The sequence below is a fragment of the Corapipo altera genome, unplaced genomic scaffold (assembly GCF_003945725.1).
Source record: "Corapipo altera isolate COAL_440 unplaced genomic scaffold, ASM394572v1 56, whole genome shotgun sequence".
In the NCBI taxonomy this organism is placed as follows: domain Eukaryota; kingdom Metazoa; phylum Chordata; class Aves; order Passeriformes; family Pipridae; genus Corapipo; species Corapipo altera.
Window position 1 is genome coordinate 251152 of NW_020884896.1, and position 288358 is coordinate 539509.

Genomic DNA, 288358 nt, shown 5'->3' on the forward strand with positions numbered 1-288358 from the left:
ACCACAATTGGTTAGAACAACAATATGCAAAGCATTCCTGGATTAAAATACATATAAGATTAAACACAAACACACGTAATTTTTCAGGGTCTGAGACTATGCAATGCAGTGTACACTGTGCATTTTAAAAATAATTAATTAAGAAAATGGACTTTTTTATTTTTAATATTTCCAAGCAACAGCTATCAAGGATGAAAAGCAGTCCCCCATTCTGCAAACAGGCTGAATGCAGTAAAAGAAAGAAAAATTGTTTACTTGAAATTATGTCAGGAGTAAAAGTTGTTTGGCTTTAAACTTCCTACTGTGCACTACTTCCTAGGTCAACACTAGAAAGAACAAAAAAAACCAGTAACGATAAACACTGTGAAGCACACACGAATGCACTGTTGTGACTGGTAAACAGTATTATTTGCTGCAGTACAGAACAGCTAATAGCTTCTCTTTAGTTTAGTACAAAGAGATGTGCCTTTGTTTCAACCAACCTAACTCAGTATCACTTTTTATAAATAGAATTTACCTGAAAGAGGCAGTAGCAGGCATCTGTGCATACAGAGAAAGTAGTTGAGCATAAGGAACAGGTTTAAGGCATTAACCATAATCCTCTGTATCTAGGAGATTCTGCAAAGTCTTTATTAGTTTTTTTTAGACTTGGAAAAAATTAAATTGACACTGTTGCTATGATTCAGCTATCAGCTGGACTGGCTGCATTCATTTTTGTCTCCATAGTCTGTTATTATAGGTAGAGAATGAAAATAACCACTGTGGTGCTGCTTATTTTAAGCATACTTATCAGGAGCAATCTCCCATTTTATACTAAGAGCAAACACTGTTTAATATATCCTTTTATAACTACATACAAATTAATAAGAGGTATGGGGTCAATAAGTGGTACCAGCTTCCAGGAACATCCATTCTTCATCAAACATTTTTTTTTAATAGCATTTATAATATCTATTCAGGAAAACACTGTCAACTCTTTTAATAGAGGTTTACAAATCACTGCCCTATTAAGAAAGAATGTCTGTGCTACATCCTTTGTTAGCATGCTTTAATGGTAAATAACTGCCATCAGCATCTCCTGCAGTGATCTCCAGGTCTCCCAGTGCCATGACGGTACACAGAAATTAAGCGTGTGCTTAATTAATTTCCAGCTGTAGGAGCACATCAACTTGGACACCACTGAGTGTTTTCCTACATGCCACAAGGGCACATATGGATATACATTCGCAGCTGCAGACATGGCCACAGAGCACCTGCTCTTTGCCACATGAGACAGTACAGGTGTGCAGATAACTAATTTTTGGGAACAGAATACACTAACAAATTAAGTAGGTGTACACCTTACCTTTCTCTTTTCAGAACCCTGAAGACACAGGTAGGTAATTTAGCTTATCTATCTGGGCTACAAATACAGTTCTCTGCTACTGCAGAAGCTGTGAAGTTAAGAAGACTCTTGCGCTCACTGCCCATATATCAGCTACTCAGCAGTCAAACGAGAATGTAGGGGAAGGGCGTGGCCTTGCCCAAGCTGCTGATTAACACCTAATGGAGGAGGCCTTGGGGGGAGCATGGGCTGGGCAGCACCTGCTCTGCAGGCAGCAGCAGGGACCAGGAAGGTGAACAGCTCATCGATGGTGACAAAACCAAATGGTCACGGCAGGATATCAGATGGACCAGGGAAATGACACAAAGCAGAGGTCTAAGGTTAGGAAGAACTCTGAGGATCCCATTTTGGAATATAGATGTCTAAGCTCTGTCTAAATCTAATAGTAAATTCAGCTCCAAGGTGACATGCTGAAGACATGCAGGGAGCACCTGAGCAGGTGTTGAACTGAGTCCTACGCTAACACACTAATCAATAACCCACTTCCACCTTAACTGTACCTGAATCTCTGAAAACTGCAGCTATAGCATCTTCAATCCAGAATAGACTCAAGGATAAGAGCACTGGAAAGGAGACAGGGCTGTACAAGGTGACCTGAATAAGCATGGGCTTATTCACACAACTAGAACAATTAAAATAATTCCCCTTTTTGGGGAGTCACTTGATTTTATAATTAACTTAGTTTGAATGAGTTTATTTCTTGCAGGCTCTGTAGTACTAATGAGTCATCTTGGCCCTGAGGGGGACATACCTGTGCAGAACTTGCTAGATAAAGCTTTCAGGCAATCTTAATTCTTATTTGATTAACACTAGACCTCCTCAACTGCACCTAAAGAAAGCAAATGTTTTATATGTTCTGTCTATCTCCATAAGAAAGGTACCCACGATGTACAGTCAGCTGAAGACAAAGGCCTGATTTTTTTCCATTAGTTAACATCAGAAAATATATATTCCTGCTTTCTACAAGAGACAGCATAAGTTAATGTGCAGTTAAACAATATGATGGATCCAGGCATCATGCTGGTCTCTTCTCAGCTTTCTCCTCACTCACTTGTTGGTCATCCCATGTGCTGTAACACTATATCCCAGCAGAGCTGGGAACTGCATAGCTGAACTGACATGCCTTTAAAAATAACACTTAAAAAAATAAACATTCTTAAAAAAACTAACATTATTTTTAACCTTGCCTTATCATTGATCCAGTCAATGCTGCAAATTCCTATAAAGAATTTTATCGCCACAAGTAAAGAGACAGTGACCTTGCAGCATGGGAAAAAAAAGCAGAGGGGGAATGTTATGGACTGGGATTTCTTAAATAAGCTTTACCACCAAAGTCAACATTTTGACTAACTAAACCCACAGTGTCTGTATTTGTCGTTTGCCCATACTGAGGCGACTGTGATCAGAACCTTCACAGAAACACAGAGCAGCTGAGGTCAGGAGAGACCTCTTGAGGTTGTCTTGTCCAACCCCTGAGCTCAAGCAGAGTCACCCCCAAGCAAGTTACTCAGGACCACATTCAGATGAGTTTTTAATATGTCCATGGATGGAAATTCCACCACCTCCCTGACCAACCTTGTTCCAATGCTGCCATTGTACACAAGTTTCTTCTCACTGTCTTAAGCTAAAATCTTCACCAAAAGAAAACCACTGTGTCTGCAGCACTGGCAATGGCATTTGACTGATCTACCTCAGCTGGAAGTCTGTCCACTACTTTGTTTCCTTTCAGTCTAAGTTTTTCACTTGTATTTAGTATTGAAAATTCAGCCCTAGTTCAGCTGTCATCTCATATTGCCCATTTGGGATCACAGTAGCTCACAGGCCATTGTGGAGTTGTAAATTTTAATGACAAAATGTAATGCCTTTGAGCTTCTTATTGAATTTTAGACCTAACTTGCATGACTCTATGTTTCTTTACAACAGTAGATTTTGTTTGGTCAAGGTATCTCATACCGTCTTGATTAACATGTGGTGGCATTTTCCACTTAGACATTTATATTTGGCAGAGACTTTTTTTCCTGTTGGGTACAATAAAAAGTTCATGGATCTCATTTACCAGATACCAGAATACCAGGGTTTTCTGGTATAAGGAGATGGCAGCCAAAAGCAGGAGTGAAGGTCATGTCTGATCTTTCACAACAGAAGGATGATGCTTGTCTTGTGTTACTTTGAGATCACTCCTGCAGTTTCTTGAGGAATGGACTAGATGCATTAGACCAGCAAAACATCAGGTGATCTTTTCTTTTGTTGGGGTCCCATTTTTTAAAGGCAAATTTTTTCCTAAGCTGCCCTGATTAGATAGTACTAATAACATTAAGCTAAATTGGTTCCTTGGGAGATGTCCCAATTAAATGGCTATCCTAATTAACCACATCCTGATTAAGCAGAAGATCCTATAATTATAATAACAGCATGCAATAAAAACTGGCCCATAGTTTTATTCAGATAGAAAGCATTTTGCAAACCTTATTTACAGGAACCACTTTATCCAGAATTGAAACATAACTATAGCTCTTGGGTGAAATGCAACATCTGCTTAACAATGTGCAACAGAATTAAACAGGGTTTCAGAGCAATTTAATGAAAAATTCTGCACCATACTGACAATGCAGAAAATGTTATGATAAAGCAGAAGGTACTTAGCATGTTATTTGGATGAAGTATTTTGGCTGAATCACTACAGTATTTACAATTGCTCCAAATTACTACAACTCCACCAAAAAGTGTGTTTTATGGAAGCTTCTAAAAAATATTTAAGCTCTATATTAAATGGATCAAAAGTACCCCACACTGAACTTTTGCCTAAGTTGTGAAAAAAAATCTCATTCCTATATTGACACAATGGAAATTTTATCAGCTTAAAATACCAAGGAGAGTGCAACACAAGAAGCCAAATACAGTGTGGTAGAAGTACTAGTGTGAAAAGTCAGTTTTCTCCAATGAGCTGTAAAGCTGAGATCCCGACCCTCTGTAGTTATTGCAAATGTAAGACATGTTTTTTGAGTGTTACTGTGCCAGACGGAATTCCTACTGTGTGTTTTGGATGCAGTTCATGCTCCAGCTTGCCTAATTGTATTTGTCTGGCTTAGTTCCTCTCTTATCACAGTGCAGTAGGACAGCCCCATTTTTTCAGTTTGTCCTCTACAACACTGTAAAGAAGATGTTGAATAACTCTCAGTAAGTAAAAAGAAGTGGATAAAGAAATATGTTTAGTTATTAAAATTATCTCTTTTTTTGCCTCTTAGTGACAAAAGAGCAGAAAAAAGGAATTAACATGCAACTCATACTCAGAAGTGTCAGCTGGCAATTACTGAGTGAATACATATGTAAGCAGTCATCAGCATAAGGGAAGTTATCTCTGAACAGAAAAATTGTTAGTCCACCACAAATCACTATTCCAGGGAGTATATATGGCAACTCCCTACACCTTTCCTTACTGTCCTACCCTTGTAATGTCTGAGCACTTGAGGGCTACAAAGATATTACAATATCTGTTTATTCAATATTAGTTCAATATCATGTGGATGTAGAGTTTTTAAGTTATACACCATAACCCTGAGGAGCAGAATCTGATCCTTGCATGAACTCAGGAGCATTTATAATGCAGGTGCACAGGGTGTTCTGAGGTGCTTCTCTCCACAACAACAAGATAGATGCCCATCTATGATACTTCCGAGGTACCATTTTAAGATAATATATTGCCCTTTGAAGAAAGCAGTGGTTGTTGGTGCTGCTACAGGATAATGACGTAGTGTTGTCCTCTCGGCATTACAGTGAGCTCATAACACCAGGCAGCTGTGGGAAGTGCAAATGCAACCTGAGGACGTGTAGAGCAACATAATTGCAATACCATACAAAAGTGATCCCACGCAAAATCTAACACAAGACACAGAGACCCACGCTGAGGAAGTACCTACAGAAACAAGAACAAGCCGCAAAGTAAGATTGCTAGGATCAGAGATACAGCCAATCTGTATACCAAAAATCATTAAAAGAGCTTCACTATTCAGGATGCAATTTCCATTTGTACCTGCATGAGGCAAATTAAATTAGAGAGAAAGAAGCTGAGGTAAAAGGGCAATGTTAACATGACAACAAGCTAAGGCTGGACTCGAAACTGCAAGGCTTTCATTGAGGTACTTTCTAATCATGTTACCTTTAGAAATAAAAGCCTGGTTAGCCAGTAAACAAGCTTACCTTGTGGTAAGATGTGGACCAGCTCTTAAAGTCTTGTGTTCTACCACCAGGTAGTTTTGATATCAGACTGACTGTGGCAATCTCAATGCCAGCCATGCTTGAAGTCTCCTTTCTTTATCCCAGCCTGCCAAGTCATTAACCTCTCCATGCCTTGATATGTCCTTCTATGACAGAGAAAAAATTAACAATTTTGCAGAAGCTACCTGTGGGCAAGCTTCCCCAAGATGTCATTAGCATAAGCTACTGTCGGGGTTGACAGAGAACCTGTCAGCAGCCTGGCAATTAGTGATGAGGAATTTAAACAACTTTTAGGAAATATTTACTGTAATGCCGGATGGAACAAACGTAATGCAGCCCAGACCAAAGGTCACCAATCAAAATGTGTATAGTGTCACCAATAGCATGTCACAGCATGCACAGTGTCTTCAGTGTCACCAATAAGAGTGTGTGCAGTGTCTTCTGTATTACCAATTAAAGTATATACAGTGTTTTATGCTTGAGACTTTTGACCAATTGTGTTGTGGCACGATAGTGTACAAAGAGTATAAAAGAAATGCTTGAGAGCAATGAAGAGCTTCCTGGTCACCTTACACCTGGACTACGTCTGATATCTGGGTCGTTTTGGCTGTTCCGACTTTATCAGCGACAAGCTACTCTCCTTTTTAAGGAACTAGCATAAATCTTCTGGCAGTTCACAGCACCACAACAGTCCCTCCCTGTTCCCTTCAGGTAAAGGTAGAAAAAAAAATTTTTTATAGAAGTATACCTTCCAGATCACCAGAAGAATAATTCTGTAAGTAAAAAATGTCTCAGAATAGGATACCTAAAAAAAACCACCTCAAAGCCCCAAACAAACAAACAAAAAAACCCAAATCAAAAGAATATCATCAACACATTAAAGAACTTCTAGTTAGACCTACAACAATAACTACCCAATGGGGAAATGCACTAGGCTTCAGTAGTAAAGGCTAGACTAGTTTCTATATATAGCAGCTATATCTGCTTCTTTTCAGATTCACCTTCCACAACAACTGACCTGACAGCCCTATGTCCAGTTCCGTAAATAGCAAAAACCCAAGAACAAGTCTTCTGGGACCCTCCCTAGCATCCCTAAATTAATTATCTTAAATTGGATTATGCAAATTTACGTGATTTTCTCACGTCTTGATGCCCTGATATCTCAGGTGGTGATTTTATATCCAAGTGTCCACAATCAACTGCAATCAATGTGCTTAAAAATCTACTTTCTGTGAAACCTGGGACAATTTTTGCAAGCAGTAATAAAGCTTCAGAGCAATCTTGAAATTGAGGCAAAAATTATTACACATGAAGTGGAGCTACCCCAGCAGGGGAGGCTGGAAGAGTGTTTTATTTTAAAAAGCCTATTTCCAGGCAGCAAGGAGTTGCCCAGAGTTTGGGAATTAACATCTGGTTAAATTAAAAACAGATTTTTAGCAGCAGAGGGCCGTTGGAGTCACTGAAACAGGGTTCCCTTGTGCAAACTCTGCAAAGTCATTATCATGGACAGAGCTGGGCCAAGGCTCTATCCCCATCCAGGCCTAGGCAATTTTGAACCATCCTGAAGTACATTTAGTTATCAGGTTATTTCATTCTTCATTTCACTTAAGCATCCTGAATTGTGAGCTCAGGTATGAACAAACAGGTTGTTTTCTCTACAAATACATCAATTGCACCTGAGTTACAAATTACTGTTCTGTCAGAAGAGTGGTCTTTTTCCACCTACTGAAACTTGTGATCTGCTTAGCTTTCAATTCCTAAGTGATTCCAGGACTACTGAGAATTTTGTCCTTAAATCTGGATTTCATTGTCAAAGGGACATCATTATTTGTAATTAACCTGAATAATACTATCCAGTAATCACGTGAATCTGCTGTATTTTTTCTCCAAACAACATTTTTGTCTCACAGTATAAAGATCAAAATTTCTTTGCTCCTAACAATAACACTCTTGTAGGATGGACAAAGACTAGTATTTCCATAATTACAGTAGAAAAGACAATGCCTTTTAAGGCCTTCTGTTAAATTTTCCTGCCTGCCTTGTAAACCTGTGGAAAATGGGGCCATGTTCTTCCATGTGCTGTGAAAAAAATAATATTATTATTATTATTATAGTGTTTGTATTGGGAAGAGGCACAGAAGACTAGAATAAACTTTACCTCTGAACTGGAACCTCAGCCAGCACAAAACAGGTTTTCTATTTGTTTTCCAGTGAGCTGGGTTCAGATTTTGGGAGTCCTGGTGCTAAACCCACTATAGGTGGCAAAGCTTTGTGCTCGTGGTTCTGCTCTTCTGCTCATGCAAACTGAGTGACTGGGTGCTGCTTATTTTAACTGTCTTCAAACCACATCATCTCTGTGGATCCTCTCTGTGGATCATCTCTGCTGGGAAGAGTGGCAGACATATGGAGTTTATGAACTAGTCACAGTATGTATGTCACCAGTATCACCAATCTCACAAATGTGACTCTAAGATACTCTTAATTAATACAACAGTTTAAAAAAATCATCTGGTGTGCCCACACAACCCTAGTATCTTTTGATCACATAGCCTGGGCAGTGTCAGAGCAGAAGTAGAAGCAGACTTTGTACTGCATAACTGTCCAGTCTCTGCCCTAAACAATAACACATGGGACCAACAAAAAAGAGAGGCTCAGCTCTCAGAGCATGGTCAGGACTGCAAAGTGGGAAACTACTCCTGGGACTGGTATTCATATGCAAATCTTTTAGGCCTTTAGAAATATAAATCTTGTGCTGCATATATTTATAAGGCAGACATATAACACAATCTATAGGAAAAGCAGTACCCAGGTAGTGATCTGCCAGAGCTTGCAGTGACAGATTCTTCTCGGTCCTTTCACATTGCTCTGACTCAGCATCTACTTCTGTCTGTTTACTATGACAAGCACTTGTTATACATACATTTATTTATTATTAGAGGTGCCTAGCATCCACACCTCTTATTAAAGTCAGTGGGGAAAAGAAAGTTTTGTGCAGTTCTCTCCAACCGTAGGCCACGATCTCAAGAAGATGTTAATGGGACCCCAGCAATCCAAGAGAACTTTGACAAAATCCATGGTCCTCAGTCACAGTGTTGAGTCTGTCCATACAAATCATCTGCCAAGACTGGAGACCAGACTAGCTGTGATGTTAATAAATCCTTTTAAAGTGAGCCATTTCTGGGGTAAGGTTTCCATTTCCTTCACGCACAACATCAAGGCCTTATTGATGGCCACATGCTAAAATTAACAAGAAACACAAGTGTGGTTTTTTCAATTGGTTTATTCTAGAAGAAAACGGGAAATATTTTAAGAACTGTGTTGCAAGTTCAGTCTTGACCCCTGGGATTATTTGGCCTTAAGCCTGGATGTAATAACTTCACCCTGTCTTCAAGACAGAAATGTTGTTGTGCTTGGTAGCATGCCTGTCTCAGCACAAACTTTTGAGACTTTAGCATATAGTGTCTCCAATGACCATAACAAGTGTTATAACAACAATTAGTGGGACAATGTCCTTCGTTAAACTAATGTACAAACAAGTACTTTTAAAAATAATTTTGACTTCTCTTTGAAAGGCTGCTGGCTCTTGCAAAGTAGGACCTGTAGTGGTGTTGAACTCCAAGCTCCTCAGCTGGCAAGTCACAAAACCTGAAGTCTATATGCAGACATACAACTGTTTAACGGTGAGTGGGAGGGAGGGCTTGCAGGTTGCCACCTCATCAGGTAGCTTCACATGTCAGGTCCTTACAGGTCACCTTTGCACAGGAGAAAAAAGGTAAGCACAACTGACTTTATTTCTACATTATACACAAGGCATTGGAAAGGGCTGGTTACAAGTACAGGTAACTTAGAGTTATGTGAACAGTCCAAACATCGAAATTCGGTTCCCAGGAAGAAACAAGCCTCAAGAGCTTGTTCCAAGTAGACAGAAAGGCAAATCATCTGTCCAACAGGGTGGCAGGTTCCTTTAGAGCTCAAACTTCATTGCTTGTTTCGGGGAGTGTCAAAACCAAGCTGTACCACATAGTGAATCCTGCCCTGTATGTTTTATAAAAATTATTTACTTTTCAGCAGAGGGGACTCGGTGTCTGTCAAAACCTTCAGCTCTAGAAAGGAGGGAATTTCAACTTACCCAGAATACAGACAAGGATAGCTCAAACTTCCACTTTCCTGACATTGTTGCTGTTCTTACTCTGGGAATGGGACACAGACACATCTTTCCTTGGTCCCTTTGACACTCATGTCACCTTAGGACTGAGTCTGATGAAAGTTGTTTAGAGACTGTACCTGGATCCACAATAAAAGAGGGAGATGCAGTTGGCAGAGTCCCAGCCTTGGATCTGGGAAGATGTGATTTTGTTCCTTGGAGCATCACCAGTTTACTGTGTGACAAAAGGCACAGTCAAGTCCTGCTGTAGGGAGTAGTAATATCCCCCATATTTGCTCAGTTCTGTACTCTAAAACAGAGGTGAAATATAAGAGGAATTATTCAGATACAACAATAAAGGTGATGTGTAAATACCTCCAAGTAACAGCAAGGGATGTTTGTTCTGCATGACTATCATAATGACATCCAAAACTCCCTGTGCCAGATTTATTTATCAGCAAGACACAGTCATAAATACATGATGTCTTTCAAGCACTGTGACATTCCCTTCCTGCAGATGGCTGGAAATGTTCTTAGATACAATATTTGCAATTAGCTTGCTGATGAAATTAGTGCTCTGAAATGGTTAGTTTTATAGATGTCCCTGCTAGTGCCTCTGTGGCTATTACTGATTTAACCTCTTTGAGACCTTGGCTGAGAGCACTTTCCCAGGATGTCAATTTTGAGAGCACAGATCAGAAAAGAAACATAGCCCAACATGAGCAGAGAGAGAAGGTGGAGTCTCCAGGTGGGCAATTTACCTGGGGCTCTGATGAACTGCATCCTAATCCCTGCTGACACTGAACCAGTCGCTCACCTCTGTTTCTGCCTCAGCAAAATGCAGACAGTGCTACTTACTGCCTTGCAGCCCTTCTGCCCCTGGCAGAGGACATGCCATGGGAGAGCTCAGTGATCAGTGTTCCCAGTCGCCAGTTCTGGCACCTCCCTTTTAAGGATTCTTGACATATGCTGCCCTGCCCCTCTCATTTATGCAGCAGGAGGGTTTGGGGTATGTGATCAAACCTTTAGGAAAATTCCCTCCAACTACTGCTCCTGAATTTCCCAGGAGAACTGTCCTGGTGCATGCTGCTGAAGACACCTTGCTCTTGCTGGCAGACTGGAAGAACATCAGTGATGGGAAGGATTCGTCAGGAATACAGAGACTTCATAGGTTGCATCAGGGATCTAGGGGGATCCCATACATCCAGGGCACTGTTGCTTCAACACATTTGACGCTGTTCACTGCTTTGTGCCACTGGGATGTGCAAGAGCAAAGTTTCTTCCATAGGAAGCAAGCAGGAAACTCAGAATTTGATGAAGCTCCTACTCTCTTTGCACCAAAGCCCATCAATGTCTCAGGCTGGTTTTCACCTTTCACTGACAATAAAGTAATTTACTCATAACAAATAGCTGCTCATCTGAAAGAGGACTGGCATGAATCATAGCGGAGGCATGAATCAAAGAGGACTGGCATGAAAAGCTCATGCTCATTTTTGAACACTGCATTATGCCCTGATTAATTGGCAGTGGCTTATGGCTCTATCAATAGGACACGCTCCCTGGAAGAATGACACATTTCCGAGAAATCCTCAACAGACCCAAGCATGTATTATTGATGAGCTAGGAGAAAATCATCTGGGTATTTTTACAAACCCAAGCTTTAAATCAGTTTTGCTGAAATGTCTGCCAGTCTTTTTGATTATGCTTCCCTCTGAAATAAATTTCCCCTGAGGCAAAGGATTTACTTATGGCACGAGCTTGCAGCTCAGGGGACCTGACCTTCCTCCTTGGTTCTGTGTCAGACACAATGGGTGATCCTGAACAAGACATGCTGAAAAGGTTTCGTAAGCCTGCTGAGCTGGAGTCTCATTTTTAAAAGCACCTATATGGGTGCAATGTCCAAGCCCAAGGAGGGCAACCAGCTGGATGACTAGCATAGCCCTCCTCTCCCCTCCATCTATAAGTTATCTCCGCTCCAGCGGTAGCCACAGCCTGGTGATCTGATCAGAGTGGGGGCTGAGCCAGCAGGAAAGGAAGGAAACGGGTTTGGTATTACTGCAGTAAGAGTTCCCTGCCCACAGAAGGGGGCTTCTCCTTTGCCTTGACTATGATTTCAGGCTAAGCTGAATGCAATTTTCTTCCTAAGGAAAGAAATACTAAAGCAGTTTTTTGCTATTAGGGCTGGTATGTGATCAGACAAGGCCTGGGAGCAGTGACAGTGAAGAGTGCGTAGTTGGGAGCCAGAAAGGGGGAAGAGAACGCCTTCAGTGAGATGTTCAGTTGGTTCAGGCAAACCCTTGAAACAAATTAGCAGCCTCAGGCTACAAATACTGAGATAAGTTCCCCAGAACCAGCTTATCTCCCAGCCAGTTAAGTGCCAGGGTAAGGGAGGTACATCAGGTCTGCAAGGGCAGCAGGTAGCTATGACCACAGCTAATCTGTGCCATTAAAGCACAGCCTAAACTGCTTATTAGCTACATCTACCACCTCTCCCATACGTTGTGTGATTTTCTATTTAAACTCAGCCTTACAGCAGGAGCTTCCCCTTAACATTCACTTGTGCAATGCCTAGCACCATGGAGATCCAATCTTAACTGTATGTCTGAAGATCATACTCTAAGTAGTCTCACAAAAAATGAAAAACATTCAAGTGCTGCCAACTATCCTGGCTGTCCAGTAGTGCTCCCTCATCACTGCAGTATTTGCAGACCTACTTTGGAGAACTTTTCCATCTTCTCCTGTTTCCGGCAGGGGTATTATCTGTGCTTGTGAGGATTCAATTAATGCCATTGATGTGAAATGTTGTTCCATTCATCACTGGCCACAGCATCTAATGAATAGGATAATCTAATTCTGCCCAAATAAATATGACACCAAATTAAAAGAGTTCATAAACAGCCTCCAAAACAAGTGAGTTTGTTTCAATTTATTGGCTTTTAAATTACACCGGATCCCTCAAGTACCAACCTAGCTATAAACAAATCTGTGCCTGAGTTTGAAAGTTTATTATCACTAATGTTTGCCTTTATTTATACTAGAATTGAGTGTTAGTATTAGCTGGAGGAACAGAAAAAGGGAGGTCATCCAAATGCCACAGTTTTTAGCCACAATTTTCCTAAACTAGTAAGAGAGCTTTAAGGCACAATGTATTCTAGACAATTATTTTTGCTTTGTTTACTGTCACTGAAACATTTAACAAAGTAGTTATGACCGATCATTAGAACCATGTGAAAAGTTCACCAGGAAACCAGAAAAAAGAAGCAATGCCTAGTGGGTATTTGGCTATTTAAAAACAGACTCCTTACCCTGTCTGCCACCAAAAACCAAAGCCACAGTTCTAAGTTTTTGTCTGGTATAATTTTATTTGGGAATCAACTGTTAGAAAAATTATTATGTATATAAAGACAGATTATCTTGTCAAGCTCTTCTTTGAATTTAGCCTGGTTTTCAGTATCCTAGGTTGTCTAACCAGCCTTTACAGAATGGTTGGCAGGAAAAGAGATAATCAGTGTGGTTGTGGATTTCTTACAGGATGATCTAGATGAAAGAGAAAGAGGAAGGAACTGTAGATTCAGTGTGGTTCTTAAAACATAGATCATAATAGATCACTGATTTACCTGTGGACAATACCTGATGCTTCAGAAGAACCCCCCTTGTACTTACTGATTGAAAATCCTGTTTATTTAACAGCTTCTATAATGGATTCTGGACCCTTTCATCAAAATCAATTTAGCCTCACTACCGATAGTCCCATGAAGAAAAGATCTGTCTCCACCTGGCTTTTCCAGTTAGCACATTACTCATAGTAACACAGCTCTGGCTTAGAAATCCAGAGCTATCATGTCTGCAGAGCAGAAAACTGCCTTGTGCATGGATTTTCTTTCAGTCCCAGATGCATGACAAGCAGTGAGGAATAAGTGGATTAACCATAGAATGGTTTGGGTTAGAAGGGTCCTTTAAAGGTCATCTAGTCTGATGCCTCTACAATGAGCAGGGACATCCTCAACTAGATCAGGTTGCTCAGAGCCCCACCCAACCTGACATTGAATGTTTTCAGAGATGGGGCATCCACCACCTCTCTGGGCAACCTGTGCCAGTGTTCCAGTTCTGGCAAGGCTAGAAATTATCTCCTGTACTCCTCCTATTGCTTGTTGTCTGGATCTTTTGAGATCTCTTTAAAGTCAGCAATTAGACGCCACAACACTGATCTCTTCTGTTAGAGAAGATTGCTAGTGACATTTAAAGCAATGACTCTCCCTCCCTTTTGAATAACATCAGCCTTTATCATGGCTAAAATAACAAAGAACCTTTCAGCTCAGTGGCTAAGCCAAGGAACTGAAGGGGAAACCATGGTTCTTTTGCTTAAACTAAAATAGAAATTTAGGAGCTATTTCGGAAAGTGAAAAAAAAATGTTCTCAGGAAAATTGAAATATTAAACTTTCTCCCCTCCAAAATGTCACGTTTCAGCTTTAGATTAATGAAACCTTTTAATAATTGTTTTTCAGCTTGTATTAGTTTTTAAAATAAAGTTGCCATTTTAAAATCAATACATGGAAATGTTGACTTTTATCTTTCCCCCTATTTTTCTGCCTGATATCCATTTACAAGCTCACTTAAATTTCATTTATGTTCACCAAATGCCTTTTTTTCAGTGAAGATAGTACTGTCAATAATATTTTTCCCACTGCTGACTGTGATTCTATGTTTCCCTAGAACATTACTACACATGACTCAGTTCCTGTTTGGACTGTAACTCAATTTCAGAGCTCACTGCCATCTATAACTCCAAAGAGCAATTTCAGCTGAAATCCTAAATTGAATTACAGATTTGTATTGTGCTGCTCACTATTTATTAATAATATCGTGCCTACAACATATCCTGTTCTTCATTACCATGGAGAGAACAGTACTGGTTCCTCTGTGGGACCCAGAGCTATTTATTTCTTCAAATGTTAGATTCTTGCATGTACAGAATCTACAGACATCTGTGTTTCTTTTGCAATAAGTATTTTTATCTAGCCAGAAATGCAGAAAAGGTTTCTCAGGACTATAAAACTAATTGGATGTATCACATGGTTTATATATCATAGAAAAACATCACCATAAGGATTTCTTTGCAAGTAGAAGAATGCAAAGTATTATGGGATAAAGTCCTTGAGACCTTTGAACTCCCATACCAGTGACACTCTTAAGTGTTGTGCATAGAACTTTCACTCAGAAATGCCAGTCCTAATCCTCCAACAGACATGAGCAGTCCAAGATATGATGCTGATGCACCATGGTTAATTAGGATTTGTAGCAGTAAGGAATACTGGCGAAACAAACACAGCTTGAACAAATAATACTTTCCTCAGAAAGATACAGGAGCCCAGGTCCCCAGGGCTGGGTGTTTCTATCATCTTCTCAAAAGAGGGGCAGATACAAACCCTAAAGTATAAATTCTTTTCTACAGCCTAACATAAGGGTTTTAGTAAAAAACAAAAACTATAGATAATTTCTTGGAACCTCAGGGCAGAGTTCTTTGGGTTCAAATGGATGACACCAGAAGACTGAACAACTACTTACAAGGCCAGTAATGTTTGCAAAAATGGGAGTGATGGAGAATTGGAGCTGACCTTGTTTACATGTGGCCTGAGAAGAGCTCACTGCACTGTGTCAAACAAAACATCTCTTGCTGCTGCAGTATCTCAGGCATGGAAATGTTCTTCAGATATTTATCTCAGCCACTAAAGGGCCTTTGGAATCAGCTCAGGCATTTGGTTTCAATGCAGAAGTTGAAGGAAAGCCCGTCAGGTCTTTGGCACAAGCCCATCTTAGCATGTTACAGTTTGCTGTTATCTTCCCTGCAAGGGAGATTCCATACAATAGCCTCGAGGAAAATGTACAATTTATTATCAGATGGCCACCTTGCCAGCAGAATGGACTGCTTCAAGAAAGCCAAGCAATAAGCCACAACACTAGGAGACTCCATTACCCCATCTGGATGCCTGTGGCAGGAAGTATTTCCTCACTGCAGCATGTTACATTAATAAATCAACACTAATCTACCATTAATTTATTAATTTAAGAAAAAAAAACAATCAGCAGTTTCCATTTAGAAAGGCTCCCATCTGCCCAGCAATGAAGATGCTCTCCCTTCAAGCCTTTCTCCAGCCCACCCCAGAGCAAATACTGGGGCCATCCACACTGGCATAGCCCACCTTCCCTTTCCCCCAGGCCACACACTGTGCTGTCCTGTGTTTTGGCAAACTCACCCTCTGCTCGGAAGAGAAGAAGTGCTTCTGGGCTTCTTCAAAGACTCTCCAGTGTCAGCTCTGGTGGCTCAGGCAAGGCTCTTGACCTGCCCCACCCCAGCCCCAGCTCAACAGCCTACAGCAGCCAGGGTTGGCTCTGTTACTGACAAGGAAACTGTAGGGAAAGAGGAAGACCGAACATCTTTCTCAGATTATTTCCTGCCCTTAAAAACACTTTCTTAAGCATGAGGAGATAGGAAAGAGATCTTCCACTTTCCCAACTAAGATATTTGCTATTTTCTTCATCTACTTCCCAACAGGAACAATGTATTTTAACATCCGTTTGAACACTTAAATATATTTTATTCAAAAATTACTCCAAACTGTTGCAAAATAGAAATGCAAGTGAAGCCAAACCCATCCAATCTTTTCGTCTTCTCTCCAGAAGTCACAGTGATGACATACTTCTTAAGAAGCAGAGCCTTTGCCTGTGGCTGGCCACTGCCTGGAGATCCTGTGTCTGGCCTTTTGGGATTCAGGCCACATATGGACTGGGATGCTGGGAGAATTAACAACACTATATAAGGTTAGGTTTCTCTGAAATAGAAACCTTCAGAGGTTAAATGATGTATATGCATTAGCATCCTCTCTGGAATAGATTTTTGTTAGTTTTCCAGGCATCAGGAACAGAGCCAGTAGTTGGAGACAGTTATTCCTATGGATACCTGGATGTGAGTTGAGCAGAGAGCTAAAGTACCTACACCTCACCAGGCTGATGGAGAGCACAGCTCCTGCTGTGTGTGTGCTGCATCTCAGGACACCAAGCAGCCACCTGAGGGGGACAGCAAGGTGGCATTACTACAGTCCCTGAAGACTCCCTGTACACAGGTCTTTCTGCAGCTCAGGGAGGGAAAAAGACTGGCATATAGGCAGCAGAAGGCCTGCACAAGTCATGGACACTTTTTACATTGCCTGTGTTACCTTTTCCTTGCTGAGCTTTTATCTTGATTTTTGTGCAATAAAATCATGTTAATAAAACTGTGAATGAATAGAAAGGCCCTAAGTCAATCTTTGCATTTAGAAAAGACTGGTTAGAACAGCTTAGGAATTGATTCCGATTTATTAAAGCACCTGTTCACCCAGGGAACATTTTAGCAACAATCAATATGTAATTAAATCTTTATTGATGTTTTACAATTGTTTTGTTTCCCAGCAATTACAGTGATAGAATCAGCTTCCCATGATTGTTTCTCTTTTCCAGCTTTACTACTGATCTTGTGTGAGCATACTGGCAACTCAACATCTCCCAAGCTATTATTAATAAATTGGGATCACAAACACAGTGAAACAGCTCTAATCCTGACCCACTGTGCTAAGCACAGGCCAACAAAAGCCAGCCTCTGAGCTGAATAACCTGATAACAATAACAACAGGGAGCTTTGGGATGATATAAGCACAAATGTTTCAGTGAAATCATCAGATAACTCTGAACTAAAATATGTTTGAAGGGCTGAATTTCATTAGGCTTTTCTAGTCAGAATTTAGGTCCCTCAAAGTCGGGATTGCTTTTCATTTGCTGCTTGTCCAACTTCAGGAATCGGAGGTGTTGCTGGTGCAGCCATGTAAATCATTCCTGCTCTCTGCTCAGGTAGCCACGAATTCCCATTTGGCCTTTCTGAAATAATACCTCAAACACAGGGGAATGGGTCATATTTTCGCTAAAACCTCATCACGTGAGTCTGGTCAGAGCAGTGCATTCCTGCAGAGCCCCTTAGCCGTGCCAGCGCCAAGGGACTGCGGGGTGAAAGCCCCGAAACTGGAGTCCCAAAGGGGACAGCAAACGCATCCTCCCCCTCCCATCCCTCGCCCCCGTTGCAGCCTTTACGGCGGCTGCGAGGGAGAACAAAGGGGGAAAGGGGGTAAATCTCGCCACACTGTGCCTGTTCCTCGCCTGTCCCGCGGGAGCCCTGCCCGGAGAGGTGAGCGATGCCCGGGGTGCGGCCGCCGGGCTGCGCGCAGGCTGTGCCCTGTCCCCAGCAGATGGAGGTGTAAGCACGGCTTTCCCTGCCTCCCCTCCTCCTCCCCACACACACATGCCTCTCGTGGAAACCAGCGCCCGAACCGGCTCAAACAAACAAACAAACAAACAAAACAAAAAAACCCAAACCAAAACAAACACACAAAAACACACACACACATGCCTCTCGTGGAAACCAGCGACCCAAAAACAACAAACAAAGGAAAACGAACAAAACCCAAACCAAACCAACAACAAAAAAACCCACAAAAACCACCCAAACAAACAAAAAACCCCCACCCCCAGCCAATAACAAACAAACAAACAAAAACACCCCCCCCCGCACCACAACCCTCCCTGCAAAAAAAAACCCCAAAACCAAGGAAGGCTGATCATCAGTATCGACTAGAACAAGTGACTGAATCAAGTGGGGCCTTTGGCCAGCAGAAGGGACGTTCAATTCCCTGTCCTTTGGTGCCTGTAGCTGGCCCATATCCCTCAAAAACTGAGAGAAGAACCCCAACCTTGAAGCTCGGTTAAGAGACCTGTCTCCAACTGAGACACTGGGTGAGAAATTGGGATATCACTGAAAACACAAGCACTTAAAGGGGCAGGGATTGAAACCTCCTTCTCTTTGTGCTCACCAGAGATGTCCAGCTACCTCGAGCCCAGGTCCCAGGTCTGTGGTCTGGACTCCTTAAAACCTTTTAACTCACCACTCTGACTGCTCTGGTTCCTGTTAATTTGAGCAGTGCAAGCAAGGTATAACCCCACAGACAGTAAATTCATCCACTCGATTGGAAAAGCTCCTTTCCTGAACACAATGCCTTTTGGTACACATTTTAATGATTTGCTATAAGTGTGGAGAATCAGTGGTCAAGGCAGACCCGAGCTTCTCAAACCATTTCATCCTGTTCTCTCTGTATCTCTCTATCACTGTCCTCACATTTGGGGCCTCACTCAGCAAGTGGTAGGTGCAGTCATGGAGGTTGGAGGCAACTTCTGAGGGAGTGTACAGACATCTGAGCAGTTACTGTGAAACTAGGAGCAGAAACAGGTCTGCTCTCAAGGGCAGGATATACTATATTCACTATAAACAAATCATCTACTCCAATTCTGATTCCCCCATGGTCTGACATTGATGTCAAGCCCTGAACTTGCTGATCTTCCTCAACAGACAAGGAAGAAGGAAATCAGGCACACAGCTTTCAACTTTCACATGCTTACAGCCAGCTTGGCTCTGCCATTCACTGCTCCTTGGGGAGACCCTATTGAAGTTATGCAAATAAAGCTGCTAAACCAACCCCCATGGCATTCTGACCCATGACCTAAAGCCTCATTAATATCTGGGACTCCTTCCAGACCCACCCTGCTAGCATCAGACAGTCTGCAATCTACCAGCTTATCCTAGTGAAGTTAGCAAGGCTTCAGGACAGCCCAAGCTTTGTAGAATTGCTCAGACTTGTGAAACAACTACAGAGGGTTTAAAAGAACCTTTAATTTCTCATCAAAGCATCATACTTCAGAAAGAATTAAAATAAAAAGGAAATTACAATGAACAAAAGGAGAATGAAAAATTAACATTCCCCCTTGTGTTTGAAAAACTGTTGGGGAAGTCAGTAGCATTTAATGTATAATGAGCATCCACAACCTTCAGAAAGCTTTGGAAATCTTGACTATTAATTTGATCTTCTTTTTCTCCCCACTTGGATCAATGAAAATATTTTCTACATGTACTTTTTCAAGACCCTTGTTCACTGTTAATTTTCTCTGTATCCTTTTCAACATCTTCCTCCTAAAGTTTGTCAGTCACTGCCACAGAGATTCATCAAGGCTGTCTTGTAATCGCCACTGGTGTCATCCTGACAGGAGAAAAAATTAAAAAATAGGTGAGCATGGAAGTTCCTCTATATGCTCCAAGTGCTGACTTTGTCAGTCTGTGGAATATGCCCACACAGGAAAAGGATTTTGGAAAGAGCAAGCCAGACTTTAGCAGAGTTACTGCCAACTGACACACCATCAAAAGTGAATGGAGAAATGAGGCTTGTAGCTGCCACCTGAAATAACATTTATCAAGTCTAATTCTTTCCTTTGGAATGCAGGTGAGCAATTGGTCAGGGTTCTGTCCTGCAGGGCAGCACAAAGTCAGCACAAATGAGAGTAATCAGGCCAGCTGTGTTCAGATTTTATATCCCTGGATATTTGTGTACCATCTCTTCCCTTTTTTTTAAAAAGCCAAAACCAGGGTCATTTTTATCTAGAAGCACCACACAAAATATTCATCAGATAAAAAAATTTGCTCCCTTTGAATGTTTTGTGCTGACAGGTGTAAAGCAGTTCCACTTCTGAGAAGGAATGAATATGCTGTACAGATTCTTGAAGACTGATCATTAATCAACATGACAGACTCTGACAGTGTCAATTACAAGAAAGGGCCTTCATTACAGAACCATTACTTCCCATGGGGACTACTAAAGATAGGGCTTCTGTGCCATTTGCACAGGGGGAGAGGAATGTCCCAGAGTCCTTAGGACAAACAGTAAAACCAGCATTTCAGCCCTGAGCGGGGAGGCACATTCACTCAATTCACCGAGACTCAAATGCTACAATAAGCTTTGACAAGGTTCAGTTTCTAAACCTGTCTCATCACAGTATATACCAGGCTTTCACCTGGGGTAAAGTCAGCTAAAAAATTCCAAACAACAGCAACAACAAGAAAAAAAAAAGAAAACAAACAGAAAAACCCTCAGCACTGTTTTGACTTATATGGCACTGGCTTGAGGCAGTTAAGGATAGCAGAGAGAGAAAAGAAAATGGCACAGAAGTGTGGGATAGGTGTAACAATTTACATTCATCTAGAAGATCATGCAGTATATGGATACAGAGTCTGGTCCATGAAAAACCTGGTGCAGTCTCTTCTTGGGTTTGCTTTGTCCAAGTCACTTGTAGAGCATACAGTCTGACAACCTGACTCACCTTTGAAGCATATATGTCTCTCGAGGGGATGATAGTTAATAGGCCTAATGAAGGAGAGCCATGATCACAGCCAAAATGACATCGTTACTGCAAACAACCCACCCATGGAAAAATCCCACAGTGCTAGACAGGTTAGGAGTACATGTAATGGCTAAGAATCATCATATCAAGATTCTGCTTACCAAAATCATACTGGAGAGAGACTTTCCTGCAATACGCTTGAATTCAGGCTTTATAAGATTCAGGTCAACTTCACTTCGAGAAACAATCACCCTTATAAGAGTTCCATCATCTGTGCCAGCCCCCTGGAATAACAGATATATCAGTCTGTGATGTTAGTGGGTGTTCAAGGGATAAGCTGTGCAAACTGGTTCAGGACAGGAGGAGTAAGCTTTCAAACATCATTTGTCCTGCAGAACATCTGCATCCCTTTCTGGAGGGCCAACCCTTACACCCGTCCCAGAGGCCACCATCAACACCACATACCCACCATGGAAGTGTGCTACAAGTTCTGTTTATGCCAAATGCAAAAGCAAACATGCTACAGAGTCAGAAATCGGCACTGAATACACATTGTGTAGCATCATCAATGCAATGTTTGGCTTCAACCAATATTGTTTAATCACTCACAGGAAAATTAAGATCACATCTATAACAAAACAAGTCAGTTATCTCAGCTCTCCAAAACGTTGGGAGAGCTGACATCTTTTACATATAAATTAAGCGTTACAGGGGCACAATCTGCAAATGCCTTATGTGTCCCCATTTAGAACTCTCATTTTATACTGCCCTTGAGAGAATTGCTTCCTAAAGAGAAAATATTGTGTTCCAGTCGATTAACATGGAATGCAAAGCTTCACCATAATCAACCCCCTAGAAAAGCTTCTTCCAGAGGTTTTGTCTGTGTTCCAGAAAGTGGGATTGGGCTTCTTGCAGACTCTTAAACCAGAAAAACCAGACTCCCTTGGTATCTCAAGCTTAAAGGGTACTTTTCTACTGAAAGTTTTTGAAAGAATTCTGCTACTTTTTGCAAGAATTGCACAAAACTTGCTGCATTTCACCAAAACTTTGGCTCCTCTAGTTTGAGCTGGTGGAAGCCAGGTTACAAGTTAAGTCCAATATGAAAACAAGTGTGTTACAATGAAGAGTCTTACCTTTAAAGCATGGTACAGTCTCTCTGCAAAGTAGCAACGGATGTTCCTGGTGCATTTCACTAGACATACAAAAAGGATCAGTAAGAATCAATGGTAATTCCAGTCCAGGGCAGCAGGTGATTCAACATCCTTTCCATTAATTCAGTGTGCTCCAGAAATCTGAGTTTATCTTACCCAAGGGGCACACTTTACTGTCTACCAGATACCTTTATAAAGTAGATTCACCTCATAACAGTCAACTACTGCAGGAGAAAAGGCAGCAGATTCAGACAAAGCAAAGGGAAACATCATCACTCTTACCAATAGCCAGCATGGCATCCTCAAGTGAACCACGAGTTTCACTCTTGATAGAGTCTTCTATGCTCTTACCAGCCAGTTTCTGGTATTCTTCAAACACTGTTTGAAACATGAACAACTTCAATTTTTTACCAAGCAATCTCTGAGGCATTTTGTGCCCAATATTTGCAGGCACTGCCTGTGTGGTTATATGAACATACAGATCCTGCTAAAGCAATGGTCACATTTGCACCAGCAGGAGGCTTTAGTCAACATCAGAAATAATGTACAAAAATGGATGGCAATATTCACAAAACCCAAACCATCCCTGATTCTTAATTTATTGCCTTCATTTGAAAATGTAATTTCAGTCATCTCAAGTTCATTTGGAAATCTGACCCTTCACCGCTGTCTTTAAACACGGAAATGAAGCAGAATACAGAAAGTGAGGCACACCTTTGGTCTTGTGGTTGGTGATGTCATTAGCTTCAGGAGCCAAAATAAAATCAACTTAAATCTAGGACTATGCTGCTCATGGCCCATGGACTTTAAAATGATGACCACACATTTTGGGAAAACTTACTATTTCAACCACAATTTTAAAAAAAAACTGAGAAAAGATGAGCAAAACACAGGTGCGTATTCCAAGATATTTGAGTTCCCACATTAACAAAAGCTCAGGAACAGAGTCACTTTTCCCCTTACACACTTTGTATACTTCAGGATTCAGAAACATAGATATCTGTTTTTATTCCTAGCTTTCAGACTAACAGAGAAGGAAAACTATATAATGCAATGGACATCTTAATAAACTTTGCTCAGCATCCAAGACCATCAACACTCAAGACACTTTGAGGAAAGGGAATACAGAATAGACAGATGGATACAAACTTCTCAACTCAGGCCCACTCTATTAAAAAAAAAAAAAAAAGGCTGCAACAATTACACTCAGGTTTTAAAGACAATCAGCTCCAGACTGCCATAGCACACAGGAAATTGCCTGGTGCCATGGCAGGTTTCAAAGATTGGTTGCATTATGATAACAACTAGACGAATTTTGGTTTTTAAAGGCAGATACAGACAAAGACTCTAGAGGCCCCTTTTTTGTGTGTGTTTATTTTTTAAGTGACCTTGGGAGATTGAATTTGAAACACAAGGGGGAGCTGGCTTCCAGGGCATAGAAACAGCCTCAGAAGACCTCAGCTTGAAAAAGTTCAGGCATGCTTAATTTATCACCAACTACATTTATCAGTTTAGGTCCAGCTGATTTACATAGTACTTGATATGCTTAGATTAAGTCAACATAACAAAATCTGTTATGCCTCAAAAGTCTTGAGATGACAAGGTCAGGTCTCTGCTGCATGGACAGTGAGGAGCTGAGGTCTCTCTTAGCTGGAGAAGGGTTAGTGTCTTCCCTCCCAGCAGCCCTTGATGCCTTTTTTAGTGATTTTTTTTTTCCCCCCAAAGGAACCACACTCAAGGGGTCATTTGTTTGTCCACCATATGCTCCTTGGTTAGAAAGGGACTCACTCACTCACTTCTTGGGTTTATAAAAACAACTATACCATCCTGTTATCAGCACTGTATAAAGGATTCCTAGATAAGCCACTTGGTTTTCAGCAGAACTAAGTCTTCATAATCTTTCATAAAGCTGCTGGCAGCTTTTGGTTACTGAGTGACTAAGGATTAGAAAATAGACTCAGGTACTTGTTTCTGACCACCCATCTCTTCCACCTATAGCTCTGTCTCTTCTTTTTGTCTAGAGTGATTTCTCATTCCAGAGCTTGGGAGTGTGGGCTTTGCTCCATACCTTTCAGTAAGTGTGTGGCACTCCTTTTGCACAAGATGGTGATGAACTGTATCTCATCAGTGCCCCGTATCTTCTCTCCAGCAGCATAGAGAGTCTGTAATTTAACACACAATTAATTATTAGTGAAATGTTCTGTGTGTGCAGCTGGTAAAGGAATAGAGTTTGTCTGAAGGCATCACTAGGGTAAAGAGGTTTGAAGTAACCTAAAACACTGTGTGAACTAGAGTCTTCTAGAACGGTTGATTATGAAAACCTTTGACTGCCTTCTAGACAAATTGGAGCAGCTGCCATCTCCATCCTTTCCATTCCTCCAGCAGCAGCTGGAGCAGCCAACAATACTCTGGAGGTTTCTTCTCTTTTCTTTCCTCTTCCACTCCACCACACCCATGCACTTCACGTGTCAAAAGCAGCTGAGCACAAAGCCCAGGTCTCATCACTCTGCTTTGGAATGGCAAAGCTCAGCAGTGCAGGCAAAATTGAAGAACCCCAAGTTGCTTACTTGAAGATCACCCCACCCCACACTATTGTGAGTCCAACCCTCTGATAACGACGACTGTTGCCCACTGAAGCACTCTGAATTTCAGGAAGGTGGGGATGCAGATGTATCTGAACAATATCTGCAGGCATATCTGCTCACAGGCATTTGAGAGTACCTCTGCATCCTGGAGAGCCAGGGCTGTGTCCACATAGAGAGTGGCATTGTCTCTTTCACCCTATGAGAAGAAGAAGAAAGGTAACCATTTTGTTTCAAAGATTCTTCCATCAATATGGATCACAGCATCTGTTTTGGCCAAAATCTATTATCCTTCTCAGCTATCTATTACTGCAGAATGCTCAAGCAGTAATGCTTCAGGCAGCACAAGTGCTAACTCCTTCACTGAAAGGCACTGAAATCAGTCATGAAGTGGAGTAAAAAAGTTCCTCAGTTATTCTGCTGCTAGGCAGAAAAATTGAGAAAATGTGATAGAGTAAATGCATCCAAATACACTCAACATCAAAGGCACAGACCCTAGAAAAGTGGTGAATCATAGTGGAGGGCCACAGTTTTCTAAGACCCTTGTAGAGTGCAGTGGCTTTACACATACAGAAAAGTGAGGTGTCTCCCTGCAGCAGAGCTGGCTCTAAGATTCCATCTCTTATTGCTGCTAAAGGATGGAGAGTTCCCTGCTTCAGTACATGGAAGCTGAAACAGATTCACTCCCAGTGACATGGTTGTCTCCGCAGTTTATCTGGTGATCATGACTGTACTGGCTTTTCTATTGCATGTCTTCTCAGAAAAGGAGGAGAAAAATGTGATGATCTTTATACCCTCATTTCTCTTTTCTAGCATTACCTGAAGAAGGCAGACCAGAATCTGTTCTAAGTAGCCACTTGTTTCCGATTTTATATCTTCTTCCAGATCAGAACCGTATTCTACCGAAAGGAAAGAGAAGGACACGGGAAGGATTTATTATTTGGGTGGTATAGTCAAGATATGACCAGTAACCAAAGGACACTGGTCAAAAAGGTAATTAGGGAACAAAATAGGGCTGAGACCACACCCTCAGTGATACCCAGGCTGGCACCTGCATCCAGCTGAGTCACTAGCTCCCTTCCAAGGAATAAACCCAGAGCTAATGTTAGAGGTATAGCTGAAGGGACCAAAGAGACCAAATATTTACAAATACATATTTAATAAATCCCATCTATTTAATGGGGAGAAGCAGTCAGGTGCACAGCTCTAGTTTTGCTTGTGTTCTGACAACAGCCCTTGTGGCCAAACTGAGCCAAATCTGTGGTTTGTTGACCCTCTGCTGTAGCTGGATGAAGACCTAGAAAGGGATTTTCAAATTATCTCAGCATAGCCATGTTCTATTTGCCAGGCTGAAACCAAAGTTAGGTTCCACCTTCTGGCTTCTAAAAAAGCCATTTTCCTGCTGACAGTGCTAGCTGGTAACACCATTAGTGCTGTGCAATCAGGCTCACTGCTCTGACCACAGAAATCTGAGCCCCAGGCACCTACCTTCTTTGTAAGCCTTGATTATCTCTTTGATCTGCGCTTTAGTCCGAGATGCCAAGATCTCTATGATAACACCTTCACTGGTTCCCACACCCTTTAATAGAAAACACAGTGGAGAAATAAAGGTGGAGAAAAGGATCTAGTCATGGAGTGTGATTTATTGCTAGAAAAGTATGGTCAAGGGAGGCGTTGGATAGCAGCAGTGTCAGGCTGTGTGCTGAGCTGTAAGAAACTGTCATGATGAAAGCTGGAGACAGAAAGCACATTTGGTTTGAACACGGTTTCTTTTACTGAGGTGCCTAATTTGTAAAGGACGATTTTATGTAACCCCACACTTCTGCAACGCATTTCTTGAGTCAGATCTTTGACAATAGACAGCATTAGAAGGATGTGGGGAGACCAATGCTTGGCTAGACAGTCATCTTTGGACCATTTTAATAGACCACTCTGCATCTGAAACATATAAAGATACAGTACCAATAGGTAGGATCCCAGCTAACCCCAGCCTGGCCCTTGCACCACCACTCCTTAATTTCTTAAAGGTTTCGTGGCTCAGGTGGGGTGTCAGGGCAGCAGCTTTGTGTGTGAATTTAGAATCACAGAATATTCTGAGTTGGAAGGGACCCACAAGGATCTTCAAGTCCAACTCTTCAGTGAATGGCTCCTGCAGGGACTGAACCCGCAACCTTGGCATTATTAGCACCAGGAGCCTGGGAAGGCAACAGCAAAACTATAAGACACACATGTACAGAAATTCTTCTATAGCCATAACCACAATATGCATTAATAATACAATTAACTATTTCTCAAAGGCTACTGCTAATAACAAACTTAACAACATAACAGTCCACTTATTACCAATTACATTAATAAGCACAATTACAGGAATTTAGCACTGCATTTGGGCTATTACGTAAATATCAGCATGCAATTTGCTTACCTTCATGGCATCATACAGCTCCTTGGCATCATACTTGAATGGGGGGTACATGAGAGCTACAATGAGCCTCTCAAAGTTGCCACTCAGTTCAGACTTCAGACTTTCAATCAGATCCTGTTAAATATGCATCACATAGTTACATAAACAGCTTCACAGGATCTTTTTACTGCCCATGCCGTTTCCATCCCCATGGCCTAAGTAATGAAGCTGAATGACAGTATTGTGTTGATAGTTCATTAAAAAAGGTCCTGGAACTGAAATGGAACCTAACTCCCCAATGGGATTTGTCTAGGTGCTTCCGCATTCCCTGTTTTCTCAATACTTAAGATTTTCCCAGGTAGTAAATCATCCTGCAGCAAATCTTTCTCCATCCTGCTCTAGATAGTGAGCAGACTAGGCAGCTGAAGGCCTTGAATTGAACACAGGTAGCTTCAGGGAAAGCAGATTCCCAAAGCCTGCACATAAACTTGCACCTGGGACGTTTGCAGAATCAGGCATGAAGTTTGCTTGAAGATACACTTCAAGCTTTCCTTTCACTACAGTACAGGTTTTTCGAGGGTATGACTGTCTTTGTTTTAGTGGGATGCAAGCATTCTATTTATACATTGTTCCATATTTGCCACTCCCATATTTGCTTCCTTTTCTGAGACCCTTGCATGGCAGTTCTGTTTCCAGCAAGGGTCATTGGGGGCTCCAGAGTAGGGCTGGTAGCACAGCTGGCTTGTGGAAAAGTTTTCCTATTAAAAGTAAGATTTTTATCAAAGAAACAAAGAGAGCCACAGGAAAACATGGTTGTCAATAACCACAGATTGTTTTCATTTTCAGAATTTCCAAACAACTGTAATTAAATAAGTCTTTAAATTGAACTTTCTGTGACACTTAAAAAGGTCTGAAACCAAACCAATATTTTACTCAAAATATCACTTAAAAAAATATCAATTTTTGGTACAGCTTCAAAACCAATAAAAAGCTACACTCTAAATTGAAACTGATTTTTTAAAAGTGTTTCTTGTCAAAATGCATTTTACAAGAAAATTTAAATCTTTGGGAGAAAACCAAGTTTTTCTGATCAAAAATTAATTTCCCACATTCATCCCAGGCCTTATAAATAGATATTAATCTAGTTATTTGCAGAAGACCTGCGTATTGTTTGCATCATGCTTGCAGCATGAACTGTACACCCATTTACTACATCCCAGCTGCAGTAAAACAGTGATTGAATATGGCTTTGCTTTGGTAGAACCTTTCCAAACTGTGCTTTGAAGGATTTGGCAATCTCTTGACGCTGTATGTTGCTCCTCTTGGTTAGGACATCAATTATAGCTTGTTCATCAGTCCCTGTGGAGAGCAACAATAAGTCATAAACAAAGGTCACAGAATAAGCTGAGACTAGTCCAAAATCCCAGTTTGAATATTCAGATAACTTTGCCTAGTTCATTGCCTTCATGTAGAAATTTAAGTACATACTAAGGAAACTTTAATTTTTCACATGAAAAAAAGTTGTATCTCTGGATGCAAATTTCCTAAGGAATGGCTTTCAACTTAGCAAGTATAAGCAAAACTAGAATTTACATATGTGGTTGGAGTCAACTCACCAAGCCCTTTCATGGCCTTGTACAGAGTCTGGGCATCAGGTGCAGCATCAAAGCGTAAAGCACCTGCCACAGACTTGCCCTCTTCTTCACTCTGAAAGAAGAAAAATACAGGACTTTTCACTGCTGTATTTCATCAGCTGAAGAAAAAGCATTTGAAAAGTACAATAATGCCATTTGTTGCCTACACATGGGGAAGTCCCAGAAAACAGGAGAGACTGTTTCAAAGTTTCCCAGCAGAGCAAAAGGAGAACACAAGTTTCTCTCCAAAGAGAACACAAGTTTCCTGTCTCCACCTGTCTGTACCAGCCTTTGGCTCCCGGCAGAAACATGAAGTGCAAAGCATGGCTGATGCTGCTGCAAGAGTCAGCAGGCAGTGCAGGCAGTCTGGTAGTTCTTTGCTGTACCAAGGGCCAACTACACAAGAATCCCCCTGACAGACCCCTAAGGTGCCAATAGTGCCAGAGTCCCAGGGCAGAAAGGCACACTGAGAATTATTTCAGTCACCACAAGGTAAGCAAGGCAATCAACCAAAACCAGGTATAAAAGCTATGATTTAACATAGCTTTTAGTCAAGGGACTGGCTTGGATATATTGTCACATCTCTAACAAGCTGGTCCTATCAACAGGAGAGTATGTGGGTGGATAGGCATGAAGAGTCATCATCACTTTATTCCAATAATAGACAGTTTTCTCTTTCTTAGCGGCAAAGATATTTAAGTTGGAAACAACTATATTCTCATAAATTTACTTTCAGAGATTGTGTTAATATTGAATTAATGGTATCAGTATGACCTGCTGGATTTTTCAATGGGGGTGGCTTCACGGCCAGAAAAAAATCAGAACTCACAGACCAGAATGTCCTACCTGACTTGCATAATATGGACCACCAAGTGCCACCCACCAGCCTCCTGCTGTGATGCAAATACCCTCTGCTCTTATTTCCTGTGAGAGAGTACCAGTAGATACAGCTGGCACATGTTTGCTTGCTGGCCCCTTTGCCAGCCAAGCTCCAGGAGCAGTGACAAGGGACCAAGAGGCAATGATGAGTATTGAGAGAGGCAGTATGTTCATCAGTCAGCACAACTTGGAGAAGTTTGCTTTACAGCCAGCACAGACTCCTGCAATACCACACCTTGTCCCAGCAGAAAGAGCAGCTGTGAAGCAGATGGTGTCAACAGGAAACTTCTTAACAGATGAAGCTTTGAATTCAAATAATCACTGAACAGCAAGTTTAAGGCTGTGGTGAAGCGTCACTGCAGAAAAAGCAGTGACAGACTAGGTAGTATTGCCATCTCCAATGGTTTGTCATTGGCCTAGAGGTGTCTGGTTGAGCTGGCAGGTGCACCTTTTGTAGCCCTCTGCTAAGACAGCCAGCACCATCACAGCTTTCTGGGAAAGCAGGTTGCAGTCATCTATGTGATTTTGCTCTGAAAAAGATGGTCAGTCCTCTCTCTCTAGCTGCATGCAAGGAACATGTGAAAAAAACCCCAACATTCTGGAGGCATGCCTGGTGACTCAGTCAAAGAGGGAGTGTAAAGCTGAGCTTTCATTTGGAGGCAGTGGAAATTAAACAATGATCTCTTTTGGTACTAATTCCAATAAACAGTTACGTCCCTTCCTGGGTCAAGTAGCACACTCATGACTCACTCATACACCTCATTCTCCATGTACATAATTGTTGCAGCACAGGTACAACCACATCAACTTTTCAGAGAAACCCTGTTCAGTTTCGTCTTGTTTCCCAGTTGAATTGATCCTACTACTACCTAACCAAAACTATTCAAGGCATTTGTGTCACTCTTAATGTAAATATGAATAACTGGCATGAAAGCAGTAGAATCAGTGTACCTGACAACTGATGCTCTGAAAAGTTTTACCTATAAATGAAAGGAAGGATTAAAAGCTTTACTACCAAAATATCTTCAAATCTAAACAACAGTTTATTGAAAAGCTGGAATTTGGGGACAGGTAGGATTACATTTTGGGTTTTTCTCAGTAGCAAGTTTCTCAGAAAGTTTCACACTTTTTCATTCTTTTTTTTTGCCTTTGAACTGTATTTTTTATGATGGATTTAGAAAACCAAAACAATTTTTCCCCATCCTTCCTTGGGCCTCTCATTTTCTTTTCATGCCTCCACCCCCTACAACACCAACTAGGCAAGAGATCACTGGAATTTTCAGGGTTTTTTCTCTTTCTTTTCTCATTCTAAGTTTAGAAATTATTTCCAACTTGGAGTACTGGGGAACAGATCAGCAGAAAGGGAAAAATTAAAGTGAGAGCTACTCCAAGCTTTGGAAATGCATCTATTTGATTATACTAAACTTCCAGAAGGAAAGAGCAAAGCAGAGAGAACTCAGCAGAAAGGAAGATTACAACTTTAATCTTTTTTTGGGGGGGGGAAATATTTTGAGATTATGAAAGTTTGCTATCTGAATCCTACTGAAGGAAAGTAGGAATTAGTTTGGCAATCCCTGTTCCACAGGGTATTTTGGGTTTAGTCTGGGTTTTTTTCTTCTGGTCCTTGCCCCTCAGTTGCAAAATTGTAACTGAGAACCTGAAAAATCGGTCACATCCATGCAGGGAGTAGTTTCTCCCTCCCTGATGGCTGCATTGCATTGGAGGCAATATAATACACTAAAACAGCTCTGCTGTGATTCCCAGGTACTTTTGCTGGCATGTGGCAGGGAGGCCCCTCACCCCCTGCTCTGCCACCAGCGGCACTACCCCAGCTGGGAGAGGAGCAGCAGCACCGGAGCCTCAGTGCAGGTTTACCCTTTGCACAGGCTGCTTAAACATGAAGTTGTCTTCACAACAACAAGTGAGGGAACTCTGGGACAAATCTTTCAACAAACGAGCCAAAAGCATTCCAGAGAAAGCCTGTGCACTACTGGCAGAGGTGCTGGACAGGGGTTGGAACAGTAAAAGAAGACTTCTCTACCAGTACTCCTCCACTGCATGTCTCCAGCAGGTCTCTTCTAGGCTTTGGTTTATAGTTATCTGGAGATGAAATCTGGGATTAAAACCCAGCCTCCCACAGAGGCTAATGAGAGAGCTGCCATGGACGGCAGCAGAACTGGGCACATCACCAGAGCTACCTGCTGCCTGGCCGGAGCTCGACCCTGGAGGCTGCCTCAGCACACCCCATGAGCATCTACAATCCTGCCAAATCCTCTCAAAGCCACAAGAGTTTACAAGAGAACATACAGAGCATTTCTGGCTCCTAGCAAACAGACAGGATATTCAAGGACACATTGTTGTTGCAATACTAAAGACCTACCAAAGAAAGACATTACGGTTTTCTCTGTGACCACAGCCTGCCAGCACAGCAGGGGACCAAAATGGGGACAGACCAGTGCCCTGAACTCACACTTGGCCACAAGAGAAGGGAGCAGACAAGGAGCCCGCAGCTTGCAGACCTCAACTGTGTAACTTTGCTGTTCCATGGTACCATCTCCCCATGCACACAGGCACACAAACACCCCCCTGCACCACTCTCAACTGAAGGGCCAGGCAGAGTCTACTCCTCTTCTTATAGCCAGCAATCATGTTTACACCTTCATTCATCAGTTTTTGAAATGCTGAATGCTACTGTGCAGCCAGAAGTACAGTAAACAGGTCTTGCTGATTTTTAAAGGAAACTTTTCATTCCCACACAATGCCTGATACAACTTATAAGTTACTTTATTATAGTGCCAAAAAAACTCAGGGTGTCAATATATCCTCTACTTACCCAGGCCTTCCACCACGCCATTGCAGCCTCAGTAGTGATACCTGGGTCTGTTGATGAAGAAAACCACACATATCATACCTCATGGTTAGGGAATCTGAGATTTGAAGGGAGGCATAGGGAGAAGAGGAAGAAGCAGAAGTTCTTTTCAATAAACTTACCGCAAGAAAAATGGAATAACTGTACTCCTCTGGAGGCTTGTTCCCTCTGGAAGCCACAGAATGTAACTGACCTCTCTGTGTTCGGCACACGCAGGTATAAAGCATCCTTATCTACAAATTCCACAGGGCAACACCCTCAGACATGGCTCAACCTGTTTTTCACATATGAGCTCACAGGGAGAGATCAAGTTGCTTAATAAACGAGGCTTCCCTTGTGAAGAGCCCTACGTTCAACCTTGTTGACTCATTGTAATGTTTCCACTGCTTCTCCCAACATACGCCCTTCCCTGCTAACATTTTGGCCTCTGGCACAGACACAACATGCAAATTACAACTAGGTAATTTCTCAGTTTAAAACTCCACTGAGACTAGGTGAATTCTGCTACAATAGAATGAGCCATTCATTATTACCAACTCTTGCTGTCTCTACCAATCTGGAACACTGTAAAATGGAACTCTAGAAACTTAAACTCTCCTCTACCTCCCTTTCTTCAAAAACTTAACCCTCCTCCAAACAACCACAAAAAATCCAAACCAAACAAACAACACACCCAGTCACACTCCACACCATCCATGTCCTACACTTTAAGAGTGAAACTCAGTAAAACATCAGATTGTACAGAGACTTAGGAGGTTCCCCCATCCTATACCTAGACTTTCACAATATCAGTCACAAACCATCTCTAGGGTAGCATAGGACCAGCATATCTAAGGCTAAAAGCTTTCAGTAGTGCCTCAGCAAAGTGGTCATAGAGCTTGCACCTTCTGCTGTGACATGTTAGGGCTTAGGAACTGAGTGTGAAAATTTTCTTTTTTTAAAAAGAAAAAAACCCCAAACCCCCAAACAGCTGAATAGCTCTAAGCACTTTAATTTGGAGAAATGTTTCTGTGAAATCATCTGAAATATCTTATGGTTGTAGCAATATTTTCCTGTCTAGACTTTAGTCAGAATCCACCCATGCCAGCATTTATTTATTTACTTTCAATGGGAAGCTACCCTGATGGAAACATTCCCAGTAACTATATCTTAACCCTTGCTATGTAGGAGCTTTGTACCCTCCCACATTTACAGACACACATGGGATGCTGGGTAAACACCAAGCTATGGGCCTCTCTTATTTCCTTTGCCCACGCAGCTATTTCACTTAACTCAGAAAGGTCTCTGATGGCCTGGGAAGTTGCGCTGGCTGTTCCCAAGAGAATGAGCTATGCCAGCAGCTGCTGCCTCCAACACATCCATCATATGGTGAGGGCAAGTTGTGAAGGAGACATTTCCCTTGGTATAACAAGCATGCTGCTGGGTCTGCGCTGGCTTTGTTTCTAGCCATGTTTGAGAGGCAGGTTGATCAACAGTACACAGCAAGGAGAGCTCATGAGCGGTCCTTCAGTCCTCCTCCTCCCGGGAGTAAGGTGCCTTCACAAGTAGGGTGCATTTACTTTTGCTGGATCCCAATATTTGCTGCCCTTTTCCCTGGGTTGGGATTTAATTTGGTCAGCTTGCCATGGAGGTAAGCTTTCTTGAGGACTCCAAGGATAAAGAAGCCCTTCTAAACAGAAAGTCACAGAGTTACAGCAAACAGCCATAGGTCACAGAGGAGAGCAAAGACCAAACCAGACAGAAAATAAGAAAAAGTCCAAGTGGCCATTTTTGCCATCATGAACTACAAAGGATATGAAGCGACACACCAGGAGATTTTAATGCATAGAAACACTGGCCAGGTTTTAAGAAATCTATATAGATGGGCTAGGAAAGGTCTAGAGAGTCTGAAACCTGCTGCAAGGCTCAGAGCAGGGCTGCACAGTCTGAATAAAGACCAGAGCAGTCAGCGCTCGCAGGCCAGTGGAGCAGGAGGCAGACACTAGAGTTCAATACCCCTTTTGCTTCCACAAATTCAACTGATATACTGTTGAACTGAGCAGCTGTAAACATGAACAGATTTGTCTTCATTGCACTTCTTGTCCCTCCCTTAACACTCATGCTGTGCACGTGAGTGAGTCTATCTGTGGTTCATGGATTTTACTATGGCATACCAGAGAGACACAAACAGCTTTTACAGCACCAGTAAGCAATGCAAGGGACAACCTCCCATACAGCTCAGTGATTACTCTCAGGAAAATGCAGAACTTTGGAAAAGGGGCAGAAGATGATGCATGGGCTCTCCCAAGCCCAACTGTCTTAATGTTGCCACTGCCACCCCAGAGGTCATACTTGCATTATAGGTATTACTCCATTTTGAAAAGCAAACTCCAAATGCTCTGACATGACTGTCTATAGAAACTTTGCTCAACATAATATTAAGGTGGTTAGAATTTGTCTCAGTGACTGTGTTTACTTGTTCTGTAGTACCTCACAAAACACAGCCATCTCTCAGCTATCTGCAAGAGGATCAATCACGCCCTGGGCACAGACACCAGTAGCATGTCTTTCTCAAGCCTCCTCTAGGCTTTCATAGAGTCCTTGCTCCTATTGATATGCCCAGCACAGCAAGAGTGGGTAGCAACCTCCAGCAAAAGAACACCTTGCACCATAATCAGGTTTGGCTTGTGCATTTTTAAGCCATTTAGTCCAAATCAGTTTTCATCTAGATAAAATGCAGCAGGTACCAGTATACTTAGTTTTTTTTTACTTCACCCTTGGGACTTCCTAAGCTTGAATCAGTAATATTGGAGTTGTCTCTGATACATCCTCAGTCAGAGCAAGGGATGTCATAATAGAAACCACAAGCGGAATTTTGCTCAACCTTTTTCAAATTGCAAAAATATTTAAGGCATAACAAAAAGGTGCCAATAGCCTTAGAATGGTACATGACTGACATTACTTCAAGAAGCTTTTGCTACCCATTAAATTCTGGCTGTTCTCTTCTAGGTTGAATGACAGCAGTCTAAAGGATGCTCTAATTTAGACACAGGATGACTAAAGTCTTCTAGGGTACAGAGGCAGCCCCTTTTTCTCTCTATGGAATTGTGAAGTCTGGCCCTGTACTGGCAAAGTTTCAGGCCATGAGCTGACTGCTTTGAACATGAAAGCTTATGGAAACCAGGTTCTCAACTGCACAGCAATTTCCTTTCACTTCTAATAGAACCTTTTCGAGCCTATCAAACCCAGCACAGTCCATTGGCAATTTCATCCCAAAGTATGCATTTGTTTGTTTTTTCAGACAGGAACTTGGAAATCAAGTAGAATAATTGAGGAAAAACCAGACCAAACACAAAGATACATTGTTGTGCAAAGCAATAATATAATAATCATATAACATAACTACTTAAATTTTAAGAAAGAAGAACATACCCCTTAGACCAAACAGGTCTTCTGCTACAAGGCTACAAAATTGATACCTTTCTCCAATCCAGTCTGTAAGTGGTACCATGTAGAACTCAAGCTCTGACAAGAATCCAGTTCAGCAAACTGCAGAATTATTTTTTTTTATGCATAACAGAAATCACCAAACTCACATAGCACTATGCTTTCCAGGTCTGAACATTATCCCTTCCTTACAAGTCTTTTAGGTCTACACCCACTACTAACAGCACTTGGCCCTACCTTCCAGCATCTTACAGCAGTCTCTTGCCCCAGAAGCTTGCAGACAGACACTCTGACTGTGCAAACTACACTAGTTTCATCCTGCAGATTTTAAGCCACAATATAAACAAGCCCAGAGACCACGCACTATCTTCTGCTGCTCTTTTTTTTGTTTGTTTATTTTCTTCTTCCTTTTCTTCCTGCTTAAATGGATATAGGCAGCTGAATACCCTCATAATTCTTAAGAGCAAATGCCTTTCCATATACTAATCAGTTCACCATCACCTGAAATCAGATCACTAAATGGGAGAGCTGTGTAAATTTGCCAGCAAACCAATCCAAACAAAGTTATTGTCTGTTTATAAATGAGGTGTGAGCTGGGTGGGGAAAAGGGTCAGATGGTGAAGGCAGCAGTTTTGAGCAAGAAGAGTATCTATAATGCAAAAATAAAGTTGCTAAAGCCTAAAAAAACCTGTACTCACCTACCTGGCAGCTCACTACTCACCCTGCCCTTTCCTCTTGTGCTTTTGAACCATGTTTCACAGTGAAAATGACCCCAAAAGAGGTTTATTTCCATTTGAAAATCAGTAACACAGCTTAATTTTCCCATTTTCCTTTCCTCACTACAGCAAGCAGCTATGAGCCAAGTATCATAAGAGAAAATTCACATCTGTATGTTGTGGAGGATGTTCAATCACAGAAGAAGCAATAGAGTAAAAACTCAGGGCTTGATTCCCCTCAGCATCTCGGTAGCTCAGGAGGTTGAGCCCTGGTAACAGTGGGTACAGCCAGTGTTGTGGGGACTCCACCCAGAGGTTTGCAAAGGTTAGTGAAGGGTGCATTGACTTTGCTTTTAGGATCACCTTTGCTGCCCAGAGTCTGTCTGCTGTGGGTGGGAGAGTGAGGGCGAGGCACTAACACGGACACAGCAGAGCACATCCCTTTGGCTTGCACTGCCTCTGCACTGCTCCTGACTCCGGCTGAGCATTTTTCTGCTCATTCCTTTCTTGGGTTTGTACTGGTGCCAAAGAATTCCTCCCAGTTGCCCTAACAACCGTTCCCCACACAAAGCAGGCAATTGCTGTACTTGTTTAACCCCAAAGGCCAATTAAGGAAAGCACCTTCTGAGTCAAAATTGTCAAAGGCGGCTCACTTGGGTCTGATGGGACATGACAGATGCCAGGAGTTCTCATGCCAGCAGAAGGTGATAGGCAGCATTTGGAAAGTCTTTGGATACTTGCCTGTGAAATATTTTGTGTATGTACCTACCTCCCTCTGTGGGGATTGGGTTTTTGTGCACTCCTTGATGGAGTAAGTACAGATGTATATACACAATTAAACATAGTTCTTCTGCTTGAAATTACCTGTGATGGAGACAGACTCACACAGAGCAACCTAAGAACTAAAAAAGAGAAAAATTTTCTCACATCCCTGAATGTGTATGAGTCCAGCTGCCTGTAGCAAGGCAGCACCATACCCTTTACTGCTTGCATTAACTGGCATGGCCAGCCTGTCTTCGTAAGATACCAAGCTGATTTTCTCCAGGTTTTACATGCTTGCTTGTAGGGAGAAGACATAAATTACTTTTACTTATGGTAGGAAAATAGCGGGTTTGTTACACTGCCTGCAAGGTGTACAGTGTAGTGTCCAGCCTTCTTGACCAGCTAAGGTATATACCAATATCATTATGACAGGGTCATAAGGCACAACTCACATACTACGTAGCTGAGAGAGAAGCCTTTGGTTAGGCACAGGAGACAATCACAACTCTTCAGAAATCCTACTATCCTGGTGAGGGCTGGGGTAGGCTGGACACAGCTGGGACCAGGGACCACCAACACCTGATGCCATCCTTTGTAGCCCTTAGTGGCTTGCTTCACTCTGCAGCAGGAATTGAACCAGCAGCTCCTCTCACAGGCTCACCCTGATGCTGGTCTTGCAGTACTGCCCCAAAGTAGCAGCTGCATCTGGATGACTGTAGATCCACACAGAGTTCAAGGATTGCGGAGTAATCTGTACTGAAGGAGGAAGTTAAGGTTAAAAACCAAGAAGATATGGTGTCAGTTCTGATTTTCTGGTAAAATTAAAGGTAATACTTACTAGTGCTTCAGGGAACACCAGCTTTGGCATTGGCTCCTCGTCTGCTTGTATATCTCATTTTGATTGCATTTAGTGTTCTATTTCATGTTCTTCTCCACAACTGGTTTGCCTTGAGCTTTGAAGTGGCCATATTCCAGCCTAGAGCTGGCTACACTGAAGACAGTATCCTCGAGAACACTCTGTGAGATGCTACTAGTTCAACTAGTCTAGCAATGGTGGCTTATAATTGCTCAGTGGCACAGTCTGGGAGCACTGCATAGTAGTATTGTGTCTTGGTGCTAGTACCAAGGGCCTAAAGCACTTCAGATCATGGCCCTGTTGAGTCTGAAGAAGTAGGGAGCCAAAGAGTAATCACTGGTTTAAAGAGTGCACATATTATTAGGACATGATGTTTTATCATGACATGGTCATCAAAAGAAACAAGTGTACAATTGATACACTAGGAAGAACATTTCCATGAGGTGTAGATACTTCTCTGTGTTCCTCTGTCATCTGTAAAACCAGTGGAAAGTCCCCCAGTCATTTCTGTCTGAGCTGGGCCAGATGCATGGCCTTTTGGTTGATTTTGGTTCTCCTCCCTTTGCTGCAGAATTGCAGTGACACCACTGAAGTCAGTGTGGTCATGCCAGTTACACCAGCAACACTGCAACTGGTATCCAGATCTCTCTTGGTGGACATAGAAGAGGCATCTCAAAATCTTGGCAAAGTTAAAAAAAGGCAAAGAGACATGAAGTATTGCTTCTCTCTCTTGGGACTATAGCATTCAGTCTCTATTCAAGAACCTATGAGCTTCATCACATAAGCAGATTGGGAACATTTAACATAAGCATTCACTTGCACTGTTGGGCAGAAGCAAGGCTTTGATAACCTGTCCATTTAAGGTATGGACAGGTTGCTGAACCAGATCCGACAACAATGTGGACACATACATCCTCCCCTCACCCAGATGCCAGCTGCTAGGACCTGTTGAAAAATTCACAGCTACTGGGAATGTGTGAGGGGGAATTGTTTGGGTTTGCATTTTACTGTGTGCTTACACAATGGTTGTTCCTTCCTAAGATAAACCAACTTATTTCATAAATTGTTTTTGTAGTAACAAGAACAGAAAAGAGGGCAAATAATCTTATAACAGAGAAGACTTTATTTATTATAAAGGACCTAAAAATAGCAATACCACTGCTGAAACAGCCATCTCTCCTTAAACTGAGGGCTGTGGTCTAGCTGTGTTAGTTGAAAATCTTCCAAGTGTTGAAAGTTTTTCTTAGAGACCTCTTCCAGATGTTGGTGGGTGATCTAAAACCAGCCCTTCTGCGATACTGAGATGATTAGAGTCCACTGAGTCAAACCAGAGAGGAGGTGTTCAGGGTCATGGAGAGAGCAAGAAATCAAAATAACCTCTCCCAAGAGTCAGCCTCACAGGACCACAGCGTCTCAGTTGCAGAATGGCACCAAGTATTCATTCATGTCTCAATGGACTACCTTGTGTCCCAAACTGTGGGTTATTTCCAGTGCCAAATTTTGTCAAAAAGGTGATAAATGAGGGCAGAACATTTCAGACAAGGAATCATCATCAGCTCACTGTTAAGTGTAAGAAAAAACAGGATCGCTAGTCAGAGCTTGTTTGCCAGGAAAATTTTATTTGGCAGATTTCAGGTTTGACCTGTGTCTCTTTGATAGTGATACAGCAAGCAGGTCACAGCTCAGCGAGTGTGCCTGTATGAACTCCAGTGTGGAAAACAGCACAGGCTCATGCACACTGCTGCATCACCAGCTTGGCTCTGCATGGCAGCTGCAGGAGGCAGGGGTATGGCCAAGCATGGAGTAGCTCTGAGGAAGGTGAAGGAGAGAGCCTGGAAAGAGGCACAAATTAAGCTGGAGAGGGAGTGGTTTTGTCAGAGGCCTAGGAGTGCCAGAAGGAGGAAAGGTGACAGCTCCAAGGCACATCCCAGGCTTCCTTCATGGATCAGCCTGCAGTGTAAACACAGAGCACAGAGCAGTGGGATTGCCAGGTTACAGTTACTTAGCTGTGGTTCTGCTACTGAATGGTCCAGGAACACTGAATCCTTCCCGATCCAAGAATTGAATCTTAGCTGCAGCCTTTAGCCATCTGACCATTTTTAATTGCAGAGAGGTGGTTTGGTACAAGATGCGTAACAATAGATGCTGTTGGCTTCAGAGACAGTCATCGTCTCCAATGCTGGACATTAGTGGAAGCACCATATTGCTGCAAAAACTGTATGATGTCTGGGGGGTTGCTCTTGTTAGGTCTGATTATGGTCCTATGAGTTTCTGAGAATCTCAGCAGAGACTTGAGCAATTCCTATACAGGCAGTAAAAGTACCCCTTTGCTTCCCAAGTCAATGGTAACTGGGAAACAAATGAAAACTCTTATCCCAGAAGAGTTTTACAATTCCCATTTCCAATTCCCATTTCTATCAGAAGATGGTTCTCTCTCCGGAGTGTGTGCCTGTGTCTGTCTTGGTGAAGCATTTTGATCACATAGATATGCATCTGCATACACTCCCTTCTAAGATTACTGGCAGCACTGTGGACAAAAGCATCCTGGTCTACCAGGGTAAGTATGGATTTTCCCCCTGCTTAGTAACTGTGCAAGTTCCAGCCAAGCATGTGGACTTTGCAGTGGCTCAGAAAGTGAGACGGTCCAGAGAGGACAGATGAACAGAGGGCACCAGGACAGCACTTACACTTTGTGGGCAGTAGAAGAGGCTGTTGCTGGAAGTAGAACTGCCAGTTTATGCAAGATTTCCACAGCAAAACCAGCTTGAATCAGGTTTTTTTGTTGTTGTTTTAAAGCAATGCCTGTTTCCCAGTCTGTTCTGGCTGATTTCCCACTCTGCTCTGGCGAAGTCCAAGTGGGCTGCTCCACTGTAGGACACAGACTGCTGAGTCCTGCCCTACAGTGGTCCCCACCACCATGGCTGCTGCCTCCCTCCTTCGCCCCAGACCAGCACTGCCCTTAACAGAGCTCTGAGCGCTGCCAGGATGCCACCCCAAATGGCCCCTCTGGGGTGGGACCATATGCCATAACGTCCCAGCACCTGTGTGCAGTGGCTTCCCTTCCAGAAGTGACAGCCGTGCCAAACAGCATCTTCTGGCAGCATCCTTGTGGGTCTCACGGCATCCATGCTGCAAAAGGCTCTGTCAGCCCTCACTGGACAAACCCTACAATAACAATCCAAAAGGCTTCAGAGGTGACATCTGACCTCAGCCTGCTGTTTGAGCACCAACAGACTTGCAGAGAAAAGAGCTTTCTCACAGCTCATCCCCTGCATGCAGCTCTCCAGAAGCTGGTTAGGAAAGGGGCTGCTGGGGCCAGATGCTGGCAGAGAGACATCATGTACTTTGCTTGGCTGCAAACACATCGACAGGCTATTTTTATGCTTATTTCCTGCTCTTGAGTTGGGGCTGCTCCTGAACTACCAAAAATACCGGAATGCCAGACATGAGTCATGTGGATGGCCAGCAATAGGAGCCTCTCCAGTCTCTTCTCTCTGCCCCAGGCAGAGCTGCAAAGGTATCCAGAGAGAAAAGCTGGCAGCTGCTAAGTGTGAGACGAGCCACCACAGCTACAATTGCTGAAACTGCTTGGTCAGGAGTCCAGAGCTGTAGTGCTCAAATAGCCAGAGCTGGGATCTGTCCTTACAGCAAGGGAAACTGAGGCACAAAATGGAGGGCAGAGAAACAGCCATAGCCTGATTTTCCTGCACTAGCCTCACAGGAGGGAAGAAAAGGCTTGGTGCTGGCTGGGCCATCCCACAAATACAACTCTGCAGAGTTGGTGAATGCAGAGGTGCTCCATCAACCCCTCAGAGCCCCTCTTGGCACCAGCAGACTGCAATTCAGACCCACAGGAAGCAGACAGCTGCCACCTGTGCGTGACTCCGGAAAAGGAGAACAACATGATTCATGAGGAATGCAAAAAACATATCCTCCGGATAAACTTCCAGGAGACCATGGCAGAGACGCTGCCTGAGGCCACCTGGGAAGCATCCTGCCTGCTCTTCCCAGGACTGTGCTGGGTCCAGCTGGCCTGGGTTAGAGGCAGACCTGCTCCTTTGCTCCTGTGTATGGCTGGGAGGGAAATGAGCTATTTCATACTTTGCCTTGTGACTCACTTCAGCAATGCAAACCATTAGTATTGGCAAAAATAGACGGAGAGCTGGAGAACTCCAGAGCCTGTAGAGTTACAGTTTCTCCCCGCCCACTTTTTTCCCTAGAGAAGGATAAGTACTTCAAGGCATGCGTAGTCCCTGGCCACACCCACTAGTTTGGGCAGAGACAAACCCCAGCAGGATCTCTATGACTGTCCTGGTAGATGGGCTGTCACTCATGATGTCTCAGAGAGAGGCTGTATGCATTCCTGGAGCAGGAGTCTCCTGGTGAACTATGGTAAACCAAAGTCTACTGTCATCATGATGATGGCTTGCAAGGCTTATTAACTACCTTCTGAAGGCACCTGTCTGTGGAGGACATTTTGGCGTTTCCAGTTGGAACCAACAGCCTCACTGATGTGTTGGAATCCCCGTATCACTGAGGATCCCAACATATGTTACACATAAATCCATTAAAAAATAGGGGGAAAAAAGCCCCAAAGCTGAACCAGGACCAACCCCTACCTCTAGGCACATTCACTGCTAGCTAAGCTATTCCTGATGCATAAGAAAAGAGAGGCACAAAGCATCAACAGTTGTGTTTTTGAAGGGAATGAGCTACCACATATGCTTGCCATATTTTCTCCTTGGCTTTGGTTGGCCAAATATGACTTTGATGATGAAGGGGAATCTTGGGGCTCTTGCTTCTAGCTCAAAACATCTTGCTATGTACTGAAAAATGGAGACTAGAAAACATTAGAGGGCACTTAGTATTTTACCCTAACAATGCATGAGGCATGATCAGTAAAGAAAGACTTGCTGTATGTAGTAACCTGTAGCAAACACGTGTGTTTATTACATGTGGCTATGTCTTGACAGCTATGTTCCTGTGTTCTCTGGGAAAACTCATGCTCTAAATCCATATCCCTCTGCCATCAGAGGAAAGTGTATACATCCAATGTGAGGTGTTCTGGGTCATGGGACCTAGGACATTTCTGCAGGGTCCCTATTTCTATCACAAAGAAACAGACAGTCTGTGCCTCAGAATCAGCAAGATGCAGGACACCAGCATGGACAAAGGGCAACTCAGCTACTACATGGCAATGATAGGCTGGTGTGAGGAGAGCTCACTTCAGTGAGTGGACTCTGTGGCTGAGACACAGATGGGCTTATCTAAGGACCTTCAGCGAAGTATTTACTCATGCAATCCTGCATCTCTGGAAGCTTAAAAGAAAACATTTCTCAATCTATGTCTCAGGGAAAACCTTCCAGGAGAAAACTTCTTTCAGGGAACTTGTTCATCTCATTAATAGTCTCACAGTTTTCCTGTGCTGCAGTCAGAAATCAGAGTAATACCTGGCTAGGGGACTCCAGTGCAACCTCCCTTGCAGTGAAAAGGAGGGTCCTCAATGTGCAGGGAGAAGGGGAATTTGTTGCAGAAACAGATGAAACTTCAGATGAGTCCTATTCCAAAGGCTGATCTTCACAGAGTAAAGATCAGACAACTTCCAGCATGGGCAACATGCTTTGCCTGTGGTTTCTTAAGGAATGGGAGGATAGGGGGAAAGAGCATTTTTTCAGTTCCTGGCTCAGGTTGCTAAAGCCAATAAAATTCTCGTTGCTGACTTCCATGCAGCCAAATAGGGTACTTTGGCATATGTGAACATGTAAATATCACTCCTGAGACTGTAAAGTACATTTGATGAAAGATTCTAAATCAGCACTAGAAGCTATTTATAGACAAGTCCATAACCAAAGACCTGGATCTGCACATTCCAGTCTCTGGGAAAGTTCAAGTCAAATCTGAATTTTGTTGTCTCAGACATGCATAAACCTAACCAGCCACAGCTGCAGCCAGTGTTGGGTTTTTGTTAATGCAGAATAAAAATGCCCAGAGCCTTGGCTCCAGGACTGCTTTTGTTTATCTGATCTCTTCCAAGAGCCTGAGCCTGCTTTTTGAGTAAGAAGCAGAGGGAAGAACAAAAAAGAGCAAAGGCCACAAAACCATACTGGATGACTATTGTCTTGCCAGCTTGAGCAGAGTGAGAGCAAGCTGGGCTTTTTGTCAGAGCCCGACTTCATGAGGGAGGGCCAAGGATTTTGGTTCCCATTAATAGCACAGCCAGTTGGAGCTACCAAGAGGGAAGGGGATGCTTGGCTCAGCCACCACACAGGTCCCACCTGCTTTGCCACGATGAGTTCATGTGGCTACCAGACCCCCCAAAAATCCATGTTCACTGCTTTTTGCAGAAGAAGCTCACGTGTGCTCAGGGAATTGTGTGCGTGCAAGGACAAGCTTCCTTTCCCTTGCACAGAGGGCTGTGGCTGGCATGCTCAGCAGATTGAGTGCATAGCAGAGCTCAGCAGCTTTGCAGCAGCCTTGATTACCCATAATTGCAGCCTCCTTACTGGGGTTGGAGATTTTTGTGGCCTACCCCCTTGACCTTCTTGCCTGTCTGATGTTTCCATCAGTGCCCCCTCCCCATCCTCCATGGGGCTTGAACAGATACAGAGGAAGGAGTAGAAGCAGGGAGAGAAGAAAAAAACCACAGTAAAGGACAGTGAGGGAGAAGGGGTCTTATGATCCAGTCCTGTGTCCTTCTGAGGGGACTCCTGAAAATCAGGAGTTTGATCTGAAGCCCAGTGCCCTCAGTGTTTTCAGAAGTGTAGGTTTTGCCATGGAATTTCTCTTTCTTAAAGTCTTGAGCTCTAGCATCTTGCATGGCTTTTACTTTGTTGCTATGTGTTGGCTGACCTCAAAATATCAGCAATGAGTTCAGACCCTGCCCCATGTCTAAATGAATGTTGAGCCCAGACTCCAGCCCAATTTACTCAGCATGTCTACCGTTTCAAAAAAACAATGGTTTACCTTTGAATTAGGCAAAGATTGGAAGTCTCAGGCCAGAAACATGAAACTGAGGCACAGAACATACCCTTGTCTCTAGCTAAATAATCAATCAGTAGCAAGTTGGGAATGGGAATTCTGACTGCCCAACTCCACATTCTTCTCCTGACCAATGGCTGAGCTGATTAAAAAGACAGTACAGACAAGCTACCCAAATCTTCATTCGCGAAGCCTAGCCATGACAGACAAGCTTATCATCTCTTAAAATGACCCTGCAATGAAATTCTCTGTAGTGTTTAACCAGTAAGCACTTTTATTGTTGATTTTGAATCCATTAAGACTACATTATGTTGGATTATAAGACTTTGGCTACATCTCCCACATTTTCATGCAGGCATTACATTTGCAAGGTTTTCTCAGAAAAATGGAGCACACGCCTAAAATGCATAAAGGTTATATGATTATAACATGGAAGCAGCATGTCAGTTACAGAACTTTGTAGCACGTGTACCAGTAACAAACCCAAACCCCCATGTAAAGCTTCTTTGTCTCTCAAAAATCCAACTGCTCCCTCTGTCCCTCATCTCCATGCCCCAGCTGTGTATCAGCCACATCCCCACTGTTTTGAAAACACACATCTTTCTAAACAAAAACAAAAACAAAAACAAACAAACAATTGAGTACAGTATATTTTTCTCCCTTAAAAACTAAAACATTTCTCCTTCACTACTCCCCCCTCTTCCTCCTAAATGAAAAATCTATCATAATCTACACTGTTATATGTTAGGAATCTCTATTGCATTATTCAAAAGTATATCAGTAACAAAATTCTAAACAAACTAGGATGACCCAAAAAATTCCCCTTACCCCAAAACTACAGAGAACTGAAAATGCTATACTGCATTATCACACTTGCATGCGTGTATCCTGAGCCACCTCTATTTATTCACCTTGAGCCCCTTTTAATAAATAACTGTCCAGCAGTAACGTCCAGAAGTGTGCTGTCTCCTCCAAATTAAACTCTATATTTACAGAAACAGGGCTGTTTTCTCAGTGAAATGTTTCTTTAAAAAAACAAACAACAACACAACAAAACAAAGTAATAACAATAAAAACAGCATACGATTAAAGAGAGAAAGCATATTACTGATCATGTTGTCTAAAGACCAACAGGAGTGAAAAGCATTAGGAGCACCAGGTGCACATGCATTTGAACTGGTACAGTTCATGAAATAATGTCATTCATTGTTATGCTCACTCTTTCAGATGAGGAGCTGATTCTTTTCCTTTCTTTTTTTTCTTTTTTACATTTAGGACCGTCTGCTCTGCAGGCTACTCTCACAGATGGCAACACATGCACTGAGGTTGAAAGATGGCCATAAATATGCTTTGATCAATGTGGTTCTGTATCATCTTTAAACACACAGGGTTTCCCTCCCTGCTGCTTTGCACCTTGTGTCATTTCACATCTGTGCTAAGTGTGAGCCAAAGATCCCCTGAATCCACATTGTTCTCTTGGATTTGGGGAAACATTAGATACTTGCTTTTTGAAAGTGTCAAATCATGGATTTCCAAACTACTGGAAAATACAAGGGAATCATCCACCAGGAGAACATTTCTTAGCAATGTAAGTACTGTAATCACAACTGACATACAAGAATACCAAAACAAACATTGCAACATGGAGCCAGTTAGAGGGATTTTGCTCCTTCACTTATTTTGCGACAGTTCTCAGCTGACAGACAGCAGTATTCCTGCTTTGATTTCAGTTGGCCTATTTTGATTTATACCATGTAAAGATCAAGATTAACAGACAGTAAAATAGCAACCAGTTTCTCCTAGTGCATTGTTACAATGCCTGAGGTCACTGCAAACAGCTACATTTCGACACAACTAAAAGGCTTTTCTGTAGCCACTGCAGCACATTCATTTCCCCCACCTTTGCAAAGGCAATTCAGTTTGTGTTCACTTTCTCTCTTCCCGCTTTACCAGCAAACTAAACCTGCAGGGCTCCTGTCACAGAAGCTGCAGCCAAAACTTGAGTTACACACCAAATGCTTAGTTTTCTACATATTCATGCAGGGAACTCCATTTATGCTGAATCTAATTTTCAAATCCATGGTGCTTCCTGCTTTATCATATCTGATCACCTGGAAGCCCAAGCTCTTCCTATTCTTGCTGCACTAGCGAGTTACACAGAAATCGTTAGTATCTGTTATCTCTGCAAGACTATAATCCCAACAAATCAAAAAAGAATATTCCCCTCAACTGCAAACAACAGGCATGTTGGACGTGTGACTGTGAGAAGCTCTCTCTTAGCCAACACCTCCACTGTTACTGGTAGTGAGTCAAATTTTACCAACATTAACATCAGTGCAAATCTGCAACAACTCTACTCATCCTTTCCAAGATCTTTAGGGGTGCATGACAATACAAAGTCTGGCTCACAGCCTTTTTCATTAGCTAAACTCTTGACCCATCAGTTCACTGATTCAATCTCATTGCTGCCTGCTGATAAAGAGAATTTGTGTCTACAGAACAGTGGTCTTCTGTGGTCTTCCCACAAGCAGCTAGAACTCTAATGCCATGTTTTGTCCTGGCACAAGAATCAGTTTTATTGCCCTCTGCTATTTCAATTCCTGATTAAATTTGTTGGGTAATTTTTCTTCTACAACCAATATAAGAAGCTGCTAGGTTCAACTGTACATGCACATTATTACAAATAGTCTCAGACCGAGCAAGGTTATTTCCCACAGGCTTCCATATAACCAACATAAAGTCAGTCAATGATCTCTGTTTGTAAAGCACCTTCCCCCACATCCAGATTCCTACCCTCTCCCTACAGTCATCCAGTTCCTTTCACTGGTGTCAGAAGCAGAGCTTCACCAGAACTGCAGTGGAAAATTCGATCTGTTTTAGTTTCACCTTTCACCGGAAAGAAACAGAGATAAGCGATGACTTTGTATCACATTGGCTGCAAAAAGGTCTTTATATTCATAGCAGTGCCACTCTTGAGTAATTTTTGTAAAGGAAGAGAAACCCAACAAAAACCTACACAGTTCCCACACACAAACACAGACACACGCACACACATACACACACTCTTTTTTCTCTTCCAAACAGAAATCCATTCTTATGAACCAAAATATGCAGACTTATTCAAGTGTCTAAAAAGAATGAGGATAGGGTTGAGTGCATCCCAATTCTCCTTTATGATCACAATGAAGTCACAGGTCAGCAAAGCACTTGAGCATAAGGAAGTTTCTCTTGACCTGCAGGACATTTTAAAACATGCGGAAGTGCTTTGCTGGCTCAGGCTTAAATTAGGAACAGCTCCAGGGGCAGCTAGCACCCATGACTGTAATTCCACTGCCTGCACCAATACACATGAGGTAAGAGCATAATTCAAGAGAGCAGAGCAGTGCAAGAGGAGAAAGAGGCTCTGTGGTTCTTCTGAGTTTACATCTGACAGCCTCAGCTACATACACACGGCATGTCACAGCGATCAGCATAGACTGATGAGAGCTTGGTGTGATGTTCTGCAAGTGGGACTTCCACTGGAAAGACTAAGCCTGATTTCTGTTTGTACCAGTACAACTTTATATGCCTATAGCACCTGCATGAAAAGGTCATAAATCTGGATCAATTCCATGATACAGTTAGTGTTTTATCTTAGACTTATGTGCCAATAACTACTGTGATGTGCTACACACCCACACACAGATGGAGAAATAGATATATGCTGTGTTATAATGCAACATATCATTAATTCTACAACTATCCTAATAACACAGCCAGTGCCAAAGCGAACCAGCACAGGGATTTGCAGTTACCCTCTCCAATACAATATGATAGGTAGTGGTGGAGAAAAAGCAAGCTCAGGTGTTATTTTGATTCACTAGGGAATGCTCTGGGCACAACCCACTCAGGTATTGCTCAGTGAACACTAATCATGGGCTGACCCACAGTCCCGCGTCATAAATTCCCATCTCTGTGTGGGTGCTCACATCACTTTCTGATGACACCCAGAATTGAGGTCATGGATGAACAGCCACAATGTTTGGGAAATCCTCTAGCCAAACAAATGAAACAGGGATAAAAGCTCAAACTCACACTTCACATCATGCCTCTCAACCACAGGTAGACTGCAAGGTTACATATTATTGGGACCTGAGCTGTCTAAAGAAAGAGCTGCTTATAGAGGAATTTATGTTTGAATCACAAAAGGATCTAGTTCTGCTTGGCAGTAAGATCAAAAGAAAATTTATCTAATTAAATAACAACAGAATCAGTCCCTCAGTGCTACTGATGTAAGTAACACATGCTGTTGGCGTATTACAGCACCTATGCTCAAATTGAACATACCTTTGCTCCATGTTGGACTATATTTTCTGTAAATGAAAACTAAACACCTAGCCAAAATGCTTTTCTCAAAATTCCTCTGAACTTTGGACAATTATGAACTGAAGTCTTGTCCAACGTTTGGATTTTTAGACACTGTAGATGGCCTTCAGTGGTTATCCTATGCAACCAAGTCTATGCTGAGATGGTAGGCCCAAAACTGATTTTTCCAGGTGAAAAAAATATACCTCTCTTATATGCTAGATTACTGAGCTAGATTATTGGCACACAGTCTCATCTTACCTCATTATTTATATAGGCTTCTTATAACTTTCATAGAAATTCCACCTGCAGAACCAAAGGCAGAAAGTTATCTTTGCAATTATTGATCCATACTAACATCTGGATGCAGTACTATTAGGGAAAAGAAAGCAAATTCCTCAATGAGCTATGTTTAACCAACCTGCAGGTGGCAGCTATCAAAACCACTGATGCACGTATACCAGCTAAAGTTATTAATGAATGATCTGACACACCAAGTCAGACAAATGTCATATCTAAATAGATTTTCAAATGTATACATACAAAAGCTGCTACTGTATCTAGATGATCATTTTTATTTGTTTCTATATCCCATAGCTCTGAATCTATCCACTGAATGTTTACTCAGCACGTGTGGTATAAATATAGTCATATACTAAAATTGACACTTAACTATTTTTTTTTTCCTTCTTTTTTTGCTGACCAGCAACAAATTCTGATATCTTTAACTGTAAACCAATACTCAATAAATATGCTGTGTTCAGCAAAGAGACATATCGTGTTGATCAGGGTTTTGCTGCACTCTAAGCCATAGGCTGCGGGGGTGGGCGTGAAGGAGGAGGTCCAGGAGGGGCTCGGGATGGGGGTGGTCCAGGAGGTGGCTGCCTGGAAGGGGGTTGCAGAGACACAGGAGAAGAAGAAATCCTTGGAGCATTGTTGAGGGGAATATTGTCACGTCGTGGCAGCTTTGGTGGTGGGCTGTAAGGGGCAGAGGTTCCATCCGATTTCACACGAGTGAAGTTTATGCATCTTCCCTAGAGGTAAAGAAAAATTCATTATTTGTAAAAAGAAGATATTTTGACTCATCAGCAGATACTCAAAGGGACTATAAGCAGAGGGGCCAGGCTGCACTTCATCCAGTATTATTCACTGGGTTCTAGACATGACATCTAAACCATGCTGTACTAAAGCTCAGCACTAGAAACCAATGATTTCCTTGAATTTCAGAGCTCCTGCCTACAGTGAACAGCCTGGGACTGGCTTAAACCAAAAGGGATCACAGCGTGACTTGGTTCACATGTGATCTCTGCTACTAGAGCGATGAAGAACATGCCCAAAGTGACAGCTCCACCAAAGTCATGCTTTCCTTAGTGGGATCCCTGACTGACAAAGCTGTGCTTGAAAAAATTTCATACAGGATTATACCAAAGGAACAACATTAGCAAAGACATAATCTGTAGCTTTCATTTTCAGAGTCATCCTAGCCTGGTTGGTATCCATGCTTTGAACATTACACTGGGATAGTACATCTGCTTTCTGTGCTCCAATGTAGATGTGGCTTCCCTCAGAAACACCAACAAGGTGTGGGACTTGCACAGAGAGCTCTCTAATGGATGTGTTTTCAGAATGGATGTGGGATGCAGGATCTGCAGATTGAGATTTTAAAACAGGAATAGCTTGGGTTTGAAAAAAATGCAAGCACTGGGGATGTCCTAGTCAACTAGAGGCTAAATGCAAATATTTCAGGGTTTCCTTTAGTCAAAATAAAACTTTGCATAGGTTCCCACTAACCAAGCTCCAGACAGGAAGACAGACAGACAGACCCCAAAGACCACCTAGCCTTTCCTGTGGGGAGTAGGCAGAGGCTCCTGAGTAATTCAAAACCTACATGGCAACCTCAATCAGACACCTCAGGTAGGTTGCACGCTAGAATCCGCAAACTAAATTCGGCTAAAGGTTATGCCAACATCCCCCAAGCAGATTCAGGAGAAGGACTCCAAATATAGAAAACTTATCTCAAAGCTAAGCAGCTGTAGATCACAATTCCCCCCAGCTACCGATGGCTGTGATAACAGGAATACAAGAACCCACACCACTGACAAATTGCTCTTGGCTCAGTGCTGTCCGGAATGAGAAAACTCTGAAGGTGTTTAGGGAATAGGCTGACTTCCTGTGGCAAACCCACAAATCACAATTTCCCCAGGAAACCAGGCAAAAACCATCACAGCAGCACCACAACTATCCGTTCTGTTAAGTGACTTCCAATGCCTGCACCTTTATTCATGAAAACTATTTATTTAAAAAGAAGGGAATCACTCAAGTCTATGGCTTCTCTGAAGGAAGGCAAGCAGTATTTCAACAGAAGCTTGTGTAAGCTCCAGAGAGCTCAGAAAATGACTCAACAAATGTACTAACACCCAAAGGGTACCACCCTGCCACTTAGTTGGACTGGATGGCTCAGGGATTCAAGAGCTCAGCTGCCGACATGAGTTGTTTGAATGGGCATGTTGTTGCCTGCACATGAGACATACTCAGTAGTCCTCTGTCCCAGCTTTCAGCATCACAATTCACCACTACACTTAAACAACAGCATCATGAGTAGGATAAAACTGCCTTTCTAAAAATCCAGGCTTGTTACAGCAGACTTTGGTCATGAACTAGGCAATACTATACTGGGGCCAGAGTCTTTTCATGGAGGCAAATGACAAAAGCCAAGGTCTTGGTTACTTCTGCAACAAAGATAAACTACTGGATCAAAAAAATCCCAAGTCAATGCTTTGCTCTACTCCAGCACAGAACTCAAGTTCTCACCAGCATTGTAGTGAGCAGCCCTCCTTCTCAGCTATTTGTCTTCTGCTGTGCTTAACTCTATTCAGAGCACATTTGGAAATTCAGCACTATTTACTGACATGGAATGAATGTTACATATATATTTAACAGTTGTACATCAGATTCATTAAAGAAAACTTGCCTTGTTATTTATAAACTTATGAATTTAGAACAGCTAAAGAATCAGGACAAAAGTAAAAAAAAAAAAAGAAAAAGAAAAAAGGTCAGAGGTACTCATATGAGATGCACCATATGGGGAAGGAAAAAATTTAGGACAAAACAATCTCCCTCACAGTAAATGCAAAGCTGAAACCCAACACTAGTGCTTTTGCCTACAAGCCTTTCCTGCTTCTCTGCTGTGTCTCTCTCCCAAACATCAATTCCAAATATATTCATAGTCTATAATCAAAGGGGATCCCATAAATCTGTTTGCATTACTTTCACTTCAGTTAAAGTGATAGGCGACGTCAAACTGCTGCCAGTTTCTGCCACACTCACTGATTTGTCAGACAGATGGGTAATTTAAAGGCCATGCGCTGCATTGTGTCATGAAAAATACGGTTGGGTCGGGGGAGTCTGACAGATAGAGGCTTGGAAGATCGATGTATGTATTGTGACACTTCCTCACAAAAGATTATCGGTGTTAGCCTACAATCTCATATATCAAAGACTTCTGGTGAATACTGGAGCAAATCCTCCTGAGCACTTCAAGCAGCCATTGATAAAATGAGGCCGAACTCTTAGCCAGCGTTAGGATTAACAGCTGAAAGGGAAAGGGAAGAACAAATGATATTAAATCATAAGTGATAGTTTGGACTTATCAAGCGTATTTCATCAAAGGATTTCTAGGTTGAAGAAGCCCTCCACACATCACAGTTTCCTAATAACAGAGGGCAACTGCTATTCTACCTAACACACGCATCCCTCTGGGGTTAGTTTGTAAAAAGATCCATGATGTTTCTCAAATAAACATGCTAACCACAGGATTTTTAATATTTTCTGTTTGAAAGAATTAAGTAATTTCCTCTCCGAAGGCATATAAAGGCTTTTAAACCCTGAAGAACAAGGACAGAAATTAAGTATCCTGCACACTTATCCCTGCTCTTCCTGCACAGAGTATTAACAGGGATTAAGAGCCATCCCAGTTTAGTAGTGGCAATAGTATATTTTTTCCAGAAGCATGGTATACACTTCGTGTTTCAGGGAAGGTGCCAGAGTTGCAAGGTGCAGTAGTACCAGGATGGTCTCAGGCACAACAGCTGTCGGTAGCCCCTGTATTGTTTTCTAGGAGGCAGATGATCTGCGTAAATCCAGTTCTGTCTGGTTTTGGCCCCGCTCCCAATGCAGCATCGCTCAGATGGTGCGACCCACACCGCGTACTGTCATTCAAGCACCAACTGAAGGTCAGCAATGTGCCATATGGAGTTACGCCCTTACTTCAGCTCACATCTGCACAGTCTTCCTAATGCACAATTATTTTGCCTCCCCATATGTCCATCCACTTGTTAGGCTCTTGTTATGCTGCTTGCCAAATTGGCTTTTCAAAAAGTACAAATACTGAAGCAGCAGGATCTGCCCTTGTCCCAACTTCAGCTTTCATCCCAGTGTAACAATCACATGTGCAATTCAGACACTTTGTACTTCTAGGCAGTGCCTCCTCGACCACCTAGGATGTGGTTTTGTGTGTGGTTTAAGCGGGGGGGAGGGAGGGAGGAACCTCTTGAAAGCCACTGCATCATGTTGCTGAGCTACTTCCATCACAGTGCTCAGTACATCATTCCCCAGCACTCATTTCTCCAGAATATCTAGCTACTACTCAGCAAGTTTTCAGTGGAAAGAATCCAGGCAATTCAAAGAGTGCCATAGGGAAGTCTCTTCACCCATGATACTAAGAGCACTTCAGCAAAAAGAATTTAAAAAATCCAGGCCCATCTAGCAGTAGCTGTCCCTTTTCTCTCTTCATCTTAATACATGCATTGGTTTTTAACAAAAATCCAGTTTCATCTATGTGCATACCAGAGTGTTTGTACACATAAAAGTATGCCTGTTTCTTATTTTGAGCTACATTAGTTGACTTAATAAAAGATATTCTTCCTGTTACAAATCTTGCTTGAGTTTCCATTCCCTCTTGGTTTTGCTTATAGAGTCTCAGTGCTGCAATTCTGAATTGCAGAGGTGACTGAAAAAGAGTTGGCTTCACTTAGTTTACCAAATTTTCTTGGTTTTTGACCTTGTAAGAATATGATACTTGCCTTTACATTTTAGAATGGATTAAAATAAAATAATTCCTTTAAAATTTGAGCATAGCCATGCAATACACTAGACCACCAAATTAAAAAAAACAAAGTAGCTCCCAGTAAGAAAGTATTAAATTTTTATTATTTTTTAATAAAAGTATTATTTAGGATGCTGAAACATAAAATGAACATAATTTCCTTAGGTTCAACTGAATAATCACCTCTCTCTCTCTCTCCAATTTTGTTTATGGATGTCACTGGGATGACTCTGCCAGCTTGCTGTGGACATGGTTTGTCAGCATGTAGCTTCACTTCCTAAATATCTATTGATAGTTCAGTGTAAAAATGTAGCTCTAAAACTCAAAAGAATAGATTCAGGCTTTTATGCTACCTACAAAATCACAAGAGTGAGCATCTACAAGTGAAGCATCAGCTAAGTGAAGATTTTGATCCACACATCCAGAAAACCATGAGATATATACCTTTAAGATCAGTGATAATGCAAAAATTGGATCTTGGAAAAATTAGGGATTACCCTGTCCTCTAATCAAGAACAGAAGTCTTCTAGCAGAAACACCTACACAGAATATCCTAAAGAAGCCACTTATGGGAAACTTCTTTAGCAAATTTATTTATAGAGGTAGATTATGAACACAATAATTGTACACAGAAAGAGCAGAACTGAGGTGGTACAGAGCTTTCACTATTCGTGTTCCCTGGGCAAGTGTCAGGATTAGCAGCTGGCTCCTCAGGAGCCAGGATCTATGTGCATCAGCCTTTGCCAAAAGCTTCCTCACACTGCACTGCTTCACGCTGACTGTGCGCTCAACATGTCACGGCTCATTAAAACCTTCATGGATTTCCTGGGAATTGCACTGATTACCCTGAAGCATACAGGCTAGAAATTAGTGAGTTGCTGAAACAGTTTGTCACGTAAAACCTAAGGCTGCCTGGTTTTCAGGCATATACAAGTAACTTTTACTAACTCCTACTTCTACCTTTGGGACGCAGATATGGTTTTTATATTGAAAAAAAAAGTACTGGAAGCGTCAGAGATTCCCATATCACCAATTTGGTGACTGACCATTGTTCCACGCCAATAAATATGTAATTTATCATTATTTTCTAATTATATTACTTAATAATTAAGTTCTAATTATCAATATCAATTATACTGTGGTTATTGCATTAATCATTAACAATTAATTTATAAATTATAATTAATTTTTATATGTAGGCATTTTAAGTTATTAGGTCTCAAATCAAAACATTAAATATAATCAAGTTAAAATATTTGTTTGCATGATAACCTGACTCTTTACATATCTTCCAGTTTAATAAGTCCTCTCTTGTAAAGAACAATTTTCTGGGAATGTATTTGGTAGTTCCGCAGTGTTGCCAATAATTATGGTAATCCAAAACAATGAAAAGATAAGAGAAAATGGGGTTGAGTGAAGAGACGAGGATTTTAAAAGTAAGGTCCAGTAAAGTGACAGTGTCCAACAATGAGAATGTAATTACTTCCTTTCATGCTGCTTTTAAAAAAGAAAATCAGTTCAGCCCATTCTTGATCCAGTGTATTAGCTGGTCTTTTTATAAGTAAACTCATATCCCTTCTGCTTCCTCCTTCTGTGACTGAGTTATTGGAGGGGAAGGAAATCACTGCACTGTGGATTGTGAATCACTCATACTATAAAGTGAGGACCCTATAATGGCCTTAGGCACATCAGATTAATTCAAATCAAAAATTACAAAATGATGAATGCAAATGAACAAGGATGATCCAAGCAGTAGCAGAAAACTACTTACAGCACAACATGAGTGAGGTAGTGCTGCTAAGAGGTGTAACCTACTGGGCTCACTGAACATGCTTCACACGGCAAAAATGAATTAGATTGAGCTTTAAGATGTGGGAGGTAACACAACTTTAAACAGGACACACGTCCTGATGCTGGAAGGAGCAGTAATATTTAAAAGCAGATGAGGCACGTGTGTATCCTTCACAGAGTCAACAAAAACTCTCTTATAAGGAAATCTATGCTTTTTCTCTTACTTTTCAGCTACCAAACTAAACCACCCACAAATCCTGGCTCACTGGTGCAGCACCATGGAGACACAGCATAGAAAGTTAATCCCTGCTTCAGAAACTCTGACTCCCAAGTCCCAAACAATAAGATAGCTGCACATGGACCAGGAACTGATCCCACCGTGACAGTGAGACACAGCTAAGCAATGCCTTGGGCTACTGACACACTCAGAAAAAAACCTATTGTCTTAGCCAGGGTATGGCCAGCATTGCTGCCCAGAAAGCCCAGGGAAGATGCCTGAGCACCTCTCATAGAGGCAAAGGGGCACCAGCCTTGATTTGTAAAGGGGCTGGGAGAAGAAATCCTTTAGAAGCCCAGTATGCCCTCAGACACTCTGGCTGTGGGAGCCAAATAGCTGAGAAAATAGGATTTATGGGGTGAGGAAGGGAGGAGGGAGCACAGGAGCTCTTCTTTTGACATAAAATGTGTGATAATCTCATCTAGAGGATCCCCTAGGGACCATGGGAGGTATGTTGCCAGGGCAAACTCACAAACAGATCCATGGCATGCACTGCACATAACAGCAGCAATAAAAGTGATCTTTCGGTTCACTTGCTGGTCAATGGAAAAGTCAACAACAACCAAAAGTCTTCATTTTTCAGGCAAAACAAGTATGTCAAAATAAATTTAATTCAGGATTGAAACACGTTCATTTCAAAATAACTTTGAGTTTTGGACAGAAAAGGTGTTTCAAAACAGAAATTGAAAATACTGAAACTTATTCAATGGGTATTTTTTCCACTTCAGCTAATTCTACTAACATGAAAAAACGTTTACAGCTTTTAGTCAAAACAAAGACAGTCTTATGGAAAGCAGTGTTCAAATCTACTAGGGAATTAAAATAGGAACTGTTTTGCAGTAAGATTAATAGCTGCAGTATCCCAGGCTACTGTAGCTTCTTTAATCAGAATACCAGGAGCTGAATACAATCAAGTACTGATAGCTTCCCAAGACACATGCATCTGCAGACACTATACTCCAGTTCACAGTCCGAACTGTGCACAGCACCGCTTGAAAGGAATGGGTCTTCTGGGCACAGCCTATTCAGTTAAGATTTAACACCAGTGTAGAAATAAACTGAAGAGAAGGGGGCTACTGCCAGTTTACCACTGGAGAAACCAGCCAATAATGAGGCATCTGAGGGAGGAATAACTCAACCAGGGAAATCGGCCTTTTAAGCTAGGACCAGGACCCTTCAGCAAAATAAACTTTGTGCTGAACACATCCCTACCATCCAGCTCTCACATGCCTGATTCCACTTTTTCAGCTTAGGCACACTAGAAAAGCGACATGGAGAACCCATCCCAGTCTTGCAGACAGGGCTATTCCAATAATATGCATCACACTCCATTCAGCAGGGAACTGCATATTGTTTCCAGCCTTGCCTCAGCAAGGAAATGCAGCAATGGGCTACAAACACCTCCTGAAAGAATGGCCAGAGTCACAAGATATCTTGCAGGAATGCACAAAACATCACATGTCTTGGACCTTGCTGAGGCTGTGGCTGAAGTAATGCACAGTGCAGACTCGTAACAAAGCCTGTTTGTTGATTCTGAGCCTTAAAAAAGCTTAAGTGACAAAGGGAACAGAAAAGAAAAACACTGGGCATAATCAAAGTTAAGGTCTCTTAGATATACTTTATATTCAGTACCAGTCTCAAAGTACAGTCACACCAGACCAAATCCTACCCAAACCTCAGAGAAATACCTCAACTTAAACCTGCACTCACAACGTGCGATTTACTGCCTTCCTCTGTTCTGACAGCTTTTATGGAGGAGGATCCCAGAGTGGAGGAAGTGAGGAGAGCCACTGTCAGGTCATGTCATTTACTCAAGGTTATGCAGGGGAAAAAATGGTATTTACAAGTTCAGGACTCGTGATTCACATCCCTTGTTTTAACCACAGCACCACACATTTCTACACTTGAATGCTGACCAGACTAGAATGTGGTTCAAGAAAAAAACAGCCGTGGTTGGTTTGCAAAAGATTTTCCTCCTTCCTTTGGCGTTTTCAGGGAAAAGGACATTGCATTTGTCCATCTTCTAGAATGGGAAGGGCTTTGGAGCATAGCAACAAAATCAACAAACATTTGCTGGGTGCAACAGGCTCAGCCTTGAGGTATTGGTGGCTTGCTGGCAGCAGCAAATTAGGCCACAAAGGACTGTAACTGGTCTTGCTCAAACTGTAATTAAGTGTCATCATGCTTTCCAGGGTGAATTATTTGACTGTCTCTCAGGAGCAAGCTGGGATTACAGTGTGCGCAGGGGAAGAGCACAATGCTCTTTACCTGCCTAGGGTACAGGATAATGATAGAGACTCAGAGATTTCTGGTGAAAATGGTTATTATTTTTCCTTGCCTCAGACAAAAATGTAAGGTCCTGGCCCACCACACAGGCTACTTCTTTGTTTAGAGTCTGGAAACAGATAAAGTATCCCCAACGGTTCTCTGGGTAACTGGCCCTTAAATGGCTCTGCTGCTACCCAAAGCACATAGATGCTAAACCCGCAGTTCACAACTTCCTCTGTGCTTATCTCACAAAGATTTTCTTCTCCTGGGATGGGACTCACACAGTTCATTATCAATGCTGGCATACTGGTAAAGCAAAGAAAACCTCTCCTCCCCCAAAAAGCTCCTTTGTTAAGATGGATGGCAGATCGCCTTGGGACACAACTACCTTACTCTGCTGCAGAAACCTCCAGTGTTGCTGCAAAAAGCTCAAAGTGTTTGCAGTCCTGTTGTTCTAGGAACAATTCCTATCCAAGACTAAAACTGGCATATAAAACTGGAACATTCAAAGCAAGACTAAGTTAATCTTAAGACCTAATACACATAGATCTAAGCTCTTCAGGTTGTCTAGTTACTTGTGTTACTTGTACAGTGACAGACCATGATTTGAGTGGTTTTTTTGGTACCACGCCATGAATCACAATAGTTTATACGTAAGAACAGAGACATCTAAAACTACAGCTCCTCTGTAGAAAGTAATAAAGCAATACCTTTTGATTTTCAGTTATCACTCTGAACAATAACTTTAGTATGAATATTAGTATGAATACACCATCTTACACACTATTTTTTATTTCTGGAGCTTAGGAAGTGCTCAAAGTGCTGTTAGGAACATGGTCTCGCCCTCCTAGGATTTACTCTTCATCTCACTTTTTACTGTGGAACTACAGCAGAACAGAAGCGAAGTAACTTACATAAGCTACAGCCAATGTCTTAACCACAAGGCCAATCCTTCTTCATCCTGTTGTGTGCTAAATAACACCAGCCCTGGGACTTGCACCCGTCCTTCACAAGAAGGATGTTACCGAACATGCCTCTGTTTCCCAAAGACATGGACAGACTACTAGTTTAACCTGGCAGCAGACAGGCAGCATCCACCTCCATAACCTATTTGTGAATTCCTCTTCCACAACAGAAATAACATGATCCTGGCACAAGTGAGAGGTAATGCAGTATGTGGGCTTCTTGCAGGACAGGAAATTCATTAGTCACTGATTACATGTTTCCAGTTGCAGTGCTCAGCACATCCTGGGAACTGTGCATTAGGACATTGGTCCCACACCAGAGAGTGAGAGCTTTTTTCCCTCCATGCCATCTCTGCTACAGCAGGAATGAACCTTACAGATACTGGTGTCCTTTGCAAAAAGAAAAAAGAAAGTAGTATAATGAGAGCTACATTTTCATGGAAAGTGACAAAGTGAGATCACCTACTGCAGTAGGCAATGTCCCCGTCTCTTTAATTTTTCAGCAGCTTATGAAGATAATTGGCTCCAGAAAGGTTAAGCAAAGGGAGAAAAGCCCCAGTGACAGTCTGAAGGAGCTGTGTGTTGCTTCTCCAGCACCCTGGGTAGCTCTGCCAATTATTACTTGGGCAATTACAACACATCTCCAAGCAAGAGGCAGGGAAGCCTATTAAAAGCCATTACTCGGTCTTGAAGAGAAGTAATTAGAATGAGCTCCACATAGCACTGGTACGTGGGCAGCTACCACGGAGTGACAGGCAGTTGCTGCCATCACTGTGGGTTGCATTCAAACTGCTGACCACCTGTAGGCAGCAGCTATAAAGTAATTACTAGTCATTAATAATCCATAAGCTTGGTGTCCCATCATTCATCTAAGGAGTCCCAACTGCCTGGCAGAACACTACACCTCACAGCTGTAAGGAAAGTAAATACATGTGTTTTCTCATTATTATTTTGCTGTTGGGAAAACCACAGCACACAGATGTCATGGTCAGCATTAAAAGGAATCACGCAAAATTTTAGGGTAATCAGACCTTCTGGGCTTTAACAAATCTATCAGATTAAGAGTGATCACTCTGAAAGGGATGCACAGAATAAGGAACCCAAATACTCTTCATTTCAAAGGCTGCTGTTTAAAATTCCAACTGTTATGCCTTGCTCAAAGTCACACAGTAACTTAATGGTGAAAACTTGAAAGGAGCCAGTCATGATTTCTAAAATGACCAGCAGCTCCTAATTTGTGACATTTTTGGCTGCACGGCAGTCTTTTTATCTTCAGTTTTATGGAACAGAAAAAGGAAAAAAAGCTTTCAGTTTTGTACATCAGCCTGCTTCTAGTCCCCTTCCCCAGGGAAGGGCTTTACATGTGCAAAACCACAGGGTAGTACTGCTAAAGCATTGCTTTTTATTAAGTGAAGTTTCATCAATATACAAGGGTGATGATGACAGCAAAATCTAGTCTACACTCTCACTCTGTTTGAGTAACAAAATTTGCAGTGACAATAACGAGATCACTTTCTAAGTCTTTAAAGTAAAAGAGGAATTCTGTCTGAGGAGAAAAATGTTGGGTTTTAGTCAAGGTTTCTGGTAAACTGAGCTTCTAAGAATTTCCTGTGTCAGTATGTGTTGAGAGGCAAAATGGAATGGATTTGCTGAAAGCAGCTACTAAACAGACCATTTAAAAGAAGCACCTCACCTTCCTCTCTGCATATACTGGGGGTTTCAATGTTTACTTGCTGGCATTGGTAACAGCCCCACTTTTGATCCATTAGGCCAAGGGGAAGAGCCTGAAACTTTTTATAGAGACTACTGACATCCTGCCCTACCAGCTACTGTGGTTTCTATGAAATACTTCAAGATAACCAGACATTAGTATTTCCCAAACTCCAATCTTCATAGCAGGCCCCTGCAAGCTCAGAAGGACAGTAACATAGTGATAGAAAAGTCCTCAATGAAGTCAGAGTACCTTGAGCAACACACAGGTCATCAGGCCATACAGCCAGTCTGACATATTGCCTGTTGATGGATGAGCAGTCTCCGTACTTCAGAGCTTTCTTGGGCCAGAAAAGTGACTGCTGGTCCTCTAAAACCTAGATTTCTGGGGAAGGAAGGGACAAATAGCAGCCTAGCTCCAAGGGGTCCATCACTGCAGCAGTGGCACAAATGCCTGTGAAGGCTTCACCTTTGTATATTCCTTCAGGGCAGAAAGCCCAGCAACCCACCGCAGAGCCACTAGCCCTTTTCCGTCTCTTCACTCCTCTGCTGATGCTGTCTGAGAGCTCAGCAAAAATCCATCCCACAAATAACAGCCTAGCTGCTAATGATGGGGTAGAGCTAAGTGTGTTTATCCATTGCTGTCCCATCTTGATGCAACAGAAACTCCTGCTAGAGCTGACCTGAGGAAGCCAAGTGAGGAGGATCCTGTGACCCTTTACTGAGATTCTTGGCAAACTAATAACAAATTTCAGTGGTGGTGGCATGATATGATCTTGAATGAGGACCAAGAGGAGGAGGTGTCTGTAGAGCCAAGCCAAACACTGTGGGCACAGCTCCCAGGAGAAGAGGCAGAGCTTGTGCTTAGCTGGTTTTCTTTAAACAAAAAAAAGCTCCTCTGACTTTCACAGCCAGTCCTATCAATGTCATCCTACCTAATATTGATGAGTCATCCATCCTGAGATCCTTTTCTGGGTAAATCTGTGGCAGGCATGAGCCAGGGCAGGGAAGCTCTTGGAGCCTCAGCCAGCTCTGCAGCAAGGCACCCAGAGCATGATGCTACCAGCAGCTCAGTTCCTGCAGCATGAGAGGAACAGGGTAAGGAGGCTGGTGACAAGCCCATTGCTCCCAGAGAGCAGGACTGCATGGCACCACTTGGTCTCAACCAAGGGGAGGGGCACGGAAACAAAAACTAAGAGAGAAAACAAGAAGAGGAAGAAAACACAGAAGGAAATGGAAGGGAATGTCTAGGGCAGGAGTTGAAGTAAGGCACAGGTAAGGAAAAGAGCAGGTGGTTTGGGAATAGCAAGAGGACCCCGACGAAGGAAGAAGCACAGATGGATGGAGAGCAGACCTGGCCACCCAGAGCAAAGGACAACAGAAATCCCTTGCAGCAGTCAGTCCTGTATTCGTACACGTGCTTCAGCTTGTATTTCCACTGCAAGGCTCTCACATACACTCTGGAATGGATTTCATCATATATATATATATATATAAACGGTGACATTTTTAACTTTGCTTCATTGTGGAAGTGGGGAAGAAGTCATGATTTAAAAACCTGGGGTAGCAATACTGCCTTTGCTGTGTGGTTTGTAGATCCAAAGAGAAGAGGCCTGTGTTGTAGGGGAAGATGCTGAACAGCTGTGAAAAAGTGTAGCAGAATTTTGCTTCTCTGTGACAAAGTCAGATACATTGGTAAATATACAAAACCCAACAAAACTATTACAGAAAGTTTTTCTACAAATATTTTTCAGATTTTTTTTGGGGGGGAATAAAAGCTCTCAAACCACAGTATTCATTTTTCAAATGGTAAGAGAAATTACACTTTTCAAAATATTTTTAAAGATTTTTTTAATGTCCAAACAAAAAACAAGTTGTCATCTTCCCCCTGTCCCAAAAGCCTTATGAAAAATATTTTTCTCCCTGTACTGTGGATGTTCTCTTCTCCATAATTAGTATTTTCATTATGCAGAAAAAAGTGGTTTGCTATAATTTCATCCAGTGTCTGCAAGAAGGAAACATATGCCCAACTGAAGCATTAAAAATGGAAAATGAAAACTTTTTTTTTTCAGTGGAGGTAAACTGCGAAAAAAGTTTGCAAAATGTAACTACAGTGAATCTTGTTACAGTAGGAAACAATCTATATCTCTGGTAACTCCTAAAAATATAAAGGTAATTCTTTGACTCATTCTGGGAACTTCAGAGGTAGGAATTTTACAAGTTATGAAGCCAAATGTCACTCCCAAAACAGCGTTAAATTGTGTTTCTTCTGCTTTCTAAGTTTTACTGAACAACGAAGACAGCTATGAAACAACTGTAAAATACAACAAAAAAGGCACACTTGAAAACCACAAAGAACTCTTTCCCCTGCCCCCTACCTGCCCCAATCCCTCAAAACCCCACAAATCTAAGCAATCCCTTACTCCAAGATCACCACACAGCCTCTGGATGTCACAGTCTGGAAGAACACCATACACTAAGGCATGTTAGGCTGAACTTTCGTGTCTGCCCAATACTACACTAAATCCATTGACTGCTGTCAGCACAGTTGTACAGGAGTGACCTTGTCTCCTTCTAGGGTGAGTCAAGCAGAGCTGTGGGCTTGTTCCTGGGGCTACCAGGCTCCTCCATCTCTGCACAGCCAGAGTTCCAAGGTCTCTGTGCTGCTGGTCACTCACAGCACTGGCCCGATCTTCCCATTCTTCAGCCACAAAGCGTGTGCACATGTGTTTGTTCACAGGCACTTAATGCGTACATACGGGTATATTTACACACATATCCCCACCAAAAACCTAACTTACAAGGAGTCAGTTCTCTACTGGGAGACTGTTAATAGAGGAGTTACTCAAACAATAAATAATAGCCTTGCTCCTTTCTACACTAATTTTCTCCATGAAATGCAGGCCTGTGATTTTTTTTTTAACAGTAGAAAGATGTCATTTTCTTGTTTCACTTTCAGTATTCTTCAGCCTTAGTTAATTTCACAGGCCAGGGAACAGAGTTGATTCTATGATTCCACTGAATCTGGCTCAATAGGATTCTTTCCACCCTATTTCCCAGATGTACATTTGATTTTTCTAATGTTCTCCCCGATAAAATAATCCTACAGCTCACTCCGTTTTACATTGCCTCTTTTCAGCCCCTTGCTCTCCTCGCAGCAGAGCTGAAAGGCAAGGAACTGAGGATCCCTGTTCAGAGTCAGCCCCCTGCATGTTTCTTGACCATGCAGGCTAACAGAGGCTCTGTTGTGCTCTGCACTGATAGAAATGTCCCAGCCAAGGGAATGAAAGGCAGAGGATAGATTCATATTATACAGTGTTAGCTATCAAAATACAGCTGGACCTAAAGAGCCTATTCAGAACCTCCAGATCGTGCCTTAAAAGTAAATAAGGTGTCTCAAACAGCTGCCTTAAAAATGCAGCTTAGTGAAACAGTTAAGACCATTTTATAAAGTAGCATAAGGAGCTGGGTTTGTTCTATTAGTTTCCTTAAAAGTCAAAATAAAAATGCAAGAGATTAAACTTTAAATACTGAAGTAGCATATTTGATTAATAACTAGACAAATGCCATAATAGGATTTTGCTAAAGGCCAGAAACATGCAAATTATTTGCCCTAGATGATTCAAATTCGGGCTAGTTTTAAATTTTGTTATTAACTTTCAAAATCTGTTATTAGGTATGAAAGTCACACAGGCAAACAGGCCCAGCATTAGGGCCTCTGTACCATTCCTACCCCAGAAAAGCACTTTACGGCCCCTATTGCCACAACTCGGTAACTCCTTCCCCTGAGAGCAAAGGTGATGAAATGTATGGAGTCTGGCCACAGGGAAGAGAAAGATGCTGCCATCTCTGCTTAGGACTCATGTTTCAAAGTGCCATCACAGAAAGCCAAACCTGAAGGTGCAACAGCACTCAATTCTTAGGGAGCTGTCCCCTCAGAATAAAAAAATAGAGACAACCATAATGGTGCCAGGCTCTCATGAGGAAACTGAGAGCTCTGAACTAAGCTGTTGCCAGTGACCAGGCACAGTACATAGACATCTTTGTGGCTCTGAAAGGCACAAACTCCCTGTTTCCTCCCACGAGGAATCTACTCCTGACCTATTTTTGGTCAACAGACTTCACCAAGGCAGGAGATACTCTCTGCCTATACATAGGATATGACTGCAAAATGTATCTGCACAGAATTCAACAGCAACTTTGCTCTCCATTAACCTATTTGTTTTTTCATTACCTGCACAGTTCATGATTTCTCTCATTAATCACTAAACTCCATTATTAAAGCTGAGAAACATTTTTATGAAGTTGAGTAGAAAACATAATTACTGTTGTAGAACAACCACTGCATATTAAATTTAAAACAAGCAGAGCCCATGAGCAAAGAACCTGTCTTTTGACTTCAACATATTTGTCCTGGAAAAAAAAAAAAGGCAAAGAATGTATATGACTGAAACAGTTCTCATATACTATTGTGACCGGCCAGCTCCTTCTTCATTCTGCTCAAATTATCACAGTGGAGACATTGCTGTTGACCTTTTGGGACAATACTTTTAAACAGATGCCACAGCAAGCATTTTAGCTTGTTTTGAAATATCTGTTTCTTGTCAAAAAAAAAAAAAAAAAAGATGGCTGGTTGGGAGGGAACAGCATTGCTGCTGCTAACAGAGGAGTGACATGCCAGTGCATTTGTGATACCTTACCTTATCCCCTGGCTGTGGTCTCATAAGAGAGACTTGATCATAGCCCCGTCGAACCAAAGCCCACAGTGCATCAAGTTTGCCCTGGAATACAAAACCAACAAGATATGACCAAGAAATTTGGTGAAAATAGCATGATATGAAACTACAGGTGAGTTAATACAGCTTTCCTGTATTAAACTGTCTGCACACACACTGGTCCTGTGCCCTCACCCTGTACACTGCTTATCTGGACAACCAGAAGGACCTCTATGGGGTAACACATACCCAATATGCAGTGGGCCAAATTCTGTCTGCTCAAAACTCACTGAGGATGACAGCAGTTTAATGTAAGCAACTCCCTTAGGAGAGACAATCAGACAGGTGTTACATTAAGGTATTAATGTTACTTGAGGTGTTACAAAAGGCAAAACAAAACTACTGTACTTATGGGGAGAGAGCTGGAACACTGAAAAACAGCCACAAAGCTTTAAAATTCACAGATACTTTCCTGACAATAAATTCAAGCACTGTTTAATTCATCTGTGACTATGGTGGGGAGGGGGGAACTCATCCCACAGAGTACTGTTTTGGGACATGGCCACAGATTTCTGGGATGAGCATGGTATGCTGTTCCCTCAGCCATGCCAGCCCTCCAGTTTTCTTCTCTGTAAGCAGAGATAACAGCTATTCCCTGCCTCAAAGGTTGTGTGAGGACACATACATTAAAAGACATTGAAACACTAGATACTATAATTACATGGGGAGAAATGGGGATGAAAGTGTGCAGAGACTGAGTGACTTGCCCAAAAATCAAACACTTGGTCTTGTGGCTGAACTAGAGGGAAAAAGAGCTGGACTCCAACCCAAGGCCTTAGTCACGATGCAGTCAAAACAAGGATAGTGCACTTCATCCGATCCTCTTTTTGACTGCCTTGAGATGGCACAAAACAGCATCCTGCCCCCCAGCAAGAGTTGAGCAATCTGCTGTTACAATCCACACTGTATTTGGAAAGACAGTGTGAGTTGAGGAAAGGAATATATCTGCTCATGCCCTTTACTCTTCCTTAAAAATCTATGGCAATACAGTGCCAGGTGAGATGTGTGTTCCAAGAAAAAAGCAAAGCTGAGGATTAACAGCTACTTTTCCAAATAGGTTTTCCCAGCTCTGCAGAAAGGTTGTGCTAATTCAGCAAGATGTAGTATCATATATGACACGAGAGACTTGATAAAAATGAGGGTCAGACATATTACCTTGATGGGAGTGTACCATTTTCGCTGGGAAGGTGGTTTTCTCACATGAGGTTTCTTTGGCTTAGGTTCCCATGGCTCATACTCCTGTTCTGGTAACTTAATAATAGCATTTTTGGGTTTCTCCAATTTTGCTCCTTCCTCCGTTGACCCCTTGTCTCCCCATCGCACCTGAAGACAGGAGAGCACACTGTAAGTAGAGACACTTCAGCACTCCCCACTGGTAAGTGGTTTCCACAGACATTAATCTAGTTCCCATCGGATGTCCCAGTGCCACCAGAAATGAAGTCAAATTTATGAAAGCACCGAACTCCCACTGTAATCAGAAATACACATTTAAGAATAAAATAGTCTCATTCAAAAGCTTCTTGAACTACTAGCCTTTTCACCTTCCAGTAATTTAAAGTGGTGTGGGAATTCACAGCATCTGGGGCAGATGAGAATCATTAAGACTGGAAAGACCTCTAAGCTGATTGAGTCCAACTTTCCAACCATTAACCCAGCAGCATAACGTACACCATTAAACCATATCTCAAGTGCCAAATCCACACACCTTTTCAACACTTCCAGGGATGATAATTCCACTTCCCTGGACAGCCTGTTCCAGCTCCTGATTACCCTTTAAGTGACATGGCTAGAAGTCATCTTTAGGCCCTCAGCTGATACAGGTGAATGACAATCCACTGACTCCCTGGAATGTACATGCCACAGGACACCACAAGGCAGATTTTTTTCACAGTGACACCTCACTTATACTTCAGGACTGACTTGTATATGAACTGGATTTGATTCATTGGTCAATTTCAATATAGATGTGTTTTTGTGTATCAAGAGTTAATGCTTAAATGGAAAAAAAGAATGCAAAAGAAAAAGAAAAATCACTGGTTTAAATTCCCCAAACCAACTGCCTTCAGCCTTTGCATAGATGGCACCCTCAAATACTTAGAATCAGCGTAACCCTGCCTGATGTCTTTCTGACAAGAGAACTGGACAAAACTGCACTGAAGAGTTCGGGTAAATTAAAACCTCTTTTGGTGTTTATCTCATTTCTTACCCTGCAAATTTTCTCTGGCTCATAATGCTAGATTAATTTAATTATTCATGCAAATGATAGCAGCTTGATCTCTGTTACTTGAACAGCAGGTGCAAATCAGGTAGACAAGCCCTAATTAAATCCCAGCCTCCAGTCCATCAAGGTACCTTTTCAAAAGTCATATAAAAACGTATTGGTACAATTTTCAACTAAATGTGATGGGTTTTACAACACTAAAGAATAAGCCAAATACCTCCATCCTCTTAATCCCACCAACACCTCGACCTCCATAATAAGATGCATCCACAGTTGGCCACTTTTTCTTTGGCAATCCATCTTCATCATCTGATTCCTGTGGGAAAGACAAGGAGATATTACAGCTGTTCTCACATAAACAGCAAAAACTATGGAAAACAGCTGAATATCCAATGGTCCAGTCCTTGGATATCTGGCTTTGTGTGTTATGCTTATTTGCTGATCAAAAAAAAAAAAAAAAAAGTCTCTTGTCTCTACAGCTGCAATTTTAACTAGGAAAGCCAAAGAAGACTGTCTATTCCTCTCCCCAGGCAGCTTTTATGTAGTCAAATATGCACTAAGCTCCAAAATCCCAACTGACTTGTAAGGGATGGCAAAATGCAGATGAATCTTACACTATACTGGATTGCCACTATGCTATGCAGAAAATGCAGCAATCAGTTAGCCCAAATAACTAATTTATTAATTACACTTTTAGAAATTAATGTCACCTAACAGAGGAAAACACAGTGAGTTTTCTACACGTTCATCAGACCCTTTTCTCATGGCAGTTGTAACAAGTTATTCTACACCGCTTGATTCTTTGCAGGCTCAAGCTGTACAGTTTGAAACCAGGAATCAGACAGGAGCATCTCCAAATTGTCAGGGAGCTCAGATCCAGAACAACTATAAACACTGCAGGTCATTTTTAAGGAACATGCAAGTCAGAATCAGGGACTTACTTCAGGTTCATTTTCTATTCTTGCTTAACTAAAACCTGGCAGATATTTCTGGTTCGACAACCCTGGGGACACATCTCCAGCTCTATCATCTTGAGCCAGTAAAAGTCACTGATATATGAATAGATTTCTCAGACTCCTCATCACTACACTACGTCAAGGCACCTGAAAGTCACACCATGACACTCTCCAAGTACACACATAAATGAGGAAAGGGCCCAACAAGCCTCCTACAATATTATTTTCGTTCCTTACACACTAACAAAGACAAATAACTATACCTCATGCTGGTATGCAGATGTGTGTGCTGCTCTTGGACTGGCCATGCACAGTGCTCTCTGCTAATTTTCATCAGTACAGGTATGTTTCTAGAAACACTACCTGGACTTAGCTTTTAATAAAAAAATAAAATTAAAAGAATCAAGTTAAATCCAAATACTGTAGATGGACATAAATTACTGTCACATTACTAGCTGACAGTTTCTCAAAATTGCCTTTTGTGTTTCTATTGGAATGTATCAGGAATTGACAGCCCAAAAGTCAAGAAAAGCTTTTTAAAAGCTTGATTTAATTTTTATTTGTTTGTATTTAGCTCTTAGGTTATGCCTTGGAGAAAGGATTCCATCAGTTATTCAGTGATATGTGATCTCTCAGCTATGGTTCAACAGGTCAATTCCTCCAACAAATTCTTCAGTATGGCCAGGCAAGGCTAGAGTTGACATTTCCATGAACTAGTAAGGGGAGTTTGAGTTTGGGGGTTTTGTTGTTTTGTTTTGGTTTTTCAGTTTGGTGGTTTTTTATGATTTTTTATTGTTGTGTTTTGGTTTTATCCTAATTCAGGGAAATAAATATACAAGAAATGTATTGTGGTTTGGTGTTGGGGTTTGTTGCTGTTTCACTTAGTTGTTTTTTTTTAAAGAGTATAACAAATGCACAAATTTTATCCCACTTCGTGCCACATCTAAAACAGTACCCAGTGAACTACATCAGCATTTTTAATATGTTTATATTTAATTGTGAACCTGAGTACTATATAAAATACTCTGCCTCTTCTATGAGATATAACACAGATTTCAAGCATTCATGTCTAACAGCTCTTGCTGCTGGCAAGCCTGACACTGGCAAGACATAGTTAATAATGACGGCTGATATTTTTCCAGCTAATACAGGATTTATATGAAATATCCCCTATACTGAACATACAGCAAAGAAACATTTACAGTTACCACATGGAAATCTAATGCTTGTGGTTTAGAACAAGTTTTACATAACTATATACAGTTTAAGAGCAGCAACACCAAACTGCATCAGCTAAAGGGCAAGTCACCATATCTAGAGAGGCTAGTGCTAAGTGTAATGAAACAACAATCCATACTGGATAAAGACAAGGCCAAGTAACAAGATGGATAACATCTGTATTCTGCATTATTCCTGGAGGCTTACATCAGTTTAGTCTCTTTTTTTGCATTTAAAATTTCTGTTGATGACAATAATTGCAAAGCATCTGGAAACTCTGCTGCAGGGGTGTAATACTCTCTGCAACCTTCAAACACAGCATGGCTGGAATTGCACACTTTGTGATAACACTAATTGCAATAAAAACATGAATTTTGGTGTGTATTCTGAAGTTAAATTGTTACAGTGCTCAGGACAAGCAACAGGATCACATACACAGTAATGGTGGCCTCTAGCAACCTCAAAACAGCAGCAGTCGTTGCCTCCTCATATTCATGCCAAATTACAGCAAGTTAGCAGCAAACTGTAAGATTCTCTTGTGGGTTACCAAGTATTTTTCCATCATTTAACTGTCTATGCCTATGAAAGAAATAAAGGCAGGCATAAGTTTTCTCTGGAGTAATTTTATTTACTTCTTCTATTTTCATGAAATTAGTACAGTGCAACTAAGCTGAGGTCAGGGTCAGTGAGTTACTGTCTCTAAAAGAGCTAAATAGAACCCTGCCTCAAACAGCACAACCTAAATGATGAAAGGCTAAATGTTCTTCCAAAAGGTCACTCCGCAGAAGAGCCACTGCCAGGACAGGCTTTTGTCTCCCTCTCCTGTAGCAAAGCCACAAGAATGTGGCCTTTGCTGTCCTTTCTTCCAGCTGCCAGACTGTTCCTTACTGCCAATCTGTGCTAAACTCCTGCTGAGAACAATGACAGCTTTACTGGAGGAGGGACAGCTGTCAGCACAGACTGAGAAGCAAAGACTTGCTTACACACCTGTTTGAAGCACAGCAGAAGGAACGAAATACCATAGGAACTGTTGGTCTGTGGACTTCTGAGTTATGCAATTATTTTCTCTCTGGATGGAAGCAGCCTTGCTGTATGTATATAAAGAGGTCAGAAGGCAGAAATAACTGCCCTGACCTAGAGGACTTCCTTTCACAGCCTTCAAGGTGTCATTAAGACACCTACAGGGGTGACATTCCTTTCACAGCACAATACACTACAGTGGTTGCAGAAAGTGCAACAGCTCCAAAATAGCATACTCACAGGCTCTGGGGGTGGGGGTGGTGGCGGCTCCTTGATCACCTGGAATATACAAATATTGGGAGAAATCTGAGACAATGGTAGGGTTCATCCATATCAATGCTTTGTTCTCTTTGTTTTCTTGATCATATCACAAATGAGTTGTTGTCCTTCATTCTCATACATGCAATCCCTACAGAAACTTAAGCAACACCCACATACTTAAACTTCTCATTCAGCGTAAAAATCACATATGCCTTGAAACAATCAAAAACCCAGACTAGAGTGACTTCAACAAGCACTTTAAGCAACTTGTTGAATCAGGGCTTTACAAATATGGCAACATTTTTCTTAAGCAGTTAACTACCCACTCCAATGCTTTAGTTGTGTGCTTTTGCCAAGAATAGATAAAACTAAGTCAATAGAATAAAAAACTGTACTTACCACTGTGCAGCAAAGGGGCCAAAACCACCACAGTAGAGCCAGAGCCAGCAGCAGGAAGAGAATCAGGAGAGCAATGAAAAGGATGGTCCCAGTCAGCTGCAAATAAGATGATTACATCTGGGTTATTGGCTATGTCTCAAAGAAGGCAGGAGCCCTGAAGTTATACATTTAGAATCAACTTTCACTCATTACAAGGTCTCAGGAAGATTGTGATCTTAATCTTCATTAAAATCATAACAGTATTTGATGTGACAAACCTGTATTTGAAGCCACAAAATCAGGGGAGCATCTCCTGTTTTGCAGTGTGTATATGTATAATTTATGTATGAATTTTTGGTATGTTTATAGCCCATTAGATTCAAGAGTCTTAAACCTGTACACAATCCATTTTGTGCTGACAGCTCCCTTAATACTGTCAGAGGGGCATTGCAAACTACATCACCACAGACTCTCAGGCGTGCAGAATAACCTTTCATCACTGGAGATGCAGAATATGCAAATGCTGATATCCAAGGAATGGGAATACTGGAGACAAGACCTTATGGGTAACTGTTTGCATGTCAGTATCGCAGAACAGAGAACAACTTACTTGCCCAGAGCATCAGCTCCAAGCCTGCCTGTATTGCCTTGACTCAAACTGCACACACAACCCTTGCCTGAGTGATTATACAAACTAGTCAATAATGCTGTTGGTTCTTGGTATGCTTCTTAGGGCTGGTTTGACAATTTTTATGAGATGCTGTAATCATTATCTTAAGCACTTCTGATTCTTATATTCCATTGATCTCTGCAGAGAACAGTGAGACTCTGGGAATGGATAGCTAAGGGGCTACCTTCAAAAGCCAACTTAAATTTTCTTTAAAATTACCAGAAAAAAAAAAAAAAGTAAGTTTCAATGCTTGAATTTAGCTTTCCAGAGCAGGTAGGCAACCAAAGAGAATCACAGCTCTGATTTTTCCAGATAAATCTTGATGGATCCTTTGAACTTGTAGCATTTCACATCAGTGCATTCAGAAGAGGCATTAACTCTGTGTATTGCTCTGATGACTACAGGAATCAAGTTTTCATATGCTCCTTGGCTCCTGCAGAACACACAGAGCACATGGTTTTTGGAAATTAAACACTTGTCACAGATGGGCACTGGTGGGATGTGCCCTATCCTTGGACTGCACTGGTTTCGGGAATGATGTTAAGATTAGCTCCAGCTATATTTAAACTTTTTTTTTATATTGGGAAAGAAACCTCTTCAATGGTAGATTTTCAGAACTTGAGAAGAGGTTCAATTCACCAGCAACAGGGTAACAAAGACCAGGTAAAACTTGGCAGCAAACTAGAGGAGAGCGTGAGTCTAGGGAGATGTGAAAAGAGCTTGAAGAAAGGTCGGTGAATCAGGCTGAGGAAATAAGAGCTGGTTAGAGAGGAAGCTGTAAGAGATTTTCAAAAGAGGATAGGTGAGAGGATAAAGCGAAAAAAAGCAAATTCCAAAAAAGACTTAGAGATGACAAAACCCATGAGATTCACCTTATTAAATCTGAAACTACTTACTGAATTCCCATGACACCAGAAACTGATCCTTAGCCCCTTCTTACAAAAGGGGTTGTTCTAAGTGCATTTGTTTTCCCTTCAGACAATGAAAAGGCTGAGGGTGGAAAAGAAAGTATCAGCTGATAAGAACTTGCAAAATCTGGGTGAGATCCCAAGTGATTGAGTTGGGTGGTAGCTAGTTCTTTCTCAGGCCAAATCCTAGAGCTGTCAGGACTGATGTGTTCAATACGGGATTTACACAAACACAGTACCTACTCCATGCCTTTAGGTGGGTAACCCAGTACCCCCTATCTGTGTCACAGCATCACCATCCCTCCACTGCTCCGTGGCTTTTTGTTATAAATACAACAAACTGACCTGTTTGGGATAAGCTATTTAGCTCACCTTCATTTGGTCAGGGAGCAGCTGGAGTGCTGCAACATGTGTACCAGACTCCCTGCTCAAAGAAGTCCTGTTAGAGGACACACTACCCAGCTGCAGTTCAGCACTACGGCCCCCCTCTCTGGTCCTCCTAAGGCCCCATGTAGCACTAAAGCATCTGGAAAGCAAATACTTGAAGAGGTATTAATTCCCAGTAAGTCCGTTTGCTGAGAAAAGGGTGAGTAAAAATCAAGTATAGCTTTAGGAAGTATTGTTGTACTCCTTAAAACCAAATCAAGCACAGTAGCTATGCAGTACCACTGCTCCTATTACTCCAAACACACCTTACCTCCTTGTTTTGTCACCTTTGTTCTCAGGCATTGCTTTTCTCATGCTAACTGCACATATAAATTGCTGTTTGCCATAGAAGCTCAGGAGCTGCTGGCAGCAAGAAGCTAGTCTTCTTTCAGTGATTTTAATGACACAAAGCATCACAGTGAAGCTGGACTTTGAAAAGAAAATAGCAGACTTCATGCAGCTGAACAGAAATAAGCATCGCAATCACACAGAGGCTTTAGGAGTAAAGTGAAGATACTTACTGTATAGAAAGGACAGAAGGACCAGCTGGGGAGGAGAGCTGAGCAGGCCAGCTGACTGCCACCCACAGAAAAGGAAACAGGAGAGGAAAGGAACTAGAGGGAGTCTCTAAAATGAGAAGAGTGAAATGCATGAATTAAGATAAAGTTGGAAACTGAATTGCCAACCTCCCTGCTTATGGGATGTAACTGGAGTGAGACAGTATTTTTGCACCAGCTGTGAACAAGGCTTCCTGCCTCCTTCACATTAAATCTGCAATAGGCTGGTCAAAAACTGTCAGACTGACAGGACTGGAGATTGGATTCCTCTTTTTATTCTAAGGTTACCAAGAAGAAAAGCTTTCTCCATCCATGCTCTGGCCTTTAGGAACCCCAGCTAGAGCTGAGACTTCAGTCTTCATCAGAAATAGGTTACATACTAAATGCACCATTTAACACTTTTGTTACACTGCAGACTTGAAAGGTTTTATTGTACTTGAGGTAAAAGAGTGGAATAAAATGTGAAAATATCAGTCCTCAGTATTGAAAATCTGGAGAAAAGTTTTGTAAAGTAGAAATGATCGGGTAAAACAGCAAACACATCACTGCTAAATTCAGTCCCTGCACCCCAAAGTGTTCCAGCAATCTATTTTGAGATTTCCCACCTTCATCACTGAAAACATGAAAAAATGATATCTGCAAGTTCCAGTCACTGCCTCTATCTGCATTCCTGCCCTTCTCCTCTGCAACTGTCAAAATGGCCAACAATGATTACAAGCCAATATGACAGCATTTGGCATAGGCTATAAAAGTCCTTTTGACACTAATAACAATAAAGCTCAAGTTTGATACAAATTGTTTGCTATCAGGTACTTCAGCCAGAAGCACCTGATAGAAAACAATTCTGGTTTAGACCAGAAGCACCAGGTTACAACTTTACTTACAGTGCTTGCTTGCATCAGCTATGGGCATTGCCTATTTTTACCCCAAAGGTAAGGAAGACAATTGCTTATCTAGTAGTCAGTTTCTTAATTTTGATTGTTTGATTCTAAAAATCAGATTTTGATAAAGGATTACTTCTAGCTGTTTTCCCTGACACTTCACCTGGTCTTTTTGACCATAAGATTCTTGTATCCTAACCATCACTGTCCACAACAGCACACTCTCCCTTGGTTGGGCTAAGCAGGAGCATTTTATTACGACACTCATATCAGAATCTGAGAGTTCTATTTCTTTCTGGTCATCCCACACGACACCAAGAGAAAAAGTAAACAGACCCTATCACTAAAACTTAAAAAACACCTTAGCAAATCCTGAATTAGTAAAGGAAAACTGTGGTGGTCAAAGAACAAATGCTGTAAGCTCCAACCAAAAACAACCATGTCAATTTAGAGGACCTTTCATTCTGTGGCCCTTCCTGATCGAAGTCCTAACAGTTGCCTTTTCACTCCAGATCCCATTAGGTATCCCAAAGCTCAATAGGGTGTTGCTTCCTGATGCTCCTTCCATCATTTTCTGAGATCACCTGCCAGTAAGATCCTAGATTTGAGGATCTCTCTCTTGGAATAGGAATGCCTTTTGTTGTAATTTTTTTATTCAGGTAATCTGTCATGATTGTCTATCATCAATAAAAATTTAATCTTAAGTAGCCCTGGTTATTTTTCCAAGAGCTGCTTCCATCTGGTCAGTAACTGTGATGCAGAAGCTGTAGAGAGACCATGCTCGCTCAAGAAGGCTTTGCCTAAAGAACCACCGTTTCTTTCCAAGATCTCATGGTTTCTCTGTCAAGCCCCATTGCAATTACTTACACAATGTGTGCTGGTGATGCTGACAGAGCTGGAGATGAACGTTAGCCCATTGTTCATGCTGACTTGCAGGAAAACCACCCTAAAGCACAAAACAGATACATTTATTTTCAGTGTCATATTTACACCCACTGTTACCTTTACTCTGGTTCTCTTTTAGCCATTGGCTCATAAACACACATGGACAGTGTGCCCTGCTGAGTCAAGGCATTTTCATGGCTCCGGGCACTTACCTGCATTTGCCTCTCTCCTTGCCCAGGAACTACCCTTTTTATATTGCCTTAATTGAGCTGGGACATATCCTCTTTATAAAACAACCTCCTCCACCTGGGGCAAAGGGCACTAGGCCAGTGAATTAGAACAATGTCTCAGACATTTGCCATATTACCCTAAAGAGTACAAGAAACTAAGATTTTTTTTTTAACCCCCTTCTGCAACTTAATGCATGAGAATGTTTCTTTTGTAATCCAAGGAAATCCAGAATACATGCATAGAGGTTAAGGGTAAAAACACTGAAATAACAGTGAAATTTTAGAAGATTCTGTCCTTAGCCATTCTCCAATATTAGAGAGAGGGTCTAAGGGGGAAAAATAAAAAATAATAGTAATAAAAAAGGACAAAACCCAACCAAACAAATTTGCTTCACCCACAAATACAAAGGGGGATGGAGGCCCAGTACAGTATTTAAGCACCCACAAGATCACCAAGGGGAAAGGTAGGGCATTATGCCATGTCTCCTAGGAGTCTAAAGGATTAAAACAGCTGAAAAATACCAACACTAGACAGAGCAGGGCAAAATACAGGAAGCAATATCTATAACAGCAGCAAAGCAATTCAAATCAAGCACCTCCTTTCAATCAAAAAGTTTGCCTGTAATTTAATTACCTTTTGGTCTGAAAAAACATGATATAGGAACAAAGGAGGAATCACCATTCTATGACATAGGGTCATGGTCCAGCAAGACCTTTGGTTAAACTGTGCTAAAGACCCAACATTGAATAGGGTTATGCTGACTCATACTAGGAAAGGATTTGGCACAAGGGGGATGGCTGCAATCTGACACACATATACATAAACTTATTAGCTAGACACTCTGGGCAAAATTGTGAGCCTTTGGTTCAGTAATGACATCCTCATCCAGAAGTCCACTCTCTCTTGATACATGCTGGAAAGCAATACTTACTGTCCAACATCTTCTATCACTGGTGCAGGACAAAGTAAGTAAGTATCGTGAATAAGAGTCGGTTTTTCATCTGAAAAGAGATTAATATAACTATCAGGGATGAAAAAAAGAAATTGTTCCAAGCAGGCTACCCCCTGGAGAAGTGCTGACATGAATGACAGCCAAAGATCAACTCAGTATATGGGCAAGTACCAATACTCCCCAGTGGTGCTGATTACCAACTAGAACAACCATTCATGCTGATGCCAACATGATGCTACCAGGCTAGAGGTATCACAGCTAAGAAATGGAAGTTTACCTCTGTTCCTGACAGCAGTGATCAGCCATTTGGAAGTCAGCTTTGAGCAGTATCAATCATGCCCATCTGAAAAGTGCATGCAACCTCTACTCATACTGAATACTCTGACCCCTCAATTACTCAAGGGGTCAAAAGTTTAGCGTTCAATTTTTATCTACCCACTGTCAAATACACACAGAGCAGAATCCAAGGTTGCACTGTTTGAGCCCAGGAGAAAGGAAGAACAGAGATGGGGCAGAGCTAAAGCTGACAAATACTGGAGAAAAAAACCCAAACCAACCAGGGTTGGTCATTTATAGGAGCCAAACAGAGAGGGGCCATGACTGGTGTTCCCTTGAGACCTACCCTGCACCAACTGCTTCTACTGTACCTGACCTCCCCTCTGTGGCAACATAAACTGCAAATAGCCCATGTTTATAAGGGTTTGGTACAGGTAGAGCCAAAAGCACAGCCGTGGGTGTTTTCCCACCTTCTTGCACACCACTGCTCCAGCAGCCAGCAGTGTTAATCCTTTAGCTTTCAGAAGTCACATCCAAAAAGCCAAGTCCCATGAACACAGACAGGAGGCCCAGCAGTAATCCTGCAATGGTATTCCACTAGAAGTGAGTAAACTGAGGCAGAAAAGCAGATGCAGTACTCCTGTGACTATAGCTTAGCTCTAAATGGCCAGCAAAGCAGCTCTGGTGCTAGCCTGGAGAAAGACTGGTCTACAAGAGTTGAACCCAAGTAACGGGCTGATAAAAGCTGCCATCTTATTTACAGATATTTGTTTACTCTTTTTACCTAGGGAAAAAAAACAATTCGAGCAACAACAAATCTAAGAGTTGTTCCTTCATGCTTTTCCCACTTCAAGCACACCTGAAGACAGAACTCATTTCCCTGCCTTGGCAGAGATGACAGCATAAAAATCACTGGTATGTTTTAGGGCCAGCCTGATGGCAAAAAAAGCTGGCCAGCCTAAATCAGCATCTCATCACAACATCTGTTGCAGACCTAACCCAAGGAAAACACAACATGGAGCTGGAATGGAATCAGAGTAGTTTTCCTCCTGTGTATTTCCAGGCCCAGGTCAGCACTCACTGTGTGAAGTCCAATCAAGGTGCTAGTGGATTGGGGACAAGAAAAAAAAAGCAAAAAGTCTGTTTAACTGATAAACCACAAGAAACAAATCCTGGTTAAAGGGCATCTAAGTGGAATGAGAGCAAGACCACCAGAGCTGATTTAATGCAGCATCCACATAGACAACTTGGATGGGAAATGAAGGAGCAATTCATTTGCTCCCTCTTGTAAGTGAATTCACTGCTAGAGAAGGCACCAGTCTGGGCACGACAGGATGTGAAAGCCTCTACTGTGCTCAGCCAACAAGGGTAGCATATACAAAAAAGGAGCAGAGCTTCCCCTTCCCACACCATGCTTCACCCTGCCAGACATACAGGGCTTCTCAGGAGTCAGAGAACTGCTGAGAAACTGGACACTCAATCTTTTTTGGACATTCAGTCCTTTGCCTAGCTGCTGAGACAGCAAACAAAAGACCCTGTCCAGGGTAGCAATGACAGGGAATTTCCATGTTACACAGTCACTGTGGTGGGACCAGCAGCTGGTGTCAGAGAGGAACAGAGCAGGCCTGGGAGGGCTTGGTTTTATTATGGCAATTGTCTCCTGAACTGGTGAATAAAAACTGAAAACACCACCACGAGTACAAGATAATGTTACTTCTTTTCACTTGGAATGGGAAGCAATTTTTATTCTCCACCTTAAAACCTGATACCCACTCTTCTCTGCCATATGCGTCACCCACGTGCATCACTACAATGATGCTGTGCAGCAGCATGCCCCATTTAAGCACTCAACACAATGCCCACAGGTCACAAGATTGAATAAGAATGAATTTCAAGCTTCCTTTAAGTGTAGATCTCTGCCCCAACTCCCCCTCATATCTGCTGCAAGGACTCCCCTTAACATGGATGAGTGTTGGCCTGTGTTCCATGAGGTGACCCAGCCACAGGTATCACTAGAATACACCAGCCTGCAAACTTACTGATAGTAAGGCTGTCGTTGAGTTTGAAGCTGCAGAGTACTTGGTCAATATTTCTTGCATGATAAAAGCCGTTGCCTCTTACCACAACTTGAAAGGATTCTGCAAGTGAAAATATAGAAAGAAGATTTATGAAAAATAAATAACAGCATTTCAGTCCAGAATGACCTGAATTACAACATGACAATTACTGTTCTCTGCCCTATGCCTGAAAGAAAACATTTACTCTGACACTGTCTCTGTTCAGCAGCAATGGCCAAGAGCATTACATGGCATTAGTGCTTTACAGAGTCTTCTCTTTGTCTTAAGTTGGTTTCCACAAGCATAACACAGATCCACAATGCCTTGAAGGTGCCGCAGTAAAACTAAGTCTGACTTGACTGATGTTATCTCGTGGTTCCTCCGTGGCTTTTGGAACAGACACCTTACACAAGTACCAGTCCTTCCTCCTCTCTTCATGGTAGATGGCACTTGGCTGTAAGCAGCAGCTCTGTTCAGGCAGATGCTGACAGACAGGACTCCCTCTTAAATCCACTGTGAACCAGAGAGAAAGCTTTGCATCTGGTACAAACCCTGAAAAAATCTAGTCCTCCTGCCCCTACAATAATTGAGTCCGCGCACAGCCCCACTCAGCATCTGTTCTGCATGGGAATACCTAAGGTGCCATCATTTTCTTTGTGCTCTTCCCCCACAACCTTGTCCCAGCAGCTGAAACCACCAGTGGCACAAGAAGAGACCTGCCACAACTTCTGTTTCTTTATTCCTGATAGGGAAGGCACCTGTGATTTGTCATTACTGTGATAAGCAACTATGATTTGTTCATTCAAGCGGAAGAAGCATCATCAGGGTTTTTGGGTTTTTTTGTCTAATGTTCCAATAGTCTTTTTACTGACAGAGCAGTTTTGCATTTGAACAAAGCCAGTATAGGAAGGGTACTGTCAAAAGGGAAATCCCAACTGCACATGCCCTCCACTGTTGGCACCACTGATCATGTTGCAGTGCACTGACTTGCTCATACTCCTGGAAAATAACTTTGTTGCCAGAGACACCAGTAAAGTTGCTTGCCTAGCTGAGCATCAGCTGGAAAAAGCAGCATACAGGAGAAGGTAAGGGAGAGCAACAAGTAGTGGTAGCACCAAACGAGTTTATATCTATCATGAAAGCACTTGGTGTCACCATATCTTTCCTGTTCCTAACTGTACTGGATAACTTGAGAAAGAAAATTATCAAGAAACCTGGCTTTGTTTTCTCAGCTTCTCCACAGCAAGTTTTTAAGGTTATTCCTTAGTAACCTATATTGTTAATACTTCTCCTCAGAGCATTAACAATAACAAAACTGTTTGCTGTTCTTCCCTCCCTTTTACTGCCATAGTCCCCTTCCTCTTGGGGTGAGCATGTGTTGCCAAACTATGCACAAGATGCACCAGGAAGTGAAGTGGCAAGGGAGACTTCCTTCTAGGACACAAAAATACACCGTGGATGCTACACTGACCACAGAGATAACATCTTTAATGCAGGCAGGTGGAGAGACACTTCACAAATTTGTTCTGTCCTCAATGCATTATTGAAACTCCCTTTGATGCTATGCCCAAGCAGCCAGCTGACATCCCCAGAATGCAGCAAGGGAAAGCACAGAAGCTGCATTTTCACACATAAATGTCCTACTTTAGCTGAATCCTTCACAGGGCTCTTACATCAGCCTCTGAAGAGCATTTGAGACCAGTCCAACACAAGGGGAATACCAGCACAACACAGGACCTATTAATCTTCAAGCTTCAAATACAAAAACAAGAATATACTACATAGTTCTGCACTAGTAGTGAGTAAGACCATGAACAAGTCCACATGCATTATCATTTATACTTTGATCAACATACTAAAAAGGAGAGCAAAACAATGTTTATAGGTGCATAGTTTTTAGTGATTCAGCTTTTAATTACCATTTCATACAGTGCACTGCCATATTATTTGGATGAAGGAATTGTTATTGGATAACATTACATGAGGCCCAAAGGCAGTTGAAACACATTCAGTTCCATCTGTCTTTTCTTCATTATCAAGCTACTGCAAGGCAAGCTAGCACAAAGATGTGGAGTGCTTTAATTTTTCCATGCAAACAGCTTGTTCTTGCCAAAAACACTCTCATTCATGGTCATTCTCACTGCATAGAGGTCTAATGCAATTCCAGGTGAACTGGACAAGGGCATTGGCAAGTTATGATCAAGGACGCTCTGGTTTTCATCATAACTTGTCCTTAGAGCAGGCCTCTGAACTGACACTGGCTGCAAGGAACATGGGAATCTGAGAAGGTATTTTGGGAGGAGAAAAAGAAAATATCTACTGGAGTGCATATTTAAATGAAACACATACTTTGGCACCTTGCTGAAGATGATAAAATTTGAGATCTCACTGAGCACACCAAGAGCCAAATGCACAAGTCCAGCATCAGAATTTAGCCTCATTTTTATGGGAATGGTTATAGCTCCTTGTTCTCACTGGGGGCGGAAGGCACTTCTTTAAACAAACTAAAATGGACTGTAAGGCAGATTCATCTGCTTCTTACTCCAGTAAGAATCTTGAGTTCCTCTTAGTCAGATTCATGCCTTGAGCTGTTCCACATCTAACCTAGCTGATATACTGAGAGTTGTTTGTGATGAGCATCCCTTTTTTTTGTTAGCAGAGCTGAGAGTCATGACCAGCCCTGAAGGCAACTGGGTCTCTGCCCACCCACCAGAACTACCTGCCTGGCACCACACACTGCTAGACTAGCTTGTGGCCAGCCCAATCCACAGTAACTTCCACACCCAGCTAAGATGATAAATTTTTTTCTCATTTCAATTTTATATTATAAAAGAAGCTTGCTAAAACAAAATTGCACTTGGATTTTTCTTGTCTCCTGAACTAACGGTCTAAAAAGGCAGCAACCACAAAGGTTTAATTGGTAGCTGTTTCAGTGTCTTTAAAAAGATACAGCAAGTAAGAAAGTTTCAACACAAGACATCAAAGGTAAAAGCTAAATCTAGAAGTTTAGTCTTGTCAAGACAGTTTACCTCTCCTGCCATTCTTTCCACTGTGACTGCCACTCTGCACAGTCAGTTGTGAGCCAGTGACTGGGTAGTAACCTGTCCACCAACATAAGCTGACAAGACTTGCAGGGAAATGTAAACAGTTGGTACTGGATTGGGTTGTTGCTGTTAAGAAGCCTGCCCCTTCGGTTGCTCTGGAGCATTAATGTGTTCTGGATGATGGTCTGTTGAAATGGCTAATTCCATTTAATTTTGTGCTCTGGCTCTGGCTGCGTCCTTTTCTTCCTTAGTTACTGTCAGATCGTAGATTGCAGCTTTTGACAAGACAGCGAAGGGAAAAAGGTCAGCACTGAAATAACCGGGCAGCGCTGGCAGCGAGATGGTAGGTTGAAGCTGGTGTGCGCTGGCTGCGCTGTCGGCTCCGCTTCTCTGACTCTGATGAGAAGCTGACTGCTTGCATCCACACCTGGTAGTTGATGTGGCCAGTAGGATGCCACATCCAACAAAACCTTTCAATCACATCTGTGTACCGTGAGCATAATCAAAGCAATGATGCTGTCAAACAGGATATGAGGCACCTCCGATTCTGCACTGATAGCCTGTTTACAGGCTGCATGTCTTGGTCATTTTAAATCAGAGGGAACAGGAAGGACCCGACTACATTGCTCCACATTGGGGACAATGAATTTGCAGGGTCAAAAAGCATTAAGCATCAGATAACTGTCACAATATGATGAGATGAATTTGTAAACGGACTTGCCAGATACCTCCGTCACAGAGAGCCAGAGTCCCAACTGGAATTGTCACCACATGGAAATTACTCCATCAGCATTTTACTAAACCTCTAGTAAGTCAAAAAAGAAGCCAAGATCACCAGTAATCACCAACACAATAGTAATTATGAGAATACCTACAGGCAGTGGGTCAGGCCCTGCTTTAAGCCCTGATCATGACTTGCTTCCACTGAGCCACACAAAACCCTCATGATCTCATGCCAGACAGCAAAAATTATTAGCAAGGCTAACTAAGTAAAAGCTAAACCAATTATACCTCCTCACTCTGATAAGTTTCATACAAAAAGCATGGACAGACACATTTCAAGGCTGTAAACAGGCAAGTGTCTTTGCTGAAGAATGTGATATTGCACTCTTTCCAAAGATCTACTATTTTTCAATCATCATTTTGAAATGCAAATTTCTATTATCTATTTTTTTAAAAAACAAACAAAAAAAGAGTCTAACTTAAAAGGGGGAGGAATGTTGCATTTCTAGAAAATATTATGTTCTAATTTTCAGCCAGTGTGTACATACACCAATGCAAGTGTATATATATTTTGATATATGATTCGGGAGCTATGTATCTTAAGTATACATTATCAGTAAACTGTATCAGAAATTACCTAAATCTAAAATGCATAAAAGTTCGAACATTAATAAAAAAATACTGAAGTCTATGAAGCAAAGCCAAATGAATTACATTATAAAAATAAATCACATTACATATAGAGTAGAACTATAACTGTCCAGTGAACTGGATTCAAGATCTGGATTCACACTACCATGAAAAAAGTTGTTTAATCCCAGGAGATTCCTTCCAAGAGACAGTAGTGCACACAGCTATGCACATGAACCTCCAGCTACATTGGAAGTAAGTGGGATAATAAAGGATAATAAAGCTAAGCACAAATGTAAATATTTCAGCTATGGTTTGCAGGACTAGACTCATAATAAATACAATTACAGGCCTAATTCTTAGTGCCAAAACCCATTTAAATACAATATTATATAAACAGCGTACACCATTTGGAGCTGCAGCTTTGGTTTCCTCCTTTTTTCAAGTTCTCTGCTGCTTCAGACAAACCTTCAAGCATGTGAGATCCGATTCTTCCCGCCCTGGTGACTGAGCACTGTGCTTCATCACGTGCCAGCCCTTGCTTTGTCACCAGGGACAGAACAAACCTCAGAATTTAAGTGAAACAAGTGCAGTACCTTGCTGAATCAGCAGCAACACACTGAAACTGCTGAATTTATACTGGTCTTATTTGAAAGCCACAAAGACAAGGAAAAACTTCTACAGAGGCAAGTAAGGCGATATTATTTTTCTTTTTTTAAGGACAAACTACTTTTAAAATGTACTTGTGTATTCTTAATCACATTTGTGATAAACTAGTCACCTAGTAAGCTTAGCAAAAACTGAAGTGGTTTGAACTCATTATCCTTCGGAAACAAAAGAAATTTTACTGGGTTTGCTGAAATATATTCAATTTTCAAAAGAAAGTATTTTCTTGAAAATTTATTTTCTCAAATATTCCAGAAAAATATTTTCAATTTTCCATTTGAAAAAATAGTTTCAAGTTCAACTTTCCAATATTCCAAACAATTGCAAGAATACTACTGAAATCCCTTGTATTGGAACACCATGTAGCTAAATGAATTTTTATTGAGCAGGACAGCTTGCCCTGAGCTGTTGCACAAAAAAAATTTCCAGATATACAGTAGGCAAGCAAAAATAGGAAGGAATTTATCACTATGAAATAATAATTAAAAAAAAAAGCTTTAAATGCCAAAGCTTTTAAACTGGTTGGTTTTTTTTATCAACTCCACAAGATTTTTAAAGGTATAATCATTCCTTTAAATTTTCCACAAATAAGATTTTACCACAAACTTCTAGTCCACAATTATATACTTAGGAAAAATTCAAAAGATGCAAGGATGTTTCATGTTGAATTGAAATATTCAGGGCAGGATCATATTGTGATCAACATGTGGAAATGAAGAGCGAACAATTTCTCTGTGATATTTATCAAATTTTTCCTGAGTTTCATATTTTTTTATCTGTTTTCAAGGTCAGCTTTCATGCATAACTGATATTTTATTTTTATGTTCTCCTTTTTACAGTGTACAAGGAAATGAACACAGGACAGTAACACTAGAGCTAAATAACCATGCTGTAAACTGTACCTTCCAGCAAACTTATGGTGTCACTCTTACTCTGCTGCAATAGTCTTTTAAGCAGACAAAAATACAGCAAGAGAATGGCTAACATAAACCAGAACAAACCCAAGTTAAATATACTAGACATGAAAGGCATGAAATTATCAACAGTTCCTCTGGGTGTCCCTCATGTTTACCATACAGACTAATGGTTCTTTCAAATAAATAAAACATTAGCATTTTAGAAAACACAAGAGCTATCTTGGCCTATGCAGCAAATTATATTTGGTTCAATAAACCTGAAATTTCTATGAATGTTTTGCAAAATCTTGTTCTAACTGCTGACAAGTCCTAGGAGGTCCTAGGAACATAGTCTTTCCAGAAATTTGTGAGATGTCGCCTTTAGACCACAAAACACCTCTGTCAGTCTGGCTTTACATCACTTTTGTGTCTCTTTCAGATTTTTTTAAAAAGTGATATCCCCAATTCCCAAAGTCCTACCTCTGTCAACCCTCCGAGCTGCTACTCAGCCACAGCAGCTACGTGTTTATTGGCACGATGTTTTTCTGAAGCTGAGAAGGAACATGCAGGGCTTTAGCCATGGCCCAAGAGGATGCTCCAACACATCCACGGGCTTCAGCTCCAATACTATGTGTACTTAACATGGCAGCTAGGTAGTTACTGACACTTCTTCAGTAGTGTCACTTATCACACTGTTGTTGTGGACACTTACCTCCTGCACAAACACTGGATGGCTCAGCTGCTAGGATCTCAATGCAAGACTTCTTGAGAATCTGAAAGATTTAGAAAATGGCATTTTTGGTAACCATTTTATCTATGCTTTATTAATGCAGGAAAGGACGCCCTTTTCTGGGTTTCAGAATATCAAACTTACTGAATCAATTGTTCCTCTTAGGGCATAAAAGCCTCCCTTTACTGGAAAAACATGATCGATGCTGTCAGCAATCGTTGACAGCTGCAAAGAAAGACAATCATAAATCATGAGGAAAACAAAATTACAGTGAACAAAACCGGGCCCTTTCATACTTGCTAGAAGACATCATAGTGACATGAAATGATTTATGCCTCAAGTAATTAAATAAATGCATTCATCTGATGCTGTTACTTGTACAATAGTATAACAGAAAAACAAAACAAGAAGAAAGTAAAGTTACCTGAGTTTCATTGAAATCTTTCACTCCAACACAATAAACAATAGCTCCAAAGCTTCTGGCTCTGTTGGCCTAAAAAAAAAAAAAAAAAAAAAAAAAAAAATTGCCATTAAGTGTAAAGCCGTATAATCAGTGGAGCCAGCAGTAAATGTCTACAGGTTTGACATAAACTAGTTTGGATAAACATGAAGGTGACTTACTTCTTGTTCTGCATAATAAAACTGAGCATCTTGCAATTCTCCATCCGTCAGAGCAATAATCACACTAGCAGTCCGAACTCCTACATGGAGGACAGTTAACAGATTGCATACATATGACACAAGACTCAGCAATGAAAAACAAGTTTGAAGTGAGGCAATCCTTTTTGCTGAAAAATAAATACAAAACCATAAGGCCAGACTCTCAGTCTAATTTGCATGGACTTGGTGATATACCAGCTGAAGGCCAGATGCAAAGCATGCAATAAGCCAAAAACCAGTGCACCTTCACATCACAAGCATCACTGAAGGGGCAGTGCTGCTCTAACAAGGTCCACACATGGACTTTTCTGTTCTGCATAAAATACAGCACCTATTGAGATTAGCACCTTTCACATGGAGAACTGACAAAATGGATCTGCAGAGAAGGAGAGGTTTCCTCTCTTCTTTTGACAAACTTGTTTGTAGATAGACCTTGTCCAGAGATTGTAGTAAGAGATACCTCTGCAAAAGGAGCTTTCCTGCCATTTTACCTTCCTCTCCAGCAGACTTTCAAAGAGCAACCCCACTGAACATGGTATGAAGTGTGCTTCTGTGAGGTTGTGGGAGTGGGGAGTGTATCAGTCCTACACTTCTCAAGCAACAAGAACTTCCAGTAAAATTCACAGGAATTCAGAGCATGTGAAAACCTTAAGATCAGGGAAAAAAATTCATGTCTTGCAAGGCGACACTTCGTATCCCATATAAACTTAAGTGAAAAGGTTGCATAGGCTGCAGATATGTATATATGTAACATAGTATAGAATACAACACTGCCTAAAATGCAACAAGTTCACAAAATTAAACCAAATTAACATGCAAACTATCCTTCAACCAAACATTCTGAGTCCATAGTTCTTAAGCCAAGTAAATATCATACACACATGTTACTTTCAGGGAAGTGTTTGTTATTTTTTCAGAATAATCTGTTACAATTTCAAGTGTCTTCCCCCATATTGTCTGAAATTAAAGACTGATTAGTTCTGACAGGTTTCTTATGCCACGCAGTCCTTCCCATGTCATGTCAGACACAGACATAAATCTTAAAAAAACGACCTGCAACTTGGGAGGAAAAAAAACAGCTTGGATTTCCATATTCCTCTTTTTTTTTCTGCCCAGTATGCTTTAAAAAGGCTGAAAAAATGGAGATCTTATTTAGTTTTCTTCTTTACACTTGTTTCTTCCCTGATAATTTAGTTTATGAATCCAGATCTCATCTACTCCATTTTCCTCCCTAATAAATCTACAGAATACTTGATTAGTTCTTAGCTATATGGTGTAATGAGGTAAAATTGTTTTCAGCTGGACACTTCAGGACTCCTGATTTTACTGGCAGAAGTGCCTGCAATGCTGTGCAGAGCTGCTGCTGTAGACTCTACTCTCATAGCCTATTTTAATAAAAAGGCACTGGCCTGTTTATCCATCTTCCAAAAAGACCATCAGCTCACAAGAACAACCTCACACAAGGGTATGAACCAGGCAAGACTTGTTAACTAATTAGGCCTTCTTTTGGCCCAGACAAACCCCACAAATACACTTTTCTCTCAAAATTTAGTGAAAATGTACATTTTAGCAACTTGGAATCTGAATCCAAATCATTCACACTGATGTAAAAACTTCAGCTAATTGTATTCATACCTACAATAATGAGAATGAGGACTTGAGAACACAAAGGAGACAGGGTTGAAGGCATCAGGACAGAAGGGCACAGGAAAACCTGGGTATTCCTGTCTCCTGCGTGCAGTATGGGTAGCTGTAAATGGTTTGGTCTGCATTCTGCAATGGTCAGATCTGGGATCATACTGGTCTTCTCTGGTCTTAATAAACCATGAATCATGCATTTAAAAGTAGGATTGTAGTCAAAATGGAATGTAGTATTGCATAACACCAATTCCTTCTCCAATACTTCTTTCAGCGGGTTTACTGCAGGTCATAAAAAGAATTATAACCCCTGGCTTTTCAATGCAGATATATAATATGAACAATATACAACACGTACCTCCATAGGTTTCGTGGTAAATTTGCTCATTTGCCTGCAAGGAAGTGCAGAAAATTGTTAGCCCTTAAGTATACCAGCATCAAGTAAGCAAAGTTTATATGCATAAAACAAAGAAAGTAGGTACTGTGATGCGTACCCTTTTAAATCCTTCATGCATGAACGTGTCTCCTCCAGGCACTTCATCCCGAAGAATGTTGAGCCCTCGTCTTATGGCTTCCCTTTGGATTGAAAAAAAAACAAATGCAAACAAACAAACAAACAAAAAAAAAAACCCAGGAGAACATTTTATTAAAAGTTCCTCTTTTCTTTTGTTGAGATATTCCTGTACCACAGCTAGATTATGCGCCCTGCCAATACACTGCACAGAGTACAATACCATTAGCCAAAACAGTGGTTAAATCGAGCTTTTTTCCAAAATCCAGTTTCTCAGCCAAGCACTCATAGGGGCACAAAATCACATACATAGTACAGTGTTAGGGTAACATATTTTACGGATGCAATTCTGTCCCTGCTCCCTCATTCTGGTATACTGTCAGCCGGGAAAGAATTGAATTAAGGAAAATGCCAGATATTAAACTTCGACAAACTGCAGACCAAAAGAGAATTTAAAGCTTATGACCCTGTCATGAAAATGGGAAAAATTAAAACTCCATATCCAATCAGTCACGAGGACAGTTGAATATAAATACAGAGGCCAAAAGATGAAAGAAGACAATGGGAACGATGAGAATGCCCTATCCTCAACCAGGCACTGATCAACTTTCCTGGGGCACAGCTTTCTCTCCCTGGAACCTGAGGCCCTTGGATACCATGACCCCTGTTGCATAGCTTCATACACCACAAATACCTAGAATAACCTCAGTGAAATTAATAATTTAATTATCACAGATCACTAAAAGACCCTGATCCTTGGCAAAGTTTTCATCATATTTATGGAACACATATAAGGCAAAAATATTCAACAGATAAAGATGTAGGTAGTTCAAAAATCACCTTAGGATGCCATGGGGAATCCTTTATTTAAAAGAATAGTGAGAATCTATCTAAACTCCATTTTGCAACTGGGTATTTTACATGACACAGCCACAATTACAGAGAATACAGGAGTCTATGTGGGATGAAGGTAAAAATCAGGAGCTGGGACTGGGGATGTCCTTAGGGCAAAAAGCACATTTTTACCCTTTTGAAGTACAAAATGAGCTGAAAAGGCCCACATAGAGAGAACAAGAGTTTAGGAGAAGGAACACACTAATACCATGTTCAACATATTGCCACAGGGTTCCTGTCTACTTTCCACCTTGCAAAGAGTAAATCCATCTGGGAAAAGTAAGCAAGTTTGAGCTCTGTCACCATGGTACATGATGGAGACCTGAGCAAAAACTCAGGGGAGCCAGTAGAAATGCAAGACCCCTGCAGGGTTTCTGGCTTTGGATAAGGACCAAGAGTACAAAGCAGAGGAAGTGGTTGTTCTTTCAAGACTGCAGCAGAGTCCCCATTATTTACAGGGTACCCTGTACTATTGAGATCTTCTCACACACACAGCAGCAGCAGCAAAAGTGAGGACTTTAGGCTGAAATGAAAGAAACACCCCCAACAGGGATTTGTATGTGTAAGGCAAATTAAATTGTTTTTCTTTTTGAGAGGGGGGTTGGATTGGGACGTTTTTGGCAGGTGGTGGTTTTGAGTTTTGTTTGTGGGTTTTTGTTTGTTTAAAAAAGATAATTTGTGAAGGTTGCAACAAGAATTTTGCTCCAGCTTCAGACTTTTCTTACAAAGTCTGTCATTTGGCTTTGCAAACCACCTCTGGCATGGGTGCTGTCTGCAGGCAGCCCAGGAGAGGGGTGTGATAGCCTGGTAAGGGAGTGCTCCAGCACTGAGTATGACCACCTGCTGGTGTAAAGTTCAGGGTCTGAGTCTCTTGCAAGGGCACTGGGGGATTTTCATACAATCTTTCGCTCATCAGTTCATGCTCTGAGATCTCTTCCACAAAAACAGACCTTGTTTGGGTAGTTGAGGATAGCAAGGATGTACCTGGATCCTCAACTGGAAATGCAGTTTCTCCCTGAAATACTGCAGTAAAGAACAGACAGCCTAGTGCTGCCTTTCTCTTATAAAGCTGAAAAGAAAATTGTAATGGGAGACCCTAAAGGCTTTCTAAGCCCTCCTCCAGCTGGGAATGGGGGAGAGGATTTCAGTTGCTGCCACACCAAGGATCAAGACAGACCTCCAAATTCTGGGGAGACTCACTGTTTGAGAGGAGGGATGGAGGGTACTTCTGGATGAAAGCTGTGGGGAGTACTTGCCTGTTCTCTGTTAGTTTCATGATTGTAGTGCCTCGTGAAGAAAACACAATGAAAGACATCCGCAACATTGGACTGAAACAGAAGAACAAGCCAGAGCCATGTCACACACAATACTTCAGCAAATTTTCATTTGCTAAGAAGCACTGAACAAAAAAATAAGTTGTATAAATATAGGAAATTAAAATATCACCTTAAGAAAACTTTACCTTATGAACTTCTCTGCTAGGCTTTCCACAAAAGAGTAAATCTCAGTCCAGTGATTTCTGACACTTCCAGATCTGCATACAAAACATAATTCATTATATTAATCTTTCTTTGCAATTAAATTCCTTGTTCCACTTTGAGTTTTAAACCTGACCTACTCCAAAGGTAGGTAGGGACATAAATTATATATAGTTGTGTTGCAAGCTGTAACAGGAACCATGAAGACAAAATTGACTGACTCAAAGACAAGTAAAATAGGCCTGAAACAGTTTACCATACAATACCAAAAAAAGTTCAGTAACCCTTCCATCTGCTTTTATTCCTTTTATAGCATAAAATATAAATATCTTCTTTTAGTTTAATTAATTTTATTTAACTTCATTAAATCATCTGCTAGCAGGTTATTTACTTCCCTGAAGCACAGCTCTGCCCTTGAAGCCACAGAGTCTTGACTGATCTTCTATTCTCCCAGAATGCGTGGGAGAATGTTTCCATGAATTACTGTTTGTTTCAAAAGAGAAAGCTTCTGAAATAATTCAGAAAGGAAAGGCAGTACTCTTGGCTAATTTGCTGGACTAGTGTTCTGGACAGTCAATCCCTGGCTCCATTGTAGATTTCTTGTGAAAACTTGGGTAACTTAGTTACATGCAGAGGAGTTATTCATGCTGCCATTCCCATTATATACAACTGTATTACTGGCACTCCCTGGCTTTTTTTTTTTTGCCAAGTCTTATCAGGGACCCCCACAGTCTGATGGGACTCAGACCGCAAACAGAGCCTTGCACACAGCAACTCTACAGTAAATTATAGGCAATTTCTACTGTGTTGTTCTATACCATACACTTTCAAGACATTAAAAAGGCAACAAAGCATGAAAAGTCAATGGTTTTAAAAGCCCTCCCTAGGATTGTGACATTTATGAAAGAATGACCCATTTGCTTTCCTTGCTTGCCAAACTCATCTCTCAGGTGTCTTAGGTAGAACGATAAATGAAACAATCACAGGGGCTTAGATGCAGAACTAACAAAGTTCTGAAATTTAACTACTATAAAGCAGTAGGAGTCCTCTTAACTGCTGCTAGGCATTTTTCTGTGTAAACATGAGAAAACAATTTCATATTACAATTCTCAGCTCTGCTATGGGCTTTCCAAGTGACCCTGTGCCAGTCACTCCTGCCCTCGGTATGTCAGGTACAGAGCAGCACACAGAAGCCCACATGTGCAATGTACTATGGCACTGCCTTCCCTGCAGCAGTGCCAGTAGAGTGGAGAAGAGCAAAGATAAAGGGACAAGGACCAAAGGAGTCTCTTGAAGTACAAAAGCTAGAATAAGCTGTCTTGTGTAACCCTGTGCTTTTATGCTGCTCTTCTGGAGAACTGGTGATTCATTCACAGAACAAACTGGTTATCAGAGAATGAAGAAATTGCCAGGCACTCAGACAGGGCGACAGAACACCAGGGACTGCTCAAACCAAGGGTCTGGATCCTCTACAGTCTCTCATTTATATGTGCTACACAACAACATGTCAGTGTATTTTGAACAACACCAATAAAAGGTGCTGGTACTATTAACAAATTAACCCTTTCCTCATCATTAAAACAATAACCCATAACTCATGCAAGGTATATAGTTTAAAGACTGCTTTTCCAAAAGAGATCCAAGACAGTTCAACACCTATAGTTCTCCAGGATTTTTCTGAAAGTCCCAGGCTAAATCTCTAAACATGAAGTCAGAGAGATTTTCCTTGAATCTCTCCAAGATGCATTTACGGCTCCCAATTTTTTTGTATTCTTCCCCCCCTGGAGCCGACACTCTCAATTTCATTCTGAGCTTGCCATCTGACTTAAATTCAATTCCTGAAATTTTCAATGAAGTCAATTCCCTACACAGAATATCCATAGTTTCTCACTTGGAAAAGACTGACCTATTTTGGACAAGGTATCAAATTTCTACTGCCAGCTGCAGAGGCACTGATGCAATCCAGAAAAGAAAGTAGCAGTGAATTTTCTTTAGAATAGCAACAAACCATTTTCAGTATCTTCTTGGGACTGTCAGAATCCTTTTTTTTCCCCTCCCTTCTCTTTTTTTAATCTACTCGTCAGGCAAAGAATATCTTGGTAAAACAGCCTAGACACTGAAAATTCAAGAAGATCGTAAGTCAGTAATAGGGGAAAAACATGAAGACTTTTAAACTGAAAATGCACAGATAACCTTAATACTATGCACTTCCACGTACTTTGACTATAATGAAACACCCTTCTCCCTAAGAAGAATGCTGTACTCGCATCTTGCTTATCAGCTGGGAAGTATCAAAGTGTCCCACCTATCAATGGGGAAATGTCAAAGCCAAATAAAAATACTAGCAAGAAAATATAAATGTTTTTAAATCCCATGGAGAGAGTACCAGTGAAGTGGTCAGCACTTAATCACTTTCCCCATCGCACTCCTTCAAGCCCAGGTGTGTCATCTCCCACTGCAAATGGTGCCCAAATAACACAAATGCCAGTCATGTCTAACCCATTATTAACACCAGTGGGAGTGGCCTGGCTTATAGAAGAACCTGAATTCCCCTCCCTCCCACCAAAGCTCACCTCTAAATATCCCTGTTTGTAATGTACTTTTATTTGTCATTTCATATATACATGTTTTGGAGGCTTCTTGGGTTTGTCCTGATAGTTTCATATGTTGCCCCAGAGGCCTGACCCCATACTACCAGCAACAGCAGTTTTAATGGCAGATTAAAAAAAAACTTTAACAACAAAATGTTTGCTAAATTATACAGTAAGTTGCCAAATGCTGTCAAATATGAGCCCCTAACACTGACAAACAGAAATGCCCAACACTACTGAAAATCCTGACCCATTTCACTGCCTTTGGGATCTTATTTTTCATACTGCAGAGTCACTGTTGCTGTCAGCATAAACTAACTTGCTGCCCTTCATGGCTGAATCAGACTCAGAGGCTTTTGCCCTGGTTTCCTATGGCATGTGGGAAGCTCCAAACATACTCTAAGCTCCTTTCTGACCACGACCAATGCTTGAAAGACGTACTTATATTTAACTCCACAGTTACCAAGCCCAGAGAAAGAACAGGGTCTTTCAGTGATGCTCTGCAATACAGGTTACTCTTGGACATTCACACAGCATAATTTTTACAGCCATTTTGGTGCTTTTCTTGTTTCCCTTCAAACTTTACAGTAAGTAAGAACAAACTCCTCTTAATCGGTGTACCTGTTCTAACAGGAGCCTCAGATAGAGTTGGCATGTGATTCCCAATGTACCATCAGTAAATAAACAGATTCCTTGTCTGGCCTGTTTGGCCACCAAATGATACTCTCCTGTAAGATTCCTGAGGAACTGTGAAGACTTCAGAATAATGAGAAAAGAATAAACGAAGCATGGAAAAGATCAGCACTGTGCAGAAAAAACACTGGGGTGGGACACACACTCACACCCCCCCATCAGCAACTGGGAGAAGCCATGGGGAAGTGACACAGCCAGGGAATCCTACATATCCTGTTGTGGAGTTCTGTACCAGTAGGTCCACCAAGACAGCACTGTGGCTGTCTGCAAAATAAAGAAAGCCTGTGTTACAGCTATAACTATCTTACAGGCCTCGTGGGTTTCCTGCTTTCAGCCATCGGCTACCTGGTTCAGCTCCTCACATCAATCGAAGGCCGTCACCACTCAGCTGAGCCCTGGCCTTCCTCCCTGTGCTCTCCCCACTGAGGAAGCCCAGTGAGCCTAACATTTTCTGCAAAGTATCGAGTACCACAAGCCAAAGACCTCTGCAGATGGTGACAAATGGGTGACAAGCAGGTTGTATGCCTTTTGGAGTCATGCAGGATGGTGAGGCTTCAGGTCTCGGACGTTGCATAATTCTCATGGTGAAGGAAAGGGCAAAGCAATACAGAGCTGCTGTGGGCAGCCAGAATGCCCCAGAAAGCATGTCAGGGCCTGCTTCTGCTGCCTGTTCCTCTGGGGTGAACCCAGAGTGGGACCAGAGAAGCCCTGTTTTATACCTATGCAATTGGGACCAGAATTCGGCCCAAGTGAAGTTAAGAAAAAAATCACAGGAGTCATTTGTCTTGAGCATGCTCCCTTCTCCACAAGCTTTGTTCCCATTACACGAGACAAAGAGAAAAGTCAGCAAACCACAACACAGGAAAGAATGTCCTCCCAGCCTCATCAGGACTGGGCTCAGAGGAGCAGCTGCTGCCGCAGCTCCTGCTGCTGCTGTTTTCCTTAATTTCACATTGCTACCACTTGATGGGAGGGGAAAAGAGGAGGTCAGCGAGTATTTCTGGGGGTGGAAGGAAGTGATGTGATTCCAAGGCTTGATTCTGCTCCTACTGACTTTGGAGAGATTCCTTCTAGTTTAGCAGAGTTCTGTGTCAGTATAAAAACAGTGAGCATGTTAAGAGTTGTGCCTACCCAACCTGAAGTATTTCACTGCTGTTTGTTCAGACAACAAAGAGCAAGATGGATTGGAAACATTCTCTTCTTTCCTAACAGGCTCCCAGAGGCAGAGGAAGCTGGAGCCCAGAGAAATGAAGCAGCACAACCCTGGCATATGGGATGCTGCTCTCAGCTCAGTCACTTCATCAAGCAAAAACCAGGAGGGCCAGTTCTGTCTGTCCTAGAGTATGTGATGCACAGTTACCACTAAATTCACTGTCAGGAGTACATACAGATCAACCCAGTGCAATATACAGCACTCATGCAGCTTTGCAGTAAAAGTTAAAACTCCAGCCCTACCCAAACAGTAAATATTTTTATTACCATACACAGAGAGAAGGCAACAGGACCCAAAGCCTTTCATCCCTGCTCAAAGTGACAAAGTGAAATCCCTTGAGAGCACAGCACTGTCCCTTGTCCTATTCCACACATACACACACACCACGTGCACATTTGCCTCCATTACAGATTTAGCTCAAGGCAGCAATTCTGCAGATCCTGAAGCAAGAAAAAGAAACATTATTACTGATGGGTTTAGTCTGAGTACAGTGTCAGGGGAGTATACCTCCTGTTGAGTTTGTAGGTCTCAGTAAATCCCTACTTTCTTGAGCTAATGGTGGCACTGTACATGGCACATTGCTCAGAAATGCAACACTGTTATTTCGAGGGCTCTTTGTGGTCACAACCACATTGTAGACAACAAAATTCTTGCACATGGCTAATAATGGCTCTGCAATAAAAGCAAACCCTGGGGCATTTAGTTTGTTGTGGTTTCAGACACGCATGCTCAATTGCTCATCCACCCCTCTGCTCCCTTCTGAGCCAGCAGAGCATTCAAAGTGACAAGAATCCTCCTTTCCCAAGCAATGTTTCTTGCAAGCATGGAAGGGACCTTGACTGGGTGATTCATCCAGGCAAGGAAAGACTAGTTTCTATTATCTGCTCCAGAGGCAATTAGAAACACTGGCAGAGACAGCCATTCTGAGACAGTCCTTGCTTCAGAGTACTTGTAACATTAATGGACAAAACAAGGGCTGGAGTGGGGAGGGAAGATGCAGAGAGGTGACTGGAAAATGGATTTTAATCCTAGGCCAGCATCTGAGCACAGGATCCAAAGTACTTGGATCCAAAAGGTTTCATGACCAAACTCACTAATTTCATACCTAGCTTTTCTCCTATAAAACTACTGATAAAGTCTGCAGCAACATTAGAGATTTCTATGAAATCATGCCTCAAAACATTGCCCTTTAATCCTACAGTCATCCATCTGGTTCACAAATTCTGTCCACCTGATGATACATTATACCTCTTGCTAAGTTCCTAGCCAACAAAAGGGCACAAAGTGAAATTCAGAAGCCATGCTCCCACTGCATCCAACCACTTCATATCTCTCTGTGAAGGTCCAGAGATGCTCTAAGCAGCATCAGGGCAGGAAGACCCACTCTTAGCATCCTGGTACTTTTCAGCAAAACACGGGGAACAAAGCAGGGCACACAATCCCAGTCATGCTGCAACATTCTTACAAATGATAGCCAGGAGCAGGGATATACAACTCCCAAGCTGTGAATACCTCACAGAAGTCAATTCATCTCTGCATTTGAGATCAAAAGGTTCAGTCCTACTACACCTCATACAAACTCACAATTTGCATCAGCATTTGGCCTGCAAACCCAGACTAAAATAATGAAATTCTCAATCACTGAACACACACAAACAAAAATCCCAGGTCAGTGGGAATCTTACGGTTTATTTCCTTGGCTCAAGCCCCAAATAAATCAGATTTAGTTACATGCATAAATAGACTGCAAATGACAAGCTGCCATGGCTTTTTCTTCCTGTTAACTGTACATGTTTTACGTCAAATAACCATTACCCATTAGCTTCACCTTGTATTTTATAAAGAATTTTTTTCTTGGAGCAGAAGGAAGGATAATAGATTTTCCTGAATATTTTTTTCCCTGACAAAAGTCAAAGCTGGCAGAATAATATCAGACAAAATACAAACAAATAAAACCTGTTTCAAATAACATAGGTATGTCTGAAACAGAATAAAAATTTGCTTTGAAACATTCCGAGCAATATACCTGGGTGTAGGCAAATCACAGCATTGGCTGCAATAAAACCACAACAAAGAAAGATGCAAAGGCAAAATACCAACAGATTATGTTTTGAAAACAATAAAAACATATTGCTTACAGGCAGTTGGAGATTATGAGAGGTATCATGTAGATGATGTGGTCAAATTGTAAAGGGGGAATTCAGGCAGCAAAGGAGGAAGAGAGATAGTCACAACCACTTCTAAATAGAAATCAATGTTATCTAAGAAACAAAGGTGATGCTTCTGTTCAGACAGCAGCTCCTCTCAGCTGACCTGCATCAGGTTCTACATCTTACAATGAACTGAAGCCTGGCTGCAGTAGGTAGGTATTCTTGCTTAGAGAAAAGGTAGTTCAGCACTGGTTTAAGTCAGTCAATACAAAACTTTCAAACGTAATTAAGTTAGGTGATGTGTTCAGACACCTATTTTTGCCAGCAATCTGACTTCCAACCACAACAGTGTTGTTAGCCACTCTTCCTCTTCCCATACATTTATAATTATAAAAGCTGATATTGAAAAGCAGCTCCTGAAATGCCTTTTACTCTGAAAGCTTTTTGGTTTGCCTGAAGCAAATTAGGAAGTATCAACCTGTTTCCCTCCTGACACTTCCCATCCCCACAAAACTGCCTTTTCAAGGGCAAATTGAGGAAAGGGACACAGACCCAAACCACAAAATCAGGAAGGAGGTTGGACAGGGTACCTAATTCACATCTGATCAGAGGTTGTGTTCTTCCCCACCAGCTCCCTACCAGTGACCATTCACTGCTGGAGCGGGGCTTACCAAGTTTAAAGAGAGGCAGCTGCAAAATGGATTACAAGTGAGAGGCTGGGCACATCATACTGATGTCTTTACCAAAGTTGCTGTTGACAGAGATGCTCTTGGAGCACAGGAGACAAAGTAAAACAAAGGCAATAGGCCCAAAAAGACAAGAGAGCCTCAAAGAAATACTACCCAGAAGCTCAGGGGGAAGATGAGGAGTGGAGAAAGGGTAGTTAGGCCAGACTACCCAAAAATCAGTTATAACGAAACAAAACCAGCCAAGGCCTTACCCACTGCCACATTTCCACTGCCATCATCTGGGCTGTGGAAAAAGGAAAAAATTTCCCAAGGCTATGCAGATCATTTTTCCTCAAAATCCAAACAACTTTTAGCAAGTATCCCAGCAGAAAAAATAAGAAAATACTTGTCTATTTCACAGTCAAAAATAATCAGGAAATCTCTCCATACTTGGTAAATATAAAACATATACAGCTCTGCAGCTCAGATCTGTCATGTCAAGCATCACCAGAGGCAGATATTTATGGTAGTTATAAGTCCTTACTTTAAAAGAGTTTCTATTTGTTGCACTAATAAACAATTATGATGATCCTACTAGGCACTGATATAATAAGGAAACACAAGAGGCTAGTCATCCTTTCTGCTCTGCAAGTGCAATTAAATATGATTACAAACAACAGCTGGATGTTAACAGCAAGGCAAGATGAAAGGAGTTATTTATATATTCAAGTACGTCACTACAAGACCTGATGGTCAAGCAATCAAATCTCTAACAGGATCTGTCCTCCACAGTTTGGAATGGGACTGAAACAAGTTCCTTGTGCATCTGGACAACCTAAGCAAATGAAGCAACCTCAGCAAGTGAGAACTACTCAACGATCCATTATGTTGGGTTTAAGAGTTACGATTGTTTAAAGGTAAAACCGAGATCTTTGCTATCACAGGTGACTCGATCTTACTACACGCCATAGGAGAGATGGGTATGCCAACTGAAAGGTACATTGCCTTACCTCATGAAGAGAAAGTGACTTAGCTGCAAACAGAAAACTTTTTGCTGCTTCGGTATGATAATTTAAAGTCTTCCACTACACCTCCAAAGAAGCTCAAGCCTGCATAACTCATAAAGAGTGACACACAAACAGCAAAAGATTGCAGACTCTAGGCAGCCGCCTCTGCAGCCAGTGAATGTCCACTTCTCCTAGCTTCAAGAGATCTGCTCCTTGAGGCAATCTTAATGTGGCTCTGGCACAGTCAATCCTAAGGAGGGTGATGGCTGGTCTCCCTCCCACACATGCTGCTTTTCCCTTTCACCATGCCAGCTTCTTGGGCATCTAAGGCTTAGTGCCACTGCTCTGATCTTGCCTATCCTATGGAGTTAACATAAAGGACTGCAACCAACTTCAGGCAGAGGAAGAATTGTAAGAAAACAGTGAGTTTCTTCTTCTAATTGGCAGCATATATATTATACCAATAACTTCACCAGAAGATGATCTTTTCCATCTGATGGTTGTTGCCCGCAGGATTAAATCCCCATAGACTTTGCCTGGCAGAATAAAAAGCAAAAATCACGCCCCAGTATAGACATTGCAATAACACACACTGTATAAGGAGAAAGGTTGGTTGACTTCTTTCAAATTGCCTCCTACTGATGTGTGATTACATCTTTCTACAGGGAAGCAAAGCCAAGCAGACTTAAAGTCATTTTGGTTCACTCAGGCTGACTTTAGAGACAGGGCCTGTCATTCAGCAAGAGAGCTCACTACAGGGTCACAGGATTAAAGCCTGGAGTTTTCACAGAGCCACTACTTCAGTCCCACTGTTAGACAGCTAATTAAGACTGAATGCATCTAACTTCAGACTGGCAAGGCACCAACAAAGGGAGGCAATACCCAAGCCAAATGAGGATACTGTGGTGTATATGGCTGGGTTTTTGGGGGGTTTCTCCCATTAGAAATCAGAGCCAGAATTCTTAGCAGATATGTATCACCATGGATCCAATTATAAAATAAGGTGTCCACTGCATTTACAGATTTACCAGCTGCTTCTGACTGGCTTCCTGCCTTATCCCTATGGAATACCCTGACCCTTCTCAACACTAAAGAGTTACCAACATCCTTCCTCATGAACTGTCCCAAGACGCAAAGTCTATTCACTTAGTCTCTGTGTGCCTCCATAAAGCTCCTTGTGTTGTGCCAGATCTCACAGAGTACAGCTGGGACTAAATACACCCTCAGCCACCACGGGACCTATGGCTCCCAAGATCCAGTACTCTAATAGTACCCATATGGATTGTAATGCAATCTCATTGAGACCAAAAGCAGTTTTGCCACCACATTGTCACAGACTTGGTAGAAGCAGGGATAGATTCTAAAACCACTCAGGAGCCTAAATAACTCATTACAGCTTTTTACCAAAGAGGAACTCTTTGATGTAACTCTTACAACTCATAAAGACTCAGTTTGCAGCTGAAGCCAAGGAGAATTTTCCCACTGGAACCCAAGCACATGACTTTTTACTTCAACCATAATCAGGTCCAGTTTCCAGCGGACCACTGTAGTGAGAGGATAGCATCTGAAACAAAATAAAAGAACTGTAGCTTGCTAAAAGAAAACACATTATTTCAGGTATATAGTACTGGAGAGAAACTTGCTTACATGATCAACTTCCTATTGCTTGACAGACCAGTAACTCTGAGCAAATTGCTCTCTTCTCTGCCTTTATTTCCCCAAATACAACATGAGTAATAACAGCCAATAAAGTGCTTTCTGATCTACAGATGAAAAGTAGCATAGAAGCACAGTGTGGAGATTGCTGGGAGTACTCAATGTCATTGTAAACAAGGAAATCGCACTATAGAAGACAGAGAACCCATATTGCAATCACCAACAGTCGTTGTTACAGGGAATTCAACACAGGAACTGGGCATAACAACAGTATCAGTCACTCCTAGAAAGCCTAGCAGCAATAAATTTGAGAACTAACAATAGCCCTCCACAGAGCTCTTTCTAGACACATAAGTTACTTCAGGGACAAGTTCTTAGCGAAAGGAAAACAAAACAATGACCACATGGTGTATTAGTGCATCTTCTAGAAAGACAGAAGGCCTTTAATCTTCAGTTTCTTTTGCTCTAAAATCAGAATCACTACTTACTGATGCTTACTTTTTTCCTTTTGAATACAGGAATGTACATCCTGAGTGGTGGTGGCTTTTTGCCTCCTGCAGGCTGTGCAGAAGGCCTTATGGACTGAATAGCTCTCCCAGCTGGGAAACAGCACAGTGAAGAGCTCATACCTGGCTTGTGGGCAAGAACCATGAAGAAAAGTCTTCCGTCTTTCGTAATACCATGTCATACAGATGATCCGGGATGTATTAGATAACACAGCCATCACACTGAGTATATGTGGGAGACTAACAATTTACTCTTTGAGTTAAACCCTTGTCAAGCCAGCAATACACCAGGGGAAACAGAAATTCATGCCTTGTGGGTGCACCAGTTTACCACTCGCCTTGCTAGTGCTTGCTGTAACACGCCTATGCCTGTGAGCTTAATCATACCTCCTGGCCATACCTGAATTCAGCTGACATAGTATTAAAGAAAAGTATTTGACAAGCTATTTTAATAGATGTTACTCAAACACAAGTTTAGACAACTCCAAAGAAGTTCAGCAAAAATAAGTTTTATAAAACCTTGTTATTATAAGCGAGTCATTAAAAAAGCAACCACTACATACAAGCAGTCTGGTCTTAACTTTAGGTAGGTCTGCACAGCCCTGGCACCACTAAGTCCCACAGGTGACATCTCAGCACATACCCCGAGTCTTGACACAAACCCCCAGGAGTTCTGGGGGCACTGACCAACATCCCCTCAAATGCAATGCTCAAAGCCCACATACCAAGCACTACGACCTTAAAGCGACATGATCTCCCAGGTTTGCATGTGAAACTAACCCAGGATAAAGCACAATGCTACCCTAAATGCTCCTCTTGAAAACGTGCAAGTTTTGGGAAGCAAAAATACTCAACCAGCCCACACATCATGTTTGGCATCAGGGAAAGCCACGCGGGGAAACGGGGGAAACAACGTCCCTGCCGCTGCAAGGAGTCACTCAAGGGTGAATAAACGTTTTTAAATGCGACTGTCACTTACTTATCCAGGACGAAGTAGAGATCAAAGGCACCGTGACAGGAGCGCTGCTCTTCTTGCTCTTCCTCCTCCTCCAGGCGGGCGCAGGAGATTAGGCTCCCCATTGCCAGCAAGAAGCAGCACAAAAATGCCGCTTTCTCCACGCTCCTCCAGCAACTCGCCATCTTTTCCCTTCCTTAATTCCTCCTCCTCCCCCAGTCTCTCTCTCCCCCTCGCTCTCTGCAAATCTTACAGGCACTTCGGAAGCACCGAGGGCAGAGAAAAAAAATCAAAACAATCAAATAAACAAAAAAATCACTAACTTCAGAATCTCAGCTCAACCCTGAGAGCTCAAGGCAGCCCTGCCCGCCGGACACCGGACCGCTGGCTCAGGACTGGGGGCAGAGCCCAGGCAGATGATTCCCGGAGCCCAGACCCCATAACCCGCCGCCTCGGCAGCTGCCCCGAGCAGTCAGCCCCGTCCCATAAGGAGAGAAGAGGTTCCTCCCGCAAGGGCTAGAGGCAGGAAGGGGCAGAGGGAGGGGAGCGGGAGGAGGGAGACAGGATCTTATGGGGGCAAGCTGAACTGGGACTTTCCTGTTCCGGGATACTGAGGTGGGAAAAGCTGCTGCGAGCGAGGGACCGAGCTTAGGGATCGCTACCCCGGCGCCTCTCCATCGTCCCCGGGGCACAGCTCGGGCGTTCCTCCCTCCTTCCCTCTCGCACTGCCCTCGGGGCAGGACAGCGGGGAACGTAGCAGGAGACTCCGCCGGTGGCGGGAGGGGAGCCCAGGCAGAGACAGGGGCAGCCCAGCCACATTCCGGGGCATCGCTGCGCGTCCCGCTAAGCCTGTCTCTCCCAGACTCGGGAGGGGAAGGAGCTTTGAAGTGGCCAGGGCTGAGGGGGGCAGTGGCCGAGGCGGAAAGAAGTTGCTGTAGGAGACGGGCGTCATTGCAAAAACCTGTGACAAACCGGAGGTGGGGGGATGGCGCGAGGGGGCAGTTGTGAAAAATCTAGTTGCAGATGAGCGCAATTAAAAAGGTTATTGCCTGGGGGCGGGGGTAAGGGGCAGGTTTTCACAGCCCTCTCGTGCCACAGCATATTGTTTCTCTTCCGTGGAAAACTTGGTCCGCTCGCCCTGGAGTCTGCACACATCCTGCAGGCGATGAGCAACGATGAAACGCAATCTCTTAATGGAGGCTTTGCACAGTAGCATAATCACTCCCTGCCTGTTACACAAAGGTTACAAAGCACTGCCCTAAAGAGTTGGCCCAGCTCATCTGGATGCTGTCTCCAAAGTTGGAATAATTAGTGGCTTCCAGCCGCTTCCCCCTCCCCCACACCCTTTGCAGCCCCTAATTAATGAAAAGAGCCACGGGGAGGGATGCGAGCGGAGTCACTTTGCATGACGGAGTTGGGACTAGACATTTCTCTTTCTTGGGGGGAGGCTTCGGAACGCGAGTCAAGGTGGAAGGAATCCATCCCCTGTGGGGCGCTGGCGCGCTGCCCCATCAGGCATCAGTCCCCCAAACACCCACTTGCATCGCTGGGACCTCTTCACTCGGGAAGCTGAGCCGTAAGGCTGCGGCCAGGAGCCGCTTCCACGTGCCAGCAGTAAAAAGTGATACCTCCTCCCCCCGCCCATGCCGGTACCCGCAGGGACGCATGGCCGGCCCGGGCGGGCTGAGTTCGCTGCCCTGCGAGGAGGCGCTGAATTCAGGGCCACGGTGCGGGGGTATGGGCGTGGGCATCTGGATTGTTTCCCCACAGCACACGGCAGCTCTGCCCTGAGCCCTACCCGCCTCCATCGGGCAACGGTGGGATGTGGCGCAGGCGGCGGGCCCTTTCTCTCTGCGCCCGACGAGGACACGCGTGGACACGGCGCTCCTGCCGCCTCCGCGCAAAGCCCCTTCCCCGTCGCATCCAGCGCCCCTTCTAGCAGCCCTTGCCGTGTTTTGTGCGGTATCAGCTGCTGCCTGCAAGTCTGAAATAAAATTTGCACTTCGGGGAAAGCATCTTGGTTTCAGTTCCCTATTTCTGTGCTGGACCAAGTTCAGACACATCCAACCGCGGCGGCGGTCGGGGACTTATCAAGAAGAGATTAGAGGGTCCACCGGTTTTCAGCCTTTCACCCCGTTTAACTGTGCCCAGCTAACAGCTGAAGGCACTGCTTGAGCTCACCACTCTAAAGGTTTTTGAGCAGTGGCCAGTTGAGACCCAGCGATTACTTAGATCACGGAGAAATACAAGAAACCCACATCCTCTCTGGCGACATTCACAAAAAATGAGCAAGCGGCTGCTGGGCAGCAGGAATCCCCCTTCCTCCCGCTCCGCCGGCCTTCGGCCTCGACGGTGCCCACTAGTGTCCGCAGCCTGTGCGGTCCCCGGGAGTAGCACCCCCCGCACTGCGTCCCGGCCGCCCTCCCCACCCCCTGCCCGAGGCAGCCGTCCTTCCCCGCACACACCGTGGCCTTTCGAAACGAAATAAAAATGTTAATGGCTCCAGTTTCCCCCGGTGTCTCGTGAATATAGGACTGTTTCGTAAAATAACGCGACAGACTTCAAGAGAGTCTCCAAAGCCGAGTAAGGCACTAACGAGAAAAAATCCGCGGTAACTATTTTCCGATAATGTGCAGAATGTGCGCTGCTGTTTTCTGATCTCTAATATATTCTCTGACTCTGCAAAGAGAGATGGATGGCTCACCTGCCTTCTCTAAAGGGCCCGGCGAGGGGGACGTTTTAAGGCTAGGTGAGCATACACAAAACAAGGATACGGCTGGGTCCTGCCACGGTTAGCGTTGGGCAGAAACACCTTGTGGAATGGAGGGCTATGGCTCTGCTAGCGCCCCTTCCCTGTTCCTCCAGCCCCTGCGAGGAGGGCCTGGCGCGCCGGGGGCTTGCGGGCTGCCTTTGCAGAGCCGCCTCCCGCCACCGCAGCCTCCTCTTTTAGACAAAACTGGTTTTCCGATCTGCATGAGCCCCTCCGGTGGCTGTCACACTCGCCGGGCAAGCCTGCTAGGTCCGAAGCCGAAGCGAGGTTTGTGTGGGGTCAGCGCTTCTGCCCAAAGGCAGGGAGCGGGGAGGCAGGGCGGGCCCGGCCTGGAGCGCAGCCCTGGGACTGCCGGTCACCCGAGCGCATGGGTTCGTCTGCTGGGGTCTTGCTCGACGGAAGATCAGACCAAGCACCTGCGAAGCTGACTGTAAGGTGCGGATCTTAGTGCGGATCTTACTGTGCCTGGGGCACAGGTTACCTCACTGTCTCACACTGGTTCAAGCTCCATAAGGCAGGTGGCAATGTCTAATTGTCCCTTCTTACGCCTTCTGTCGCTATTTGCATAAAGTCTGCAAAAATATAAATTCTTGTGATATGAAGTTCAGTGGGAATTGTCCATCCCGGTTTCCTGTCGCCTGCACGCCAAACCAGCAAGTGTTTCCCACGAATTATTAGTAGACGCCACCGGCACACCGCCCCGTTCCTGGGAGGGCGGTAGGATGCGGAACCTCCCAGTGCGGTGGGGCAGCTACCAAACCCCCGCTGTCCTTAACAGTATCGTTCGTTCGGCCAGTGTTCAATGTTAAAGATTTTAAAAGAGAACACAGACTCTTGACTCCATCCTCTTTAATGCCTGTATCACAGAACACGGCGAGAGTGATTCGCTCTTTTTATTGGTATAAGATTACTCTTTAATTGCAGCGAAAATCCATCCTTTCAAAAGCATTAAAGTGTTGACGTTTCTTTTCCCGATACAATCCCATATTCAGATTACATAGACACTAATCAAATAACCCGAGTTATTTCATTTGTCAACATGTTCATAAAAATTTTCTACCAGGCGTTAAAGGCATTTATATGGAACGACATCTTTCAAAAGCAATGTGGCTAGTCCAGATATAGGGAATATTTGATTATGACAAGACGTTTGATGGTTTTATTTTACATACCAGCTGTGCCACAAATCGTTTCATACCTCAAAGTCCTAATTTTTATCCCGCGAGTACTTTCTATGAAACAGTAATTTTCATGTTAAGCCGTTCTTGTCAATACTTGCAGCTGCCAAGAGAGCATTGTGTTGATAAGTGTTGTAAGATGCTCTAAAGGACAACTGGGAAGGAGGCTTTGAAGACGGTTTTGGTTTGTTTATTTGAGGGGGATGTGTGTGGGTTTTTTCCCCCAAGTTTAAAAGAAACTCCTCGTTTTATGGTACCGTTACAAGGGGAAATCCCGTCCACCTTCAGACTCTTCCTCGCTGCGGTCTGCAGCCGCTCGGGGATGGCTTCTGCGTCGGCAAGGGCTGCGGGACCCCCCGGGCGGGAGTGGCAGCGGGTCCCGGGGGAGGGGGACGCCTGGCTGCCGGCGGGGGTCGGGGGCAGGCGCTGCGGTAGGCGTTTCCCGGGGTCTGCTCTGGGCGGGGAGCCGTGGCGGGGGAGGAGGGTGCAACCGTGCTGGGCGGTGCGGCGGTCGGGGGGCTGCCGGCGTAGCTCTTGGGGGGCCGGGCGGCCGGGCGGCCCCGCCGGTGGGGTGAGGTGAGGTGAGGGCTCCGCGGGGACTTGGCCGTAGCGGGATCCTGGGAGAGGGGAAGGGGTACGGCGGGGACCCCAGCGCCGCAGAGCCCCTGTCCGCGGGCAGCCTGCAGCGAGACCCCCAGGTGAGCGGGGCCGGGGCAGAGGGTCCGGGCGGGGGGCTCGGAGCGGCCCCTGCCGCCGGCAGAGCGCGGGCAGAGCTCGGCGGAGCGGCGGCCGCGCCGTCCCGCCCGCCCGGGCTGCGCAGCCCCGGGGCCGGAGCGCTGCGCTCCCGGAGCGGGTCGGGGCCGGAGCGGTCGGGGCGCTCCGGGGGTCCCCCAGCAGCCCGGGCGCTGCCGCACCGCCGGGACCTGCCGTGCCCGGGGCCGGGCTGCCCCGGGGAGGGGGGCTGCCCTGGGGAGGGGGCTTACCGGGGAGCAGGCGAGGGCACGGGGGTGTCCCTTGGTGACTTGTGCCTAACCCCGACCTTGTCACCGCCCGCCTCAGTGCGGCAGCGAGGGGCCCCGAGGAGAGTCCCCCGAGCGGCGGGTACCGTCCCCGGCTGCCGGGGGGCGATGCGGAGGCGGGGGGGATAAGGCGGATCCGCCCTGGCAAACCCGCCGGCAGTAGCCCTTTTTCTCCCTCCCGGCTTCTCTCGCCGAGACCTCTCGAGCATCAGTTGCTCATTTTATTGGTTACCGCTCTCCTCAGCCTTCCGACTTCGACAGGTCATCAGAGCATCGTGGCTGTTTTAGGTATTTGTTTAGGATCTAATTGCTTTTAAGGAATTGATGAACTTCTTTGGAATAGTTTACATTGTTGTTCTTTATTCGTATCTAATCTAAGGCTATCCATGTCCCATGGATAGCCTTATATCATGGATATCGATGTAATAGAATTTTTTTAGTAGTTAAGTAAGTTAGGAGCTGTTATTGCTGTCATTTTAAAATGTCACATTGATCTTTAAATTTGCAAATCCTTACATGAAAAGGTTTCTATAGGAATTCAGTCCACTGGAAATGTTTGAAACATTTTAATGATTTTATTCTGTGATCTGACAGCTACTAGTTGGAAGAAATGTCAATAGAAACTTGATGAAAGATATATTTTTTAAATACTTTTATATATTTTTATATAGTTTATTTTAAATAAAAAGCAGTTGCGCTCACGTATGAAATTCAGAATTTAATAATAAATTGTGACTCAGGAGTTATCCCTTATATTTGGCTTTTAAAAATGCAAAATATAGCACTTGACAGCTTTTGTTACCATTTATTAAATATGATTGGTATTAGAAAGAGGGATTTCTTTAGGCAATAGAGTGATTAAATTTATGTTTTAATGTGTAAAAATACACTAAAGCATAAGCTGTTCTTTGAGAAAGCAATTTTTTTTGTATTTTAAGCATTTTCCAGTATTTCAAAGCTAAATTGAAGTGCTTTATCAAACTCTGTAGAGATATTGTCTTATAGAAAAAAATAGCTTTGGAGCCATAGAAATATTAATGTAATGTCAAAATACTAGTTTAGATTCTGTTATCTGAACATAATATAACCAGATGACAAAGTACAGAAATAAATTATGTATAAGAATTACAGATTGTACCAAAGATTTTGCATAAGAAATTACTTTGCTAAATCCTAGTATGATATAGATGGATATTTCTATGTCTGTAGTGCTATGCTTTATTTAATATAATTTTCCTGCAGCAGAGCCTTACATTACATGCAATTGCTAATAATAAACACCAACTCAAAGAACAGAGTATTTTGTTGGAAATCAAATTATTTTAAGTCAGACCTATTTTAATTTACAAAATCACTTTAAATTAAAAGGTTTCTTGGCTTTACTGTAGTGTTTATGTTGCTTCCCACAATTTCAGCTTACATGGTGTTCTTCAGCTCCATCACTTGCTGTTATTGGAGTTGACATTATGTATTGAGTTTAGCATTAATGTAAATAAGATTAATGTAAGTTAATGTTACTTAGCACTGTTGAAGAAATTTCCGGTATTAACCATGTGAAAGTAACTGCTCTTTGTTTTAAAACACTTCTCTTTAAATACAAAATCACAAAAAAATAAACAGCTGTAGCTGTATGTGTAGTCATGAATGTATGTACATGTATATATGTGTTTAGGTATATATATGTCTGTGCTTACACACCATAAGTATGTGCTTTCCTGTCAGAAAGAAACATTTGAACAGATATAACTTCTTTATACATCTAGAGCTGCCAAAATTAGTAACAGGGACATACCTTAATATATCTTTTACATCAACCAAATAACGTAATTTCATTAGATTTGTGAAAAGGAGGCATGAATGGGAATTGTATAAAGAGAGAAGACAAATGTTTATGACTGTTTTCACAAGTCACACGTTTTGTTTCAGTCTGTTTGGTTTTGATTCGGTCTGTTTGTGTTTAGATCATGCTGGTTGGTTGTTCCTTCATTTTCTGTGGCTACCCATAGGGAATGGTGGTTTTGTCTGCATAGATGCCTGGATAAAGGACCAAATGCACAGATCTGTGTGAGAACAAATGTGTTAGCACAAACTGCTATGGTCAGGGCTGTTATTTATGTGAATCAAGCAAGGATTTTGCTGAAAGTGGGTAGGTACACACATCTGTGAGACAAGTAACTTTCTTACACTATGTGACAGATGAATAATTGCCTTCTTTGTTCCCCCCTCATGCAATAACTTTGTTGCTTGAAAATGTGGGGGGTTTGTATGCTTTTTTTTGTGTGTGAGAAAAGTAGAGGCATTTGTACGTTTGCTTTCTGTTCTTTTCTGGTTGTTCCCTGTAAAATTCAAATTTTCTGTGATGTTTTGGGGCATTATGTCCATGGCTGAATAATGAACAATGCCAGAGCAGCAGGAGCAGAAACCAGACCAAATATCTGAGTTGACCACCAGCACAGTTCAGGCCTGGAATATGAAATGCCTTGTGCTCTCAACTGAAATATATCCATACAGTGTGCTGCATACACAGGTGTATAAGGAACTAAAATTATGTTAATTCATAACATTTACAGTCTGATAATCCCTAATACTGGATGAAGAATTAAAACATGCTCCCTTTATCCTACAGAAACCTTCTTTTTTAGGTCTTGGCCCTTGAAACCACAAGAGCAAAGTGGTGGATAAAGGTACTGTTCTTCCATTGGACAGAATAGCTGTAGTCCAGTGAAGAGTCAGCCCTTCACACAAAAATAAAGTCTTTGAAAGCCAGCAGACTACAGAGCTGTAGTCATCTTTTTATCCACAGGTGGATTGCCTGATTTATGAATGATTTGTGCAACCCAGTACCATCCAACAGGGTTCATTAGTTACAGTGCCAGACAGAACTAATTCTGCCCCTGGGACCAACCCAACTGGAAAGAAACACTGACATTTTTTGAAACATGTAGCCAGTCTGTCTGAACCACAGGTATTGCAGAAAATAAACTTATTTTATTCTTTCTAATTGATGCAGCTTGGTATTACGGTTGCTCATTGTCCAGTTTGAAACATCAAAAGCCCTCCCAGTGCCTGCACTGCATTTCTTGTATTTAAGCCCTATGAAAGGGGGAACAGAGACCTGAATGAACCTGTTGTTTGTGTTCCCCTAGATTGAAAACCTCCAGCTAAATCAAAGAAACCTTCACATAGAACTATGAAGATATTGTTGCATCACACATCCCAACAAATCAGTATTAACCAGGCCTTCCAGCTATGTGGGATATTCCATTCCTTTCCTACCTATCACATTTCCTGCCATGGAAGACAGTGGCAGTAGAAATAGGGGTTCAATGTGGAAAGTCCTAAAAACGTAAGGAAGTTTGGTGCTGAGCTGCCATTTGAAAGTCAATGGGGCTAGGGTACGTGACTACTGGGACTTGATCAAATCTCATCTATTTTGTCATCAGGCTAGATGTGATGCTCAGGCTCAGGGATTTTGTTCCTGGACTTCAGGTGGGGACTGGAAATTGTATCCTTGTGGTGGTCTTGGACTTAAAGCACATCTACCTTGGAGAGGCAGCTCTGCGTGTCTGTGGGGCAGCTACCATCCATCAAGAGAGAGCCCACTTCAACTTTCCCTGTTCTCAGAGAAAATAAGGAGAAACTTGGAGGCTTTTATTTTAGTCTACACTTCCTAATGGCTCCTGTATGTCACAAGACTTGCTTAAATCACATGTGAAGTTAGAGATGTTTACTCATTTTCAAGCAGGGAGTTTAGCTCTGTCTTCTTCATTATTCCCACTGAAGTTTGAGAGATTGTTCATAATAAAAAGCTTTGGCAGTTTCATGATTCACTAGGCTGGGTATCCAGCCAAGATATAATGATGGTTCATCAAGAGCTGTCAGCTTACATTGCATGTACTGGGGATTTCAGATGATAGAAGACAATCTGAAGACCATAGAGCCTTAAAATAGTAAGAATTGGAGAACTGCTCCCTGAAGACATCAGGACGATACAACAACAAAATGGTGAGCACCCATAAGACTGGAGGCCTCTGATTCACAATAAAACCTCAAAAAGGGCCCAGTTTCAGGAAGCTCAAAGTAGACACCAAGCTTTTCACCTTGAGCTGCCTCATGATCATTTCAGAGAACGCCAGGCAGTGAGTTTCCCTGTTTCTACTCATTGTTTTTAGAGGCTTGCCAGATTAGAGTTGTGCAGCTGCTGTACAGAAAAGTATGATGAAAGAAAGCTGGGGAGGTCTGGAATGCCAAGGAAAAATCATTTTCATGCATCAGGCTAGTTCAGTCCCAATTTTATTTCTCTGTCTTTAGATTCAGTTAATTTCTTCAGCCAACAAATTCCTCCTTGATGCTTATTGTTGTATTTTCTTCTGCTTCTTCCCAGATGCCTAGCTCAGGCAAGCTAGTCAGGCAAGCATGATTGAATCATGCCATATGTTCAAATGAGCAGTACATAAGAGCTGTGAGGAACTGAGAAGAGAAGTACTCACAATATGCCCCAGTTGTAGCCCTGGACAGCAAAACAAACAAACAAACCAACAGACAAACAAAATCAACACAACAAAAACCACACCACCAGTTTCCACAGGTTTTATTATCATTATCTCATTTACTTAATCCGTGCTAATTGGGCTGTTCTTAATGCAAAGATGGGACATGGCTGACTGGCAGGCAGGGATCCTCTTTGGATCAGCTGCCCTCTTTCTTTTATGCAGAATCGCTGCTGGCATACAAATTTGAGAGCAATAAAAAGGTGAGGATGACAGAGCATACTCAATGCTTAGAAATTCAAGGTATATTGTCTTATGGGCTCTTTCTCAAAGATGGACAGGTTGCTAAACTTGGGACTCAGAAATGAGTGACATATGACTAGTTTTCTTTCTTAAAATCAAGAGCAATTCTTTCCTTTCTAACATAATCCAAGATCTTTACATACTCTGCTTGGGATATAATGTCTGTCTGATGGGTAGCAAACCCCCAGATGGCTTTGTTCATCCCAAACAGGCTGGGAATGGCAGCACATAGATGTATCTGCCTGTCCTCTCCATGAATATTTGTAAAATTTTCCTAATGTGTGCAGGATTTTCAGCACTAAAGGTACAAAGAAACCACTTCATGCTCAAAAGGAAACAGCTCCCAGTGCTGCACCCAGGCTGAAGCACATAAGCTCTGTCTTGCCATGGCAGTGAGCTAAAAGAAATTACTTGTTTGGACTTTTCTTGCTTTTAAAGGACTTCTCAGCTTATAATTTAATTTAGGAAACAGGTTGTGATTTCTTTTAGGATTTATTGTGTGAGTTCTGGAATTACTTATTTTACCTTTTAAAACAAAAATTTTTATTTCCCACCAGTATCCTTCAGTTTTAGTTTTGATTCTTCTCCTTTGCAGTTCACAGTTTAAATAAAAAAGTGAAGAAAACCTTCAGAAGAAAAGTGATTGTATAAAACCCGCAGATGGATTTTCTCACTTTTCCGTCTCTGATTCCCTTGAAATTTCCTTCATACGTTAAGAGTCCTCAGTTCCTTATAACAACAGAGAATAATAAATGCTGCAGACAGACCACTCTGTCTGCATCAGCTCAATTCCTTTATTATCTGTAGTTTATTGTGCATGACACTGCATGTCTGATCATGGATTCCTCAGACCGACAGACCTATTGAAATCAAAGGCAGTTTTGGCAGCGGCCACAGGAGTGCATTGGCACAAAGTCACAGGTTATGCACTTCAGGGAAAATACCGTCACACTTCTGAGCAGAAAGCAGTAAGTTAAAAGGTGAAGGAAATGATGGTTCCAGTATTTAATATTTCACCTTTTTTTTTTCTTTCAGTTTTGTTGACATGGCAAGTGCAGAGGTATACTGTTTACATTAATCTGTGCTCTGGAAAAAGTCTGAGACTCTGGGATGATGCTTTCCAGGATTAAATACTTTAATTTTTTTTTTTTTTAGTAACTTCCGTGCCATTTTCTTTTCCACCTGCAGTAATTGCTTTGAAAGTGATATAACTATATGGAAATTAATCTACAGTTAGAATGGAATGTATTGGCAAAATAGAAAAAGCTATTGACATTTTTTGCAATCAAATTCATTTAAGAGAAACAGTTTTTATTATCTTCTTCCATGTATGATTGTGAAGAGCTGAACTACCTTGTTTCTTTCACACTTGCATAGTTGATCATAATATTAAGCAAGGCTACCAGTGTCTTTATGGTCACCCAGAAGCTCCAAATGATGCCACAGTTCAACATTATCACTGTGGCAAGGAGAATCGGGTCAGATCCTCTGAAAATGGGATGTAGGTGAGTCCTTGCTAAAATTGGTCTTTCTGCATTTGGGAATTTCCAGACATTTTTCAGAAGAGCTTGCAGTGACATCTGAAGGCCATACAGTAGAAAGTCAGGGATCTGAAAATTCCTTTCTCTCTTTTCCTCTCTAAAACATGTTTTTCTCATGAAGTGTGGGAGCTACGTAAACATTTTTCAGGAAGGCGGGAGTGGTAATCTTATTTAGTTAATGGGATAATATACAAGTGCTAGGAAGTAGGGAGAGAGGAGGAGGCGGCTATCTACAGAGCTCCAGCTTGGAAGAACACTTAGGAAACCAAAAGATGGCTAACAATTTATGTTCTATTCTGGAAGCAAGCAGACTGGGAGCACTTGCTGTGAGCACCATCTATTTCATGTGCTTTTTGATGGAACATCCACAATTGCATAATCCATAAGGAGTTGCTGCCTATAGGTGCTTGTTCTTTGACAGATCTGTCACACTTCTCAGAAATCAAGATGCAAAATCCATCACTCAGGGACATGGTATATGTGTATCAAATACTCTCTGGGGGATCAAGAGTCCATTAAACAGCAAGTCCCTAAACTCATCCATATGAAGAATTCACATCTGTGACAGACAGAATTTGAAGAGTACCCATCGTCCAAAGGTGATCTGAGTCTAATGTGCTAGTAAAGCACTATAAATATTAATTTTATTTCACCCTCTCAGAGACATGTGTGGGTGAGCCCAGAGGGACAGGAACTGCTTATGCAGAACATGAGTGAGAATTGCAGGATTATGTTGTATGGGTGGGATCATGTCTCTGGGAAGCAATGACATTCCCAGCATTGGCACTTTGAGGCAAGCATGTCATTGCCTGCATGATACAGAGTTGAAGATATGACCTTCACAATGAAGCTTATAACAGAGTCCTGTGAAGTTTGCTGCATAGTAGATGAAGAGTGAATTAGTCATATGTAAACAGCTAGTGAATCTGTAAGAAGTGAAAGCACAGCAGAATTACTGCTCCTTAGAGGAGGTAGCCAAAGTACGGAAATCACTAACATAAGACAAGAGTAATCAGTTGACTGAAGTCTTGAAGATTCTCTGTTATGATAATTTCTCTGTTTTCGCTCCCTGGAAAGAATATGAGCAATTCACTTACTTCAGCCTGTCAAAGAAAAATGCCAGGCATTCTAGTATACCTTCTCAATTTCTCATTATGACTCCATTTGTAGATTCTCAATGACTTTCCTTAGACTATGAAGACTGTTGGCAAAGATGTGAGATTTGTATTGAGACCAGATTTGTAATTAAACAAGAGCTCAAGTACTGGGTTCATGGTTTGGTGTAGAATGCTCATTCAGATTCAAATATGAGGTTCCCAAAAACTAAGGAAAGTTGAAAAAAAAACTCCCAAGCATCTTGGCTGTGGCTGAAGTTTTTGCTTTAGATTATGACCAAATGAAAAGCATGTACTTCCATCCAAATTGAGAGGTATTTGAGATTTATATTCTGGCCTACTTACAAATGATCTTTCTTTGTTCTAGCTCATTTCTGTCATCTGTTTTGAGTGCTGCATGCTTTGCTGCTCTTCTAAGATACCTGTTGGTGCTTTTAAGGTATGAGGTTGCACTGACTGTTATGCAGCTGCCTTCTGCACTGGCAAGTGCCATAGTGTAGTCATACACCTGCTGACCCTCTGGGAATCCAGCAGATGCCCTCTGGCAGCAGTAGGATCTGACTTTGCACACAGCTGTCTCTGGGTTTGCAGTAAATGGTGGCAGGACTGAAAAGAGCAAGCTGATTAGGGCCCTGGGCAACCTCATGCCCATACTCTGTTGAGATTTATTTCTGTAAAGTGTCAATGAGTATTTGACTGGAATTACTGGGGGAAGAACACTGTGTGGATTTAGACTTGGGATACTGCTAAACTTTCCTGAGCTTTGCTGAAAAGGCACCTCTGTGTGCATTTTCCAGACACCACCATCCTAAAACTCATGGGATAAAGGTAAAATCTGTGTTAGAAAACTTTCTTTAGAAGTGTCACACAGACTGATAAGTTTCTTTAACAGCAACAGCCATTAAAAAGTCATCTTGAAATGTAATGTAAAAAAGTCTGCAGTGTAGAAATGCATTACCTAGGTTGTCTGTTATGCTGCAGCTGCTGAGTTCTACCCTCCAGCCACAGTATTGCTGTGATGCCAGTAAAGCTTTTATAGTTTTATACCTCTTACTCCTGTTGTCCATGGTCCTTTTACCTCCCTTCAGTTCATCTGTTCTGGTTTCCTTGTCTCCATCAGAGTTCATAAAGTAAATCAATTAAATTTGTTTCTCTCCTCTGAAATCATGTTTCAAAACTCAGTCTACTTTTAAGGAAGTCAGTATTTCAGTCCTCCAGGATAAGGCCTGCAGCTACGTGAGAACTCCCTACCACTGCTCACCTTTACAGGAGGCAGGACTTGTTCCAGTATTGTCCTGTGGATGAGTCTCCACTTTGGAATGGAGACCTCTGAGGACAGGTCAGAAAGCCCACAGGACGCAGCACAATCCTTTGCAGAGGTAGCAGCTCATTTTTGAAAGTAGTACAGTCATGTGTGCTCGCTCTTGTCCCTCAGCTGATGGACTTGCCTCTGTAGCAGAAGCTGAAATCTGGTTGGTACAGAGGGAAGAGCTTTCTTAATGCTCTTTGAAGACTGTAGAAAAAAAGTTTCACCCTTTTTTTAATAATATTGCTGAGTATCCACACTCTCCACTCTGAGTACAAGCAGCACATCTTCAGCCTCCCTTCTCTTTTTCAAAAAGTCAGCACTGTAAATTTAAATTACTCTCCCTACCTGACATAACCGTGACCAGACCCTATAAAACCCAGTACCCGTGGAGACACCTAACCTCCTGTTTGAGCAGAGGGTGGCAGAGAGAATGACCCACTCACGAGGGAAACGAGTCATGCCTGACAGAGTGCTCAGCAGCTGCGGCAATACCGCACACCAACAGCGCCGGGGACTATGGGATGTCCTGTGGTGCTTTGTCTTGCGACACTGTGTTATACTGAGATCTGTCACTAGATGGTGCCTTCGACAAATGATTGGAAAGATCGATGTTCTCATGCGGAAAGCTTTTGGCCCAAGGCTGACCTTAACAATTCCATTTGCTGTGTAACCCTTTTCATAACTTTTCACAAAGTTGACCCTTCTGTGCGGGAGTTGAGTTCCGTGCTTCCACAGCTGCTAAAGTGGCATTTATGCCTGTAGATTTGGGGGATTTTTTTTTCTTTGTTCTGAACACAGATTAAGTTAACAAGTCACTTAGAAAAAAGCAAACTTTAATGTCATACTGAGTTTGAGGAGTACATAGAGGAGGTATTTTAGGAAGTATCTGATAATCCATATTAACCTGCATTTCCCATATCCCATCAATCTAGGTAATTAAATGGAACTGAAGACATGCACATATTGGTTTATTTGCTGGAGAATAAATATTGATTTATTGTCCCATGGCCATTTACCTTTGCCATAGGGCAGTGCTCCTAATGAAGCTTTCCTTCCCCTCCCCTATGAGACAGGAAGAGACTCCTGTGTCCAGGGGATTAGTGCGTGCCCATCCCTTCGGGTGTGTGGAAACCCATCTGTATTCAGGATTTGGGGCAGGGCAGTGGGCAGCACAGCAAGCAGCACACGCCTTGTTGGGAACTGTTGACACCTTCGCCAAGGAACTCAGAAGAAATGTCAGGGTTGGAGGTGTGGGCTGTGGGTGTGCTTTTCGAGCTGATGGTTGCAGACCTATCTGGCAGGTAACAGTGCTAGAGCGTGTCGTACCCCTTGATGAATCTTTCTTTGGGGTGCGGGTTGCGTTAGGGATCGCTAGGTGGGGCTGTTACACATCAATCTCACAGCTTCCCTGGGTATCCTCACTTTTTCAGTCTTTGGAGAAATGGTTCTTGTTACGTACGGTTGAGTTTATGGTAACTCTCTGAAAAGCTGCTGAAATAGAGAAAGGGAGGAAGCAGCAGTAGCTGGCTGGGAGGGAGTGTAGCTTCTTTAAACCCTCGTATATGTGCTTGGGCTGAGGTTTCTGGAGGAAAAAACTGACTGCACACGGATAGCATGCATCCTCTTCCAATGAGAAGTGTGTGTGCTCAAATCCAGTGTCCTTCCTCATTGAAAGCTTCATTTTGAGGGCTCTGGTTTTCTGCTTCCCCTGGATTGACAACAATATATCAAGGTACAACACTATCTTAGTTTACATGAAAAAATTCAGATGAATTTCACGGAAACAGAAATCTTAGTAAGGGGTGTTGCCTTCTAGGGTCATAAGTGGATAAGTAAAATAATGTCAGAAGATATTAGGAATTTCCTGAATGTGAATTCTTTAGAAAATAAACTGGCTCAGGTTACGATTTGTTTCTAAACTTATTTAGAGAGACTTTTAAATATTTTAGATATCAAATGTAATTTCTGATTGGTTTGAAACTTTTGGTATTATTTTAAATAAATATGCCTTGACTGTTTCCATTTATTCATTGATATATTTTAAATTGAAACAGCCACATACATATGAATACATTGTATTGATTTAGGTAGATTCCATATATTCTACAAATGTACACATATATCCTGTCATTTTGTTTTCACACCAGTAGTAACTTTAGGAAATGATTGGGAAACCAGGAAGTGAAACTTACCATTAAAAGAAAGCAGAAACCCAGTCTATCCTTCTCTTAGGGACTAATCCCTGGCAAGCCATCCACTCTTTTTTTTTTTTACCTGTTATATCCCACTCTTTGCCTTGGTCATCTGGTTTAGGCCTTCATCCATCAGATGTTTACTACATACTGAATATGTGACCATGTATTTTAATATTTTTAGGGTAAGATCTTAAACCTTGCCTACAAGGAAAAAATTATAATGAATTAACTATACTGAATTAGAAATTGATTTAGTTAAATCAGTGGAACTCTCCTGAGCACTTTATACCACTTCAGTTTAAGTAGTGAGTCGGTGAGTAACAAATCAATTCTGATGTCAGAGAGTGAGAAAGATTAGAGTAGATTTTCAGCCCTTCTATCTCAGTATTTATTAGGCTAAGGCGTCTTCAGGGCTTGTTGCTGTTCTCTTTAATTTTCTCTGCCTAATGGACCTGATCCAGCTCTTGATGGCATAAATGAGGGGTTTTCCATGACCTCCAGCTGGGAGCTGGAGATGGCAATATCTTTATTAAAAACCTGAAGAAGCTTAGAATGACAGATAACTCAAACCTGCCTCCTCACTTCATATTGAGTTCACAGATTGCGGCTCGTATTGCAGAACTTGCCTCTGCACTGAAAAATATTCTATGTTCAGGGCAGGAAAATTCATCTTCTACTAGGATTGTGTTAAAAGTATTGCTATGCAAAGAGTCACAGTCTGATTTGATTTTCTCAACAACAGCTGATAACATATTTTGAGATATAAAAATATTTTTCAGCCATCTCCACAGATTTTGTGCATTCAGGTTGGATAGACTTGGGACTTATTTCTAGTTTTGTGTCAGCTTAACCAGAAACTAGACTGATGTTGCACTCAAATAAAAAAGCACAGCTTTTAAAAAATATATTTCAAAAAGTGCTTGCTTTTTTTATTGCCTTTCTCCTTCTCTACCTTTCTTCACACCTCTACAAACTATTAATAATTAAGAAGGATATCTGAGAATATGCTGAACAAGAATATGCCGAGTTCTACTCACTGAAAATTCTCCTTACTGTTCCCAAAGCGTCTTATTTCTGACTGTAGAGAGTAACAGTTGAACTCTTGGAGTATCTGCCTATTCCAGGAAGAGTAACTCACTTGTTTACAAACCTAAGATTTTGGTTTAGTGCAAAGTAATCTTTCTCTTTCTAAACTGTATGTTGTAATGCTTAAACTCTGTAACCAACAATGTCCTGGCATGCTCTTACAATTCACCTATAATCCTCGAAGTCTCTGCATTGTAAGTAGTGATGGCCCCTTCCACTTCCATCTCTATTCCAAATGTGATTTTTTGTGTATTTTATAGGTTTATAATGGAACTTACATCTTTGCCTAAATTCCTTTGGACAAGTGACAACAAGCTTCTGCATCACCATTTTCCGGACATATTGGCTACTGTTCATACCACACAAGACATTCCTGAAGAAGTTGTTTTTGGACCATGCATGCTCCAGAACACCCTGCTGGACACTGTAGCTTTTATTGCTCTCAAGTGTTCTGATAGACGGAACATCCACTATGTATTTAAGGTATGAGAAAACAGTGTTTAATGTCAGTCATATCAAAAAGAGCTGCACCATCCCTGAGAAGGTAACTTTGTGAGGGGTAGGTTTTTTGTTTCATTCAGTATGAGTAATAGCTCCTTCAAAGGGGAGAAGTAGTCAATGCATTTCTGATTTGTGAGCTGTAGATTAGAGGGACCTCAGTGAAAACTGTTTCCTTTGCAGGAAGAATATGAAGTTCCACTTCTATGCTGACGATTGTGGATCTGCTTCAGTGCTGGTGTGGACTAGGAGGGGAGAGGGACAAATAGTTTAGAAACCTCATGCTCAGGTTTCATCTTTACACAGGACAAATGATATTTATCAGGTGTGACAACCCTGTGAGAACAGAGACGGAAAACTGTGGCATTGCACTGATTCATGCAGGTGGTGGATTCACAGCATTTATTGACAGATCCAAGCAAGTGCTAACACGGTTTGCTCAGTTATCCATAAAAGTGAAATCGCCGTGGCAGTTGAGCAACTAGTCCACACAATCTTCAGGCAGCCACAACTCACTGCTGTTAGTACATGGACCACCTAAAGTTAGCTTACATACGTATGTCTGTTTTAGAGCTACGCTTCTCAATCACTGTAGAGAAAGCAGAAACCCCAGGATTATGATGAAGCATTAACTTTCTAACTTTAATTACCAAAATTTTTTTGTTCCATAGCCACTGTTTGTCATAAAATTTTCATTTGAGCAATGCATATTTTGTGCTGGCCTGTTACCCTGGTTTTCTGGGTCTTGGAGTGCCTTTCAGTCACGATTGGTCTAGATGAAGATGGAGAGGTAGTGTTTTACAGTGTAAGGAAAGCCAATTTCCCACATTCCATGGCATGGATGGATCTGGGAGAGATCCAGGTTCACTTAAGATTTCTCCGCTCTAGAGGAGAGAAATCCCAGGGTGTGTGTGTAATATGGAAGATACAGTTGTTGGGATATACCTGTTTTACACTTCTGCTTTAAACAGAGTAAGAAAGAGAGTAAAAGGCTTCAGGATTTATCTGACTGTTTTGAGTCTGGCATAAGTTTGCTTTCTTGGACAGTGTTATTGGCACTCCAGGAGATCGACAAACTCTTTGGAGAGAAACCTGTCCTGAAATGAGGCTTTATTTATGGAATATGTCAGTATTTCTCCTGGGAGTTTTGAATTACTGTAGACTCAAGAAAGAGCCTCAAAGGGTTTCTACATTGGAAGAGCCCTCTGGAGAGATGGCTTTAGTGTTTTTCTACACTTGAGCTAAGTAATTGCTATGCAGCAATGAAATTGGATGCCTGAGTTGGCTCAGATCTCCGTCTTTTGGCAGTAAATACATGGAATTCTGTGCAAGTAGCTGTTTTAGATGCAATCGGTAGTCCCATATCCTGTTAACTACTCATAATTAAAAGTAAACCTTCCAGAAATCAGGAACTACTGTTAAGCTCCTAACTCTGTGTAGTCAATTAATTAACAATTCAATCATGATACTTTGTTGTTATCATGGCACTGAAATGCAGAACAAGAAATGGGTTTTGCTCTGCTGGCTATAGTACAAACAGAATACACACAGGAATAATTTGGCAAGAATTTGGGAATATTATTTCTAACAATGGTTCCTCATCTTCGGCTTTTTTGTTTAGACCAAAAGGGAACTCCATAATTTCTCTCTTATCCACTTGGAGACCTTAATTTGAACTCCTTGGCCCAATTTATGCACTTGGGCAAAGCAAATGCCTTGGCAACCCTTGGCACAGGTAGTTCTTTCCAGCTGAGTTCCTCTACCCCTTACAGCTTCTTGTGGGTTTCAAGGAAGAGTCATATGCTCTCCCTTCTCCTCCAGTCTCTCCCAAGGAAGCCACGTTGCTTCCATAGCCCAGCTATGATTGAGCCTGTTGGACTGTGAAGCCCTTTCCTCCTATATGGGTGCAAAGGATTCATCTGAGGGATTGCCATCTCTAGAACAGGGTGGACTTGCTGGGTTTATAGTGACTCTAAACACACGGAAAAACTAATGCTGGCGTGTGCTTCTATTTGGTAGCACCCAGATCTTATGTCTGGTACTCCTCCACACCTTCTTTAGGCTCACTCAGCTCTTTCTCTGGAGTCCTGGTTCCTGCAGAAGCTGTGCTCCCTTTGACTTTGCTTGGAGCGCTGGGTGGCTGCTCAGTATTTCTGAAACACAGCAACTAAAATATGACAGCCTCTGTCATAGCTATTAGTTACATCCACTGTGTGTGGGTGTTCTTGTGTCGCTGTCAGACACTTGTATTTCTCAATCATTGTTAATTACCATGGCTTTTAGAGAGAACCAGTTACAGGCCATTCTAATTTATTTTCTCCCTTATACTAATTAACTCTCCTCCTAGTGGTCCCTTAATGTTTCATTCTTGTATCCAAGCTACTAATGTGATCGTACTTTTCATGGTAGGGAATAGTCAGTTAAAACTAGAGAAATAATTAGCCAAAATACTGTTTTTGGTACCAAACACCACTGAATGGCTGCCCTGCAATTAGTGGAAAACAAAGAGCTATACATTGCTTGGGGTGAAATTTAGATCATACTTGTCATTAGACATTTTTCATTTTCAAACTTCTTCCTTTCTAAACAATGACTTAATGCTTCAAAAATTAGTTGAGGCTTTTTATGCATGTAAATGCTGCCCTTGATCGCCCTGTGTTTCAGCCTTCAAGCTATGAAAATCTTCCCCATCTTTCAAATACTGCAGAGGGCATAGATCTGCTGTGGTAAACAGCAAGGAAAAACCTATAAAGAAATAAATCAGTCCCTATTCAGTGTAATAAACTAAGATGGGAGTCACGCTGAAAGAGGAAGACCAAGCCAAATGTTTTGTGGTCATATTATGTCCAGAGCATAGTCAACCTGTGACTAAATGACTCAGGAGTCCTGTGGATAAAAGTTTATATGTGACTGAGGACTACACTTTAATATACACACAGAACGGAACTTTAAATAGCAGACTTAATATTATTTTTTAAACTTTTTAGTGCTTGACCTTACAACCTAAGAAATTATTTAATGAATACTGATCTGATGAGTTTTTATCTGTTTAGATACCTTGAAATGAATTTAATTATTTATCAAAGGTAAGAATAGGAATATCTAATTTTGTTTCTTAAAAAAGAAAGAGATTATGTAAGTGCTTCTTAGTTATATTTATTAAAATCTATGTTTTATGTAATCTAGCCAAACAGATATGCAGATGTTGTCTACTTGGGGTGTTGAATCAAATAACCAAGGTTATTCTTATACCTCCTGATCCATACCCTCTTATGTCAGTGAAAAACTCCACATGCATCTGCCAAGAGTGTGTGTTCATTTCCAGTCTTTCACTGCATTGATCCAGGGGTCTGCACATCTCTCATCCCCCCAGGCCACAGCACCCTGACTCTTATCCCATTTTCCCATGAGACTGAGACCGCTTCTTACAGAGGATCACACCTTCTCTACCTCTGTGATACACACCTGGCATTGTCTCATGGGATAACCTGCAAAGGACAGAGAACATCATCCTTGCCATGAGTGGGCCAGAGACTGACCAACATACCAGGCCTAGCATTGCCATGAGATGTTACACATGAACATTGGTGTCTCCTTCTCCTTCCCATGCAGCTGTATTCACAGAGTTCTTAGCATTCACATAGGGGAAGCCTTTTCCCTATGATGACTTTGGATTTGCTGACATGGGTGTGTGTATTGGGCTCAGAGCTTTGTCATATTTGCTCAACATAAGGCAGAAAACAGGCTTGGTTCTTGAATGTGATGGAAATCTTACTCTGGCTCTCAAGACCTGTAACTTCCCTTTTATGTGTCCTGTCTCACAGGTAGACGTTACGTCTGTGCACAGTCCCACAGGACTGCCTTGGATGAGACTTGTACAAGCAGCTGCCAATAGCAAGGAGCAGAACTTGGAAGCTTACTTAGAAAACAGCCAGTTATATTATCGCTCCACCAGGAAAATCAATAAAAATGAGGAGTTGCTTGTCTGGTATGATGAGGAGCTTTCCAGCCTCTTGGGTTTCAATGAGATAAAACCTCAGAGTCCCCAGAGTGGTAAGTACCAAGTTGCTGACTGCAGGGGTCACTGAGGGCAGAAAGCAAATTTACAACTTCTTTAGTATGCAGTTGTTTTGTAATAAGTGAAATAAAACCTGTCTAAATCCTTAGCTGGTCAGCTAAGAGAAGAGACCTTCTGCTTTGGGGATTGAACTGGAGGCATAGAGCAAGAACAAATTTGCAGTTCTCAATGCCATTTTCATAGCTACTTTCTAGCAGAGGATGGTGCACTATGGATTCATGCAGAAATTTTTGAGCTATGTAATGGAAACCAGTGCACCTAACTAACTTGGAGTCCTAAAAGTCTAAATTATCAGTTGGAAATATACCTTTTTTAGCTCATTGAGGAATCAGGTATAGGCCAGTGTTCAGCTTTAATCTTGCAAATGACCAGGGCTATAAAAATACATAACAAACCTGACAGTACTGCATACAGCAGTCTGCCTATTTGGTGTGGGATACGGTGGGAAGGAGGAAAAAAGCTTGAGTTTGTTTCTAAGATGTTGGTGAAAATTCATTGCTCCAAAAGAAGTTGACCTGGCAGTTGTTGAAAAAATAAATATCTACATTACGTAGACACTAAGAAAATCAGTCAGGTCCATGTCCATGCCAAGTCTGACTACAACTGTCATTTGCTCCAAACTTTATCTAGTTAGATTGGAACAAAACCCTTTCTACATTCCCTGTAGTTGATTTGTAGAGGTTGGTTAGTAAAGGTGTAGGCTGGTAAAGGTATGAATTGGCAAATTGATGTGATAATGTGCTTTTCTGTAAATTAATATTAAATTAATGCAGACACATTCATAGTAGGAACTCACTAAATAATTCTAGCTGGTTTTAGTGTATTCTGTTAGCTTCTGCATAGACACATACTGTCAGCCCTTTGGATTCACCAGGGAAAAGTGTTATCTGCACAAGAAACTTTAAACTAGCAGATGTAATGTTCCACCCAATACAGCAGCCTTATTTTCTTACAGAAAGTTCAGTTTCTGTAATTTGGAAAGTGATCTGAGCTGTGCTGAGCCCAAAATTAGGAATTTGTGGTACTACCTAACCAATCTATGAACTTTCCTATGTATCTGAGGCCTCAGGTGCTGTCTGGCATCATTTGCATTTAAAAATTGCTGTGTGTTGTGAAATAACATAGCATGGATACAGTTTGCAAAGGTTAAGATGTACCGTGTGTGTCTTGGTTGCTGAATTATGTATCATCTGTTCATGGCAATCAATCCTCCCAGTGAACCCGAGATGCAGTAGGTCTGAAGGCCAGAAGGAAACAATGTTCCCCATTCCTCCTGCACATCACTGGCATTGTTTCACTTTGAACATTATTTTCTGTGCCACAGACGGCTGTGCCTTAAGGCATATAACAGCTTGCCAAATGAGCATGAGTAAAGGCTTTAGGCTAAGGTCAAATGATTTGTGAATGGTATTAAACGTCCAGAGTATCCTAAAAATAGAGGCTCGTGTCAAAATCTTTGAATCCAGGTCTAAAACACATTATTGCTTGGATATACAGAGTTTAACATTTGTCCTGTATTAAAGCCAATGACTTAGTTTAGAAATGTAGACCCAAATCTGGGTTCAGACTTCAAATCATTATGAAGTCTATATGGTTTTATCCAGGTCGCTGTGTACTGGCCATTTTATTTAATTTTATGTAATATAATTACATTTTATGTAATACAGTCTTGGCTTGAGAGTCTAAATGAAAGCATTTCTGCAAGTAGTACATGGAGGCAAATAAGAGGGAACCATTTTGTATAGCAGGAAGGGACCTGATTCTGCACTGGCATTAGCTTCACCATGTGTTATCTTGTATGACACGAGGTGTTTCTGATTTTTTTGTTGGTGTCAATGACAGGGTCAGTATCTGCATCCATCCATGATTCCGCCTTTGCAAAACTCATCATTTATTGTCTGTTTCTGCAGAGTTGAGATGCCAAGAATGCGACCGAGTCTTTAAATGTGAGCATTCCTACCTATCCCATGTCCGTTTCCTCTGTGTCCCAGAGAAGAGTGCCCTGCTGTGGAGGAACTTCCAGAATCCTAAGACTGAAAAGAGCAACTTAGCTGAGCAGACCACAAATTTCCACAGTCTGGCAAGGGATCTAGAAGTCAAAATGGCAGCTTGTAAAGATGATGCACATGGTCTTGTTGGAGAAAGGAGAGCAAAATCTGAAGAGGCTGAGAACAACAGGAGCAGGAAGACAGTGTTGTTGGAGAAGACCAATAATTTGACTGAGGAACGTAACTGTGGGGGCAAGGAAGAGGTTGGAGGAGAGCATGCATTGGCTGGTTCTTTCTGGAAGCTTAGTTCAGGGAGGCAGTCAGCTAGGAAGGATGTTTTAGAGCAGAAGCAGAGTGCTTTCACTGAGGTCAGGAGGATGAAAGAGAAGCTGAGGAATGAGAAGCTGAAGGAGCCAGAGCAGGAGGATGGCACGGTCCCAGGTGGTAAAGAGCAGGTATCAAAGGAAGTGTTGGTGAACTCCTCTGGTAGTGCATTCTCCTTTGTTTGGCCCACCAGAGCTCGAGGAGAACAGAAAAGTGCTTTCAGCAAACCCAGTAAGCGTCCAACAGAAAGAGCTGCAATAAATTCTTCTCATCCCATGAGTGAGTCAGCAAAGAGCCTGGGGGAGCTGTCTGGCTTCATTGCCACCACAGACATCATGTGCTGCAGCACTCTTCTCAATTCCAAGTTCTTTGTCAGTGATTTGTGTAGTGCTCAGATGCTGCAGACGAGCATCACTCGGAGCAATGTTTTCCCATATACCTCAGAACCGTGGCCCAAACAAGCAGGAGGACAATTACAAAACACAACCACCACTTCTTCTTCCTCCTCCTCCTCTTCCTTGACTCTTCTTCCCCCCACCTTCACATCCTTTGGAGTGGCTGCCCAGAACTGGTGTGCCAAATGCAACCTGTCCTTTCGCATGACATCCGATTTAGTCTTCCACATGCGGTCACATCACAAAAAAGAATACTCCTCAACTGAATCCCAGTGCAAGAGGAGACGAGAGGAGAAGCTAACATGTCCCATTTGTCACGAGTACTTCCGAGAACGCCATCATTTATCCCGGCACATGACTTCTCATAATTAGAGATGTGCAGACAGATGTCACCAAGGGACTGGGCAGGTTGTATAAAGAAGGGAATCATTGTTCACTTATATACATTTCTTTTTGAGTTTACATTAATTTCTTACAGGAAATCACTGTTTACAATAATTTATAATAGATGCTTTGCAAAAAAATTATAAAATGTTTACAAGAATATGAGTGGCTTGTAAGTTTTGAAAACTCAACCTAGCCCTTGTCAACCTATTTTTGAGGAAATAAAATAGTGAAATGAATGTGCATGCAGTGTTAATTTGCAGAGTAGGGAACAAAATTATAGTTTTGCAAACAGAGTTTTCTTTGCTTATATTTGATTTGCTGGTGTCTGTGTAGTACAGTGTAAATACAGAAGTAACAACCACCACATTGAATGAGAAACCTTTGAGCACTAAAAAAATCAGAGCTTATATGCGAAGAGAAAAGAAATTACTATTTCTAGCAGTGTTGGTGGACTCTTACTCCTTTATGTTAGCTGAATCAGCTCTCTTACCAGATTTGTGAGCTAAAAACTTATATCTCACTATCTCCTTGGCTTTGAAAGGAACCTGAAGTTAAGACTGTCTGAAATCTGTGATCGTCAACAACTGACCAGCAGACTGCCAAAGAGGATGTGACTTATAAAGCAGCATATCTGAGTTCTGTTCTAGGCTCTGCTGCTTTTGAAATGTCTTTTACAAAGTCAAATCAGCCTGGATCTGTATTATAATGTGACCTGTTGTCAACATTATTGTGTAGACAGGAAGCAAAAATTCTACCCTGAGATGTGCTTGCAAGGTCTGTGCGACTTTAGCAGGCATACAGATCTGATGGGGGTAGAGTTTAGCCTGTGGTTTTCAGGTTTTGGATATACCAAAGGAAGCAACTAGGGTATTTGAGTTACAATTAGCTACTGATAGATAGAATCTGCACACTAATTGTGGATGATAGGCTCTGTTTTGCTAACAAGTAGAATATGAATGGCCTTCGCAAAATGACGCAGGCATACATGAATTTTATTGCATTAGATGAGCTTGTCTATCCTCTGGTTTATATGTGGGCCAACTCCAGCTTTTTTAAAAAGAAAGTGCTAAATTCTTTCTATTGCCTCTCCATGAGATTTGAGCTTTGCTGAGCTTCAGAAGCAGATGAGTTTATACTGCTCTGGGTGGGAAGAAGCATTGTCTATTGTTACTGCAGCCCAGCTAATTAGCCTTTCATTACTTTTTAAATCCATTTAGGGGCTTGCTCTTGATAGCTTATGACAATGTGTTCCTGAAGCAATAATTTCTCTCTCTCTTGCATAGCATTTTTTCAGGTTGTCTGGTGTTTTTGTGGCCTGTCTCTGAACCTCATCTGGTTCATCAAGGGCTATTATTACTCACTTCCAGACAGAGAATGATCAGAAACCACTCATTTTCCAGCTAAGACTAAAGGACATTGCAATATTCTCTTTATGTTCCACCATACTGATGATGTACTCCAGCGTTTGTCTGCTGCACACTGGACAGAATTTTGAGTTCCCACGACAATGCCTAGTCTGATAATACAAGTATCAGCACATAAACACATCTGAGCAATATAAGAGAGCCTGAGAGTCTTAGGCTGTCAGTTGGAACCAACATATTACACTCATTGTCACCTCTTGGGAGATTTCTGTAAGTCACGAGATTGTATTCTTCCCAATGCATTGCTGTTGAACATTAATACATGGTTGTTTCCTGTTGATGTAAACATTTGACTTATTGCAGGCCAACATTTTTGAAACATAAAGAGATAAAGGTGTTACATTATGCCTTTGAGTTGCATTATAACACAGCTTTCCAAGGTCAGTGGTGGAATCTCTTTCACTGGAGTAATTAAAAACCAAAACGAACAAAGATTTTGAAACATGGAGCACATGGAACAACCTTGCATTGAGTAGGGGGGGGGATGATGTGGTTTCCTCTTAATCTTTCCATCTCTACTTTGTGTCCAATAACATTTACTGTGTAAGGAATGTATTTATGGCAAGGTTTAATGGGCCAAATTTCACTCCATCTGGTTTTACCTGAGTGCCAGCCACTTTACTGTGAAGTCAGTGTCCATAAAGTGTAATGAAGGACTCCATGGTGTAACTGCATTCATCTGTGGTCAGGGTTATATTTCCCATTAGTAGTTTAGGCCAGATTGTGATCTCATTTATTCCAGTGTAAATCCAGAATAAGTCCATGTTGCTACTTCTGATTTACATTAATTATTTAAGATCAGACCGGTCCAGTATAAATAAGACTAAAGATTTTTTGGTACCATTACTGCAAAATGTTCTCCTCTGTACTTACTGAAAGATGCCATGTTTTCTTAACAGTTTAATGGTTACAAACCTAGCTTCAGATTTCTTCTGGAAAAAGATGGGTCCAGCTGTATAGTGCTCCCCAGTATTATTTTGGTGCATCACTTCAATATTACCCTGCTCCAAGGGCCTGTTTTTCCAGTGCATTACACCTGGTATATTATTTACATCAGAATGAAGCACTACCAAATCTAACTGGTTACATGGTTTCACTAATTTTGTGTTGGTACAGCTGATCTGGAGAAAGTGTGGAATATCAACCACTGATAAACAGCTGCTAAATCTCAAAACCTTCTGATGGTGTGTTAGACCTACCTCCTTAGAGTGCTCACCAGTAATCAAACTTCTTCACTCTGCTTATGGTACGAGGCTTAAGCAAGCAGCAAGGTTACGGGGAGAGATATAGCTTTCCTTTATGTCACTGATTTGTTTTCTCTAGGAAAAAAAAGTGTAAGAACTCTTTCCAGTGTCCTTGTGGGCATATCTCAGCCACAGCAACTTACACACTGTGATGACAAGCAATCTATGAATGCCTTCTGTGCACAGAAAGGCAACGGAACCAGTTATGAAAAGTGGGAGAGCTGATTCAAAAGGTAAAAATGAAGAGGAGAGGTTTTTAATCAGCTTTATTTCTGGTACTTTGCTCACCTCCTCCAGTGGCAGCAGCAGTGCAGTTTGGTCCTGGTGTGTAAAGATTGAGGATTTTCCTCTTGTAACATGGGAATCACACTGTAGGCAACTGTGTGCAATATTACCCTTGTTCCTTTGGAGGTGGCCATTGGCATAAAAATTGAGTGAACAGATTGCTTCTTATTCTGGGCAGAAGTGCTTTGTGGACTAAGACTTATTTACACACACAACCAACCAATATGACGTGTTGTTGCCTGCTGCATCTGTGCTGATATCAGGGCAAACCCACATAGATGCCAACAGAAGCAGAACTTGGTATGTGTTAAACGAGCTCGTGTGTAAAGCTCCTTGTGCAGGCATGGTGAATGTCTTTTATGTGTCTCAAGTTTAACTGAGTGTCTCATCTAAGCTGGGTTACATAAACCAGGGGGCTTGTCCAAAATTTTTGCAGATTTTATATCTTTAAATGAAAATATTCGTATTAAAGCTGAGTGAACCAAGTATTGCACAGGCAGAGGGAAGCCTAACGAGACAAAGAAAAACAAACTTCCTATAATTGAGTCATGCTGGAAGCTTATTTCCCCTTATGTCTAGAAGTCTGAAAATTTAAATTGGTGCAGATGAAATCCTGCTGGAAGGAAAGGACTCCACTAGAGCAGGCAGTTTGTGAAGAAATGAAGGGACTTAAGGAATTCATGAAGGACTGCATTCTATCCCAGTGAAATACTGTGATTTTACAGCAGAGATCTCTGTCTTTTTTACAAGTGGAAATGCTAGGAAAAAAAAAAGGATTTTGTTTTTGAAACAGGAGGAGACAAGCTGACTGGTTCTTTTCCTGTCTTTGCTAGCAACTGCCTGTTCATTTTGATCAAACCACTGTTTCTCATGACATCTGTTTATGGATCAGTGAAAAAGGACACAACACAGTGTTGTCAAGCTTAGCTGTGCAGGATGTTTTTCTGCAGTGGGTAGTGAATTTGCCAATAGGAAATGCCAGATTAGGATATTTGTTCACTTATCGATCACTGATCCTCAAACTTCTTCCAATGAAGATGTGTTTCTCCATCAAAATGGCACTCAGATATGCCTTTGAAAAATACATATTTACTTGCTTTTTAGGGGGTAATTTTTCACTAATCAGTGCAGTCTGTGGGCTCCCTTTGGTCTACAGAGCACAGTTCGGAAATCACTGGACTAAGGCAACACAAAAAAAAAAAAAAAAGGAAAAGCTGGCTGTCATTCTTTGGTTAAAGTTCTATGAATGCTGAAAGGAGAAAGATGATACTGCTAGGTGGTCTGATATACCAGCTCCTTTCTTCCTGCCTTTAAAAGGAACATGATTAGGATTAAAATTCAGGAAGTTATTCTAGGTCGGATGGTAAGGAAATGGTGCTATAAACTGTTGAATGCCCATGTCAGCTCTGGAACCAGATGAGAGAAAAGTGGCAGGTTCAGCATGTTTCCTGTTGTGTTGTGGAAGGGCACTTACCAAATTGCTTGTCCCTCCCTAAAAACTTTCTGTCTAACTTTCTCATTTAAGCCACAAATGATGGATTTTCCATACTAATTTTCACTTGTAGTTTTGTGATACTCAAATCTTTCAGTGCAATGTAATTTTCTACACAATTACTGTCTGTAGTTTTGTGAGGTCTAAGTTCATTGAGATGGGAATAACTATGACATAGCACTTTGTGAAGACAGGAAAAAATGTTTTTTTTACACACTGGCCTTTGTTAAGCCTGGCAGTTTCAATATTAATTAGCCAGTATATGACCTATGAAATAATAAATAATATTTTGTCAAGTAATAAAATTTTTCAAGGTTGCACATTAATTTTCCAGTGAAATCAATCACTTCAGTGAGCTACTAGCACTACTGATTTGAAATGAACTCACCAGCAAATGCATCTTCATTGTTTGTTTTCCCAACTGGATTCCAATTTCTAGGCATATTTATTATTCATGAGTACGTATCATATTACTACAGGAAGAAAGTTTTGCTATTTGTGCCCATATGGTATAACTTTTTGTCCTTGACTGGATGGCTAAAGTCTTTAAGTATTGGGTTTGACAATTAATATTGTTTGTTCATGACAGCACAACTGATTGTTTTTAGGAAAACAAAGCAGTATATCTGGATCATTTAGACATTAAAGAGGCTTAAAAGACATTAGAAGAAACACATTAGTATTCTTTACTCATCAACTACTCCAGGTTTTTCCATATTAAGAATATTTAATATTCTTCATACATGTATCACTTTACACTAAATTCTGTATGAGTTTTAATTCATTAAAATATTTTCCGCAACACCGAGAGGTTCAACAACAAGCTAGTGCATAAAAATCAGAACATGAAAATGAGTCAAAAGAGTCCAGGTTAGTGATCACACTGAGTGTAGCTGGTAAGACAAATAAGTAGTAAAAAAGATGGAAAGTCTACTTGGTTCTTAAAATTATTTTCCTGTAAAAACTGAAATTCAGATGTTTAACACAATTTATAAAAAAAATGTCAGGAACTTACAAATGAGCAAGCGAACACCAATGTGTAACGACTATAGACTCTAATTGAATTTTGAGGGACCATTTCCCTGACTTAATTACCTTAGAGCTGGCATTCTGTAGAGATGAGAAATTTTGAGATCTAGATTAGAGTTACATGTACTACTAAAGAATTACAAAGAAGATGTTCAACTAAGAATTGTAAGAAAGACAAGGAATGTTGTGCATTCCTTAAGCTCATGTCAATATCTCTGTTACTTGCCCTGGAATACACCATTACTTAAAATGTAGGTTGTTAGCAGGGTGCAAAGAATATTTCTCAGCTTTTTTTTCAAATTTTTTTTCCCCCTGTCTTTAGGGCAGGACACGTAGCAATCTATTTTTAGGCCTAAGTAAGAACATATGATTCTTTTCCTTGAGATGGTTGATCTGAGCACTGAGTGAAAGAGTCAACGTACTGCCCTTCCCTTGCTCATTCTCCCCTCCCTTTGACAGATACTGAGAGAGAAGCAGGCATGTACCTTTGAAATACCGGGAGTCTGGGCAACCCTGGCAGACTGGGAATGGTTATTTTTGGTGCATCTAAACAGAGAAGAGACTTGATTTAGCTCTTGCAGTTTGGAAAACAGTCTTCCAACTGCTGTTAATTCTTAAAGACACACAAATAGGAATGTACAAAATTTCCAAAGGAGGAGAGGTGCCTTTTCTGTCTTTGAGGTTGTTCACATGCCATCAGTAGTGACGGCTGGGATTTTTCTAAGGTACCAAAGAAAATCTGTGATTTTTAGCTAAATCTTCAAAACCAGACACACTGACCATTTATGTTTGGCTACAAGAGGGGAATCCAGAAATCCCAGTGAATTATCCAAGTATCTCCACCACGCACAGAAAGAGCTGGATTCCACAGAATGGGGAAAAATGTCAGCATGTTGAAAAGGAGTCACTTTGAGCTACGTACAGGGAGCCACTCACTGACCATAGGGATTGAAATGAAGTTCCCACTTCTTTCTAGGGTTTACATTTGGGAAGATAGCTCTCTTTTCCTAAGAACCAGGGGCATATTCCTCCACTGGACTATCTAGAGCTGTGTAGGTGAGCACTGAGCATCTCCTTTGCTTTGATGAGTGCTGTTTCAGCTGGTGTTTCTATGTGAGGAGGCACTCCTTTCCCTTCCCAAGAAGAGCTGTCTGCAGAGATGACTGATCTCGAGGTGGGGATGAAGATGTAGAAGTTGGTATTATCTACTTGATATGTCTGTGGGGAATGGCAGTCACCACTGGTTTGTTCCCCAATGATGAGAGCTCTGCCCAGTCTCTTCATTATGTACACAAACTCTTCAGCAGCCCCGGCCGTCACAGCACTAGTGAGGATTATTAGCCCCTTCTGAGAGCCGTACCTCTCCCCTGTCAGATAGGACAAAAACCATCAGAAATGCATCCATTTTCAGAGATTTATTTCTATAAATAGAGCAAGGAGAAGCCAACGTAGAGGCTTCATTCCCTATGTGCTATTAACAACTCAAGAAGTTTGGAAATTTACTTTGTAGATATGATACTATTAAAACACTTTAAACACTAGCCCAGCCTCTATACTGTAAAAAAGGCTTTCTCCCTATATAGTGCTCTTCTGCCATCAGTTTCTGGCTATAAGCTCCAGCAGCTGGGAGGCCAGCTCATAGTTACTACTGATAGCAGTAACTATGATAGATACTACTGATAGTAGTAACTGATAGATACCACTCTTCTGTGGCTTTGACTTTTACAGGAGTTCTAAGTCCCCTCAGAATAGTGGAATAGACCAGTGAGGAAAATGACATTTTCCACTCTAACAGCAGGAATACTCAAAGCTCATCCAGAAGCATCTTCAGTTTCTCTCTCACCCCTGCTCTAGGAACATGGCTCTCATAGAGCTCAGCCTGCAACTATGTATCTATTATTTTATGAAATCATAATTACAGTGGTTTCCCACAGTTTTTTTATAGTCTGTGAGTAGAAGCTGTTGCATGGCCTTTGTCCCAAACCCTTCAACAAATAGTCCTTTACTATTAGGATCTAAGCCAAGTTATCTCATTTTCTTACATAAATGAGCTGACAGGGACAGGAAGGTTTTTGCACCTTATTTTCAATATATCTGAACATGCTAGATACTTTTTGAGAGTTTAATTTCTTTGAAAAAGTGGCCGGTGTGTTGTAACTGGGACCCAATAACTTGAAAACTACTCTAAACTGGTCTAAAAATATTCTAAAAGTTACAGTATGAGATATAATTCTCATACTAAACTCTAAGAGAGGGGCCAATAGCATGGTAATTAATTTTCACACCATCTTTGGTCTTTTCATTTCACTATAGACATAATAACCATTAGAAGACCCTTTTCACAGTAGATATATATAATACAAGACCAGACCCAGCTCCTTTGAAGTTAATGTGAGTCTGCCTCTTCTCTATGATGGGAACTGGAATGTGTCCATAGAAATCAAATCCTTAGCACAACCCACCTCTGACTGCCTGGGAAAATGGATGGACCTTGCAGAGTGTGGCAGTTTAACCATTTCAGCATGCTCCAAGCCAGTAACTGCAGACACCATCATGACTTTTTTGCTACTGTCTTATCTTAAAAGGGGAAAAGAATTAAAATCTATATTTAAGGCTTCTTAGCACTGCAGTTTATGGGCACTGCAGAGCTCTGTTTCTGCATGTTGCAACATTTTTCAACTTCTATAAACAGTGAGGCAGGGTGTGTGTGGGGGTGTGCGACACATTGCCAAATGCTCCAAACTCACTCAAAGGTGCAAAATTTAGTATTTTTCTTTCTTGCATCCTCTGGACAAACTGGAATATTATGATGTTTTCATCTACTGAAATAGTGGATTACACAGGTAAGTAGTGAGGAGCTACATACAAAACTTTATGTGAGTGTTGGAAGAGACATTACTAGAGGTCTAGGTAACACAGGATTTATTTTTAATTTTGGCAACTTTAAAAAGCAACGAGTCACAACTGCTGTGCACAGTATTTGGCTAAACTTCTGGGGACCAGTTTACAAACCTCTGTGCCTAATATACACCTTTCCTAGAAGTGATAAACTGTTATTTGCAGATGGCATTGAGGGACATGGCTGAAAAGCACATTTTTTGTTTTTTTTTACATTATCTGCATAGCTTGAGCTAATTGTGGCAGGTGCTTTCACCAAATGAGTTTTGGTGTCTAATGGCTCACTTCAAAATACGTGAGGATAGATATCTGAAATGAAAAGCTACTCTAAAAAGAAATCATCATTTTACCTTTGAGCTGTGGGTGGGTCCATATTTCCTTTACTGAGTCACTGGGTCTGTCATAAACTTTGTCCAAGAGAACTGGGTGTCCTTCATCAAAGAAATATGAGCATAGGATTGCTATGGGTGTAGTGGAGCCTCCAATATTGTACCTTTTCAAAAAATATTAAAGAAGCAATTGAAAATTTGTGGCAGGCAGTAAAACTCCTTTCAGGTATTGTTCCTTAACATCAGTACTGAAAGGGCTTAAGGGTACATTTTGACACATTTACATTCATTCTCCCCTATCAGCATTTGCACATTTATCAGATAAACAAAATCCTGTCAAGAGACTTGGACTTCAAAAACAAACACAAAACTTAAAGGTCTATTTTTTTCTAAATTTAACCTAGAAAAAATCAGAAAGTAAGCAAAGACTCTTAATTTGCAGAGAAACATCAGATTCTTGTTATTCTACTCTGAATAACGTGTGCTGTTCCTGATATAGGCAGCAAGGAGTAAATGTCTAAAACCTAATACCTAAAAGTAGATCCCAATTAAAGCAATATACATTTGTGGAACTGTTGTGTTCTTATTTTTTTGCTACACACAATGAGAAAACCTAGTGTTTTAGATCAGGCCATTTTTTTTGTGCCAAAGATTTTGTTAGCTGCTTCATTTAGCACAGTTGTATTTGAAAATTTTGGTTGCAGTTTAATTCCATACCAGTCTCTGAAGATTAAATTCATTGAAAAGTCTGTCCTTGGAGAACCCCTGCTATGAATACACACAATGGACTATCAAATTAGTTTTTGCCTGTCATTTTTCACTAATACTAGAGCACATACAGCACTAGAAATGTTTGAACTTTTCCCACTAATAGGAGGTGGATACAGTGCTTTCCTGTAGGTGATGTTAGGAGTGCCTAGCACAGACATTCCAGCAAAAACCTGCTAGAAAATGAGTTTATTCAGACCAGTCCATAGCTAAGATTTTTCACCTCCAGGGAAGGAACAGACCATCCAGAAGGCCTCTGTTCCAAAGAATGAAGCTACATCTTTATTCTGCAGCATTTGGGAGCTGTATAGTTCTGTCCTACCAGGAGGTCCTGCTGCTGCTGCACAGCCAATGAGACAGCTCAGCCCAGCAGATTTTGGTTTCCCACAGCTGCTGGAGTTACTGGCAGGCAGAGCAATGCTGGAATGCCCTTCCTGGGACTCTCTTGCACACAGTGAAACTGCAGTAGCTTTAGTTAGTAATAATGCCTGAGCAGTTGCTAGAATTTTAGCTTAACTTTTGGGTGCAAGTACTCCTTCTTACAGACTTCTTGTGTGACAATAGGGAAGCTGTTCAGTTTATCAGTGTCTCTTGTCAAGGCTGTGAGGGTTAAAAATAGGAAGTTCATGAGTGGCACAGCTGTTCCATGAAGAGGAACTATTAAGGTGAGAGACATTATTCATTATGGTTAATCCCATGCAAAATCAAAATTCTCAAAATATGAAGTTCATGACTGGCCCAGCTGTTCCAGGGAGGCAAACTTGTAAAATGAGAAACATTATTCATTCCAGTTAATCCCATGCAAAATTTAAATCATTAGCCTTGCCTTAAAATGATAAGATTGGTTTAGGGAGAATTTCAAAAGGTATTTTATATGCCTTCAGAGACTGGATCTTTTGTGTGCACTCAAAGGACTGAAAATACATTAAATATAAAAAAACCCCAAACAAACCAAAGCAACCCAAGAAAAGAGTTATAATGACACATTTTGGTACCTGAGAGGATTTCATCTTTGCTGTTTTATTGCCCCCAGCCCTGAAATTTTTAGCATGGGAGAAAACTGGGGAAAGAAAGAGGAAATTCTGAGTCACGTCTCGAGTCTGTTGGAAGATGGTGGTGCCTTTGGTGAATTCAAATTCAGTCGTAGGTGTGTTATGTTTGTTGCTACCTTGCCTTCTCTGTGCTCACATAGTGAGATCTCTCTCTCTGCTCTCATCACTGTGCTCATCTTTTCCTGCCTATTCTGTAAGTCCCGCAAGAGTATTAAGATTATCAAATATTAAGAGCCCCATGATGACAATGGACACAAGTGGTTCTGCAATTAAAACCAAGTTCTTACAAAGGCCTTCTTTTCTTTTGTTGATGTTTGTAATGTTTTGGACTCACAGACATTATCTCTGGACCAAAACAAGGGCATTAGTTACCTAAATATTGTATGGGAAACATACATTTTTGATATTAATCTCATTTGATAGCTAGCAACAAGTGGATGCCATCTTCTGGCTTGTAAGATTTGGAGCATTGTTGATACACTGGAGTGTCCAACAGAATCCTAAGATGAGAGCAGGCCTGTGATGCTGCAGCTTGGTGCAGCAGGGTCTAGGAGTCCTACAGCACCTCTAAGCCACCTTTGTGCTCTGTGTACAAGGTCCATTTTGTACAGAGCTGATTGCCCAGGATTACTTAGCACTGCAGATAAGGCAAACTAGATGTTGTAACACAGCTTTACACATGGCCTGCCTTTTTAACTGTTAAATCACTTGACCACTGCATGAAGTAAAATATTTATTTAAGACATATATATATATATATGTATAAAATACAAGGCACATATACAGTTAGATTAGAAAGAAATTAGAGAAATAAAACACATGTGACACCCAGGATTGCATTCTACAACCTATTCCCTGGGTTTGCCTATTTAGTGCTAAACATCTCAAGTGATGGTGCAATTTATCTTTAGAATACTTTCAGACTGTTATTGTTTTCCTTGTCTGTTTTCCTTTTCTCATTTAATCCCAGCAATGTTAGCCTGTGAACAGGACAGTAAGCCATGTAAAGCTAATACACTGTTACAAATAAAATGCTGTTTTGAAAGAGCTTTGGTTATTTGCCATTCAAAGTTACCTCATGTCTATGATTAATGCATCTGTGTGAACAATTTTCTTCCAAACATGCTCTATCAGTAGGTCGGACACCTGGGTTAGAAGTTCACTGTCTCCAAACATATCGAATCTCACATAGCCGATGTTGTTTTCAAATACATTCGTGTGGAATGAAACTTTAATCAGATCTTCAAATACTTCTGGAGAAGGGATCTGAAAGAGTTTGGAAAAACAAAACAAATCATTTGCTGGCACTGATAGCTTGGCACAAAATATAAAAAGAATGATGTGGGTCAAGTTTAATCCAGGTAGGACATCTGTGAGGAATGTGACCAAGTTTGAAAAACATAATAAATTGTATAATATTTTTTCATAATAAACATAGGTTAGCATTAGCTGATGCATTTTTGTGCACCAATGACATGCCCAGAATCTGGATCAGGCATCTAGATGCCAGGGTTCAGTGTATTTTTCAAAAACACATGAATTTTCTTGGACTGGATAGGCTGAGAAGGCTACAAGAACAATCTTGCTAAGATTCAAAAGATTCAAATCAAACAAGCCTTCAGCATAAGCCACTGTCCCAGGCCTGCCACCCAAGCCCACTTGACTTTATGAGTTCTTTCTAAACTTGTTACCTGGGACTTTTATAATCTTGATTAGCCTCATCTAATAAACAGCTGCTGGCTGCAGATGAGGTTGGCCCCAGCCCCTCATAATGACCCAGTTCCTGTGACAGTGAGGAATCTGATGTGTTGGGCATGTGCTGGGATACTCGTGAAGTAGACGTGCTAAATCTCTTGTATGGTGGCCATGTGCCCAGAGTCTCACGTGTTAGGCCGTGACTGATTTCATTTTGTTTAGCTTGTGCTAAACAAAATGTCCGCTTTAAACAGCAGACACCTTTTTAGTATCAATTTGTAGCCAAATAATAGTTATCCTACTAAACCCTATATGCACTGAGACATAGCAATTCCTATTGCCAAACTTCTGTTTTGCATGCAGTATCTGAAAATGGAATGGTCTCCTTCAGCTTAAGGAGATAAGACTTTAGGATACATATGACTTATGTGACCTTCATTCAACCATTTTGCCTTTTCTCCTCAGGGTTGCCATGAAAATGGTTTTATACCTTCTTTTAAATCCGTTGCCCTTTGCTATAGCTCAGCCCCAGACAATCCATACTTTTACACTCAAAAGAACAAGGAGTCAGAAGTGAGCCATGTGCTAAAAGGTGCTCTTCCAGCCTGTGATATGCCACAGAATGTGGAAGGCATTTGGGCTTTCTATGACTGTAGAGGAGTCGGGTAATCTCCTGCCCTCCATATAGTGCTCTGGCCTGCAGTTGTGCTCCTGCCAGAAGCAGGTCTGCCACAGCAGAAGGAGGTTTTTCCAAGGTGTGTGAATGCAGCTGTATTTGAAACAGTGCAAGACTTTACCTAGGAGGAAATTACCCACCATATTACACTTCATCACTCAGTCCCTTCTGCATGCCAAAATTTCCAAAATATCAATCACTAACTTAAAAGCCCTGTTGGCTAGTAGTTGTTGATCTGATGGTAAGAGCAAACTCCTTTCTGTACTCTTCTTTCTCTCTATACCTTGTGAAAATAACCATTGTATCTGGACTGTAAACATATTAGTCCAGCACTACTGAGTTTGTCATTTCCAATCCACTTCCCAGTGACAGCAACGCTACGTGACCTGCCCACTGTACTTTGATTAACAAATCACAGTTTTGAAAAATATATCCAGCATGCATTGATTGTTCTGACAGAGCTTCTATCTAGTTCAGAGATACTGGTGCCCCCAGGAGGAAAAAAATCATCACTCATTGGTAACATCTACAAATAAAATTGATGTGTTACTCTCAGCCACTTCCTAATGATATTTTAACTGAAACCACAGTTGTCTTATCTCAGTCTTCGATAATTGCTAGATGCATACCCATAAATATGTTGATTAAGAATAACCTCTCTGTCTGGTAAACTTTTTCTCTACTTGTTCTTTTATTGCAATGTGTCACATCTTTGTTCACTGAGAACTTCAGCACTGCTAACTCTTGAAAATTCATTACAGATTTCAAGGTGGGCAGGTTGCTCTTAAAGCCTCAGCTTTCGTGGGGTTAAATGAATGTGTAAGGATCTAAATGAAAGGTCTTCATCTTCATGGCTGCATGAAAATGTATGAAAATTTATCTATTCTAAAGGCTATAAGACTGAAAAGCACTTAGAATGTAATTTTGGGGTGCCAGAGAAAGCCTCTAAATTTTTTAGCAAAAGAGGTGAGGAGGCTGGAATTGCCATTAGAGAGTAATTGTCCTGGAAAATTGCAGGTTCGTGACACTGGTACGTGGCCCATGTGCTGCTGGTACCTAAGAGGTAAGTCTAGCTTACCACAGGAGCAACCACATGCTCTCCTTTGGAAGGCAGGGCTCTGTTTGTCCTTGATTAACAAGGACAAGCCGGGACAGGATGCAGCTGAAAGTAAGATCCTGCTGCTCAGTCAGACAGTGTTTACATACAAATGACTTGATCTTAAATATAAACCCTCAGGTGCACACTGTAAGCAATGCAGCTAAACTAAAGGACCTCCAAGCTAACTCCACTTTAACCCAAGGAAAAATATTTTTTCATTAACTATATAGGGTCTCTAGTCCTATTCTGCAGACTCCCTTCCACAGGTGAGAGGCTTTACTGGAATACATGATGTGACAAAACATAGGATCCAGAATCCTGCCCTTGGACTTGTGCATGGAGTTTCATCCCTAGTTCTATGACTAACACATATCCCAACAATTGACAAACTACTTTGCCAACTATGCCTCTCTTTCCTCTTTTCCATTTAGATGGAAACTGTATTTTCATAGCTACTTTTGTGCTGACAATTGTAAGGTAACTGATTTCCATTGAGGTTGCTAGTGCTGTCAACTGCTAGATGTTTAAATATTATCAGCCAACACCTTTGTGCCATTGCTAATACAGAGATTAGTTTAAGAACCATGAGATCATGGGGGCTGAGTGGCAGGGTTGTGCCTTTCTTAGGATAACATTTGGGTTCCTTGTGTACCCTCACAGGCTGGAATGGAACCATCCCTCCTAGTAGGGTTCCCAGCTCAAGGACTGAGCAAGAGGAGCTATATCCCTGACAGCTAATTCTCAATTGCTCTTAAAAGCACCCCTATTACTGGGTGATTTCCAGGCAATCCAGTCTAGTACGTCACTAGCCTTACTATTACAAAGATGTTTTTAAGATCTAGTGTAAACAGTCTAAGTTCACTACTTCATACAGTTTAAATTCAATACTTCTTGGCCTATTTACTATGGACAAGGGAACAGATTATTCTGTTCATATTTAAAACAGCCTCTTACGTATCTGAAGACTGTTTTCATGTCTCCTCTCAGTTTTCTTCTCTCTGGAATAAACAACTCAAATATTTTAAACTTTGTCAAGATTGCTTTTATTCAGTCTTCTCTTTATCCCTGTTCCTCTTTTCCGGTATCTCACTACTTGAGCCACATCTTTCCAGAAAACCATTGCCCAAGACTGTGCTTATTATACTCTAGATGAATTTTCTCTAGAGTTAAATGTAGCAGAAGACTTCATGTCTTACTGATTATATTCTTCCTTTTTCATTCCAGTTTGATGATGATTATTATTTACTACAAAAACTTGATGCTCTTGACTTGTGCTCAGCTTATGAACTCTGAAGATCCATATACATTTTTACAGGACTCCCCCTAAACAAGCTGTTTTCCTCCCAGAATTGTGCAGTCAATTACTATAACCCTAGAAACTGTGTAATAACCGTGTAAGTGTTCATATTTAACCTCATTCTTCTTTTCAGAGATTATTTCTCTGTTTTTTCCCCAGAACTGTAGCTTTGAATTCTAATCCTGCCCTCCATTGCACCAAGACAGCTAGGATGAGTGGGTTATTGCAAGCAAAAACTGATACCCTCTGGAATGGTGCTCTGCAAAAGGATTAAAAGGAGTTATTTAAGGCTATCAGTCCCCCTTGAGGGAGTGCAGGGCAGAGTGAGACGCTGCACTTTCAGCCCACAAAGGGTGGCACTGCACAGCAGTGTGTAAACCTGTTCTGACAATACACAGCTTGTAACACACTCATTGCAAGCGAGCGAGCAGTTATTTTCCTGTCGATGCCCTCAAAGATTACATTTGAAAGCAAAACTTTAAAACACAATTCACGGTTAAATTATGATTTTCATGCAAAATCCGTTGAAAATCCTTAAAGCAAATGGCCAAATCTACTGTAATGTTAATGGCAACGGAGAAAAGTGAGCACAAGTGGATCTCTGTGGTGAGATTGTAACTGCAACCGTAGCTGCATTGACACTGAGTGTCAGGATCAGAATATGAAAGGTGCCAGGAAAAGAACAAAGTGAATGACAAAGTGTCATATGCTTTTCTGCACCAAATACAAAAAGCAAGCAAGAATTGCAAAAGGTGAAGAGTCAATGAGAATTAGCCTGAGACACTTTTCTGGCTTGCATAAACTTGGATAGTTCCACTGACTTTACTGTGGTTATGTTGATACAAATCAGCATCATATGGGCCTACAACATTTTTTTTTCCCCACCTGTCAGCAATAGATGTAGCAATATAATTATCTATCTTGACACTTTGAGGCTGAGGATTTTGATTTCACTCATTAATGAAGAGACATAAGCAAACTGCACTCCTTTCTGGTGAAACATCTGTAATTATTGCTTCCTTCAGCAATTAAAATATTCTGCTATAGATACGTATTATTTATCTGGGAAAAAGAGGGCTTCAAATGCAGAAATGATTTATCTTGATAAAGAATTCCTTTTTTACCTTTACTCTGATCATCATTTTCAGCTGCTTATCTAAAACATTAATATGAAAATTCTATTAGATTTAAACACTGCATTAAAAGTATTTGAGCATTATGAAGGGGTCAAAAGTCACTCAGGGAGACTTGTCACTTAAAACTGACATAATGCATTTGCCAAAATCAGGCAGCAGTTATTCCATAGATAGACAGTCATGAACACAAATGTTTCAGTATGGAAAGGAAGGTATGACTGGAGGGGGGAAGAGCGAGAAAAACAGGAGAATAAGAGGTAGGATAAGAATTGAACTGCATGTCAGCAAGTTTACAGAGCTCTGTGTTAAAATCAAAATGTTATTTTCTTAACCACAAACACTATATACAGAATTTGCTTCTAGGAAGCCTGACTTTGGAAATTGGCATTTATGCAGCTGACAAATCTGGCTAACATTGACCTTGCTGCTGCATAGAGGAGACATATTCACTACCCTGTATCATGCTTCAGCAGCTATTCTAGTGCAGCAGATGCAAAGGTCTACACGCATTTCACTTGTCTGTCTCCTATGTCCCAACCCATCCTTCCCGCAGTTATTCATCATCACTTTCAGTTAATTGTGTTGGATCTGCTTCACTGTCAAGGTCATTAACAGTAACATCCCACTGTCAAGGAGAGGGTGGCTTGGAAGATAGGTAGCACAAGAGAGAAACTGAATCAGGTTTTTGAGGAATCAATTTGATACAGATTAAGAAAGCCACTATGTGGGTGTATAGGACTGCCAAATTTTTATTTTTTTTTATTAAAAAATTTAATTAGTGCCATCATGTAAACTTCACTGCAATCTAAAGACATTTACTCTCTGAGGTATCCCTGAAATGCTCCACAGAAAGCATCCATCTTAGCTCTACAAAGCAAAACAGGAGATTAAGGTACTCCTGCTGTACAAGGCTCTTTCTTTTACCTCCATCTCAAGGAAAATCCTTTACTTCAATGACTTTAATGTCTTTGTACACATTTCAACACTGCTCTCTTGTCTCTCTGCCTCTCAATTTCCTCCAGCACTATGAGGGAATACTCATGAGTCTGGAAATTATAAGACACATATGATTTTATACATTATTTTGGCTTGAAGAAATCTCCCATTTGTCCTGATTTTCATCCACACTGATATGATTTCCTTTTTATGGATGTATCCCTCTTCCAATAATTTTTCTTGACAAAGAACAATGGCAAAGAAAGGCATTAAATAGTATAATGGCATTTCTTCACTAGCTCTATCAGGATGAGAATTTCACATTATGTGATAAATAATATATTTGTCCTCTACATCCTGTTCTCAACATTCAAGGTCTGAATAAAGTAAGTAAAATCTGAACAAGTAAAAACAGCCAACAATATTCATTAACAGCCTTCACTGTGAAAACAGTGACTAATTTGAAAGATGAGCCAATGTTGTGAAATGGGAAGAAATTATGATGTATCACTACTGATGCATCGGTAATAATTTAGCAGGGAGTTCTGTCAAAAACTTTTGAACATCTTTAGAGTGAAGTTTTCTACACCCAAGCAAGTTAGCAAAGAAAGAGAATGATGGAATGGAAAAATCCTTTAGTTAATTATTTCCATTTAAGCTCAGAGGCAAGAATGGGCCAGCATCTCTTGGGTAACAAACCTGAAAAGAGTGCCCTCCCCTCTCAGTGCTTAGACTTTGTCCTTGACCTTAGTGTTTGTGATAATACCACAAAGGTCATGGCCACTTTAAATCACATATGCCAAAAACTTCAGAGAGTGGACGTCCACAGATTTTCTCCCCCAGGAAACACTTAATACTTACCTAACACTTGGTCTACTCAGGTTCACTGCAAAGGCAAATGCATTCTCTTCAAAAAGTAATTTTATGAGTCCCTGGAGAACATACATCTCTGGTAGCAATCCTAGCACAGTATCCAGAAAGGATCTAACTCCATCCAAGAAAGGGATCAGGTTATCCTAACCCTCTATTTAATTTGAAGATGGAATTTTAACAAGTGCTCCTGGGAGCTCCCTTCAGCACAACAATGAACAAGAAAGACTGCCAAGGCAGACCAGTATATAAACACTCAGGCTCAGAACAAAGCATGAACTGTTACACAAACCACACAGCAAGGGCAAAAGTAGATTATTAAAAATCAATTTTTCCCTGAGGTCACCTAACTTCCACCCAGATAATTCTTCCAAAGTATTTCTAGGTCACTGGAAAACTGTCTGTCACTGAGCATGAGATACAATCAGAACAACTTTCCACTGTCACTACCAAAGGAGTTGCTAATTATTCTAGTGTAGCTTGATGTCAGCTACTACAGTTTTATATAGAAAAATCTGTCAGAGAGTATGTGGCTACATGTTTAGTCTGTGTATGTATTTACTCTGGTCCAACCAAATTCCCCTTAATTACAACCTGGGTTTGTAACTGGTGGATTTCTGCATTCATTTATTACAGCTTGAAAAGCGGTAGCACTGAAAGAGCAGGGATCACAGAGACAATGAGATATCTTCCCTCTTACTGTGAAACCCTGTATATTTGCCTGTGGCAGACAGCAACTGAAAGAGATTCACAGCCTGAAGGTTGTTCCCAAAATGCATCCACCCAGAACTATTATCTACTATCACAAGCTACTACCCTGACTTGCCTTAGTGTCAGAGACAGCTCAGCATACGAAACCTACTCAGCTGTTGGCTTCTCCTCTGGGTACAGGTAAATCCTGGTGGGTTTATGATATGGGATAGAAACAAGACAGAGTATCTGTCTAAGTGCTCCTATTCTAGGTGGCATCACTATACTTGGGTACAAGAAAACTGTACCTGTTTTGGCATGATTCCGGGAATGCTGTCCTTGGCATGTTCAGGGATGTAAAGTAATTTCAGGTGTTCATCATCAGAAAGAGCTTGTAAAATGGTAGTCACCTTCCTGGCCAGCTCTTCTTCTGTATTAATCCTTTTATAATTGTGTTTGTTGATGTTCTTGGTGAGGTTAGATGCTATAACAGTCCCAATGTCCAGAAAGGCATAATTATCTGCCACAAGCTTGCCTACAGTTTGCAGTGTCTGTGGCACCTGGGCACGGAGGTTGGCAATGTGCTGAGCTACAGCCATGGCTTCACTGGCCTGGATGGTGATGTGTGGCTCCACCCCAGAGACGCTCCATACTTTACCAGTGACTGGGCTGAGCACCACTTGGCTGGGAATAGAGGCATACAGAGAACTGTTACCAACACGATAAATGCCCACTGAGAGAGATCCACCGACTGTGGGCTCACCAATAACTGTGGCCCTGTGCAGGTCCTTCATAGAGCGAGTGAAAGCTTCAGCTGCTGAGCCACTCATATGGCTTGTTAGGATGTAGATGTCCTTGAGGGAGCCATATCTCTTGCCAGTGAGTTGGGGGAGAGTCCACACCTCTGTGCTGCGGGAGGTGCTGCGATCAAAGACAGTGTAGAGGTGTTGCCGAGGCTCAGGTTCAAAGAAGTAGGAACAAAGTATTGGGATAGCAGTGGAGTAGCCACCTGTGTTGTACCTCATGTCAATAATCATGGCATCTGTGTCCACTAACTTGTTCCATACCATCTGCAACAGCTGGGGCCCAATGGCCTTCACTGTTTCTGCCTCAGCCATCATATCAAAGCGAAGGTAACCCAGGTTTCCTGGCAATACCTCAATTTTGAAGAGTGCCTCAATGATGTAGCTCAGCTCTTCAGGACTGGGAATCACATTGGGAAGCTGTTCTTCCGGTGTTGGTTCCACATGGCTGTGGAAGACGTGAAGCCGATGGTCCCCAGAGGCCTCCTGCAAGTCACTGGTAAGCTGGGAAGCCAAAGTCTCAGGGTCTATCGCTGACCGATAACCTCCTTGGGCCCGTTTGGCATTGAGCATAGCACTGGCCTTACCAGCCACTTCTGGGATGGCATAGTGAGCCTCTAGGAGTCGCCCGGTACCCTCCAAAAGTACTCCCATGTTCTTGTGGAAGGCTAGCACTTCTCCAGCCTTCTCCAGTGCATCCTCAGCCAACACTATGGCATCAGGAACAACTCCTCCACCCATCCAGCTTTCCCCATGGTTGTCAATGAAGGTGATAACAGGAACTGTGATAGTTAGGCCACGGGTTATTCCCAGCTCAGGCTGCAGCAGAGGGAAGGTACGGGTGTGCAAGAGGCTTCCTGCCGTGATCTCACCAATCAGTGTGGCACGGCCCAGGGACTGCATGAGGTAAGCAAACTCCTCAGCAGCTGTGGCAGTGTGGTGGCTGGTGAGCAGGTAGATGCCACGTTGAGCTCCATAGGATTGACCCAGCAGTTCTGCCTGGCTGTTGTGCTCCTGTGTGTGGTTGGTGCATCTGTGATAGGTTGTGAAGAGATGGACAGGACCAGCAGCAGGGTCTTGGAAATAGGAGAGTAGCACAGGCACAGCAGAGGAGGACGGGCCTCCAGGGTTGTAACGTAGGTCTATGATCAAGTTCTCTGTATTTTGAAGGGGCTCCCACACTTTGTGGACAATGTAAGGTCCCAGCTTAGCAAGCACAGAGGCATCTGCAAACTCATCAAAGCGCATGTAGCCAACATTGCCTGGCAACACTGACACCTTGAAGACAGTATCCACCAAGGCATGAAGCAGTTGCTCATTGTCAGGTAAGTTGGCTGCCATTGCAACTGGCTGCTCAGCTGGGGGAGCAGCAGTTTCACCTGGCATCATAACTCGGACCAACAGGCGGGGGTCTTCAGATAAGGTCTGCAACTCACTGTTGAGTTTGGTGGCCAGGTCCTCTGATGACTGCACAGAAGAGAAGTCAGAGGTGATGAGGTGCCGCACCAGCGGTGGCACTCGCTCCACTAAGCTGTAATAGTCCTTTAATATGTTTGTGAGGTGGCTTAGGGTGCCAGGCACTGCTCTGCGCACTGCCAGGATGTCCAAGGATTTCTGCAAGGCTTGCTCTGCTTCAGTAGCAACACATGGCATCACCCCACTCACCTCCCAGCTCTGTCCACCCCCACTCAAAGGGCTCACAGATCGTGACACGGGAACCATCATATAGAAATTGGAGGGGCCAATACGCAGCTTCTGGATGTCCAGTGAGCCCCCAGCTGTCTTCTCTCCAACAGTTATAGCCCTGTTCATGTGCTTGAGGATGTAAGCCACATCTTCAGCCACTCCTGTGGTGTGGTGGCTGATCAAAACAATGACATCCTTGTCTTTGCCGTACCTCTCTCCCAACACCTTTGGCAGTGTCCATATCTCTGTGGTGGTGTTGGAGGGCCGATTGTATACAGTCTCAACATGCAGCACCTTGTCTTCATGCAAGTATGAGATTATGAAAGGGAGGCCAGAAATCTGTCCCCCAGTGCTGTGACGAAGATCTATCACCAGGGCAGAGGTGTCTATCAGCGTCTTCCACACCTTGTCCACCAGGTAAGGTCCAACTTTCTGCACAACTTCCTGACCTATGATATAATCAATCCTCAGGTAGCCAACATTGCCATCCAGCTTGTCGTACATGATCACATGCTCAATAAGATTCAGAAGTTGTTCACGAGTAGGCGAAACCTCAGCTTCTTGTTTGGGAGCTGCATGTGGTGATGGCTCATAGGAAATCACCAGTCTTGGGTCATTCAGAGCACCCTGCACTCCGGCTGTCAAAACACTGGCCAGCAATTTTGGATCTGAGATGTCCAGGATCTCCCCGCTTTTGATTGCTTGTTCAATGGCTTCTTTCATTCCCACTAGGTTTTCAGGGTAGCAGTAATTGTCCAGAAGGACTTTAGCCATGTCCAGTACTAGAGTTGGCTGAAAGATTTCCTCAGCAGGTATGCTGCACATGATCAGTGCTGAAAACAGCAAGAAGTGTGTCCTGATCATTTTGTCTTTGTGTGGAATAGAAAAAAAGTCAGAAGCTCTTATTGATCAAGATGAACATAGCTCTGCAATGACTCTCTGAATCACACTGAAACCCTTGTGTTGAATCCAGGTGCACTGAACAGATCTTTTAACTGCATTAAACCTTTAATCTCATTAAAATGGAGTACATCTTCCGAAGTGCACCAATAGACGGAGTTCAGCTCCTTACTACTTCACAGACCTCTTATGAAACAGTAATAAACTTCAATCATTAAGGAAGATCTTTCTAGCAGTTGTTTCCAAAAAGTAATGCATTGCCTGTTACAAACTGGTCCTGGCTTATCCTGCAAGTGAATTGCTTAAATGCAAAACTAATTTTAACCATAGTTAGAACAGCAATTGTCCTGCCTTTTACCTTTATTTATGAAAAGCTTATATCAAGAAATTTTTCAGTGACTTAGTTGTATCAATATTTAATATTTTTTTCAAAATTGTTGATAATACAATTGTTGTCTTTGGTGTTTTGCAGCCTGAGATGCAAAGGACTGTTCTTACATTCTCTGACTAAGGGCTCCAAACAAGGAACTCCAGACATTTAGCACAGCTCATAAAATCCAAGGTAATGACAGCCTGTTAATTTCTGTGCTGAGAATTGCCAACATTTTAAACAGGACTTTGAAACACATTTGCCTCAACATAATACAGCTAAATCTGAGGTGACTTTAATCTTCACAATTTGCACTCAATTAGGATTTACTTGTAATACTGTTGGGTAACATATGGTCATGTCTGATGACAGCTCCCAGCCAATAGACTTTAGGCTCAACATACCAAAATAGAATGTGGGGGGGGTTGTTTGCTTCTGCTCACAATGTATTTGAGACCCTATTGTATTAAGAGTTTGAAAGAGGATCAGAATATGGGGGATGTGGCTGCTGGCTGTACTAATCCTGAACTCCAGCATGACATGCCAAAGACATGCAAGAACAGATTCCTGGCTTTAAGTCTGAAATGAGTTGCTACCCCAGCCATTCTGTTTGCTGGAGGTAGTGACAATAATAGACTCGGGAATCTGGGAAGAGCACATTTTTGTACTGCTGTCAAAATGTTGTTACATGTGGAGGGAAGAGTATAAAGATGGTCTAACCCTGCCTAGGTGCACTCTGTTGCTGTCACATGTGTCTTGAATGAAGCCTGACACTCATGAACAAAGTTTAGCACAATCCTCTTTCTGGGTCATTCAGTTGTAATAATAAGGGAGTTCTGTGAAGTTTCCTTGTTTAATGTGTCTATATAGGAATAGTCTCATGTTTTCATGCAGGTACTATTTCATCCCATGGTTGATTTGAATCTGTGTGTATGTAAATGTACGAACGTAAATCCATCAAAGAGAGCAATGAAATTGTTCTAAGAGTCCATTAGAGAAAGGATCTGCTCTATGGAAAACAATATAAAACTCGATGTTGCAATCCCAGTTATCTCTGTCAACCAGTCTGTGCTATCATCTGTAAAAATCTCTAAAAAATCTTGCCACTTCCCTTGTCAAAGGAGAGGCCTAGGATATAGTTTAAACTGTTGCTGATTATGTATAAATAAGTTATTAAGCTCCAAGTATGCCACAGCAACATTCCCGGTGCCTCACTGGTAAAGAAGCAGTGAGATTCATGTCTCTTGTATCCTCTTAATTTCAGAGGGTATCTATATTGTACAATGTGTGACATCCATTACAGACTGAATTCCAGGGCATTATCACCACTTTGAATTGCTCTTCTTGCTTTCTTCAGGCAAAGAATAATCCAGCACTACAGGGTAAAGGTAGCTGGACAAAAACTCTCCAGTATAACCACATTGTGTCCAGAAACTGCCTTTTGAGCTACAGATTTATTGCCGAAGCTACATTAACTCCTGTGTGACTGATAAGTGGACAGGACCCCAGGCAAATTGATTTCTACTGCTTTTCTAACCCATGGCTCCTCTGTTTGTCTGGCTTGGAAAGTTTTTGAGGCAAGGGGTCTCTTTTGCTATGTTAATGTCTACCACATATCCTACCTTTACTTCCAACCTCTGATAGTGTCTCTAAATGCTATTACAACAGGAATAATGGCACACACTGTAGTGTACATTAAGACAATCAATTAAATAAAAAAGATCTTGTATTTAATAAATGCACAACTGAAATCTTAAGCACCTGGTGCTCTGCACACTGACCAAAGCAGGAGAAAATAAAACCATTTTGAAGTAAATACATTATGAGCTGTGATTGTGTAATTAATGCATATCAGCAAGAGGGGGATGGTACCTATATAATCATAATTCTGACATTTCCTGCTTTGGAGTGCTTAACATTTTAATATTACTTGCAATTTTTTGTGTGTTCCAACCCCTTTCAATTAATTTGAAAGTGAAAATATAGATTAACTAATTTTGTTATGCTGGAAACGAAGAAAAACAGTAAGGAAAACATATGTAGTATCTAAACCAATGAAATAAAAATGTATACACGTGGAGTGGTTAGATATTTTGCCTGCTGGGCTGGGGTATTGGGTTGTTTGATGGGTCCCCTTTTTTGTTTCTTATTTCTCTCTTCCTTTTACTCCTGCTGGGTGCTGGAGGAGGGCATGCCCAGAAGCCAAGAAACAGGATTACAAAATGGACCCATTGTGACAGGAATTGGGAAAAAAAGTACAATAATCCATAACCCTAAGAGCATGTCAGGATGGATTTCTATTTATGTCTGTCTGTACAGTAGCTTTAAGCATGCAGCTTTCTGTCCCAGAAAAAAGAATGACATTGCATGTTCATGGACTATAGTACTTTCCTTTTTAATCCTCCAGTACACAGTACATAATGGACCCATATTTATATGAAGCTATTCAGCAAATACAGGATAATGGTGAAAATAAGGTTAAATTATTTACCATAAAAATTAGAGAAATTAATATTTTCTAGATTTCTTGGAAGCAATTTAATTTTGCTGTTTAAATCACAGCAAATCTGAAAAAAAATCCTTATTTTTTAAAGTGCCTTCTTTTTCACTGTATTATCTGCCACTTTTTGATTTTAGAATATAATTTAATGTAACTTGAAATAACAAAGCATTACTCAAATTACTTCACTTTTAGCCTGCTGTGCAAAGAGGTGAATAGGGTGTGAATACGGTGCGAATAGGGTGTTACAGATGTTATATATAAGGTGTTAACAGTCACCTCATCTTACTCTGAATGTAACAGACATAGATGAATTTCCATGAAGATCATAGTCAGAAAGGAGACAGGAACAGACAGCAACTGAGCATTTTTAATCAGGGTATGTGCCAAACAATTACTTTCCATATTTAAATGGGACCTATATATCCACTGCTAAACTCTTTATATGACAATTATTTCCTAGCATTTAGGGAAGCATATCCACAGATTCACAATATTCTTCTCCAGTGAGGCCTTATCTAGAGGTTAAAATCACAAAACAGCACTTTCCTGCCTGTATTTGTTGTAAAATCATAAGAAAAAAGAAACTTTTCTCTGTTTTTCTGACATTTATCGTGCATTTTATCACAGTCGAAAGATTTTCATATCAGAAGGGCTGGAAACTATAGCTGAGGTTTTTATGAGGCAAAGATTTTAAGAAATATATGCAGGATTGTGATTAGATATGACAGCACTACATAGCTCAGTTTTTTCCTCAAGTTCAGATATATAATTCGTCCTCATGTGCTTTATCACTACCACGTATATAAAAAAGAAAACAGCTTCACAATGTAAATGTAAAATAAATTATTTTCCCAACGTGCACAACTTAAAATGCTAGGACAATGGAAAAAAGTATTTTTCCACACTGGATCTATTCAGTGATCTATTTCTCTTGGTTTGAATTCAATATGACATGTAACATTCACTGCTACGTTGGTAATTCTTTATAGATGGTGTTAGAAGGTAATAATCCTTTCTTGTGTGGTGTGAATTTTTTAAGCTTTGGAGAATGACTATTTACTTAATTATTTTGAGACACACGTAGCTTAAATTATTATCAAACATGTTGTTTAATGCAAGTCTGTTCATTGAATTCTGAGTACCCAGATCCAAAATGTAACTCTACCATCAGTTCTAACTTCTAATATAACCCAAGCCAACTTCTTATTTCGATTTTATTTTTGAGTAGAACTAAATAGCTCAGGCCCAGGTTTAGCTTTTATAACTCATAAAACTTTATTATCCTTTAAAATCTGTCCACAAGTATTTCATTTTCTGACTTCCTGTGAGTATGAACTTCCCACATATTCTGAAAAGAAGTTTTTTTATCTGTCCCAGTCTAGTCTGCATGCACAGCCTGCGTCACACAGACCACATGCTAAAAATATGCCATGAAAGCAAGATTAAATGTTTTGCTTTGTATATTTTGCTCCAGTACTGCCCAGTTCTCATCTACAGCTCATTTCACCATTCTCTCATCAGACTCATGTAGACATTTGGCCACTGATAAACCACAGTAGCAGGAGGCTTATCTGAAGGTGGCAACAAGAGCACCTTTTTAACTGGCAGAGATGCCACCAGGATAAAGGTAAAATTTGGAAATAAACTACTTTTGGTTTTAGTAGAGCCTTCTAATACAGCCATATTTTAAATTATATGTATGAATTAGAATTAATGTAAAGGTGATATCTGGCTCCTAAATACTGAAACATAGGGTTTATTAGCTCAAGCATAGGACTATACTAATTAAATATTTAATGTCTCCAGGACTTTGGTAAGTATTTCTAGACAAACCTTCAATGCCTTTTATAGATGTACAAGTCTGGGTCAGTACTACTTCGTGGCTGTCTGTGACAGGCATGATTGGATTGAATAGGTATGGTCTAAGACTGTCTTTTCTGTTCTGTTCTTGTACTGTTTGGTACAAAGAAAGCCTTGTTCCTGAGTAGGCTTTCTAAGCCCCGTAGAAATAAAAATAATGAATATCACCCTCAGATTTCTTTATAATTCCCATGCCAAAAGAAGTAATATTAGATTTCTGTCCCTAGGTTTTCAGTTCTTATGCTGTACAGACCTGTACAGACTAAAATTAAAGCTGTTGGAAGTTCTCTTTCACATTTTTTAATATTGAAATATTTCCATTTTATGAAAACGGAAATAGCACTCTGAGTTCTTTAATGATTACATTTGTAATAAGAAAAAACTTAAATTAAAAATGTGATGGATTTTTGATTTTTTGTTAATATTCCCTTTCCTTAATGGCAGGTATGCCAGGCTCCAGACAAACCAAACGCTTCAGCGAGAGGACTGACTCGGGGCAACCCGTTTGCTAGGGCTATGCTGAAGCCATCCTCCTGTGAGGCTTTTAGATGAATTATGACTGATGGTCCAGCAGAAGTTTTAAGGGAGATGACAAAAAAGAAACAGGTGCAGCCCAGAGGAATGACATGCTCCTGAGGCAGCCTGGAAACAGGAGCCAGCACAGACAAGGCAGTGAGGCAGGTTGAAGACACGGAGCAGGCAAAAGGGGCTGTGGGCAGCCCAGAGTGGGATGTCAGGAGACACCTTTATGCTGAGAGGGTTTAAGGTATTATGGTCGGGAGAGGATGAAAATGTGTGGAGGTGGCTGTGGTGTAAGAAATTGAGCTAGGGCAGCAGCCCGCCACAGCCTGGAGGTGGCACCGAGGCAAGGCTTGGAGAAAGCACTGAAGGCTGCAGAGAGGCCAAAATATGGCTCTGAGGTGGTTTGTTGGCCCCAGTCAAAGCCGGGATGTCACGAAGGAGGTTTGCACCCCAGGCAGGCAGAGCCTCCCACCTGGTAGACAGTGGGCAGAGCTCCGGGCCCCGCACACTCTAGGACTGAGGAGAGACCTGCCCTGTTTTTGATTCTGCTAAACACCCAACAAATGGTACATCAGGGAGTTAACATGGGAGAAAGGATGTGTTTAGTAGTCACATGTAGTGTCCTGTTAGCTGTTCAGAGCAGCCAGAGGGGATGTGGAGCAGTTATGCAGTCTGAGGATGGGGTCTTGCCTCACAGACATTGTTCATTTACTACTTGTTGGCTTTGCCAGCTTGTTCTGTGTTCCCACCTGTACCTTGTAATTCTTTGCAGTAAAAAAATGATTCAGTGCTGCCTATAAGGAGCTACAACAAGGTACTGATATTTCTTGGAGCTCACAGTATGTGACTATGTGGACCTACATGATGGATGACCATGCACCTAAGTGAATGACCTATGTGGAAATGGCCAGGGTCTGAGGAGGCTGGAAAGAAGAATCAGCTGTGGTCTGGGAGCAGCATTAACTGTGTAAGGGAACACTTGTGTCTGAAATGATGAGTCCCCTTGAGAGGCAGTCTGAAACCTTTTATTCTGAATATCAGGAATTGTTAACTCTAGATTACTATTTTTATATTGTCAGGATCATTACAGCATAAAGGCATCTGGGTAGATACCAGCCAAACACCTCCGGATTCCCTCTTCACCTGTAGAAAAGAATAGTGAAAATGCAGATCTTTTTATTTTCAGTGATCGCTGGTGCTGTGTTGATAAGTTGCAACAGATGTTCTTCTGTGTTGGGACATGGCATGGAGGAGTGGATGAGATCAGAGGACATTGTTTCTGCTGTGTACATACACAAGGTGGGAAACTAGCTAAAAATAGCCCCAGCTGTATCTCCTGACCAGCTTCCACCAGCTTACCATGTTTATCTATAGACTGAAGTGCTATAGGTTAGCCTTAAAACTGGCTGTGGAGTCAGCAGGTGATTCTGATGTTACAAGACTGTTACACAGATAGCCAATGGGCCTGAGAAGGAGGGTGTGCATCAGCCTTAAGTTTTAATTTTAAACTGCTGAACAGTGCACAACCCCCAACCTGCTCCTCAGTAGCAGCAAGCTGCTGGTCAACATTCATAATCCAGTGATGAGGGGGGGTTTTTCTCAGTGTCCAGTGGGGCACAGCTTGAAGCAGGGGACAAGGTTCTTACCTGCTCTTTGCAACCTGTGTACTCTCTAGCACTGGCTTGGCCCCTGGCTGATTTGTTGCATCCAAAAGCAATTGAAACATGAGGGAGCTCAAACAGTTATTTAAAATTGGATGTGCAAAACTCAATAAATCAAGCTACTAAATGTAAAACCAAACATCAATTTGACATGCACTTCAGCCATGCTGAAGGTAGTAGCAGCTGCAGTCACCACTGGGTTCTCATTTCTTCTTGAACCTGTTCATCACCCTATGGAAAGATTCATATTTCATTTTACTGCCATACAAACCAAAATGTTAAGCCGATGGGAATGTGATCATTAAAGCTGACTGGAAGCTCAATGGATTTTTTAAATTGAAATACAATAACAATTTGTAGTCCTCTTTTGGGACAGGATCTGTAGAGTTTCTCTGGAATTCTGATAGCATAGCTATGATCTGAGGTTTTGAGCCAAAATTGGCTTTGTGTCCTTTTTTTTGCTCCCGCTCCAAATAAGCTTGGGAAATAAAAATCAATGTTTGACTTCAGAATGTGGGGAAAAAAAAATTATTCTTGAGAATTTCTCTCTGTGAGGGTGTGAGAACTGGTCTTTCCCCTTCACCATTTTTTCCTGTAATTACAGACAAAGTTCTGTATCCAGTGAAGTCAGAATATAACCAGGACTTTGTGTTTAGATGACTGAAGGGCACACAGCTACAATTACCTTGACATAGAGGTCAATGTGATCTAATGTTTCTAATGTGATCTAATGTTTCTAATGTGATCACATCAAGTGCTTGTTTGGTAGTTTCTGTCGCTTGATTAAGAGAAGTTGTCAACAGCAAAATGTCAGGAGCTTACGTGACATGAACAAAACAGGAAGAGAACATAGGGGGTTCTGACAGGAGGAAGACACAATTATGACCGTAAGATGACAGAAACCAGTGGGAAGTGGTAAAATGATTACTTCCATTGGAAGTTTAAGAGGTTAATGACCATGCATCCATGGATGGATGGAATTTGCATGGACCCAGATCTCAGATGTGATCCAATTGCAGACAAGCTCTAAAGAAAAAACCTATAAATCAGTTAAAGGAATCGTGCTTTGTGCTTATGGTTTGTGGTGTAACCAGCAGTTCTTGATGGAATTACAACTACCCTGCTCAAACTCACCTGCTGTTTGCTCTGTATTAAGTTAACAATAGTAAATAAACCGTGTATTAGATTTCAAGGTGATCTGTTCATGCCAAATGAATTCGTCTTGCCCACATGCTGTCCTAATTTAAAACATATGTATTGATTTAAATCCTGTTGCTTCCATACATTAAAGTACTGTTTAGATTTTTGCCTCATCAATATTCTTCACCATTTTGAATGGATGTGTAGCTTGTTGTGGGTTTGGTTCAAAAGTGTTCTCTGATAGATTTTGTGTGTGTGTGTGTGTGTATGTGAAGGAGTAGAAGTGAGTTGGGCCAGGTGGCGTTGTACAGCATTTAAACCTCTCACCTGCAGCCAATAGTAGACACTTTATATGTTCTTTTACAGGCAAAACCTTCATTAGCATCAAAGGAAGTTTACTTTAATCGTGGGAAAGATGGGGTCCTTGTCTAGTGAAAATGCAACTGGACAGGAGAAATATTGTATGATAGCATATTTCTCATACAGCAGCATAAGCTTCATAGAAAAGTGATGAAAATCTTCTGATTTTCCCTGACTTCTAAGGGGTGAAAGAATTTTGTATATAAAATGGAGTTTCTCCCAAGAAGAAATTAAAAAATCCCCAGAACCTTGTGTCAGACTCCAAACAATGTATTTAGACCTCCAAATAAGTAGCCTGGGCTTTTCAAAAGTGCTGAGCTTTGCCAACCCCCACTGCTCTTAGGATACAGCTTCTAAGGCTGAACGTCATTTGACTGCATGTTCTTGCAAAGAAATACTAAGAATATGCAGTAGGTCAAAGTGGTTCCTTATCTTTGTGCAGAGATAAGGGCTGCTGTTCCTCCTAGGAAACAGTGTCTTAGAAGCGGAAGGCTGCACTTCTTATCATTCAAGTATGTGCCATAAAGGGGTAAAAATAGGGACGTTGAGGATAAGAAAGCTGAAACTAAGGCACCTGCTACCCAGAGAAGGAAACTTGGGAATGAAGTAAGACTGAGAGTCTCTTCTGTTTTGAATACTGCAAATCTTCACTTGTAGGAGCAAACAATTTGCCTGTAAAAGCCTCTGAGATTATTGATATGAGAAAAGGCTTCCTGGATTTAGACTCCTGACTTTATCATCCAGACTACATTCCATTTACAGAGTTTTACAGAAGTTGAAAATGTCAGAGTTGGCTGAGAGAATTAAATTACATTTGCTGGACATCCTAAATTTCCACTGAAAATTCTTTCGTTTGTGACCTAAACAGAATTGATTAAATGGAAAGGTTGAAATAAGGTATTCAAATTGTATCACATTGGCAGATAATGCATAATTCATTCAATCTCACAATATTTTAATCCAGTATTCACTTTGCCATGATATGTAATGCTGGCTATTTACAATAATTGCCATTCTCTAAATGACAATTTTCCTTTAAAACAAGCAGCAAACCCAACAAGCAGCCCCATACCCTGCTCCAAACCTTGTTTGCAAGGATTTTCATTTGCATCACTGCTGTACAGATTTACACAGAGCAGAAAAGGGGGTATTCTTATTCTTAGAGATTCTGCCTTGTATGCTACCTGCAACCACATTCTGCCACTTTCATCCCTTCATAGTTATATATCAAAGTAGGCACACCAGCATCATCCTTATAAAGAATGGAGATTGAATCCAGTTTGGTTGGAACACAACAGGCCTTGGAGGCTTTCTTTGGGTTTTGGAGATGCACCAGAGTTTGGACAATAGCATGTTTTGTTGGGGTAACATTATCTGTCAGAGGGAAGAAGCAACCTCCTTTACACTCAAAAGCCTCATAATCTTTTGGTGCGATGATCCAGGAATCCCAGCCAATCTCTTCAAAGTTCACATGGAGGGAAGTTCTCCGGCAGTGGTTGGCCCCAACGCTTCTCTTGCTTCTGGAGGAATGCTGGTGCGGCCCAGTGATGGCCTTTTCCTCTCCCTGTTCGTCCTCTTCAGATGAAGTGTTGTTCTTTCCTAGCTTCTTTAGCACACTTTCTTGTTCATGAACAATCATCTCCCGGAGCTCTACTTTGGTCTCTTTTGTCCCATTGCTGCGGTCATTGGAGAACACCATTAACAGGGGCAGATTTTTAGCATCCGGGGCAACACTGATATCCAGCTTCTCACAAGTGAAACCACCCAGAACTTTACTCTCTATAACAATCTCTAGCTTGTTTTTAGTCTTCAGTTTGTCTGCTCTGACCCATCTTTTCACAGCGCTGGACACTTCAAACATTTCCCAACCACACTTCTGGATATTGTGGGAGACAAGGAAAGATTTGGTACTTTCTGGGTTTTCCCAGTGTCCATCATCTAGAACATCATAAATGACCATGGTGCCTTCCAGCCTAGAGAGAGACTCAGCTTCTCTGTGACAGGAGACATAAATTCTCAGTTCAGCTCTGGTGATTTCCTCATACTGTGGAATAGAGATGTTGAAGAACAAAATGTGTTTCTGAAATGGATTTTCTTCTGGTAAATCTAAAGAAACAACATCTGCAATAGGAAATTAAAGCATGTGGTTACAGTGCTTCTGACTGTCCAAGTAACTTGTTTTTAAAAGACTCAGGATGTATTTTGGGGGTAAAATAAGAGCATGGCAACACAGCATTAAAAGAAAATACTGTCTTTCGGCCAAGTTTCAAGGGCAGAGTGTGAAAAGGGAAATGGAGGTCCCTGATGTTGGTAGCATTTCACCAAGACTGCATAGCCAGGTGAGTGTGTGGAGCATAAAGAGGCTGCCTAGAACAAACTGTGGATGATGCTGGTCAGTATTAACTACATAAATAAGGCATGTGCACAGTTTTCAGATTTAGCAATTTGCTAAAGATATTCTTACACAAAGAATTCCTCAAAACCCCTATGAATTTCCTACTCTTATTATCATGCAGCCGGATGAACTGCTCTCATATTTATATTGAGTGTCTTTAAGAACTACCTGTGCTGAGGCTTTTGCTGCTGTCTATAGATAACTTCAAAAGCAGCTTGGATTACTGGGCATTCGTGGTAATAGAAAAGCTTTTGGAAATCCTAAATTGAAGCTTCAGGGTCTATCTAAATTGGGACTTGGTGATAAACAGCCTTTCATGCCCAGGTCTCAGTCTGTTCCAGACTGGACTCACTGAACTTGTAGGGGTTTGTTCATATGTTTTTTGTCTGCAAATCTATGCACAGTACCAGCAACTCTGCCTGGGGAGGGGCAGATATTTGTCAGGAAGATCAGACTGGCAGTGTTTAAAAGTCATCACTGATGTCTTTTTAATGCTCAATGTAAACTAGCTGCTTAATCATGACTGGGTGTTAGAGCAATTTTATTTGGCTATTGATATCACTTCTTCAGAGCATTTACCCACAAAGGCAGTCAGAGAGGAGAGTGAGATATGGAAACTATAATCTAGGTCATACTGTTAAGGTTCCTTTACATTTCAGGACTAGGGCCACTAATTTGGGAATTTGAAGTTCTCTGTAGAGCTTTTACCTGTGTATGTCTATTTTTCATATAAACAGAAACTTCAGTTCTCCTTGTTTCATTTTTATCTCAAGGATTGCATTTGCTTACAACTTTTTTACTGCTTCTTTTGATGGAGCTTTTAAAAGTCTATTGAATGTTACAAAGACAGGAATCTTGAACGTTTTAAGCTGAGACAAGCATGACTACCCATTTTCATATAAATCTTTCTGTCTAATCCAGAATTTTGGAGGAGCACTGCTGTTCCTTTCTTGGATCCAGAGACACATTTCTCAATTGGTTGCTGTATTTTTTAAATATGCACAGAGCCCACCTCAAAGAAGAGCTCTCTAGCATTGATGTCTCAATTATAGGTGATCAAAAGTTTGCATTCTAACATAAAAAGTCAGTTCCAAATATCTAGGGTTGAGAAACATGATTCATGTAAACTGTTATACAGTCCATCATCTCAGTTGAAGTGTTTGAGAAGAGAATATTGTACAGTGAAAATATCAAAGAAGAAAACTAAAGATAATTGTATTTTTTAAAGGTTGAAAGAAACTACAGAGCAAGCATACAATCTAAAATTTTAATGTTTCATTTCTAAAGAATCTGTGGAAGTCAGGCACTCAGCTTCTTCTGAATTTCAAAAGAGTCTGAGTATCTGCTGTCCATGAACTTCAAAAATTCTAGTCCACATATTTAGGACTTCTCCTACCTTCAGTACTGAAGCTCCTTACAATATTGGACGCAGGGATGGAGGACTTGTCTGCAGCATATCTGTTGTATAAATCAATCATGAACTGTGGTGGTTCTTCCTTAGTCTTCACTTGTGAGGGGACTCTTGACAAATTCAAACTCCTTTGTAAATCCGTCTTCATATTCTCCAGGAAAGATTTAAAGTCAAAATGGGACTCATCTTCTACTTCCCCAGGATCATGAAAGTGTGCATCAGACTTTCCCATAGCTGATAACTTGTCCCAGTCTTCCAAAGGCTTGCCTCTTGTCAAACAAGCAATGATGTTGAAAACAGACAGTGCAGCTAATACTCCAAAACAATGCATTTCTCCTATATTTACTTTCTGGTGGAGAGACAAGAGGACAAGGGTATTTTAGCTGATTAACAGTCTTGTTTCATTACAGAGAGAGGAAAGAAGATGTAAGGCTAACAACTGGAATGCCCTTTGCAAATCACTTTCTTGTGCTCTTTTTGCAGTCTGCTTCAAACCCCAGCCCCTTGTCAGTTGTCAAGCAGATTGGTTGTACACTTGCCCTTATCAGAGTCATTGATGCCATGCTTCAGCTTCTGTTATCTAGCAAGGCTCTTAGTTAATGAAGATTCTGTAAACATTTGACAAACACATGTGGCTGGTGGGAAGGACATTGTATATTGTAAAGAATCCACATTTCACTTTAGGGTCATCTTTGCTTAATTACATTCTTCTATCATTTCCTTGCCAACACGGAGAGAAGCTTTCTTAGGGACGTAGAAGATTACACTGTTTTTATCAAGACTAGAAAATAGAGATCTAGAACAAAATCACTCTATTAGCTATTAGCAAATAATATCTGAAAAATCTTTTTTACAGACCCTTCATATGCAATCAGAGAATCCCCAGTCATTTGATGGAGACCTGTGATTCTGCAATACATGATCTCATGACAATACAAACAACCTTAAAACTTGTTTCCGTTTATCAGCCAAGAGCTATTGTTTGTACACAGTGAAATATCTGTTTTGTGTCAAATTTGCTTCATGTTGTTTGCAGGCTTGTCCATTTTCAGTTTGATTCCTTTGGTGTATGGGAATTTAGCCTTGTTTTTATAGTATCTTATGTAATATATTTCATAGATTCATCATCTCAGTCCAGTCCAAGAACAACCCGTCATTTTTTCCCTGACCTCAAAATGAAGACAGAACTAGGCCTTCTGAGGCCACATGGAAAGTAAGAAGTCTTTCTGAAGATACAGAAGATTATCTATGAAGATACTGTATCCATGAGAAGAAGGGGCCAAGGCAAATTAATTTCTCACGATACAGAAGAAAAAAACAGGTTTATTTAGAGACAAAAATATCACTATTTATCTTAATGAATGTGTTATGAGTTAATCTAATGATACATAATTGCTTTGTCTGTACTATTAATGCATAATTTTTTCTAAGCACAAGTCAATTCACACTGTACACATGCCATAAAGTCTGAATAGTAATATGAGCTGTTTAGATTAAAAAATCTCATTGCAAAGATGCAGTGAGATTTTGCTCTTTCTGGCCATTCTTCTCTAGTTTTCCAGCAGTGCATACACAGCATTTAAATTGATCCCAAACTTCTGAAATGCTCACTTATGTGTCTGTTCAAGTGATAATTGGATCCAAGATCCTGGTTAGTTATGTTCTTATGACATAAAGTCGAAATAGATTATTTGGCATTGACCTTGGTGTCCTGCATAGCAAGACTGTTATGTTTTACTCAAGGCCTTTGTGTTTCCACTGCATTCATAGTCCAATTACCTGTGTTTGGCTAAACACAAGTTTTTAAGTGCCTCCGGACTTTACCTGAACATGTCAAAGAATCAAAGATTTCTTCAATTTCGTAGCGCTTACTCCAAAAGATTATCACCTACAGTTAAAAAACCCTCGGTGCTTCATTTATTATTTCACTGTGCCTGACTTTACCTTCTAGACAGGAATTTTTGTAACTTTCTGGCTAGTTTAAGGAGTTCCATAGTGCTGACATTTTCTCCCTGTTGAAGTGCTTGCACAGTGTAATCAAGTTACTTTTCAGTTTGCTTTCTGATAAAATAAACAGATTGTTCATTTTAGTCACATAGGACATTTTCTCTAACTGTTTTCATTTCTTTTTTGTGTCTCTTTCAGAATTTTAATGTCTTTTTGAAAAGGTGAACCCCAGGGCTATACATGGTTTTCTGGTATCAGTCCATCAGTGCCACATGCAGAAATCAAATCTTTCCTTATGTGGTTCACTATTCCAGCGTGTATCTTTTCAAAGCTTTCACTAGCTCTCATTACATAGCATCACCTTGAATGTTCATACTGCACCATAAATCCATGATATCCACAAAATTTTTTTAAGAGTTAAAGCTTTCAAGGATGCAGCCTTTTACTCCGTAGGAGTAGCCTCCATTCCTTGTGCCGAGGTACCTGAAGTTCTGCATCTGTCTGCTTTAAAATGAACTTTAATTACATAAAGTGCAGCTAGATCAAGCCATCTCACCTCTCTCCTTCTGAAAATGATGTGGGCGTTGCTATCTACAGACTTCTAGTTCATACATAAAGATGTTACATAATGTCAGGCCAAGTGTCAGCTTTGCAGAAACTTTACAATGAATAGTTTAATTCAGTGGCAATTCCTTTTGAAAGCTGTAATTTGAGGTTTGGAGGGAGAAAGTTGTTAGTTCATGTGATACACAAATATATTAACATTGTCCAATGGTTTCTTTTAATTATGCAGCCTCGTGCAAGTGAATTGAAATACTCCACAAAAACCTAGGTACATTCTAGCTGTTACCTCTGGCAATTAAACTGTGGCCTCAAAGAATGAAACTGGATTTTGGGAAAAAAAGTCCTTAATGCTTTGCTGGCTAGTATCAGCTGTTTCCATGTTTTATCTGTCTTTAATCATCCCATATTAGTATGTCCTCAGTTCTTTTAGGATTAATTAGTGGAATTATCTTGATCTGTGTTTGTCAATATTAACTTCCTCTAGAAACTTAAACATTGAGCAGAATAGTTTATAGAATGTTCATAGAAATAAAAAGATCTGTTGGAACCAAGAGAGTAAGGGTATCAGTGTCCTCTGGCACCAGCTGACTGCACTTGTGCCATTTCAAATGCAAAGTTTCTCTTTCCAGATGAAGATTGGACCTCCAAATACCAAAGGTCCAGAAAGGAGTAGCTTAAACCACTAAATGAATAGCGGTAGGAGGCCTTGTTTGCATTAGAGAATTGACCAGTACAGCTAAACTCCAGATGAAATAAGCCTTACTAGTAAGAGGTGTGTATTCCTTGTGTAGTAAGGGTATGCCTTGAGAGGCACTACCTCTCAAGACGTGGGAATCTGCACCACCTTACTATGGAATATTGGCAGCAGAAATTCCATAGCACCTTAGCAGGATAGGAGCCTTTCAGTTAGTCATTCATCAGAAGGTAGTGCATGTAGTATCCTTCCCCTAAACAATGCAATTCTTAAAAGGATAAGATTGTGTGTAAGGTTAGACTGTCTCTCGAGCAGGAAACACTCCGTAACTTGCACTATGTGCCAACTCACAGACTTCAGAAGTTTGTTCCACTCTTGTGCTGCTTATGCTATTGTACAGCTGGTGGGTGAAAATAAAGTATGTGGCAAGTGTAACCAAGCACACAGGGACACAGAGAAAGAAGACTGACAGACACCATGATGGAACATTAGCTCTTGAAGGAGTGCTACACTTACAAGGGCTACCATAAACGTATCAACAGGGGATTGTGCAGGAGTTAGAGGCACACAGAGGCTTTATTTCTACAAAGATTTCTAAAGGAACCACTGCCAAATGTTTTCCATTTTGATGTTCATTGTTTGAAAAGAAAGTTAATGAAAGTTCTGGAAAGAGTTCAGAAGAGAGCTGTGAGAAATTGTTTTGAGGCTTAGAATAAGAAACCAATCTATTTAAATCTCAGCCAAAATGTAATTTGACCCTACTCACTACACTAAAAATACACAGTGAAAGTATTTTGTATAATAGATAAAAAGGATCTAATATAATACGTTACAGTAAGATCCATTGAACTGAAGCTAAAGATCATCAAATCCAGTCTAGGATTAAGCCACTACATATGAACAAAGAGCACTAACTTTTGGAACAACTACTTGTAGTCCGGTAGAGATATTCTATCACATGAAATCTTTAAAGCCAAATTTATGCATGTTTTTCAAAGATATTCCCAAGCTCAAAACAGAAACTGCTGAGCAAAGTTCTTTGATCTGTGCTATGCAGGAGGTCAGTCTAGATGATCATAGTATTTTCTTCTGTCTTTAATCTATTGAAGTGCATTATGACAAGCTTAACATGTATTTACGTGTTTCCATCTAATTAACAGAATGCAAGAGAGTACATTTATAGAAAGACAATTCAAATATTTTTAGATACTACTGTACCTTTAATTTATTAGCTTTTGTTAAAAGCATGTAACAATCTAGAGGATATAAAGTATAATTTACAAAAATATAAATCTTGGTTATTTTATTTTTAGTATTTCAACATATTACTACATTGTATGTGTTACTCAGATAATATGTTTAACAACCTGAAATTATCCAGCAAACCAAAAATGTGGGATATTACATGTCTTTTGTAGAACCAATCATATATTAGGGAAGGGTAACCAAAAATGGCTATGTTAACATATGGTTTATATAAAAAATTATGAACTATACTTGCATTCTGAAGAAAATATACATTTTAAGCCCTTTATTACAGCATTTTTCAGTATAAATATGCAGAGAGAAAGTATGAGTGTTTTAGGCAAAAAGTTTTGATTTTTGTACAAAAGTGATATTCTATAAAAAGCCTGCCTTTCCAAGTTCACTTCCCATCTTCTTGGTTAACTGAAGAGATAAAATAGTCAGAAAATAGCATATAGAAACATATTTTAGTCCTTTAATTATGGAAAACTTTACACTTAATTTTCTCACTAAACACCAGGTATCTTGGCTAGGTGGGTTAGGAAGATATCTGTAAAAGTACTGAGTTCCTGGAAGATAAATATGAAGGACAAATGATGGCAGTGTGATATATCCTTCCAGGTGAGTACATGTATCATTTTAGTTCCTCCGCACGCTTTCTGTAAAGGAATTGTAGACTTGCATTTGCTCACCAACACAAGTGGATTCATTTCTCATTTACAACTTCCCAGTGCAGTCAGGCAGGATGTGTGGGTCTCACTAAAGGTGAGTTTGTATGAACTTTATCGGCAGGCACAAGTTTCAACTGACATATTGGGATATACCTTTAAAACAACATTTTTGTTCTCATCTAAGAACAGGACACTGAGCGAGCTCATTTTGTCAGGAACGCAGCAGGGTTCTGGGATGCCAGGAATGATTCCTACTGCTTTTACGATGCTCTGAATTGTAGCATGATTTGATGGCCGGACAATCTGGAACAGAGAAGGAAATAGTTATAGCTTCATTTATGAGCAGTGGCTTCCTCAGGTGGACTTGGAAAATTACAACAATTACGGTTTTTTGTTTCTCAATACAGCAAATACACGTGATTGATGCAGCACAGTCAGTCCCTCACACTTCCAGGTTTCCTGTGCTGGGTGTATTCAGCAGATATTTTGTGTCCCTTATGCTGCCTTCATAAATACCAGAGGAGGGCACTGGTGGCACAGCCAGCAGTCAGCACTGCAGAAAGAATGTCCCTGAATGTACCTGCTAGATGCTGGAGGCAGACATGCAGAAGACTAAGGTGGACCATACTTCTCAATTGCAACTTGTCTGACTTGGAAAATGGGTTACTGTAACTATTTCCAAAATAACTATCTCTATGTTCCAACAGAATTTCTTCTCATGTATGCTAACCTGGAATTAGTTACTTTTTCCAGGAGTAATTACTCTATTTTAAAAGAGCAGAGTACTCCAGAAGTAGTGTCCACGGGAAGGAGTTAGTTTAGAATAGTCAAACAATCTGTGATCTTTGCTTCCCTCTACCTTCCTCACCAGGCTTTATTTTTCTTTCTGCCCTCCCTGCCCCAAGAAAGCCTAAAACTGGGAGAAGATAATAAAAAATATTGCAGCTTTACATCTATGCACTATTCAGGGTACTGAGCCAGAATTTTAGTCCTACTATTGGTTCCTGTATGCAGTTAACAACACAAACCCAACACATTTGAAAAGAGGAGGCAGCCATTAAGCATAAGAGCAGTAAGAATAAGGAAAGGAAAAAGTTAAGATATGTAAATAGTATACTGCTTAGTAGCTTAATGCAACTCTTTTTTTTTTTTTTTTTTTTTTTTTTTTTACAAGCTACACTACATACAGTCAAGCACAGGTTTACTGGTGACAGATCCTTGTCATTGCCTCAGCATAGCATGGAATGCATGTACTTCATGAGGCAATAGCATGGCAAGCAGTCCACCACTGAGGCTGAAGCTTCAGTGATTCCTGTTCAGTTATCATGCTTGAATACTATCCCAGCAAACGACTACAATAACAGCAAGAAAGTTGTGTTAGTCATATCAGGCTTTTTGCTACAATTTCATGACTTTTCTCATATCTGCACGTATCTGGTGTATGTAGCACATGGAATCTCTCATCGCTATTGGTACGCAGCAGTATATTGGGTGGAAAATGACATCTGTGGGACAACAGAAAGGGACTCTGAACATTAGATACTTCAAGTGAGAAGAATTATTGTCTCCTGTATCTTCTCTTTTTTTCAAATATATAAGTATATGCAAAACATGATTTTCCACTTCAATATGAAAGGTTATGTAGTCCATGGATAGAACAAAGGAGTTATTTTTCAGTATAATTCAGTTTTGATACATTCACATTAAGTGTAACATATCAGCAAATCAGATACAAAACTTGATTGCCATTAAGGCTTTCAGATCATCCTTAACTAATCCATTACAAGGAGGAACTGTGAAATCCATCCTTGACCCTTCGGAGCCCCAAGATAGCACCCCTATAGCCAAGTCCTAACAAGTGACCAATCCTGCAAAGTGCCTTTCTGTTCATTAGTATCTGTTCATTAATATATGTTAGCATAATTAACAACAGCTTGGTCTCTCTTGTCTCCCTTCATCTTTAGATTTCAAAGCTGTGCACAGACAAGCAGCAGTGAGGTAGTCTCATAGCTCCTGTGTGAAGTAGAAATCACCTTCTACCCACATTGGTCATGCCAGCAAATCTGGACAGCAAGAGAGAGACAGAAAAAGTTCTTTTTGTGTTTAAGCAACTGCAGAGTTTAGAAATCCAAAGAATTAGGGCTTCTAGAATCAAGTTCTTAATTTAGCCTTTATGAAAAGTGTTCCTAGTGCCTGTTTTATTTCATATTGTTATTTGAAGCAGTTGCAGATCACAATGTGCTACTGAAACAGCATTTGTTGACCCCACGCAGTGGATAACCATCATTGCCCTCAGTGCTAGTTACTGACTTACATGATTCCTGGCTATGAACCTGCAGAAGATCCTACTAGGATCTTCTCCAGCTCTGAGTCTCTAATATCTGCAAGGAACAAGCAGATGCAAGCAGACTAGTATGAGCTGCTGCCTCCCAAGACAACAGCACTAATTATGTTTCTAATGCCTGCAAGTGGATACACTATACACAAAGATGCTTAGAGGGAAATATGCTTATGATGGACCAGTATTCTGTACAAAATCTGGCTGCCTGAGCCCTGTATTCACAGCAGAGCCAGACAGCACACCCATCCCGCATCCAGCCAGGCTCTGAATTTTATCAGCCCTTCTGGAAACCTGGCTTCAGTGTTCAGTGATCATGGGCTAGGCTTCACATTAGCCTTTGTACCAATGTGATAAAGTAGAAAGCTTGAAATAATGAGTGGAATGCCTAGTAGTGATAGCACTGAGGAAATGCTAATGTTTTAAATGCTGGCTGCCAAGTTATATACAACAGACCAGGTTCTACCACATGTAGGACTTGAATTTATTTGGTAAATGCAGCACTGCAGCCAGCCATATAACCTATTCTTCCTCCTCACAGTTCGGGGAATAAGAAATTCAGCAGTCAGGTAGGTAAACTTGCTGTCACAAAATTTGTACCCAAGCTGTTGTGTACCTAAATCATGAATTGCAGTCATTAATGTGCAGAATGAGGTACTGATACTTAAAAAAAAGTAATCATACAATGTAATGATTCTCAGCATGACAAGTATATGATTCTGTCTCCACAGCTGGAAATAAGGTATCTGTTGTCCCTTATAGGTTGACTGTGTAGACCAAATCTTCATGAATAGCTTCAGTGTGATCTTTACTCAGGAGAGCCAAGATCTCACTTGACTGACTTAGAGCACATATGCAAGAGCAAAGGGTATTTCTCCCTCCATAATATTTAGCAATTCTTATGCTCTGAACTAAATCTTCAGTCATGACGGAGTCCTACCTATTGCTCTTCTTTTGGAAACTCTCATTAAAAAAAGCTACACTCTTGAATCTGCCTCCTCTTTTTTCCCTCTTAAATATACAAAGCTAACAAAGAGTAGACCTTTTCCAAAGCAAAGCCAATCAATGAATGTATCAAACCCCAAATTCCCACATCTATGGATCTGGGATTTAGTTACTCTGGTTTTTTTGTTTGTTTGTTTGTTTTTATTTTTTTTTTTTTTGTTGCTGTTCTTCTTGTTGGGGTTTTTTTGCTTGTTTTGGCTTTAGGGCACCAAGATAAAAGTGCAGTCACATTAATTTATCTAGAAAACAAGTCTCAAAATAAGAACTAAAGTAAGTGGTTTTAATTTACAAAGGAATCTTTATTATATAGCAAGTAATATTTCCAGATAGGATGTTAAATAAGTGAGCAATATAAGCTTATTCAACTATTCCAGCTAGAAATGGATCCTCTCTTTTATGGTCCTGTCAGCTTTTGTGTTATGCTGTTTTGCTCACAAGAAACCAAATGTGTCAAAGGCATCTTTTTTTGAAGGGTGGAGTTCTTTGCTTGGGTTTTTTTTGGTTTTGGGTTTGTGTTCTTGTGTAGGAATGGTGCATTGGACTGTGGGTCTATGGCAAATAATCCATATTGCCAGGCTGTGTTTTGTTTTAGATAAGTTAAATGGTGATTATGTTGCATGACCTCTTTATATTACAGCAACAACAACAACGAAGTGAAGTTGTATGTGAGTCTGTGCAAGCTTTAATTTTTGCCAGACCGTGTATCAATTTACGTACACATGGTTCAGCATTGGCCAGCTACACAGGAACACACTGCCAAATCTGCACACCCTACGGTGAAGTCTGGATTTTCACTGTTCCTGGACTTAAAACTAGCCTGCATATCTACTCTTCCTGAAATCATACTACTTGTTTCAACACAAACATACATCAATCTCCCTGTATATATAGCAGGGCAGATTCCTGTCTCAGAGCCTTGAAATTCTCTGCTGTGAAACACTATCCATTATTTATGTGCCGAATGACCACAAGCAAAAATGTCAGTAGAATAAACAATCAGGCCATTTGCAGGTAGAATTGCAAAATAATGACAGTTTCTAAATATGCATCTTACTCAGTGATTCAAATCCTTCCCTCTGCCATCACTTGAAACCCCTATAAAATATTGGTAATTCTTGTCCTACACAGGATTACCAAAATTTTTACACAGAGTGGGAGTGAGCCAAATGTTTGCCTCTCTATTAGCAAATTTCACACTGCTTCTATAGGAGGAATTCAGTATGCTTGGAGTGTTAGAGACAGCTATGTGGTATTTCCAGCCACATAAGGTAAATCAACTTTTTTGTTCCAGCTATATTAACTATTTAGAATTTTGGTAGACAAATATCAGTATTATTGTTTTCAAACATGACAACCAGTTTCTTAAAGTTAAAAATACCTCAGTGTCACTACTCTGCATTTTTCTTCTAAAGTGGAATAGAGAAATACTGTGAAACAGCAGCTTGTTTTATTATCAGCACATAATACTTCATACTTCTCCAAGTATAATAGAGTACTTTGATGATTTAGTGTGTGTGACCATATTTTCATAAGCTGTATAAGTCTTTATGTTATGGTTTCAAGATATAAAATGAGAAATTGGAAGATAAACCTGAGATATTTTTCTTATTCTTTAGATTAACTTTAAAGAAAACTTGGAATCCTTTTGCATATGGAATATTGCTTAAATTATTTAGGTTGAACAATGCAACAAAACACAATGAAAAAGGTAAAAATTTTAAGGAAAATCTAACTCAAGAAGTAGTTGGATAGGAAGAACAGTAGGCCTACTGTTTGCAAAGTGACAAGAATAAAAGTACATACTACCTTGGGCATAGGAAATTCACATGCCCCTGCACAGTAGTAGGCATCAAATGATTTGGGAGATATGATCCATTCATTCCAGCCAATATCAGCAAAGTCAACTTTCATGTATCTTCTTGAACAAATCCTCGGCTCATTCCATTGTTTTCGCCTTGCTTTCTTCATTGTTTTCTCATCAAAATTTAACACTTGTGACTTTGTAAATGTTTCTGTATTTTCTTGCCCTTTTCTCCTTCGATCTTTGCGTGAGGCCTTTGGTTTCAAGGATCTGTAGGCATTCTCCCATATGTCATGCTTGTTGTATTTATTGTTGTTATAATGTACTTCTGGCAACTCATTGTTCTGAATTGAGCTAGTGAGGTATGTATCCCTCCTCACTCGAGTATCAGTAGAAGCATTAGGGGACAGATTTGGGTCCCCATCATTGGAAGGAAATGGATCATAACGCTGCAGGGTGCCTGCCACACTGTTAGGTTCAGAGATTGCAAGATCATTGGCATAAACCAGTATATAAGGTAAATGACTGGTGACCTGTTCAGGGAAGCCTTGATGTTTCTCCCCAGAATCAAGCTCGGCACAGAGAATGAGCTCTCCAGCCCTTTTTGATTCTTTTACGATGTGTGAAATGTCTGTTACATGCCAAGCCCCTCGCCTTTGAAGCAGCACAGTGATGTTCCCTTTAACTAGTCCATAGGCAGAATTCTGGTGGATGCTTTGGAAAATGAGGTTGAGCCGGAGGGCCGGAGGCAGGTGAAGGAGGCGGCAGGATGAGTTCTTTGACCGCTTACAAAACACTTCCCGGTGCCGAGGGCGTTTATCAACATAGAAGTGAAAACTGGCAGCAAGGATCATCTCTGAATCCTGCATAGATGTCAGATTGAAGCAGTACAAGGGCTTCTGGGCCAAGAATTCTGCAAGAGAACAAGGAAAACATAAATATATTTCTGAGACCAAATATGGCAGTCAAACCCTTCCATTTAAGTGAATTAACAAATTTTACTTTTCACTTAAATCATTAAGCATAGTGAGCTTGTCACTTCAACTTAAAACTATGTTGAACAAGAGGAAAAACCCTCTTAAATATTTAAGAGCAATATTACAATAATATCTGGACTGTTCACCATACTGGGCATCTTTTGTACATATGAGGGATAAAACTCTTCCCAGAGATTTTTAGTTTCAGAGTGCCTTCCATTCTAGGCAGGCAAGAAAAGCAGTCTTTCCTTCTATTTCATTATAACAAAGTCAAGCTCAGAGAAGCTGTCAAATTTGCCTGTGGCAGAGCTCAGAGCAGTACCTTGCTGAGTATAATAGCAGAAATCAGTTAGTTGAATACAGTTAGTATTCAAGATGGTCTAATCTAAAGCTGACTGCAGATTCCTCAAAGGTTTCCGGGTGCTAACTCTGTGGGGAACAGCATATGAAGTTCATTGTCTGTAAACAGTGCACAAGAGTCATTTCACATGGAGGCTTGATAAATAAGCAGTATGGCACATTTTGGGGGTTGTTACTCTTAATAGCAATCCTCCTTTCCAGTACATATCACGTAGGTGCTTTGTTTAAAGCACTGTAAAACATACTTGGTTTCTAAGGCTTCTGTTTTGATCTGCTTGAAGTTAGTGACAACTACTGTTGAATAGGAGCTGACTCTTAAAACTCAAGCTCCATTTGAAACTGCTTCTTTTTAGCTAGTTGAACTATTTGTGCTCAGCTTACATCTTCACTGTCCACTCAAGGAAGAGGAACAATTTTACACTAATAACTGTTTACACTATGTTTATTTAAACAGTAGAAATATTTCTTAGAGTGTTAAAATGTAATCCCAGAATCAAAAGACAATGCCTTCACAGTCTATCATTGTGAGAAGTTGCTTTTTAAAAAATTTTTACTAGCTCAACAGTATATGGGAAAATGGTGGCAAATTGATTCCTATTCTCCCAAGCTCAGAGTGCTACTTGGAATGCATCAAAGGATTGCAATTAAAGTTTGCATCTTTAATTAACCCAAGTGGACCAACCCTCTGGCAGCCCTTTCTGACATACCTGAAACATCTCTGGCAGAAGAAAGAAAAAAAACTACCCCACAACAAACAAAACCCAACAAACCCCATAGGCAGGCTTCCCAGAAACACACAGGTTTGATTTTCAATGCACTATGGAGGAGAAGCCACAGAAATTATGAGAACAACAGAAAGGCAGTACTATTAACTGCCACCTGTCAGAACATTCTTCCTTTTAAGCACAGTTTCATTTGAAAGAGGGAAATTAATAGTGCTACATCTTACAAAATTGATGCTTGCTGTCTCCCGGTTAATGCTGGACAGAACAATCATTTGGAATAAAGAACAGCAGGTTAGCATGTTCATTAGGCCCCTGCCCACACAGTCTGAGAGCACAAATGTTCAAATATGCAATTCCCATCTACACCATCTGTATTTTGTTCCTGATACAGTGAAGTGGAACATCTTGTACTGATGTCCACATAGTGGTTTCAGTGACAGGGAGGCTAACAGAAACTCAGTATTCTGTGATAAAACCTGTTTGTTTCTGTCAATGGATTCCTATTAGTAAGCTTTTAATTAACCCCAGTCATATGCACAGGTGTTTATACTATGAAATAACATAAGAGTTTAGATTCTATTCAAGTCTTTGAAGCACAGAAATTTCACGAGGCTACTGATTATTTCTCAGGGTAAGCGAGAGAGTGATTGTAGTACTCCCTTTAGAACACCAGGATTTATTAATATTTGTTCATTTCAGAAGGCATATGTTTTTAAAAAGAAGTCTATCCACTGCTTCTCTTCACCTGAGCTGTGTACAGTTTAATTTTCTAATATTTCTTTTAGTAGTAGAATGCTTCTAGCACCATGAGGTCTATAGATATGGCTATGAAGCATATGCATTATTGGGATAAAGATGTTTCAAATATCTCAGTGTTTCAGATGGGAAAGTAACTTATAATGATAACTCAGAGGATGAGAGATTGAATTAATCTAAAATCTGCATTCTAGAGTGAAACAAACCCTTTGAAAGTCAAAATTCTTCATAGAACAGAATAAGAATCTGTGATCCTGAGCTCACTCAGGCTTTTACCAAGCTGTCAACAATGCATTGTTACGTTTTCCAGGTCTACTCTGAGTTGAACTGTACTAGCTGTATACAATAAAGTTGCTAGCTGTATACACTAAGAGGCTGACTGTATCTGCCTCTGATCACTGTAGATATCTTCAAGTCAGGAATAAAAACAAGTTGTGTGGAGGATACAAGCAAGAGACTGGTAGGGGAAAAAAGGCAAGTGGCCAAAGAAAGGAAATACTAGCTTTTAGTATGTAGCCCACATGGAAGAATGCTGCATTGCAGTAAATGAAGATTAGCAAAATAGATTTACATGGTACTTCTGATAACACATCTGTGAGAAAGAAATATGCAGAGAACCTCATTTAAATTAAGTGGTGAAATTATGGCTCTAGAAGCCAGAATTACAGTTCCCTGGTTAATCTTGATTTGGTTTTCTTGCCCACATGCATTATGATATAGTCTTAATTAAATGGCTGCTTTTTCTACTATTCACAAAGGTCTTTGCTTCGTTTGGCACAGAGGATTGATCATGTTCAGGGAGTGAGCCTGAGCTGCAAGAGTCAATTTATGGGGAAGTTCCATGGCTTAAGCAGCACATTGCTGCCATGAAGATAATTCTCCCCTATCTGAGCAATTTAGGTGAAGTTGCACAATAACTTAATATTTCACATTTGGTCATAAACCATTAACAACAGAGTAACTAATGTCAGCCAATTGCTGCTGTTTTCTAGAGCTACAAAATTCCCTAAAAACTGTAAAGCACCTAAAGAAATAAGAAACTTGATAAATTAGTTCTTAGACTGTCTCTCAGCTGCTTATCAGAGAAATAATGAACTCCTGAGAACACACACAGAACTGAGCCGAGAGGAGGTCATCAGATGTTTGTGAAGTACTCTTCCTGAAGTGGCAAGTACTGCTACAGGAGCTGAAAAAAAAAGAAGTTGTATTTGGAACACATGCAAATAGCACATGCATGTACATTTCAAGTGCCTCACATTGAGTATGGAGAAATACTACACGCTCAGTAACTCAGTCAACACCATGTATACCCTGTAAGGGATATGTAGGATGGCAATACAACTGGGTAGTTTAGAAGACCCCAGAAATGCATGCAACAATGGATAAATTCCTGGAATAATGTTTTGTATCTCTGGAGCCTTCATCTTGACAACCATAAGTAACACTGATGCTCGAGTGTGCCCTAACAAACAGCTTGAAGCAGCAGGATAGGAACAGACAGGTACAAATTTTCTGAAAGGTATATGACAAAAAGAAAAAAAAAAGAAGTAAGTCCATTGCCTGGGATAACGAAGAGAAAATTACTGTATCTGTAGTCTGTTTTTCTTATCTCAATAGGATCAGAATTATTATCCATATTTAATAAAGAATGAATGTTCAACATCTTCTTAGCAAAACATGCAATTTTCTTCTTTCAGAAAAAACCACTAGAATTTCTCAGAGAAGATAAACATGCTATCAAATAAGGTTCTTCTCCCCTCCCTCATCTTGCATCATTCTATGGTTAATTTTAGAGTGTTCACCACTTGCTTGAGGAATTACAAAGAAATACAGTTTGTTGTCATAACAAAGGAACACTGCAGAGGAGCTTCTGCTTTCATGAAATGTTACTTGAGAGAGGTGGGATCCAGTAGAGAAGGTACACAGATGGGACAGAGGAGACAGGAGTTTTGGACATAGGTGTGCCTTATTTCCATTGCATGGAAAGACAAGTTACTTCTAGACCTTTCTGCCTTGGTTTCATGATCTGACAAATGAGTGAAATAATATTGACTTGTAACTGGCCAGCACGGTCTACCTCTGGGTAGAAAATGCTGCTAATTTATTGTTTTAAATTAGAATTAGAATTACAACTTAAAGTACTTAGATGCAAGTTACTTGTTCATCAGATTAACTGAAAAATAAAGAAAAAGAATGTAGTGCAATTCTTGCCTTGTTTCCAAATCTGTCCTGTGGCCCAGTGCCTTATCTGGGTAGCAGCCAGTATCAGCTGCTTGGATCACAGAAAAATAAGTTAGCAGGAGGTCGTGGAATAACCATCCACAGTGGAAGTTCCTTCCTAACCACTAGCTAATGATCTAAAGCACGACAATTTATTTCTCTCCCAAATGTCTGCAGTTCCTTCACATCCTAACTCCCAGAATTATAGACATTTTCACTTCATTCTTACCCTTCCATGGAGTCTCCTCCTCCTTGAATATGATTAGTTTTTAATATTACAGTTTACATAGGATAGAAATTAAGTTGGGGTGCACAAGAGAATATGAATTATTGTGCAGTATCATAGCAATGATTCCATAAAACACTGTATGCTGCATTGTATTCTATATATGAGCCTTAAATGTAGGAGAAATAGACTAATTCAAAATTTGCTTTTGTGAATTTCAATCCATCAGATTTGTCTAAAAAGAAAAATGAATATTTCTGATGAGGTAACAACAATTAGCTTTAGAAACTGATACAGTTCTTATTTTAAGAGCTAGTTATAGTTAAGTATGGACTGTAAGAATTAACCAAAGAAGGAAAATGTTTTCCAAAAAGACACTTTGAGTGTCCTTGGCAAAGAATAACAAATATAAGGACTATTAGCTACACAAATCTTCTTTTTATTATTTAATGTAAGATTGGGATAATGAAAGTGTAGTTTTGACATAGTATATATGTCTCTCCACCCTCATAATCAAGCCACATAAAACTGGGAAGAGGGAGGTCAGACATATGTCTTCTCAGGTTTAGGCAGCGCAAGGTATTTAAGATGCCGAGCAGTTTTAGGCGGTCCCGTAGGCGGCACTCTTCCTAGCAGGAACTTATGAGCCTGCGAGCAGAGCCGGAGGAGAGGACCAGCGGCCGGAGCACTCTCCACTAGTTTCATGCTCCAAGTATTTCTGAAAGAATCTTTCGACCCAGTGCGATATCCGCTGGGAACGGCGCTTCTTTTGCCGATGGTTTGCATCCACAGCAACGGCGGCTTTCCCGAGGAAGACACTCTCGGGGGAGGGAAGGGAGCCAGGGGAGATGGGAAGCCGTACGCAGAGCGGAGGGGAGACACCCTGTCCGTGTAGTTAGCAAAGGTCTCCCCAGCATTCACCCAGCGTGACACCCCGCGTTGTCCATGACAACCTCGCCGCAAACCCATCACTTTAAAGCGAAAGAGGAGCGAGGGGGCTCCAGCGGTTCCCCCCTGCGCCCGGCCCGTCTTACCCGGCCTGGCTTTGAAGCTGCGGACCGTGTTGCCGTCGCCGGGCCGGCTCCCTTCCCGGTTGTACTTCTCGTAGAGCTTAAGCATGTGGACAGCTACCATGTCCTGAGCGATGCTGCCCAGCGCAGGGGGCGGCGAAGAGCCGCCGCGGGGGTCGCGCCGGGGGGCGGCCGAGTGGCGGGCGGCCGGCGGCTGGACGGGGCAGGCGGGCGGGCTGCCGGCGCCCTCCCCCGCGGGCGAGCTGCAGCCCCCATGGCCCAGGGCCCACAGCAGGAGGCAGCAGGTCAGGCGGGCGGCCATCGGGGGATGCTGCGGGCGGGCGGGCGCGGAGCGGCGGCGGCTCGGTCGCTGCCTGCGTCTGGGTCTCCCGGTTGGCCCTGCCGCATCGGGGCGAGGGGGCGGCGGGGCCAGGGAGGGAGGAGGGAGGGTGGGGGCGGCCCCCCCACCCCCGCCGCTGATGCCGCCTCCACCGGGCCAATCCCCGGGCCCGGGGGCGAGGAGCTGCGGGTCGGGGGCGGCGGAGCCGGGGCAGCTCCGGGGGTCCGGGTGCAGGGGGACTCGCGGGAGGGGACTCTACATTCCTCTGACTTTGGGCTTTCCCGCTCCTTAAAGCTTAGCGGGAAAAGGATCTAAATTAATTAGCGCCCAGCTGCCGATGGGAGACACATGTCACTGCCGCCGCTGCGGCATCGAGCGTTGCGGAAGGACGGCACCTTGGCTGCCTGCGCCAGCGGGGGCGTGGGGGGGCTTGGAAATAATTTTTAAAAGATAGGAGCAAATAGGTACCAAGCGGGTAGGCAGGAGGTAGGAAAGGTCGGGAGGGTGGGTGGATGGCGGGGACAGCATGACAAGGGAAGGGTGCGCACATACGTGCCGAAAGTGGAATACTCTGCTGCTTCGATCGGCAGAGTTGACAGTGCTGTCTTGTAAAGGCAACCCTGTGAATAGTGTTTGTTTCAAGGATCCCGGAGAAAAGAGAAGTCCCCGGTGGGTCCATACTCTAGAAGACCCTGTGTGAACTAGCCAAGAGTGCAACAAGGGTCACTGATAATTCCAAGCAGATACTTAAATAGTAGAGGTTAAAGGGGCTGTGCATGGGTAAACTTTCATCACTGGGCTATTTCTATGTGTGATTTGAAGGAAGAGAATACTAGTGTGAATTTCTGAAAGATTTACATGGCTTAGGTCGGAGGGGGTTGATTTAAAAGTGAATGGTGCATGTTGCACTTATTCATCATGTGACACAGGTAGTTTTGCATCGTAGTCACCCAGTGGATATAAATGCTGCTATAATGAATAGCAGTTTTAAAGACAATCTATAAGAAGAGTGGTATATTTGTAGGGAATTTGTTCATTCTGCCTCCGTTTTTAAAGCTTGTTCTCTAGTAGCCAAGGCAGTTACTTATCTTGGAGAGTATACAATGCAATAATTGAAAAATTGTTGGAAAAAGCTACTGTTGCTGTATATGACACAACTCTTTTGTGTTTTGTTTTGTTTTGTTTTTTTTTTTAACCTTGGAGTGTCAAATCTGAGCAGATACTATTGAAAGCCTCTGAACCACAAGTTTGCAATTTTTGGATCATGGCAAAGAAAGGTTCGATTCATTTTTAAAATTAGCACTAGGCCTCATTGCCCTGTGCCCCTTGAATGTATAAAACAAACAATTTGCAAATACAAATTTGCCCAAATGTACGTTGCTAAAGTATCGAATCTCCTATTAATTAATCTTTGCTTATAAGTAAGGCAAACTATCCTTTGATGCTTTTTTTTTTTTTCTCCATGGTAGCATGCTCATGACCTCCACTGGGGGTGTGAGCGAACCTTTTGTTGTTTGTGGTTTTTGTCTGTACTGTTTCTATACAATCAAGGTCCTGTGAAAAGGAGGAAGAGGCAGCAGGAGGTAGGAACAAGCTGGGCTATTTTGGACCAATGTCCCATTAAAATGTTCTCTCTCTCCTTAACTCACTCCAAACTTCTTTTCAGGCATACACTTTGTATCAGTCTTTAACCTGCACTAAAACCTGTTGGACACTGATACTTTGACATTGTTGGGAAAGAATTAAAGAATCGACCAGGGATGGCTAATATTTCTTGCCTTATTTTATTGCAGAACAGCAGGAATTCGAAGTCTTTAAAGCTCTGGTACTTTGACTCTTTTATGCAGCTGAGATGATGAAATAAAAATGTGTTTGGTAAAGGAATTCAAATTAGCACTGGGTCACATAATTCCCCTGTTCTGAATATGGCCAATCAATGGCATCTCTAAGGCATCTAGAGGCAAGAGCTATGCAATTTCTGCTCATGCAGAATAATATTCCTAGCGTGGAAATTTCTGCTAATTAAAGCTCTTGCCAAGTAGAGTTTTTTTTTCCCCCTTCTTTTTCTTAAATAGCTCAAGTCAAAGCTTTGCAAGCCAGGACTTGGAGAAGGTCTCCTTATAGATAGAGCAATGCATTCAAGATTTTCAACTGCAGATCTAAGCTTCCTACTAAAATCATTGTGATAGAAATAGTGTTACATACCCTCAATAACAGCATATATATGAAAAAGAAACAAAATAATGTTAGTGGAGTTAGTGACTTCTATATAAAGAAACTATTGTGACCTATGTTTGTGTTTTGTTGTAGGAAATATATAGGAAATATATAAAACGGGATATAGAGCACTTGGAGTAGTATCTATTCTTTTTGTTCTATGGTAAAATAAATTATTAAATCCCTTTAGGATTAGATCTATCTATATTAAAATAATTTTGCCTGACTCTTTATTTTTAATAATAAAGTCAGTAGCAGGGATAATGAAGCTTAAAGCTCCAGGGAAGTTAATGAAACATAAATTATTCCTAAATTTGGGCTTCAGTCCAAATTTCTGGTTACTATGTAGTGTAGGACAGCTCATTCATTTTTCACTCAGAAAAATACCTTGCTATGTATAATGCTACACAATTAGCTAAGACCATGCAAGGCCATTCCTGAAGTATATAACTTAATAATTAGAAATTAACTGAATGAAAGACAGTGGTCTGCAGGTTCGCATAGAAACTGATGGCAGAACTCTAAAAACTCTTTTCACATTCTATCCAAAATCACATGGTGTGACAAGAATGATATATGGTCAATGATATATGGTCAGTAAAAAGGCTTTTGTTTTGTTCAGTTTTCCTGAACAATAGGGAAATTATTTTAATACTCAAAGAAGAACAAAGAGACATCATGATGTTTAGGTGTTACAGAAAGCAGAATGCTCAGAGCTGATCCAGAGCCGTGGAAGGCTCTTTATGTTGAGAGAAGAGTTTAGGCAATCAGGCAGTGCTTACTGTTGTCAGGGAAAGCTTTGCCTCTTAAGAAGCAGCACTCCCTGTCTCAGCCCATCCCATCAGCTCAAGAAAAAACTCTGTCTTTGGATTTCCATTCTGGATCCATGCTCGCTCATATTCCAGTCTATCACAAGAATAAACTTTCTCTCTGACAGGATTCCCATCCTTCATCTTTAGTGACAAACGTTTATTTTGTCTATCTTGCTAAAAAGCAAGATAGACAAATATCTTGCCTCTATTCACATCCTATCAATGATGCATCATTACAGAAACTAAGGAATTAGGAACCAAGATGCACGGACTCAGTTCAGTGTAGTGTAATTTGTCCCACCCTACTGTAGATGTCCAAAACTGCTCATATGGTCTGTGTTCTAGAGGTGCCTGTGACTTTTCATTGGCTATACAAGAAGTCTGTATCAGCTGGCTGAGATGTGCAGAAGGTGAATTTCACTCTGAGAGGGTGGTTGTGTGACACAGAGAGCACCATTGGTTTCACTGTCACATGGTAGCACTATTCAGCTTTGGTATTAGTGTTTTGCAAGATTGGGTTTAACTTCAGTTTCTCTTTACACAATTGACGTGTGAAAGGCATTAGCATATTAATCCCTTATGACCTTTAGTAGCGAAAATATCATGAATATCTATTGCTTTTTCAATTTTATCTCACTGAGAGTTCAGAATTTATTCTTCCATATTGGAAGACTTTCAGAACATGCATTTTTGACAGGTCTGTCTATGTGGAGCAAGAGACTTGTGTTTCTACCTTGAAATCCACCATTTATATTTGTAATGAGGATGGCATAGACAATTATTAGACAAGCATCTCCCATTCTGTTGCTATCCAGAAGTTACCAGCCTCTGCAGGAGAAGTTTCTCCATGAATAGGTTACTAAGTGCAGAGGTGTCAGCTGGTTTTAGCGGAACAAGTAATTCTGTAATGTTACTAGGTACTGACCTGAAGTGAAGACCATGTTTTATTTTGCCTTTTTTTTTTTTTTTTTTCATATTTCATGAGCAACTGTAAAACTAGAGCTTGTCAAGAGAACAAGTGGGAATGGGCAATAGGATGGATAGATAGACTTGGTGAGACTATAGTGTACCCTTGTGCACCCTGCATCAGTGCTGGCATGGCCAGCTGTAGTATGCACCTTCAGACTCCTGTTTACAAGTGGAATTTGAAGGCTGTGGAAAGAGTGGGGGGGGAGGGGAGTTGGGGAGGAAAGGCGGCTGCAGCAGCAGCTGGGAACCATCCATGACCACAGCTGGTTTTTGCAAAGATCTTCTTGCAAACTGAGTTGGGATGTTTCCAGGGCAGCGCTGCAGAGGAGAGGAGGATGCATTGAGCATGGGCAGGGACCTGCACACCGGGTCCAGTGGAGCCGGGGATGGCTGTGCCCGGCAGGGGTGGGCGCTCCTGAGGGCAGGACTGGCCTGGGTCTGTGTGTGGGACGTGGGACTGTCCTTGGAGACACAGCTGGGGTCACATGAGCGTGGAGCATTTTCCCAGCCAGCAGCTCTGCCAGGGAGCCTCCTGTGTTTCCAGCTTGAATATTCACAGACTTCTGAACCTTACAGCTTTGGCTGAACCACTGCGTAGCACTGGCGGGAGGACCTGGCCCTGTGAGCTGTGCTTGGTGCTCTCACGTCTCCCCTGAGCTGTAACAGATGTATTAAGGATCCATGCCTTCTTAATTGAAAGTGATAGAGAACTCACAACAAGAATTATATTTTCATTATTATTTAAGGTTTACATGTTATTTTTCTTTCGAATTTGTTGGGTTTTGGTTCCCCTGCATATTTGAATACAGCTCCTTTTTTTCATTGAACTGCAGTATGGTTTCTTTGCAAGAATAAGAGACTCTCGTGCTCTTACCAGAAGGGGCAATAAATTATGCAGTAATGAATAAAGGCAACTGTGAGTGTCCTAAAGTCTGGCTTGGATCAGCGGTGTCTCTTCCACAGATGTAATTGGATATTGATACAGGTTTGGAGTCTATAAAGTACTCTGGGACAGAAGATGCTGCAGATATTTATGCAGAGCTGATCCTACCCAGAGGTAGTGTGAAGAATTAAATGATCTCTTGGAGAGCCGTAGTTCCTAAAGATTCTTTAGTTCTATTAATGGAAAGGATGATAATTTTACTAATAAAAGGAAATTTAATACTAAATATGACAGATATGCTTGACATTTCCAATCTATAAAAACTTATGAAGCATCTGTGTTTGATCCAAATACACTAAATCTATATTGCATTTTAAGCTTTTCCTAGTCTGTATGAGATGCAGGAACATTTTCTTGCCTAGGTCTATTTGTCATTTTTCTGAAGCCCAATGTCTTTGTTCTGCCATCAGAAATATGAGAATGTGTCCTCTTACTATTGTAATTGTCTGGATCCATGCTGACATTCTTCCTTCAACCCTCCAAATACTGCGAAACATGTACTTTTAGATGCATTGTTTCCCTGAGCAGGTGTTTGGAATGTGAAGAAGAAATGTCTCATTTGAAAGTTATTCAGGTTATCATCCCATATTATATTAAATGTGCATAAAACCCCAACAACCAACAGAGAACATGGCCAGAGCTTTGAGTTTTATTCTGATTTCCATAGACAGAATCCCTGATAGTAAACAGAGTTCACACATTGTGTATAAACTGACTCCACAGATCACTGCTGTGTAGTTTGGGTCCATGTGGGTATTTGTTTGTTGTAAAAGAATACTAAGGGGATGTTTTCTGTTTTTCTGTTATATTAAGTTGTGGGCCAAAATTTAATGTCACTACATTAACTTTGGAGTTGCACCCAAGATGAATTTGGCCCTGTCAGTTGTTAAATTCCTGCTATGATTGATCTCAGCTTGCTCAGAAAGGGATCATGCCAGACTAGCAACCACAGAAATCATCAGTTGAAACTCCACCAAAATTCTCATTCCCTGTAAATTGAAAAATTAAGCTTTGAAATAAGATGCTTTGTTCTTCAATCTCGCACTAACTTTTCATTAACATTATATAAGCCTCACACTATTAGGAAGATGCCAGTTAAAACAGAATGGTTTGAAGTATTTGAGTGGAGAAAAATAGGACCAGTAGTTCTTGTACTAGTTCTTGGCATCTTGTGGCATCTCATCTCTGATATTCTCAGTCGTCTCATTGCCCTTTGACCCCATTTATCATAGATATAAATAAAGGAAGGCCTATTCTTGGCATATTTGTTATATAAATTCAAAACCACTCATCATAGAATCATAGAAAGTTTTCAGTTGGAAAGGACCTTTAAGATCCTATTTGTATGAATGAAACAATAACACTTTCCCAGCCCTTTCTCCCAAACTCTTTGCAGAGGGATTTTTTCCACAGAAAGAAGAAATACCAGAAATTCCGTTAGACTCGCTTGAAATTGCTTTATAGCAAGTTAATGAAAAAAACTTGTAGATAAATATTGGAGCAAAAGAATCATGATACTAACACTAGATTATCTTTTTTCAATACTTAGAGGTATAATTGCATATGACTTCAATAAATTTCTACTCTGAACAGTGGTTCTTCTAATGTAACTTTTTAGATTATGAACACATCATTGGAACAAAAGGAACAAACAAATACTAAAACATCTGCCATCAGTAATTGATGGAGGAGTCAGTATTAGATTAAAAGGACACTGACCTAATCATGACAATCCCTTTATGCATCCATGATGGTATTGTATGTTCATGCTTTTTTACATGCTAGTGATTTCTGCATCAAATAGCTATTTCCACTTTGTACACCAGCACTGTTAAGTTTCCGTAAGCTAACATGAATTCTCTGGGCCAGCTGTACTGCATTTCTAATGGGGGTGGGTGGGACAGGAAAATTCAGAAATATGGGTAATCAGCTTGTGATTAGAATATGGCAAACTATAATACTGATTTTCAGATAGGCATAAACTCTACATTCCTAAGAAATATAGGAATAAAACCAGAAAATGTTTTTGTGGGTTTTTTATCCCTAAAGTCCAAAACCAAGAAATGCAGAGAGCAAAGGTTTTTTTACTTGAAATCCCTACTTTTTAGAGGGGAAAGCTAGATTGAAACTACCTGTATGCATTACAAATGTTTAGCTTTGCTATATTGTGGTATTTTGGTCTGATATTCCAAGTTTTATTACATTCATGAGAATGCCTGTGCAATATCAAAAATACAATGGTTGTAAAAGCAGCATGGAGTAGCTGTGTCAAATCTGCTTGCTTTCCTGTCACTGACAATATTTACAGAACCTTTTTCCTGAAAGACCCTGAAGTGCCAGAAGAGACGTGCTTTTAGAGGCTGGAGCATTTTAAGGACATGAAAGAGAAACTTCTGTGATGAAGGGTGAGGTGAAATTTAGCCTGCTGTGGGACAGGATCATGGAATGGATGACCTTCTGATTTTCTACCGAGACCTATTTCTTATGTATCATTTGCAAATGGAAAAAACGAGTCTCATCCAACCTTGTATTTTTAAAGTGACAGGGTGATATGTACCAGTCTGGGTAGTGAACTTGACAAAACTGTTTGCAAAGAAATGAATCTGCAAAGTAAATTCCCATCTCAGCATTTATTACTATAATAAGATAGTAGCAGTAGAAAATATAGACACTTACTGTGTGGTGTGATTGTGCCCAACAGAACCACATTAAATGCTTTGTAAACTCTAGGTTCTGTATCACCTGCTTGAGATTTTAAGAAAAATCTCAGCAGCTGTATAGATCAATTAAAATGTTAGTTATGATTTCAGTTCTTCATCTGGCTAGGAGAATTCTGAAGTGCAGAAAAAGTTGCTTGCATGAAAAGAAGGGATCTAAAAAGTCCTAAATTTGTTAGCAGTTCCAAGGTAAATTAAATACCTTGTTTTAAACACTGGATAAGTAATTTCTGATTGTGGGTGATAGTCTTATGGACACTTTCCTCACACCTTCCCATCAGATGGGTACCTGATTTGCCTGCTTAGTTCAAAATCAATTCAGCAAAGCTGTAGTTTGGCAGCACATCACCTTCTGGGGATTTCAGGAGATGGATATTTCTTCAGAGTTGTTTAAAATAGTAGAAAGAACTCTCTGTGTAACTAAGGGCTACTGAAACCCTTCCCAGCTTTTGCTAAATGCATTTTCAAGGCATAGTGCACTTTCTTTTATGTAAATAAAATATCACATATATTGGCTTTTTGGTTTTTTTGTTTGTTTATATATATAAACATACCTAGAAAAATAATTTAATTTCTTTATTAATATTGTAAAATGTTTTAAAGACAAACAGAAGACATACCTGAACTCTGTTGCTCAGTATACCATTGGATGACCATCTGTTTCTAAGGTGATATAGCACAATCTGCATAGGTTAGAACAGATATTCTAGACCTTTGTTACAAGCATCTTATGTCTCCCAGAGCTCCACTAGATAAACAGGCACGAGCTGATTAAGTAGTGAGATGGGCAAAGGCTGTATAGTAGACTTCTGGCTTCACCAAAGTCTGACCGCCGTGGTTCTGCTCAGTGAGACAGCTGTAAAGCAATGAAGCAGTGTGTTCTGAAATTGGAAAGGGTTGCAGTAGGCAGTAAAAGTTTGTAGTCAAACAAAGCGCTGAGGCTCTACTTTATGTTTTTGGTAGGTTAGGCTCCTTCCATAGGAGCTGAAAGCAGCTATGGTGCCACAATGTCCCAGAGCTGGGAGTCAGAGACCTAGTAAAGTGGCTCAGCAGGGTTGCTCTGGAGCAGAGGCAACTTCCAGCGGCCTTGTCTTTAGTGAGGAGTGTCAAGTTTTTATGAGCATTGTTACATTTTTATAGTTTAATGGGTTTCACTATTAAAGTATAACAAAGCACGTTAAAAATTTGCCATGGCTCATTTCCGCACTCAGTAGCAAGTCCTTACTATCTGCAGTGTGGGCCCCTAGGAAATATTAAATAACAAAGACTATCTTAATACATCTTCCTTATCCACTTCAATCATCTTGACCTCTTTCTATTTAACAGTCTTGATTTGAGACATGTTCTATTTATCTTCAAAGCTCTCAGCACAGTGGCTGGTCTGGAATTCACACCTATGGGCTGACACCTCCAGGAAAAGAAGATGGTAGTTTGTATAAACACTGCAGATGAGGGCTCATTAGAAAATGTGTTATAGAAACTAAGGAGAGCTGGATTAAAGGGTAGGGTAAGGAGTTTCAGTAAAGAAGCAATAAAGAAAAGAATACAGTAAAGTAAGTAACTGTGACTAGTTGCCAACACTGAAAGTTTGACAAATGCAGAATGGTATATTAATTTTAAATAGCAGTGCTGGCATATTCAATTACAAGAACATGAAGGTAGATCCAGGCTGCAGTCCTAGGGAAGTTTACTGTAGCAGTAGAATTCACTCTAGGTACAGGCCATGAGATCTATAAATCACTGAATAGTATTAATTTAAGATGGACACTATGCTCAAGGACGGCAGTGTTGCAGAGAACATGGTAGGACACTGAGGTTTTCAAAGCTGTCAGGGACTTCAACACTGAAACTAGACAGGGGAACAACTTCATCAAGGACAATGGAAAATATGGTGCAGAATATGAAAAGCAGTTTCTTAGAGTAGACAAGGGGCAGCACTGACATTTTTGGCCCTGGTGGATGTAAGATAGAGTGCTCTGTGAGGATGTTTCTTTGCATGTCTTTCTGCATTTATGGAGAAAGATTAGAAAGTATGATAATTCAGTTAGAATCTCTTTCTGGGATTTTAAATGTTTTTTATTTCTATTAAACCGAAACTCATATAGCAACTTAAATGTAGTGGAGCATCTATATACTTGTATTGTTTTTAAACCTAAATAGGTGTCTTAAAATGCAGATGTATCTGTACCTAGTAGCATTTTCACAAGGAAGCTGGTATCTGTGTTAGGAATTTTGGAAAATCTTACTAGGTGCTCATCAAAATTGTTCATGCCTAAATATGTTTATAATTGGATTCCTTGTGAGCCTTAGGATCAAAGTGCTTTGGAAATGTAAATGATTTTATTATTATTTACTGCCTTCACTTAATCTGCTCATGTGTTTTATAAGTTCTTGAAAGCCACTACAGGGTTATGGCAACATGATCCAGACCTGGAATAAATCCACTGATGATGATGCATTCAAAAGGGATGAATTTACCATAAGGCATTCCAGTGCTTGTCAGTGGTCTCTCGTCCCCAAAGACAGTTTGTTACTACATTTGTCTTCCTGCTAATAGTCTGCATTTAATATCAGTTACACTCATGACTTAGGGAACTCGAGTTCATCATGGGGTTAGAAACTTCACTCATTCTTTTCTCCTTAGTCCCAGATAAGAAAGAGGGATTCTAGCAAATTGTTCTGAAGGGAACCAGTAAGTTCAGGGATTCTGCTTCATGAACTTTTATGGCAGAAAAGAGTTATAAATGTCACTGAAAACATATTGCAGATCACCTTTAAATAATCTCCGATTTAACTGAGTGAAAAGTGAATCAACAGTACAATTATAAGCATAGAAGAAAATCCTTCTAGTGACAGCTCATACAGCTGTTTTAAGGTTCTAGAATGGTAGCTGACCTTGTATGGGAAGGCAACTAATCTCAAGTGACAAGGATGCCAACTGGAAGATTTTAAAAGCTTCTAGGTTAGGAAGGAAGGAGAAGGACCAATTATGCAGCTGGTTTCTCAAAGGAAGGTATCCCTGCTTAATGAGAAGGAGGAAAAAGTATCCTTTTATTTCACAGCAAAGAGGAATAGGAGCTGAGATAAGGAGAGATAGGAAGAGGTGACGCAGAGAATACCATTTCCTTTCCTATAACTGGTGTAGAATTTTCCATGCAATAGAATTTACTTTTATGCCAGTTAAATTAGTAGGGTTTGCTTCATATACCTAACAACAAAGGACTAATGTGAGTAACCATTCATTCCTCTTACTATTATTGTTACACTGTGCATGTCAGGGAATTATTTTAGGAAGATTGTTTTCTTCAGAATCTCTATGTGACTGCTGGTGACCCCCACAGATTAAAGCTACAGTTAAATGGAAAAGATAAAGCATCTGGCTTTTACATAGCTGGCATTAATTGAGATGGATTCACTATTAGGTGACTGAAACTGGATCCTAAGAATATTCCTAAGGATGGGGAACTAGAGCTGAATGTGTTATAACTTAATGTATTAGTGACCATTCCACCTCTCTATTCACTGGCTAAATGGCAGCACTGAAAGTGAAGTTGAAGCTAAACATCATGAAACTCATATACTAACAATGTGTATAACCATCAACATGTCAGGTATTGTAATCTTCCCATGACATGTAAGTGCATAACATGATGGATGTACATTCCATCCATCAGCTGCTTGCAGTCCCCTCTCCCTTGCCAGGCAGGAGCACATTCAGACATCTTATGGCTTAACACACCAACACAGAATGCCTATGTAAATACACAATGACACAAAATTACTGACAGGATTTCACTCACTCCTAAAGCAAACCAGTGAATTGTTTTCATTGACAATTTCTACCTTTCAGACAGGAAGTACTGTTTGTGCTATCTGCATATATGCAAAGTGATTTCTCATCTTTTCTGTATTAAAAATTGTTTCAGTACAGAAAATACCCTTGTACACATATACAAACATACTTTCATACCTGTATCATACATTTGGCGTAGCAGTGTTTATTGATACATTGTCTCTTTACATGTTTCTTTTCATATTGACTTTGAAATGAAATGGAAAAAGCTGCCTTTGCAAGGAATTTTTATTGGCGAAGCATATAATTTATTTTGGCTCCATAAATCAACGTGCAGTCATGTTGCAAAATATGGGTAGCCTATTGAGAAATATTCCATCAGAAGGTATAGAGGTACAGTATACTGTACCTTCTGTTTCAAATAAATAGCATTCTCAATTCCTGTTCATCTGTATATAATATATTTTATTGCAATGTGGTGCTTTCCATCAAGTTAGTTAATTTTGTTTCTGCAATTCAAGGTATAATTGATCACTACAGTACTTGCCCTTGGGACAAAGCATCTTTTTATCCAGTGTGTTGTTTCAACTTTTCACCATTCTTTTAAAAATATTCCATATGAAATATTGTAGCCTGTGCAATAAGTTTTATAGATTTTTTTAAATTATTTTTTCTATCTTCAGTATATGTATGTAGTCTGTAATAAACTACATATGTCCTTCTGTTCTCTACCTGCATTTTACTTTGCAAAAAGATGCATTTCAACATAATTTGCATTGTTTGTGGGTGATTTCGGTTAGCTTATATAACAAGGCATGTTACTTAATTTTTGTTTAGTGTCATGTTGTTTTCATAGAGCTACTCAAATAGACAGCAATGCAGAGCTGGATTTTCAATTTCAAGTAATTTTATTTATAAACTATTACTTTGGAATAATTGCAATGGTTTTCTGTTTGACTTTCAGAATCTTGTAAATGGTTTATACATTTACACATTTATACTGAATGCTCAGCACTTGGCATTTGGGGGTACGCCTGTAAAACAGCAGGTGATATGCTGGGAAGATATAAATAAGGGCAATTTATGTGGTTAGGTGTGTTCTGTGAACTTAAAATTCTGGCTCTATCCATCTAAAATAGGTTTTCTAAGAAATTCTATTGAAATTTTAAACAGGCATGGAAAGAATAGAACAGTTATGAGTTTTGCTACGAGTTTATATTTGGCCAACTGGTCGAAGTAAAATAGTTGAGAAAAGTTATACAGATCTATGTTAAAATGTCCCTGCACAATGCATTTTAATTTGGAGATAATCTGAATTTGTATTGCTTTACCAAACTGAAGAGGAGAGCTTTCTCTTTATGAAGAAAATTATGTAAAAATATTTAAATATTAAGATCATAAATCACTTCCGAAATATAAGTTACTTTACCTTTCTAACACACATGAGCATCTCTATTGCAGCTAACAGATCAGGGTGGAAATTTCAGGAATATTTTTAGGTATTAAAATTGAGACCTAACTAAAGTATAGTCCATGTATTTTTGTGTTTGCCTTTTGTTAGAATTTTTATCAATTGAGCTATTGAAAAGAATATTGATAGATCAAGAAGTCAGTTGAAAATAGTTACCTTGTATGCATCCAGCATTTAATTTTAAGTGGATAGCGTTTCTGACTGCAGTCAGTCACATTTTTAATTCCCAAAATCTATGTTTTTACACAACTGGGACATAATTGTACAGTATGAATTGTAATAACTTCAAAGTTATTACAAAGTGAAATCTATTGTTAATAGTAATGAAAAAAAATATATGGCATTCTGAACAATTCTATTTCCAGTATACTTTCAAGGCTGAAGAAAAATTGCTATGTAGTAGTAGAAAAACTTGTATGGTTTAATAGTATTATATGAGCAGGAAAAGTTTCTAAAATATGTTCCAGAGTAAACATAAGTAATTTCCCTTTTGAGAAACCCTAGTAGAATAGCCTGAATGTTTCTTTAAATGTTACTAGTGCTGCTTAGCCAGTAACACTTTCTCCATTGAACCACATACTTAGCACTGGAAGTTTCTTTCCAGTTTAACTGTGCTGTCTGGCTATAAATTGTCTTGTGTTATAATGCATTGCATACGTCCACATTTCTTCTCTGAGACTGACGAGTGGAAGAATCTGGAAAAGACTTGTTATCAGGTGACTACAAGTGTGTACTCAGAGCACTAAGCTCTAGGTCTGGCATACTCAAAACACATTGATTTTGTAAGGTTCCTATTTCGAATGATACTGAAGTCTCAGACTAGCCCATGGAAGTGTATTCATTAAAGAAATGTTACAGCACTTTCCCAATACTTTAAGACTGTTTAGGACTATTTTAATTTATTCTCAACAAATACTAGGTTGGACTATGTGCTCACAGTCCCTGACAGCGCTTGGAGGTCATCACTCAGCTACGTGTATACGATGAGCTGGGAACTGTATTTATGTGTTCTTACTTTGATATTTGATTTTGCTTCTGTAGATAAGATTCATGGGCTGCTTTGCTCTTACATATGGTGATTTTCTGTCTTTTCGTTGTTTGTGAGGTGAAACTCTAGTGGTCTCTGCAGGATGTTTTCCTGACTGTTCTGGCTGTGGTTACAGAACTGAGGATTCCTTTCTTCTTTTCTCCACTTCTCATCAGGTGGCTTATGGTGTACATCCATAATTATTACTTGTTGACTGATACCACCATTTTATTAGCAGCACATACAGGACATCACTCAAGGAAGATACGTTGACAGCAAGAATAACAGAATGTAAGGCTTGGAAAATAATACATTTTGTAACAAAATGTTTCAGGAATGTATCTTCTTCATAAACATGCATTATTGTTTGATTATACCATCATATAGTTAGGCTATTGCTTTTCACATACTCCTTTGAGTCATTTTTATTTCTTCTGAGCATCTAAACCCAGAAATTTTGTCTGTCCTTCAGGTATTACAGGAATCTTGAACTGCTTACGATATGAATAGTAGAAATCTACCTTTATGCTTATGTTTTTGGTAATTGTGTGTTGTTATATCTGTCAAACACTGCACATTTTAAAAGTGTTTTGCACATTAACAAATGAAGGTAGAAGTGGCATGAATTGAAAATTGTTTAGATATTTTGGGGAAAAAAAAGGAATAGATATTGTGGGCTTATAGATATAAATGAAGGATGCCAAAGGCAGAAGGAATTTGCATTTACAATTCTCATTCTGACACTGTGGCTGGTTTGAAAGAGAAGAGATGGAAAGCTAGCAAAAGCTGGAAATGGCTGAAAAATTAGTTTGAAATTAGAGTAAAGAATTTTGTGACTGAGTAAAGGATATAGAGACTGCAAAGGGAAGTCTGGAGGAATATGACATACTGGATCAAGGATGCAGAGGACCTTCATTTTGTAATTATCTGCTTCATTCTCCTTCTGCAGTAAATGAGGCAGTTATTGCAACAAATTTTGTATAAATTTGCCGTGCAGCCTTCCTAGAGCATGTCTGCCTTGAGCATCAAATTAATTAGAAATCTATAGATGTAATTTTAGATTATCTCAGCAGATATAAATATACAGGGCCAGAATTCAGGGCCAGAATTCAGCAAACTGAATTATGGTATTTTCACATATCTACTGTCTGACTTGCAACTGCAGTAATACTTTTGAAATTTTTTTTTCTGCATATGCTAAGGACACATATCCATTCATGCTGCAAAATATGCATATTCAGGTATACACAGACTGTACAAATGGACACACCAAAGGAAGGATATGCACGTAGGTACAGACCTACTCAGAAAATCAGGGGGACATAGGGCCATGTATACATATCTGCACATGAGAAGCAAATTCACATCCAAGAAATGGGAGGCACATGACCATGAACAGCATTGCATGAATACACACACAGATACCTGCACACCACGGTTCCCTTCACAGCTGTATAAAATGACAGAAAGGCTGGAGCTATGCAAACATCATTAAAAGACACCCACACAGCCATGACTGTCTCAGGCTGGAAAAAAAGGAGTACTGAAAAATACTGTCTGGGAGAACAAAACAGGAGAGTCAACCCATCAAATGTCTGGAACTAAAATAATGCCAGAGAGTATAACCCAGCCAAAAGCACTGCCAGCAACTAAGTTAGTCACACAGCAAGAGCAGTCATCCACACATACATATGCTGCAAGAAAAATATCCACCACCTGCCAGCTGGCTACTAGCAACCATGACATGTGTGTGTGTGTGGCCAGTGTGTTGGCACCAGTGTTGGAAGAGGAAGAGGAGTGGAAAGAAAGGAAACAGCAATAGGAAATCAGGGACAACAGAGGTAAAATGGAATCACTGCTCCCGGTCAAAACATTTGTTTAATAGAAACAGAAGCCTGGAATGTGTACAGTTTATGTTTTACACAGTGAAAGGTCCTGGTCATGTGTGAAACTTCAACCTTCTTGAGTAGCAGGAGGTCCTGTGTGTGTGAAGCACATTGCTTCGCTTAGCACACATCAGATGAATGGAAAATGCCAAACAATGAAACAGGTGTCTAATTGGCTTGTATCCTTTCAAATCCTACAATAAGGAGAAATTCGGTCGAGTGGTGAGAAGAGGATGCTCAGTCAGGTCTCGTGGATGGTGTTCTGGGCTCTCGCTCTGAAGTGCTGTATGAGCTTAGATGACTCATTCACTTTTTTTGTGTGTAAGTCTGCTTAAAACTTAAAATAAGGATGATAATGCCTATTTACATCTTAAGGGTGCAGGAAGATCAAAAGAACACATATAAAATTCCTTAAGGTTCAACAAAGTGGAAGAAAGCAGAGTAGGAAATAAAATTCCTGAAATTTGTCTGTGAGTCAGACACAGTGTTGCAAGGCAGATTCGAGTGACACCAGCATTTTATGGCAGTCAAATTCCATTTTCATGCTGGTTCCATATCTCCTGTGCTTTGTTAGGATTGTTTTCAGTGCAATAAAATTATTTTTTTCCCAGTGTTATGCTATTACTCCATGGCATCTCCACAGCTAAACTTTACTTTGAAAAAAACAAATTTGATCTTCCTAATATCAGTATTTTCATACTTACTCTGAGGAGGTTGTAGCCATTTTTCTCTATTGTTCTTATCTATTGTATTCTGAACACTTTTCTTTAGAAGCCTAAATCCTGAAGAAAAATAATCCAATTAAGTTAATTGCTTATATATTCCTCCCTAGGGGATAAACTATAAACAGGGAGCTCATTTAATAATATAGTCTTATTTACAATAGTATAAGTTTTTGTGTTAATGCTGTCTTGCCTTCACTCTCAGCTCATAAGCAACTGTCACAAACCACTCTGGTGGGAATCCTCTCAGCCATGCCAGGCTGCATGTCTTGGCTTCTCCTGTGTCATGAGAGCTAGCTTTGTGTTGGTCAAGTCCCTTGCCCATCCAGACATCCACTCAGACAAGTGTGGTTTTGGCCAGAAATTCAATCCAAGAACTAAGAGCACAGATAATTTCTGTTGAAATGGTAAGCACAATAAATTTTGTTTCCAAGACTTTCAAATATTTTTAATAAAACCCCATTTTGTCGAAAAGTTACAGACCAGCAGTAGTCCATGGGAGTTCACCTTATGAACTAAATGTAGAGCTGCTCAGAATTTCTCCATGAGGTATTTTGTTATCAATCAGTGCCATTCCAGAAAACTAATATATGCAGGTTGTTGTTGATTTTGAAAATATGTGTTTAATTAAAAAAAGAGGATGAAGCACTTTAGTGGAATGGAATGTTGTTTGGCATAACTGGATTTTGTATTGAAATGTGCTTTGTCTTGAATTTTTTGCCATCAAATGATATTTCATCATAGTGTATCACAACTCCTTTGGAAACTACATGGGAATGATTCTTCTGAGGAGATGCTTTTCTGGGTGAATGGAGAGAGTTGTGCATCTGCTTTGCCCATTTTTTGAGCCCACCAAATAGGAGAAGTCCAGCACAGAAGCCATGTGCTGGTGCTGAAAAGCAAGATATATTAGTTCAGGCTTGATGCCATGTTCATATGGTTACGTGGCTTTTGGATAGAGCTGGCTTCTGCCTGGCTTATGTGAAGTATGGTAGAGTAAAAATCCCAACTGTCTGCACCTATTCATCTGGACATACCCAACAACATGTTAGAGAAACAAGTTGCAATTCCCTTATTAGTAAACTTGCATCATCATTTTTCAACTTCACTTCTGACTTGTGTATTAGCAGATTACATCCTGCATTTACACATTTTTTCATTGCTACGGTGTTCGTCTCATGCCTGTTATTAATGTACCTAGAACTCTGTGAAAACAAATAAAAACTGTACAGCTGCTCAAGGTTCCTTCATTAAATTCTTATATTAAAAACTGACTTTACATCCAGTTGAGAATATTCATGGTAAAAAAGCTGAATTGATTAGAAAAGAATTTAAGTGAAGAGTCATAAACAAAAAATTGTGACAACCCCCAAAATAGTTCAGGAGAAATTTGTCTTTTTTGGAAAAGCCTAGATGTCCAATTTAGTTTTATAGATGTTTATATATATAAAAATATACGTATTTTTTCTGATTGGATTTTCAGCAAAGTAAATAAAATGTTCAAAGGAAAAGAAAATCCTCTAGATTGTTGCTGGTCAAAACTGATGACTAAAATAATTGTATTAGACAGAAAATGCTTGGAGCAGCTGCAGATTACTATGAAGTTACAATTTTTTTCTTTTAATCAGTTTGTAATATTTGGGTCCATTGAGTGAGAATGTGTTAAGCTGGACTGAAGTTAACGTTGTAAATTGCTTTAAGTCAAGAGTACCTGCATGACTTTTAAGGTGTTGGAGCCTGGAAGAAATTATACTGGTTAAGGCTGAGATTCAGGTATGCTTTATCAATTATTAGCTTTTGGGTTTAGGTTAGAAACTTCTCAGTACATTCATCGGTTTTCCAAACAAACCAGGTAGGATGATCTGGGAAACTTATGATCCTGTTGAACAAAAAGATTTTTACTCTGTTGTGCTGAGCTGGTCAAAACATTTTGCAGGATGAGGTTTCATACTCCCTTTGAATATAACATTGTATTTCTGAAGTTTAAGAACTCAGCATTTGTTCAAGTGAAAAAAACCCAACGGTCCCAGAAATACAGTATAAAGGAGCAAGGCTGTGTCACTAGTGACTAGTGGAGGCTGTAGTGCGTTGCCATACAGAACTGTGCTTCTGAGGAGATAAAGATAAGTCTTGCAACATATTTCCCAAATAGGCTCCAGGTCCCTGAAGCTGCCCTGCCAGGTGGTAAAGGCAGTTCCAATCAGTCATCAAAGTTGCTTCCTGTACAAAATGCCAGAAATACTTGTAGAATGCTGAGTGGAAGTGGCAGACAGCAGGAAAGTTGCCAGTTTCACTTTGGAAGTAAATGTCTTGGACTCCGTTCTGCTTCTGACTTTCCAACATGGCTCCTTCCCAGCTGGAGACATCCCTCATCAATCATCTTGCCCTGAGTATACACCATGACATTTTAAAAGGCTAGTTCAGTGCCTCACATCTTCTTTCAGAATAGGCATGGGGAGGTTTCTGGCAAGACAGGAGGTGGAAACGGAAATACAGTACCTAGCACAGGCAAGTCCTTGAGGCTCTGGCACACTACTACAGTACCAATACCAGGTGTCTTAATACCAACACAGTTAATTCAATAGTATATAGGGGGGCATTCATCTTGAACATCCTTCCCACTTGGGATGATTGTGCTAAAGGCAGAATACTGATCTGCTTCCATGTGGTGACAGAAGGCTGGAAGATTTTCTTCTCTGTAAGAAGTCAGATAAGTTCCAGTTCACTCAATTCCAGATATCACTTTCATGCTATTGTAACCATAGTGGTGATGAACTTGAAAGGCAGAAAGGTCTGAGCATCCTGCTTGAAGCTTCACAGAGCTTCGGAAAGTAATGGGCTTGAATAATAAATTCTAGGATTTTCCAGGATTATGACTTTTCCTGTTTGTAGCACAGACTCAGATAACTACTTGGTGATGGTTATGGTGGAGAGCCACTAGTTTAGGATGAAATAAAGAGCCATTCCCTGGTATCAAAAGCTGTTGAAAAAACATTGAGATCAGTGTATTTCTTATAATTGTTCCTTTTTTTTCTGTTTTTTATTTTTTTTTAGAGGTATCATTGGTCCCTGCAAAGGCAGATTTCAGCTGAGCCTATTTGTTCCATGCTGTTGTTAAAATGCAGACATCTTCTTCACTTTACCATTGGTAGTATCTCTAAGACATGAGCAATTGAAGCTGGGATGATAAAATCTGGAGAGGCAGCACATAAAATGCCAAGCCCAGGAAGAAAGCTTACCCTGAAGTTCATATTTCAGTCCATTTTTCCCACAAATCCAAGCTCTGGATCCTTTCCTGCAAGTGAATGGGAGATACAGAGCCTTATGATTGCCTCCATCTGTGAAGTTCAGCATTTGTTAAATAGTCTGAGGCACTGAATCTATGCAGGCTGGTGGACAAACTAAAGCTGAAGTGATTATTACTGTTTCTTGAATGAATTGGAAAATATAAAGGATCTGATTTAATTCAGAGCAGATACCTCTTCTTCACACCTCAAGAAAAATACACCATACAGTCAAAGTATGAGTGAATGCAGTTTCAGGGGAAGGTCTGGTCAGTCCCTTCCTTATTTATGGTATGCTGCATCCAGTCCTGACAAGAATGTTAAACAACACTGTATTGTTTCAAGTTCTACCATGTACTCCATGTGGAACTTTATGGAAGTAATTTAACCTCTTCATCCTTCTGTTCTCTAGACATCGAATCTTTTCTTTACTCACTGACATTACAAACTCTGGAGAGGAGCAATAGGTTCTATGTAGCACCAAGTACACCATGAGTTTCTGAGTGTCAGAGTAATAAAATTGTAATCTGGTCTTCTGAAAAGCTTGTAGATGGACAATATTGTTTCATTTGATGCTCTAACTTGAGTAATCACTTTTCCTCTGCAGGGAGCTTTATTCTTCTATCAGCTATAGAGAGCCTGAGAATATGAGTCAACTAATTTAGTCTGAAGTTTGGCTGTGTTCATACCTCCTGTAGTTCTTATGAATTCTGAAAAGTCAGTTGTGCTCTGTGCACTACTCAGTGTTGCAAAGACTTGCCTCTCCACCTATGCTCATTTTTTGCTCATATGCTCATTTCTCTTATCAGTGACCACCCGTCTCTGTTAAATTTTCAAGGTGAATGATTGAATTGAATCTTGCTGTATAGTCTTTCCAACACTGGGCCACCCACTTACCCTGGGTCCTTTAAAACAAACAGACAAAACATCTAACTTCTTTGTTCACCTTCAACTTCACTGGTATTATTTTACAAGCATAATCTTGTTTAATACCTGGTAATTAATGGTAATAGCCTTTTTAACTTCTGCAGCTGTCAAAACCACATATCTCTAGCAAAAGCATAAAGAATATTAGGTATCCAGGCGATAGGCTACATTATCGCTCCAGTTTGTCTCAACTAAGAAAAATATCTCCATGATGTAACTCACATAACTTTGGTTCTTATTACTGATGAAATTCATGTGGGGTTTTGGTTTTTTTTTTTAATGATCTCAGTCCTTTAAGCATCTAACAAAGGCATCAAGGCAGACAACTTCATAAAGAAAAAGGACACTTCTCTGCTTTATGCCTTTTCTTTTAGAGAGGATCCAAGGAGGGCAGAGGAAACTATACAGCAGTCTCCACTAGAAACATGTCACATAGTCTTTAGTTTACTGTACTGTTTGTCACATGCCAATACTCAGAATGTGGGATGTTATAAAGATCTTGGAAACAGACTGCAAACCCTACAGCTATTGTACCATTTAAATCTCTGCCCCCACAGCTGGACCCCAGATCATAATAGAACAAAAGCCCTTTACAAATTCACTATGTGTCTGCAACAACTATGTTCTCGTTACTGAATTTGGAAATGGTATTGTCCATGCTTTCTACACTGGTGTGGAGATTCAGAGGATTGGCATGGATGTTAGTCTCAGTTCTGCAGCTAGTGTGTGGTATAACTTTAGCTATGTCCTTTATCCTCCAGATGCTGGAACTTTGCAGAGGATAGCATAACAAAAAAGTGTGAATAACAGCTCTAATGCTTGAGGGTGTCTGTCAAATATAATTCTGTGATGCTGGTAAATAGAAGAATAATTTAAAAGCCTATCTTGACAGCAAAGCAATAATGACCCACCTATTGGAACACAAATTTGTGCAAGCCCAGGAAAACACAGATTGTATGCAGATAGATCTATCTTTGTCCATGTTGACCGATAGATCCATTTTAGCTGCACTGTGTGTGGACATGGAACATGCTTAACACAAAGCTAGTTGGAACTGGGCTTATTAGTGTTAGCTAAGACAGAAATAAAGGAAAGTTAAAGTGGTTCAACTCTATATCAAGTGTTTTCTAATTGGCGTGGCTGACTACTGTGTATGAATGTGTTTCATTCCTATGCTAAAAGGTTTTTAAAAATGGATTGTTGTGAACATTTTTAAAGATAGTGTAGGGAGACCGTATGATGGCAAACCAAGTCGGCACCAAAAAGGCTGGGCATTGTTGTGTTTTCTTATTCATTGTTTTAAGGTCTATAAAAGAAAGAGATTTTCTGTGACCAAAAGCCACAGAACATGTCTCAGTAGGTCATTCTGTTTTGTTTGCTTCAAGAAGAGTGGAGGTGACAGATGGTATTGTGTTGCATAGCCCCTTGCTATTGGGTCAGGATTGGATGTTACAGGCAAAGGAATACTGAGTTGGGCACTTAGTGACACTGTTTAGCTGTGTGGCTCTTAGCTTTCACTTAACATGAGGGTCCTGTTTCCATTTTGCTTGGACGTTTCTTGTACAGCTTGCTGTGTCCAGTTCAAAAGACTTTCTGGGCTGTGAAAGGGGTGGCATTGCAAGGCTTCTCCTAGAGATGGAAATGTATTAGCCAGTAGTTCAGTTTGTGGATGAAACTTGGTGGACTAGACTCCAGCCAATTTTCCACCATTTCTAGTGAACACAGTACAGTCACAGCTAAGATTTATGATAGTGTCAGTTGTATCCATAGTCTAGATTTGATACTTCCTAGATAACTTTTAATTGCTCAGAACTGGAAAGGCTACGTTTTTTGGCATTAACATGAAGTAGTCATAGGAACACCATATGAACTTTTGATTGTTCCCGTGTCAAAGCATTTACTCTGATTCGTTGGTCCAGAATTTAATCTGTCCAAGTAAGACTATTTCATGGGAAGACTCCATTCTGATTCTAAGAGTAACTTGAGAAACAAATTTATGATGTCCTAATTTCCATGCCTACGTAAGAGTTGCTGCTATTTTCAGACTCAAAGAGTCCTGATACAGAGCAGACATGGAATAAATGCTTTTTGGTGTTGGTATGTGACATAAACTGTAATTGTTTTTGGCAAATATTACAAAAAATATATGAATGTATTGTTATCTAAGGATCTCAAAGCTTCTCAGAAGTGTTAAGCCTATCCTACTCCAGATTGTAACATCAGATATGTAAATGAGATGGCACAAATAAACGAAGTAAATAACTAAAGTAAATAAACAACAAAAGTGGGTAAAGTGTTTCTAAATTAATAAATGGGAGCACAGATGATATAAATGCTCTCTGAGCTGTGACAAAATATAACTTATGAAAGATATAGTAGAAAGGTGCCCTCTTTTCACATGCTGGTTTATGTTTAGCTACTCAGTGTCTTTAAAAGACACAAGCTAATTGCACAGAAAACCACTACATCTGTCCCTGCTCGCCTTAACCTCTGGCACAGCACAGAATGTCATCAAATGGGAGTTCCTGATGATACAAAATGTGTGAAGGCCACACAAGAGAGTGAAAGCCCAAAGTCTGATTCTCCCTACTGAAATCTTGCATGTCAGTTTTATAACTCTGACTGAACCTCACACGTTAATATTGTCAGCTCTTTCAGTGACTACCCATGTTTAAGTGGCTTCAGGATTGGACAAAATATTTCAACTGAATATTAAGCTGATTTGTGTTGAAAAAAATTTGCTTCAGATTCATCTCTGTACTCATTTGTGAACTCATTTGCACTCCTGCTTAAAAAAAAAAAAAGATTTTCTTTTTATTTCCTTAAAATGGAGTTTCCATTTTGCAGAATAAAATTAATTTAAACTTTGAAATACCACTTAATTTTACTTCTAAATGGAGAAAACAATTATCATTTGTCAAATCTAACTACAACAGTTTGGTTTGGATTTAATATGTTGCTGTTTGGATTGAAGTGGTGCTGCCTTTCAGCTTTACAACTGAAAATGTTGGTTTATGATTAACCTGAGACTAATCTGTTCTTGATGTTTTAGAAATACCACTACCACTGAAATATTAGTGCAACCTTTGTTCTCACCTCCTGTCTTCTCCTGTACACACTAGCACATACTTTTTCTCTTGTATTTCAGTTGAAGAATTCTCTGATGTTCATCAGGTTTCACAATAGCCTCCAATTAGAAAAATGTGTTTCAGGAGCATAGAGAGAGTTTGAAACACGGACGGTGAAAGCTGCTTTGAAATGTCAGATTTCAAGGCCATGATTAAGAATTTGATTTTGAATCATTAATCTTTTGGGAAGTTTCTTTTTTGCATGGATCCTGGAAGTGCTCACACCAGTACCGTGCTAGAGACTGCGTGTGCTGCAGCAAATTGACAGCACATTAGGAGGATCAAGCTTTTGAAAAATTATTTTCCTCTAATGGAAACCCTCTTAGGAAGTGATGTCCATTGCTGCCAATGTAAACATTCACCTAGTGTCCACACCTGCAATAATTTTTTTTCCAGAAAAAACAGGACGCTGGAACGTATGTAAGAAGCACGGTGTGTGGTGAGAACATAAAGGGCACGTAAGCAAGCTCCAGTTACACAAGAAACTGGAAAAGTTTAGAAAAATTTGTTATCAAGGAATGATATATGGTCACTTCTATTTATATTGCAGCATATTTTAGAGAAATCATCTTAAATCAGTACCCTCTATGACAAAAACTGTTAAATTCGTCACAAGAAACAGCCTTAGCCCTCTTGAGTTCACAATACCAACAAGGCTAAAGAAGGCAACCAGAGGAGGCTTAGAGCCACTTTAAAAAAAAATGAATTTACCCACTGTCATATGGGAGACGATGGCAGAGCTGAAAATCATAATCCAGGGCAGTGTGTGGATCTCGCTGAATTCAATGCAGTTTTTCCATCAGATGATAAAGTGGTAAGAATTATCTGGGTCTTCTGCCTCTCTGTTCAGTGCTTTTCTGACAAATTCCTAACAATGGTTAATTCCTATGACCAATGGTGAATAAATTATTTTAGGAGAGAGGAGGCTTAGGGTACCAACAATATGTTACAAACCCTCTCATTGCTGGGCTGCTCTTCTAGACAGCTTGTCCCTGACTGGTATACATTGTTATAACTGCTGAGAAAATGGTGATATGATCTGCTGAAAGAAACATTTTTTCACAAATATTTTTCTGAAAAATTAATTTATTTTTCCATTAAACCATACAACTGCAAATATTTTGATTGAAAAAGATGATATTTTATGAAATATGTCATTAATCTCCTGAATTTTGAATAAAGAAGCATCAGTTTCCTAATATTTTACTATCATCAGTACTGACTTCCTACATGGTGAATGCTAATAGGCCTTTCTAAAGGTAAGGCAGCTGGCTGCCCTGAGGTCCCCATTTGTGTTTTTCTGAGTGCATCTCTCAACAGTTAGTTCATAAGTTTATCCCTTTCCAAGTTGAATCTTTTTAGGGATTTTTCCTTCTTGCACATAAACTACTTCACACTGAATACCAGCCAGCACACTGTGCAGAGTTTGATCTCTATAGTTTAATACCTGTCATTCTTTCATCAGGAACTGTATTAGTGGAGAAACTGGCAAAGCAGCCTCTGTAAAACAGCTTGTTTAATAATAGGAACAATTCATTAGAGGGAAAGGATTTTAAAACACCAAGCAGTTGGCACTCAAATTGCTGTACTTGCCTTTGTGCTGCCTCTTTTGCTTATGTAGCTGCAAAGCGAACTTAATCAGGGAACTGGATGAAAACTTCCTTGTCCAGAAGGAGCAGGTTGCTTTTTCAGTTGGATTAGTTCCCTGACCCAAATTACTGTGCAACCACACAAGCATCCCTCTCAGTGGCAGCCCACATTTAGATCAACCTAATTTGCTCATTTCGCCTCAGTTTAAGTGGTTGGTGAACATTAGGAATAGCATTTTTCAAGTCAGCATCTGTAGATTTGTATTTCTGGAAGATGTTATTTCTTGTTCTGTGTTAAGTTTGTGTGTCCATTCACATGTACCAGTGAACAATTTCTTGTCTTTGCTCAGCCTTCTGCTCTGGAGATTGGTCAAGCCTAGGTACCTGTAATGGGTTTTATGCACTGGGCAAGTGATCATGTTTTAAGTGGTTTTTAAAATGTAAGTTATTGAGGTGAATTCTAGACCTGGATAAATAAACTGTGAACCTCTAACGGCTGTGTTATCACATCCTGCTGAACTTAAACATCACTACCATTCCAGCATGTAAGAGAAGAAAAAGGCTTTTTGATCAGAGGTGTTTTGAACACATCTCTCCAGAGACCTATCAGGAACATCTTCCCTTCAGCTGAAGTTTCTATGTTTAGATCATTAGTAAGACTGAACTCCAGGAAGAATGTAGGTTCAGTCAAAATAACAGTCTCAAAATGTCTAGATATTGGTATTTTAGCTTGCATTTAAACACTTAAACAGCAGGAAATGGAGTTTCTATTCAGAGTTGAATAGAGGTCTATTCCCACTTAGACTGTGTTAGAGAAAACTTCATATCTAGATACTTCCTCACCAAAAGAGTGCTTTGACTTGTGAATAAAAAGTATTCTACAAGAGATCACTCCTCTCCATTGAATTGTAAATGGTTTGTATTGCAGTGAAAAGCTGCAAAGGCCCATGTTGATAACATTATCAACATTTTTTATACTAGGGCAGGAGAAGAATATTAGCTATAGGAATGGTTGCTTCATCAACCTCAATTTAGCTGTACAAGGCTTGATGAGGCTGCCTTAGGTAGACCTACTATGCATATATGAATGAAATATACCTCTTGCTTTGGTGTTGACATGCATTGCAAACAATTCTCCCCAGGTAATTGTCATACAGCAAAATACTACTAATGTCAAGTTGGGTTGTTTATCCATCATATCCTTCGTGTATGTCAGCCAGATGGTGCCATGCTGTTATTTGGTGTGTTAAAATCAAAAGCATGTTTTGGGCAAAAGTGAATACAGCATATATATGGAATTAATAAGACATTGTTAGACAGTTAATGTCTTAACAGTCTATGAACCAGTTACAGTAACATACACTCTGGATGCAAATTGATACAGAAAAATAGTACAACTGAAAATGTTTTACTTTTGAGTTTTGCCATAGACGAAATGAAATGATGCTCCAAAACACATAATATTCTCAACTGACAAGCAGCATTTCCTCTGATAAATCTTTCCTATTTCTCTCTATAAATTCACTTATCTTCCATAACTAAGATTCTTTTCTGTTCATACTCTACATTTTAAAGAGAGGAAAATAACAAGCATAGGCTGCAAAAGGTGGACGCAAAATGCAAGATTTAAATTTAAATCAGAAATTTTTTTCAAAATTTCGTTGTCTGGAATCAATATGGAGTTCAAGACTTTTCACAGAATCAGAAATTTTGAGGCCAAAAAATTTAGTTGAGCTGGTTTGTACTGTATCAGCAGAATTCAAGCTCTGGCTACTAAAAAGGTTCAGGCTTTAACAGAAAGCCACAAAGTTCAGACTTGGTTGAGGGATCAGAACTTCCCCGGGATTTGAGCATGTGTTCAGGCTATAAGAAGGTCTGATCTAATCTTGTTTCTACTGAAGTGTAAAAACACAGTCAACTTCTCTACATGTTTTCCTTTATAAATTCCATTTACTTCCTTAATGGAAAATAAAAACATGACCCCTTTCTGTCCTTAGCTCCAGCTTGTCTCAGCTCTAACAATTGTACAATCAAAAGATGTAAGCAATTGTGAAAACTAAAAGCCACTGGGAAAATATGTCTTTTCTATTGCCCATCATATTTTGTTTAAAAATTTGAATTCTTGGATGAAAACATTTCTGGCTATAGCCATGCAATGACAGGCCACCAATATTTATTCAGAAGTGGCATCAAAAAGACAAGGAGAATCAAATGTCACAGTGTATTTGTCACAGATAGCTTGAAACTGAAGTGAAATTTATTATTTTTCTCTTTCTCTGAAATGAATGCCTGTGAGGGCAAATAATAAAAATACTTTTGTGAGCAAAGGAATCCAACTACCACTAGTCAAAGGAACAAAGTGTAACAAATTATTATTAGCTAGAGATTCAAATTTTCTCTTGTGAAATGGATTTTGTTGAGGTTTTTTTCCTTTTATTTCTTTTGTATGCACTTAGATAAATTACTGGGCTGAATAGAGTTGTAGACTCAAACTCATTAAAAATCACTTGATATATGGTGTTGCCTAGTGGTCAGAGACACATGGGTTCTCAGAATATTTCTTTTGCTTAATATTAGTAACATGTGAACATGAGGGCATTTAAAAGAATCTGAACCTTTATTGGACAAGTTTTGTGCAGGGGTGATAAACAAAGATCTTATTTCACAACTGAAGTGCTGCAATAATTGAGATGGGGACTGAGGACTTAAGAGTTAAGACCAGTGACATATCTGGACAATTTCCAGCCATGTTGTGGTCCATATTTTCATTTAGCAGTTTTAGATGTGCTTCAGGCTAGAAAAGAGTTTTGAAAAGTGATTTGAAATTGCTACATCCTTTGCACCTGTTCTAAGTGCAGAGAGCACATTTCTAGCTTGCCTGCATGTCCCCTTCTATGCTTTGGTTTCCTCCATCCTATATACCAAAGCCATACTTCTGTAAGGATAATGATGGATATGGTTGCCTAAGGCAGAGGTGCTTTGAGAGATTTGCCGTGTATTAGCATGCTTGCTGTATCAGTCATGCTTCATGAAACATGCTATGTGGATCTTAGGTCTAATTATAAAATGTATTGGTACAAATCAGTCTGCAGCTGGAATGACAATTCAAGATTTATAATATATGTTATTGGATGTGATACAGAAATTGCCTTTTTATTTTCTGACTATCCTGATTTAATAGTAAGTCATAAAAGCCCATTATGACTTATTTGAACAATATATGGCATTACCACACATACCTGAGTATGACTCAGGTTCTGATGTCCTAGTTCAGCGTTAAAACACTTTCCTCCTTATGACTTACAGTAGAGCCCTTATGTAAATGAAGAGCAATGTGATAGAATTTCCAGGTTGCCAAAAAAATGCTCCAGGGAAGGTTTTCTTACCTGTTCTGCTGAAGACACACTAGGTAACCTTGAGTAAATTAGTTTTCTTGTCTTGTTTGAGCAATAAGCTCCCAAGGTCTCTGCTGACTCATTTATTTATTTTTTTTTCTGTTGTATCTAATGCACTTCTTGTTAGTCTTTTTTGTGTTTCTTTCACCACTTAAGCCTTCCTGTAGTCTGTATGGGGCTCCACGCTCCTTGGACAATCCACTGCCAGCAGAACATTGTATATATCTATATATCTATATATCTATATCCATATCTATATATCTTGTCTTTGTCCAGTCATATATTTAAAAGCAATACATTTAATTACAACTCAGCCAGGTGGGCAAACATCTGTCATTTTTATCTTTTCTTCAATCCTTAAGAAAAAAACATTAGCCTGCAATTGAGTTTCCCATTTAACATCATATTTTAGAAAGAAACAGTCCCCGTTCTATGATTCTTTTATTTCTTACAGTGAGAGGCTAAAATATCCTAAATAATTAGTTAGCAAAGAGCAAATCCAGATGCTGTGTTCATGGATAGGAGGATTTTTATAATTGTAGTAGACTTCTTAAGTTAGCAGATGATGGAAGCCAAATCAGGGTACAGAGAGCTAAGGCACACATTTTTGAAATGTGGAGGTAGTTCATAAATATAAATACTTCATTTGAGTTTTGGAAGAGTTTCAGTCTTCTAGGGTGAAGAATGTAAATGGCTACAAGATGCCTTTCTGAAAGGTACAGTCTAGTTCATCCAGAAATGACAGTCATCAAGGAGCAGTGAGTGGTATGAATCTATGGACTGTGTGATGCAGAGGGTCAGATGAGTTAAACAAGTGGTTCTGTGTGCTTCTAAGAACTTAGTGTACATTTCTTGTGTGATTGGTGCTGTACAGACATACAGAATAGGTAGTCTTTTCTGAAAAATGTAATGTTTAATCATGATATTCAAAAGTAAACAAGTAGGGTGTGACTCTTTCAATGTTTATTTGACATCGTTATCAAATACATTACTTTTCTCTGGGTGTTACAGTAACATGATTTATATGATCAGAGAAATGAAACTGTATGAGTTAGAAAGGAACTTAGCAAATTTTCCAGCCTAATTATATTTGCATAAGAAATGTGGTTTAATCTCTATAAATTTACAAGAACTATTTCTGAGAGAATGGAAATATCTCTTATGGAACTTGCTTCCAAATAGTTCTCCTCAAAGCATACCAAAACTCACTAGCTCTTAGGAAAGTATTTTTAGAAAGATGCCTCTGTGTGTTTCTGACATTTTATTTGCTGTGTAGATTTCACAGTATTGTGGTATAAACTCAGCAGTTTCAGCTAATATGACAAAGAATTGCAATTAGTTCAAATCCTTTGTAAGCATCAGGTTGTCTTGCATAATTTTTTGAATTGTTAAGTCCACCAAATGCTCTGACTCCAAATGTTCCTCACTCTTTGTCAGCATATCTGGGGGTCATGTGAGGTATGCATTAATTTTTCTGCTGAAGAGCTGAATAATGGCTGCCCTTCTCTTTTAGCCCTGCCCTGTGGAGTGCTTTTCAGAGGCTGTGTTAGAGCTTCCAGGGTGTACCAAGGTAGCCCCTCAGGGTGTGATGAAGTAGTGGTGATGGGGAATACTTACTTAGGGACTTGAACCAGAGAAGAAAATAGGCAACTCTCCAAAATGAGGCAACTACACCAAAGTATCTGCATCACCCTACATGTCCAAAACAAATAACTGGTATTTTGGCCAAAATATTTTTATGTGGGATTTTTCTTCCCACGAAAGTGCAATTTTAAGGTGTTTTTGGTTTTGTTTTTGTTTTTTGTTTGTTTTTTTTTTTTGTTTTTTCACAAAGCAGCTGCTTTGGGGATTATACTGTGCTGAGTAAAAAGCTTAGGCTTCTAAAAAAAAATTAAATATTTCTACTCGGAGACTTTCCTTGGGAAAAAAAAAATCAAATAAAAAGATGTAGACATGGTAATTAATACTTTTATGTTAGGTAGAAAGTACAGGAGTACTACACCTGCCAAATTCTGAAATCAACACTATCTGAAAAAAACACTGTGATTTTCTCTTCATCAGCTGTTATAGTTAAGACATCAAAAAAAGAAAAGCTACACTTCTCTTGATGTGAAACTGGTACAGAACGGAGAATAGGAGAGGTTTTATTATCCATGGTGTAAACAAACGAGGTTGGCTCCCAAACCTGCAGTCAACAGTCAACAATCTAATGGGAAAATGAGACCTTCATGAACAAATTTTAACTTAGGAAAAGAAAACCATCATAAATGGCTAGGAGGGGTGCTGCTGAAACAAAACAGATTTCCAAATGAAGTATAGGTGCTGCCCATAATTACTTATTACAGTCAAACAGATACAAGACAATTACCTCAAAAAACTTAACAAAACACCCAACCGAGGTGGCTGTTAACAGTTAGTAAGCTGTCAGCTGGTAGAGGCTTGTGGCCATACACACCAACAAGGCATTCTTGCTGTTAATGAAAAATATAGACTGTGTCTTAGTATATGGAAGTTATGTATATATGTCCATCTTAACACATACACCTTAATAAACTAGATAGAAAACAGTGTTACTCACAAGTATTCTATGCATTCAGCCACACTGGGGTACAGTGAAAATAGAAATGATCTGCATGTGGTGTGTACTCAGGACAGAATGTGATCTATTTCCCTGCATCTGGCCAACAAACATAACATCTGTATCTAATAACATTAATCACCCTGTATGTAACTTCAATAAATCTGCATTACCATGTAAATGAATTACCATTAAAATATGACCTGGCCATAAATCTTCCATTGAAGGGGAGGTTTACCATGGTGAATTCTATTCATTCTTAATAATTCGATCCAATTGCTCTCTAAGATAATAATTAACGTCTTCTGTTTTGTTTTCACCTGGTGGTTATTAAATGCCTAGCAATCTTTCACTGCTTTGTAAGAGCGCTGTTGTTCTAGGTAAGAAGAATATTGTGTTGGGAGCCATACTTAGATAAAGTGATAATGGTTTTGTGGCTTTTGCTAAAATGGTGCCTGTCAAAATCTGAGCAAAGATAAAACAACTACAAATTACAGGTCTTAGTACAAGAAAACATCCTGCCCAGGAGTTATAGCTAGTTTAAAATCCATCTGAAGCATCTCTGCATTGCACTGAGTTTTGCAGCCAGACACTGAGCAGGAAGCCAACTATTTACTGAAGCAGATCTTTACAGATATGTTGAATACCATCAGCCCCACTGAAATCAATGAAAGCTCAAGGCAGTCATTAACCACTTATGAAAATGACATCGTTAACAACTTTAAGATAACATGGGTAACAAGAGTTGAAATGTACACCTTCAGCAAAAAGCCACACATGTACAGTCACTGAGCAGGTAGCAGCAGGAATAAGCCTCACTAGAAAGCCATGTAGTTACACTCACATTTATGACATGGGGACCACACTGCTAAAATCTATCTCCCGTTTTGTCTTTTCTAATACTGGTCTCTCAGACTATTTCACATAAAATGGCAAAGGCCCATTCTCTGGGCCCTGTATAAAAAGGCATGGCACAGATCATGCCCACACTGCTTTACTGTCTTCCATCCAAAGCAAAGTGTCCTTCTTTAAAGTGTCAGCTGGAAACTGTCCCTAACTTGAAGTATTTTCATGTCATACCCGGGCATTGCCTGAGAGATTGTCAATTGAGATGAGCCAAAATTATGTCAGGGAGCGTTCAACAGTAGAATGGTTGTATGCCAGTGTATGCTTGAGCCTGAGCACTAAACCATGATTAGTTTATTAGCACAGATTTTTTTTTTTTTTAATATACATGTGTTAATCAATTACATATGTTCTAACAATATGGTGAGGGTGTCCAAAACATCTGTCTTCATTTTTACTCCTCTCTAAAACTGTATGTAGTCCAGCTGCCTACAAACATGAAGCAAATGGCTTAGATAAGTTCATGAAGGTAATAGATGAAAATAATAAATATTTTAAAGCTTTGTCAGGAACACAGCAGAAGGCACTGGGAAAGTGTACTGTTTTGCTAGTGTTCAGATATTTAACTTGGATTTGCAAGAAATGGCAAAAGGAATGTTTACGAATGCAATGATTCAAATATATCAATATATTCTAATAGCTGGGTAAGCTCCCAGTCCAACAAGAGACTGATTTCTGTGCTTAGTTCGCAAGGTAACCAAGGACAAGTCACTTCACTTCTCTACTGATAGAGCTGATGATATTTGCAAACCATTTTAAATGTTACCAGTGAGAAGCCTGTAAAGTGCTAACCAGCATTAGCTGCTGTGAATGTCTGCAGACAGAGGCGAACGTCCTTTGCCTCTGTAATCACTGATTTGAGTTGCAAAAGGAAGAGCTGGCTGCTGGATAAAGATACAAACAGTACTGAGAAAGAGTCGTTGCGGCTACAGGCATTTGTAAAACATTAAGGGACACAATTTCAATGGATTGCAGAGGGCTTTTCACCACATAACTTCCTTTGATTGCAATGGGAACTGACTACTTTTGAAGGCTCAGTTGTGTTGGCATAGCACAATGATGAGGTTTTCATCTCACAGTCATTTGCATGGCAATGATTTGTTCCCTCCATCAAGTCTTTTAAATTATGAAAAAACTGAGTAACAGACTGCAATAAAAAATATACCCGGGGACATAATACATACTTCTCATTAAGCAGGCAATGAAAAAAAGGCATGTGCATTAACTTTGCAGACAAAAACCACTTCCCAGTAGTCTGACTCTCAAGAATGGGGACCTAATGAAACGTCATGCCATGGATGATGACTCTGTAAAACCTGCTGGGATCTCATATTTGAGAAGAAAATACTATTACATTGGCAGTGTCAACTATTAGACTACATAGAATCTAGAATCATTTGTATTTTCAGATCCGCTCTTCTTAGGCACAAAATCAGTCCATTTCTGATGCAAGGGAAGAGGAATAAGAGCTGATCTGAGTAAGATACTGTGGAATAGCTGGCATTTCAAAAGTTCAGTGGGAGTAAAAACCGCAGAACCACACCACCATACATACACTCTTCAAAATGCTCCACTTCCAGCACGTCTTAGGAATGAGGGTTTGGCTGCAGTAGTGTAATGAAACTTGATGCCACTGCGTGCTCAGTACCTTTGGATTTATATGCAGCAGGTGCATACAGTAAATACTTTATCAAAAAACTTTGGCTGTCTATGAAAATGTAGATTTTAAGCAGCTAAAATTAGGATACTGATGGTCAATATGACCTTACATAGAAAACCTCCCAGGTCTGCATCACTGTTCTTGAAAGAGCACTTTGGCTTTGTTGTTTAAGTCTTGCTCTGGGTAGGTAGGGCCTGGCTGCTGATTCAATTTATATTCTTGGAGGTTTGGTACAGTTAGTGCACAATTTTAATTTAATGACTTCTGCTCAGTGTTAGTTGGAGCATATTTGGCTTTGATCTCTTTTGTCTGCAATGTGTTTAGATAGTAACACCATGGGAGCAGAAACTTCTTGATATCTGTACAGTGCTCTGGCTAACACAGCTTTCTGATCACACAACATGGAGGTAACGTCTTTATTATAGGAAAATCTGGTTTGCATAATGGAGAACCCAAAGAATAGTTTTTTCCTTTAAGAAATTCCAACTTTTGCGGGGTTTCTAGATAATGAGGCAGAGTGACCTTGTCATCAGTTGTATATTTGAGGAAAGCACAACTGATTACTGAGCAAAAGTTATCATGGCCCTGTTTACTGCTAACCATTTATTTGGGACTGTTCTGGTGGGTTTGGTGCATCCTTTCCACAGGTCTGGCTCACCATCACAGCAGGTGTTAGTTATTATCTGCATTATTACAGCAAAAAAGTAAAGGTTACTCTTCAAAGTGACAAAGCAGGAAGCTGGGAGAAAATTCAAACAAAAAATATAAAACTTACATGAATTAAAAAACATTCAGTCTTTTTCCACATTTTCAATTTCAGACCCTACTTGATTTTTAAAAAAAAAAAATTTTTTTTGCTGGTATTTTTCTTTTATTATTTTTTAGTTGTTTGGATTTTTTTCTAGAGAATGGACAAATATATTACTTTTAATGCATAAGCAATCACAGAATGTTTATGTAGCTTATTGACTGAACGTTCCATGTCATCTAGTGCATGGCACTGGCCTTTACAGAGTTCATTACATTAATTTTTTTCTCATCACTATAATTGATTCTTTACAAATTTGTGATTTCTGCCTGAACTGAAAGCCAGTTTCTTATTTTATTTGTAATTATGTTTCAAAATAATTTATGTTGTGGCTCAGGATAACAGCTGGTAGTCATTTTCCCAGTGGTCAGTTCCATCTTTATTATTTCAGTAATTTTATCATCTTTATACCATATTTTTAAACTTGGAGTCAGTTCTAGTATTATAAAATATTATGTTATTTTTTTAAATTATAATTTTTTATCATCTTTACTGTGGTTAGACTTTTGTTGACAGCAGTATTCCAAGCTCTCTGCCATTCTCTTAAATTTTGAAACTCACTTTTGCTGGCATGTTCTCTGCCATGCTATGGAGCTCCTCTACCACTCTTTCAGAATATGTAATGTATCTACTATCAGCTAAGAGGATTTGCAGTGTGGTCTGACTCCAGTCTGGTGTGACTTTTAATTAGAGGTGGTAGATAGAATCCACTGACTTTATTAGTGATCTTGATAATGAACTTAGTGAAATATATCCCTGACCTGTGGACATTGTCTGAGTTTCACTGACGACAGTGTTATACTGATTTTCACCAGCTGACCTGCTGGAATGGTTTTTTTTTCTTTCACTGATGTAAAGCTGCTTTGTGATAATAATCAAGCTTGTAGTGTATTTAAAAACAGACCAAGGTCTTCAGGTGTGGAATCTGTAGAATATGTCATACTGTGTGAGTACCCCATGAATTTGAACTGTATACAAAGAGAAACTCATGTTTCTGTCTGGTTTGTTTATCTTTAAGTGAATTTTGTAGAGACTTAACAGCATTGTTTGTCCATAGAAATTGTACAGCAAGGCAGTGAGTAAATTCTCCCAACATAAACAGATTCTGCCTTTTCAGCCCACCTTCACTTCTATGAGTATATTTCTCTGAGAAAGAATTCTTTTTGGAGGTCTGGTAGTCAGGAAGAAAAGATCAGATGCCAGAAACTCCATGTTTTTCTCCTTCTTCTTAGTCTTGAGTCTTTCATCTCTGCCAATACTAGTCCTCTTCCGTGTGGGACTCACTGGTAAGGAAGCTTCTCTATTCCTGGTTATCAAAAACCAATAGCCCTAAGTGCAACATAAGTAGCTACAGACTAGGAGCCCCTGACCATTAGCTCTATTTTGAGCTATCTAGACATTGGATAATCCATCTGCTGATTCATGTCTATTACTGTTGATCCGAGTCCTGATTTTTAATCCAAATTAGACTATCAAATGACTGAAACCTGATACCTAAAATATAAAAAACTATTCCCCCTGGCAGCAGTAGTATTCATCTTAGCTTTTCAGCCTTCAGATTCATTGACTGGTTCTTAAGCCCTTGTTGTCCTTAACCTAACTTACCCTCAGCCCTAATCCTGTATTTCAGAGTAGCCCAAAAGCTCATAGTCACTTCAAGAATAAAAATAAGAAATTTGCTTCACAGCTGCCAGCATGTCAACATTTTTTTCCTTAGCAATCTGAGCAAGAGAAGTTTGTTTGTTGCCGTGATCTGAAATTGTAAGTCTAGTTCTAACCCAATCCTAGACCAGTGCTGATGAGCTCTTTAATGTTTAGTGAGAAATTTATTTTAAAAATGGTTTAGCTCATTGTAAACACTCTTAACTCATTGTTAAGAGCTTTAGTCTCCATTCCTGCTAAACTTAGCATCTGTACCAGTGAATAATCATTGCTTGTCTAAAAGACCATAGGTGGTGGGATACAGAGCTGAGAAAAGCAGGACATCAGAAACAGGACTAGAAACTGTCTCCTGTTATTCCTACTCTGAAGCACAAACTCAGAGCCCATCACTGCTCATCAGGACTCATAATTGCAGCTCAGGCTGAACAACATTTTGGCAGAGCAATTGCTCTCTGGACCTGAGCAAGACTTGGTAGAAAGGCTCGATATTCATTTGTACAGTAACATTTCAAGATATTAGACGGGGGAAAATCAAAATTGTTTCAAGGCACATCTTATCTCCTTCTCAGAGTTGTGTGCTGATGCTCAGAGAAAGATGGATTTTAACTCCCCTTCTCTCATTCCCAGTCATGTACAGCCTTGTACAACTGGCTGTGACCAAGACTTTCCTGCCTCCTTCTGAAGCGTTTGGCATAGGCCACAGCTGAATGTGCAGTGTGGGGCCACATGGGCCAGTGACCTCCCTCACTGGGGCCAAATGCTGTTTATAAAGGACAGTGGCAGTAGTGGCACTGGGCAGGCTGTCAGCCTAGTGTGTGGCTGTCCTGTTGTGGTACACTTGCCAGCCAGGGGACTGCAGTGTAAGTCAGTATTGGAAGAATGCTGAGGTTTTGAAGTGAATGTTTGGAAGGGCTGTTCCAAGACAAAATTTTACTAGATATTGACATCTGGAAGTTTCCAATCCACCATTTAGACAACAAAACAAAGCAAAATCAAAAGCCAGCCACTCTAGCTTGGAGGGAAGCATTCAAAGCAGAAATTAAAGTAACCACAAGACAGAGAATTGCCAGTCTTCAAAAAGAGAAAAAGGGAGAGAGAAATTAGATACTGCACTAGCAAAAGAAAGTGTCCAAATGTTACATAGCAGAGAGTATTATTATTATTTTTCAATTCTCATTTTCAGAGTAAGATGGTCAAATCTAGTGGCATGCTTTACTGAAATTGAATTATTTCGATTCTAGTGCTAAAATTAATTGTAGTTAGGAACTTCTGCAATAGTATGTAGGAAACATGCTGAAGGAATTAAGAATATGGATTTGAACAGATAGTACATTTAATTTATGGAAAGGTGCTACACTAGATGCTATGACTGCTGTTCCTTTGAACTTCCAAACACCACTAATGGTGCAGACGTGCTGTAGTTTTCATCTCTGTCGTTTTGGGTATGTTTCAGAATAAGCTGTTCTATCATTCTATCCAATCATTAGGGGCAAAATTATGTTTCCATTAAAGTCAGTGAGGGATACTCTGTGAATTCAGTGTATCATGACTCTGAACAGTGAAGCAGGTGAAGAATTTTCTGGAATAGTTAGCTTTCCACTATGAAGGGAGCAATTTCACACATTTGTCTGAGCTGTTTTTTATGAATTCTCAGACAGGCACCTCATTTCAGGGTATCTTTTCAGAGTATATATCCAGCTGGGAAAAATAAGGTCATTTTAAAATGAAACCATAGGGAAATACTATGTCACAAGAGAAAATCTGTTATCATGTGGAACATGTCACCTCAGTCTAGTCTTAGTCTTCTCAGTTGCCAAAAGTGCAGTTACAGCTACCCCAAAGCCTGTCTCTATTCAGGAAAGGCCAATGCTTTCATAGGCAGGTCTAGCCACAATGCTAAAGCACTACACAATTGCAGTTTTAAGTGGAATAAGTAACTCCAGTGTACCATGAGGACCCAGTCTCAGGACTAGCAGGACAGAATAATTTGGCCAAAAGGACTCCCATAAAAACACAGAGATGACTGTCTGGGTACACTATATATTCACAGAGTAAGGAAGAGTAATTGAATTCCAGTTAAGGGAGTCTAGATTAACCCAAAGGCTTCCCTTGCTAGGTTTTTGGTCTGGGTGTTGCTACCTTAAGGCCTGTGTCCTTTATAGTGGTCAGTTCTATAGATTATGCTACCAGTAGCCACAGTATGTTTGTCAATGGAACTGTGATTATTTTATGTTTCTTGGAATAACCATGAAAATAGAATTGCCAAATTAAAATGATAGGACGCAAAGAAACACAAATTAATTTCATATTTTTCTCATTGGTTTTGGAAAAAAAAGCTTTGCAAGGTTGCCCCAAAACTAGAAGGGATTTCACTGCTTCACACTTTACATTGTTAGTAAGTGCGTTAGAAAAGCTGTGCTTCTTACATGGCATTAGCTCTTCCAAGCAGAAAACACAATGCAGACAACCCCTTCTGGTTTTAGTACAAGGTACTCATAAAAGTCAGAGTTTTCTTTCAAGGAGCTAATGTCCTTGTTTTTTTCATGGTGCTTTTAGAGCAGATAGCTGATGATTATTAATTAACACCAGTTTTTATCATAGAATTCAGTAAAGGGAAGCCAAAACCACCCTCATCCCTACTCAACACTCAACACAGCTGGAAGGAAAAGAGAAAACACAATTCTTTCTACCATAGGGTTGCAACGGGACCATAATTCAACAATGAAAACTGAAAATTAGAGCTCAAACAAACCATAGATAGCCAGTTTGGATTTCTGCTCAGCTTTGCGTAACTTGGGTGTAGAACTGAATGTTCTTGTGGCTTAGTTGTCTATTCAAATACTTACGTGACTCCAGTTGCCTGCATCTGATTTATGTGTTTTCAATAAAACATGCTATGATTTAGATCTGTCCTAATTTTACAGATGTTGTTGGGAAGCAGACACAGAGAGAAATAACTTTTTTAAAGTAACTGGGATTTTGACTGCCTTCCTGGGTATTTCTGATTAGAGATGTTTCTTCTGGGACTGATTTCTTAAGGATCAATTCTATTTAGCTCTTGAAAAGTGTATTTTAAGTGCTTCGAGATAACTTTCTCACAGAACTGAAGGATTGGTACTTATGAAAATGTAGGCCTAAGTGACTTCTCAAGGTCATATGGCATTTGCAGCAGCAGTCAACAAATGTGCTTCACAGGACCCCAGACCGAACTTGCCCTTTCTGATGTTTTATAATACAGGATAATAATTCCTGCCCATTTGAAGTCTCAAAACTCTAACACTATGCCTTTGCACCCAGATTAGAAGGTCCTAAAGAACAGCAAAGCATTATTTTTCAAGCCCATGTTCACAGGAGCAAGAACTTTGGCTTTAAAAGTTTGGGTATAAACTTACTATAATGGGTGACTTCAAATTCCAACAAAAAAGATTGGTCAAAACCCTGTGTTAGCATCAGAAGTGGAAAAAGACAATTGTGTTACCAACTTCTGGAATAGAAGCATATAAAATCTAGAGTCCTTAGCTGGCCATAAGAAGTTTCATGGAATTGGAGAATTTATATTGTGGAGGTTATACAGAGTTGCTGTATAACTTTGTGTGCCAGGTAAAAGGTCATTACCGAACCTGAGCTGTACAAGAAGAGGTCCTTTATATTTGGGCTTACTGTTTCTATAATCCAAATATATTATGAAATACAAATTTTAAAAATTCTGTTTTGCTGAATACTATCTCTCAGTAGAGCCCCTAATGATATGGCTGCTTCTCTTGGTCTTAGAAAAAATATCTTTCGTGTCAGACATTCACAAGTCCCCAAGTAAATGATCTCTGTTTAAAATATAATTCCGTGGTAAAGGCTAATTCCATCAGTTTCAGACAAGAAATTAGTACCTACCTTTTGAAAAATATTTCAGAACTTCTTGCTTTTGAAATAGCCAGTGATAGCTGAAAGAGGCCCTAGTCTGTGAGAAAATGTATGGAGTAACTCTGACTAACCAACAATTGGGTGCTTAATTAGTAGAAATATTTCCACTGGTTTCGGAGTCTATTTTACTGAACTGATTTGGTTTTGCTTAGCTGTATATCAGAGAATTAAGTGATTAAATATAGGCACACATGGGTGCTATCTGTGTCATACCATTTATGTTTTGAAGGCCTGTAAAAATCCATTTTCTTTTTCCTGCCTCTGTGACAAGAAGTGCCAGAAGAATAGCAAGTTCTGAAATGCCATCTGGGAAATTTTAACTATAAACAATTGTGCATGTTTTCCCCCAAACTGGGAAGAAGTTAATATTTCTGTTCATATTTAATTTAGAATCTGTAGCCTTTCGTTATTGTTTTGTTTTAATAAACATTTCGAGGGAGGGTCCTACCACTTTTTTTTTTTATTATTTCTTCCCCCAAAAAAACCTCCCAGAAGGCAAAGAAAAAAAAAAAAAGAAGTGAGATTTTCTGTTAAGCCAACAAAATATTTTAAAACTTGGAGCATGGTCCTTCTACCTTTGATTTGAGTGCAATGGGTGGTCCTTCACAGTGCTATGCCTAGGGATATGAGCTTGACAGGAACATCACATTCTCCCAGAAGCAGTGAGCCTGAAATTATGAAGCTCTGTTGATGGTATATTGTTTAGGGAGCTTTCATTTGTTAAGATGCATTAAGTTAAATTTGTTTTGATGCACTGAAATGGAATGGGTGCCTGGTAAGTCTAGACAGTGACAGTGCAGGTCTTTTACAACAAAAAAACATCATTCCTTTTTTCAGTGTGTGCTGATGTAGCTAATCCTTGCATCAGGTTTTCAAAGGCTGCTGGGAACCATGTACAGCCTAACATGGCACAGGAAGAATCAACAAAGTTCTGTGACTGAGCTTTTGTGTTGTTATTTGTTTATAAAGGGAAGAGCTTTAGTTGCATCCGGACAAGCCAGGATAGGTTTGCAAAATTCCTGGATGGAAGGTAAAAGCACAGAGAAGTCTCCATTCTGCACATTGAATTGTGTATTGATTGAGCAGAACTGGTGGAGAAGAGTGGCATCATTCAGGAGTAGAGTGGAAGGGTAAGAGGAGAAAACATACATGCCCTGACTGGGAGTCTACTGCTGGACACAGAACAGCAGGGAATGGATGGTTGCATGTGTATTTCATTGCTCTTCTCCTTGCACAGATTAGACATATAAACTAAAGGAGACTTTCTTATTTTTGAACTGGAGCAGTTGGGTTTCATCTTCTGTTCCTCCAGCCACAGTGTCTGTACTTCAATGGCCAACTGTATATCTTTTATCACTTTCTGTTATTGGTTTGGGTGAAGTAGAGATGAACCCAGACCAAAACCAAAGAGGCATAACCTCTACAGTGGGCTTGGAATCAAGAGTCCTGTCCCAACTGCTGCTGCAGGCTCAGACCTAACACTGGAACTGTGATGAGACTTAGCTCCCTGGCCAATCCCAAATCCAGGGCTTTATAGTTTTACCTCAGCTACCCTTTTAAAACAAGAAATTCTTCTGAACTAACTGGTCCTAGTAGCTGCACTATCTGACCAATATTGAATCTCTTGTGCTTTCATCCCCAGCAGCCCTGGAAGACAGAACATACTATTATCTCAATTTTATTACTGGGGAAACTGATGCATTAGGTAAACTTAGGCATGTATGTGCATGCAGGAAGGCAAGGCATTTCCCAACACTTGACTGCCCATTGTTGTTTCTAGTGGCATGAATGCTTCATGACTTTTAAATGCATGTGTAATGATACCACAATACCTGTACCAAGGCAAGAGGGAAAATTCGAAACAAAATGACTTGCTGAATGACCACAGTGAATATCAGCTGCCTGAACAAGCAGCTGTGACTCAGGAAGGCTCAGGGAGACTGCAGAGATCAATTTACAGCCCATTTTTGTTCATTTGAATTGAATGTATATTTAAACTAAGTTACTGATACCAATCCAGTTCCAAGTTAGAATTACCTGAAAGATGGTATAATCGGCTGATTGTTTTTCTTTGTCTATTTTTTCTGTCTTTTTTAAATATGATTCAGCGCAACAAGGAAAACTAAACAAATTGCAATTTCTTGTGATTGTCATGAATCTTATATGAAGTTTTTTCCTTTTTGGTCCTTATTCTTCTGACCTCTTGGGTACAAAGAGAAGTTGGGAAATAGCTCAGAAAGCAGAAACTTGGATTTGTCCAAAATCTTCACAAAACTGACCCTTTGTGTGGGATATGGTTTAGTGAGCATAGTGGTATTTGGTGAAATGTTGGACTTCATGATCTTGGAGGTTTTTTTCAACCTAATAATTCTATGATTCTGTGAATGGCAGCAGGCATACAACTGGGAGTGCTCAGCCTTTGTGCTAGCCACCATCTGCAGCAGGAACCCACTGCATGCAGGTAGAAAGTAGAGATGGGCACAGTAGGAAACGTTGAGAGGGTACTGTACTCTAGCATTCCCTTGCCACCTTGTGTCAGTCTTCGAACAGAGCAGCTCACATTCCTGCAGCTTACCTTGCAGCTGAAATGAGAAAGAAGAGAACAAGAATGACACAGTAAAAAGACACATGAAGAAATCTGGCAGAAGACAGTCTAGTACATACATTTTAATGATTTTTATTATAAGATATTTAGGATCAAAATGTATCTTGGAAACATGTGGCATTGGCTACTGTCAGAGAGAGTCTCTTTGACTTGACCCTGAGCTGCTCCAATGTGTCAGTGCCGGTGCTCACTTGAAAAAACAGAGACAGAAATTTGAAGATGGGAGAAAGGCATCATTTGAGATAGTCCTGGGGAAGGGTACTGAACCAGATGTCAGGAGATAAGCCTTCTATTCCCAGACCTCACACAAATGTCTTTAGTAGAAGGATTCTTTTTCTGTGTCCGTGCAATTCTTAGTATTACTGGGCTCCCATATACTTTGGCAATACCATAAACTAACACATTCTTATTTCAACCTGACATTGGTTCTTCTTGGGCCAATTCCCTTCTTTTTTGTTGAAGTAACTTTCAGCTAAGAAATTAGAGCATAAACTTAAACCAAATAGTGATGATGTAGCTCCAAGAACAACTTATAAGATTTCATTAAAATGTTTATCCTCTAATCAAAATTCAAGTAACAAAACAATATTTTTGCTATCACGTATCACCAGAGCTTGTTATAATAATAATTCAGTCATTTAAAAAAGTACTAAAAACTTTCTGGGCTCACAGATTTCAGCTCTTTGCCAGAAACTACAGAATTGTATTAAAAACAACAACAACAAAAAAACGCTCAACCAAACAACAAAAAACCACTACAATGATACCAAAACTTTCTCTCTTTTTTTTCATCTAGAGCCATGAAAAATTTGTGGAAAATTTCTGAGGCCATAATTTGCTACAGTCAACAGTTTTTATGTGGTCACATATTATGGGATGTTTGAAATATCTTTTATGGCTAAGTACTCTGTTATTTTCCATTTGCTGTGCTGTTTACTCGTACTAAACTGGGAGAGGAAGGGACTATTGTAATGTAAAGCAAGGCAAACCAAAACTGCAGCATGACATTATACACACAGAAAGAAATAGTGGAGTAGGATGAGGACCTATGTCACAAATATTTCTTCTATTTTCTAGAATCTTTTTTCTCCTTTCCGTGGCTTTTATTTCCCAATTCCTTGCTCAGGATTAAGTGCTAGCCCTACATAAGGCACTGAATTATGGCACAGATACAAGGGGATAATTGTTTCACCATAACACTCCTATACAGACGAGCAAAAGTATGACATATGGAAACATATTGATATTTTCATTACTATGAAAATACACGCAAATAATAAAGATATTCCCAGAATATGCTGAGAAGCTTTGATGAAAGTAGGCATTATATAAAGAGTATTATGACTGCTAAAGCAAAATAAGGCAAAAATTGATAGCTTATAATTTAGCACCATCTGAATAATCACAGAATGTTTCAGCTTCATTGTAACAATTATTTTAAGCAGAAAACAATCCTTTTGAACAGGTGTGACATCTAGTTAGCTGCCAGTAGAACACTGAACTAGAGCCATAAATGTCAATTTTAGAAATGAGCAGTTGTGAGATAATTGCCTCAGATGTGCAAGTATGGACTTGAAAAACGAGAGTTTCTTGTATACAGTAGTCATGTCTGACATTGATTTCCAGTAGGCAAGTCACCTAATAGACAAATTATTCATCAGTTCAGTATGCAAACGGTCATCAAATCAAACCATTTTGCCCTGTTTCCCTATAATAAAAGACAGGAAATAGCTACTGACAAGGATTTTCTTGTAAAACTGTCAGAAACTGACCAGCAGCCCAGAGCTCTGATTTAAATATGATCTTTACCTACTTGAAATGACACAGTGACTGTTCCAATTCACGTTAGCAGAGAAATTGGGATCAAGATCTTTTATGCTAGCAAAGTCTAGGAACATGTGGATTCTATTTGCCCAGCAATTGTGAATAATAAATAAATTAAGTCACAATTTGTTGGTAGAACATTTATGGTCAAAAAAAGACGACTGAGATTTGCCCAAACTATTATTCTCATAGTTTAAATCCACAGATAGTTTAGTTGCTATTTCCTAGCTTGTCTGTGATGCTTTAGGCCAGTAATTCCTAAACTGTGGTTTATGGACCAGTGGTGGTCCATAAAACAATGATAAATGAGTCTGTAGCTGGTTTCTCTGACTACATCACCTTTGTTGTCTTTCCAATGAAAACTTGGATGCGAAGGGTGGGGCAGAGAGAAATTCTGAGAGTTGACAGTGACAAAAATTTTGGCACCTATTACACTGGAAAATATAATGGAACCTTTTACAAGACCGTGATAAATTTGCTTCAAAGGTTACATGTGCTGCAAACAGCATTCAGGATTCAAGTGTGTTCTGAGCTGAGCCCTTTCTCAACCTCCTCAGGTCCTGCTGGTGCATTCTCTCAGATAGTGTCAACTACAGAAACCACACATTCTGAAGAAATTGTGTCCAGTTTCTCTGGCACCAGCTAGTGCCCACCACTGGAGAAAGAACTGGCTGACAGTTAATGTAGAAGGCTAATTGTTCAGAACTTTATGAGGTGGAAGAGGGACAAAGAGAAAGAATCCTATTTTGGCAAGTAATCTGTGGCAGATACAGCCCACAGACAGGCAGTTTATGCCCTGAGGCTTAGTCTGATTAGTGCGATCATTATCTCTGTCTAACATGGCTAAAGACATGAATGGTCATAAAATGATCCAAGCCTTACATTAGTACCCAGCACTAGTTATTCTCACTCTGTGACCTTCTGGGGCTGTGGGTTTTCCCAGGGCAGTTTCATGCAGTTCAGAAATCTTTCCATTTCTTGCTTTTAAAATTTCCTGCCTTGTAGCGTCAAGAACTGTCTTCATGTCTGGTATTAAAAGGGAGGATCAGTCTGCCGGGAAGCAATTGTTTTCAAAATGCAAACCACTAATATTTAGAGGAGTGCAACTGTTGATTCTCACTGTTGCTGAAGATATAGAACATCTTCCTTGTGTTATTTGCTAATAAAGCAATATTTGCTAATAAAGCAATATTTGATAGTAAAGCAAGATGCCCCTGAGCTCTAACAAAGCTTTTTCCATTAAGCTGTAGAACTCTTTCTAATTGTTTCTTAGATACTACATGTTTAAGTTTTTATAAGACTGATGTTTTGTTCGTAGAACCAATACAGTGAGCTTCAAAGGTGACATATTGTCTTCTTAGAGAATATTTTTTATCTTACTGTTTCTTTTAATCTAAAGAAAAAAAGAGTAGCATGAAAATGATTATTCACTGCTATAGTATCTATATGTGTTCATCATAGACCAGGTCTTCCTTGTGTAAAGAGCATTAAAATGACAAAAAAGGACAGTGTCTTTTTCTTAAAATGTATGGTTTAAATTTTTAAATAATAACGAATAAAAATAATTCCTGAATAAGATGTGAATTAAAAGTTCAGTAGCTACTGCAGAAAAATTTCCATGTTGAATTCCTTTTTCTGAGTACAAATAGATCATTCATATAAATTTGATTCTTACTGTGTTATCAGATGGTTGTGAAAAAGTCCCAAGTATTTTCCTTTTCTCTGGCTTGCTGCTCACATTAGTAGATCACAAATAGATCACAAAAGTTTTCTCCTTCTCCACTTGTTCAATGGAATAATTCTTCCAGTCATCTCCTTTTACATATTTTTTTCAGTTGCCTAATGGAATGACAGCTGTTGCAAATGCTCTGGCTTCACTTACAAGATATCTTAGATATTTCCATTTTCTTTGTAGAATAACTTTATAAATAAAAGGTTGCTGAACTCAGGCTGATCTAAGAATTTGATTTAAATTCATTCCATTTAATCCCTAGTACTTTCCTAGGACATTTATTTTCAAAGGCATTTAGACATCTGTTGGTACTTTTGGTAATTTCCAGATGTTAGATCTATGTAAGATCTATATAGAAAGGTAGAAATTACATAGTTTTGTAATTGGATTATAGATTTGGGATAACCAAATTTTGTTTAATATATGGATGAAGTTGCTGCCTTGTCAAATTTGACTTTAATCTTTTAGAGGTATTTTGTGACTTGAGTGTTATTACTAGTGCTTGTAACTCTCATCTGTTTTTCTCTCTCTGCTGCATTCCCTCTTTCCCTCACTAAAGAGCCCAGTGTTGTCTCCAAGAATCATTTGAAATGGCTGTGTCTACAAAAACCTCAACATATTTTCAAAAGGGTATTTGTCAAAAATTACGAAAACATCCCCGGTCTTCTACACAATCACAAGAGCTAGTATGTATTCCTCACATTAATTGGTTTAAGGAAAGCTGAGAAAAGAAGTTAAAGGCAATTACCAAAAATTATGAGGACTTGCTGCATTGTACAGAAATGTAGGGGATCACAGGGAATCAATGAGACAATATTGGTCAGTAATTTAGACTGTGGTCTTGGTAAACCAACAGGCTAATAGCTTTTGTAGGGATTCTTACAAGCATCCTCAGATGACCCAACTGCAAACTGTTGTCTGGTCATTCAGGTTAATGATTCAAAGAAACAGTATGCTCAGCTACATCATTTCTTATGCATCATTGGATATGGAAACATATATATTTTAATCCCATTAGCTCCTTAAATTGTCGAGGCTTGGAGCAAACTTACATGGTTTCTAATCATGTCAAGTATATGAAAATGTTTGAAAATTTAATTGAACAGTGTATTAGTAATTTGACCCTTGTCTAAGAGCTGTATCGGTAACTTTTGGTACAGTTTACAATTTCCTCTGCTGTACAATATCTTTAAAAATAGAGTGATACTACTGTGTGGAATCAGAGGGGGAAAGTCATGGTCTGAATCCCAAGTGCACTTTGAGGTCTCCTTTTCAACTATAAAGAAGTTCAATCCCATTTAGTTTCTGAAATTAGGTATAGCCTCATTTTCAATGTAAGTTTGGAGAGGTGAAACTTTGATAATATTGCAAGTCCTAACATAGGATCAGCACATGACATAGGATCAGCACATGCATACCTTTTCACTGGTGCAGTCTTTTGCAAGCATTTTCCAAGGGTGAATCTGCCACTGATTATAATGGCAGCAGCCATTAACTTGTGCCAGGTTCCTTATTATCTTTGAACTTCAGAGAAAAAGAACCTACACACACATCTTTTCCTCCAAAGAGGATGCTGTGAAGACATCTCAGAAGACTGTAAGACAACTGTACTTTGGATTGCCACACTCTATGTATCTTTGAGCAAACATGCCAGATGTATAAGGGAGCTTTTTTTCACCAACTTTTACAGCCGTTGTGTTGTCATAGAATCACAGAGTCATGAATGACTTGAGTTGGAAGGGACCTTAGGGATCGCGTAGTTCCAAACCCCCTGCTCTGGACAGGGAGACCTTTGACTAGACCAGGTGTCTCAGAGCCTCATCCAACCTTCCCTTGAACACTTCCAGGGATGGGGCATCCACAACTTCTCTGGACAACCTGTTCCAGTGTCTCACCAACCTCACAGTGAAGACTTCTTTCCTAATATCTAATCTAAACCTTTTTAATATCTAATATCTAATATCTAATCTAAACTCTTTTAATTTGAAGCCATTACTCCATGTCCTATCACAATATATCTTTGCAAAAGGTCTCTCTACATCTCTCTTGTAGATTCCCTTCGGGTACTGGAAAGCTGCAATAAGGTCATGGTGGAGCCTTCTCTTCTCCAGGCTGAACAATCCCAATTTTCTCAGCCGTTCGTCACAGGAGAGGTGCTCCATCACCCTAATCATCTTGGTGACCCTTCTCTGGACTTGCTGCAACAGGTTGATGTCCTTTCTGTGCTGGGGGTCCCAGAGCTGGATGCCATGCTCCAGGTGGGGTCTCATGAGAGAGTATTATATTAGTGGTCTGTAGCTTATGCTCAATCTCTATTTCTTGCAATATTTGTGGGGCTGGTACTGATCAGTTATGTCTTTAAATGGGTAAGCCTAGGCAGTCTGAAAAGAATTCTTATAAGGGATGAGGCATTATATTATCGGAAAAATATTTTGCAAAGCACTAAAACAGTAAGAAGATTGGCAGTGCCTTTCGAAGACTCTGTACACTTACCTGTTTATCCACCTCTGAGTTGGGGAGCTGGAAAAGGTTGAAGTAATAAAGATAATGCTCTGATTGTATGATGAGCAGATCTTTAACTACTGTATGTAATGTTGCTATGAATATTTAAATCATTTGTGAATCTGAAACTGTATATATGGTAGATTAGTAAAGTGGAATTAGGTGAGTATGCAGAATACAAAACTTCAGATGACTTCAGGGTTATGGGTCACGTTGGTTCAAATTTCAGTATGAACTGCTTTAAGCTGGCCAAATTAAAATAAAATATAAAATAGTGCACTGAATTTGTGACTTTCAAGTTTTCCTCCAGTTTTCCATAGTTTGTGATATTGTAATATGTATATAAACAATAGAACAGCCTCAGAATGAGAAGCTTACTCTGTGCTTCTGCATTTGCCTGCCTAAATATTTCTTGGATTTTCATCTGGATTTTGATAACAGTACTTTTGAAAGTTCATACTATTTGTGGGTGAGATGAGAGCCATTCTTTATGCTTTGCTTGATAATTCCTTAAATGAAAAATACTACTTCATTTGAAGGTTTCAGCTTTGAAAAATAGAACTCTGGAGAATTTACCTACTGCTTGAGAAAGCAAAATTCAAAGCTTGAAATTTCTCTTCCTATTCTGATGTTAATAAAAATTAACTTATTGGAGTTGCATGGTGGTGTCCAATTTACTTGTAGGAGTAAGAGTCAGGAGTGTAATGGAAGGGATAGCTGCTTCTGTTCTTCCTAGTCATTGCATCAGTGGCATGTAAGGGCAGTAGTTTTGCTTTCGTGAATGTAAAAAAAGCAGAGCAAGCATGAGATAAACATTACCTTTTTCGATTGTCCCAGTTTCCAGTCATCAGGAGTTTAAGGATCTCTTGAGTGAAAGATTGTGCTCAGGCTGACATGTTTATTGCCTGATATATGATCTGTTTTCCAGTAATAGGGACATAGTTTTTCAGAGTCAGTAGTGCTCCTGACCTCCACACATGTGTTTCACTATTGAATTATTTACTATGTAATACTTGTATGTATTAGGTATGTCCTTAGACATAGACAAGTCCTCAAAAGTCTTTTAATTTACTTGTGAGGGCTCTATTTTTTATGTTATAAAAGAATATGAAGCCCCTGTTTGCCTTCTCCACATTATTTGTGATTATACAGACTTCTAGCATATCTCTCCTCAGTCATAACTTTTCCAACCTGAATAGTCTTAATCTATTTATTTTCTTCTGTGGAAATGGAGAGATACCTCTCAGCATTTTTGTCAGCTTCCCTGCCTGTTATTGGTGTACTCTCCTCTAATCCCTTAGTAGGTCATCCACCATTGGTGTATCTCAAAGCTCTAAACCTGGATCCTAAAATCCTCAAAAAGAACCCAGGAAGTGTAGTGAAGGACTTAACAACATTTTTTTACTTAACTAGGAGGTGAACTGGTATCAGAGATCCAGATCCTCAGTAGTATTAAAATGGGCACTGTTATTAAAATATCTTATCATGACCTTTCTGGGAATGTAGTGTGACTCTCTTGGGGGATCTGGGTTGTACTAAAAAAGACTCCACAGCTAATATTATGTCTTATGTATTAAGTTTTAAAGATGTAGGATAGAAAACAAATTTAGCTATGTGTGTATTTGCTGAAATTTTTTGTGTTGCTAACCACTTACTTCTGCTTCATATTCATGGATTTTCTTTCTTATCCTAAAAAAACTCTCTTGTTTAAACACATATGTTGTTTCAAATATATTGAACCACTTGGCTTTCATCACTTTCAGAAGATATTATTTTCCTCCTTCTCTTTTATTGCCTGAATTCAGTCCTTGTTAATATTAAACCAAATATCTTGGCACCAAACGCAGTCTCCTGGATCCCTGTTTTTTGTTAGCCACTGTTTGAAAAACTTGTTAGCTTAGTGTCAAGCACTCATTAAACTTTCAACTTACACAGGCTTCCTCCCAGCTCTGACAGATTGTCTGTGTTGCAGTGTGTGTATGCATGAGCATGTGTTTGTGTGCATGTGTTTGAGTGTGTGACTTACTGACCTGTATGCAAGGCCAATAAAACTGTAAGAGAAATGCATACCCCCCTTCACCCTCCAAATCCAGGGTGTAATTCCTCCCTTCCATCTATGGTGTACAGAATCCAGCAGTGATCCCATACAGGGCTCCATTCTGCTCTCAAACAATGGACTGCTGTTCAGTCCATATTATCATGTATTACCTTAACTGTGGAAACTCCTCATTACTAAGTTAATAAAATATTTTTCTTCCTTACCCCAAAATCTTTCACAACATGCATCACAAAAAGATGCATGTCTTTGCATTCAGAATCATCTCTGCTTATGTATGCAGGTGGTCACATGTTCTTTGTTTTATTTTGTTTTGGGTTTTTTGTGGGTTTTTTTTTAGCAGGGCTATGGGCAGCACTGAAGATGAGGGGGATTCTGTTTTTCCAAAGGTCAAGATTGGATATGCCAATGATTACCTGGCTTGCATATGTGGAAAAGCACCGTCAAACAGCACAGCGGCTCTTTATTTTTTAATCGCTACATGACATTTTAATGTTTTACTTTAATTACATATCCCTTCTAACACTTGTGTGCTGTTGTGGAGGAAAAAAAAAAAAGGAAAAAAGAGAAGTCCTTAGAGAGGAATAAAACAAGTAGAGACACTTCTGTACAATGCATATGGACGAAAGGGAGAGCTTAAAATGCTTCCCTCCACCTCTCTCCTCCATGATCCTATAACTCAACAGATTGCATTTTAGCAAAAGAAAAGCATTGGAAAATTGAAATATGTACATACGGGTCCTCCATTTAGGAGTAAATCAGCAGTGATGTCAGTGCTGCCATGCTGATTGACACAGCTGGGAATGTTACTCATTAGTTTGGTGGGGCTGTACTGGTGTACACCTGCTGAGGAGACAGACTGAGACATCTAGAATATTATTTCAGGCTTAAAGCACTGTTCTGATTTTGCTATATCTGTTAAGAATTAGTCCCATGAAATTAAGGGAGATTGTAAGAATATAAGGGAGGGTTAAATCAGTCCCCTTCAATGTCTACTAGCTTGCTTGGCCTCTGAATTTGTTCCCCTTGCTATTCATCTCTCAATAGCTACTTGTACTGCAAAATATCAATATTTACATTGGGATATGCTGCCTTCAAGCCCAATGGTTCATTATTTTTTGTGGTTTGTGCTTGAGCTGAGATTCAAGGTAATGAGAGTTTTTCCCTCCCTCTTACTTACTCACTCCCTACTCATGGTGAGGAGGTTCAGATGGTTTCAGCTGAAAAAAACCCCAACAAAACCAAAACCCCAACCAGCTTTTGATGAATAAGTTTAAGAAGATTTTGGCAATAGTTTGCGAAATGCACAGTACTTGTTTTGTCCTTTCCAGGGTAACTCTGTCTCCAAAATAATCCTAGTTCTGGCCTTCCAGAGAACATTCCATGCCAGTGGCGGGAAGGTGTCAGATCAACAATGTCTGCCCAGACTGGCCAGCCAGGCTATGAGGGCTGAGCACCAGTAGGGATGTCCTTTGACTGAGAGTCACCACCACAGCATATGGCAGGTTAGGCCCAGACCCACAGTGGGAAGTTGAGGGCTCTGGATCTGAATGGCTGTAGGCCCTAAGCAGCAATCGTTGACCATTTGTAAAGTCTAGCTCAGGGCAGGGAATGGAATACAATTGCCATCCTCCTGTTTCAAGTCAGGGAATACTTTGACCCCTATAGTTCCTCCAGCCCTCTTTTTCAGCCCTCTGCAGCTACACCCAGGAACAAGAGAGCGAGTTCCGGAAGTGTTGGGGATTTTTCTCATCTCCTGAGTTCTCATGATGCTTCACCTCAGGGACCCCACTTTCCAGCAGGTCCCTCCTGGCTCAGCTTGGACAGGGCAGGGGGTGATGCTGTTCCCCCACACTCCGAACCGTGTGATGGTATGAAAAAATTCCCTAAAAATCTTTCCCATTTAATCGAAACTACAACATTAGCAGTTCCAAGTAGCACCTACCCATTACTGACCAGTTCCAGGCAGCTGCTCTTTCCTGTGTCTTTTTCTGGGCCTACCACCAAGATGTGGCTCTTCCTGACCCCAATAAGGTGTGAGAATCTGTTGGTTCAGACTGACTGAACTCGTTCGCGTAGGGGACATGGTTCCCATGCCGCTGCCTAGCATCAATATCTTTTAAAATCAGCCTTGTATTTGCAGGGTTACTCCAGATGTGTGTGCTGGTTTATTAGCTTATTGGAACTATGTACTTAAATTCTGAGGTCACCTAAATTAGTCACTGTGTGAAAGGATGACACGTATCAATAACAAGACCATATTTTAAATGTTATTTCATAATCTTGACTAAGCAGTCATTCCAGGAAAACAATAATGAGTGAGGATGAGGCCAAATCTTACATGAATGAAATTCTCTTTCCGTGTGCTGGCATGGCTGCATATTTATCTACCACAGTTTTTAAGGGACAGGCATCCAGATGGCTCAAATCTTTTTACATCCCCCAGTAAAAATGGTGGATGTGCAGCCTATTTAAAGTAAAGGATGCCCTGCTATTTTTCTGAGGCACTGTTTTTGTATTTATAGCTTTTTGTTTAACTAATATAAAACAAAGGTTGTACAGGCTGATCTTGCACAGCTCTCTGGATGCATCTTATTTCTGTGGAATTGAATAGCTTCATTATATTTTTCATGTTTGTCAAGGTGTCTTTCTTTAGCTCCCACAGTCATATGTAATTTCATCTCTAGCTATTTTAAATAACATCCTGCTTTTCTCGGTGGAAAAAAATGTATAGCACAGCTTGACACAATTGAACTCTGATAGCTCAAAGCTCAAAACCAAATTAATTAAGAATGGTTTTTGCATTTAATCTCAGTTTTTAAGACTCCCAGAATACAGTTTTAGGGCTACAAGCTCCTGACTCATGATTTTAGCATGTTTGATCTGCCAACAGTAAAGCTGGCTCTGAAAATTAATTTTAGTTCTGGGAAATACTTTTGAGTCCTCAGAAACTATTGTCCTGAAATAACAGGAAACTTTCAGAGATTAGGAATAAAGCTGTTTATACAGAATACTTTAATTTGACTAAATCGCCAAGTTCTGAGGAAAAATGTTTTGCTGGGGTACTTCTGGTCAGTTCTACTTTGCAATACTACTCTTGACTTGAAAACCATCACTTTCTTGCTGGAACATGAGTCACTTTTGCAAATCTCTCTCCTTGTGCCTTCTTTACTAATCTTCCCACTGCTGCAAGATGCTGCTTCTCCTTCCTGTGGAGCTTACTACGGAGTGAAATAAAGAGAATGTTTGCCTCACCACTGAGATCCACACTGCTGGCACAGAAATTCAAGGAGAGTATTGCCATGAATGTTGCTGATACCTGGTTGCAAATGAGAAAGTTTGTTGTCCACACTATCTGTTTGCTGCATTCATTGTACTACCAGAAATTATTCCATTGCTTGTTGCCAGCAGGGAAAAATTTGTTTTTATAGATCTGTTCAAGCTAGACTGTTTTCCAAACAGAGTAGAGAGAGGAAAATGAGGTAAGAGGGGGGGAAAAAAGGATGGGGCAGGGATTTCCTCTTTCCTGTTTTAGCTATGACATAGAACAAAGCAGAATCCATCATCACTGCACCTCAGGTGCAAATATTTGTTGTCACGGGAGAACAAAGAATTTAGGGAGTAGCACCTGTGACCTGACCTGACCTAATGGCAGTACCCTGAATCATGGGAATGGGGCACGCATACCAAATATGCCAATACTGCTGCAAGTTTGTTAAAATAACAAACAACTCATAGAGGTTGTTTCAGAGAAACTAAGATGGGAGCTTTTGGAAGAGGTCTTTGAGGTGATGGTTTGTATGCCAGCAGATTGGGATTCCTGTGTCTTGTTCTTAGTGGTGTTTAGGAGATTGCAGATTCTTTCTAAGCCAAATGGAAAATGTTCTCAGAACTCTTAACATGGATTTTATCACCTTTTGTTCACATTGTGGCAAATTACTGTATGGTAATAAAAAAGTATAGAGAAGTACCACAGACATCCCAGTCCAGGAAGTTCACATCTTGGAGACTGTATTAGAAATTTGTGTAGTTCTGTATTAGTATAGAGGCAAGCTAGATAACTCAGTAAGTTTTTCTGTCTCCAGTTTCTATTTTTTGTTCCCAAAAATTCTGTAGCAGTGCTTGAAGGTGTCCCTCTTCGAATCCAGGGCAAATTCTATGTCATGTCCTTGGGTTTCAGAAAGAACCACTAAGAAAGAGAAACCATCCTTGTGTTTCTCTGGTTTTCTTGACATACCTATGACTAATTTAAGATGGTAAATTGCTATCAATACAAAAGTTGCAGCATCAGTTTGCAAAAGAAGTCTGATTTTCTCTGTATATTTCTCCTTAATGCCTCCCAACACTGGTTTACCATCCTCTGTCTTTCCTGTTGGAAACTGAAGAGGTAAAAGCTAACTCAGTTACATCAGAGTGCAGAAAGACCAGGCATTTTCAGTCTTGTAACTTCCAGCAGCATTCCCCCAAATACTTCCTCAGCTTCTTCCTTTTCTTCATATGCTGTCGTATTGGCTGGCCTGGCAGGACCACCTTCTGCAACAGCACATGCTGTTGGTGGTGGCAGTTGACAAAAGGAAAGTGTAAGATATTACTTCCTTGAATAGCACAACTTGTTCCCCTCTTGTAGCCAGGAAGTAGGAACAGAGGGGCTCAATCTCCTTCTTTTGAAAGATGAGAATCTTCAGATGTGCACAGGTAAAATTGCCACCAAGCTCTATCTCTTCCAGGGAGTGTCCTTGTCCTAGAATAGGAGATGCAGGAATAGGATATATGCCCTTGCCTCTCTTGCTTTCCTCTTGCTCTTGCCTTCTTCATCTTTCAAGCCCTTCTCAGCTGCAGGTATTTTCGGGTGCATCTGCAGCGTAAGTCTTAACCTTTCAAGAGATGTCTCAATAGTAACTTCTGTTGTTAGCAGTCAGCTGAAAAAGGGAAGTTTATTTTGTGTGAGAACCTGAAGGTGCAAAAAATGCTTCTGTTTAACTTTCAAATAGCTGACATTCGTATTCTTTAAAAAAACCCCACAACTAAGTAAAAATGTGTTAGAGAGAAATGATTTCTCTTTTTCCTCTGTTTCAATGGGAGAAATGTTAGAAAATCAGAAAATATTAAATGAATAATCGTGACCACAACTAAAGTTCCATTGAAAACATACACATTTAATTGAAGTAATGTTCCTTCAGTAAAAACATTGAAGTCAAATGTCTCAGCTTGTCTTTATAGCACATTCCTCTTCTGGGCAGTCGTTGAACTGAGGGCATCATGATTGCAGGCTGTGGGGAGGGTAGGCATCACCCCAGTGCCTCAACCAGCAAAACTATTTTTCAAACAGTATTTAATTATTAGAAGCAGGTCTTGTGAGATCATTTTATGAAACCTAATGTCCTGTCTGACCTTCTCAGAGTATAGCACTTCGGTAATTGTACTATTGTTTTGTTTTATTAAGGAAATTGTTATTTGTAGTCCACAAATATGTTATCATCTTGACCTTTTCATCTGCCACTCATACACTCCCTCGAGTGGTCTTCATTATGCATTGCATTTATTCACTCAGGCTGTTCAGCTTCTCTGAATATAATTTAGCTGGTATTTTGAAGCACCTTGATACAAGCTAAACCAGCAGTTTTACTTTGAAATATTGAAAGTTGAAGTTGTCTTTAGCTGAAAACTTGCTGGGTAGAAGCAGCAGGAATGAAGAATGTCACCTTGTTTCATAGGTGAATTGCTTTCTTGATTACTTTGACTTGTGGGTTGGGTTACGTGACACCTCCTAACCACCATTGCATAACAAAGTGATATAATTTCCATAACTCTATCATTTGAGGTTAAAACTGAGGTAAAATATTTCATTTTGAGAGATTTGTCCAATTCCATTTAGAATCTGAATTTCTGTACTTATAAGTTAATTACCAAATTATCAGCATGACAACTGTAAGGATACCCTCTCACCTCTCTTAAAGCTGCAGTGGGAACTCAACAAGGTTTGGAAATGTTCTTGGGTGACTTTCCTACAGGACAAGATGCAGAGGAACTTTCCAGCCATTATTACTTTTCTTTTTCAAAGTGCAAAAAAGTACTAAATCTTTCTGGAGTGCTGTTCATAATGTCATAAATATGCTCTTTTGGACGACTCTGACAAGTATCACATTTTGTCTCTTCCTTTTCATGTTCTTTTTAAGGTCATTTTAAGAAGGCAGTGTGGGAAGAACCTCCTTCTTCTCTCTCAGATATTCATGCCATTTTTGAATAATGTTTATTATTATTATTATTGATTTTTGTGGGTATGATCCTATATTCTTCTGAATCAGCTGGATGACTGATTTTCCAGATTCCACCAAGCCGTTCAATCCCAGGAAGAATTTTGAAAATGTCGTTGTCTGAATCTGACCCTAGACCATGTTATATTGGCCACAGGTGTGTTGATGGAGGGGCACCACTTGGTTGGTTTTCTCTAAGTTATTGCTGACAGATGAGCACTGTTATCATTATTGTTTGTGCTGTAATAGCAATCAAAGTGATTCATCATGAACCAGTGTGGAGTGTGCTACAGAACAAAAAGATTTCTGCTCCAAGAGATTAAAACCTGTGAGTATGCCTGTCTGTAGTCAAGGGTGTGACTCTAACTTGCATGTACACAGATAAGTCAGCTTTCAGCTATAGTTTATTATCTGGGTAGCTGTTAATACAGTAGCTGAAGCATAAGGAGAGGAAGTGACATCTCCAAGATTATTTAAAGCCATAAAGTATAGGAAAACCCCCCAAATCTCTGAGTTTCTCTATGCAGGTTGCATACTTACTGTTTGCTAATTCTACTAGGGTCCAAATGCTTCAGTGATAAACACATAAGTCCAACTGCATTTGATTCATACTATAGCTTTTGACAGGGGTATTTCCCCTATGTGCCATCTGATGAGTAGAAAAATCCTAATAGGTAGACACAATTAGCACTGGGGAAGTTGTCGATCTGCAATCAACAAGCATCTGGTATAATGATTTCCTAATAATTGGCCCATGTCTGGAAGTGGCAAGACATACTAATATTCACCAGAGCCAAAGGGAGTGGTGGATGCTGTGGACCTTCTATCAGTCAGTAATATCCTCACTGCTTGATGTGTCAAAAGAAGACGAAGGCTTGGCTTTTCCTGGGGTTTCTCACGTGGCAAAGGGAATGCCTGGCAGTTTTACATGGACTTAGTTATTCAGCAGTGGAAGCTGTGATCATGAGCTGGCTTCATCTGGTTTCAATCACTCATTTCTCTCTCTGCTGAATGTTCCTATGTTCATGGAATATTTTTCCAACTGTGTTTCTTTGGCATTACCTTTCCAGCCCACAGCAGAAGGATTGCAGAAATAAAAAAAAGTGGCTTCATCGAAGTAGCTGTTGGAATCAGTAAGTCGTTATCGACATTATAGGTAGCTTTTTCATCTGCCCTGGCAGCAAAGTTTTTCTACTTTTCTTGCAGGAAAGTGCATCTTAATCTTTCCCAGCTCTAGCCTCAGTGAAATTTAAAACAAGCTGATCAGTCTCTTTAGAATCCCTAGCCAGCTAATATGATTCTATCTTGCCGATATGGAGTTAAAGGGTGTTTGAACAAAGAGTAGAGTAGTGTTCTTTCAAGATATCACATTATAACTTTGTTTTGAGGAAGGTTTTTTTTAAGCAAGTAACAGTTGTGATGGAAAATAACCTCTCCTTTATCCTCCTTATAGTTCTGTCACCAAGAATTTAAGTAGATCTGTTCTTCATCCCATCCAGATAAAGTCACAAGCAGATTTCAGAATCACTGCATGTGTCAATAATCAAACAATATAGAGACCAGGAGGCTGGTTTAACTTTAGCAGTTTTGTGCTGGGGTTATTAAAATGCGTGGTGATGTGTTTCACGAACAAGAATATCAAAGCTCCCTCTTTTATGTGGAGGAAGCAATGGCACATGTGAGAACACTCTAACCAAAAGCTGTATGTTAAATAGAAACATTTCCAACATAAAGGCAGTTTAATCTGTATGTGTCTGCTGTGCGGTCCCATACTGACTCCAGGAAATAAATGTGCTAAGTGGGTCATTTTTAATGTAGAAACAAAAGAGCAAGATGATATCAATGTCTTCTGGCAGATCCAAAATGAAACCCATGCTTCTTTCAAGAAAAATAAATGAGGACTTGAGTATCCAAGTATGTGTACATCTGTTCCTTTAGGTGACGGCTACTTCTATTCCTTTGAAGAAATGACATTCAAGAACTGTTCCATGTGGACTGATCACTGAAGAGACAAAGATTTACATCATATTAATGGGGCTCTGCCAGCAGGATGCAAGGAACTTTTAGTTGAATCTGGTCGTTTTCCAGGATGGACCACTTTACTGAGGAGGCTGACAGCCCAAGGGAACAACAGCAAAATAACTCCTGTGTCTATCTCAGTGGATTTAACAAAAGGTTTCTTGCTTTGGGTGGATTGTTTAGATGAGCTTTACAAATATCTGTCATTAGTTATGACAGCCATGATGCAGAATATTGTATCATTAAGGTGCAAGCACCTCAGACTACCTGTTAATTTTTGGTGATACTTGGTCGAAAGGAACTACGCACACAACTGATCAAAATTTTAGCAAATTTAAGTATTGCAAGCTAGATCAACAAAGATATTAGTCTTTAAAGGAACTGCATATTGTAGAGTTAAGAATCCCCAGGTAAAAGCACTCTCATGGGTGTCTATCTTTTCAAACCTTGTCATCAGGTTTGCAAAGGATATAGCTAGAATAATTTTCTGTTGAGGGGCAAAATCACAACTTTTGTTCCAAGACCTTAAATAGGAAGGTTCCTAATGCTAAGTCAGAAGAAAGCAAAAAACGCAGTAGAATACATTGGGAATAAAATCAATAGTTGGAAAGCTATTATGAGAGTTAAAAGTAGTATCAGCTGCAAGTGCTGGCGTGCAGCTGCACCCAACCAAGGTAGGCCTTTTCCTGACATCAAACAACTGTTCTCTCTCTCAGAGAACAGGACCATGTGGAGATCAGTGTCAGGTAGAATAAAGCAGAACAGAAAGGGCTTTCTTTAAAACACAGGTGGCAAAAGCATCATTCAGAGCCCGCCATGCCCAAGCTAAGAGACTTGTTCTCTGGAACAGATATTTCAGCTTACCAAGGCTTTGTTGAAAATGTATGTACAGATGTTTGCACCAACTGGAGTATGTCCTTGCTACAGAGTCAGTTTGCATGATTAGCATCCCTACTGTGTCTCTAGGAGTGAGCAAAAGCTATTTTGCAAAGCCATACCTACAGAATTATTTCTTTTTTCCATCCTTACTGTTTTGCTTCCACACTCCCTGGTGTGCTACTAAATTTCTGGGGAATGTCTTACAGTTTTGGTGTATGAGTGAGCTGAATATGTATATGATTCTTTCTGCTTGAGCCCTTCAGGTAGTTTTGTGCGAGCAGGCTACAACTGAGAGTAAACATGCTGTTTGATCCCTAGCCTGTAACCCAGGGGAGCCATCTATCCCAATTAGAAAACGTCGTCAACATAAAAGAGAAGGTTTTGAAGTGGTTTATAGCTAAAGTTTAAGAATCAGGGATCATATTAAAGTGAAGAAATGAGAAATACTGTGGATTTATACAATAAATAAGATTTTGGTTGTCTCCTGCACAGGACCAAAGTAATGTCTACAGTACATTTCAGTGAGCCAGACTATGGTACAGCTCAGAGCTCAACAGTCTCACCAGTCCACAGCACCTACATGTGGAGTGCCTATAGCTCTGTGGATTTGCCAGTGTTCCAAGGGGAGGCCAGACTGTGTGCAGATACTGATCTTTTGTAAAAGACAGTTTTAAGACTCCTTGAGGAAGAGTACTATGGCACACTGTCTGCTCACATGGTCTGAACAGCAAGGACAGATCTAGAATGGGCTTACCATCATGCCTCCTCCCCACTGCACATGGGAGCTTGCACAGTGAGGCAGTGTAAACCCCAGTTTTCTCTGACGGGAGACTTTTGTTCTCACTGAGGATGTAAGAAAAGTTTGGTCTTGACTGTAGCCCATGTCCTGCTGTAACAATCTTAACAATGTTCTGGGTGTTATCCTGTATCCACAAAGAGTATGGAGTGAGAAAGTCCAATCTTTCTCTTGCCTGTGCCTTAACTTGTTTTGAAGAGTTCGCTTTACGTTGGAAAGGATATTGTGTCTTTATGATCCTTTCTCCCTTTTTGTCTGTCTAGAAAGATTTCGTACAAAATGTTCCTTATATGATGTAGAGAAAGCTGGACTTCTTGAAGGGAAGTATGGTGCTTCCTCCTCCAAATACTCTGCCGGTTAGATCTCTACGCTACTTAGACCAATAAAGTCCAGCCACTTTGATCCTGTATATGTGCAGTTTTCCCATTGCGTTTTAAAGCTGCCTATGATTCCTAGGTTTAAAAAAAAAAGGTTTAATTTGGGTGGGAGTTTATCTCACATACTGCTCTCTAACCAAATATAAGAAGGTTTTTGGTCATTTGAGTAAAACGTTGATAGCGGTTAAGTGCTATCTTCTTAGAGTATAAATCTGTCAATGTTAAAATGTATCGTTCCTTATATTTACCTGAGTTCGTGAATATCAGCTTGAGATCATATTCACTAGGGGCTTTTTAGGTAACAAGGGAATCGAAACCTTGTAAAATGCATCTAAGATTGCAGGGCTAATTTTTAACCTGCTGTAGAATAAAGCAGTATAAAATCAATTTGGCCAAAACCTGCTTAAGTGGGTAATTAAGGTCACAATCCACCAAAATGGTTTCTGAAACCATTGCAACTATATATCATTACACTTCTCTTCCAGCACAATACAAAAAGACAGGCCCCAGCTAAAGCTTTCATCTGGCTATCAATCATCATTACACTGTAAACTGCCAGGGTGAGAGAGGGCAAAGCTTTGAATTCAGAGCTGATGGAAGTTCTATGACCTGGGGGCTTTCTTAAGTTAAAGGCTAATTAACCATAAAAGAGTCAAAGGTCTGCAAGTCTAACACATTAAACGATGTGCCTGCCTCTTTAGGTTCTATTGTATCAGCAAACATTAATTCCGTTAAGTGTTAACACATCTAAGGCAATCATTGCCTTCTCCCACCCCTCCTTCTGCCTCCTTAATTTTATATCTTGGGATTTTCTCCATCTGTGTGAAGCGCTGGAGCTTGGGAAATGTGCTTCTGTTGGAGAAAGTTATGAGCAATGCAGGCTACATCTGGAAGAGGAATTCCTGACATTCTTCTTTACTAATCAGCTTGGCCAAGCTAATCACATTAGCTTCAGAGAGTGTATTCAGTTATGGTAGTCCAGAATAAACAAGCTCATAGTCTAAACAAGTGTGTTTGAGATTTCATAGACTATGTGAGGCAGATGTAAAACCACACAAATCTATATAATAGATAGAATAGCAGTATAAAATGATAACAGCAATGCAAAGATAAAAACTGAAAGTTAAAGGAAGCAATAGAATGATATGGAATGATGAAAATAGCAGTGACTAGACAAATCTGCATTCTGCAGAGTTTGAATGTTTTCTAAATAGTGTTTTTTCTTTAACAAAATCTTTAGCCAGAAGCGGATAAAATTGTTATCATGTACCTGCTTTTGGACCCTCATTCAAAGGCCATTGAACTCAGTGAGAATTTATCTGTGAACTTCCAGGAAATGCTGAATCAGATGAAGTATGGTATCAAAGAATATATCAAAATTCAGGAGATGTGTATTTGCCACGATTATAATTATGTTGTCCAGGTACGTGCACTTCCCTGCCCTTCCCTTACATCAGAACAATTTGTGGAGCCACTCTGTAGACCAGAACTAAAATAGGGTTAAAAGTTTTCATTTTCATCTGACACATTTCTGTGATGCATTTGGCAATGCTGGAGGGAGAGAAAAAGAGTTAGCAGGTGCAGGGAGGGCAGGAACTTCTTAGGTCAGCTTTGGCACCAGAGAAAGCGTTTATCTAAGAATATCTCATTGATTTGTCATTAGCGTTTAGCAAGTTCAAGTTCCTGAGGTTGCAGTTCCATTTTACAAATCCTTTCACAGCTGAGTGTAAGGGGTTTCTGTTCCTGTCCCTGCCAAGGCTGCCTACATCCGTCAGCTGCTTATTTTTGCCACCTGCTAGACATCACAGCCCTTTGGTCATACCAGTAAAATTGTGTAACTGTGATCTAAAGAAATATAAGAAATAATTTGTTTAAAAAAGCACAAAATGGAAAATCTAAAATCTTCCCCCCCCCCCCCCGAAAATAGGATAAAAGAACCTCGTATCACTCCAGCTATGTTGGCTTTGCTATATTTTTCCCTGGTGAGAATAAGAGGGGAAAATACTTCATGAATATTACTTAATACAGGATCTTCACAATATGCAAGTAGAAGGTCCTTTACTCTCATATGCTTTGACCACAGGTATTTCACCCAGCAAGACCAGTTTTGAGATTCTTACAGTGAATTAAGGAGTATTCTAAACAGCTACCTTTAAATGAGGGTGAATATATGAGGGTGAATATATTATAGGTCAAGTACATAACTTTACCCACAATTCTGACTTTTTTTTAATTGCAGGTTACAGTAAGTACATCCCTTAATTGTCAGTAAAGTTCAGCAGTGTGTAATTGGAGTACTACAGCAGAATTCACACTACATTACTAATATGATTGTAGTGGTGAAGACACAATAATACAACAGGCATAGTTTGCAGGGAGAAGTAATGTCTTTTATTAGTTTCAGAGAGTTGAAAAAATGGACAGGTTCAGCAATCCATTTTCTTTATCAAGTCTCTGTATAACAGCCATTATGCTACACTATCATACAACAGTCTCACAAAGTGTAAAGGGTATTAGCACTTGAGTGAGGTCCTGTTAGAAAGACCCTTCCTGTGGTAGGAAAAAACATTGATGTGTTAGAGGCCAGAGCTTTACGGGCTTTGGGCTGCTACAGGTAACATTTTTGGAGAAGAACTAAAATTACATCCTGACCATTTGGTGTCAATTAAAGATGTCATAATGCCATTTTCAGGAATGTTAGTGCTAGGTTTTTGCTTTCAGTTCAATGGTGGCTTACCATAGTGTAACTTTGCTCAAAAGAATAATTCCTTTTTTCCATCTCCAAAAGTCAACTTATTATCTCTTTCTGATGGGATTGTTGATCTGTTTGATATGGGGAGTGTTCTCATACAGCATACTTGGCTTTCTCCAAAGCTTTTGACTTAGTACTGATAGGCTTTGGCTGTATTCCAGGGCAGGTGTTTTTCTAATGTCCCATTACCTGGCCTAATCCATTCCTAATCCTTTGATAATCAAATCAGAGCACCTAGTGGAGTGCATGGAAGTTCCCTCCCTGTTAATTTATCTTTCCTTCCTCAAGACACAGATGGAGACCAGGGCCGAAGGGTCCTTTTGCACAGATCAGTATCGTTTGAATTAAAAGGCTGTATTAAAAGTTGTATCACCAAGAAATCTCATTTATTTGTTAAGATATGCTAGGAGGGATCCCCAGACACTGCTTTTTCTCAAATACCATTTAATATTTTCTTCAACAAATGCAATAATTAAATAGAGTTTTGAATGACAGTTTTGTCATAAAGAGTAATGAAATAGTAAATAATGAAGAAGGCAAGATTCTATCACGGAGTGACTGGAATCATCTGGACTTGTTGACTTCCAACAAATGGAGTTTAAGACTGCTGACTAAGAAGGCAAGGTATTCCCACATGCTGTGAGACCCTGTCTTGGGAATGTAGAGGAGTGAGACGTTGTTATAAATAACCATCCCAGCAAGCACTCTTGGTGCACTGCTGAAAGTAAGAGGGACAATGTAAGTGAGGAGAAAGTCCATGAAATGGAAATATCAAATAGACAAGTCATTTTGCTTCTGTACATGGAATTGATGAGATCAGTGCCCCTATTTCCAAGAAGAATATGTAAGATATTATTTGGAGTCAATCTTAGATGTGAGATTCGAGGTTGCAATGCTCAGATGTATAAGGAAAGATGCCATTTCCTCTGCCTGTTTGTCAGAAATACCCTAACTAATATGAAATGTCAGATTAGATGATCCAATGGCTTCTTAAGGACTGAATCCACTGAAACTTGTGAAACAACTGCTGCTTCCCCTCCACTTCACCATATATATATGCAAGATTAGACTAGCTGCAGTCTAACTCCAGCATGATGGCTCTGCAACCCAACTGGCTTCAGAAGAACCACACTGGTGTCAACCTGGAGTAATCCAGTTGCAGTTGCAGTTTGTACAGAATTCTTGGGATACCTCAGGATAAAAGACGCTATACAAATGTAGGTCACTTTTATTAAATGCCTTGCAAATCATTTATAATGCCTTTAAATATCAGAGCAGCCATACCACATCAATAATCCCTGCACATGTGTTTACTTTATTTTAGAGTTTGCCCTAGTTCACTATAAATGGCTTAGATATGTTCAGTAATTCAGTTATAATGAAATGTGCAAGCCTTCAAACATATGTGTTACAACTGGCCTCTGATGTAAATGCTTTGCCAATTATATATACATTAGTGATGATTGTAGCAGGCTTATAAATACTCTTTGTAATTCTTTGGCCTCTATTCTGCCATCTCTTACATAAGTTTTATAGTGGTGTGTAATTCTAGATTCACAGATTTAAGGCCAGGAGGGACCATTAGGTCATCTAGCCTGCCTATTGATGTAACAGGCCAGAGAACCTCATCTGGTTGCTTAAGCAATGAGTCCAAGAACCTTTTTGTTTGACTAAAGCATATCTTCCAGTCTGCACGTCTGCAAGTCTTCAGGTGAAGACTTTGAGACATGAAAAGTTAATCAGTGGTTGCAGAGGTTTACTCCAGTTGTTAACCACCCTCACAGTGTGTCTTGGCTTCTTTCCCTACTGTATCTTACATTACACTTTGAACACAGATGAAGATCCAGTAGGGAGAGGATCACCTTAGTTTTGAGCCTCAGCTGAGATTGTTTCAAACTCTAACCTACATGAAGTTTTGGGGGAAAAAAAAGCCCGAATTAATTCTTGCTAACATTTTTTTCAACAGACCTCCAGATGTTCTTTCCGTTTTCTTTCTCATAATGGATAAATTCTTTGCAGAGAAACTGTGTGAGAGCCATATGCCATTTCAAATTCATTTTCAACCTTTGAATACATTACTGAAAGAACTCCTCTCAGAATTTTAAGACTTGTAAATCCAGAAAAGATGCCAGATTTCAAGGGTGAGGCAACTTTGTAGGTATATATGTAAAATCAATACAGATTTCAAGAATCTGGGTGTGCATAAAGGTTGAAAAATAGGAACTGAAGAGCTTGAAAAATCTTCTCACATTGTGTGGATGTATCTTTTGGGAAATACAGCTCCGTTCTAATTCATGTGATGCTTGGCAACTATTTGTATTGACTCTTTGGAAAGGAGTAAATGTTCCCCCTCTTCACCCACCACCATAGTTTCTCACAATTTTCATGTACATTTCTTTAGACACCTTACCTGAGTGCTGGCACAAGTATCTTTACTCTCCTGGGGTCTATTCACCACTGTCAAAAAGTCTACAGTTTTCTATAAGGGTGGTTTTATTATCTGCCAAATTCACAGATGCTCTTATTATATGGGGGTGGAGGAGGAAGATGGAGAGTCTGGATCTAAATGTGATTTCACATTTTGGGGAATCTTATTTTACTCAGATTGATTTTGCAGTCTGTGAGGCTAAGTAAAAATACAGCCTGTATGTTAGAGGCAGGCAAAGGAACAAGTGACAGGTAGAAGGTGTTCAGCTGTTAGATGGTTCCTTGGAGTTTTGTGCCAGAGCAAGGCATAGTACCGGGCAATTGCAGTCTGATAATTTAAGCAGAAACTGGTCATTACTGTAAAACCATAACAATTATTATGTTAATGAAAGCAAAAAGGCAGGAGAGGTCTGTTTTCTCCTGACAGATAGGGATGTGCAGATCAGACCAAAATCTACAGGAAAACATTGAAATCTCTTTAGAGTAAAAATGTGGAGTTGAGTCAATGTGTTCTTTTAATTGCTCTATTAGCACAAAATAAAAATGCACCTAAACTTTAGTGCTTTTATTATTACACTTAGGAATGTTTACTCACTGAAGGTAAAGTGCTTTGAGAAGGAAAACATACTTCCTCATAGGGACTGCTTCCCATATTTGGAGTATGACTGTTTAAATTGTAGCTCAGCAGAAATATTTTGATTCTGTGGGGCACCAGCAGCTCAGCAACAGTGCTGCCTTTCACATCCAGTTCTTAAGTGTAACAGATCATTTAGACCCTGGGTTGGCTAGGCTCACACAAACCAGGTTTACAAAGAGTTATAAAAGCTTGGCTTTCCTCCTTCCTTCTTCCCCACATTCCAATTTTTCCCCTTATAATTTTACCACAAGGCAATACAGTCAGGCTTTTCTTGGATCATATGCATCTAGATCAATAAATATCAGTTGCAGAATGGGAATCTATACACAGGCATGTGCTAGAAGGATGAAATAGTTATGTTAGTTTAAAAGAACTTCAAAGTTTGTTTTGTTTTATATTTTTAGGGCACAATGCCTATGTTATATAGGTACCAAGCTGAAGTTGGAGTGGAAGAAGAAAGTTCTTTCTGAAAAAGCGGCAGTGCTAGAATGTGCTGTGGAGACTCAGATTGTTTTTCAGCTCTAGTGGCATGTCTGGTAAGAAAAATGATGTTATCTCTGGCTGGGTAAGGGTACTACACATTATGGAATAATCTACTTTTCAGCTGAGATCACATAGGTATTGTCTATAGATAGATGCAAAGCATCTTATGGGAACAAGATGTTTGGTTCAACAACAGGCTGTCAAAAATATTAAGGCAATTTTTTTTCTGCTGTTTTTTAGACTATTAGTCAGCCTCTACCAGGCACCTTATCCTGTCCTCCCCTCATGTGCCCCTTGGAAAATATAAATTACTTTATTGGCTCTAAAGTGAGATTCAGAGTGAAATTCAACCATTTGCAGAATAATACTGAAAGGTTTATCAGAGATCTCGTGGGACCCAAATGGTACACAACATTTCTGCTGGCCCTGAGTCATTTTCATCTACTTACTTTATCTCAAACACAGATTTTAGATTCAGTGGGTTTTAGATCAAGGCCGTGCTCTGTGTAGTGTATGGAGGAACTCAGCTAAAGTCATGATTCTGCCACTAAACTGAGCATCACTCTATTCCAGAACAGTATTCCTAATCAGAATTTCACTTTCTCTAAAATGGATTTAGATCTTTGCATGGAGTTTCTATGGAAGGCCAGCATAATTAATTGTCCTTTTGACTGTATAATGATAGAGGAATTGCCACAATGAGACCAAAGGCAGAGGGTACAGTCAAAGGCATTGCACCTTTCCAATTACAGTTAACTCCTATGAAGATACAGTTTTTCTGGTTATAACTAATGCAAAAGTTTGGACTGGAATGATATAGAAGTATGCCAGTGATGATGGCAGCCTTTGAAACTTGCTAAATAAAGAAAGTCAAGTATGGGACTTAGCATGAGCTGTTGTAAAGGCAATTTTTTCTTGCATGAAGAAGTGTTATTTTATCATGTTTTGCTTTGTAAGAAATAAGGCTCAAGATTTAGCAGACAGGAATCATGACAATGAGATTTCACTTAGCCATCTCCTGCAGGCCTGCTGCACGATTCTAAGCAATCACTTTCTTTCTTTGTGCTGCCATCTCTTAATGTAGAAGCTGAGAAATAATGATTCCCAGGGTGGTGTTTTTAATTTTTTTCAAAGTTAGAAATGATCATTATATTTATCTTGCCCAACTTCCTGCATAAAGCAACCATAGAATTCCAGCTAGGAATTATCACTCTCTTACAAAGTATTGTGCAATCCCTGGCCAGCTGCAGCTGTATTCATGATGAAGTGAGTGGGCTGCACAGTGATACAACTTCTTTTCATTCATATGGCAAGGAGCAACACACCATGGCTGCTTGGAGAAAAAGGGATGAGTAGGATTTTTTAGCTTGCCTGGTATATCTCTCCCATAAAGTATGACACAGAGAAGTGATTGTATAACTTTTCGCACAGAAAAGCAACATATTTTTTATCAGGAGTAACTTTTTCATGAAAAGGCTCTTTACATTAATTAAAAAGCTTTAGTCATATAAAAATATCATCAAAAAACTTTTTCCCCTTCTTTATTGGTTTCACTGCGAGTAAAAGTACTTTTGCTTAAACATAAGGTTAATAATACGTATATAGTCATGTAATATTTATATTTATATGCAGACATTCATAGTTTTCTATGTGCACAATCAAATTAATCTGTATCAGAGTTCCAGATCAAATCAATCAGAGAGAGTGTCTCTTGGTCTGTCACACATTTTCAAAACCTGAAAGTTTTGCTCTGCACTGTAAAACTCAGTAAAACATACCTCATCCTAGTGAAGGCCAGATTAGCTCTTTAGAGCCCTGATGATTTGCATGAGGCCTTCCATGTAGAGATACCAGAATGTGTGTGTGTAAATTAATGCTTAGATGAGCAACCAGAAGAGGTACTTTCAATAAAGCTGCTAATTCTGTCACATTGATAGTGACCCTTAGTATATTAGTACTGGGTTCCCCACATTCTGTAACACAATACCTTGATGAAGCAGAATTCAGAAATCATGTGCTGCAGCAGCACAGCACATCTGGCTTTGAGCTCCATAGGCATATGCCAATATGTTGTTAATAGACAAGTCAATAACTAGATGTTGCTAAAGCTCATGTGGGGGTACCTTGCTTTTTAAGTCCAAAAGGTGCCTTTGGTTTGAACTGAGCATAACTTACATTTCATTGTCTGTTAGTAAAGGGTTTTTAGTGTTATTATTCTTCTGACATTATGTGAAAACACAAGAGCTTAAATAAAGGATATCAAAAGGGCTTAAATTAATTTCAAAACCAGATCAGCATCCATATCCTTCTTTCCTCTTTGTATTCTGGTGATGCAATAGAGCAGAAAGAGAGACCTTATTACTGTTTTCAAATTGTATGGGGAGTCCTCATCATGCATAGGCCCAGTGCAAACCCTCCTGAAGCTCATTTCCATGGTCCCCACTGCAGAGGATGTAGCAACAGTGAGGAGACTCAGCCCCAGCACAGAGGAGTTTGAACAACAGAAATGTGCTGGAGACCAGCAAATGTATGTCACAGAAGCTAGTAGGCTGGTTTGTCTTGAGTTTGGTCCAAACACAGGTTGGTAGGTTGCAGCTGCACCCAGTTAGGAGCATCAAATTTGCTTATAAATCAAGGACCTCAAAGCATTCTCCAAATGTTAGTTAAGTGTTGTACCTTATGCCATACTTACTTGTAATGTAAGTAAATATTTTATGTATTTTATGTATATTATGTATTTTATAAATGGGCAGATTCGAGTTCCCTGAAACTACTTTGCAAATCTAGGACCAAGCACCATCAGTGCTGAGGAGGGACCTTGTGACAATGTGCTACAGGTATTGGCTCTTTTACATCTTTGCCAGAATCCAATAGCAGCAGTATGAGAGGTTTTCTGTCAGTCTCTCAGCCAGCCTCTGAGTAATTCCTTTGTTTTTCTCTAGCTGCACCTGTGAAAAGCAAGTGCTTATTCTCTTCATCAGATAAAAATAACAGAATGGAATTCGAGTATTCTATTCCTCAGCTCTGTCAGGCAATGTAGTACTTGGTAAAAGACACGGAAAAAATAAAGACACCACGAACAAGAAAAGCATGTTCAAATCTAACAGTGTAAGTCCCAGAATACAAGGGAATTTGTGCAAAGCACAGTCTGTTTATACAAATTAGCAACTAGAAGAGCCACAATAGGGAGGTTTGCAAGAAGCAGTTCTGACTCTAGGCTAAACAGATGTAGTTGCTTTGCCTTGTTGCTTGCCTTCACATCTGACTTGAGATTGAGACCCAATGCAGATGGATGATCTGTGCATAATTCTGTTTTGGGATGTACAAAACCTCTCAGAAACTTCTATCAGCTGAGATCAGTGTAAGAAACCAGATCAAAGATAAGCTGAGAGAGCACAGACAGGTCAAAGGTTGGAAACTCACACTTTTGCCCTGTGTAATCCTGCACTGTTGTTACTGACAGAACCTGTAGTTATTGCAGTTAAAAGCTCAGATAACAGTGGCACAGATTGAGTGTGCTCCATGTTTTCAGAAGACAATCTTTAGAAACCTTATTACTGTATCAGACTTTCCAGTCATTTTGTTGCAAGAAACGTGTGTATTTATACCAACATATACAAGCACACACCTGCAATCCCTGAAAAAGGCATTTTGCTAGATAAAGTCCTCATTAATTATAAATTGATCTAGTTCCACTGACCAACTTACAACATGTAAAGCTATGTTATTTAAATTAAGATCTTTAAATTAAGACATTTAAATTAAATTAAAATATAAATTAAGATTGATCCAAAGAAAAACCTGACCCACTTGATCAAGATGGGTCATTTCTGACAGTTTAGTGAATCAGAGGTTTGGGAATTAGTGTCGACATCATAAGCAGAATGCCTGACTTGTGATATGAGTCTCTGAATGTATAGTTGATGGTTTATATTTAGTAAAATATAACAATTTGACAAGTGCATTCCAGTGAGGAAACATAATCCAAACAGAGGTTTGCGTATTGTTTACTCAGAATTGTCAGTGAATATTCTTTTAGCAGTGTGCATTTTAGAGGTAAATATATGATCATTAAAATTCAGAAACAGGGGTATAGACACATCTTCCTGCTTTAATTCACTGAGTAGCATTTTCGGAGTCCGTTCTGCTGCATGTATTAAAACTGCATGTATTCTACCATGAATTAAAACCAACAAAGTTTAAGAATGGTGAGTCTGAAAACTGGATGCTGGGTGAGCTGGGATCCAGAATCAGAGAAATTACTTAATTTGAGCTACATGGCCATTCATTGGCTGGCATCAGAACAGTTCAATGATCGAACTCTTGGAATACTGTGGCTTTCTGTTTTCATCTTTTAATATGTCTGTATTTTTTTGCAGGTGTCATGCTATATTACAATAGCATGGTAGGAGTCACAGTTAAAACTCAGACCCTAGTGATAAGTATTTTAGAAAAAGAACATCATAAAAGCAGTGGATGCTCTGCAGAGCTTACTGTCTGTAACCCCAGTTGTACAGCCTGTGGTTACCTCCAACACTCCACTGACATCACTGGGAAAATTAAAAACGTGCTAGCTCTCATTGCGGTCCATCTTACCTAACCTCTTATTTAAGTAAAACAGAGGGGCCATGTATTTTGCTGAGTAGAGACACCAGGCTGAATTGGGACCCCAGAGCTGGTTACATGGATCACTTGTTGAGGATTGTACCAAGCCCTTTTCCTGCCCCATCATGATCAAGTAACTTTCTTGTGGCAACCGCAGTAATTCCCTGCAGGGGGCAGGGATATTAAGAAAGTATGTTTAGAGTCTCTTAATGTAATTTAGCAGCAGGAAACTAGGAAGGAGTGCCAGAACCATGTGAATAGCTAGTTCTTTGTGCAGCACTTGCAAATGCTCCACCTAGGCCACAGCAGGGCAATTGCTGTTTCGTTTGAATTTATTACTAAGAAGTGTTTGTCTACAAGTACATTCCACACCTGATTTAAGGCTTTTCGTTTGCATGTGACTTATGTAACAGTAAATTTACAGTTTAAATGTGGTTAATGAAAATTAGTATTTTATTCACTGGAAACAATTTTATGCCAAAAATGGTGCTCTCCTAAGGCCAGGTAAGTCTGCTAGATGACAGTGCTGTCAACACCTCCTAGCACTCAATGTAGTACTTAGCAGCTTTTGGCACCTGAATACTGTGGAAGTGTCCCAGTTATAGTTCTGTGGTAATCCAGGGATGAAAACATTTCATGGTAAAAAATATTCACTTAGATCAAGTCAGTAAGGAGAAAAAATAACTACTTAAGCATAGTGAAGAACTTGTGTTAAGGGAATGATCTAGGCTGAGTATATTCAGAGGCACAGAGAGCAAAAGTGAACCGTGTCAGGTCATTCCTCCATTCAGTGGCTGTTTCACTCCATAGTGATAGTAACTCAGCCATTTAACCATGATGTTTCTACCCTCTATCATACTTATCATGGTTACATGAATATAATAACAATATTTAGTTACAGAAGATTAATGAAGTAGTTTAGGTTGCAAGTACCAAATGATGCATGATTAAGAAAAAAAATAACACCAAAACAACAACAAAACCCCCAATACTCACTTGTGTCCTTAAAAACCAGTTAAAAATATCAAGATAAATTTATCCATCTGTTGCCCTCAAATAAAAGACATCAGGGTTGAATTTGGCCCCCCTTTATTCAATTTGTCCTCAATTTACTAAGCTCATTAATTTTCTCTTGTTTTACTCTCTGTTAACTGAGAAACAGCAGCCTCTTTGCAATAGGCATTAGAAGCAGGAAATCTCAGAGTATGTTTCTAATTGCCAGACTTTCTTTCCCTCTTTCTGCTGCTCCTGTTCTTAAGGAAGCACGAGGGGTGGCATGAACATGAGGTGCCACTAGGGAAACAGAGGAGAACATCAAGGTCAGGGTGAAAACCACACAAGAAGCAGGAAGAGATGCTTGCAGTGCGGTTCATGACCTTTGTGTTTTTTTTCTGATTGTCCAGGAGAGGGAGGAATGGGGTTAGAGAAGGAGAGATAGGAAGTTAACATTAGAGCAGATGTATGCATAACCTCTGCTAGAAAACATCAGAGAGTTAAGAAGGTTATGTTGAAGCCACTAAAAATTGTAGGGTTCTTGCTGATGAATGTCTGGGAAAATCTGAGGTGCATCTGTTCTTTGTTCCCAACAGATAAAGGTCAAAGCCCAGGTTTCAAAAGGACAACTGAACCATATAAAATACTTGAAATATGTAGTTATTTAAAAAAAATAAAATTTTAGAAGTAAAGAATACACTTTATAATTGGTAAAAATGAAGTTTTTACCAAACACAGTAATTTAAGATGTTCATAAAAACTGGCAGGTACTAGCCTTAGTGAGAGTCTTCAAATTCTCATTAAGATAGAATTATTTAGGTTGGAAAAGACTTTTAAGGCAGTTCTCTTTGTGTTCTGATTTGGATGTAGTAATGTACATGTTCTGCTCCACAAATACACAAATGGAAAACTGTGACCAGGTCAGAATGCCAGTTAATTTTGTCCATACTTGCTGAGGTCTCAAACATGTCAGATTAGGCACATTCCTAGAGAAGATAGAATCTTTCTTTCCAGTGCCTTGGGGAACAGTTTTAGTGCATCACCACAAACTGAGAAGGTAAAAGTCTGAAAAAAAATTCAAGCACAATCTTTGCCTGTTTTGTTACATAGAGAACTGCATAGCATTTTTAATACTCTTAAGACAAGACTATAAAACTCAGTGACTCCGAGGCAGTGAGTGACAGATTGCTGCAATCAAAAGAGGCCTGGTAGAAAGAATACTCTACAAAACCTCTGATGGTTTTCTATTAGGTTGGGAAGAATAAGGAGTCTTTTTGAGCAGTGCACCAGTTAATAGAAGTTCTTACACTAGGTGTGCAGGTGATCTTCTCCACCTCCAAGTTAACACTGCCCATTACATTGTCACCTGAATTATACTCTGAACCACACTTCGTGTTACAATAAAAAATGCTAAGAAGCTTCAAAGCAGTCTTCAGCCAAGTATAAAACCAACTCTGGGAATTGCAGCAAATTAATTTTTCCAACCACAGTGAGCAGAAAAGGAGTGTGTAAAATGATGAGTAGAAAGAATAGTTAAAATATTGGTGTTCTGAGTATGAATAGCTGTTCAACTATCAGTTTATTCTGCATGCAGTGAAGATACTCCAGAACTTATATGGCTTTCCAGACTCTATGTGTCATATCCTCTGGTGTTTCACACAAACAAGAGTTTGAAGGTCTGTTTCCAAGACTTTTTACCCTGTGATATCCAAAATGATGATTTTTCTGTGTGTCAAGGAGCTCACAATAGTAATCTATTGACAGAGAGAAGAAACAGAGTTCTTGGGGATTCCAGGTTATGTCTCGATGGGATACTGTCACCACCTCTGGGGAGTGAGACAATTAGACCAGGCTTCATTTGCTTTTCTTCTATGTGACTTTGAAGGGATATTAGTGAAAATCAATTCAATTTCTTGTATACCAATAATAAGGCCTTATTGTATCTACTGGATGATAAGAAGACATGAGAATATCACCAAATGTGCCTGCAATGAATGGTTACCAGGACGAAATTAAGTTTGGTGTGATTGGATGCTGAAAATGGGAAAGATTGTTTTATTGAATGGTGGTAAAAAAATAAAATAGGGGGAAAAAAGTTTTGTTTTTCATAAACATTCATGAAGGTAATGATTCTGTTTGAGATATTGCATGGTGCTGAGCTTTCTGGGGAGAGCTAGTGTCAGGAAACCTTTTCTAAACCAAGCAGATAATGTCCAGGGGTTCCTTGTGGACCCTTGAGAAGCCAGCAGCCTGGCTGGTGGATTTCTGGGAGCTCCCCATTCAGTCAACAAAGCAATAATTGCTGAATCTGGACTTGCAGAACAAATTATGAAGCCTTTCCCAAGGTAGGAGTTTGCCTGAATTCTGGGCTTTACCAGAAGATCAAAACTTGATCTGCAAGCAGAGGGGCATGGACCAGCATTTGCAGTATATCATCATATTAAATACTCACCTAGAGAAGGGCCTAGATTAAAAATTGCTTATTTTTACTTACTCTGTGAGAACCTTGCCTGATATCTACAGATATTGATGATCCTTTATTGTTTAATTTGCAAATTTATTCTTTGTCTGTTTTCCAGCTTCTTACAATGTTCTTTTTTTTGTGCAGCTGCCTTGGTGCTTACATTTGCTGTACACCTTTGAGTATTTAATATTTTTCCAATGCAGATATAAATAAATTTGTGAAATATCATAATTCATCTCAAAATGGGATATTTTTTGCCTCATTAAGGGTCTGTTTTATGCTTCCTGTTCTAAACTGCTTCAACTTGCTTTCAGAAATCCCATCAATGTTCATATAGATTCAGGGAAAATAAGTCTGCTGAAAAATTATTAATTGTATTTATTAGTTGCAAGAGGCTTAATTAATTTTTATTGATAAAGGATTGATGTCTATAAACAGAGAGAAGTTACATAAGAGCACCTCATAAAGCTGATTAGTCCTGAACCAAAGACACAAGGCTGGGGATAAACACCTGGTTGTTTCTTTTGACTGTAACTTGAAAATTATTATATTCTTGAGAATCAGAGGAGGAAATCATCTCTTGTAGAAATCTCTGTTAACAGTAAAGGGAACATGTTCAAGCAATTGGGAGCTGTGTCTATGGTTAGAAAACTTTCATACATTGCCATTTTTGCCAATGGTGCCTGAGCCCCGCAAACACAGCAATAAAAAGGGTCTCATAAGGCTTCGTCTACTAGTAAAGTAAACATTACCAGGAAGTGTTCCTCAGCACTGGAACTCAGTTCTCTGTACTAGTAGATTTTTAGAAAAGTTCTTGGCATAGTTTCTCTTCCACTACCTGGAATTCTCGTACGCAATTCATGAGCATGATTCAGGAGTTAGCAGTTTGCAGCAAACAGTTAGGATGGGGCCACCCTTTACAGGGTAAGTGAAACTGGTAGCATGGAAGAGGACACGTTGAGATTAGTACCAAAGAACACGCTCAAGTATGTGCTAACCCTCTTAGACAAACCATACCCTGGCTTAATCTCAATAGCAGCAAGTTGTAACTTGTTTCCCTGAATACTTCTAGGGAAATGAGTTGCGCCTACAGTTCTAGAGATCAGGCTGGCAAAGCACCAAAGAGAATGATGATCTGGGTTGTTGTGAGGTATCAACCAACCTCACTTTCACTGACTTGCTACCTGACCTTGCCTATATCCTTCAGAGCCTGCAGGATAATTTTCTTATGATGAGCACACTGCTGAGATATTTAGGATTCACTTTCCTAAAGATGAAAGTTCCTGTTTACCCACAGAGCACTTACAGTTTAGGAAGTCGCCAGCATTTTCTCTACAGAGCCTTGCCAGCATCACTTAGTCTTAAACTGGAGTGATTGCTTCTAGAGTAATAAGACCTAATTTAGTTTCCCTGACTAATTCAGACTTCTTGATGGAGAACTATCAGTTATGCTACCTAAAATGATGAAGTTTTTCCAGGCAGCTGGGAACTTGGCATCTGGTGCGGAACTTGATGTGTTCACCCTCAGTTAGGACTGAGCTCTGTTCCACTGCTGGTCTCATCTGTCACCATGTTGCTCATTGTTGGAATTTGACACTAAACAAAAGTCTATAGCATCCTTTATGGCACTGTAGCAAATGAGATCAATTGACAAAAAAAAAAGAGATGACACATATCTATCTCTTTTCCTATGCTTGGTATCCCAAAACAGGTACTTGGGAAGTGGCTCAGTTACACTCTGCTGTCAGAGGCTTTGCGCTGCAGAGGCCACAGAAACATCATCAGCTGTTGCCACAGAGAGTCAGAAGGCAGTGTGTAGAAGGGAAAGAAATGAGCAGTTCTGTTTTTCAAAATGTACGGTCAGAAATGTGTGGTCTTGGAATTCACTGAAGAAGATAGTGTTGGTCAGGTGTTAACTCCTTAAAGCCAAGAAAGTCCCTGCTGCTCTGTTGGGATTCCACTTGAAAGGCAACACTGGAAGATAAACAAAGTACCAACTGAGAAGGAAAAGAAGGGACAAAAATTCCACTATGAGAGAGTCAGAGAGCAAGGAAGCTTTCCAGAGAGGATAAAACAGGAGAGATGACAGGGAATGGTGACTAATGGAATAACTAGAAATGGCAATTGCATGAGTGTCCCATATGGTAGAGACCAGTAATGACATGCCTTACATTCTCAGGAGCAGTTGTCAGTAGCACCCAGTAGAAAATGAAGCTAAACTAACTTAACTTCAGGGTAGTGACAAGTGCTCAGACTTCAGACTGCCTGAAACTCCTCTGGCAAAGGGCACTGATTGGCTCCCAGGCTGCTGCTGTCAGTAAGGAGGCCAAGGACTGAATACTCCTTTCCCTCTTGGGGTGGTCTTGCTGGTCTGAGTGAGCTGCGTGTGTGGCAGAGACCCTCTCCCTGCCACTGCTTGTCTTGTACCTATTCTGCAGACAGAAGGCCTCTGTCTGCAGACTTGTTAAACTGGCATCTTCTATCTGCAATAGAGTCGCTAAAGAAACACGTAGGAAGGGAGAGTTTATTTTGCTGATACTCTTTATTTTAATCATACAAAGAAAATGACAATTTTTATATAGAAGCCATTAGGGATGCAAGAGGCATCGGTTCCTAGCTCTGGGGTTCTTTCTTTCAAGCAGACTGTGGCAATGCAAATACAGCCCGTCATGATATTTATATCTTTAATTCTTGCATTCATCACATTACTAACACACTGATGGGCCCCTTGTTCTTCATTTGTCTATTTCCTTAAACTTTCTGCCCCCTTTTTTATTATTATTATTTTTTCTGTCATGTGTGCAGTTCTCGAAGGTCAATCAGACGTCACGGATAGAGCCATTCTGTTCATGGGCTCGCAAGCAGCTTGTTTATGAATGAAGAAGGCTTTGTGGACTTCCAGGGACATGCTGAGCTTTTTTATGAAACTACCAGTGGGACAAGGAGCTTGGGAAAGTAAAGGCCTCTTACGGAAACAGAAAACGGAGGCACCCTGCCAAAAAACCTGGGCTGACATTCCAGTTTGTCAGAGTCTTGTCCAAGAAACAAGTTTCTAGAAAACAGATCAGGTATCTACATATCCAGCTGACCATATGTGAGCACAGGGAAATATGTAAGTTAGGACATTGCCACAGCAAATGCTTAAGATTTGACCATAAAGGTGTCATAAAATGATCAGGTCAGGAATACCAGAGCTTCATGGAACAGAAAACAGAAGGATAAACACACCTTAAAGAAAAAACATTAAGGGACTCTGTCTGCAATGAATGCAATAGCAGATGCATATTGATTTTATATTGATCGTCCCAATTTTTTTAACCAAATTTTTCCTATCAAAATAAGTGCTTCATGCAACTGAAAAGACATTCTTTAGTTAGAGGTATGTGCAAACTCTTCTAAAAAATTAAAAATTTAGAAATCACAAAACAAACACAGGTAAAACCAAACAATGTTTCCAGTGCAGTATCTAGTTCATGCAGATAATTTTGAAGTCAATATTTTCTTCATCCTGATATCCTGAATGACCTCTGAGTTATTAAACATTTGTTTAGATTTTATATATACATTTAGTATGTTTAATGAAATTCTACACTGAGATTCTGGTAGTTTTGATGAGATTTTTTCAGCTGCTATAATCTTCATAGAATTTCATAATTTTGAAAATATCCAAAAAAGGTGAAAGTTTAGTTTGAGAAGTGACCAGAGAGTTTTAAGTAGGTGAAGCTTATTGTCAGGCAGGTGAACACTGAGTGAAGGATAAGAATTTAAGGAATTGTAAAATTGATTACTCTGTGCATTCTTAATTTTTACTGCATCATTTCTGTTGCAAAAATAGCAATGTCCCAATCACCATTGCTGGATAATGCCAACAGGGACCAGAGAAATCTAAAGGAGGGGGCTCAGCCCATTCATGTTTCTACATCTTTCGTTTTGTTTCACTGGGTGCTGAATTTCCTACAGGAGTGAGTTAATACCATGTAGGACTTGGCCTGCTCTGTAATAACTCTTGGAAGTGTACTATTTTGTAAAGCCAAAGTGTGCAATTGATTCTTAGCTATTTTAGTCATCAGTAGAACAATTACAAAAAATCTGTTTGAATATCTTGGATTCTATTTGAATCTCTTGTATTTTTTGGGCTTCTTACATGTGTAGCACCCCTAATACATTTAGCTGAGGAAAGAGGAGAGGAACTAGCAGAATCTTTCAACTGGCCTTAATTTGCTTTACTTTAATTTAAAGTTAAGGTGCCAACACAGTCCAAACCAGCTGAATGTTGTTTACTGGCATTTTCATTGTTGTGCTCCAGTTCTTTCAGGGAAATGCTGATCTCCTTCATGAAAGCAGCTCCAAAAACACACAGCAAAGCAATGCAGAGATAGGCAGGCAGAGGTCTAAGCCAGACCTCAGTGTTCCTCCATGACAGTTGGCCCTGTAGCCCCTAAGTACTACGTGTAGTCTTTTTCTGAATGTCTCTGGCAATTTTTTAAACAACAACAACAAGGACAAAACCCAAAGAAAACAAATCAGCAATCCCCAAAGCTCCATCCAGCAAATAGCCAGTGTAGTTTGAGGATACTATCTGACATGAAAGGAATAGTGAGTTGTGGAAAATTTGATTACAGGTGTTTGCTTATTTATCACTCCAAGAGTGAGATTTTCTCTGACTTGCTTTCCAACTCTTACCTCCCCATATCATCACCATCATCATCATCACTTTTCTCCTTCATGCTCGTCATTGCATTGTCCACATACCGTTGTCTCTTGGGGTATTTTTAGTTCCATACAGTCATGATTTTCTCTTATTGTTTGAGTCAGGCTACTTTTCATGCATGGATATGGCACTTTAGGGACATGCTTCAGGGGTGGAATTGGCAGTTTTAGGTTTGTGATTGGACTTGCTGATCTTAAAGGTCTTTTCTAATCCAAATTATTTTATTATTATGTAATTCCGTGATTCTATGATTCTACGTCCAGTGACACCTGGGCACAATTAAGCACTGTAGATAAAAGGGAAACATTTCCCTCACTCTTAGATCTGATGTTTTAGCCAGTAGACTAAACCAGCAATTTTGGGGAAAACAAAGGAAGACTGGAGCCAGATTAGAGACCTCTGACTTACCTTGGAGGGCCAGGGGACAAAATACTGATCTATACAGCTACTGTGCCAAGTGGAGACATTTATCTGCTTTCCATAAATGAAGCCTTACTCACACCCATTTAGCAAATCCAGTTAGCTCTAAAGGGAGACCTGAACTGTGGAGTGACAATTTTTTATTCTGTGCCCCATGTGCTACCAAAATTTCTCCTGCTGCAAAGGTCCAGCCTGATGACTCCTATGCTAAGAATTCCTTCTGCACTGAAACTTCCCATATAAGGATTCAGTAAACAGAGAGGATTTTTATTTATGCCAAAATCTGTTTTGCTGTTTGGAAGCCATTTGAAAATGTTACGGTCACTAATTGATTCAATATTTTTTGACAAAGCATCGGCATGGTTGAGGCCTTGCTGTTTTTCATAGACAAAGTCAACACCACAGTTTGTTTTCATTCTTTACAAAGGCTTTGCAGCACATGTGATAAAACCCCTTTTTCCTCTGCTTATCTCCTATGAGCTTAAAGTACAGATGGCAGAGTTTTCTTAGGCACGTGCATAGATTCAGAAAGGGTGAGCTTTAATAATCCTAATAATCACACAAGATTCTCCTTCCTTCCACTTCTGTCAGCTCCCACTCAGATCCTGGCTTTAAAACCCCTTGACTGGTGAGCTGCCCAGTTCACTGCAATTGTCTCCGTGTCTTGTAAGGGGCAGAAGGATGTTCAGCCCATCTTGCAGTAGCCAGAGGAGGAAGTTCTCCTGCCAGCTATAATGCAACTAAAAGCCTTCAGTACTGTAGCTAGGAGACCTAAGCTTTCCCTAGCTACAGACACCAGGTCCCTGGAAGTTTTAGGACCACCCACTTAGAGCAATTGGTGACAGTAGCAGTAATAAGGCTGGAGCAATTATTTTTACTGTAGGGTGAGCATGGAAGGGACTCAGTGAGCCTGTATGAAAGTCTGTATTGTACTAGCCTCAGTTAACCCTCCTGCCTATGATTAAGATATTGGTCACCAAGCACTCCTTCAATATCCCTTCGCTGTAGGCTGCAGAATACTGGTCTAGACCTGGGGTCTGTGGGTCAGAGTCAAGGGAGACACTTAAGCAATGCTGGAACTTTGCAGAATGCTTGGTAGAAGAAAGAGGGTTTCATAAGCCAAATATTTCCCAGTTCCAACACAGGTATTCTTTAAATCCACAAATAGCTGTTTCACACTTGAGAAATGTCAAGATTCTGTCAGAATGGTCCCACTCAATTTATGTTCTCCACCTCACAAAACTATCTCACCTTGGAGCTCCAGTCTTGTTGCTTCCCTTCTTTTTCCTTGCTTTGCTCAAAGTACTTCTCCTCATCATTGTTTTTCTCCCTGATGCTACTAGAAGTCTGCCTATCTCTCTATCTATTTATCTGTAATTAGTTGCTCAGAGCTTGCTCTTCTTTACCATTTCCCAATCTCTCAGGTGTTCTTTGCACTTTCATATAGTACTAGATTGGTAAGGAGCTTACAAAAAGCTTTTCATAAAGCATTTCCTATTTTTTCTGATTATCTCTTCTCCACAGTGATTCATGCTTTATTTACAGGTGTTGGTAATTTAAATATATTTTTGGAAATAATTATTCTTCCAAGGCAGGAGTCTTTTCTCTATGTGTAGAGGCTGGACTATGTCTATAATGTCATCTTACCTTAGTGCAAGACCTTGACCCAGTTGTCCACACAATCTATATTTCAGTTCTTTTTCCAGCTCTGGTCTGAAGTGAACCCACTGACTGTAAATTAGCTTAGGCCTTGGACGCAGACTGTCACATGATTAATTTTTGTTCGCATTATTAATTTTTGTTCTGACAGACAATTCACGTACAACAAATTGGAAAAGAAATGTCTGCAAACTTAAGCTGAGCTAAGAATAAGTAGGTGTAGCTGTAAGATCTCAGACTTGTAAAATCCAAGAGGCAATGGGCGAGGCACAGGTTTAAGGAAGAAGTTAGAGAAAGTATATTGGACACTTCTTTGAAAGCAGGGATCAAGAGGCAACACAGTAAAAATTACATAGCAGATGATTGATCTGAAGAACTCATTGGCACAGATGTCATGGAAACTAAAAGTTTACTAGGTTTTCAGAAACAGTTATATGAATGTGAACATCCAGGGCAAATTATGAGGAGTATAAAATTCTTGTGCTTTGTAGAATAAGCCAACTCTAATAGAGAGTTCTCTTCAATTTACAATTGCTTTTTGCTGTTAAAGCAAAGCTGGTTACTTTCTGCTCTGATCATTCCTTTCCTGCATTCTTTCTTTTTGGCATACAATACTTCAAGCACAACCTGAAATACTGTGCAATTTCTATGGAGCCCCAGATGAGACAATTTAAGACAACTAATGAAGCTATATGATCTTATCTGGAGAGTCCCATGTCAATGCCATAATTTATATTGTATATAAGATATTTTTTCCCAGCACTGGGAAATGTTCCAGTACTTTTTTATAACAAATTTTTCAGAGAGCTCCACAATACAAGTACATGATATTCTTACATAGTGGTAATTGAAAGGACAGTAAATTTTACCCTTAAAAAAACCCCCAAAACAAAGCCAAAGAAATGAAAACCAAAACTAAATAAAACAAAAAATGGGCAAATTTCCAGAATATCAATCTTATTCTAATAGGAGAATTGATTGAATGGATTGTGCCATCCTGCAGTTACATGTCAGCTACTTTTACAAAATTTGCATGAATTTAAAACAAATCTTTCTTTGGAGCCCTAAGCAAACATAAAAACTGTCATGAACATAATTCTTGAGGAAATTGATGGCCTGTAGGGTACCAGAGTGAAAGCCATGACTTACTTATCAAAGTTTTTACCTGTGTTAGTCTTGATGTCTTCAGACTTGGTATGTTTATTCTGCTCCTTGGATGCAACAATAACATAGATTGCACCTTCCTCTTCTAAAAAGGTGTAATCAAACAGCTACTGCTACAGGAGTGCCGTGACCTAGCAGTGAAAGAACACACATGTTGAGCTACAAATACTATACTGATCTTCACAGCAGCCATTTAGAATTGCAGACAGAATAGTTTCCACACTGAGTCTTCAATGAAAGCACACCTAACCCAATGTATTTGAATGGAATGTAAAGAACTCTTGTTCTTTTACTGCAAATTTCCATCTCTGGATGAGTCAGAGGCCCCATTATCCCAGGTGTCCTATGGCTTTTTCATACTAGTCCCACATTACTGAGGCTTAGGTGATCTAGAAGCATAGTTAGTGCTGCTAGCTTGGCTACAGAAACATAATTCATAAAACACTGTCATACTGATGCACACTTATACACTGTATTAAAGTTTGAAGGAGACAATACCAATCATGTCTCACTGGAGATCTGAATCAGAACAAAGGATTGGCATGTAGTTTCTGATAAATTCTCAAAAGCAGAGGTCTTATTTCTATAGCAATAATATTCTTTAAAATCAGTCGGATTTTAACATGTAGGATAAGGCATGATGGGTGAAACAAACCATCCCAAAGTCTTGAAAGTGAGCATTTGTTAGACCTGAAGTAAGTATTAAGATCTCTTAGTAGTTCCTATTAAGCGCTTCTTAGGCAGTCACAACTGTTACGGAGTTGCCATGAAGTTAATGGGAGCTTTGCTTAGTTTGAAAAGAGCACAGAGTTTGACCTATGAAAACTCTGGGCTTGGTCCTACTTTTTGGAATCTCATTAAATAAAATTATTTTCATCTATAACATGCTGGGACTACATAGATTCGGAGCTCTGTTGTTACATTTTGCTTGAGTTTTTGTTCTTAATTTTTTAAATCCTTAAATCAAGAATTGCTCCAGTCATTTGGATAGTGTATGATTAAAACTTTCAGGATTCTGAGGGCTATTGACAGAAGCAGATGAAGGAAATATCAAGAAATCACTCTTAATTTTCCAACACCCAAAATCAGAGTTGGATGAAAAGTTCCCTTCTTATTGCCCATAAGTGGTTTCTGTAATTGGCAAAATTACCTGTTATTGTTTGAGCATGTTTGGATCTCCTGTGGTAGATTTTATGTGTTTGAGAATTGACTGGAAAGAAAAGCAATGGTTTCCAAAGTCACTGTTCCATTCACACAAGCTGAGCTGTAGGTATGAGATTAACAGGGTCTGACATGAATGGAGCTCCTTCTCTCTCAGGCCTATTGGAAAACAAAACACATACCGGCATACATTTGAGGAACTGTGAGTTGACTTTGGAGAGCACTGGTATTTTTACACGATAACAGTCTATTGGATTCCCTCATAAGTCTTTCAGTTCTTCATTACATAAGGAGTTTTCCTGAACTGCAGGGCAGAGAGCAGCATGTATGTAATCGCTGTTTCACACTAATGCATTGCATGTGCTTTGGATTTCAAACATCAATATTTGTAGGAACATACAGTAGGGCTCTTTCTATGAGCAGGGACTGGATTCTCACACTTACCACCCTTCATGGACTCTTCATAATTCACTGAGCATGGGTTTTGCTTTTTCATTATTTAAATTTTGTACTTTAAAATTGCCCCTTTATATTTAAGTACCATAGAACCCTTCAGTAATAATCCATAGGACTACAATATGACATTTAAAAGAAGAGGCTTTCTTATAGCTGAACATTGCTGTACAATCTTTATTTCTCACCTAAGTTTTTTAATTGATCTTACTGGCCAGGTTTTCATCAGATGTGAATCTGCACCAATTTCAATAGTAACATTAATTTACAGCAGCCAAAGGATTAGTCTAATCTGACAGAGAAATGTGAACAATATTTTTAGAAATGCCCCTTTATTAACTGGTTTATTTGTCTGGAGTAGTTTTTGTGGACCAATCCTGTAATGTTACAGAGGAAAGTAATAAACAACCACTGTCTCATAGATTATAGGAGATCAAGGCACAGAAAGAATTCCCCGGTCTTGGTGGAGTCCACAATTTAAGTGACAAGGCTCCTGGTAGCTGGTGGGCCAATGTAGATGTCTCAGAATGGGAATCAGGGCAACCAGCACTAGGAGCAGGAAGCCATATGGAGTAACCAATTGGAAGTGTTAAGCACAGAGCCCTCTCTGAAACAGAGGTTTGTATTCTAGACAGCACACAGGTTCTTCCATCCATCCATGCCATGAATCAGCTCCTGAATACAATGAGACATACAAGTCTTTTCACAGAGAATTGAGCAGGGCTTATTGTTTTCTTTTAAAACACAACAGGCAAAGCAGGACACAACATTCATATAAGAACAGAGAAGCTGGTAATTTCCCCCAGAAAGGAGGAGAGCTGAGTTTGTTGTCTTCCCACACCCTGCTGAAGTCTGAGGGTTTTCTGCACATCTGCTAATAATGAGGCTATGTACTAGTGTGAGGGAGACTCTCTTTTGACTCCTGAAGAAGCTTTCCGATGGTATTTAGACTTCACCAAACATCTAAATGTGATCAATTGAGCTGTAAAAGGATGATATTCTTTTAGTAACACCGTGGCAAAACTAATCATGTTAGTACTATTGCACAGCAGATGTTGGCCTTGTATGTCTCAATTATTTCACCTGCCTAGGTTGTAGGCTCCAACAGAAGAAAGTGTCCTATTTTTAAGTATGTTGCTTGCATTTATCCACAATTAATCTGTAAAGAAATAATGAAAACCTAGAAAGTAGCGTTCTCAGAGAGAATTGCACTCATTTTCTTCTGCATGCTCACAATGAAATGCTTCTGAGTGCTCATAACAGCAGACGGCTTCTGTTCAGTGCCTTTCGCCTGCTGAGTTAAACAGAAAGAAAAATGTTAATGGTCAGAGCTTGTCAGCAGTACATTGCCATTCACGTTTAGTCACACTTCACTATTGTTTTGTGTAGTTGTTAGGTTACAGATATTTTTAGGGTCAAAAGGGGAGTGGATTCATCCCTTTGGAAACTTTAATAACATTTCAACTCAGTTAAGTCCTGCAATACCTACAAAAATCTGTTCTCTCACTTCTCAAAAGGTGAATCAATGGGAAACGTGAGAAATGCCTATAACTTCTGAATAATCTGCGTGTAATGTTTTCTACTCCTTTGGTAAATGCTTGCTTCCACTGTAGCATAAGTAAGAATATGTTTTTACTTTGCCAATTTTTTCATCAAGAGATCTCAAATTGCTGTAGAAATGCTAACAAATGTGAAGGAAAAGATGCAAATGGACCTGAAAGTAGAGAAAGCTCAGTCACAGGATTCAATATACCTGAGTTTTATTCCATTCCTTCAGTGACAATGGATAATTCACTTGGTCTTCCTGTGCCTGGATGTAAAATGAAGTGAATACAGCTTACTTCTGTGTATCTTCTGTATTTGTACTGGAAGAACTTGGAAGCAGAGACAATCTCTTGCTATGTCTTCAGAAGATAACTTGGTGAAACTGCATGGATTTTCTGATTTTTATTTGTTATGTGGAGGTGATAGTGATGATTCAGAACTAAGTTAATGCCATTCTGTAAGTCAAACTCACAGTCTTACACTCTTTATGTGAGGATAAAACTTGCTTTCCTCTATAAATCCAGTTTTTACTGGCATCTCTACTAAAGGACTTTCCTTCTTACGCTGTTGAGTTTCAAGTTTGGCATGAGTAGGCTGTAGGTAGTTGATAATTTGACCAAATTTGAAGTTATTTGTACAAGCTATTTCAAAGTTGCAGTACTTGGTGAGCAAGAGAGAAGGGTATTTTATGAAATTGCTTCAGTGCTTACACACACACACACCCCCTTTGCCCTGGCCTACCAATCAAACAAACTGAGCTAGAAATGTGAGAGTTCTATGTAAAATCTGGTAAACTCTACTGCATGGACTCGAATAGGCTATTGAAAGAAATAGAGTCCTCAGGTTGTTGAAAAGCATGTTTGGAAAGTGATTGAGTTGTGGAATAGCATGCCAGACTCCAGCATATTCCTGGGGGGAACAACCTATTCTGGTGTTTCCTTGCAATTCATTAAGCAGCTGGTTCAACCAAAGAGGTTAAAAGGAGCACAGTCAGGGGTGTAGCAGAGACTGTACAATGACAGGGATGGTGAGGGTGACCTCTTCAAGGCACACAGAGCTTCAATAAGCAAAAGGGATCTTTACTTGGATTCATTTTTCCATTCCTTACTAGGAAGATACATACAGTGTTGTCAAATCCCCAGATCAGAAATCAAACCGCACAAAAATCATGAAATTGGCTTTTCATGGCAACCAAAAGAACTATAGTGCTTTTGAACTTATTTTCTTTGCATGTTGGTCTTCTGAAACTAATGGTTTGTCCTCCTGAAAGAGTCACAAAAAGCCACTCAAATTTGTAAGTCCTGTGATAGATGTGCTTTTGCTGTCCTTGTTTTATGGCCCAATATGAGATGCAGCAATCGATGACATACACCTGAAATTGCAGTGTGCTTTTAAAGGCACCTCAGATTATTACCACTGCTACTTTGAAATAAAAAAAGGCTTTTAGATGCTAAATTGCTCCTGATATTAGGCAGGTATGGAACAGAGGAAGCTAACACCCAGGTTTCTCTTGCCATAAGGGGGAGAGGTAAGGTGTGCATGATGTAACAGCCTAGCTCCAGTGTTGGTTCTGTGTCTTTTTATGAGCTAAGAGTTGAGGACTTAATTTTAGATTCAAACATTTACATGCAGAAATGCAAACCCTAAAAAGATGCTGTTTGCATAAGTGTTTGCTCCACAGTGGCTGGTACTAAGGGAGCAGTAAAATGTAGCTTTTCCTATCTTAGAGTAACCACTGACTTAAATCACAATTTTCCTGTATATCTAAATCAAAAGCATTTCAATTTATGGGAAATAATTTTAGTATCAGCAATAGCTGTTTGTTATTGAATAGTTCTTTCAACTTCACAAAGACATTAACTTATAGAGGGTGAGATATTCTAATTAATTTTCTAAGTATAAAATTTACTCATCAAATGTGGAATCAATGAGCTAGTACTTCATTTAGCTGCATTAATCTAAACTATAAGCCTAACAAAAGCCCATTTGATAAAGAGTGTGTGAGAACAGAAGCAGGGTGCCTCCATCTCCAGACTACTGTTTACAAAGCCTCTGCACAGCAATTGGTGTAGTGAGCTGCTTGGCACTGCTGCAGGTTTACCCTGGCCATCACACTCTCTGGCCTCTATTCTGCACCTCCTGCCCATAAGCCATTTCATAAGCCTCATGAAAAGGGCTTAAGTTTTCCTGTCAGCCTAAGGGTGAGTGAGCCATTGTGGGAATGATGAGATTCCTCTCCACTCTTTCTGGGGGAGATGTCGGTCCAGTGATTCAGTGCAGAATGACCTACGCAGAAACAGTGCATTTGATTTTTAGAAAGAAACATAGAAAGGACATTTTTCTTGAGAAAAGTTTTGAGTGGAAAGAGTTGTTTTAAACTTTCTGTCTTCAACCTCCTCTTGCTGCCAGAATATAGTCCCAGGAATGGCAAGTAGGATAAGGGAAGTTAATTGTTTCTGTACTTCCATATTACTACCTAATGAAATCTTCACCAAAATACCCAGGGCTGATCAGCAGATAAGAATTCCAGGTTTTAAAATTGATATTTCAAATATTGGTTTTGTGGTACATTGTTATGCAAATTGAACATTCCAAAATAGCTTATAAAAAAACCCCTTACCAAGGACTTGTGAGACCCAAGGTCACATCACTGATGTGGTTTGCCTAGAGGAGAAATTTCAGTGTCGTTTTTCTTCATGCGTTGACCTGCTCCATTAGAGACCACTGCCTCTGCTAAAGGCTGCTTTTGCAGTTTGATCAGAAATTCCATCCTGAACCTGAACTTCCTGCTTGAAGTTTTACATCAACCACTGCACTGTGTGAAAGTGAATCAGTAACTCCCAACACAATATTTTTAGTTGAAAAAAAAATATTGACTAGCTCAAAGTGTGATTAGTTCTTGTGCTGATTTGTTCAAAGTTATTATGTCTATTTTTTCCATTCTTTTACAGTTTGAAAAGAATGATTGAAAATCTTGAACACCTGCCTTAGATCAAAAGGCTTAAAAGCTCAAAATATTAATCTTATCTAAGTTAAAAAAAACACTCACAAGAGGGAGAGATTTCTATTTTAATCTGTTGATAAAAAAGATTTTAACAGTTTCTGTAAAAGAATATAATTCTCTAATGCAATAACTTGCCAAAAGTGCGCTGGATTCTCTGTCACCAGGAAGTATTTGAAAAGACGTGCACCGTAACTTTAAAAAGTACACTACAGATAAACCATGTACTGTAATGTTGTTGCAGGAATAACTGTGTCATTTTGTATAGATGGTCATGGTGGTCTCATATGATTTTAAAGGTTTTCTGTCTTCGAAACAAAATATGCTTCACATAATACAAGATTACATATCCTTCAGGACTCCGTATTTATCCTATATCCTTGAACTTCCCTTAGAATTGCTGTTCGTGAGATTAATTATTTGAGATTATTCCTACCTGGCATTTTTTTCCTGCCTGTTATACATAAACTGGGGGTGTAATGCCAGAGTGCATAATGTACCTTGTTACAACTCTGGATGGAGGGGATTACAGATCTGCTGCTGTTTTGTATGTCACTGGCCTTAAACCCCTTATGGAACACAAAACTTAAAGATGGACTTTCTTCCACTATTAATATAACAGGTCACTTGATAAATATGGAGCCTCAGGCAGAATTTGCATTTAATGGCCCCAAAATTTTGGTGTACATTCCCTTAGGGGTTTTACCTCTCTTCTTCTGTTGTTGTTTGATGTGCTCATTGGAGTCTCTGAGGTCTGAGTGAGGTGGCTTGACCGAGCACCCAGAAACTGGTTAATGATTTCTGATGCCTTGTATCCTTGTTAACTGACGTTCTGCCACCTTCTGCTTTTCTGGTACCACGCAGTTGTGCCAAGAAGCTAAGCCTTACATCTCCTGGCCTGTGTCTCCCCTGGGGCACAGAGTGACATGTTCAGCTCCCAACACTGACAGATGAAGGTAAACATTATGGGATAAGCAAATCTAATACCCTCTATTTGCACACCTAAGAAAAAAATCAAAGTCAGCCATTCATCTCTCCTGTTTGATAAACACGAAAACTGACCAGGCTGCACTGCATGTGGTTCCCCTGGGATTGTTTTCATAAGACTTCATGTGAGGATTTTTGTTGCTGATTTTGAAAACATTTTGAGGTTGGATTGCAAATATGATGTCCTCATTTACAGCCTTTCCTGAACCATAAATCAAAGGATATGTAATTAAATGAAACAGATAGTCAAAACTTTGACTAAAGCTGTTTATTGAACCTGAAAGGGAAGGAGATGCTGTGGTTTCACAAAAATCAAATATAAACATCCACTTATAAAATGCATTTGTCAAGGTTCAGGTATGGTGGCATTAATGCATGATAGCACCTAGCATTGTATACTATCTACTAAAGAAACCTGTTTGCTAAGTCAAAAAACTGGACTGGAAGACACTGAAGACACTTTGTAGTAAGACATGGGAGCTGTTCAATTCAAATACCTTGTTTAGGCTTGTGAATTTATGGGGTTTTTTTCTGTGAAACAAACCCAAAAATCTGTTTTGCCTGCCCCCTCCGCCAGCATTTTTTCTAATGTTAATTGTAAATGGAGAGATTGTTTTGGAATCAAATCATGTGTTGCATTTTCTAAGCTGTTTTATACTTGAGGTTTATCAAATAAAATTATCTTTAAAGCAAAGTTGCTGTTTCTAGTTGAAAGAAGTTCGCATGTGAGAAGAGAAATGTCAATCTTCTTGCTAGAAAAATTTTCCAAATAGATGTCTGTGAAATGTTTTCACCATATGTTTATGTACATATGTAGATATATGTATAGATGTTTGTTATATTTATTATACAACTATTGATGTAAATAAATAGGGCTTCCTGTGCTCATTCTTAGTTCTACCTTGGTGTACTTTTCAACCTTAACCAATTCAGCTTCATCAAGTCCAAATTGTGTTCTTTACCTACTCTGCAGATATGTTGTAAGCAAAGTTTCTTAAAATCATGACAGTGCATCCCAGGATGGGCATCTTTCCCTTTCTTTGTTCCCCTTCCATTCTTGGACCACACACACCTCATTATTGTTTGCCTTCTATTTGCTGCTTCTTCCCTGGAAAATGAAAAAGGACCACACATAGCAGCTGATGCATTCTGGATTGCTCCTGCTGTGGATGTTTCCCCATGTCTTGGCCACCTGACAGTATTGTCAGCTGTGAACGTTTGAATAATCAAGGTAACCCTGGTGTCAGGTGGTTTACTCTCTTTTGCATCTCAGGAAATTCACAGTTTCGTAGCTGCTGGTGCCACTGAGCTTCTCTTTTCTATAGCTGCTCAAGTCTCTCCATAGCTATGGACCTTCAGATCTCTTTAAGATTATGGAGAAGTTTTGAACAATTGCAACTTTTACTAAGGTGACCAATCCAAAGTCCTATATAGATTTGGGACCATTTAGGTAGTTAGTTTAGTTGCAAGAATTTCCAAATACAAGATTGAATCTGAAATGGTGCCACCTCTCAAGGTCAGGGAGCTGATCTCTCAAGATCAGCTTTTCCAGAAGTCACTGCAGAGATGTAATTGGTGCTGGGAATAGGAATATGGGAAGTGTGCACACGCTGATTCCTCTTCTAAAGAGATGGCAGCAATGAAGGCAAACTCTTACTCATTGTCTCCAGGAGTGCCAGGAATCAACAGTTGCTCCTATCAATGAACTCAAGGTATGTTTGGAGAAGTTATATTTTATCATTGGTTCTCCCCACAAACAGTGATATGTAGCTGGAGGATGATGAATGGAAGTTTTCATGATAAAGATTGTATGGGAGGATGTGGGAACTTAGCATGGAAAGTGAAAAGTGAGTTGCAATGACAAACTGCTCATGAAATTTTCCACTGATATTAATGCTATTTCAGTCTGATTTTTAAATTCACAATGGATTATAAAACACGTATTTAAAAAGAGAGAATGCTTAAACCGTCTTCCTAATAATCAATAGGATCTTATAAACCTTATCTGATTCCTAACAGAAGTTACCTGTCCTCTTTCATTTGAACTCCAGCCTGAGAAACATGTAAGAATCATAAAGTTAAAATTTCACACATGAAATATATCTAGTTGGTAGCAACCATAATTACGCATGAGTTAAAACTTGAGACAGAGGTGTTTTTTAAGTACTGATTAAAGATGAGATACTGTATTCAATCTTTTTTCTAAAACTGAGTGCAGCAAAAAGTTCCCTCTAAGATGGAATTTTGCAGTGATTCTATCCTACTTATCTGTTGGTCTGTGATTAATTAGGAGCTACTAGGCTACATGCTGCCTGACAGAATACACTATTTATCTGTGAATACAAATAGAACTCTAGGCCAGATAATAACTGATGTTTAAAATACAGATAATATTGGGTCTGACTAAAGTGTTTTATTGTAAGTTTAATTTGTTAGAGATTCAAGTTTAGCTAATGAGATACTTAGATTAATAGAGCCCCTGGGCCTTCATGGGAATTATACAAGCAGATTATTTCTTAGAAATTATGGAAGTTAATTTTCATTTCCCTAAGGGTGCAATTTTATACAAGAAAGAAATTGCATATTTCTTTCTTTTTCACATACAAGTGACAAAGGCTAATACAAAATCTGAGTGTTACACAGAAGACTGGGTTGAGGCACTTTTTTCCCATTCCAGAAAATTATATTAAAATACATTTTGAGTTCACCTTTCTAAACAGCATGCTTGCAAATTGATAGGACTACTTGCTCAAAGAAATCAAGCAAGGCTTTGCTAGGATGAAAAATCATTTCAAGCTGTGCAAGTAAAGCCTCCAAGCCCTGTACTGTATCAGGTACCTGATATAAGACCATGCACCTCACAGAACTCTGTGCACATGTCTGGCTGGGAGTGAGTTGTTTCACTTCATGTGTTTGCAATGTGTGCATAGCACCACAAAGTCCCAGAGGCTTCAATGCTTTGGCTGTGATGACTCAGACAGGTAGGCAAAAGAGCAGCATTCACCAAGGCTGTGCCTCTGTGGGAGCTGAAAATCCAGCTCAGACTAGAATACTTAGAACTAATCATATGTTGACGTGTTTTGCTGATCAAGGATTGGTTTAAGTAATACATGTAAAAGTTCTGTGAAACTTGAGTCTCTGTTCCAGACTCCAGATGATCAAAATAGCAATGATTTAAAAAAATATATTGAGAAGCTGGTTTTAAAAATTGTGAAGGGAACTGGAACACCTCTGGCTAGTGATTTCTTACCTGTGAACAGTATCTTAACAATGTAGGTAGCTGCTAAGAAACTGTGTGCAGCCTGCCCAGCTTTTCTATTTTCTTTTAGCTCACAGGAGAGAAGACTGCCCACAGCTATAAGTGCATCACTGTACTTTACCAGCTGCGTGTGTGTAGTGTCCCTGAAACAGGCTCTTGGACTCCACTGGACTCATTCCAGATTTACACTAAGATAGCTATCAGGTTGTACAGCCCAGTAATTAGTCATTTCAGCTTGGGTCTGTCCTTTTTGTTTCATAATTCTGCCCAAAGCAACTAAGCCAAAAATCTATTAGAAAAAATTTATTTTTTATTAATTTTGTGTATGTGGGGATTTCTGTAGTTTACGATTTTGTAGATGGCAAGAAGCAGGAAGCACATAGATTTCTGGCACTATGTTCACATCAAGGGAGGGAAGTGCCATAGATGGAGGGAGCAGGTCAGAAAGGGTGGGGAGAGAAGTAAACCACATTCTGAACATCCACTGCCCAGAGGTCATGCAGTGAAGTGGTGCAAATAGTATTTGTTTGTTTGAAATTTCTTAATTTGGCTGGAAGTATGGAACTCTTAAAGTAATTTTGAAAAGTACCACTTTCAAAAGTGAAAAATAAGATCATTTTTTTAGTTAAATCCAAAATATTTGAAATGTCTTGATATTTTTTTCATCTATACCTATTTCAGATTAAACATATTCCTGAATTTAATCTAAATTGCCAATTTTGGTCTTGTGAACAGAAGACCCTTCAGATATCTATGCATAGTAATTAATAGGATACCTGACCTAAAATTTTCATGTGATTTCAGTTCATCACAGAACAGAGCATAACATTGTTGGACCCTCCTGACCTCTCAAAGAAAACCATAAGATAAGCTCTAGATTCCTGGTTTAGCTCTATTTTCCCCTGTAGAGCCTAAACATTTTCACTGATAGCTGTTATCATTAGCTGGCAGTAAGTAGCTTACTTACTGAATCCTTTAAGATCAATGCCAGGGTCCTTAAGTGGGTCCATGTTGTACCAATATATAGCAAGAAGCCCCAGTGCAATGTGTTTTCATCTCTCTTTCCCTTGCCATGAAAGTGGTAAGTTTCTCTGTGTTGTTGATTCAGCTGGTGCTCCTGGGTGGCCCATGTGCAGTTGGTCACAGGTAGATGTATTGCAGCAGTGCAGACAAAATCCTGGATTATTGTGGTATGACTGGTTCCAGGAAAAAAGATATATCCTGCCAGCCAGCTCATGATATATAAGAAGTATTCTTGGCCATTGGTACTGCTTTGATGCCCAGAAATGGGAGGGGACATGAAGAGGATGCTTCAGTGGCAATATTTCAGCAAAGAGAAATGTCTCTCCAGCTCTTTTTTGAGTCTTTTTCTGTCTTGTTTCTATCCTGGCTGATCCCACTGTGTTTTATCCAATAATTGGGTTTTTTTTATCAATTGATTATATTACAATTTAATAACATCAAATGTGCCACATATGTACATAGTATCAGAATAGAGCTATTGTTCTTGATACACTGCTTCCAGCAAAATCCACTGACCTCTGACTTTATGTATACAATATATCTAGATGGTGAATAAAATCCCCACCTGTCAAGGCACATTATACACTTTGCTCTTCTTGTACCTAATCTACTCTAGTTTACCAAAGAAGCCCCCATCACTATTGGACTTCAGGTTTTTATTGCAGTATTATGTAAAAAGTCTTGCTAAATTGAGGTCCTCAGACTCTTTCAAAATGTGTCTGAGCCAGCTTTGTCAAGAACCTGATGCAGCACTATAAACTGCAAACTTTCTGCCTGCCAGCATTTCTAAAAGCAATTTCCAGGGTATACCCAACCATTCGAGGGCAAGTAACATCTGGTCCTTCAGTTTGTCAGGTTTGTCGCATGGTGTTATTTTTTTTTTTCAACATATCTAAAATGAACAACTACCATTTCTATAGACACTCAAGTCAATCATTCCCAAATGTATAGAATGATACATTTATGTGGATTTTTGTGTCCACACAGTAATCTGTATATCGACATATCCTTCATGGTTTAGCTTCTAGCATTTTCCTTTGAGGAAAGGAGAGGGACTCTTTTATCTCGACAGCATACAACTATAGGAAGTCCAGGATACAGGTGGGCTGTGGAATCTTACTGCAAGCTCACTCTCTGATACAGAAGATAAGTTTTAAAACATTCTTTGAAAGGAGTGGCAAGATATTTTTTTCCCACAAGAGGCATTTCCACTTTGTTTGTTTCTCCAGCTGAAGAAGTAAGGAATCCAAACAAAACTAGTAAATCAGGAAAACAGAAGAGAAAGGACCCCACACAGAACTTTGATACTGGAAGCATTTCCTTTCTTTTATACACTGAAGTTCACTCACCTTGTTGCTTTTGTGGATCAAATGTAATGGACCAAGGAGGAGCTCCCTGCCAACCCTTTCTGTGTCACCGTGTTTCTGATTTCCTACATTGCTGGGGATAGTAGTAGATCACAGCCATAAGGGTAAAGCGAAGTTCATTTGGTCACATGTGGCCTTTAAGTTGAACAGTGATGAGCTGGAGAGGTGTGCTGCAATAGTGGTGGTGATCTCTCAGCTGCCTCTGTGCAGTAGCTGGTTACATAGCCTCCCCTCCTATATAACCATAAAATGTTTGTGTTTGCAACATATTTATATTTCTTTGCACCTTTCCACAAAGGACAAGTGTTCTCCTACAGAAATACATCCCATGGTCAGAAAAACACCTGCAGAACAAAGTACCAGAGGCACTTCGGTCTCATTATGTGGCACAGTTTCAGCTGTTCCATACTTTTGAGATGATGAGCACCTCTAGGTTGATATTTTACAGCTATTATCTAGAATATAGGGCACTTTGATGTTATGGGGTTCACTTCTAGGGTAGAGCACTAAACTCTTACTCCATTATCTCATTGTATGTATTTGTACTGCTGAAAGAGTAAAGAGTTAATATTTAACAGAAATCAGTGCTTAATTACAGCCCGTAGATACTAATAGTCCAAATAGTCTAAAACAATAGAATGATGCAGCTGTCAATGGGAATAATTGATGTACTTCATTCTGAAAATGCTCCTTTGTACCTACCAAGATAAAAATCCCACCCTGCTCTCTCTGCCATTGCCGGTAAAACAGCTCCCTCTACTGCAACCACGTCAGAAGTCTCGTCTGTAACAACCTGTGCCTCAGGTTCTTTGCCAACAGTATATTATTTGTGAGCTATTTTCAAAGAGCAAAATAGGTGTTTTCAAGGCCAGTCGAGATGTTGAACATTACAGTTGAACAGTTTTTGTCTTTCCACTTGCACCATATCACAGTTTGACAGGGATCCTTTTATCATACGAGAAAACCTCAGTATCTCAGCGCTTTGATGACAATATTTACGGAAAAACGGACAAATATTTTCACCTACAAACTAAAGGGATATTTCAATCATGTTCTTAAATGTGGGTAAAATATGTGAAATAAGGAATTTGGAATGTGAAACCTGTTCAAAATAGAAAGAATTATGAAAATTATGAATGAAGTCCGGCCTTGCATTCCAGAGAACAGAAATCCAATTTCTGACCGTTGGCTGATTGCTTCATGTCTCTGGGACGGGTTCAGGATTCCCTTGGCAAACAGGGATAGTATGAGAATAATTCCTAATGATGGTAGATGGCTCAGAAGCATTAGTGAATGTGATTTTGAAAAACAGCAGGCCCACAGCAACTCAGTCTGGTGCCTCGGTGGTAAAACATTGATGACAATTATTGGCTTAGTCCATTACAAAACTCAAACCCAGCTGTTGCTTTAATATGGTTGGATTTTCAAGAGCATTCACTGAAAAAATATGCATATGAGAGTTTACAGTTTACCTAATCAGCATGCCAATGCTCTGCAATACTATAATAGACATCAGTTTTCAAATGCCTTTAACCTATAATGTGAATCTCCTTGATCAAACTGGGTTTTCTCTTCCTAATCTTATCTGAAATATTTTGCTGAAATTACACAGGCAATGGGATCTGTAACACAGAGATACATATAACCATATGGTGACAGCTAAATGCTTTGAAATGTTTTGAGGCAGTTTCACAAAATTAAATAGTCTGTACTTTTTGCAGAACAAACTCAAAAGGATGATTTTTGTTTTTCTGGCTCAAAGCTCACCTCTTTTTAAAGATTTTCCAAAATACTGTTATGGAGTAGACCTTATCTCAAGTTTCCCAGCTGGGTCTCAAGGAAGCAGAGAAGCCAGATCATTCTCTTCCTGCTACCCTGCCACAACTGCGATCAGTTATAATACCAGACGTACAATAGGCTTATACTTGTGCAGACTGGCAGCTGACCCAGGGGAACCTCTGTCTGCAGATGTGTTGGAAGATGTTTAGAGAGCAAAGCCTTTGAAAAGAAGGGATGGAAAGCCTTGGATAAAATTCTGAGACTTCAATTGTTTGTGGGGTGGGAGAGGTTCCTGACAGAGACTGATAAAAGAGAAATAAACAAAAACCATGTGGCTGCTTTGCTACGTCTCTTTCATCAGCAGAAGTTGTGTGGGGATTGAGAACTAAGCATGATGCCGACTCCTTGGGTCTGTTCTGGAAGGAACTGGAGACAGGCATGTATCGAGAAGTTGGGACACCTTGTGTTCCTTGCTTTTTAGGCTGTCTAAGGGAAAAGTGTCTCATTCCAAGCGTCATTTACAAGTAGTTCCAAATCAGTTTTGCAGGAAATGGCCCCTCAAATACAGAGCATAGCGGAAGAAAGAGAGTAAGGAGGGAAACTGTACAGGTTCCTCTTCCAGCCTGGCAACAAGCTGGAAGAGGAACCCTTCCCATATACAAATTTTGAGGAAGAAATTGGATACAGCAGCAGCTCCTCATCACTCAAGCAGGATCACTGGGCCCAGGCAGAATAGACCCAGAACGAGGGGAAAAATACAGAGGTTTCAACAAGGATTCTTGGACAGAACAAGACATGTTTAGTGTTATGTGAGTGTGTGAGGGGAAAAATAAAGAATAGGTGGTTGCAACCCCAGCAGCTAATGAGGCTTTGGAAAGACCAGATATGACTGTTAGCTCAGAGCTGGAGTGGGAAGAAAAATGCTGTTGCTAAAGAAGTTAGGAGAGAAAACAGACAATGTGGAGGAGGAGAAAGTCTTTAAGTAGGGGAAAGGAAACAGAGACAAGAAATAAAAGAATCTGCATGGGAAGAGAAGGAATAAGAAGCCTGAGAGGTTGAAAGAGATTAAAAAGGGGATTCATTGCAGAAAGAGCTGTGTGAATATACAATACAGTCTTCTGATTTGATCTCCAGAGCAACTGAGTTTCCATACCAGTTTCAACACTAAATGCAAATTATGTGCAGCTAGCTGATCCCCTCTGGGATCTTTCTTGTTAACTAAGAAGCCCCAGTTAGGCCTGTTAGCTTAAGCTGATAGCTCCACAACATGGCTGCACAGACACAAGTCCAGTGTGGGGCAACTGTGAATAAAAGTCTGAATTAAGTCTACAGTAAAGATTTACTGTGTGCTTTACAGACCATTTACTGTAATGTGACAATGCGCTCGGCTGGAACTATGGGCTCCTAATGATGTACAGATAATATTTAAAGGAGAAAAATTGATGTTAGATTGATATTGGAGAGGGAGGAGGAATGAAGTTATGCTTTTTTGACCCTTGCAGTAAATAAATGGGTAATAAGCCTTGAACTTCTTGTGCTACTGTTTTTGACATGGAGAGGGGCCAATGAAGCCTTATTTTGTGCTTGAATGCAAGGAGCAGATTTGCTCTTGGACTTGCAGAAGGTCATACAGTGATGCAAGTGATTCATAGTAGCAGGACGGTGGTCTCCAGAGAGCATCCATGAAATCTGAATTTGCTAACTGGAAATAATGATATTGTGGTGGAAGGCTCTCATCTGTTGCCAAAGCCTCTTAGTGGAAGCTTGTTCCAAACCATGTTTACCACAGTTGTCTCTTTTCCTTTCTCTCACCGTGATCCTTTCCTGGCACTTTAAGACGAGAAGTATCATGCAATTTGCCACTTTTCTTGTCCAAACAAAAAAAATTTGGAAATTCTGACTTTGCTCAGAAGAGGCTTTAGGGGAAACAAATCAGCTCTGTTCACCTCAGTAATGCTTAAATGTCAGTAGAAGTTTTATTCATGTGAAATAGAACTTACTGACAGCTAGACCCATTTTTGAACCTCTCCAACCTCTGCTGAGTACATGAGAGTTGGACTGGAGCTCCTTGCTCCTGCAGAGGCTGTGAGGTTGTGGAGGCATTGTTTGTGACAGACCATGAGGACAGAACCCAATTAGGAACTTGGAGGGCAGAGCAGGACAGGCTTCTCTTCTCTGCAGCTTTTACAAGATGTTTTACCGTTATACAAGATTTACTTAAGCAGAACCAAATTCATGGTGCAAAATGCTTTGAAATGGGAACTGCTCACAATGTCCCATTTAGTTTGTTTTGATCATGGGTTGAAACCTAGCAAGAGGTTGCTGCCTCTGAAGTTCAAAGTGATTCAGAACAGAACTCAAGAAATATTTCAAATATTAAAAACAACCTTCTTTTGTTTCTATGGTGCTTACTAATGCTTGCCATGGAAACGCCTTCAAGCCTTACTCTGACATTTTTATGACAGTCCAGTTCTTACAAAAAAATCTCTTACTACTCTTATCTCCTTTAGAGGTTATATGGACTTAGAGAGATTTGTTTCTCTTGTGATTTGGGTTTTGGGGCTTTGTGGGGGATCTTTTTGGTTGGGTTTTTTTTTTTTTTGCCCTGATGGGAAATGAGAGAGTAAAAAAATTGGGTATTTTCTTTTATTTACTGGAATAAAAAATTGAAATCTAGAAAATTGCTAGTCAGAATAAAAAATAATAAAAAACAGGTTGAATTTCTTGAAATGTTTTTTCAGTAGTTTAAAAACATTGCTTCACTTTGATCTTTTAAAATGCTTGCACTTTGTGTGTAGAAATTTCATTTCTAAACAAAATTTCACATTGAGAAGAAAAATAAAATTATGAGGGTCTGCAATCCTCATAGATTTTACAAGTTGTGCTTTTTAGAAGGTGTGGTTTGTCTGCTTAAGCGTCCAGTGACTCTGCTTTGGTTTTCAATACATTGCTCTTGGCTTGATATCTTCTAAAGATGGGTTATCTGTTGTCTTCTGCTCACAAGCCAAAATTATTTCTAATCTATTGACTAGGACAATTTGCTCATGGTCCGTTTTTTTTTCCATGCTCAGATTTCTGAAAACAATATAAAGGAAATGGAGGAATATTGTTTTGAAATGGATCAGTCCACCTTTTCTATGGAGACTAGTGAAATCCTTGTGTTTTCGAACCATTTTACATGTCAATCACAGTGTAATGTTCAGGTTCATATACATAGAGGTACAAGGCAAGTTAGTAAATACTAAAGTGATGAATAGCTCCTTTTAAAATTTATCTAGGCAGCCACAGCAGTTTGCTACTGTTACTGCCCCCCACCCACAATATGTAAAGTGGCTTGTGTGTGCTTCTGAAGCAAATGAAAATGATGCCACAACAAAAGGATTCTGAAAGAGAAATCAATTCCAGTTGGGAGTTCAAGTTTGTTCTTATCAAATCAAAAGTGAAGCAAAGAGCTGTGGAGGTGTTAACTGGATTATATTCAGGAGGTATAATGGGGCAGCACTGGCAAACTATTCTCTCATCCTTTGCAATTATGGAATTATGAGGCACTAACTGTATTGCATGTAACAGTATTGCTTGGGAAAAAAAGTCTCTCCACAGTCCTATTTCAGCAACACAAGATTCTAGATTTGGTGCTGGGGGGGGACGACAGTAAAAGCAGGCTTCAGCAGTAGCGTGTGTCTTATGACAAAGAACAAAATTGAATATGATATTGTTCATCATGAGCAGCAAACAAGCAATTTGTTGTTAAGAAACTGCTTACCAGAACCTGAGCAGCACTCTCTAAATTTCAAGGAAATCTTTGGCCACACCACCTTGAGTTTTTCTAGGCTTTATGGGGTTAGGCTGCAAGCATGGAAATTCATGCATTGAGTATGCAATGGGAGGACTTTCTTATTCTTCCTGGAACACAGCAGAAAAGCATGCTGAGAACTGGAAGAACAACTTAGCAATAAAAAGGTGAATACAACAAATAGTTCCCATGGTATGAGCTTTCAGGCAAGGCAAATTAATTCCTCATCCCATCTGGTCTGCAAGTAATGGGTGAACCTCAAAATAAGCAGAGTTTGGTTAAGAATTCAATAGCCGGAATCTCCCAGCAGTCAGAATCATATGACTGTGCTTTATCTCCGAAACATGAATCCTCACAAAACCCAAGCAGCAGAGCACTCGTTAGTATATTGGATCAGATTCATTCCTGAAACTGGAAGTACAGCAATTACCACAAAAAGAAAAAAAAAATTAGCACCATCTGCTGCAGTCTTCAGGTTGTCTTTCAACATTTCCTCTAACATCCTGAACAAGATCATGATGGTGTTTGGTCCTGAGGTTGGTTAGACTCCACTCCAGCAGGGAAGGCTGGCTCAGAGCAGGCTTCACATGTAGACTTGATCCTGAAGTTATAACAGAATGCATCACTGAAATGAGGAAACTGTTTGCTGCAGAAGGCAGAGGGTCTAAGCAAAGAGATTCTGGTATAAACAAGTGAAAAATAAGCATTACTGACCAGAATTACTTTTTTGAGTTAGCAGGCTGGAAAAGCCTGACATTTCTCTGGGCATGTCTGACTGGCATGTTTGCTGCAGATAACCCAGGCTGCCATTGACTTGGCCAGAAAATGAAGGACTAATATTTTCCTTGTATAAACTGTTCCTGAGCTTTTTTTCCCCAAAGTATTGGACATGCTTTTCATCAATATATGTTGGCATGACTTCTTTTTCCATCTGCTTTGAGGAGTGGGGCAGGATGGAGTCAGTATTTTAATTTCTAAAAATAAGCACACCAGTTACACTGCCAAAAAGTTGGAAACCTTCACTCAACAACAGTATTTAGAGTTTCCATTTGCTTTGGCTTCCTTCTCTAGATGCCGGTGTCGTGGAAGAATATTTCCTGTATGAGCAGTACAGGTTTATATGAACGAAAGCTTAATCATGCCAATCCAGCCAGTCAGTAGATATGGCACCTCAGTGAGAAAAAGGTGCATGAGTTTACAGAACAAAGTGGGGTAGGAGGGGCTGTTCTTCTTAAGGCATTGAAAATTCAAGGTGGAAAATCCAAAGAGAAGCAGATTCCCAACCCAGCCCCTATTGGTCATCACAGATACCTTGTGCTTGCTTTTTTTTCATGTAAAAGCTGATCCTCTGGCAAGTGCATGGAATGGGCATAATGACAATTGTAGTTATGGGCACTATCATCTGCCACCTACTGAACAGTAATTAATAAAATGTGCCCTGAACAATTCTGCTGATTTGTTGAATGCTGACATGTGCAACAAATTCTAAAGGGAAGAGACGCTCCGTCTGAGGTCCCACCCATCCATTCCCCATCCTCTGCCTCATCTTCTCGCCCTACTTAGAAGCAATTTTTTTTTTCCCTTTTTTGTTTTGTCTCTGCCCCTCTTCTATTCCCTGCCAGCCCCAGCCCTCAGCAAAGGTTACAGTGTATTAAAAAAGTCTGCAAAATATTTTGGCTCTTTGGTCTGTGTTTCCAAAAATGTCATGGATGTCATTGGTGTGGTACAATTAGAGCTCCATTCTGAATTCCCAGCAAATGGGGTTTATTTGTTTATGTTGATGCTTTGCAGCTCTGAGAGTTTTGTATGTTGCTGAAAATCACTGTTTGCTTCACTCTGTAAATGCAGCTCACCTTGCTCAGTAATCACCTTCTCTGTGTTTTGTTACATAGTTTTTACGTTTAATTTTACTACAGTTTTGGCAGACACCATCTGCCGAAAATAAAGGAAAATATTTATTCTCTTTAATCTGAGGGAATCATTGTACTGCTGCTGGTTCAAAACATTCAGAGAGACATATTATTTTTAAGTAGTGTTCCATTAAATTGCTGTCACATTTTCAAGCTAACTGCTGTATGACACTGCCAGATCTGCATGCAGTTTAATTAATGCTCACCACACAGGGGGGTAAATCAGGTGGATCTCCCAGAGTTTGGTGTGGTTATCATTTTCAAAGAGCCTAAACTCCTGTTTCTACAACTGAACATGATGTTCAAATTCTGAATTCTGCTACAGCATGTATAGCTAGGTTAATTTAATCACTATCATCCAATGTTCCAAGCAGACAAATAATTTTATAGCTTTATAAATGTGAAACTCGGAATGGTGTTAGGTGTGTGTTTCTCTCACACAGTACCGTGCTACTGTTCTATACAGATACCCAAGGACAGCAACATCCAAGCAAGCTTCAGGGACTGGAAGCAATAAAGCCATGGAAAAGTGGCACTCAGTTAAACTAAAGGCAAAAGTGAGCGTGACTGGAATTAAATTTACATCTGTTCTTAATCATGCTGCAGTCATTGCTTTCCATTAATTTTATCGGACATATCAGGTGTAATTTTATCAGATGAGTCCCATGAAATTGTAGACAATGTACCTTATTCCATGGCTGCTTTTTAGCATTTGGAAACAGGTGCTACTGACCCACTTTTGTGGAATACAAAACTGAATGAGAAGGAAGAGATTACCCACTTCTCCCACAAAAAGTTTAGGCAGGAGTTAACTGTCCTGAATTTGACTACTTTGAATAAAAGTGAGAGAGTGCAGAGTATAAGTGAGAAATTGCTGAGTATGTTTTATATACATGCACATTTTCTTTTTTAGCAGCAGTGACTCAAGACAACTGGAAACTTGGCACCTTTCCTTATCCCAGGTCTGGCATTGTGCCCACTCTGTACATAGAGGGAGTGAAAAGCTTTTCAATTTCTCCAATCCAATTCATTATGCAGCGGTTGCACAAGGTGCCACATGTGTGCTGTTTCAGGAAGTCTCAGCACAAATGGAAATAGACCTTGTCACAAAATATAGGCATTCCTCACTGGTGATGCTGAGCTTCCCCACTTGGAGAATGATTAGCTGTCTTGAAGTTCATTTACAAATTGATCAAAGCCATGAAATGGGGCCGACTTGGTTAATCCTGTTTGTTCCCTCATGCCATTTGAAATAAATTGGAGGAAGACCAAAGGATGAATATCGTTGTATATCTCAGGTAAGAAAGGCTGTCTGCCTTTCACTAGAATAAATGGCAAGTTTTTACAATTACAATAAATGGCAAGTTTTTACAATTACTTTTTGAATTCACATGGGGTATGGATTTAGCATAGCAAAAAAACCCTAAAACCTGAGGTTAAATAATATATGATCAGGCCCTACTCAGAGCAGCCACTGACTGTATAAAACATGTCGGAGATCCTTAGAAGTTGATTATTTCTCATTATATGTCAAATAGTACGAATGACTAGGCTGGTTCTTTTTGTTTGTTTGTTTCTCCTTATGATCTGAACAGTCCTAAGCACTTGCAGTTTTGCTTGAGTTCACTGAAGTGCTAATGGAATATAGGCAGGGTTAAAATATCTGGTTTGAACTTCAGAGGTTTGAGACTCACAGTAATTCACCTCCGAAGACTGCATGTCCAGGGGAATAGGAGAAACTGAAACCTTCACAAGAAAATGGTTGCAATGTCACTTAGATTACTAACTGGCAATGTCTCTGTTAGCAACAGGAAGGGTTATGCTGAGTGAAGTCACCTCCTGAAATGTGAATTAAATGTTACTGATTTTTTCCTAGCTCTCTTTTGGTTTTGGTCATTCTTAAAATCAAAAAAGTGGAAAACAGTTTTATTATAAACTTTATGAGTGTTTGGGCAAGGATTTTGGTATTGGATATATCTCCAGTGCAAATGTACATAAAATCAGATATGATGTTTCATATACTAATTTTAGAAGGCAGCTACTGCACAGCACCCATTACAATGAAGTCTCAGTTCTGGTGGGAGACAATTCGCACAGTGCAATAAAATAATTTTTGTGATAACAGACAGAATAATACAGACAGCAGCGATTCCTTTCATATTAAGATGATAACCTTTCATATTAGGAAGATATCAGTGCCTTTCCTTATTTGATAATGCCATGAGACAGCAATATTCCACCTGCTTGCATTGCACCCAAATGGATGCAGACTCGTCTTTCCAGTTCTGTTCTACTTGAAACAGTGTCTGCTCAAATGGATTCTGTGGCTCATCTTGGCAGCTTGAAAAAGTTTGGTTCAAGAGGTCCCTTTTTTGTTAACAGTGGTTCTTTTCATGGCTGTCTCTAGGGCCCCTAGTTCCAGCTGGAGTCTGAAATGGAAGTTCTGTGTTAATGCTCCACAGCACAGGCTGAGGTTTTCCAACCCAGTCAGATGCTGGAAGTCTTGGAAATCTGGCCAAAGAGCCTGAATATATCTGCCAGCTCAGTTGTTGCTTGGTGTTCTACAGCTGTGGAGGACTGGCTTTGATGGCCTGGATGCCCCCTACCAGGCCTGTGTTCACATATTCAGATTTAGATGGTTTGCTTGGGATTTAGAGAGAAAGAGAATTTTTTAGATACTTTGCCAATTTTTACCCTACCCTCTCCACAGAAGGTTAGTACTGGCAGGTTGCAGAGTATCTTGAGAATGGTATGGCAAAAAGCTGTAAAGGCCAAGGCTGGAAGCAGATTGTCACTTGAAGGAGAAAGAGTGGCTGTGCTTCTTCTTTTTACACTAAAATTGTATTAAATATCACCAACTTTTTTTTTTCTGGGTAGCTTTTTCTTGTGCCAGATCATTTATGCTGGGTAATGTACTGAGAAGGCAGAACTCATCTTTTCCATGCCTGGCCTTTTCCTCTTGTAAGGACGAGGCTAATGACAATTCTGCACTGAGAGTGTAAGGAACTTTAAGTACTTCACTTATTTCCTCTGTTCTGAACAATTGCATGGATAGTACACTTGCTTTTGATATTAGCTTGGTATCACAAAATGCTGATCTTGTTTTTTTATTCTTTATTTTTTGCGTCTTCTACCCAATGTCAAGTGTTAGGCTGCTGCTGCCTGTTAGGTTAAGAGTGTAACTGCTGATTTGTCAGGTAACACCAGGGATCAATGAGTATGCACTAACAGCCACAGATATCAGTAATACTAGATTCTGTTACACGTTAGGTGTACATTTTAGAGGAGAGAGTAGGTAAAGCAAGCAAACATCTTACCATAACCTGAGTGGGAACAGGGAAAAATTGTTTGTGCCAACTCTTTTCCTCTCTCCCTCCACTTTTGTCCTACCGTTTTAGTACCAAATAAACTCAAACCTTTGGAGTATCTAAGCTATTGAAATAAGATGTTCTTTCATGTCTGGTTTCCATCTGGGTCTAGAGGCAGAAATGCCAGAACACCACAAGACAAGCCTCTTGCATACTACTTCTGATCATGGGCAGGAATCTGGGCTGCTCCCCAGAAGGGCCTGGATGTGTTACAGGATTAGCAGGCAACCCTCAGAGCTCTGGGAAGTAAAGAAGGGTCAGACCATCAACTCCTTAGACTGTACTTTCTTGATTACTGGGCACATGCAGACTTTCTCATGCAAATGTATGAAGCACGAGGGCTTTCTAAACACAGAACGGGGCCAGTTTGTGGCAACTTTTGTGAGCAGATCATGAAAAGTATTGCCCAAAATGTCCAACAAAGGTGTGTAGATCTCAGCTGTTCTCAATTGTCTTTCAATTTACAGCTCTCCCTCTATGTTGTTGTTTAAGTCACAAATATATTAATATATGAAAGAGGACCTTTCCATGAAAATAAAAATGGCGTTTCTGAAAATGTGCAAATAAGTGCAAGTTTCTCAGAGTACAAAGATCAGAAGTAAGAATGTGTTGTGATGTTGGTTACATTTGTTAGTTTAAGAGCATTCTTTGGGCTTCTGTGTACAGCAGCAAAATCCCTCCAGTCTGTCTATCTTCCTTTACCCTGACAAAGTGCTCTCATTAAGGGCTTAAAGATGTTATTGCAATACTATTCATAATGTATACACTTTGCAGCCCCTCACATCTGTTTGCTGCACTATTTATCTAATCATCAAGACCCTTATTCATATTTGCCTTGGAGATAACGGGCCAGGATACCAAAGGATTCCTGGGCTGAGAGGAAATGGCAGAGAGTTGCTGTAATGGAATAATTAAAGACTTCAAGGTCAGACTAGGGAAATCCAGAATGCTATGGTGTGGAGAGAATCACAGGACACACAGCACTATCCCATTTTTAATGGCACTGGCGTGATGAAAACCACCTGAACATTACATTCCAACAAAAATGCCTCTGCCAGAGCTTCTGACAAATGACTGATGCTCTCAGCCACACATTAAGAGAGATGACAGGTTTTACTTTGCATGTGAGGAATTATGAGGAATCCAGGCTGCTTGTGAGAGCAGAGA

At 40.3% G+C, this 288358-nt stretch overlaps 6 protein-coding genes across 7 annotated transcripts; 1 reads left to right on the forward strand and 5 right to left on the reverse strand.

Moving 5' to 3' along the window:
- Positions 1 to 19528: 19528 nt before the first annotated feature.
- Positions 19529 to 32708, reverse strand: LOC113949452 (annexin A8-like). The gene is made up of 13 exons (XM_027648063.1): positions 32633 to 32708; positions 32475 to 32521; positions 28745 to 28835; positions 28393 to 28487; positions 27150 to 27263; positions 26213 to 26303; positions 25544 to 25623; positions 24864 to 24923; positions 24211 to 24304; positions 22425 to 22520; positions 22125 to 22183; positions 21153 to 21275; positions 19529 to 19856 (listed from the first exon to the last, which is right to left on the reverse strand). Exons 2-13 carry the CDS (start codon positions 32493 to 32495, stop codon positions 19800 to 19802), a joined length of 981 nt encoding a protein of 326 aa, XP_027503864.1. The 5' UTR covers positions 32496 to 32521; positions 32633 to 32708; the 3' UTR covers positions 19529 to 19799.
- A 12796-nt stretch (positions 32709 to 45504) lies between these two features.
- Positions 45505 to 104313, reverse strand: ANTXRL (ANTXR like). 2 transcript variants are annotated; one of them, XM_027648252.1, is made up of 18 exons: positions 103713 to 104313; positions 92234 to 92305; positions 92028 to 92099; positions 89861 to 89942; positions 89725 to 89758; positions 87690 to 87769; positions 87493 to 87561; positions 87213 to 87293; positions 87051 to 87111; positions 80362 to 80460; positions 78026 to 78095; positions 76846 to 76924; positions 72558 to 72653; positions 72138 to 72176; positions 68921 to 69019; positions 67638 to 67805; positions 66408 to 66488; positions 45505 to 50626 (listed from the first exon to the last, which is right to left on the reverse strand). In XM_027648252.1, the coding sequence occupies exons 1-18, from the start codon at positions 103871 to 103873 to the stop codon at positions 50396 to 50398; spliced, it is 1674 nt and encodes a 557-aa protein (XP_027504053.1). In that variant the 5' UTR covers positions 103874 to 104313; the 3' UTR covers positions 45505 to 50395. The 2 variants fall into 2 exon arrangements, with proteins under 2 accessions (XP_027504053.1, XP_027504054.1); XM_027648253.1 differs by lacking the exon at positions 103713 to 104313 and adding an exon at positions 94156 to 94206.
- A 3912-nt stretch (positions 104314 to 108225) lies between these two features.
- Positions 108226 to 129114, forward strand: ZNF488 (zinc finger protein 488). The gene is made up of 4 exons (XM_027648115.1): positions 108226 to 108334; positions 120955 to 121177; positions 125017 to 125245; positions 127181 to 129114. The coding sequence occupies exons 2-4, from the start codon at positions 120962 to 120964 to the stop codon at positions 128347 to 128349; spliced, it is 1614 nt and encodes a 537-aa protein (XP_027503916.1). The 5' UTR covers positions 108226 to 108334; positions 120955 to 120961; the 3' UTR covers positions 128350 to 129114.
- Positions 129115 to 133562: 4448 nt separating this feature from the next.
- Positions 133563 to 151220, reverse strand: RBP3 (retinol binding protein 3). The gene is made up of 4 exons (XM_027648081.1): positions 147593 to 151220; positions 139961 to 140151; positions 137087 to 137229; positions 133563 to 135205 (listed from the first exon to the last, which is right to left on the reverse strand). Exons 1-4 carry the CDS (start codon positions 150635 to 150637, stop codon positions 134877 to 134879), a joined length of 3708 nt encoding a protein of 1235 aa, XP_027503882.1. The 5' UTR covers positions 150638 to 151220; the 3' UTR covers positions 133563 to 134876.
- Positions 151221 to 157424: 6204 nt separating this feature from the next.
- GDF2 (growth differentiation factor 2) lies at positions 157425 to 163594 on the reverse strand. The gene is made up of 2 exons (XM_027648242.1): positions 162881 to 163594; positions 157425 to 161210 (listed from the first exon to the last, which is right to left on the reverse strand). Exons 1-2 carry the CDS (start codon positions 163224 to 163226, stop codon positions 160270 to 160272), a joined length of 1287 nt encoding a protein of 428 aa, XP_027504043.1. The 5' UTR covers positions 163227 to 163594; the 3' UTR covers positions 157425 to 160269.
- Positions 163595 to 167297: 3703 nt separating this feature from the next.
- Positions 167298 to 179835, reverse strand: GDF10 (growth differentiation factor 10). The gene is made up of 3 exons (XM_027648240.1): positions 179459 to 179835; positions 173166 to 174073; positions 167298 to 168319 (listed from the first exon to the last, which is right to left on the reverse strand). Exons 1-3 carry the CDS (start codon positions 179754 to 179756, stop codon positions 168128 to 168130), a joined length of 1398 nt encoding a protein of 465 aa, XP_027504041.1. The 5' UTR covers positions 179757 to 179835; the 3' UTR covers positions 167298 to 168127.
- Between the last annotated feature and the right edge of the window lie 108523 nt (positions 179836 to 288358).

Excerpts from the sequence above, each read along its gene's own strand:
- GDF10 (XM_027648240.1), bottom strand. The coding sequence starts at position 179,756 with ATGGCCGCCCGCCTGACCTGCTGCCTCCTGCTGTGGGCCCTGGGCCAT. Across the intron at positions 174,074-179,458 it reads CAGCTTCAAAGCCAGGCCGG|AATTCTTGGCCCAGAAGCCC; the intron begins GTAAGACGGGCC and ends GTTCTCTTGCAG. Across the intron at positions 168,320-173,165 it reads GTGAATTTCCTATGCCCAAG|ATTGTCCGGCCATCAAATCA; the intron begins GTAGTATGTACT and ends TCTCTGTTCCAG.
- ZNF488 (XM_027648115.1), top strand. The coding sequence starts at position 120,962 with ATGGAACTTACATCTTTGCCTAAATTCCTTTGGACAAGTGACAACAAG. Across the intron at positions 121,178-125,016 it reads ACATCCACTATGTATTTAAG|GTAGACGTTACGTCTGTGCA; the intron begins GTATGAGAAAAC and ends CCTGTCTCACAG. Across the intron at positions 125,246-127,180 it reads ACCTCAGAGTCCCCAGAGTG|AGTTGAGATGCCAAGAATGC; the intron begins GTAAGTACCAAG and ends CTGTTTCTGCAG.
- ANTXRL (XM_027648252.1), bottom strand. The coding sequence starts at position 103,873 with ATGGCGAGTTGCTGGAGGAGCGTGGAGAAAGCGGCATTTTTGTGCTGC. Across the intron at positions 89,943-92,027 it reads ATGAAACTAACAGAGAACAG|GGAAGCCATAAGACGAGGGC; the intron begins GCAAGTACTCCC and ends TTCAATCCAAAG. Across the intron at positions 76,925-78,025 it reads GTGATAGAAGATGTTGGACA|GGTGGTTTTCCTGCAAGTCA; the intron begins GTAAGTATTGCT and ends TTTGTGCTTTAG.
- GDF2 (XM_027648242.1), bottom strand. The coding sequence starts at position 163,226 with ATGCATTGTTTTGGAGTATTAGCTGCACTGTCTGTTTTCAACATCATT. Across the intron at positions 161,211-162,880 it reads AAGGAGCTTCAGTACTGAAG|ATGTTGTTTCTTTAGATTTA; the intron begins GTAGGAGAAGTC and ends TTCCTATTGCAG.
- LOC113949452 (XM_027648063.1), bottom strand. The coding sequence starts at position 32,495 with ATGGCGTGGTGGAAGGCCTGG. Across the intron at positions 28,836-32,474 it reads TGGCGTGGTGGAAGGCCTGG|AGTGAAGAAGAGGGCAAGTC; the intron begins GTAAGTAGAGGA and ends TTCTTCTTTCAG. Across the intron at positions 22,184-22,424 it reads GGATGCCATGCTGGCTATTG|TGAAATGCACCAGGAACATC; the intron begins GTAAGAGTGATG and ends TTGTATGTCTAG.
- RBP3 (XM_027648081.1), bottom strand. The coding sequence starts at position 150,637 with ATGATCAGGACACACTTCTTGCTGTTTTCAGCACTGATCATGTGCAGC. Across the intron at positions 137,230-139,960 it reads GCATTAATCATAGACATGAG|GTACAATATTGGAGGCTCCA; the intron begins GTAACTTTGAAT and ends TTTTTTGAAAAG. Across the intron at positions 135,206-137,086 it reads GACCCACCCACAGCTCAAAG|GGGAGAGGTACGGCTCTCAG; the intron begins GTAAAATGATGA and ends CCTATCTGACAG.